The sequence below is a fragment of the Coregonus clupeaformis genome, chromosome 23, assembly GCF_020615455.1.
Source record: "Coregonus clupeaformis isolate EN_2021a chromosome 23, ASM2061545v1, whole genome shotgun sequence".
Taxonomy (NCBI): domain Eukaryota; kingdom Metazoa; phylum Chordata; class Actinopteri; order Salmoniformes; family Salmonidae; genus Coregonus; species Coregonus clupeaformis.
In genome coordinates this window covers 24,080,258-24,368,615 of record NC_059214.1, presented here as the reverse complement: position 1 = coordinate 24,368,615, position 288,358 = coordinate 24,080,258, and the positions used below count along the sequence as shown (strand labels likewise).

At 42.9% G+C, this 288,358-nt stretch overlaps 1 protein-coding gene across 2 annotated transcripts; it reads left to right on the top strand.

The window, feature by feature from the left end:
- Nucleotides 1–51,285: 51,285 nt before the first annotated feature.
- Nucleotides 51,286–166,124, top strand: LOC121536721 (contactin-associated protein-like 5). 2 transcript variants are annotated; one of them, XM_041844177.2, is made up of 24 exons: nucleotides 51,286–51,533; nucleotides 74,385–74,495; nucleotides 78,668–78,861; nucleotides 87,558–87,705; nucleotides 91,512–91,715; nucleotides 114,962–115,146; nucleotides 115,388–115,531; nucleotides 116,662–116,929; nucleotides 123,838–123,981; nucleotides 126,491–126,665; nucleotides 134,313–134,419; nucleotides 138,978–139,097; nucleotides 147,227–147,427; nucleotides 151,794–151,950; nucleotides 152,417–152,544; nucleotides 152,751–152,921; nucleotides 153,661–153,879; nucleotides 154,828–155,067; nucleotides 160,127–160,351; nucleotides 162,350–162,483; nucleotides 162,689–162,776; nucleotides 163,383–163,586; nucleotides 163,980–164,054; nucleotides 164,256–166,124. In XM_041844177.2, the coding sequence occupies exons 1-24, from the start codon at nucleotides 51,461–51,463 to the stop codon at nucleotides 164,489–164,491; spliced, it is 3,951 nt and encodes a 1,316-aa protein (XP_041700111.2). In that variant the 5' UTR covers nucleotides 51,286–51,460; the 3' UTR covers nucleotides 164,492–166,124. The 2 variants fall into 2 exon arrangements, with proteins under 2 accessions (XP_041700111.2, XP_041700112.2); XM_041844178.2 differs by lacking the exon at nucleotides 160,127–160,351.
- The last annotated feature ends 122,234 nt before the right edge of the window (nucleotides 166,125–288,358 follow it).

The window sequence follows — 288,358 nt, the reverse complement described above, 5'->3', positions numbered from 1 at the left end:
GGGAGCCTGAAAATACATTATCTAAGTCACGTGTCAAAATCCTTCCACAGAGGGCTGAGTGTCTGCAGGTTTTCACTCCTACCTTGTACTTGATTGATGAATTCAGGTCACTAATTAGTAAGGAACTCTCCTCACCTGGTTGTCTAGGTCTTAATTTAAAGGAAAAACCAAAAGCCAGCAGCCACTAGGCCCTCCATGAAATGAGTTTGACAACCCTGATCTAAGTGATTGATAGTTGGTATTCATTCTGCAGTCATAAAGGTATGCCTTATTTACTTTGAAGAACTACTAAAATAGTGAGTTTGTCAGACAGCATAGGCAGCAGCTCTATAGAGATGATATGATGACTTGGAATTAAATAATAAAGTATTCAAATAAAACAATTATTTTATTAAAGTAATGTGAATAAATGATGGTTAATAAGGGATACGCAGTAATGGGCAGTCACTACCATCATGGGACTTTTATTAATTGTTTTATTCTGTGTTACAGCTATCAACCCACATAAGGCATAGCACATTTCATGTCTAAAAAAAATAATAGAAACCGAAGTCAAAAACCGTGATGATTTTTTAAATAATCAAACCGAAACCGACCCATCCTCAAAAAGCACTAATTGCTCAGCACTATCAAGAACACAACATTATTTGAAAAACGGTCAATTATCAATTACTGATACTAAAGATGCACACTTTGGCATGCACTACAGTGGTAGCAACCCAAACTGGGCTTTCGTAACATGCTTTGATTATTTGTTAGAGCTGTATGGATCTCTTAAATTGACTTAGTAGTATCGATACTCTCTGAAAGTAATGTGGGTGTCCTGATGCTTTAAAGGTACATTCAGTCAGAGATCAGATACATAAGGTTTTAATGTGACCATTACACACTGGGTGTATAATGACCACAAGAAGACAGAGAGCAGGCTTGTTAGCTAAATGAGCCCTCTCTCTCTGGGTTGGATTGTTGCTGGTTCCACAGCCTTGGGGTGACATTAGTGGAAATGCTTCATTTACTGTGCTAATGGCCCCAGCCATGTCGTGACATCTTCAGTCTACAGATCTGGGCTTGTTTTGTTAAGGGTTCTATTTAAAGATGTGTGGAGTAGGTTTGACATGAATTCAGCTCTCAGGTAATCGGAAAAAAAGTAACGTTAACGATCAGATTGGTTGATATTGAATGGATAGACAAATATATATTTTTCAAAAATACAAACATATTATTAGCTTATTGCATTTACACTAAACAGTGCTCTGCTATTCTTTCTGTTAACCGGAGGCTTCACTGAAGCAGCTTCCATCATATAATTTCACATAAATCGTTTTTTACAAATTTGTTCAGAGCTCTCTAGTGCCTAAGATGTCTGCCTGTGTCTTTTCAGTCTATACTCTACCTTGTTATTTTCTGTTCTCACTCCTATAAATGAGATTCATTACAGTAGTTCCTTTCTTTTGAAATATTGTTTACTCAGCCAATTTTTACTTGATGGCCACTTTTTAAAGTGACTTAAGTAAACAGTACAACACACTTTTAAAATACACATTTGTATTGTATGAACTCAAGTAACTTTGTTGAGTCTTTTAAAGTCAGGAACAAACTGCATTTCCTTCCTTTGACATACCATGTTGCATTATATTTCCCTATGGCAGCTGCCAGTTTCACTTATGGCTTGCATTAGAGCAAAGGAACCAAGCGCTGAGCTGTCTCTTGGGTTTGACTAGATCCCATTCCCTACCACAGATGTGCCAAAGAGTGGGATTTAGCAGCTGTGGGAGGAACCATGGTGACATTCCCATATTCATCTCTTCCCGAGGATATCCATGGCCACAGCTGTTTCCCAGCCAGGGATATTCTATCTCAGTGGCTCAGAGTAAACAACAGCAGTGGTGCTCCACTGTGCTCTAATAGCTACCTGAGGATGGACCCGCAAGCAGGCAAAATCCTGCAGATCCTATCTCAAAAACCACAACAGACCCTGTTCCAACCAGTCCTGTAGGCTAGCTAGATCATACTACAATTTTCTCCTTTTTTAATTGAAACTGATGATAAAGACACATTGTGCACATTCTGTCTTGGAAATTGACTTCTTCGTGGATTCTTGTGCTAGGGGAAATGTAATAATTATTACACAATTTACTAGCATGGCTTTTTGCTCTTTGTTTTGGTTTTGTTTGCTTGCCGGCCTTGGTTTTAGACTCAAAGTGCATGGTATGTCCTCAGACTAACACATTTCTGTTCAAGGATTGCCAAATAGCTATGCTCTAATAAAAAATAACTATTCATACTGTACTTCTATATAAAATATTTTTGAAATAGCTGCCATTTTTTTTAGAATTACAAATTGATGATTCTGTAACTTGAAACACATTATAGAAGCAATAGTCAACATGACTACATTTCCCCAATTATTATTTTTATGACACTGACGTGTTACACCTTTTTAAGCTCCTCTCCATCTTACTTCTCCATATAGGACTTCTAAGAAATGTCTATCCTCCATTGACTGTTTCCGTTTCACATTCAAGAATGTGCACTTGCCCTTTGATGTTCGAGACCTGTAATTAATTTCGAATCAATGGCTTTCAATGTTCAGAGAGGAGATGGAAGGAGGTAATGGGCATAGCTACATAGTGGGTGGAGGTATGTAAGGGGGGTCTGAGTACACCACCACACAACCTTCAATTGGATGTCGAATGTTCTTCTCATCAATAGAAATGACAAGGATTAGGCTGTAGAGTCAGGTTCTTCAGATGGATGAATAGGCCACATTGTGCGCTGAGGTGACGTCTGACCTCTTAGAAGTAGTTTGCGTACCTTTTCATAATGTTATGGTGAAAAGGATGCACGTCCACATAGCTGAAATATTGCTAGGATATTCCAAATTCAACCTAGTTGCAATGTTTTCTGTATAATAATATCAAATAATCACAAGTACACTTTCTGTATGATTATGATTTCATACAGAGAAGGTATTTTAGGGACACGGAAAGTTGCAAAAATATTACATGGAATTTCTGCCAGAGCAACAGCATGCATGCAAAAGAATAAAAGACACCCAAAACAAATAGCAGCCCAATTTACCAAACTCATAATATTGTGCATCTTGATGTGCCATAAAGGCTTCTCTTCTGGGTGACCTCGACAACATTTTGCTTGAGTGACCATGAAAAATTGGCTTTGACATCCAGGGGCCATCTTATGGCTGTACTGCTATTCACACCAACCACCTCCACTTGGCCAACAGCTTTCCTCAAATTGCATGGGATGCCGGGTGAATTCCTCACACCACACGAGAGGAAAAACAGACCTGTCTCCATACCATTTAATGCCCCCTTGTGTTAAGGATTTACATGGGACTAATTTAGCCCTTGCTAGATGCAAAACACTGACATGCAATATTTTAGTAAATATACCCTTCAGGCTATTGTTATACATAAGTTAGGCTACTCACATATACATGTTAAACATGGTGTTCATTGTGTTAGTGTAGAGTTTCCCACTTAATTATTAGGGAGGAACTAAAACGTATTGAGATATTCTGATAATTATGAACGTAATGTACTGTAATGTGACATGTGAATTGCTATACAAATGAGCAGAAATTCATCCATGAATGATCCTGTTTATTAGTATGGGATATTGATGTGCTTCACTTCCAATTAGTCAGATTGTTGATGAATTAATCAGAATAAAATCAATACTGTTCATTGTCAAATAATAATTAGATATTCTTCATACATGATCTGTGGTGTGTTGTAGATGTTTTATCCTCCAGGTTATTAATTGATTACAAAGTATTATAGCAAACATTGTATTTATTTACTTGTATTCATCCATGACAGAGAGACAAATGACTATTAATCGAAAACAAATGTAAGTGTAATTTGTGTTCTGACCTTTTTCATTCGAGCATTACCTCCTATGGACTCAAGTTCTTCATTTATACAAGATAACATAAGTCAAACATTTTGATAAATAGTAGTGATTGAGACTATTTATTCTAATTAAGCCTCATTTACACCTTCCGTTTCCACGCCGTCTGCTTGGTCCGCTCGAACGAAATGATGCAATATCGAATCTCTTTTCAAGGGAGTTACGTCGATTTCGGACACGGAAACCTGTGAAGACGGGAACGGATGTTCGATTGAAGAGGAAGGTGTACATTAGGCTTTATGCTTTTAGGTTCCATTTAACACATTGCTGTAACCATACAGTAACATCAGCGTTTGGAGTGAGGCAATGAGGCCATACATAAAATGGCCACGTATGTCATGTACAGAATAACATATTAACATATTAGCTAGTATCCACTGTCTTACACAGAGGCCTTTGGGCATTCCACAGGGAATCTCCTGCCCAGGGTGACAATGGGATTCATATTTAATGCATGGCAACAGGGTTGTGTAAATGTTTGTGGCCCATACGCTAGGGACAGCGCTCGTATGAGACCTTGGACTCCATTGTAGATTTTTTCAGGGGGGAAAGTTTGCTCAAGACTGAATGCACTGGTCACTTTAGGATGACCTTGCTATCCACATACAGTGAAGGTAGTCCACACTAACATTTATTTAAGGGTACTTTTTGGTTTGTATGGAACTGCACATGGAATTTGTAGGCAAAGACATTTAGGATTTCCATTGAGAGGGATGTACGTGGTCTATTTTCCCCTTTGCTTTTAGCAGGGTTAAGAGACAAATTCTCTCTGTGGAGCTATCTTAACTTTATCTCTGTTTTTCACACTGTTGTATTGTTGTCATCCTCTGACTGTCCCATAATGGGAGAGGACATGTTTGTTGACACTATGTTATTGGACAGATGGTGCACTGTCCGATAGTTATTGGCAGCATCCACAGTCTCAGCACTTCCAGTGATGACAGATATGCCAGGTGGCACACTCTATCCTCTGGGTGCAGAGTTTTCTGCTGCTCCGTCATATCATACGACCTTACTTGCTTAATGACGTTGCAAGTCTTCATAGTCCAAGTTCAGCCTATTTTTCCTGTTATTGTATTTGACACTTAAAGAGAGTTCTTCACTTCTATCATCTATGTAATGAAGATGTCATATAACGTGAGCTTTTAAACTCAGAGAAAAGATAGACAGATCCAGACACTTGATGTTGTTCTCCCAAATCTGCGTGAGGTTGACAGACATTTTGGCGTACTGCAGAGAGGAGGCGGCACATCAGTTTGATCACAATAAAGATATGAACCACTCAGTCAGTCACTCAACGCAGTGAGATTCTGTGTTGTGACACGCCGGTGCAAATTAGACCCTTCCCCCAGGACATACACTCAGTGTCCAGTTTATTAGGTACACCCGTCTAGTACCGGGTCGGACCCCCCTTTGCCTCCAGAACAGCCTAAATTCTTCTGGGAATGGAAACGTTGCTCAATTGGTATCAAGGGACCTAACGTGTGCCAGGAAAACATTCCCCACACCATTACACCACCATCACTAGCCTGTACTGTTGACACCAGGCAGGATGGGGCCATGGACTCATGCTGCTTACGCCAAATCCAGACTCTGCCATCAGCATGATGCAACAGGAACCGGGATTCATCAGATCAGGCAATGTTTTTCCACTTCTGAATTGTCCAGTGTTGGTTATCGTGTGCCCACTGGAGCCGCTTCCTCTACTTTTAGCTGATAGGAGTGGAACCCGGTGTGGTCGTCTACTGCAATAGTGTGACAAGGACCGACGAGTTTTGCATTACGAGATGCCGTTCTGCACACCACTGTTGTACTGCGCCGTTATTTGCCTGTTTGTGGCCGGCTTGTTAGCTTGCACGATTCTTGCCATTCTCCTTCGACCTCTCATCAATTACCTGTTTTCGCCCACAGGACTGCCACTGACTGGATGTTTTTTCTTTGTCGCACCATTCTCGGTAAACCCTAGACACCGTCGTGCGTGAAAATCCCAGGAGGCCGGCCGTGTCTGAGATACTGGGACAGGCACACCTGGCACCGAAGATCATACCTCGCTCAAAGTCGCTTAGGTCACTCGTTTTGTCCATTCTAATGTTCAATCGAACAGTAACTGAATGCCTCGATGCCTGTCTGCCTGCTTTATATAGCAAGCCACGGCCACGTAACTCACTGTCTGTAGGAGCAGTCAATTATCGTGAACGGGGTACCTAATAAACTGGCCACTGAGTGTCTATCACACATACAAAAACATACACTTACTACTGCTTTGTTGTCTTCCCATATTTACATTAGAGCTCACTGAAAGAAGAGCAAAGTATGGTTATTTGAGATCTAATGTCACAAGGTCACCATATATTCTCTTTGTTGCTGCAAATGCTGTCAGTAAGATAAGTCCTACTATCTCTGTGCTCATGGGAAAAAAATAAAATTCACATCATTCCATTTGAGAAAAGGTGTCCATATCATACCAGTGTCATCATCACTTGATGAAGTTTTCTCTAACATGTCAGACACTTTTAAATAGAGCTACAATCTCGGATATACAGGTATTTCTGAATCCCCCTCCCCATAGACATACTTTAAAGCAAATGACAAAGGACATACTGGGAGAGTGGATGAAAAGTACCGTTCTGTGCTGTTCCCTACAGTTCTATAGCGGCTGTGACAGATGATTCTAAGGCTGAGTGTATGAGATGTGTAAAAGCCCTAGCCCATGTGGAGCTGCTCACCGGGTGCCCTGTGTTGTCCTGGTGGAGCTGTGGAGAGAGGAGTGGACAAGCCGGCTGACTGGGGGATTTTTGGAGGTGTCCAATGACTTATTGATTACACTCTGTGCTTTTCAAAGTCGTTAAAAGTCACTCCTCTCCATGTCTGATGAGGCCAGTGAGTAATTGTGAAAAAGACTCAGCCTCTGGTAATTGAACTTCTGTGGTTGGAAACAGATGGCTGTAGACAGACAGGAGAGGGGAGGGATCATTTAAGGATGATAAGTTGGGGAAGATTGCTCTTGTAGAGTGAGGACAGACACGCCTTAACAGCTTTATAGTTTAATCATGGATTCAAATCAAAATCAAATCAAATTATATTTGTCACATGCGCTGAATACAACAGGTGTAGACCTTACAGAGAAATGCTTACTTACAAGCTCTTTTCCAACAATGCAGTTAAATAAGAAAATAAATATAAAAACACATGAGAAATAAAACACACAGGAATGAAGCTACAGTATATACAAGGAGTACCATATCCATATCAATGTGCAGGGATACGTGGTAATTGAGGTAGATACTGTATATACATATAGGCAGGGGTAAAGTGAGTAGGCATCAGGATATGTAATACTAAAAGTAAAAAGAAGTAGCATCAGCATATATGGTGGGTATGTGTGTGCATGTGTGTCGATGTGTACACGTGTGATAATGTGGGTGTCTTATGGATGTTTGTGCGTGTGTATGTGTGTGTGTGTGTGAGAGTGTTGGTGTAATTGTGTGTGTGTGTGTGTATAGAGACCTGTGAGTGTACATATAGCCAGTGCAGGTAGAGTCACTGCAGATAGGCCATACAGTCCAGCCTACAGTGGGGTGTTAAGTAAATGGCAGAATTTCTGTAATTTGCCTTTTTATGTCAAAAGAAACCTCATGAGGTAATACAAACCACAGTACAAAACACAAGTCACAGTAACAGCTAACTGATAAGTAAAAGTAATAACAGCATGTACTTACAGTGGTATTTCCATAAGAGTAAGAACAATGAAGTGACCCGAGGAACTGCTGTGATTTCTGGGCGTAGCTAATTAACTGTCGGTTTGTTCTTTTGTTCTTTTTTTTAATGCTTAAGATATTTTTTAATCTATCCAGACTTTGTAATGATTTTTTAGATTTTTTGTTCTCAGTCATTAGGTACAGCTTTATTGTACAATACCTCAACAAAAGCAAAGGGGTCTGTTTCTGAAATGAACCTGACTCATTTTATTCACAACAGATATAGTTATTGAAGTGGAGCCGTTCAAATTATCGGAATACCCCGGAACATTGAACACTGCTTAATTAAATGAACCACTGAACCGCTCAGTAAGAGAATTGTAATCTTAATTTCCTGTGGTCTACCCTCATAACTAGGTGAACTATTTCCATAAGAGGTACTTTGTTACCAGTCCACATGAAACTCCACATGAAACTCCACATGAAACCTGTGCTTTAAAAGCTCTTCTGCTTTTACTAGCCTTTCTCTAATCCTCCTGATATGGTATGATCAGATCATATCATGTTAATAAGGGTCCCCAGTGGATAGCCATAGTGGTGCAGATATGTATTAGCCAGTGAAGGGCTTATACCGTAGCATGTATAAGCCCTGTGTAGCTCAGTTGGTAGAGCATGGCGCTTGCAACGCCAGGGTTGTGGGTTTGATTCCCACGGGGGGCCAGTATGAAAAAATAAAATAAATAATGTATGCACTCACTAACTGTAAGTCGCTCTGGATAAGAGCGTCTTCTAAATGACTTAAATGTAAATGGCTAACAAGACCCACGTGACTCGCAGCGCAGGGAGAGCTGTTACCACACTGGTCTGGAATGGAGACCATTTGTTAATGCAATATTTGTCCGAAATTGTGTGAGGGGTTTGATTGGTTCTTTGAAATGTATTTTTCCTCGGGGGTTGAGACCTCTCATTGTTTGGATTTGAAAATCCAACCGTTGTAATGGAAGGGGGCGGCGCTCGGGAAAGACACAGAGGAGAGCCAACCACTAAAAGCACAGCCCTCTTCATCATCAACACATTGTGCCGACAACATCAAAGAGCCATTCCAGATTATGAAGTCAGGGGGACTTTGAGAGTTAGGTGTTAGCCAGACTACTTACACCCCCCATATGCATAAATTATCCCTATGACTCAGGACAATGAAGAGTGACTGCTTTGTGGAGGGGCCTGTCCTACAGGCTAGACTTTAATCCATGGTCCTAGCTCTCTTTGGTCATTAAAAGTCCCATGGCATTCATTGAGTAACGATGTGCCAAAACTCTGAATCTAGTCACCTTATCACCCTAAGCGTGTAATCGGTTATACAAACTATTTTAGAACTCCCATCCCCTTGAATGCATTTTAACTAGAAAAACAATATATTACTGGAGTAAATGAAGACAAACTGTATAAATATATGTATTAAGAACTGGATGGTTCCTGCCTGCCCAGACATATTGGAATCTGTGCTCCTTTACTTATTCAAATTCTTCAGGCTTATTCTGGCATTTTAGCCTAAGTCTGGCCTCTGATGGCATTGCAAACTTTATGTCCTCTACAAAATTCATCCTCCAATGATTTTTTCTGGTCTGCTGTTTGACCTGATTTAACTTTACTCTAAGACTGGCTTTAGACGTTTGATACATAGACTCCTCTGTACACTCCCAGGGACCTTTCAGTTTCTTTATATTAACCTGCTCCGGTTTCACACCACCAACCACAGGGACCTGAAAACCTTTTTATTCTCGGCTGTATTTTTGGTCCAAAGTGCTGTCATTGCACTGTCAAAGTTATGGCTCTACATCCTGGCTCTCTCATGTACCTATTGATCCAATGGTGAATATAATATTGTGATATACTGTATTCTTTGATTCATTTATGGTACAATGTTGCCATGTGAAACTTAACATTCATTTCTACTGCCAGTGATTGTTCCACAATTACAATTTTCAAATCTAATAAAATTTTATTTGTAACATACTTTGTAAACAACAGGTGTAAACTAACACTGAAATGCTTACTTATAGGCCCTTCCCAACAATGTAGAGAGAAAAATAGAAAATTATAGAAAAATAATAACACAAGGAATAAATACACAATGAGTAACAATAACTTGGCTATATACATGGAGTCCCAGTACCGAGTCGATATTCAGGGGTACGAGGTAATTGAGTTTGATATGTACATATAGGTAGGGGTAAAGTGACTAGGCAACAGGATAGATAATAAACAGTAGTAGCAGCATATGTGATGAGTCAAAAGAAAGAGTTAATGTAAAAAGGGTCAATGCAGATAGTCAGAGTAGCTATTTGGTCAACTATTTAGCAGTCTTATGGCTTGGGGGTAGAAGCTGTTTATGTTCCTGTTGGTTCCAGACTTTTACTTTGCAATATCTTAGTACATTCCATGTATACCTCATATATGAGTGTGGGATGAAACTATTTGTAATGAGTCACTGAGCCAATTTAAAATAACCTAATCAATCATGTTGTCTAAACTTCTTGACGTCTAGATTGACATTTACCCAAAGGCCATTGAGATGTTGCTTCCCAAAAAAGGTCTTAGTCGTGACAGCATTTCATCTACATTAAAAAAACATTAGCTTCAATAAGCAATTAAATAGACAATCTTCAATAAGCAATCACACGTTGAGTCTGGCCTACATGAACGGCACCATCATTGATGAGTGTACATGGTCATATCTTTACTGCAATTAATGCTATCTGACCGTGGAAGCTAAAACTCATCTAGGCCTAATAGCCATAGAAAATGTTGTTATTTTACCAGAACTTGGATACTGTAGGCCAGTGGTTCCCAATCTATGGGTCGCAACCCCTGTAGGGGGGCGCCAAAGTTTCCTGGGGGGTCCCGGGGCCTGACTTCATTTCAAGGGTAAAAAAAAGAATTGCAATAATTATTATTATTTGTCATTAAATTAATTGATCTATAATAATTAATAACTCTGCAATTAATAACTACATGGAGGTTATTCATCGTACAAGATACGATTCTGATGCACATAGGGGTATCTTTGGTTTGTCTCTAGAACATTCCAAGGCTGAGATATGACCAGCTAAAGATGGGGAGTAAAAAATGTAAGTAAAAAATGTAATCAGACTTTGCTTTGAATGGGATGATCTGTCTCCATCAATTGAGCTATTCACTTTCTGTCAGAGAAAATCTGCAACTAAATTGATACTTAACATAAATTATACATTTTTTTAAGTTTCAAATTTTACTTGTCACATGCACAAGTACAGTGAAAGTGTTCAATATCAAAACAGTAAGAAATAAGAGGTGAAGCTATATAAAGAGTCAGTACCAGATTTCCAATGTGCAGGGATACTGGAGTATTTGAGATGGATATGTACATGTAGGCAGGGAGTAGGAGAAAGTGACTGGTAGCAGGATAAATAATAATAACAGTAAACAGTATGTCAGCAGCATAAGTGGTGGGTGGGTGTGTGTATGCAAGTTTAAGTGGGTGGGTGTTAGTGTGAGTGCGTGTTTGTGTGTGTGTGTGTGTGTGTGTGTGTGTGTGCGCGCGTGCGTGTGTGCGTGCGTGCGTGCGCGTGTGCAATAGTGTCAGTGCAGGCGTGATAGGCGGATATACATTTAAAAAGTGACTGGTAGCTGGAATATATAAATACGTATGTTAATGTACTAATAGTAATATAAACATGTAAACAGGAGTAATAGTGACCAGTAGTAGGATAAATATATAGATACCAATGGTAATGGCAATCAATAATCAATTAACAGCAGCGTAGTGGTAGTAATAAATCTAATAAATAATGATTTTAGCAGCAGCATAGGTGTAAGGGGGGGGCAGTAGTTGTAAGCCATTTAACAGTCTTATGACCATGGGATAGAAGCTGTTTAGGAGTAGTTGGTCTGAGCCTTGATGCACCGGTACCGCCAGCCAGACAGGAGCATGGAGAACAGTCCATGTCTCGGGTGGCTGGAGTCTTTGGCAATTTCTCGGGCCTTTCTCAGACTCCACCTGGCATGTACATCCTGGATGGCTGGGAGCTCACCCCCAGGGATGCGCATGGCCGTCTGCACCACCCTCTGTAGGGCCTTCCGGTCGAGGGTGGTGCAGTTGCCATACCAGACGGTGATACAACCAGTCAGGATGCTCTCGATTGTGCAGCTATAAAAGTTCCTAAGGATCTGAGGGGCCATGCCAAATCGTTTCCTAAGGGAGAAGAGGCACTGCCGTGCCTTCTTCAAGACTGTGCTGGTGTGAGAGGTCCATATTAAGTCCTCAGTGATGTGGACACAGAGGAACTTGAAGCTTGTCAAAGACCCAGTCTCCCAAGTTATTGACCGTTCTCTCTGCTACCGCACGGCAAGCGGTACCGATGCACCAAGTCTGGAACCAACAAGACCCTGAGCAGTTTCTACCCCCAAGCCATAAGACTGCTAAATAGTTAGTTAAATAGCTAGCTGGACTATCTGCATTGACCCTTTTTGCACAAACTTTTTTGACTCATCACATACGCTGCTGCTACTGTTTACTATCTGTCACTTTATTCCTAGTTCTATGTACTTATCTATCTAAATTACCTGGTAACCCTGCACATCGACTCTGTACTGGTGCCACTTGTATATAGCCAAGTTATCGTTACTCATTGTGTATCTATTATTTATTTGATTAATAAGTGTTTTACTTTTCTATTATTTCTATATTTACTTTCTCTCTGTATTGTTGGGAAGGGCTCATAAGTAAGCATTTCACTGTTAGTACACACATGTTCACAAAACATGTGACAAATCAAATCTTGTACATGTTCGTGTCCTCAGCCGTAGCCTTGGGGTTGGCTGTGATAGCCCTGTGAGCAGTAGCTATGTCCTATAGTTTAGCGCGCAGCTCCGGTGTTAATCCAGGGCTTTTGATTGGGGAAGCAGCAAACCTTCACTGTGGGGACGACGTCTGTGATGCATTTCCTGATGAAGCCAGTGATGGAGGTGGTTAGCTCGTCGATGGTATCGTCGGAGTCCCAGAACATATTCCAGTCAGCGCTAGCAAAGCAGTATTGCAGCATAGTCTCTGCTTCGGTAGACCATTTATTCTTTGGGTGCGTCACAGGTACTTCCAGTTGGAGATTCTGTTTGTAAACAGGAAGCAGGAGTATAGAGTCATGATCTGATTTGCCAAAGGGGGGACAAGGGAGGGCCGGGTATGCTTGCTTGTGAGTTGAGTAACAGTGGTCTAGGACTTTATCGCCCCTAGTGGTGAAGGAAATGTGTTTATAGAAGTTGGGCATCGCCCCACTGGACACAGACGTCAGTTCAACGTCTAGTTTTGATTTATATTTTGTTGAGTTTTCAACTAAAGTGAATTCAAAGTGAAATCAACAAAAAATTGCACCATTTCATAGGATTGAGGTTAAAAGTTGGATGAAAAAAAGACGAAATGCCCTTAAATTGATGACGTTTTGCAAATCCAATCAGTTTTCCACGTTCATTCAACATCATCACATAGATTTATTGGGTTGAAATGACGTGGAAACAATGTTGATTCAACCAGTTTTTGCCCAGTGGGATCTGTTTTAGTGACGTGGAATTAAAATCCCTGGCAACAAGAAAAGCTAATCAAATCAAAGTTTATTGGTCGCATATACAGTTTAGCAGATGTTATAGCGGGTGCAGCGAAATGCTTATTTTACTAGCTCCTAACAATACAGTAAAATGTCAAGTAAATAAACATTTAAATTAAAGAAAATTAAGAAAAATTAACAAATCTAATTAACAACCCAAATAGTATTGTAACAGTAATCCAAATGCAATCTATACGTGTACACTGGATGTGCATGGTTTCATGCTTGTTTATATCCTCGTACAGTTCTTCAAGTGCCAGCTTGTTGTTGTTGTTGTTGTCCTAGGTGGAATATATACAGCAGTCACGATAACAGATGAAAACCCTCTTGGGAGGTAGAAGTGTGGGCATTTGAACATCAGGTATTCCAAGACGGGTTAACAATAGGTTGAGACTTCCACTGTGCTAGAGTCTGCACACCATTTGATGAATAGACATACCCCTCTCCCTCTGAATTTCCCTGAATCCGATGTACTGTCCATTCGGTGCACAGAGAATTCAGCAACTTGGATATCTTCTCCGAAAGCCATGTTTCAGAAAAACAGAGAATATTGCAGTTACGAGAGTCCCGTTGATAGCAACTCCGCGATCGGAAGATTTCCATCTTATTATCAAGTGACTAAAAGAATGGAGGGAAGTGGTGGCCGGTTTTCCCTTCACCTTAGTCTCAGGATGCCCGCTCTCCTGCCTCTTTTTTGCCTGTGTTTCCTCTTGGGTAGCCCAAAGATTGGGTCAGAAGTACACAAAGTGCCTAGGGCAGATCAGCCAAATTCAAAGTTTAAGCTGGAATTTAGGTTAGTAACTGCCGATCAGATGTTCAAAAGTTTTTGTCGATCATAGGAAATGATAGCAGACACATTTCATGAAAAAGAAAGTAAAGATAAATGCCAAAAGAATCACAAAATAGCTAAGTTGGGTTGGAGCACGCAAGATGGCAGCAATACAATACGGCGCCACATATACATATAACTATGTAGAATTATATATTATTACGGTATACATAAAAAAAATGTAATACAGAAATATCACGAGCAAAGCACCCCCACACTAACACACCTCCTCCTCCATGCTTCACGGTGGGAACCACACAGATCATCCGTTCACCTACTCTGCGTCTCACAAAGACACAGCTGTTGGAACCAAAAATCACAAATTTTGACAGATTTCCACCAGTCTAATGTCCATTGCTCGTGTTTCTTGGCCCAAGCAAGTATCTTCTTATTAGTGGTGTCCTTTAGTAGACAATTGAGACATGGATTGTGCATGTGTGCCATTCAGAGCGTGAATGGGCAAGACAACAAAAGGTACCTTTGAACAGGGTATGGTAGTAGGTGCCAGGCGCACCGGTTTGTGTCAAGAGCTGCAACGCTGCTTCGTTTTTTCCCGCTCAACAGTTTCCTATCTGTATCAAAAATGTGCAGTTTTGTCACACAACACAATGCCACAGATGTCTCAAATTTTGAGGGAGCGTGTAGTTGGCATTCTGACTGCATGAATGTCCACCAGAGCTGTTGCCAGATAATTAATTGTTAATTTCTCTACCATAAGCCGTCTCCAACATCGAATTTGGCAGTACGTCCAACCGGCCTCACAACCACAGACCACGTGTGCTTACGCCAGCCCAGGACCTCTTCACCTGCAGTATCATCTGAGACCAGTCACGCGGACAGCTGACGAAACTGAGTAGTATTTCTGTCTGTAATAAAGCCCTTTTTTGGGGGGGAAACTCATTCTGATTGGCTGGGCCAGCTCCCCAGTGGGTGGGCCTGGCTCCCAAATGTGTGTGCCTATCTATCACTTGATGGTTTCATTTCATGTTTTGTTGTAACCGCTATATATATCCGCCTCACTCTCATAGAAATACGTGGTACTGCTAGGTTTTACACAGTCAAATGTGAAAATTACTACATTTTTTATAAAGAACTTTACAAACGATACATTTTGACATCAATATATACATTTTAAATTGTTTAAAAAAAATTGATCAATACAGTAATATGAGATCTGTATGTCAAATATTTACATTTGACATTTTAGTCATCTAGCAGATGCTTTTATCCAGAGTGACTTACAGTTAGTGCATTCATCTTAAGATAGCTAGGTGAGACAACCACATATCACAGTCAAATATACAGGATATGAACATTCCATTCCAACTAAACAATAGTTATATAGCATTTTGCAACTAAACCCATTTTATTGTACATCTAAAATCTATGAATAAAAAATCTGAGAACATTCATATTTTACACACACATGAAGGTACCCATAAGAAATAATTTCTGATGAACAAACACAAAATGGGTGGATATAGCGTTTTGGAAGGAAACTCTGGAACTATGAAGCTAGAGAAACACATACAATCAGAAATACCATGCAGTATTGCATAGTAAAATATGTGGTGGAAAAAGTACTTAATCGTCATACTTGAGTAAAAGTAAAGATACACTGGGGGAAAAAAGTATTTAGTCAGCCACCAATTGTGCAAGTTCTCCCACTTAAAAAGATGAGAGAGGCCTGTAATTTTCATCATAGGTATACGTCAACTATGACAGACAAAATGAGAAAAAAAAATCCAGAAAACCACATTGTAGGATTTTTTATGAATTTATTTGCAAATTATGGTGGAAAATAAGTATTTGGTCAATAACAAAAGTTTCTCAATACTTTGTTATATACCCTTTGTTGGCAATGACACAGGTCAAACGTTTTCTGTAAGTCTTCACAAGGTTTTCACACACTGTTGCTGGTATTTTGGCCCATTCCTCCATGCAGATCTCCCTCTAGAGCAGTGATGTTTTGGGGCTGTCGCTGGGCAACACGGACTTTCAACTCCCTCCAAAGATTTTCTATGGGGTTGAGATCTGGAGACTGGCTAGGCCACTCCAGGACCTTGAAATGCTTCTTACGAAGCCACTCCTTCGTTGCCCGGGCGGTGTGTTTGGGATCATTGTCATGCTGAAAGACCCAGCCACGTTTCATCTTCAATGCCCTTGCTGATGGAAGGAGGTTTTCACTCAAAATCTCACGATACATGGCCCCATTCATTCTTTCCTTTACACGGATCAGTCGTCCTGGTCCCTTCGCAGAAAAACAGCCCCAAAGCATGATGTTTCCACCCCCATGCTTCACAGAAGGTATGGTGTTCTTTGGATGCAACTCAGCATTCTTTGTCCTCCAAACACGACGAGTTGAGTTTTTACCAAAAAGTTCTATTTTGGTTTCATCTGACCATATGACATTCTCCCAATCCTCTTCTGGATCATCCAAATGCACTCTAGCAAACTTCAGACGGGCCTGGACATGTACTGGCTTAAGCAGGGGGACACGTCTGGCACTGCAGGATTTGAGTCCCTGGCGGCGTAGTGTGTTACTGATGGTAGGCTTTGTTACTTTGGTCCCAGCTCTCCGCAGGTCATTCACTAGGTCCCCCCGTGTGGTTCTGGGATTTTTGCTCACCGTTCGATCGAGGGAGATTATCAGTGGTCTTGTATGTCTTCCATTTCCTAATAATTGCTCCCACAGTTGATTTCTTTAAACCAAGCTGCTTACCTATTGCAGATTCAGTCTTCCCAGCCTGGTGCAGGTCTGCAATTTTGTTTCTGGTGTCCTTTGACAGCACTTTGGTCTCGGCCATAATGGAGTTTGGAGTGTGACTCATAGTTGACGTGTACCTATGATGAAAATTACAGGCCTCTCTCATCTTTTTAAGTGGGAGAACTTGCACAATTGGTGGCTGACTAATACTGTTTTTATGTTATCCAGAGTATTAGTGACTGCAACTGTGCTGCTGGCAACAATTTACACTTTTTTTTGCCAATGTTTGCTAACACAGGCCATATTCAACGGGTGTTGAGCGTTTGTAAATTGGTCAGTTATTCTGCGCTCTGGCACACTCAGACGAGTGTGCTCTGAAATCAGAGTGGATAGCCAGAGCGAATTTACCTGCTATATCTATCAACAGCTGTCATGTCGCAGTGACATCATGAACATTCTATTGAAATGGATACTTGCATAGTGGAGTCTTTTGTTAAGACATGTAGCTAGCTAGCTAAACAATGAACCATAATCCCAACTCATGACGTTACTACCCTGCATGAATCTGCAGGTAGGTAACCAACCAGGTTCAATGTTAGCTAGCTAACATTAGGCTATAACTAGCAATGCAAATGGCTCTGAGATGCGAATAATATTACTACACAGATCATACACGTAACGTTAGCTAGTGAGCCAGCCAGCTAACGTTAGCTAGCTAGCTAACAGTACACTTTAACTTGAAATGAAAGCGACTTTTTTCTGACAGAAACGTGTAATATCTGAAAATGTAGCTAGCTAGACTGTCTTACCCATATACATGGATGGACGCTTCTCCCTCTCTGTCACAGATGCCATGGTTGCCCTTAGTTTGAAGATGTAATCCGGAGACAAGTGTTTTCTCCATCTCCTTAGCTATCATACTCTAATTCCACTGATTTCAGAACTCGGTCCTCCAGAAAGTGGAGAGCAACACTTATGCAGTTCTACTACGCTATATATATATATTTTTTTAAAGCCTTGTTAGACAGGATTACTTACACGTACTGACCAGCTCAAATAGACGGAAGCGCGCTACATGGCAGACCAATCCGAACTCATCTCTCAGCATGTCCAGCCCACTCATTATCTCAGCCAATCAACTAGGCTCATAATTTAACAATTGTATTCTTATTTACAGATGGCATACAAGTTTGTTATTAAGGCACATGAAAGTTTACATGTTCCAGAAGGCATTTCTGCCATTACAGGTAGGCTAGAAACTGATTTACCTCCTCGGGCAATGCAGCAGCTGGAGTATTCTCTGATCCAGCTGTTGCTGTGAGGCAGCCAGATGCTGACCCCGCCCTCTCCATCCACCAGTTTCACGATGGATTTGTATGTCAGAGTGGGTTATTATGTAACAACATTTTTCCCAGAGGGATCCAATAAGTAGATTGTAATTCTGTTAACTACAATCAAGTTGTTTAATTGAAAGACAAACAACTTAAAGTTTCTTAATTACAATCTATTAGTCGCTCTTTCTATTTTTCTCTCCCTTTCTCTCTCTCTCTTTGCATCTCTCCCTCCCTCCATCTCTCTCTCTCCTTCTCTCTCTCCCTTTCTCTCTGGTGTACTGTAGGCTTCATTATTTCATATCGAGTCACGCTCACCTCAGCACTCATCAGGAACAAATGCAACATTAAGTTAATGGAAACAAGCAGACAAAGCACATGTTCAGCTCCCACCCTCCCAACAACACACAGAGAGCCAATTACTGAAGAACACCCCCCTCTGCCAGACATGCACAGTCTATGCTCTAGGCCTACTCTCAGTCTTTGGGTGTTGGCCAGTGATAAAGCGTAAACAGCATTTATAGAGTAGGGGTTTTGATATTTCATATTTAAGATCCATTCACAGATAATATTTTGACTGTTCTATTATGACTGCTCTCTTAATGTTTATGTTCAATCGGTCCTATCTGCATCACAATAAAACAAAATAGGCCAATTTCTCTTTTTTGTTTTGACCACTAAAGAAGAACAAATGGTACAGAGAATATTCAGGACCTTAACTGAACTTCAGTATATGCCCTTTGGAATAAGCTGTTCCAAGAAACACATAACGGTCAATCCGAGGTATAAGAGGGGAACAGTGGCAACATTTACATGTTCAATAAAGCTGATATCATCCTTATTAGCCCCAATGAAGTGCTGCTGTGGGCATGGATGGGCAATTCCTTAATGGACTATAGAAAGACTAGATTAGCTCATTGACTGGCAGTATTGGATCCCCTGAGTGAAATTAGCCAGACTGCCTGTCTGGATAAGAGTGAGGGAATGCTTAAGAGAGGAGAGAGAGGTCTCTCACTTGCTGTTGGTCAGACTGTAGTCAGCTCTCTATGGGACTCTGATGATAGAAGTCTGCCTTGCTACCTTTTATGTGGCCCTGTTTTAAAATCAATTGGGCTATAATCACAAAATCCAGACATTTGAATATATATTTATCAATCCAAAACAATCCCCTGTAAAATCACCAGATAACATTTTTGCCAAATGCTTTTTAGTTACGTTTTTGATGTAGACTAATAGTTTTTGGTGCCCTTATAGTACTGCTGATGTGTTGTTTATGATGTACTCTGGCATCTAAAACCAGCCATATGGCTTATCTGGTACCCAGAACCAACATTTGCTCAGATTCAAACAGGACTCAAAACAAAGACACAAAGGCTTCATTGAATTGGAATGATCAGACATTTACAAGCATGTTTTTGCTTTCAGCTATGTGTACTGACATCACACATGACATTCATTTGTAACCATTGCCAAATTGATAAGTTCTCATTTGCATTTCCGATCAAAAGCAATATGAAAACATGGGGAAATGTCCACGAAGGGTAATTGCTGCTACATAGAACTGTTTGAATAGCTACAGGGGAGAAAATCAGTATACTTATTATGCTCAGTGCATGCATGGGGTAAGAGCAGACTGAACTGTATAGAGATGAAGTACTATTTGCATTATAACTGTGCATGCTAGAGAAGCATACTGCATATGACTGTATTGCATCCTCTCTATCCAAAGCCATTAAAACAATTATTATTATGTGTAAAATCACTAGAAACCAAGTTTGCACTGGAGAAAGCCTAAAATGTTACATCTCAATGTGAAAATACCTTTTTATCCTTGGCAGAATCATACATTTCCGAGGACCACTGCTACTTACAGATGTAGAATCTTAATTTGAGCCAGTTTGCTACAGCAGGAAAAAATCCCGCAGCAACAGGACATGTGAATTATTATGTGGATCATAATTAATGGACATTTTTGTTGATACATTTTTCACAAGGGAAAATCAAGTCTGAAATTTCAAAGTGGAAATTACAAACTTCAGTAGCCTTTTTAAACCTCAAATACACTATACATTTAAAATGTACTGCATTGCAGGAAAGTCCTCCTGCAAAAGAGTGATCAAATTAAGATCCTACATCTGTAGTTACTCCACTGTCAATCATACGGAAACAACTTATACACCCTCTACTTACTATTATCAAGGTTACACACACAGAGCTTGGAAAAGAGGGTCCTTGTGTTCAGTACACTGTAATTCAGTGCAATGTAATACTGTGAAGGACAGTTCCTCAAGTCCAACCTTATGACACAGCATAAACCCTATTGTTTGGTACTGCTGTGATATAGTAAGCGGATGTGAGGATTGTTATGCTGCTCAGTACTGTACCTATACCCACGCAAAGCGTTCTGATATTAGCACAAACCTCACCTACCACTCAACACATCAATTTACCCAGCAGCCTCTACTGCATAAACTGCCAAAGTGAAAGCCACAGACACAGGGGGCTCAGAAGTGGTTTTGTGAGTGTACATTTGTGAATGAAAAATAATTAATGATATCTTGGACATTTATATTTTAGCTGACAATTATATTACGGTATTGTAGTGGGGTAATATTTTATATATATGATATTATAGATACCTCACATGCGACCCATAATATGACTAAGCAATTAGCCCATTAAAGGAATTATCTGACTCCCTCAGATAAAGAGCAATATGCAAGAGACTATAGTTGTGTATTTAATTACTTAGTAAAATTAATGATGACATTATACAAGGCATAAGCTTAAGTTACAAAGCATTACCAAGCATTACAAGGCATTATTCTAGACATGATCAGAGAGAGAGAGAGAGAGAGAGAGAGAGAGAGAGAGAGAGAGAGAGAGAGAGAGAGAGAGAGAGAGAATAGCTCATATTTATTATTACCTTTATTTATACAGGTTTTAGAGAGAGACCTGGTCCAACAGCAGCAGGGGGATTAAAGTTTCAGACAAAACAACTTCCACACACTAACACAACATTGAACAAAACTATAGACTATAGACACACATACAGTACAACAATTGCATACTACGTAAAGAAACACAAATGTCGTAACTAATAAACAGCTGGCCTAAAGACAATCACTCAATGATATTTACATCGACCAAGTGTTTAAACTCCAACGTGACTAGATCAGAAAAAAAAAAAAAAAAAAAAAAGAGTATCTCAACACAGCAGTTCAGGAACAAAAAAGAGAAAGCATAATGAATCTAATACCTTTAATAAGCATCTGAGTTGTTTGGATTCAAAAACTGAGTTGTTGACCAATAGTATTACTGTAAAGTTAACCGCCAATCAGATATCAGACCTACAGGATGTAACCTCTGCTTCTCAGAGGTGAGACAATTAGGGTTGGAGAGATAATACAGAGAAGGCTGAATTCCTGAGAAGACAATAAAACCTTTGCATAGAGTGTTGATAAAAATAGTCACTTCGGGGGCTGCCATACATAATTCTCCCTTGAACACATCGGATTCTGCATCAGAAAGAAATGTTCAAAACCGGACGGCCAATTACTGTAGTCACTGTAGACAATCTTCAGACTAGCAGTTCATGGTCCAGCAGCATCACTTCAGTAGTGTCCTTTTGGTGGGTAGCATAGTCTTATTTAGACATGCAAATGTATTAGATCAAATCAAATCAAATCCAATCCAATTTTATTGGCCACATGCGCCAAATACAACAGGTGCAGACATTACAGTGAAATGCTTACTTACAGCCCTTAACCAACAGTGCATTTATTTTTTATAAAAAAGTAGAATATAACAACAACAAAAAGTGTTGAGAAAAAAAGAGCAGAAGTAAAATAAAATAACAGTAGGGAGACTAGATATACAGGGGGGTACCGGTGCAGAGTCAATGTGCGGGGGCACCGGCTAGATGAGGTAGTTGAAGTAATATGTACAACACCTTTGCTACAAGCAAGCTAGAAAGGAATGCTCCATTCTTCTTTGTAAAAGCAAAACTCAGAACTGAAGGTACATCACAGATTAATTCACATTTCAATTAACATAAAATAGTATGTTTATCTGATTGGATTGGTCAATAGCAACTTCAGATGTAGTTTTATCGAATCAGTCAGATGAATATAAAACATATCAAAGATCACTGCATCATAGAATACAGTATATTTCTAATTACATCTCTCAAACTCTCCTCCCTTTGAGAGAAAATAGATTTGCCTTGAAAATGAGAAAATAAACAAAATAACAATGTATTTTGAAATAATCAAGAACAATTCATGAAGCTAAATCAAAACAACTTTCAAGAAACTGAAAATATTAATCTAACACGTTTTAGGTCTAGCCTATGTGTGAGAGTTACAATGTAGGCTCAGAGTGGTTTCACAAGCTGTTTGAAAATTAGCATCTCAGTTTACAGCACACAACATTAGCATAGCAATAGTGAAAGTTCTAAGGCCATTTTGTAACAAACAGTGACTTTTCACAGCACACACACATCTATACATTCAGATGGACTTACTGTAGACATATGCACCACGCATAGGAAACCAAACTATTCTTTGATAATACAGAGAAGGCTGAATACCATAGAAGACAATACATATTTTGCATAGAGTGTTGACCTCCCGAGTGGTGCAGGGATCTAAGGCACTGCATTGTAGTGCTAGCTGTGCCACTAGATATCCTGGTTCGAATCCAGGCTCTGTCGTAGCCGACCGCAACCGGGAGACCCATGGGGTGGCGCACAATTGGCCCAGCGTCGTCCAGGGTAGGGGAGGGAATTGCTGGCAGGGATCTAGCTCAGTTGGTAGAGCATGGCATTTGCAACGCCAGGGTTGTGGGGGGGGGGGCAGTATGAAAAATAATGTATGCACTCATTAACTGTAAGTAGCTCTGGATAAGAGTGTCTGCTTAAATGACTAAAAATATATAAAAATAATAAGAATAATCACTTTGGGGGCTGCCCTAAAGTGTACAGTATGGCACAATAATTACTGATAGGCCTGTATCAGCCCAAAATATGCACTCACAGCATTATACACCTTTTTATTTTTTATCATAAAAAATGGGATCTGTCTTGTTGTTGTTTATTGCCATATAAAGATGAATAACATTTACATAGGGTATAATAACACATCAATAGCCTCCACCTGCATTTTCTACATTTTCTGACAATCATGTAAATGAATCGGTGGTCTGAACCAAAGGGTGAGACCAGATCAAGACAAAGGGCCCTGACAACTGCAGGGGAATGGAACTGGCCCAGCCGGGTATTATGACAAATCTCCTTCAGAATGAGAGCTTACTGTGCAATGCATCAGAGAGGAAGATTAGTGGGCCACTTCAAGTCTGAACTTCATTCAAGTTACAGAGTTTTTCTTTCTCTCTCTCTTCTTTCAAAGTTTCGGAGAAGATGAAATGCCAAACACTAGTAAAAAGAGCATTAACCAAACCGTCTTATCTTTTGGACGGAACATTGTCAGTGAAGAAGTGTCATCCCACAGGCAATAATTGGTTTTGAAGAAAGGGGACATGTATTGTTTTATTTTGGTTTATTGTGTTATAAGTTCTATTTTTTGTTGTTCAATGTAATTAGTGCAGACAACACAAGCACATTACTTTTGTGTATGCTATGTGCATGTGTTCTCTTGCCCCCTTGGATGCTGTAACAAGCTTTCTACCTCTCTCAACACTGATATTTCCACCCTGTCACCCATGGCATATCCTCTGATCATATCCTCTGAACATTATATTGAGTAACTGTCTGAACCTGTCATCGTGGCATTGGCTATATGAGATTTGATTGACAGGTGTATGCAGTGAGACTCCATGTTCCCACCGTTCCTCTATATCCTCTGTCATGACACCCTCATGGGCTAAGGATCAAAGATGCCGGCTAGGCAAAGGTTTGAACACCCCCTCTCCTGGGAGACAGTTTTATGACCGGTCGTAAATTCCTTGCAGAAACTTTCTTTTCCGTGCCATGCAGTATTGGGAGAGGGAATTTCCCTGTTGAACAAAGGAAGTCTTCCCGCCAAGACTCCAACATCCAAAAGTGGATAACGAAACAATATTCCTACTTAAAATAATGTGGGAAATGGTCGGTGGGGACTTAAAGAACAATCATGTCAAATTCGTTACCATGTTGTGATGTCATTAACGACAGTGGAACAACATAACTGTATCTCTGGGGGTGTACACTTCCCAGTAATGAGGTTTGCATCTAATTGTAGAATAAAACAAATTATTAAGTATAATAATAATTTTGTGAAGATAACAATGAGATTTTAGCATTCTAGATGAGATTATTGTTTTTCATATTGATTTGTTCTCAGTCAGTGGCCACGCCCAGATGAGCACAAAATGATGGAATGCCCCTTTTACCCCGAGTGCATAAAAAGCCTTGAAAAACAAATTAACATTAGACCAGCAGACGTGAAGCATGAGCTAAATGTTGCAAATGGTTGAATTTCTACAAGACCAAGCATACTACGGTATAAGCCGGATGTTGCAAATGGTTGAATTCCTACAAGACCAAGCATACTACGGTATAAGCCGGATGTTGCAAATGGTTGAATTTCTACCAGACCAGGAAGCGTGAAGCTGAAGCTACACGTTACAAAATGGTTAGACCAGAAAGACCAGAAAACGTGAGACCTTAGTCCACACGTTTGAAATGGAGAAACTCTGAAACTCTCAACCTCTACACGAGGTGAAGAAGAAGACAAGAACACACTAGACCTTATCATCTCAGTGTGCAGCTGGTATGTATAGTCGTCTAGAGAACTTTCACTAAAGACATGAGTTGGGAAGGACAATCCCTCTCCGACAACTGCTGGTACATCTGAAGTATCTATCCTAACAGATCAACTCTATGAACTAAAGGGTACACTGAAGTATCCATTCTAACCACCACTACGACCAGAAACTCTACCAAGAACATTGGGATCTCTGGTGGGCAAACCAGAGTCCTACATCATCAACTCATCTATCGAGGACAGCTACACATAAATACATGTTGCATTTCTAATCCAAATGAGCGATGATTAGGGTTCTAAGCATTTGTATTTCCGTGAGTGTAGTTAAGAAATGTCCGATAGGTGAATTCCTTTGTCTCTTCCTCCCCCCCCTCTCTCTGAATCAGCCAACCCTCCTTCTACCCAAACATTCATGCTATTGTTAGTCCAGTCCACTAGGGACCTGTTTTCATTGTATTACGTTAGTAATCAATAACCTATGTGTGCGTGTGTGTTTGTATTGTGTTATTATTTAGGTAGTTAGTAAATAAATAATTTAGCCAATTTATGTATTGCTGATTCATCAATAAGGTTAGGTTTCTTGCAGGTTCAAGGATTATGCGACATTCAGAATGAGACTGATAAGAGGTAATTATTGTGTGACTGTTATCGATATATAACATATATATATAATTTAATAGTTTAATTCGGGAGATGGTAACTCGATAAGCAACTTCTTCCTTGTTGCCCCAAATTCCTAATGAGATAATTGTTACATGATTAATTTAATCGAGTGACCATTAAACATAGTTTGGTGATTCGATAAATAACAGTCATACATTAAAGTAAGTCACATCACGACACCTCTTTGAAAGAGTTAAATAACCTCATTGATTCATGGCCTGAGAATCAAGTGTATGTTCTTGAATTGAAAGGTGTCATTAAATAAGCAAATTAATAATTGAACAATGTGAAAACCATACCATGGAAAACAGGAGGGTTTCTGTAGATAAAAACAAATAGATGATTCATTACATGATTCATAGAGTATGGATTCAGAAAGTACACTATCACACAGCAGTATTGTGGACAACAAACAGAATGAGAAATACAACATGTCAAATCTGATCAAATAAAATGTAATGCGTCACATGCTTCATAAACAACAGGTGTAGACTAACAATGAAATGCTTACATACGGGTCCTTTTCTAACATTGCAGTTAAAGATCCAAAATAAATAAATACATTGAAATAGTGACATGAGGAATACATACTCAGTGAATAACGAATAACAATAACATGGCTATATACAAGGAGTACCAGTACCGAGTCGATATGCAGGGGTACGAGGTAATTGAGGTAGCTATATAGATATACCGTAGGTAGGGGTAAAGTGACTAGGCAACAGGATAGATAATATACAGTAGCAGCAGCGTATGTGGTGAGTGTGAAAGTGTGTGTGTGTGAAAGTGGCGTCAGTATTTGTGTGTGCGCATGTTATGTGTGTGGTGGAGTATGTAGAGTGTTTGTGTGTGTGTGTATGTTTGTGTTGGGGTGTCAGTGTAAGTGTGTGAGTGAAAAGGGAAAAGGGGATATCTAGCCAGTTGTACAACTGAATGCATTCAACTAAAATGTGTCTTCTGCATTTAACCCAACCCTCAGAGGTGCGGGGGGCTACCTTAATCGACATCCACATCATCGGCGCCCGGGGAACAGTGGGTTAACTGCCTTGCTCAGGGGCAGAACGACAGATTTTTACCTTGTCAGCTAGGGGATTCAATCCAGCAACTTTTCGGTTACTGGCCCAACGCTCCTACCCACCAGGCAGAGTCCAGTGTGTGTGCATAGAGTCAGTGCAAGAGAGTTAGTGCAAAAAAGGGTAAATGCAGGTAGTCCGGGTAGCCATTTGATTAGCTATTTACCGTTATGGCTTAGCAGTCTTATGGCTTGGAGGTAGAAGTTGTTCAGGGTCCTGTTTGTTCCAGACTTGGTGCACTTGTACCGCTTGCCATGCCGTAGCAGAGAGAACAGTCTATGGCTTGGGTGGCAGGAGTCTTCGACAGTTTTTTTGGCCTTCCTCTGACACCGCCTGGTATAGAAGTCCTGGACGGCAGGGAGCTCGGCCCCAGTAATGTACTGGGCCGTCACAACCATCTGTATCGCCTTGCGGTCGTGTGCCTTGCAGTTGCCATACCAAGCGGGGATGCAGCCAGTCAAGATGCTCTCAATGGTGCAGCTGTAGAACTTTTTGAGGAACTGAGGGCCCACCTCAAATCTTTTCAGCCTCCTGTTGGGAAACAGGCGCATGTGTGTGTGGACCATGTTAAGTCCTTAGTAATGTGGACACCGGGGAACTTGAAGCTCTTAACCCGCAGCCCAATCGACGTGGATGGGGCATGCTCGCCCCTCCGTTTCCTGTAGTCCACGATCAGCTCCTTTGTCTTGCTGACGTTGAAGGAGAGGTTGTTGTCCTGGCACCACACTGCCAGGTCTCTGACCTCCTACCTATAGGCTGCCTCATCTTCGTCGTTGATCTGTCCTACCATTGTCGTGTCATCAGCAAACTTGATGATGGTGTTGGAGTCATGTTGCGGCCACGCAGTCATGGGTGAACAGGGAGTACAGGAGCGGACTAAGCGCACACCCCTGAGGGGCACCTGTGTTGTTGGCCAGTGTGGCGGATGTGTTGTTGACTACCCTCACCGCTTGGGGCAGGCCATCAGAAACAGAGGATGTGAGCGGAGTGGAGCTGGAGTGGAGCGAGGAACGGAGCATGCGTAATTTGGCTGGAGCATGGACCGGATAATTTTTTTGGGGGAGAGTCAGCCTTCTCTCCCGCTCCAATTTCGCTCCGGTACTGATCAGCCAGTAGCTCTGGTCATGCTTTGCCCAGCATTTTTCATTTCCTTCATCACTGTTCTTTTAGTTAGGCCCATTCTGTTGTATTTATTTAGCCTACCCCACCACTAATGCGCTGAGATGATATGAGTCCACCAAGAAATAGGTCACATAGCCTGTGTAATTGATGGCAAGACAACGAATGAGCCCATGAAGCAGCACCGGAGACGTTTTGATTTCTACATAGGCTATTGTTAAAAAAATAGGAATCTCAGTTTGTAACAGTGCTAAAATTGTCTATCAACTGTAAAATGTGAGCGCAGCATAGCCAGTTACAACTGAAGTATCTGATCATTAATAGATTAGAGAAAAAGCAAAGCCTATCATCAGGTTGGTCCTTGTTTAATAGCATATGACATGCTGTTGAAATGTTGAAGCGTCTTATGATAACCTACTTCAAAACCAAATGGTATATAGTCACAAAAGTAGATGGGGTGTTTGTTAAATTATCTTTTTAAATAAAAAATGAATGGAGCGAATTTGGAGCATCAGTTTCGGTAGGCTCGCGTCGCTGGGCAGCTCGCGGCTTGGTTTCCCTTTGTAATCCGTGATAGTTTGCAAGCCCTGCCACATCCGTCGAGCGTCAGAGATGGCGTAGTAGGATTCTATCTTAGTTCTGTATTGACTCTTTGCCTGTTTGAAATGCAGAAAGTAGAGTAGCATACATAGTGTAATGTAGCTACAGCGGGTGAAGTAGAAATAGTTGTGCATTCCTTTACCAGAGTGGCCAGGCATGAATTCTTTAGAAGAGTGTTTTTTTACATTGGATATACATTCCACAACACTGATTGTTGAAATGGTAAATATTGATGCAGTTTTGCTGACTGGATCTGTAAAGGGACTCTGTTGCTGCAGCAAAAATGAATTAATGTAGGGATTTTGTTACCAGTGGTACAGTTCATAAAGTGCAGTAAATTGCGATTTCCCTATTTCCTTGCATTTGAATGGTTTTCGATTTATCCTGATTATGTAATAATATCAATATGTAGATTTCGTATTGTTTCAAGCCTAGGTCGAATTAAGAGCATCTTCATTGATATTGTCCATGTTTAAAACAATGTAGATCTGCATTGTTAGAGTAATAGAAAAGGTGTCTCCCGAGTGGCGCAGTGGTCTAAGGCACTATATTGCAGTGCTAGCTGTGCCACTAGAGATCCTGGTTCGAATCTGTCGTAGCTGGCCGTGACCGGGAGACCCATGGGGCGGTGCACAATTGGCCCAGCGTCGTCCAGGATAGGGGAGGGAATGGCCGGCAGGGATGTAGCTCAGTTGGTTGAGCATGGCGTTTCCCACGGGGGGCCAGTAAAAAATAATATATATATATATATAAAAAGAATGATGTATGCACTCACTAACTGTAAGTCGCTCTGGATAAGAGCGTCTGCTAAATGACTGTAATGTAAAATGAGTATAAATTATTCCGAATTACAACACATTCTCTCTGTGTCTACAGTATGTGCGTTAGTCACTGTTGTTTTCCCTCCCAGTGCCATTGTCTATGTGGCGATCCCCCTGGATGTAGAGGCCAGGGTATTCAGGGATTTGCAATGGACCTGGGCCAGGGCTTGGCCACTGCCATGGGATTGATGAATATTCATCATATCTACCCTGTGGAAGACGTCAGTTCAGCTTCCTGCTTTCCTCCCCATCCATCAGAGTGACTGCAGCCCTCCCCCTGGGCAACTCCATGCAGTGGCTCTGACTCTGCCCTCTCACTCCAGAGCAGAGAGACAGAGAGAATCCACAGCTACTCAGCCCAGAGTGTGTCATGAACTGGGCCCATGTGATATGCTTTTATGGAGACTGCAAGCTCTTCTTCTATTGCTAGTGCCGTCGGTTACACATTCCTGATACCATTGTGATGCATAAGTTACTCTTGAGGACCTATATTTCAGCGAGAAACATGCACTTTTGTTAAACTTTGTGCCTAAATGGAGCTCAGGTGCACACTCTGCGGCGAGTGTTACCTCTCCATTTTAGAATGACGCATTTGCATCCACTTATATCAGGAACTTTATGAATTCAACAAAAGCTATTCTTTTTTCTAATCAAAGCAGTTGAAATATAAAATGAACACACTCCCATCCATCAGGCTTCATAGGCATCTGGCTGTGGTAGACAGAAGCATACCAAATCAGTTACTGATTGCCTTAGTAGGGTAATTAAGCTTTGGGTACTGCCAGATCCTGTCACCTGTTTGTCTGCTTTGTTTACCCTTTCTAGCTCCACAGATACAGATGATGAGCGGTCCTCAGAGGAGACAAAAAAACAATTGGAAGTAGAGATACAGAGGCTCAGGGGTTCTCAGAGAAGACAGCAGCCAATCAGAAGCACAGATACAGAGGCTGAGTGGTCCTCTGAAAAGACATACAGCCAATCAGAAGTTGAGACACAGAGGCTGAGGGTCTTCAGAGGAGACAAAGAGCCAATTATAAGCACATATTCAGAGGCTGAGTGGTCCTCAGAGACAGACAACAAATCAGAAACAGGTGTGCAGATTAGTTTGAATTCTGTCACAATCAAATGATTGAGTCCAAGACAAACAGAACTAGAGGTCATTCCAGTCTATCGAGGTCAGGCGCAGGAACAGTTGCCCCTCCCTCGCATGCCGCCTGCCTAGGGTTGCAAAGCTATTCGTATTTTACTCAAGTTACTTCTGTAATTTTGGTAATGCATACCTGAATAACTTTCAAAAAATGTATTCATATATAGTATACATTTTTCATATCTGTGTCGATATTGTCAATGAGTTTCTAGTAGACAGACCATATGGTTCAAGAAAGAATTATTGAAAAAAACATCTAATCAACAATGGCATTTTTTCAATAAACTGCAACTTCCAACTATTGGCTTTTTTCTAAACTGCGACCAGTTTGGCTCCAAAAGTTCCCAAAAAGGCCAGTAGATGTCATCTTTTAAAATTAAAAATACAAAACTTGAAAGCTACCAAAATGTTGGTAGTTTACCGGTCAACTTTGAAAGTTTCCAGTAGTATACCCTCCCTTTGTAACCCTACGCCTGACTCACTTGGGACAACTTTAGAAATTTCAAATGTTCTACAGTCAAAAGACTACAATAGGCTATTGACAACTAAGGCAACCATGACTGCAGTTGTTTAACATAGAAGTCAACCTATTTTCTGTGGTCTCAAAATGATTAAACGTTTTATTTAATGTAATAAAGTATATTTTTTATTTATACTTCAATTGGAGCACACTTTGTTAATATTGTGTGTTAAGTGATATGAAATAATGTCATTCAAATAAGTTCACTCACATATATAAATAGCCTATGGAAGATGTATCAACTTTTAAACATGTTTCTCTTTGTTTGGGCTAATGGCTATGGCTAAAGGCCTCTACCTGAGCACATGGCACATGGTACAATTCACACCTCCCTTGTAGATGGCGATAATTAGCCTAACACTCAGTGCTCAGCCCCTCTTTCCCACCAAACATTTGTTTGTTTGTTGAGCAATAATATAATATATGCCATTTAGCGGACGCTTTTATCCAAAACAACTTACAGTCATGGGGGTCTAAATGTTTTATGTATGGTACTGGGAATCAAACCCACTATCTTGGCATTGTAAGCACCATGCTCTGCCAACTGAGCTAGATGTTGCTGTGTGAGCTAGGTGGCAGAGAGCTACTACAGCGCTGTGCAGCCCATGGACATTTTACAGACGCAGGTGATGACACCAATACGTGTAATTGTAAGGACAGCCGGGACTTTTTTTTTTTTCTGCTATGAACCCAGCGTGAACCTGCAGGAGATCACCCATTGGTTGATGCAATGGAGAATCACAACCCTAATTTGCTCTCAATGTGTATGGTATATTACCTGGATATACAGTACATTATAAGGACATAAGGATGTGGAACTTTCTCTGAGATGACAAAGACAATGCAGTCCTTTATAATAAAGTTAGAAAACAGCTGATTTTGTAGTGCAGTGTCAAATTTCCACCATAAAAGTAATTAATAATAATATGGTGAATTATCGTGCATGCAGGTGTCTGACAGTCGGTTTGAGCGGTTCCTCTCTAGCGCAGATTGAAACACCAATGTCCTCATAATGTTTGCATATAACGCACAGGTACCATCAATGTGGGAGTCTTGTAATGCTTCATTTGTGTGATGGAAACTAAACTCACCCACCTCCTCAGCCCACAGGCAGAAGATAGCAGTGAGTAGGAACCCTGACTCAGTACATCAACCATTACATTCATCCCCTGTTCTAATCCTTGGTGTGATGACTCGGCGGTTCTAACAGCCTGCCAGGCAAATGGGGGCTCCCAGTCAGCCGCGGTTAGTGCCTCCCATGTTGAAACTCAATAATAGCGCCTTCATCTCATTGGCTCCCGAGGGATGTGGTGTCAGGGTTTATTGGTTCATCAGTCATTGCTCTATTGTCCTACCCCTCGGTTTTAAAGTCAACTTTTGGGCAACCCTCACCCCAACCTCTCTCCCTCCAGTCCTCTCCCCTTCCAGTCAGAACTGGTTAGCTGCGGCAGTGACTCCCATGGCAGGAAGCTATTACAGGATTGGCCTGGATATGCCGTTAGCCTGTCTGCAGACTGGCCTCCCTGGAGGAGCAGCGGTGGGTTCAGAGGAGAAACGGGCAGCTGCCTCCTCCATCACTGTTTTTATGGGAGCAGCAGAACCTCCCAGAGGGAAACAATTTGGCATGGTTGTGGGTAATGGATGAGGATTATCCTTTGCTTGTTAGTTAGGGATAAGAGTAATTTTCAATCGAATAACTAATCATTTCTACACCAATGCATTCATAGAAAAACACTACAAGGAACAGAAAACAGAAGGGTACTAACCTGTGCTTTTTTCAAGGATTTACTACTACAGCATTACATGACTGTTTTCACATGAAGCTGGCATACTGTCCAGGGGTACAACACTGACAAGAAATGAGGGATGCCCTCTCTTTGTGTGACCCAGTGATCACCTCTCCACTGACTGTGCATCAGAGCTGGAGACAGAACTGTTCAATATCCGTCAAGTGTCTCCCTGTCTCTGTCTGGCCCCGCCTGAGCACTGTGACAGCCAGAGAGGAGATGAGAGGAATACAGACGAAGCCAAGGCTACAGCAGACTTCAAACAGACAAAACCAGACAGAACAGGGGACCTCTGCCAACAGAGACATATACAGTATACTGCTGCAGTCGAAAAACAGCCCTAGGTGGATGCTTTATAGCTAGCTAAAGTAAGTCGTTAAGGCCCAAACGGAATCTGCAGGATTTTTTCTGCGGAAAATCTGCGGAAAACTTATTTTTTTTACCTCTGGTGTATGTGTACATCATGCAGTGTAATGGGACACTTAATTTTATACAAATAAATGTCACATGTTACATGTAAAAATACATTAACCCACTTACTTTAGATTTAGAACATTTATTTAACTTTTATTTCAGTACAATCAGTGTAGACAGATATGAAAACAGTAAGTTCATTAATAAATGAATAAATAAATCGATATAAATAGTGTCATATAAAGTGTCATGAATTAGATACTTTTTCGAGTGAGAGAGAGCGCAAAAGAGCTAGAGAGAGAGAGAAATGTAAGGTGGAAAGAGTCAGCTCTTTTCTGCCTGGAGGATGTATTAATGTAGCCTATACAACTCAGAACGCAAACTTGAATTCAATAACATATTATGTTTTTGTATGTATGAACTAAGATCCAAGAATTTCATTGACAAAATAAGTGTTACACTATAAAACCCTGAGCACTTAAATCTGAATTTGAATCACTTGAATCACTTGTGTTTGAAGAGTCAATCAGGCCATCAGATAAATAAACTAAACATAGAGAGGTGTAGACAGGAATGTAACAAGGCCAACCAACATCATTTACTAAATACCTGTTCAACAAAATACATTTCTGCCTATAACATCCATAACTTTACAACCTGTTATACTGACCCAGGGTTCTTCAGAAGGCTCACCTTCCAGGGTTCTTCAGAAGGCTCACCTTCCAGGTGAGCAAGCTACTTAAGCAATAAGGCAAGAGGAGGTGTGGCATATGGCCAATATACCACGGCTAAGGACTGTTCTAAAGCACGACACAACGCGGAGTGCCTGGATACAGACCTTAGCCATGGTATATTGGCCATATACCACAAACCCCAGAGGTGCCTTATTGCTATTATAAACTGTTACCAACGTAATTAGAGCAGTAAAAATACATGTTTTGTCATACCCGGCTAGTCGAGGTAATTGAGGTAATATGTAAATTTGGGTAGAATTAAAGTGACTATGCATAAATAATAAACAGAGTAGCAGCAGCGTAAAAGAGGGGGATGGGGTGGGGGTGGGGGTGGTGGGGCAATGTAAATAGTCTGGGTAGCCATGATTAGCTGTTCAGGAGTCTTATGGCTTGGGGGTAGAAGCTGTTAAGAAGCCTTTTGGACCTAGACTTGGCGCTCCAGTACTGCTTGCAGTGCGGTAGCAGAGAGAACAGTCTATGACTAGGGTGGCTGGAGTCTTTGACAATTTTGAGGGCCTTCCTCTGACACTGCCTGGAATAGAGGTCCTGGATGGCAGGAAGCTTGGCCCCAGTGATGTACTGGGCCGTATGCACTACCCTCTGTAGTGCCTTGCGGTCGGAGGCCGAGCAGTTGCCATACCAGGCAGTGATGCAACCAGTCAGGATGCTCTCGATGGTGCAGCTGTAGAACCTTTTGAGGATCTGAGGACCCATGCCAAATCTTTTCAGTCTCCTTAGGGAAATAGGTTTTGTCGTGCCCTCTCACGACTATCTTGTGCTTGTGCTTGGACCATGTCAACCTGCTCCACTACAGCCCTGTCGATGAGAATGGGGGCGTGCTCGGTCCTCTTCTTTTTCCTGTAGTCCACAATCATCTCCTTTGTCTTGATCAGGTTGTGGGAGAGGTTGTTGTCCTGGCACCACACGGCCAAGTCTGACCTCCTCCCTATAGGCTGTCTCGTCTTTGTCGGTGATCAGGCCTACGACTGTTGTGTCATCGGCAAACTTAATGATGGTGTTGGAGTTGTGCCTGGCCATTTATTTTTATTTTTTTTATTTTTTATTTTTTTAAAAAATTTTTTTTGTATTTTTTTTTTTTATTCTTACTTTTTTTGTTTAAAATAAACGCACTGTTGGTTAAGGGCTGTAAGTAAGCATTTCACTGTAATGTCTGCACTTGTTGTATTCGGCGCATGTGACCAATAAAATTTGATTTGATTTGATTTGATTTGTCATGAGTGAACAGGGAGTACAGGAGGGAACTGAGCACGCACCCCTGAGGGGCCCCCGTGTTGAGGATCAGCGTGGCAGATGTGTTGTTACCTACCCTTACCACCTGGGGGCGGCCCGTCATTAAGTCCAGGATCCAGTTGCAGAGGGAGGTGTTTAGTCCCAGGGTCCTTAGCTTAGTGATGAGCTTTGAGGGCACTATGGTGTTGAACACTGAGCTGTAGTCAATGAATAGCATTCTCACATAGGTGTTCCTTTTGTCCAGGTGTGAAAGGGAACTGTGGAGCGCAATAGAGATTGCATCATCTGTGGATCTGTTGGGGCGGTATGCAAATTGGAGTGGGTCTAGGGTTTCTGGGATAATGGTGTTGATGTGAGCCATGACTTTCAAAGCACTTCATGGCTACAGACGTGAGTGCTATGGGTCAGTAGACATTTAGGCAGGTTACCTTAGTGTTCTTGGGCACAGGGACTATGGTGGTCTTCTTGAAACATGTTGGTATCACAGATTCAGACAGGGAGAGGTTGGACATGTCAGTGAAGACACTTGCCAGTTGGTCAGCGCATGCTCGGAGTACACGTCCTGGTAATCCGTCTGGTCCTGCGGCCTTGTGAATGTTGACCTGTTTAAAGGTCTTTCTCACATCGGCAACAGAGAGCGTGATCACATACTCGTCCGGAACAGCTGATGCTCTCATGCATGTTTCAGTGTTACTTGCCTCGAAGCGAGCATAGAAGTAATTTAGCTCGTCTGGTAGGCTCGTGTCACTGGGCAGCTCGCAGCTGTGCTTCCCTTTGTAGTCTGTAATAGTTTGCAAGCCCTTCCACATCCGACGAGCGTCGGAGCCGGTGTAGTATGATTCGATCTTAGTCCAGTATTGAAGCTTTGCCTGTTTGATGGTTCGTCGGAGGGCATAGCGGGATTTCTTATAAGCTTCCGGATTAGAGTCCCGCTCCTTGAAAGCGGCAGCTCTACCATTTAGCTCAGTGCGGATGTTGCCTGTAATCCATGGCTTCTGGTTGGGGTGTGTACGTACAGTCACTGTGGGGACAACGTCATCGATGCACTTATTGATGAAGCCAGTGACTGATGTGGTGTACTCCTCAATGCCATCGGAAGAATCCCGGAACATATTCCAGTCTGTGCTAGCAAAACAGTTCTGTAGCTTAGCATCTGCCTCATCTGACCACTTTTTTATTGACTGAGTCACTGGTGCTTCCTGCTTTAGTTTTTGCTTGTAAGCAGGAATCAGGATGATAGAATTATGGTCAGATTTGCCAAATGGAGGGCGAGGGAGAGCTTTGTACTCATCTCTGTGTGTGGAGTAAATGTGGTCTAGAGTTTTTTGGTTGCATATTTACAGTTTTTCTCGATTGCTAAGACACATTTCTTGAAAGCTGCTCTCCTTTTCTCTTAACTGTGAACACAAAACCCAATTTTCAAGCTACATTCACAAAACCTCAGACTCTTCTTGCAAAACCAAACTTTCACCTCAAAACAGTTCAATCTGTGCTCAAAACTGAACTATGTTGTCAAATCGTGCCCCCAGTCAATCAAAATAAAAAACACTACTGAACAGTCACTAAACACTACGTAGAAAAATAGAAAACACAATGCTCAGGACATGAAGCTGGAGAAATAAATGTTTATTGTTCACTGTAGGTTAAATGCATGTTGCAAAACAAAAAAAACCTGTGCATTTAGCACTTGTAGAAAAAGACAGAAATCTTATGCGTTTGCCACTTGTGTACAGTAAGCCCATGTAAAAATAAAGTACAAAAATATACAAATAAGTGCATTACTCAGCCACAGCATCATGTCGCCGTACTGGGTCAGGCCACAGGACTTCATCCACATCACAGGCCACATTTTGTCTGGCCAGGCAACGGGGGAAAAAAACCCTGGCATGCCGTATCCAGGCTTGGCATGCCTCCACACCTATGTCACCACAGGCAAGTCCCATGGCTTGCAGGAGATTTACCCTGGTGTAAGGTTGGCGTTCATATACCTTCCACCGCCATGAGGAGAATAATTCCTCAATGGGGTTTAGGAAAGGGGAGTACGGTGGAAGGCAAAGATTGATAAAACCTTGGTTCATATTGTACCACTCTCTAACCTGGAGGGCTCTGTGAAAACTCACATTGTCCCAAACAACAACATAGATGGGATGCTCATCCTGCTGCCCTAACAAAGCATCTCACATGTGATTGAGGAAAATGAGGAGCTGGTGAGTGTTGTAGGGCCCCAGGTTGGCATGATGGTGGACAACCCCATGATTGCTGATGGCAGCACATAATGTGACATTGCCACCACGCTGCCCAGGAACACCAACAATGGCCCGATGGCCAATCACATTACGGCCTCTCCTTCTCCTTTTGGTGAGATTAAACCCAGCTTCATCCATGTAGATGTATTGATGGGGGTCTTTCCATTGCATCCAGTTGAAAAACCCTCTGTAGAAATAGATATAGTTTTGTAAGTGATACGGAAAAAAGTGATTTAGGCCACTACAGTAAATCACTACTTAGAGTAATCAACATTGAATGTGTCTGGATATATGCCAACCTGTACATACTGGAATCTTTGCTCTTTGACTCTGTCTGGAGTTGCGATCAAAGGGCACTCTGTATAGCTGTTTCATGCGCAGTCTGTTGCGCTTGAGGACACGATCAACAGTAGAGAGGCTGACACTGTTGATACCCTCAAAATGTAAATGGTCCTCAATGATCTTCTGCTGAATTTCGCTCAGTTTAATGGCATTGTTCTCACGGACCATATCAACAATTAGGGTCTCTTGGTGTGGGGAGAACATACCTGTCCTTCCACCCCCATGTGGCAGTCTTTCAATTCTACAAAAAGAGAACATGGAGTTACAAAAAATATACATGGAATACTAGGCCTACAAACAGTTAGACCAACCCTCCATTACAATACTACAGTACATTGGTACAGTGATGTACTGAAACATATATTTACTTACAGTATACTGTGGTACAGTATATAGTATGTCATACAGTAATTGCTGTCAACATTTACATACTGTACTATAATGTCAAAAAAAGGTAATTACCTGTTCTCTTCTCTAAATCTTCGGATTATGGTGGACACAGTGAATCTACTGATGTTTGGTTGTACCCTTTGTCCAGCCTCCCTCATGCTCATACCATGGACAAGAACATGGTCAATCACAGTAGCTCTGATTTCATCAGATATTACTGTTCTTTGTCTTCGCTGACCACCTCGACCACCTCGACCTCCTCTCACACGAACTCTTCCTCTCAGATTTCTATCCATTGTAGGGCCTCACAAACCAGTGCTCTCTGAACTGGCTTACTGTATATGTTCCCTCACATCATTAGCCACAAGTGTGATCAATTTTGAGTTGTTGTGTTCAAGTGGTGACACCTGTGCTCTAATTGTGTTTGACTTTTGTCACCTGTGCTCACCATTATGCAGCACGGGTGCATCACAATGAAAATGTGTTGGCAAGTTATGTCTAAACAGGTGAAAAGTGCTTATGGTTTTGCCAAAAGAGTGATTGATTCAATCAGTGGGTTCAGGCAACTGAGCATTTGGTTCAGACAATAGGGTTTAGTGTTTTAGCAATTGAGAAAAACTGTAACATGCTGGTAGAAATTAGGTAAAACTGATTTAAGTTTCCCTGCATTAAAGTCCACGGCCACTAGGGGACTTTAGGAGGACCACAAGCTCCAGACTGTGTTTTACATTTACATCATTTAGCAGACGCTCTTATCCAGAGCGACTTACAAATTGTTCTACAATGAACACACCCTAGGCCTTCAGCGAGGATTTGTGGTTCCCCAGCAGCTCCTTCAGATATTGGAAACACTTGGCAAAGGTGTCGAGGAACTCAGAGAGTACATCCATGTGCTCTGCCAGCCACTCCACAGCACTGACCCATGAGCACCGCCTGGTCTGTACTGTGTAGACTGGCATTACAGGAGTGAGGTCCTTTTCCAGCATGCTGTTGGCGACACTGGGGGACAAAAAGACCTCTTAACTAATAAGGTGTTCATCTCCACGAACACTTCAGGCAAGACCTCTAAAACAAGGTTCAGGAGAGGTGCAACGTATGTCACATGGGTTGCGTTGGGAAAGAGCTTCTTACATTTAACATTTTAGTCATTTAGCAGACGCTCTTATCCAGAGCGACTTACAGTTAGTGAGTGCATACATTTTTCATACTGGCCCCCCCATGGGAAACGAACCCACAACCCTGGCGTTGCAAGCGCCATGCTCTACCAACTGAGCTACACAGGGCTCTTAAAGGCCTTTTTCATGTAGCTGGCTGAATTTGATACAACGGCCCACACCTGATTGAAGCTCACCACATTGCTACTCAGACAGGATATCAACGCCTGGGACACTGTTGTAAAGTTGACTTGATCCAAATAGGTCCAGTCTGCCATTATAGGTCTCTCCTCTACTGGCTGAAGTAGAATGGCCAAGGCACACCTCACACAGGCGTCGGTGGTCTCATCCAAGATCACGTAGAGATCCTGGCCCTTCAATACATCTTTGATATCCTGGGTGTAGTGCGGGTAGAGCTCAGGTAGGTATTCAGTGCACATATGGGAGGCTGCAGGAACACTCCCTCCTTGCTTGGAGTGTTTATTTAGAAACATGGAGATCTTCGGTACCTTCTCCTGCGGAACATCTACCTCAGTGTTTTCACAAAATCCAGGACAAACTCCTTCCTCTCTGACGTAGAGGATGTCTTGGCCAAACACTGTGCCAGCGTCTGAATTCTTGATTGACCTGTAGGATAACAATAAAAACATGGGTTAATATAAATGAAAAACTAAGGATAACGTAAAGCCATAATATGGCTTTGGTAAAACAGACTCTCTCCCTCTCACACACATACAGCACACAGAGAGCACACACACACACACACACACGTACGTACACACACACACACAGAGAGAGAGAGAGAGAGAGAGAGAGAGAGAGAGAGAGAGAGAGAGAGAGAGAGAGAGAGAGAGAGAGAGAGAGAGAGAGAGAGAGAGAGAGAGAGAGAGAGAGAGAGAGAGAGAGAGAGAGAGAGAGAGAGAGAGAGAGAGAGAGAGAGAGAGAGAGAGAGAGAGAGAGAGAGAGAGAGAGAGAGAGAGAGAGAGAGAGATCCCAACACCCCCAAACCCACACACAGTTTACAAAAGGATGCCCCATCATTCATTTTGTGTTCATAACCTAGGCCTATTTATTGTTCTGGTCATTATTTCCTCTGTGCTAACCCTAACCCTATTTAGGCCAGTGAGTAAATACAGGCTAGGAAATCTAGCAATATTGGCCACTGTTGCCTTTGATCAATGTGCCAAGAAGCTGTGCATAGCACTCTCTCTCCCTCTCACACACGCGGGCAGAATCCAACACCCCCCTCTCCACACAAACTCCCCCCCACATACACCAGAGAGTTCAGACACACACACACACACACACACACACACACACACACACACACACACACACACACACACACACACACACACACACACACACCACAGAGTTCACAGACACACCACAGCTAGATACTGTAGCAGAAACAGTAGCCAACCACACAGTGCTGATCACATGATTTCACATGTGCCTGGACTGATTTAATGACCGTCAATAAAAAAGACAAACAGACTCTCAAACATAATTGAGAAGAGGAGATGGAGGAGAGCAGGCTCATTGTCTCAACATTAGCTCTGTTCTCAGCCAGTGAAGGACATTGTCACACACGCACACACACACACACACACACACACAGTCCCCCGTGGACCTAGGGTGATACATCAGAGGAGATGAGACGTGCCATTAAATTGAACTAACGTTATGCCCAGTCACACAATAGGGCTGGGTGAGATGTCGAGTTATACAGCAAGTCATGAAGTCAAGGATCCTTATGAAAATGTCATCATTTAAAATGGCAGCCATCTTCCATGCTTATTAACAGGATTTGTCAGCTTGTGGTTCCTAGTTAATTCCAGACGTACTATATATGTATTTAGAATAAACAGGATTTTAAGTGAGAAAATAAGTGAGAAAATAAATTATGGTGGATCAATCTCCAGAGGGTAGAGCATCAATTCAGCAAGTGTTGTGGCTTAAGAATATGATAATATCATATGTAGACTACAGTATATCTATCTGCCAACTCCTCCATCTTCCCACCATGAACAAACAAGTATACTTGAGGAATGTTTTTTTTATTTGTTATCCTGACATAGTATAATTAAGAGACTATATATATGCCAACATACTATTGTTTTTGAACAACAACAACATTTAGTTGTAAATGGATCAAGCTGCTTAACGATATCAACGTCAAAGTCAGGACGTTCCCAATTTCACTCTCATCTGATAAGGCTGTCAGTTCTATTATCTGTGTCTTGGTTGCTGGGAAGGTTGGCTTGACAAACCCAGCGCCATGGAAACGCACGCCCACCGTGAGCCCTGTCACTTATTGCCTTTGTAACAATATTACTTCAGCTGAGGGAGAGGACCAGAGCTAATATGAAAATGCTAATGCAGCCATGATTAAAATAAAAATCTGCCCTCTGTCTCTAGGTAATACAAAAGCAGATAGCTCATATTGCCTTCATATCGTTACAAATACATCTAAAGGTGAGAAATTAACGGTTATTGCATCACAGTTTTGAAGCCAGGCAGTTAATATGACATTTTAAGAACTCTGTGACTCAGATCTCTCCTCCGTATTTGTTTCTTGTCTGTGGATGCCACAATGCCCGGGTAAATGTAATTGAGATCAAAGGAAAGGAACACTGAGATGACAACAAATGAAACACAGACAACTGATAGAGCATTTGGGACACAGAGATGAGTAGCACTGTGGCCAGAGGGTTGGTGGCTCCTTGTGGCAGCATTATTTAAAAAGCACTGCTAGAGTCTTTTTAAATAAAGACAGAGGCCTGTGGTGATTGAGAAACGCTCCAGGGCGTCATCATCAGAATCACTCAGCCCTAAATGTGAGAGTTCTTTGCATCTGAGATCTCAGCCTCATCCATCATCCATATGAGTGAAACTATAGGCTGCCTCTCCGTGTCCCAAATTAAATTCTCCACAGTGGCTGCGTCTGAGGATGTCCACAGAAGAGTAATGTGGCGGAGAGGACAACCTGAGAATGCAGCAATCAGGGTGGTGTCGGAGATCTAGTTGATCTGTGAGTCCCAGAAGGACATTTCTTTTTTTGTCAGGTGAAGGTGTTCGCCTGATTATACCAATGATTTTACACAAGTCTACATAGCGGTTTAATGCAAATGTCTAGTTCAAGCATCTGTTTCTGCTGGTTATAATATCCTGCCTCTGGAAGGAAAATCCATGATAGAGATACAGACAGGGGCCCAAAGTGATTTTGGCTGATAACCTTCCAAGTAATGTCATTCCACTTTGCCTTCTAAGAGTAATTGTATTTCTGTTTCTTCCTGATCCTTCCTACAACAAGCATGCACTTGATGCCATTGTTTACCATCACTATTGCTAATATTACCACTATTTATTATCTGAATGAATACCACAGCCATTTTACTAGCCACAGTATGTAGGTTGGGAAATCATCAATGCATAAATCAATTATTTTTACTCCAGAATTCAAATGTTGAGGCTAGCATTTCCTGTATCACTCTCTGTGTAAAACAATACACTATGGAGAATACTGTAGATGAAATGAGAGGAAAATCCATTAATATAAAACAACAAATGTTCAATTATTGATCAGGAATAATATTTCAGCAGTTTCTATTTCGTTTCATCTGCATTTTTCTCTTAATATTTTCCTCTCATATAAAATGTAGGAGCTCAATCTACTTATCCACATTTTCAGTATCTGCAGATTTCATCAAGTGGGTCCATTAGTGCAGTTTAACATTACACCTTGCCAACAATTTAGGCGGAGCATCTGGGAAGCTGTGATGCGTGTGATAGAGTTTATTCCGTCGATAAACAGTCGCGCAAGCATGCGACAACAAAACTCAGGCACAGGAGAAATATCTATCCTGGCAACAACAACGTAAGGGTAGCTCAACCGAGCTACACACAGCTCACTACCAACAATCACCCACACAGACAAGGAAGCAGAGGGAACACTTATACAATGACTAACTGGGAATAAGGACCAGGTGTGTGTGATTAATTAGACAAGACAAGTGGAGTGATGATAAATGGATCGGCAGCAGCTAGTAAGCCAGTGACGACGAACGCCGAAACCTGCCCGAACAAGGAGGGGAGGCAGCCTCGGCGGAAGTCGTGACAGTACCCCCTTGACGCGCGGCTCCAGCAGCGCGCCAACTCCGGCCTCGGGGACAGCCAGGAGGACGTGGAGCAGGGCGAGCCGGATGGCGACGGTGGAAATCCCGTAACACGGAGGGATCAAGGATATCCCTCACCGGAACCCAGCACCATTCCTCCGGACCGTACCCCTCCCACTCCACAAGGTACTGAAGGCCCCCCACCTGACACCTCGAATCCAGGATGCAACGGACAGAGTACGCCGGGGCCCCCTTGATGTCCAGAGGATGTGGAGGGACCTCCCACACCTCAAACTCCTGAAGCGGACCAGCTACCACCGGCCTGAGGAGAGACACATGAAACGAGGGGTTAATACGGTAATCGGGGGAAGTAATAACCTATAAGTGACCTCGTTGACTCTCCGCAGGACTGACGGCCCCACAAACCGCGGGCTCAGCTTCTGGCAGGGCAGGCAGAGGGGCAGATTCCGGGTCGAGAGCCAGACCCGATCCCCCGGTACAAAGACGGGGGCCTTACTGCGGTGGTGGTCAGTGTTGGCCTTCTGACGACGCACGGCGCGTTGGAGGTGAACGTGGGCAGCATCCCAAGTCTCCTCCGCGCGCCGACACCAGTTATCCACCGCAGGAGCCTCGGTCTGGCTCTGGTGCCACGGTGCCAGAACCAGTTGGTTACCTAGAATACACTGGAACGGCGTTAGGTTAGTGGATGAGTGGCGGAGAGAGTTCTGGGCATATTCTGCCCATGGCAAGAACACCGACCACTCCCCCGGCCGGTCCTGTCAGTAGGACCGCAGGAACGTACCCACATCCTGATTTACCCGTTTCACCTGCCCATTACTCTCGGGGTGGAACCCAGAGGTCAGGCTGACCGAGCCCCCAGACGTTCCATGAACGCCTTCCAGACCTTGGACGTGAACTGGGGACATCGGTCAGACACTATATCCTCTGGTACCCCGTAGTGCCGGAAGACGTGTGTAAACAGGGCCTCCGCAGTTTGCCGAGCCGTGGGGAGACCTGGCAGAGGAAGGAGGCGGCAGGCTTATGAAAGCGGTCCACAACGACCAGGATGGTGGTGTTACCTTGGGAGAGGGGAAGATCAGTTAGAAAATCAACACTTAGGTGAGACCATGGTCATTGTGGAACTGGTAAAGGTTGTAACTTACCAGCTGGGAGGTGCCTAGGTGCCTTACTCTGGGCGCACACTGAGCAGAAGGAGACATACACCCTCACGTCCTTAGCCAAGGTAGGCCACCAGTATTTTCCGGACAGAAAGCTCACTGTACGGCCGATACCTGGGTGACCAGAGGAGGGTGACGTGTGTGCCCAGTAGATCAGACGATCACGGATAAGAGCAGGCACGTACTGTAGCCAATCTGGACACTGAGGTGGAGAGGGATCTGTGCGTAATGCCTGCTCTATATACGCGTCCATCGCCCATACTACCGGCGCCACAATGCAGGAGGCCCGGCAGTATGGGAGTGTTGTCTCTGGGCCTCTCCTCTGTGTCATACAGCCGGGACAGCGCGTCTGCCTTCACGTTCTTCGTACCTGGGATGTATGATAGAGTGAAATCAAACCGGGTGAAGAATAGGGCCCACCTGGCCTGGCGAGGATTCAGCCTCCTCGCTGCCCGGATGTTCTCCAGTTTACGGTGGTCCGTCCAGACGAGGAAAGGGTGTTTTGCCCCCTCGAGCCAATGCCTCCACACGGTCAACGCTCGGACAACAGCCAACAGCTACCGATCACCAACACCGTAGTTCTGCTCCGCCGGGCTGAGCTTCTTCGAAAATAACGCACAGGGGCGGAGCTTGGGTGGCGTACCCGAGCGTTGAGACAGGACAGCTCCTATCCCAAACTCGGACGCATCCACCTCCACTACGAACAGTAGTGATGAATCGGGGTGGGCCAATACTGGGGCTGAGGTGAACAGACCCCGCAGTTTGCTGAAGGCCAGGTCAGCCTCAGCAGACCAGCAGAGCCGGGACGGCCCACCCTTCAACAGGGAGGTAATGGGAGCTGCGACCTTGCCAAAGCCCCGGATAAACCTCTGATAATAGTTGGAAAAGCCAAGGAAGTGCTGCACCTCCTTAACCGTGGTTGGAGTCGGCCAATTACGCACGGCTGAAATGCGATCTCCCTCCATCTCCACACCTGAGGTGGAAATGAGGTATCCAAGGAAGGAGATGGACAGCTGGAAAAACATACACTCCTCTGCTTTAGCATAAAGGTCATTTTCCAACAGTTGGGCCAGCACCTTGCGAACCAGGGACACATGCTCGGCGCGCGTAGCGGAATACACCAGGATGTCATCGATGTAGACCACTACACCATGACCAAGCATGTCCCGAAACACCTCGTTCACAAAGGACTGGAAAACTGAGGGAGCATTCATCAAACCATAGGGCATCACCAGGTATTCATAATGCCCTGTGGTTGTGCTGAATGCTGTCTTCCACTCATCTCCCTCTCGGATACGCACCAGGTTGTACGCACTCCTGAGATCTAATTTGGTGAAGAAGCGCGCCCCATGCATTGATTCAATCACTGAAGGAATGAGGGGGAGAGGATAACAAAATCTTATCGTCTCCCTGTTCAGTGGTCGATAATCAATGCACGGGCGCAGACCTCCGTCCTTCATCTTCACAAAGAAGAAACTCGAGGAGGCGGGTGAAGTGGAGGGACATATATACCCCTGGCGCAGGGATTTAGTGACATATGTTTCCATAGCCACCGTTTCAGCCTGTGACATGGGGTATATATGACTCCTGGGAGGTACAGCTTCTACCCGGAGGTTTATCGCGCAATCCCCCACCCGATGAGGTGGTAATTTAGTAGCCTGCATTTTAGAGAACGCTTGCGCCAGATCTAGGTATTCAGGTGGAATGCGCACGGTGGAGGTAATGTCTGGACTTTCCACCGTGGTTGCACCAACGGAAACACCTAGACACCTACCCTGACACTCTCGCGACCACCCCGTGAGAACCATCTGCGGCCATGAGAAGGTGGGGTTGTGGAGTGCTAACCAAGGGATACCTAATACTACAGGAAAAGCAGGAGACTCAATAATGGGAAAAATAACCTGCTTACAATGATTCTCCAGGGTAATCATGGTGACTGGTGCAGTAACTTCCTTAACCAATCCGGACCCTAATGGTCGACTATCAAGTGCTCTGATGGGGCGTGGAATAGATAGGGGAATCAATGGAATGCCTATACGGTGTGCGAATGCCCTGTCCATAAAGTTCCCAGCTGCGCCTGAATCGACTAGCGCCTTACACTGGGGAACATCCATGTGCTCAGGAAAGGAGACAAGTATTTTACAGTGCGCAGCAGAGGGCTCTGAACGAGTGTGGGTGTTCGATACCTGGGGTGATGCGTGAGTGCCCTGCCTGCCGCCTCCAGGCCCAAAAGAACGTTGACTACGACGTGTGGTGGATTGTCCCTTCGTGCCACCAGAGTGGCACTGTCGCTCTCTCGGCCGGAGTGGCACTGAGTGGCACTGTCGCTCTCTCGGCCTCTGCTCTCTCGGCCGGCGGCTCCACCCAGCTCCATCGGCTCGAGGTCCGGGTCTTCCGGGGTGGAAACGGGCAGACCCCTACCAGGACGTCCTCTGGCTGCCAGCAGGTTGTCCAACCGAATGGCCATGTCCACCAGTTTATCGAAGGACAACATGGTGTCCCGGCAGGCTAGCTCCCGTCGGACGCCCTCCTGCAGATGGCACCGGAAATGGTCGATCAGGGCCCGCTCGTTCCACCCGGACCCCGCTGCCAGCATCCGGAACTCCAACGTGAAGTCCTGCGCAGTCCTTGTCCCCTGCCTCAGGTGGACCAGTCGCTCACCCGCCTCTCAACCCTCGGGCGCGTGGTCGAATACCTCCCGAAAGAGGCGAGCGAACTCCCTGTAGTCCTCCAACGCGGCTCCTCCTTCGTTCCACACCTCGTTGGCCCACTCCAGGGCTTTCCACAGAGGCAGGAAACGAGGACGGACACCTTCTCCCGCTCCGATGGTGCCGGCCTGATGCTGACGAAGTGAAGATCCAATTGGAGGAGCCGCTGTCCCCTCAAAATGCCCGTGGTCGGGATATCTGGATCCCTCCTGGTGCTGGGGTGTAGGTGGCTGGATCCGGTTGGCCAGCTGGTCTCGACAGATCGGGTCTGCTCCTCTCCAGGCTTTGGACGACTTTAAGAACCCGATCCATCACTTCCCCCAAGCTGGCCAGCATCGTGGAGTGCTCCTGGACCCGTGCCACGACTCCAGGCATGCGCTCTTCTCCCGCTGACTCCATAGCGGGTGGGTGATTCTGTGATGCGTGTGATAGAAGGAGTCAGGCGCAGGAGAGTAATACGCATGCAAAGAGTTTATTCCATCGATAAACAGTTGCGCAAGCATGCGACAACAAAACTCAGGCACAGGGAAAATATCTATCCTGGCAACAACATGGCAAGGGTAGCTCAACCGAGCTACACACAGCTCACTACAAATAATCACCCACACAGACAAGGAAGCAGAGGGAACACTTATACAATGACTAATTGGGGATAAGGACCAGGTGTGTGTGATTAATTAGACAAGACAAGTGGAGTGATGATAAATGGATCGGCAGCAGCTAGTAAGCCGGTGACGACGAACGCCAAAACCTGCCCGAACAAGGAGGGGAGGCAGCCTCGGCCGGAAGTCGTGACAGAAGCTTGAGGTTATTGAGCAAACTTTAACGGTCAACGACCTGCTCTATTGACTAGCGCCGTAACATGAGATTTTCAAACTAATAAAACAAACAAATTTATTAACGCAACATGTAAAGTGTTGGTCCCATGTTTCATGAGCTGAAATAAAAGATCCCAGAAATGTTCCATACGCACAAAAAGCGTATTTCGCTCAAATTTTGTGCACAAATAGTGAGCATTTCTTCTTTGCCAAGATAATCTATCCACCTGACAGATGTGGCATATCGAGAAGCTGATTAAACAGCATGAGCATTACACAGGTGCACCTTGTGCTGGGGACAATAAAAGGCCACAAAAAAAATCACACAACACAATGCCACAGACATCTCAAGTTTTGAGGGAGGGTGCAATTGGCCTGCTGACTGCAGGAATGTCCACCAGAGCTGTTACCAGAGAATTGAATTTTAATTTCTCTACCGAAAGCTGCCTCCATTGTCGTTTTAGAGAATTTGGCAGTACGTCCAACCGGCCTCACAACAGCAGAGCACGTGTATGGTGTCGTGTGAGCGAGTGGTTTGCTGATGTCAAGGTTGTGAACAGAGTGCCCCATGGTGGCGGTAGGATTATGGTATGGGCAGGCATAAGCTACGTACAATGAACACAATTGCATTTTATCAATGGCAATCTGAATGCACAGCGATACTGTGACGAGATCCTGGGGCCCATTGTGAGGCAAATTTTAAGGTGTCTGTGACCAACAGATGCTTATCTGTATTCCCAGTCATGTGAAATCCATAGATTAGGGCCTAATTTATTTATTTCAATTTACTGATTTCCTTATATGAACTGTAACTCTTAAATGAACTGTTGAATGTTGCGTATATATTTTTGTTCAGTGTAGATTCATGGCAGATGGAACAGTTATTGCTAGCGTCGTTGTACTGTACAAATTATCATCTCAAGTTTGGACAGTTCTACAAAACATCTTGAATGAAAAGGACTCTGTCTTTGCTAATGAACTGCACTCCTAATGCGGCATGCAATGCTCTCCCTGTAACCTCAGAAAGTGCCAATATCCATTATGGTGTACTCTAATCCATGGAAGAGTAGCATTTAGGTGCATTTAGACACAGACTGTGTAAACAGGCTGCTGATAAAAGCTGCTAAATTATACAATGCAGTGGACTTCCATTTAGCTATAATACATTTACAAACAATACTGTCAATGCATGGCTATTCCTATAGCCACCAAATATGGTCATCAATACTTACAGATGTATGATCTTAATTTGAGCCAGTTTGCTACAGCAGGAAAATAATCCTTCAGAAGAAGGAAATGTGAATTATTATGTGGATTATAATTAATGGACATTTTTGTAGGGGTTGATACATTTTTCAAGTCTGAAATTTCAAAGTGGAAATGACAAACAATAGAAGCGTTTTTAAACCTCAAATACACTACAAGTTTGCATTTCATGCTGTGCAGGAAAATTCTCAGCAACAAAAAAGTGATCAAATTAAGATCCTACATCGCTATGGCATCAAAGCTCACACCTTCATTGTTCAGTGGACAATAAACATCACACCTTTCCACACCTGACACAACACAAGGAGATATGTTCTGTAAATATCACCACACTAATACAGTATGTCAAGCACATGTAGGACTTATTGGCTTGTCCACTCCTGGTTCTGCATTGATTATACCAGACTCAAGTGATCTGCAGGAAAGCGGTAAAGTGAGGTAGAAGGGAGCGGTGGAGGACAGGTGGGAGAGCAGCTGTTCCCAGTGGGTACAGAGACATCAGCAAGACAGGGCAGATGGAGCCTCTCGACACCTCCAACAACACCATTTGCTTCAAACCAGAACAGGGCACACATGATGAATGGTTTTATTAATGCGTGACTATTGTGAAGATCAAATTAAATTAAGTCCGTAGCCATCTCTCTGATTACTATATATTCAATATATTCAGTATTAGGTCTTTCAATTTCCTTTGCAGTAGAACAGTCATTCACTAATAACCATTACAGGCATAGTGAGATGAGTCACTGTCATTAGTTCTACACAGCTCTTCGACATCAACCTAGTTTTCTCTATCCATTAGTCAATGATCAACCAACAAATCACAATTAATCAATCAACCACCCAATAAATCAGTAATTCAATCAACCAGCATGTCAATAAATCAAAAGTCAATCTAAAATAAAAGTACTGTTTTAACTCCTTGAGACAAGCCATTTTGTTTTCAGATCAGCAAAGAATTGACTGAACACTGAAGCCTGACAAAGGTGTGGTAGAATGGACCTACACATGTGGTGATTTTAGGGCTTTTTGGATGCATGTACTTTTTACTCTTTCTCATTCAATATTCAATTTGCCGCTACCTTGGAGACCTTAAAAGAAAGTATACATTTTTCATGGGGCACTTGTCAAGTGGAAATGGTGTTGAACCCGGTACCATATTTGTAGACCTGAGAAAGGTGACAAATATTGCCCTGTAATTTAATAGCACTTTAGTGTAGGCCTCATATCTTGACACCTGACATGAACCCCAGGGTTATGCATTGAGGAATAGAGGTGTTTGTCACCCTACCTACCCTACCTGTCGTGAATATTCTTTGCCCAAGTATCACCATATTGTTGTAAATTATCATCCGAAGAGGAAATCTGTTTTTAGATACAATAATAGAGACAGTAGTATTTGTGTGTTAGCTGGAGAAGTCGAAATAGACGGTAATCACCGCGAGACTGGAGGCTATCCACCGCTTGGTGACCGCCTGTGGGCAGAAGCAAATAAAGAGAGAGAAGGAAACACGCGTGTTTCTTTGTACCGTCTCTGTAGACTATGTAGTCTCAACATGTAAAACATACAGCCTGTGGCACAATATCTGGAGGGAAACTTAGAGAAACTGCAACATTAAGCCAAACAAGTGGGAGAGGTAGACATGAAGTGTTAATTTGAGCCAGGCCTGCTAGCAGCTTGGTCTTGTTTTGACTGCTGGCTGTGCTTTGTGAAGAATGCAGCATGCGGATCTGTCCATTGTTGTGGTGCTGAAATAGTGTGAACGGTAGTTGAGAGAGCGGCTGTAGCCCACATTTGCATACATCGCAAGCCCTCCGCAGTGCCCATTCCTCTTAAATGAGCCATATAACATTTAAAAACGTTCATAACTAATGCAAAATATGGCTTAATCGTACAGAATGTCTCAAAAATAAACTCGAAATGATTAAAGACGATTTATGTTTGTGAGACAGAGAGAGAGAGAGAGAGAGAGAGAGAGAGAGAGAGAGAGAGAGAGAGAGAGACGCACAGATGTGACGGAGATTTGGGAGCAGCAGCAGAGTAGAGGGTGCTGTGCGCGCTAGCAGACCTGCCTCTTGATGGTTCTGTAGTGAATAGGTGAAGTCGAAGCAGCTGGAATTATAGCACACTGCTCGGAAGTACGCGTCATCGGAGGTATTTTCACTCAGGATATACAGAAGCCTGGATATCTGTGGCGAGCAAGGTGGAAATGTCATCTCTGGCCATCGCCTTTATTCTCACTGTGCTTGGCGTTGTCAGTGCTTCGCTGGCGGCCAGTCACTGTAAGTAACTTGACAATACTACAACATACATTGTATTGAGAGAGTTGGTTCCTGTTTTCTAAGTTTGTATGACATTTTTCTTTCTCTCAGTCCTAAATCAGCAGAAATTGGAGCGTGGAATTCCAAACATGCCACCGCTACCGTCCCCAACATCTGATAACCTAAACTCAGTCAGATAAGCTACAGAGCGGGTTTGCAAAACGTGTCTTTGTCTCTACAATTGTAAACGGATCTAATCGATTGTTTTTAATACTCAGATTAATCAACACACTTCCTGTACTTGGGAGACTTGTTTTAGCACTTGAGTAAACATGTGTCGCATAGATCCATCTTTCTCACATTGCAGTGTTCTGTATTAACAGTAGGACCAACATTCGATTTTAAGTTTTCAACAACACTTTTCTATCTCGGGATTTGTGAAGCCCTTGTGAAAACCTAGAGCTGTATAGGACTGGGCACAGACGTCAATTCAACTTCTATTACATGTTGGTTCAGCATAATTTCATTAAAATGATATGGAAACAACGTTGATTCAACCAGTGTTTGCCCAATGGGATAAGCTGTTTTTATTTTATTAAATGTGTATATGCTACTGCTTCTTTGAGGGACCACACTCAAACACAATGCATGTGCATTATACCTACTACCTATGTGAACCCTATTCGACTAGAGGCCTATGCTGCTAGAGAAGCACAGCCTACCATGGTCATCAAACTTGCCAAGAGGAATGACAATTGCATTCTCAAGTGCAAATGCTTAGGCTACAATCGGTGTTACCATGTCTGCACTGTCACTAGAGGTCAGAATTAGTCTACTTAGGTGCAGGAAGCTCTTTGACCAGAGAATAGAATTGATCATTTTGAAGTGGAATGAGACAGTTCTGAACACTATATTCTCCAAGCTTTGAAAAATATGACATGGTTCCTCATCTGAAGAGTATACTGTATACGACAGATGTCACTTATGATTATCAGCATAAAAGGTCATCAGTAGAAATAATATCAATTCATAAGACATAGCTTATTTCAAACTGGTAGAGCACGGCGCTTGTAACGCCAGGGTAGTGGGTTCGATCCCCGGGACCACTCATACACAAAAATGTATGCACGCATGACTGTAAGTCGCTTTGGATAAAAGCATCTGCTAAATGGCATATTATTATTATATTATTGATAAATAAATACAATGGAATTAGCAATCAATCTCTGATATTGATTTGGTAGCACTGTAGCTTTACTGTCCGTACAATTCTTTGAAACCTTGTTTCAAACAGGGAGTTGTCTAAATGGCATTACTGTTTGCAACATTTAAGGTTGAGGCAAAAACTGTGCATTGGGTGCTTTGCTGCTAATGTTAGTGCCTGAGACCTGTTTAGTCTGTGACTTGGTACCCTATTTTCACCTACAGTAATGAATTAATGTGGTTGGTGGCAGCTGAATGTCTCCCGTCGGTCAGGCATTGTGTTGCAGTAGCTCTACCTGGTGCTGGAAGGCTGCCTGGCAGGCAGCCTGGCTGAGAGAGAGAGAGAGCAGGGGGAAACACTACAGTGTGTTTGTGCCTCACAGTTTGAACAGCCTGCTGCTCTTCTCTATTTGGATCAGAGTCTTATCAAGTGAAGCTTCAGTTTAATGGTCCTCCCAGACAGTGCTCTGATCATTATGGTTCATTCTCCCCATCCCTCCCCCTATTTTTAAAGCTTCAATTTCAACTCGAGGAATGTACTCAGCACAGGATGCATAGAAGAGTGGTTTCTCTGACATTAATATGCATATCAATGTTTTGGTCAATGATTCTTACAGTATGTTATCCTGACATGGTGTCTAACGGATTACTAAAGATGACTAAAGATAGCAAACTTTCACATTGCGGTTTAACCTTTCCTGTGTGTGTGTGTGTGTGTGTGTGTCTGTGTGTGTGTGTGTCTGTGTGTGTGTGTCTGTGTGTGTGTGTGTGTGTGTGTGACTGGTTGCATGCATGAGTACTGGTGCTGTGCATGTGTGTGGCTCATTTAATTTCATGGCCTAACAGTTCAATGACCTCGTCCATCAGTTGTGATAACTTCTCATCATCTCATCGTGTATTTATTCAAAGGATATGGACTTGAGTCAACTGTGTGCACCGACCTGAAGCATGACATTTCAAATGTTAGGAGAAGACCCTTTTGTTCGAGCTATTCATGGTTTACTATTAGTTTATATATTTTGTTTATAAATAAGTAATACAAAGTTAGGACATAAAAATAGTGCTTTACAATAAAGCACTTCTTTCGGTTGTGCTTTATAATAACTCCACGTAATAAAGCATGTATAATGGATTAGTAAATAATTTATTCATTATTTATTAATCATTACTCCCACATTTGTAATGTTAGTAACCTAGTTATTCACACATTTATAAACAACATTTGAAGTATTTTAAATAAATTTATATTATTACTCATAAGACGTTTTTTTAGTTAAGTATTTTTGCGTGGCCTTATATAAAGTGTGGGCTTTTTATATGGTCCCCTTTTGATGAGCTATTTATACTTTATACATACTTTATAAATGTTTTGAGTGACCAGTGTAATTTCTCACAAAAAGATGGACATGCCATTGGTAGAAAATTCCAGCACTACCTGATGCTCCTTAAGGTCTCAAAATAGGCCCTACAACATGTCAATGGTTAAACAATAAGCACACAATATTCTTTTGACATTTAAAAAAAAACATTTTTAGTCATTTAGCAGACGCTCTTATCCAGAGCGACTTACAGTTAGTGAGTGCATACATTTTTTTTTATACTGGCCCCCCGTGGGAAACGAACCCACAACCCTGTCGTTGCAAGCACCATGCTCTACAGGGGGCTACATAGAGGATGTTTAAGAAAATATATTGAACATTTTATTCCATAACATTCACACTGTTGTAATAGTGTGATGTGTAACTTCAGACAGACTCTATGCTGAGTAAAATAAAAATGTAATCTGAAAATGCTAACATAAGCGTTATGTTTCTCCCAAAACCAAAGTGTGGATTGCAGCAGTCACTCCTTAGAGTCTAATATCTGAATACATTATTTCGCTGAACAATCCCATTACGTTTAAAGAGAAAAACGAAAAACGACACTGGATTCAAAACTTAGAGTTTTTCAATTAAAAGTATTACACAAAATTCTTGCAACCAATAGAATGTTATATATGGGTGATACAACCATCCCAGCTCTGCAGATTTTGCTGTGAAGATACAGAATCTTTAGATCAATTGTTTTGGTACTGTCCATATGTAGCTTGTTTTTGGTCGCATGTTCAGGAGTGGCTGAAGAATTGCAACATTTACCTGGCGCTAACTCTGCAAATAGCACTGCTGGGTGATTTAAAAAGTCATAGTCAATCAATCAATAATATAAAAATACTTTTAGCAAAAATGTTTATCTTTAATTTACAATCTGTAGAAACTATGATAATTGAAATGTTCAGAACTTTTGTGAAACATCACAGCACAGTTGAAAAATATGTCGCAAATAGAAATCAAAACTGGATGGTGTTCAGAGATGGATGGGAGGGGTTGAGTGGAGCTGAAGGATGGGACTAAAAACAAACAAAAAGATAACTATTGTAAAATATGCTGTGTCCGTAAAACGTATATATTATGTATAAGCTGGAAGTAGAATCCTAAGTGTTGTTGTCCATTCGTTTACGCCAATTAGGGGAGGGGTGGTGGGGTTAGGGGAAAATAATAAAGGAAAACATATAACACATTATAAATATACACTACCAGTTAAAAGTTTGGACACACCTACTCATTCAAGGGTTTTTCTTTATTTGTAAAAATTTTTACATTGTAGAATAATAGTGAAGACATCAAAACTATTAAATAACACATATGGAATCATGTAGTAACCAAAAAAGTGTTAAACAAGTCAAAATATATTTTATATTTGAGATTCTTCAAATAGGCCACACAAAATGACTTAACTAATGATTAGTAAATGGTTTATAAGGACCTATATTAAACATATTACAATTGGAGTGATGATTAATAAATAATGTTCTATTTACTAATCCATTATAAATGCTTTATTACATGGAGTTATAATGAAGTGCTACCCTTTTTTCACAATTAACCATTCAACGCGGTAAGGTTCAAAGGCATCTACAGACCTTACAGCAGCACCGCGCACATACCGTCATTTGATCCACTGCTACCATTCATGTGTTTTGGTGCAAGAGATTTGTTTTCCATCCTCCTCTTCATCTGTAAATATTCCATTGCAGTTGTAGTCCATTGTAGGAAAATTATTTAATCCAATGGTTCTCTGTAGCTCAACTGGTAGAGCACAGCGCTTGTAACGCCAGGGTAGTGGGTTCGATCCCCGGGATCACCCATACACAAAAAATTTATGCACGCATGACTGTAAGTCGCTTTGGATAAAAGCGTCTGCTAAATGGCATTTTATTGATATTATATTATGAACTAATCCAATCTCCTCGAGAGGTAAATTCTTACTTTTCTTCTTACTTTTTAAACATTATTTTTGGCTAATCTATTTAAAAAATGTTGATAGCCACTCTTGCACATGTGGGATTTCAGATGGTAATAAACATGTGCAAAACTTGACCGGTTTCCTGATGTAGATATTTGGTTGGGTCTTTTAGCAAGAATTTCATACAGGCAGATGTAATCACTGTAGGTGCGTATCATAATTCCAACAGTGATCACAATAATAACTGTATGCTGTCCATGCCTGTGTATTGCTACTGCGTACACACATGACCGATCACGCATAACCCAACATGACCCAACATAAAGTGCACCTTGTGTACAAATTAAGTGGAATATACAAAGGCAAACTATAGACAACACAACACAACAACCATATAAGTAGGCCGAAATGGCTCCTACAGTTAAAAACAAAATATTGTTTAGCTTAGCCATCCAAAATGTTTTGGTGCATCCAGTTTTTGTAATGTTTGGTCAAAAAGCTTAAATGTAAGGTGGCCAAAACAGGTATGGGCATGGGCAATGGACATAAATAGACATGTATTATAGTTTTGCTTAGTCTATACGGGGTGAATCAAAACACAAGTCTGATCAATCATTCATGAACTTTCTGCATTCATATCAAATGTACTCTGTGATGAGGATTGACAAGCTGCTCAGAGATAAAACAGCTAGATTATCCTAGAGGACAAGCAAATAACTGTTCTCATATTTACCTTTGAGAAACAAAAGGAGAAGCCAGATATCCATCATGGGTGGTTTGTGTGGCCCCTGTGACAGAGACAATGGCAGCCACATCCTCTCAGAGGAGCCTGTTGCCACAAGAAAAGGGCAACCAGTGAAGAACAAACACCATTGTAAATACAACCCATATTTACAGTATGTTTATTTATATTCTCTTTTGTACTTCAACTATTTGTACATTGTTACAACACTGTAGACAGCCATAATATAACATTTGAAATGTCTCTATTCTTTTGAAATGTTTGTGAGTGTAATGTTTACTGTTAATTTCTGATTGTTTATTTCACATTTCACTTGCTTTGGCAATGTAAACATATGTTTCCCATGTCAATAAAGCCCTTTGAACTGGATTGAATTGAAATTGAGAGAGAGAAGTGTCTCTCTTACAGTAGCTGTGATAGAAGCAAGTTTATCATTGTGTGTAATGGGATTAATAGAGGCTCAACATAAGCTGTGTTGGGTTGACTAGGCCAATATTAATATTTGGGCCAATCTTGTTTAGGGCCGCCACACTAGCAGTAGAGTAAACAATCCTCTCATATGAACTTCTTTATACTAGAACTTGGACTGTCTGATTGCAAATGGCATAGGCTATTACAAAGTATATCTAAAGATTGAAAACCAGGAGAGGATTTTATTCTGACATTATACTGTAAGTGAGCACTCAAAAGGTTAAAACAGTATATGTAATGGGATTCACTATATTTGTGAAAGCAGTGGCTAATTTTACATTTCCTAATACATCCCCACTCTCTGTGGGGGATTGTGGACTTTTGACCAAAGCATTAGTGTAATAGAGTCTTTTACCTCAACTTTTCTATGAGGTCAAACATGTTAGGTGTTTTAAATGGAGTCACCCTGCTGGGAGGGAGAGTACGGTTGTGAGGGTTGCCTTGGGCAAGGAACAGCAGCGGGGGGGGGGACGGGTTCCATTAAAAAAACTCATACTGATAGTAGAACCTATGACATACTTCCCTAGGGTCTGGCTACAGCATATTGCTCCAGATCCTGTCAATACCGTGGGGAAATGGGTCTTGACAACCCACACAAAGTCAAAGGGATTTATACAAGAGCACATTAGACACACACCTACACCTACACACACACACACGCACACAACTACATACACATACACCTACACATGCACACACCTACAGCCATGAAATAAGCGCGTGCATGCGAACACACAAAGACTGTCAGACATAGCAAGCCAGCCAACCTTTGAAACCCTCTAAAATGTAAATGAATACCTCTTATCGTAGATAGACCATATCACCGCACACAGCGGAGGCAGTTACAGTATGAATGACCTTGCGAGGGAAGACAAAGACAATAGCAGTGGCATGTGGCCGTAATTCTCTCTTTACCCATGCTAATTTAGTCCAGGTGTTTCTATAGGGGTCATTTAAACCAGGGAGTGATTGGTCAATTTAGAGATGAATGAAACAACTTTGAGAGATAGCCGTGTTCTGAATTGCCCTCTAAAAAGCCCCATCACTCGCCCCTTTTGCTCTTCTCCAGATCTCCAAGACAGATGAGGATCCATTATGTGATCAGGGAGTTAGGAGGAGGACAAAATGTCACTATAAATTACGCAGAGGGATGTTGTTGTGGTGTTGTTTAATTACGATGGGGACATTCCTATCAGCTGATGTGCTATATTTTCAAAATGATAATCAGCTGTTGACCTGGTGCTGAAGAAGACATTGTGATAAACCATTATCATCATCAGGATCATGATAGTCTACCTCACCATGGCTAGCCTTCTGCCAGGATCACAGATAATGCAGATTATGATACGCCTCGGGGGGCATTAAAATGTTTGCGTTGGCAAGACACAAAGAACAGGACAGTGATACAGTTGGCAGGGAAAATAGAGCTGGCTTTATCCTAAAGGGGTTTCTATCTAAATCCATTACAAACACAACTGTTCTGGATAAACTCACAGCCGTAACTGCCTCTTTCTCACTGACTAGAGTTCATGTCTTCCTCTACCAGATTTATTCTTTTTGAACGGTTCAGCCCCCACTGTTCGAAACCATTGCTTTTTGTATTAATGAGAACGTGGCTATTATTTCGCTTGAGTTTGACTTATTGCAGCTGTTCCGGCTGAATTGAGTACTAAAGCAAAGAGAGGTAGAGTGAAAAGCTTTTTCTTCCTCTCCCAGAGCTCGTGATCAAATTAGAGTTCTATTTTCTTTCATAAGTTTTTGCTAGTGCCTGGTCCGCTATGTATTACCCTAGGCTTTGGATTATGGTTTGATATATTGTGTAAGATGACAATTCAAGTAAATTGTGCTTTCTTTTCAATAGGTCTGCAGGGCAGACTGTTATTGCTGTTCTGTTCTGATTTATCACACTTGATGAAGTGTTAAGACTAAACTCAATTTGTCTGTAACACAACGACCCACACACACAAAAGAGCATTTACATGTTCATTGCTGTGAGCTAGTTTATAATTAGTATATTTTTGTTAAAACTAGTTTCCTTTTTATTACATAGCTGTGTCTTCAAGTTGCCACAGTCTGAGTAATATACAGAGCGTGAGTGGGAGAGATTAGCTGTTTCCAGTTAAATTAGTACCCATATATGACATGCTTTTTTCATCTTCCAATGTGTGGAAGATAACATTGTAGGCCAGCTCTGGTCAGCTGAGGGCAACTCACCCCACGGTTGTGTTTTCTCATTAAGCTGGTGTTTCATGTGATAACGTCTAATGATGAATCGCTACAAATTATGGCAACCTGAAAATAAATTATCCACTTGCATCAACTTCAGCAATTTGCATGCATTGACAGTAATCACCACACGTAAGATACGTTTCTCTCTTTTTGAAGGTGCCCCAATTAATTAATACTATAGAATCACAGTTCAATTTAGCTATAATGGGGTCTCAGTTACACCACTTCTGAGTGTGCTCACACTCACTCATACACGCGCAGACACACACAGCAGACACACACGCACAGAAACAAACACACGCGCACACACACACTATCTATTTGACAAATGTGGCGCCAGTGGAGGTCTTTGCATTTACGGTCTATTCACTCCTACACTGATGGAACACCATTCTCCATCTATTGAGTCCTATACATTTGCTGTAAATAGTAGTCTATTCATATGCTTTCAAATCTAATGAATTCATGGCATTTAGTAACTAACCACAGAGTAAAAATTCCCACAAATCTGTTTTTAAAAGATATAAGCAGAAATAAAGACTTTGTAAAGCCAAAAAATAGTAAGAGTTTATATTTGATCCAGTAATCCATTTTTGTTTGAACATATTTGGGGACATTTTTGCAGTCAAGATGACACTGTAGCGGTGGTGTAATCCCAACTGGCCAGGCAGTCCCAGATGCTCCTTCTGTATCCTTTGGTCTTTAATGCAGGACACTTAATCAATTACTATGAAGTAGGGTTGGGCGGTATCCAGATTTTCATACCATCATACCGTTTCTGGACCATACTGGGGTATACGGTATTACCGGAAGTGCACACAAGGGGCGCTATTTAATTGTTTTATTTTATTATTATTATTGCATTTTTTACCCAGAAAACAATTTAGGCAACAGGGAACTTGATCCAGGAGGCGATTGAATGTTGCTGTGGGGTTGCGTGCTATGCCACAGCTTTTATTTTTTTTGCGGTATTGATAATCTTACCGTCGGTATTTCGAAATAACCCAGTATACGATATAAACAGTGTATCGCTCAAGCCTACAGTAAAGTACACTTTTCACTGCATAAATCCACACAGCGCCCCTCCACTGTAACTTAAGGCCGCCATGCGTAACCTACAGATCATAACCGTAATAACCTTTTACTGCAGTGGGCTAAATCAGGGTCACACAGAATGTTTCTTGGTAGTCTTAAACAAATCTACTTTGAAACAAAAGTATACACCTCACACATATGGTTATGGGCTTAAAAAAAGAAGACACCTGTCAGATATAGAGTTGAAATGTATTACGTTTTGAGTTTGCATCCCAATATTACACGTTATATACATCACAGAAGACTGAAATATAACAAAACCGTTTGACATAGAAACACCGGATCTTCTGTGGGCTATTATGAAAAATATTAATAACATTCCACCCATGAGGCCACTAGAGGGCGATTTGATCATTTGACTGCAGGAAAGTTATGCCTTTGCATACTGTACCATAGAGATTTATACGTGTGCGGTTATCTACAGCTTCAAATAGTGTACATTCTATACATGATTTACAGTATACCTATTTAGATTTTGGGGTTGCCACACGATATTAGCACCATGTATTCTAATATCTGTGATATTATTCCAGTGTATTTAAGTGTGAGTGTGCTGGCAGACATTTCTACAGGAAACAGAGAAGGATGTAGTGTCAGACCCACCATCTGGGGCTGCTGGGATACATTATTCTCTTTCAATGGGAGTCCCTCTCCTTCAGTCTAGTATTCAGTTGGGGCTAATCTTCCACTAACCCCTGGTTGCTGACTTCCAGTGAGGGCTAATGTGTGGGGTCACTTGGGACCAACTAGGATCCAGATTTGTTCCCAGCACTGGGGCCGTTCAGTGGAAGTGAGGCAGGACCACCTGGAGTGTCAAATATGATTGGAATTACCACCCTGGAATCAATGTGGCTATGGTTGAGAAGGTTTGCTAAATTTAATGGTAAAAATAGTAACTTCTGTGATATTTTGTGATATTCGTTCTCCCATCCTATCGACACCTCATGGATATCTGAGGCAGGTCTGAGTTCGGGTGAACTGACGTTAACATTTAGTATAAAAAAACAAGAAAACGTTGGCATATAGTCTGTGGAAGAAATAAATAACAGTTTGAACATCTGACTCACTAGAGAAAGAACCTCAGCTATCCTGTGAAAATAGGGCAATTTGTTACCGTAAATTAGTCTGGTTTCATTGTAGGGCAATGTTTGTTTGGTGTCTGAGAAGCTTGCTAATGAGCAAAGAGAGTTGAGAGATCTGTTGATAAGCACTGTCAAAAAGACGAATGGGCCCATGATATCAGGAGGAGATCAAAGCCGTCATCAGGACAGATAAAGAAGCTGGAGCCAAAGGCAAAAATTGGCATCACTGGTTTAAAAATGGGTCATAAACAATATTTATTTCAGCCTCTAAAAGTACTTAGTACTTTTCTCCTGGTTGAATTTAGGCCGACTAGTATTAAACCCAGTTTAGTTGGCATATCATTGTTAGTCATCCGTATATACAGTGGGGAAAAAAGTATTTAGTCAGCCACCAATTGTGCAAGTTCTCCCACTTAAAAAGATGAGAGAGGCCTGTAATTTTCATCATAGGTACACGTCAACTATGACAGACAAATTGAGATTTTTTTTCTCCAGAATATCACATTGTAGGGTTTTTAATGAATTTATTTGCAAATTATGGTGGAAAATAAGTATTTGGTCACCTACAAACAAGCAAGATTTCTGTCTCTCACAGACCTGTAACTTCTTCTTTAAGAGGCTCCTCTGTCCTCCACTCGTTACCTGTATTAATGGCACCTGTTTGAACTTGTTATCAGTATAAAAGACACCTGTCCACAACCTCAAACAGTCACACTCCAAACTCCACTATGGCCAAGACCAAAGAGCTGTCAAAGGACACCAGAAACAAAATTGTAGACCTGCACCAGGCTGGGAAGACTGAATCTGCAATAGGTAAGCAGCTTGGTTTGAAGAAATCAACTGTGGGAGCAATTATTAGGAAATGGAAGACATACAAGACCACTGATAATCTCCCTTGATCTGGGGCTCCATGCAAGATCTCACCCCGTGGGGTCAAAATGATCACAAGTACGGTGAGCAAAAATCCAAGAACCACACGGGGGGACCTAGTGAATGACCTGCAGAGAGCTGGGACCAAAGTAACAAAGCCTACCATCAGTAACACACTACGCCGCCAGGGACTCAAATCCTGCAGTGCCAGACGTGTCCCCCTGCTTAAGCCAGTACATGTCCAGGCCCGTCTGAAGTTTGCTAGAGTGCATTTGGATGATCCAGAAGAGGATTGGGAGACTGTCATATGGTCAGATGAAACCAAAATAGAACCTTTTGGTAAAAACTCAAGTCGTCGTGTTTGGAGGACAAAGAATGCTGAGTTGCATCCAAAGAACACCATACCTACTGTGAAGCATGGGGGTGGAAACATCATGCTTTGGGGCTGATTTTCTGCAAAGGGACCAGGACGACTGATCCGTGTAAAGGAAAGAATGAATGGGGCCATGTATCGTGAGATTTTGAGTGAAAACCTCCTTCCATCAGCAAGGGCATTGAAGATGAAACGTGGCTGGGTCTTTCAGCATGACAATGATCCCAAACACACCGCCCGGGCAAAGAAGGAGTGGCTTCGTAAGAAGCATTTCAAGGTCCTGGAGTGGCCTAGCCAGTCTCCAGATCTCAACCCCATAGAAAATCTTTGGAGGGAGTTGAAAGTCCCTGTTGCCCAGCGACAACCCCAAAACATCACTGCTCTAGAGGAGATCTGCATGGAGGAATGGGCCAAAATACCAGCAACAGTGTGTGAAAACCTTGTGAAGACTTACAGAAAACGTTTGACCTGTGTCATTGCCAACAAAGGGTATATAACAAAGTATTGAGAAACTTTTGTTATTGACCAAATACTTATTTTCCACCATAATTTGCAAATAAATTCATTAAAAATCCTACAATGTGATTTTCTGGACCTTTGATGAAAATTACAGGCCTCTCTCATCTTTTTAAGTGGGAGAACTTGCACAATTGGTGGCTGACTAAATACTTTTTTTCCCCACTGTATATATATTTAGTATTCAGCTCACAAACTACCTTGCAGCCTTTATGCCCTTCAGTCTGTGTTTGATTCATTACTGGTGAGTTCATATGAAACAATGTCTTGCCCTCAGCAATATGTATACTATACTTCAGACAGTCCTCTCCAGGCTAACAGACTGTATTTGGGATTATGTCTTCAGGGATTTGTTTGACTGCATCAGAAGCAGCACTTGATTTGAGTATGTAACTACTGTAAACTCATATTTCAGGTGGAGAAGTAGACTACTTGCATCTGAAGTTGGCAATTCCTAAATAATCCATCAAATTCCACTTCAGCTATCAACCCATTTAATCTGTTTGCTTTTAGTATTGTGTCAACTCAACAAATCCCTTTCTGACTAAACTCCAACAGGCGAATCCCTTCATTAGCCTTTATTCAGAGAAGGGATGGTCATTTTGGATTTGAATTAATACCAGCCCTTCTGTTCCAAGTCTAACAGGCAGACAAGAATAGCACAGTTCAGTGCTGCTCAGTCCAGTGCTGCTGCCTAAAACCTTCTATTACAGTACAATGCTCCAGCCTTCCTCCATCAGCCTCAATGTGCTGACTGCAGGGAAATGTAATTATGCGACCACCGATGGTTTGAGCTGAGTCACCGCTGCAGTTGGGGCTCTCTTCTAGTCCTGCCACAGGGGCGGGATAGAGTGTTTAACCATGTGCTTGGACACATGTTGTGCTGTAGTGATGACGGGATTGTATTGTTGACACTGCACATGCAACTTGTTAAGTTACTATAATACCTGTGTAGTAAAAATGTAATTATACCAACAACATGTTATAAACAGCTGTTTTTGTTGTGGAAGTGGAATAGAAACTGTACCTTATTTCAGTTGTTTAATAATAAAGGAAGTGTTACCAAAGATGTAAATTAGGTAATCTGACAGAACATGCGTCCATACTGTAGATGAACTGTATGTGCCATCCTAAACCAGGTTGTTTACTTGGAACTTGACCTGTGAGAAAAACAAGTACTTATCTATTTAAAGTAAAATATTATGTATTCCTGATCCTATTTCACTAAACCTTGATCCTCTTACATGATGTTGATGTGAAGATGTAAATCCTGCAGAGCAGTGGCAGGCATCTCAGCTCAGAGAGTAGCAGAGGGAGATAGAGGGGCAGAGTGTGAGATAGGCAGGGAGAGAAAGCAAACAGCCAACATGCACAGTAGCCTACAGCATACCACAGACTAAAGAGGAGAGTGTCAACATCAAAATCCCTTCAGAGCACATTGGCACTTGCAGCAGTGATGTGCGTAATGTACATTGGCAGATATCTCACTGCCCGACTGTATCTGGGTCTTAAAAAATGGCTTGATCCACTCAGCATCAGAGACATCTGCTGGCGAGTGATCTGAGTGCCGTCAAATCAGGTCAGATGAGATCCAGTGGTCCAAACTATGCAAACAGGCTTAATGCTGTCTGTTTTCTAACATAACATTGTTGTCTACTAGATGAGTGGTCATTAGCCAATGCAGATGTTTCCAGGAGGAGAGCTCCAACATGGAGACGGCATCCGAAACAAGAAAGAAATCGATGAATGAGTCACTGATGGAGAAAGTACAGTGGTCATTATAATCAAGCTGTTGCCAGTTCTTTTTATGTCCTGGGATCCTCTTTAGCAGCCACACAGTAATGCTCCAGGAGCCACACTGCTCAGTGGAAACAACATAGGAGAGTTGTGGTGCAGTAGCTAGCTAAGTGAAGGAGCTCCACCCCACTCACTGCTCTTATTGGGGCCTGGCAGGCAGGGCTGGATCATTGGAAGCTGAGGCCGACACGTTCAGATCACTGGACTCTTAATGTCCTTCTGCCTGGTTGAAGTGATCTAATCTCACACTGATGGATTAGGAGAACATGACAAGTGTTCGTGCAGGATGCCACCGGTTCCGCCTATAACTCAACTCAATTTGGATTTATGATTCAGTTAACGTGCACGCCACAATCTGACTGAATGATACAATGAATGTCATGTTATCAGGTTTATCTTTGGCCGATATTGTCGTTATCTAAAAGCTGTGGTAATTTGAGTTTTATTTAAGTTTTAATGAGCCCTGCTTCAGGTGTTAATCTCTAGATGATTTTCAGGCCTCAGAAAGCAGGTAATAGGCTAATCAAAGCCGGTGGGTGATTTGTAGAACCAGCGGAGAAAATCAATCTCAGGATTTAATGGGGGTAGAAAATAGTTTGATTTCATATAACCGCTCATTGATTTAAAAGGTTAGACGTCATTATCCATGAATCCACAAACTACAGTATAATGTTACCTGGTTGCCTTGTATTTGCCTATAGTAGCGTGTACTAGAAAATGTTTATTCAGTCGCATATTTCTGTTGTTTTAAAGACATGGAGGAGATATTCAGCTACTCCTGAAGGACAATGGAAGTTCAGCAAAATAGTATTGGTTTATTATTTAAAATCTATTTTTATCTCCAATTCATGCGCCTTGGTTGGACTGTATGGTAGCAGCAGCATTCGTTTTCCTTTTGTCTTAAATCTGTGCAGACAGGAAGATATAACAATGCTTTTTGGCAATGATATGAAAGACACCTAAGGGTCAAGGAGATGTTTTTAATCAGAAAAGTAATTGTTGCAAATGTAACCCTCTGGGGGTGTTTTGTGGAGATTTGCTATAGAAACGACTGCGTGAAATATATATTAAATATATTAAAATTAAAATGGATTTCATGACCTGCATCAGCAGTGGGCTGGGTTGACTAAGAATTCCCTTGAGTAAATATTGCTATTCTATTCTCTTTATCATTTAATTTTTCCCTCTCAAGGCCATTGACTCCTGTGAGAGTCGTAGATGGAGAGGTAGCTGCCGCTGTGCGCTGCTGAGAGCTTAGTGGAAATGTGTTTGCAATTACATGCAAATTCCCCAGAAAGGTCAAGAAACGTCAAACCTTACAGTAGTTAACATCGCTAGCTATATCAGCCTTTCATCTATGCTACAATAGTAATATGCTAAGACAGAGAACTGAAAGTAAAACATGGTGTAGAGTATTACACAACTCAGAAGAACGATTCTAAAGACTACTGTATATTCTGAAGCAGTTGAGTTTATTCTTCTGAAAAAGCAATGGATCACTGAATCCCTGTTTTTTTTTTCTCCCTCTCCACAACCTTTGTTCAGAAGGGGCCGAGACCTTGAGAGAGAAGTGTCTGGCTGCAAGTGCCAGAATAGGCCTCATTTTAAAGATAGCTGGTGATCCACAGTGTGTCAGAGCCTGCAAAGCCATGCTGTGCAGCTTGCCCCCAGTCTTTAGAGTCCACAGGCAGTCGCACACAAATCAAATCAAATCAAATGTTATTTGTCACATACACGTGTTTAGCAGATGTTATTGCGTGTGTAGCGAAATGCTTGTGCTTCTAGCTCCGCCAGTGCAGTAATATCTAACAAGTAATATCTAACAATTTCACAACATATACCCAAAAAACACACAAATCTAAGTAAGGAATGGAATTTAAGAATATATACATATATGGACAAGCAATGACAGAGCGGCATGGACTAAGATACAGTAGAATATTATAGAATACAGTACATACATATGAGATGAGTAATGCAAGATATGTAAACATTATTAAAGTGACTAGTCTTCCATTTCTTAGTGGCCAGTGATTTCAAGAGGCAGCAGCAGCCTCTAGTGTGCTAGTGATGGCTATTTAACAGTCTGATGGCCTTGAGATAGAAGCTGTTTTTCATTCTCTCGGTCCCAGCTTTGATGCACATGTACTGACCTCGCCTTCTGGATGATAGCGGGGTGAACAGGCAGTGGCTCGGGTGGTTGATGTCCTTGATGATCTTTTTGGCCTTCCTGTGACATCGGGTGCTGTAGGTGTCCTGGAGGGCGGATAGTTTGCCCCCAGTAATGCGTTCGGCAGACTGCACCACCCTCTGGAGAGCCCTGCGGTTGCGGGCGGTGCAGTTGCCGTATCAGGCGGTGATACAGCCCGACACACTGACATGGATGGTGTTTTTAAAACTAACGTTTATATTCCAAGTTTTGGAATGTTTTTGTTTTTGATAACTACAATATTCACATGCCATTCCAATCCTCTAATATCCTATACATGACCTGTCAAGGTGTAGAGGAGAGGTGCACAACAGATATTTGGGACATTTATGTTCTAAAGGCTGTTGCCATGGAGATGACCTTGACCTCTGTTAATATTGCTCTAGAAACCCAATTTTATGTTGTATAGACGGGATAGTTGTTTAGCAACAAAACCGACCGGTGCGCAACTATGGGGCAAAACAGACAGGGTTGGCTTAGATTGTTGACAACATGTGAGCTATATTTTGTCTCCAATGTTTATTGAACATTTGACTGCATTTGCACAATGACCACTTGTTGTCTCTCAAATACATCGTTACAGTTGTTGGTTAGCTAGATAGCGAATTATTTTGGCATATTAGTATTGACATTAAATCAGTCAAAACACCTCAAAACAAGACATGGTATCAAGTGCAAGATTAAACGAGCCACTTACGATTCCCCACATGGCAGTTTCTTGTCATTCTTGCTAGCAATCTGGCCACCCAGTATCACAACAAAACGGTGACTTCTGCCCCATGAAAGCACGCACATCACTTTTGTGACGTTGTCAGCTAACCCATCTATGTGTGTTTATGCTCCCCTGAAGTACCGTACAATATTACATTGGTGTCAAAAGGGTGATGTGTACGCGGCAAGTGAAGTCAGACGCAGGACACAGAGAATCAGGATGACTACTTTACTGAATGCAAACGCACAAACAAAAGTCTCCAAAACACTGGAGGGGAAAAACACCCTGTGGCGAAATAGCTATGCCGAACATCAACGAGACAATACACAATAACACACAAAGGCCAAACGTAAAACAAGGGAACTTATATGCTACACAATCAACACTAATAAGCAACAGGTGTATAAACTAGACAACACAAGACAAACACCGAAAACATCGATCGGCAGTAGCTAGTACTCCGGGGACGACGAACGCCGAAGCCTGCCCGAGCAAGGAGGAGGAGCAGCCTCGGCAGAATCCGTGACAATTGGATAGACATGGCTGCAGTCACATTTGTGGACTGCACAGCATTGAAGGTCAGGGTTGAGAAAAGATGGTTGTAGATCTTCTTTCCCTTTAGACCTATCCTCCTCTGCAACCCAGGAATTTCTCATGGATGGCACACAATTGACGATGGACTAGTGTTGTCACGATACCCACATTTTGACTTCGATACCGATACCAGGTTTAGTATCACCATACATGATATCATCACAATACTCCATTCCAAAACGATACCACAACAACAAAAAATAAGGCGTTTTAGCCAAAGTCACAGAATAGCACTTGACCCAGACATAAACTCAGCTACTGCTCTGTTTAATCGTTGGGCATCTTTTGAGTTCAATATCATCAGTATGAAAATGTATGCACTCGATAACTGTAAGTCTCTCTGGATAAGAGCGTCTGCTAAATTACTAAAATGTAAATGTAAATGATTACATTTGAAAATGTTTATGTCCTTTCTTTTGTATGCATTAATTAATAAATTAGACAATCATACAATTATTTTGACTTTGTTGTTAACAATCTAACTACAAATGTAACTACAAACAACATAATGGTAATCATTTATTTGAAAGGTAATTCTCTATTGTTAATCTGGGTAACTTAAGATGTAGCCTAGGTCTATTCACAATACAGGTGAATGCATATTATTCAATAGGAGTGTGTGCATGCATTGAGTTATTGAGCTTGTTTTAGCTGATTTCATGGGGCTACAATGACAAACAGTCCCTTCCATTTAGGACTTATTTTATTGGCAACTGCTAGGAAAGACAAAGACAAAGAAGTGAATGAGTATTTGGTGGCAAGGGAGACGAAGTTAAGTAATACAGTTTTTGGTGACAGTCAGCTTTGAAATCAGCATATTTTGCATTATGGTTTGCATATTATCACAAACAAAGTATTAGGGTATTGAGTTGATGTTGCTTCAGCTGTAAGCTAGCAAGGAAATTTAGCCTACAATTAAAGCTGGAAGCTACCGGTAATGTCTGTTTATTATTATTTTGCAAACAGTAATGAACAGTTTCAACATTTCTGCGTGCCGTGTTGCATTATTCAAGTATGTTAACCTTTGTGCATCATGAGTGGGGAGCTAACAATGCAGCCCCGTCAGCTCTAGCAATGAATGAGTAATTGGAGCATGTACGTTGCTCTTCACACTATAAAGGGGCTGCACTGATAGACAGACTTGATCCTCTCAATCACGTGAGACACATTTGACAGAAGTACGGAACGTAACAAAAAGTTTAGTACCGAACAGTTTTTTAATAGTTTTTTGTATAGAAAAAGTATCTACGTTTTGGCATACTGTGCAACGATGGACTAGCGACTATATTGCCCGGTACCCAGCAGTGTAATATTCCAGTTTCAAGAGTTGTTTGCAATGTTAATTTAAATGGAATAGACATCCAAATCATTTTCATGTTAGGTACAATATTGTGAGATTATTATTTTTTTAAACTTGTTTTTGACAATGTATGGGGGAGGTAATGCATACATTTAAATGCAGATAAATGTAATGCAGTTTGGCATATGCCAAACACAAAGCAGATGGTCCTGTTTTAATTACTTTGCATGACTAAACCTGACACCTCGGAAGTGGAAACAATTACTCACTTTTATTATCACAGTACACGAGAGAGAGCGTGAGAGAGAGAGAGAAAGTGCTTATATAAACAAGGTATGACGACAGTGCAATATGCAGATCGATAAGAGGAGTTTATTGAATTGCACTCAAGGCCCTCCTTACTTTCAAAGACTGTGTAGTCCAATACTGTTGATGCCAACCTTAAGGCTTATTGCAGATGTGACCGCCACCAAGGACGGTGCCCTCTTAGAAAAAAGGCTCTATCTAAAACCTAAAAGGGTTAATCGGCTATCCCAATTGGAGAACCCTTTGAAGAACCCTTTTTGGTTCCAGGTAGAACCCTTTTGGGTTTCATGTAGAACCAGGGTTCTACTACCTGGAACCAAAAATGGTTCTACCTGGAACCAAAAAGGGGTTCTCATATGGCAGGGTTCCCCAACTGGCGGCCCGTGGGCCAAAATTGGCCCGCGGGTAGTTTTATTTGGCCCCCCAAGTTTTCTGAGCAAAAAATAATATTAAAACAAATATACAGTATATCTTTGTTGAATTTTCATTGTTGGACAAGAAAGACTGTAAAAACCAGGAAATCAGCTCCAAGTGATTTTCATTTTGGAAATCTGTTCCCAAGTATTCCCACGCATAATAGAGAGACATCGTGATCGTATACAAATAATAATAATTTATAAAAATTAATTGGATTCATATAGAACATTTCTCCAAAAAGTACGATCTTTGTCCCCATGTGCAGTTGCAAACCGTAGTCTGGCTTTTTAATGGCAGTTTTGGAGCAGTGGCTTCTTCCTTGCTGAGCGGCCTTTCAGGTTATGTCGATTACTTGTTTTACTGTGGATATAGATACTTTTGTACCTGTTTCTTCCAGCATCTTCACAAGGTCAATGGCTGTTGTTCTGGGATTGATTCGCACTTTTCGCACCAAAGTACATTCATCTCTAGGAGACAGAATGCGCTCCTTCCTGAGCGGTATGACAGCTGCGTGGTCCCATGGTGTTTATACTTGCGTACTACTGTTTGTACAGATGAACGTGGTACCTCCAGGCATTTGGAAATTGCTCGCAAGGATGAACCAGACATGTGGAGGTCTACAATTATTTTTCTGAGGTCTTGGCTGATTTCTTTTAATTTTCCCATGATGTCAAGCAAAGAGGCACTGAGTTTGAAGTTAGGCCTTGAAATACATCTACAGGTACACCTCCAATTGACTCAAATTATGTCAATTAGCCTATCAGAAGCTTCTGAAGCCATGACATCATTTTCTTGAATTTTCCAAGCTGTTTAAATGCACAGTCATCTTAGTGTATGTAAACTTCTGAGCCACTGGAATCGTGATACCGTGAATTATAAGTGAAATAATCTGTCTGTAAACAATTGTTGAAAAAATACTTGTGTCATGCACAAAGTAGATATCCTAACCGACTTGCCAAAACTATAGTTTGTTAACCAGACATTTTTTGGAGTGGTTGAAAAAAGATTTTTAATGACTCCAACCTAAGTGTATGTAAACTTCCAACTTCAACTGTACCTCATTCTCACCTCAACTTTTCTTTTTTTTGTATTTTAGCACAGAAAGTAACACCACAAAATATGTGTGGTCGGTGTGAAGTTCTATATGTTTTTCTCTCCAAATCGTGGAGGGTGAGGCTTGGGGATATATCACAGTGATTCTACAGTACACCCTGTATGTTTCTGAGCAGATTGGAGCCTCCTTGCTCTCCATTTCAATAGGTACTTAGAGCCCTCATTGAGAGATTACCATTGGGTATCATATAATTCCCTGGCCACTACAGCCTCACAGCTTATAACTCCACAACCACATCTTCCAACATTTCTTCTTCTTGTTTTTAAACAGAATGTAAAGCCTACTTTGGGGCTTAACCCTATCGGTCTCTGAAGTATCTTAGCTCTGATGTTGAGTGCAAATGCAGCACACTGAGAGATAACAAGAGGGCCTCCACACGCTCCTGGGCCCCTCTCCACCCTGCACACTTTCTCCATGCTTTCATCATGTCTCTTCTTCCTGCTGTCACCCTCTCCTCTCTCTCTCATGATGATGTTGGAAATCAATTCCTAAAACCTGGAGCCATCTTTTTTGATGTGGGGCTCATTGAGGAGACCTGTGAAAAGGTTAATTAGCTGAATAATCAGCTTAGCTACTGCTTGGCAACTAAAACTGCAGGCCTCTATGGAGTGTTTCAGACATGGTTAGGGGCTCTTCCTCTGTATTTAACCATACTGCTAGTACAGCTATAGGCGATCCAATGGATGGTCACCTGGGAAGCACATGGGGTTTTGCTCAGAGTACTCCCTGTCCCATGCTATTACACGTCAAAAAAATCAGTAATAATGCATATGGGGGTGAGGCCAGGGTGAGCCTAAAAATAAATGGCTGTCACTGCTTTGGTTGATGTTGGAGTCTTCTCAGCTCACCTGAAGATGCCTCATGGCATGGGATATGGTAGGGAGGGCTTGGCTGACAGTGGGGGAGGGGAGGAGGGATGGAGGAAGGGAGGGGAGGAGGTAGAGGGAGGGGAGGAGTGGGTCAGTGACAGGTCCCAGACTGCAGTCTGGGGGCAAGCCTCATCCAGCTGACGAGGGAAACAGCTGTCCCCAGCAATCACAGAGGAGAGGAGATGAGAGGAAATATGCTCTAATGAGAAAGAGAGAGAGACAGTAGAGCTGGGGCAGGCAAGTGTGCAGAGAGGAGGGAAGAGGAGTAAGAAAGGGATAAAAACAAGGAAATAGAAGAGGGCATGGGAACAAGAGAGAATACAGTTCTATGAAAAGGAGATGATGTATTATAGATACATACCACGCTTCTCTGTGGAGCTGAGTCGCATGCTGGCATTCACTCGTCTGTAAAAAAACTGCTCTTGGCGTACCCATGGTGAGGGCCAATAAGGTGCAATAGAAAGCAGCAGGTCTCAGCAGGTCAATGAGGTACTACAGAATCAGTGATGTAATGAAACCTTGGAATACTAATTGGCCTCAGGGAAAGAGAGAAAGTCTGAGAGATAGAGATAAGAATGGAGGGAAAAGAAGAATGTGAGAAGAGAGAACGGAGGAGTGATATTTGCTCGGTATGTGAGATAAATGCCCTGCAGCCACACAGTCAAATGCAGTGCAGATGCTTCAATAGAAGCCACAATTGTAAACAGGAACAATAATGGATTGTCTCTTGGGTTTTCTTGACACTATTCTAAACAGATACATTAATGTGTCAATTGCTGGAGGAAGGGCAAGCAGCGAGCAGACAAAATAAGAAAAAGCACTTGTGGTATTTTATGTGAACAAGGAGGCGATTGCTTGTTGATTTCCTCTGAACTGAAAATGACTCTGTCCCAACAATGAGAGATTAAAGAGACTTGTATCCCCTTTGAACCAGGACAGATCACTTCAAACACTTTCTAGACGGTTTGTTGTCGGTCATTTGAAGGGGCTCTGTTACTTTCTGCATAACCAATCCTCAAAACATAAAAATCCTCTAAATACAAACCTAAACAAAATGCTGCACAGTCCTAGGTAAAGGGAGATAGCTTCAATATGTTGGAAACCATGTATTATCCCATATGAATTAATGATATATGACACATATGACTGACTGATCATTTATAATGAGAAAACTGTTATTTCTCATCATTCTTGTCTCAAGGATTATAGCAACAATGGGTAAATAAACTTTCACTGTAGTGCCTCATCACATGGCAAATATTTGACTGATTATGACGCATGTAATTAGTTACATCTCCCAGTCCACAAAGAACAGCAGAGTTTGGTTAAACAAAGAGAAAAGGTTACAAGAATTCATATTTCATCAGCCTGTGCATGACTTTGAAATCAAGCATTAAGCGTAACCCTTCTCAGAACCGTTTGTCTTTCTCATCTTTTGTGTCTAATGCCATCAGAATTTAATGAGTTGGTTGTCACATTTGTCTGCATATACAATACACTGTCATTTGTCAGACATTGGGGGCATCATTCACTGGAGACAGTATAATACATGCTCAAGGAGATCAGAGGAAATAGGATCATTCAATGTTATAAAATGTATGTGGAAAGCATATTTGCTACAGTTTTCAGAAGTGTATCAAGGCTAATGTATTATCACGCTAACCTGATTGCTGTGGTTTTGATCTCTTTAGATAACTGCGATGGCCCTTTGGTATCAAATCTGCCCCAGGCCTCATTTCAGAGTTCCTCGCAGTCCTCCATCAGTAACATTCCACACTTCTCCAAGCTCAACAGAAGAGATGGTGAGTAAAGAGTAAGACCATGCTCAACGCTGTGTATAAGTACATATCCATCAGTAATAACCTCTTGATGGATTGTCAACTTCCCATGAACGTCCTGTGCAGAGTATGTTGCTTTAACATTTAATTTCCACATGTAGCTTAATAAACATAAATGATCTGTGTATAGCTGTAAATTATTTGATCGATGGATTGTAAACAACAATTGCTTGTCATTTAATGATATTGTTGTGAGCAGTTAATTGCCAGCTGTTTCCTTTAGAGTCCGCCATCTGCATTTGATCACTAAACATCAATGGCTTTCACTCACTTAAATGAGAACTTGTCAAAGTATTGATGAACTCCAAAGGCCAAGTTGTGCCTGACTTAAAAAATGCTCTTCACTGTTTGGCCTTTAACATAGGGGGGGTGCTCCGTAAACAATGCTTCCTTTGTGGCTGAGACTCACAGTCCCAGCCCACAGCAGCTAGGTAATGAACATCTCTGCCAAAGCTGACCTGTTTCTTCTTCTTGATAGCTGAGTAGCTGTGGGGCTTAAACACATCTTTATGGAACATAGCATACATTACAATTAGGGCTACTCAAATGATTAAAATAATTAATGAAGTTAATGGCATTAATTAATTTTTTGTTGTTGAATTTGCTCAAATTTGGCCCTAAAGAAAGAAAGCAGTTCATTGAGTTACATGCATACTATGCTTTGATTGTAAGGGACGGAAACACACAATTATTTAGGCTACATCAGAATGTTTTAATAGCATTTTCACCATAAACAACTCAAAAGTCACTGCAACATAAAGCTATTAATGCTCACAATGTTTTAATGCTTCCAATGTTTAAATAGGTCTACTCCCACTTGTCAATGTTCTTGAAGTTTAACACTTGCACACAGCACCCCCCCACACACACACACACACACTCTTGCTCTTTCTCTCTCTCTCACACACACACACATACATTTACATTTAAAAAATGCTATAGTTTGATATACACTTTACACATTAAAAGGTACTCAGACATATACGGTAATCATGATATATGGTGTTTTCGGTACTAACTACTACAGATCATGAGCTTTTCCCAGCCCTCAGCAACTCTCAGCCCGGGGGGGGGGTCTATTATCAAAATACAGTAGATATATCTCACACTTTGACAAGCTTCTCATACTGTATACTGGTGATGCATAGCTTAAAGTCAGATAAATATACGCACCACCCCCCCAACTAAGCCCACAGGATTAAGGGCAGCACTGGTTCTAAGAGGCATCACGGACTCAGGGGCAGCACCGGACTAGGGGCAGCACCGGGCTGAGGCAGCACCGGGCTAAGGGGCAGCACCGGGCTAAGGGGCAGCACCGGACTAAGGGGCAGCACCCCGGCCTAAGGGGCAGCACACCGGACTAAGGGGCAGCACCGGGCTAGGGGGCGCACCGGGCTAAGGAGCAGCACCGGGCTAAGGGGCTACGGACTAAGGGGCAGCTCCGGACTGAATGGCGGATCCTGGCTGGCTGGCTCTGGCGGATCCTGGCTGGCTGGCGGATCCCGGGCTGGGGCGGCTCTGGCGGACCGGGCTGGGCGGCTCTGGCGGATCCTGGCTGGACGGCTCTGGCGGATCCTGGCTGAGCGCTCTGGCGGATCCTGGCTGGGCGGCTCTGGCGGATCCTGGCTGGACGGCTCTGGCGGATCATGGCTGGGCGGCTCTGGCGGATCCTGGCTGGGCGGCTCTGGCGGATCCTGGCTGAACGGCTCTGATCCTGGCTGGGCCGGCTCTGGCGGATCCTGGCTGGACAGCTCTGGCGGATCCTGGCTGGACCCGGCTCTGGCGGATCCTGGCTGAACGGCTCTGGCGGATCCTGGCTGGACGGCTCTGGCGGATCCTGGCTGGGCGGCTCTGGCGGATCCTGGCTGGACGGCTCTGGCAGATCCTGGCTGGACCGGCCTGGCGGATCCTGGCTGGGCGGCTCTGGCGGATCCTGGCTGAACGGCTCTGGCGGATCCTGGCTGGGCCGGCTCTTGGCTGGCTGACGGTCTGGCTGCTCATGGCTGGCTGACGGATCTGGCTGCTCTGGCTGGCTGACGGATCTGGCTGCTCATGGCTGGCTGACGGATCTGGCTGCTCATGGCTGGCTGGCGGATCTGGCTGCTCATGGCTGGCTGCGGATCTGGCTGCTCATGGCTGGCTGACGGATCTGGCTGCTCATGGCTGGCTGGCGGATCTGGCTGCTCATGGCTGGCTGCGGATCTGGCTGCTCATGGCTGGCTGGCGGTGCTGGCTGGGCGGCTGGCGGTGGGGCGGACCCCAGCCTCGGAGAGTGGTCATCACCTCCCGCAGGGCGGTTCCCATCTGCAGGAGCTGCTCTTGCTGGACCCGAACCTGGGCTTCCAGTCTTGTACGGGGCTGCGTCGGCTCCTGCTGATTCCATCGCTGGTGTATGATTCTGTCTGGAAGGCTCTAGCGGCTCCTGTCTGGCGGAAGCTCTAGCGGCTCGGTCTGGCGGAGCGGCTCTGAAGGCTCATGGCAGACGGGCGGCTTTGCAGGCTCAGTACAGACGGCGGCTTATGCACGCAGACGGGGCAGTGGCCGTTCAGGCGCCCAAGCCATGTGCCCCCCAAAAAATTTTTTGGGGTTGCCTCCCGTCCTTCCGACGATGGCCCTGCTGCTGTCGTTGCTCCTCTCCTGCCAGGTTCTCCCCCTTCATCGCCCTCCGGTACCGGACGGCCTCCTCCTGCGTTATCTGTCCCCAACCGAGGAGGACATCCACCAGCGTTTTCTCCTTACCCGGCGCTTCCTCCCCAAGAAATGTTTGGGTAGTACTCCCGGGCTTCCAGCCTTGCCTCCGTGCTTCCGCCTCATACCACCTCCTCTCTGCTTTAGCTGCCTCCAGCTCTTCACGGGGCGGTGATATTCCTCCGGTTGTGCCCACGGACCCTTTCCAGCCCGTATCTCCTCCCATGTCCACGAATCCTTTGGAGGCGTCCATAAATCCTGTGTATGTAGGTCCTGTTGCCGTTTGTTACGCTGCTTGGTCCTCTTGTGGTGGGTTTTTCTGTCACGATCGTCTGAAGAAGCGGACCAATACGCAGCGCGTGGAGTGAACATAATGACTTTATTTAATAAAGCAACCACGAAAAAAACCAACAAATGACGATAGTGAAGTCCTCTCTAACACTGACAGAAACATGGAACAAAACCCACAACCCCAAGGTGAAAACACACAGTATAAATATGGCTCCCAATCAGAGATACCGAGCCGACAGCTGACACTCGTTACCTCCATTGGGAGTGACCAAAAAAAAGAAAAAAAAACCAGCAACTAAAACATAAAAATACACAAGGAAATGAAAAAACCTGGCTCGAAAAAAAAAATCCTAGAGCCAGAGTCACAATATACGTTCTACACTGTATGTAATTTCAAGCTTTGGTATCGGTATCGGAATCTCAATGCAGTCGGAGGATAGGCTATTAATCCATCTCTGCTAGCATGTCTGTTTCTCTGTTCATTTCTCTGGGAGACTAGGTCCACAGGCTAAGGGTTATCAAGACTGTGTCCATATTTTTGAGTAATGGCTATGTGTAATATAATGCTGAATACCAGACCAGAATCAAAGCCTATTGTTAGTTGCTTTTGTTTCATGTTTTACTCTCATTGTTTTTCTAAGGCACAACTACATTATTGAAGTCATTAATGGTTCACTACTATAAAGACAAGAAAGAAAAACCCTTGGTTCTAATTGTTTCCGATCCGGCTCAAAGGACTGACTAGTCTAGGGGTGTCTGAATCACCTCCAACAATGCTACATTAAACTGCTTTTAGACAGGGTTTAAACAATTGTGCAGTGCTCATGAACACATAGTAGAGTACAGCCAGTAAGTCGTATGAGTTAACCCAAATGAAAAATTCTCTATTATTTCTGTCTGACTCACAGCCCTACATAGTAACTGCCACAGTGACCAGTGACCAAACACAATCCCACTCTCTCCCACACACTCTATATTCTCTCTGGCTGGAGCTTTTAGGAAAATAAACTTTCACACTAGAGATAACTGTCTGGACTACCCATCTGTTTGGGGTTGTGTGTGTGTGTTTGTCTGCTCATGCTGTGTCACACCTAGCCATGCTAGGTCACTCTTTGCACCTTCCTGTCCTGAAAAGTTTTTTCTCTCTCTGGTCTCAGGAGTGGGAGGCTGGTCTCCCCAGGTGACAGACAGACATCCGTGGCTGCAGCTGGACCTCAGGGACAGGATGGAGGTGACGGCCATCTCCACACAGGGTCGCTACGGCAGCTCAGACTGGGTCAGCGGCTACCTGCTGCTGTTCAGTGACACCGGCCTAGCCTGGAAGCAGTACCGACAAGAGGACGGGGTTGGGGTGAGTCTCCTTGCTGATGATTTCTGTACCATGAAAGGCTCTGTTCTCTATTTTAATCCTTTAAACATTTTTGCAGGCTGCAAAGTGTGTTCAATAATATGTGAGAGCTTCAGTTCTATAACTGTCTTCTCCATGACAATGCCTGGAAGAGGCGTCAGATAAAGCTGTATCTGACAGTAACGTCAGACATCCTTGGGAAGATACATAGCTAGCTAGTTTGCCTTCTACCTGTCAACTCAGAGGCACTACATGCTGACTGCAATGTTTGGGTTTGCTGAAGTGGATTTGAGTCAGACTAAAAGTATGAAAGAATGACAAAAAGTCTATGGAAGAGTGACACTGCTAAATAAGACTCTTGGCTAAGAAACATATGACTCAGTGTCTGAGCTCTCTCTATCTTCACTATGCCAGATATGAGGGAGTTTTAATCCACTCTTTCAAGTCTTTACTTAGTTTTAGCATTGCCATGAGGGACAGAGAAACAGTTGATCAAGATTCTTTGAGTCAGACCGTTTTTTGTTCATGTGGTTTGAAATCCTAACAAAGGAGGGCTTTTGCAGATGCACATACTCATCAGGCAACTATACCCCACGGACAAACATACACACATGTTCCTCTATCACACCCTTCCAGAGTGTGGAATAAGAATTGTTATTCATGTCCACTCACGATTTTAAATATTGCACTTGGCTCTCTGTCTATTTTTTTCCCTTCAGATTCAGTGTGTGAGCACAGAGTACAGGAAAACATGCAACTGTATGCCCAGTGAAAAGTCATATTACAGGAGAAAAGATTAGTTGACTTATCATGTCCATTTTTTTGCCTCATCAAAATGGATGCAGTGTCTCAACCTGGAGGTGTGAACTTTTCATCACTCACACACTCAGAAACACATGGATGAAAGAACACCTTTTCTTCTTCTGTTACAGTATGACTGAGCCCAGCTGCTGCTCATGCAGCAGTCATATAGGGTAGGTCCAACTATAGATCAACAACACTCCTATATCATGTCACTCGAAACCAAGCAGTCATAAACCTTGCAGTATTGTTGTTGGTGTGAGAGGTGTAGGAGCCATTCGATTCAGAGTAGTGGCCATAACTGTGTTTGTGCTGACAAGCCAGCTTAGGGCTCTTATGGCGCTGACATTGACACATATCGCTCCACACCCTCATCTCTCTTCATCTCCTAGCCTTTGTCACTTAACGGCAGGTGAACCTTGATTCCTCGCAGTGGAAAGTGCTGAGCGCAGGGGCTTTTTGAGTGCTTGTTGCTACACAGTTATTACTGTCATTGCATGTCTTCTCCAAAGATATGCATTTTAGACGCTTTCATGCCTCATAGGTTGTCATCTCAATAATAGTTTTCAAGGGCATAGTCTATACTCAGAGGTACTTTGCTTGGCAGAAATGCATGTACTTTGTCTGTCATGAAAGTATTGCCATTCAAAGAAAGGAATGGAAGTTGCTACAATAATGTCAACAGCCTTGTTAATAAAAAGAAAAGCTATAACTTTGAGAGAGCATCATATTTTTCTGATAGATAAACACATTTAAAAAATAGACCAAGGTAATGATGGTTATTTTTGGTCAACCATTACATAGCAGTTGAAAAATGAAAGATTTCTAATAAAATGAACTCCAATTCTCCTACGAAAGTTACATCGTAATTGTTTGATGGTTATGTATTTGACATTGAGATAAGAAAGTATTAACTTTGTCTCTAAATGATAACCTTATAGCAGAGGTCATAGGCTATTTCTGCCTACAGTGCATGTTTGAAAGGGTTAACACAACATTAATTATGTTGCATACCATCATGTTCTAAAGGTGCTGATAACCATAAGAAGGAACATTTATTTTTCATTTAACCTTTATTCCACCAGCAAATCTCATGAGGTTTGTGGTCCTATTCTCCGAGAGACTTTGCCCTTGATAAAGAAGCAGCGAATGTCACTCATTTAAACCATTGTGTTGAAAAGGTTTCCCAGGTTCAACCCACTCTTAATTTTCCATGAAGGGTTTCAGTGACTCTTTTGATGTAGGAGGGAGCACAGCACTTTTCAGAAACATTATTATTTATTTATTTTTTGACAGGGGCATCTTTTTCAGAGAATGGTATTCATTGACATGCTGCTGGTAATTTTCCCCAGGTTTCCAAGATCAAAGACAGTGAAAGGCCAGAGCAGCTACAACATTGGCCTTGCTGCATACAAATGTGGAGAAAACGGAGCCTTCGATATAAACAGGTTGTGCTTTGTTAAAACCTATGCTTTTTGAAGCCATCTTTTACCTTACGTTTTATGTCTCATGTATGTTTTGAACCTTGAGAAAAAGGTCACATAAGGACATTTGCATACATGATTTGTCATGCAATTATGTAGGCATTATAAAGGGTTTATGGAGGCTTCATTAAGCATTCAAAGTGTGACCGATAAACAGATTAACAGACCTCCCATTAGTGCTGAGTGCTGCTCCCAGGCTCTCATTACCCCTGATTGACCACATGACCAGATACATCAGATCACGTGCTCTCCCTACTTTCTGTTCATCCCTAATATCCAGCTCTCAAGTTTTCCATTACAGGGAGGCTTGAGCAGCCCACAGGCCAATCAATATGGAGTCTATTACCATGTGAAGATTGGGTGCAAGAGCATGGTCTGGCGGTCAATGTAGATCTTCTCTGGGTCTAATTGATGTAGAGTCCATGACTCATTTAGTTGTTAAGGCACAGAACTTGGGGGTGTTGCATTTATTAGTGGCCATGGATCTTCTGCAGACCAGATCCATGCTGTTCTCTGCAGTGATCCTTCCGAGGGCTTCGTTGGGATTGTCGAGGTGATCGGAAGATCCAAACTGATGCTGAGTAATTGGCGGGAAGAAGACAAACTTATCTCCATGGGTTGATATCTCTCTTGTTTAACACATAGCTTTATATTAAAGATTGATGATGCTGATGATGAATGAAAGTTAACTTCCAAGAAACAGAGGTTAACGGTTAGCTTGGATTACATTTTAATGACTACGTACACAAACATTTATACATTTTAGAAAAATACGAGCATTAATATTTAAAAAATCCCTTTTTAGATTTTGCTCATTATGTATTCATGAGTTTTTGTACTACATCGTAAATGTATTGTATTTTTTCTAGTGCATAAAAAATCCAGGAAATGAAACAGAATGTTGTGTTACTTAGTGCAGCTGAGGTGGGAATTCCGTCTGCAGCTGTTTGTCCAAGGATGTGTTCATAAATTGCCTCCAGTGTGTCAGAGTGCGCTCTGGGCCGTTCATAAATTCAAAGTGTGTCACTCTGGAGCATTCAGAGCGCACTGGACGGTCTGGCCAAGTAGTAGGGTTGATCCGAGCCTTCTGACCTCACAATGTCAGTCAAGCACCAAGAAACTGGCTAAAGTTGGCTAGCTTACTAGTTACTTCCAGAAACAAATGAGAGAACACCTAACTCTGACCATTTTACTCGTCCTAGCAGAGCTGGTTAGACTGTTTTCATGTTATCAAAAGGGTTAGTGACTGTAACTGTGCTGCTGGCGACTATTTAATTATGTTTTTTGCCGACGTTTACTGACACCTGTCATATTCAACGGGTATTGGGCGTTCATAAATCCATAAATTATTCTGCGCTCTGGCACACCCCAAATCAACATCTGGCAAGTATTTGTGAAGTAGTAGACTTCACAAGTAGCTCAGCTGGTAGAGCACGGCGCTTGTAACGCCAAGGTAGTGGGTTCGATCCCCGGGACCACCCATACACAAAAAATGTATGCACGCATGACTGTAAGTCGCTTTGGATAAAAGCGTCTGCTAAATGGCATATTATTATTATTATATTATATGATGATATTGCTCCCTATCTGGTACTTTAACTAGACCCATAATGTCACAAACTGGCCCATTAGCTGTTCTCAAACAGGAATTAGTTGTTCCCATTTCACACATGCAGAATATTTTTCAGCAGCAGAATTAACAATGATTATGGTCCATAGTCTCTGCAATGTAGTAACTTCCTAGTTTAGCTAACAACTAACTCAAAGTCTTCCTGACTTCAGAGTATGGGAAGGCTGCATGATGTTGTAGGCACGATGCAATCGATAATGGGGGCTGTGCTATTTTACTGATTGTTTCTCCTCTGTGTCTTTCTTTCTGACTCAAACACCCGCATGTACAACCACACACAGCCCCCCGAGTGCCCCTCCTTTCCAATACAACTGTTGGATTTTCAAATCCAAACAACCTGAGGTCTCAACCCCGCAGGAAATAGTTTTTGGGGGAGAGAGAACCAATCAAACAAATGGAATACTCCATTTACAACGTCCAGACTAGTGTGTCACAGCTCTCCCTTGCTGTGTACCATGTGAGTCAGCCAGCCTAGTAACTTCCCTGCATTTTACTAGTTTTCTAGTTTTCAAATTATGATGACAGTGTCACGATCGTTGAGAGATGGGTCGGACCAAGGTGCAGCGTGAAAAACGTACATGTTTATTAACTCAATAAACATAAAACAAAACAAGAAACAACGTAACGTGAAGTCCTCAGGCTATACACATACAAGCCTAAACGGAACAAGATCCCACCACTGGTTTGGTGCGGGGAGCAGGTAAGGGCCGTACCGGACTGTGGAGCTGCACTGGAGGTCTGGAGCTTAGAGCTGGCACAACCCGTCCTGGCTGGATGCCCACTTTCGCACGGCACGTGCGGGGCACTGGCACAGGACGCACTGGGCTGTGAATGCGCACTGGCGACACAGTGCGTATCTCCGCATACCTAGGTTCCTCAATGAACACACGCTCCTTTTGTTGCCTGACCAGCTCCTCTCTCCGTGCCTCCACTACTTCCTTCTCCCTTTGAGCCTCCTGTAGCGCCTCCCTCTGAACGGATAACTCCTGCTCCCTCTGAGCTAACAGCCCCTGTAACGTGGTGGCCTCCTCTCTCAGACTGCTCCAGTTTCTCTCTCTCTCTCTCTCTCTCGCCAATTCTCCTCCAGTGAGAACTCCTCCGGGAGCCCCCACGAGTTAGGGAACAGAACCTCATCATCGTCGTCATCCTCCGACTCCTCCGTGTAAAACTGTTCCCATTCCTGTTCCCATGGTCGTAGGGACTCCAACTGGAACCCCACCGGGTGCAGTGGTCGGGGCTCTTCTCTCTCGATCCCCGACCACCCCTCTAGCCCCCCAAAATGTTTTATTGGGGTTGCCTCTCGGGCTTCCTCAGCGGTTGGTCCCGTTGTCGTTGATCCTCTCTTGCCAGGGCCTGTACCTTCGCCCAGGGTCCTTTCCCAGCGAATATCTCCTCCCATGACCACCATTTGCCCACCTGTGACAAAGCTATTCGCTCCTCCTCGGCACGCTGCTTGGTCCTTTTGTGGTGGGATCTTCTGTCACGATCGTTGAGAGACGGGTCGTACCAAGGTGCAGCGTGAAAAGCGTACATGTTTATTAACTCAATAAACATAAAACAAAACAAGACGTAACGTGAAGTCCTCAGGCTATACACATACAAGCCTAAACGGAACAAGATCCCACAATGCAACGTAGGAAATAGGCTACCTAAGTATGATCCCCAATCAGAGACAATGAGCGAAAGCAGCCTCTGATTGGGAATCACACCCGGCCAAACATAGAAATACACATTCTAGATCCTAAACATAGATATACATAACATAGAACTACAATAGACATTCACACCCTGACTCAACAAACAAGAGTTCCATAGGTCAGGGCTTGACAGACAGGAAATTGTAATTGCTTTCACTGGGGATCTTTATAGGAGCGTCATCAGTTTCTCCTTAGATCCTAAGAAATATGCTTTTGTTGTGTATTAGTAGTACATGTTTGGTTAATGCATCAATTTGTTTACTTTAATGTCTCCATTGTTGTTGTGAGTCAATATTGTTTCAATGGCTGTACTGAGGATAGCAAGAGCTTGAGTCTGTAGATATCAATATGGGAGACAACATCCTTTCAAATAAATAAATATTTACTTACATAAACAGAGTATACAAACATCTCATCAGATCACAGCATTTGTGATTATTAGCTCGTATTTAATCCATATCAGAGAATGGCTAATCATATATCAGTATTTACGAGTATGTCTTTGTTGCATTTTTATCTTCAGTTTCTGATGCTTCAGACAGAAGCGATGCAACATGTAGACGTACTGTGATGAATGATGAAATCATATTTTCTCAAAGTTTCTGTCCCAGGTGCTATTCTGTGTTTTCTTCCTCATTGAACAGAGTAAATAATAGATTGTCTCTGATGTTTGCCTATGTGCAAGTGTAGCAGAGCATCAGAGACAGTGGAATGAAGAAGCGCTTGGCGTAACCCCCTGGGAGAACTTGGCTGCCTTTGCCTCCCCTGTAAGCCCGGTAACCATGGCACTCAGGTGCTCTTTGTGTTTGACACATAGCTAAGTCCGCCCGGCTCAAGGGACCACACAAAGCATCTTTCTGCAAGGGGAAGGAATATAAGTTCAAGCTACTGTACTGTAGCTAAAAGAAACACTGGGGCATTCTTTTCTAAAACTGGATACATCTTCCTTTGTTTAATGTACTGTTCGTATGTTTGTTTTGCATCGAGTGAACAGTGCTTCAAAATAGTAGAAACTATCCTTAGAGAGCTTTCATATCCTTTCAAATGTCTACGTGACATGAGAAGATGTGCCATTTGCCTATGTTGTTACAATATATTGTCTTATAATTTTGTTATCCTAAATTCTCATATAGCAGGGGAGTGAATATTTTACCCTAGGGCTTGTGTGCAGTCAGCTGACGTGTGTGACATTAGGGACCTCATCACTGTAGAGGAAGAGTAAAGCGTCTTAATGAATGGGGAGGGAGGCCGTTGGTTCAGGAGTCGATAAAGGAATAGAAATAATTAAGTCACTGTGGGGTTAGTAGCTGTTTATGTGGACAGTGACTAACCTAAAGCTCTGTGGTCCAATGAAGATCTTCTGTCCCCTCAGGGTTCCAGCCAAAGACTCTGGTTCACATCTGCACAGTAATTGGGCGGATGTGTTGTCGCCATTTTTTCAGATCTGGAATAACAAGGGTTGTTCTGGGACAGGGTTTAGTTTCCATTGTGTGCTTTAAAATAGATCACTCTTACGGGAGAACGATGTTCCTGACATGACGCAAGATGACTGCTGGGGCTTTTGAAAAGCAAACTGCAAAGCTTGAGGTCACTGTCCCTGCTGAATCACCTTTTGTACATGTGTTTCCAAGGTTACACACACCATGCATTCATCCATTTCAGTCCAAACACCAAACAAAAAATGTGTCTTAAGTCTGCTGTATATGACTCATTTGAGAGAAAGAGATGCCATTCATGATGACGATTTGTATGACCTTCAAGGGCCTTGATGTGTTTGAACTGTAAGTATATTGCACAGAATGTTATATAAAAGGGAAACAATCATTGTTCCATTACAACTCACTTTCTGTAACTGAATAGAGTTTAACCATGATTCTTGTAGCCAACAGGGAGACATGCAGATACTGCCTCTGGGTCTTACCCAGTTCAACACAAACATTTGGGCTTGACAGTTTGGTTTGAATCAATATAAGTCATTTCAGTGCTGATTGCCTTCATTTTCAAGACACAGAAATGTTACAAAGAGAAAATGACTGATCAGTATGGCATGCCTATGCTATTGATGTAAGGATTTAAGGAAGATTATCTTTGACCCAAATGACGCGAGATAACACTGATAAATCTATTCTATTGAATTATTATCTACTTTATAGGGAAGGCATTTTGTTGTATGATATTGATGAGATGATTATGAAATGCTAAGATATGTTGGACATAAAGGGGAGATTTTAATATCAAGAAATTAGATGGCAATAAAGTATTGCATTTGTATATTACAGTCATGGGGGGGGGATGTTGGCGGGGAGTGCCTTGAAAAAATATATACTGTATATAAATAAACAAATCCTGCTATATAAATCCTAATGAAAGGGGAAACAAAATCCAATATTATGAAAGCTGACACTTGCTGTAGAAAACAGAAAAGGGAAAACAATGATGAAATTGCACCATGCAGGGTATAGTTTATGTTTCCAGGCCATTCTAATTCAAACAGAATACTAATGGTGGCTTCATGCAAATGGAATTGTAAATAGCTTTTGCCATGTTGTTATTCATATTGTGGTATCAAAGTGTTTTAATTAAGTAAAACAGTGTGCACAGAAGCCACAGTACAACATCGCAACATGCAGGACAGAATCTGCATGATTATGAATTCACTGTATGGGTGTCCTTAGTCTCTATGTAGTGACTATGATATATTTGCATACTATGTGGGTGTAGGCCTAGGTGTCTAAAGACCCTATGACACATGTGTGGAAGGTGTTGTAACAAAACACCTATTGCACAGTTGAGAACTACCATCTGTGGAATGAATGGAGAACAAAGAGAGTTTGTCCAATTGTGTTGCCCTCAATGTTTCCTTTGAGAATGGATGAATGTTCAGTCATGGCTTACACATTAGAGTCAATGATGTGATTAAGATGATAAATATCATGAGTATCTTCATTCAATTTGCATTTGACTTTTCCACCTCTCAAGGAGCATTTAAGGTTACTGTAGTGAAGCTGCATGAACGATGAGAGACACTTAATGCATCTTATCTAACTCTTCTGCCTGTTCTCCCCTCCTCTCTCTGTGTGTCTCCAGAGGTTTGTGGGGAACGTGAATGCTGACAGTGTCGTCCACCACAAGTTGTCCCACTCTATCAGAAGCCGCTTCCTGCGCTTCGTCCCGCTGGACTGGAACCCCAGTGGCTGGGTGGGACTCAGAGTGGAGGTGTACGGCTGTGCCTACAGTGAGTGACCAGACCACCAACCTTACAGAACACAAACACGTTCAGCTAATATCATAATAACTACAGTAAATGACCCCTTAGACACAGAACAAACTCCATACACATTGAGCTAATATGATAATGTTCTGGCGTATGTGATTCCAACACATTTGGTATTCACTCTGTGGGACTCCTGGACTGCGTTGGACATTGCTCTAACAAGAGTGTGTTCAGACCTGTCCAGACACTAACACTTTCCATTGGGGCTTGTTTAAGCATGCAATCTATCATGGGGCTGATTGTATCCCCATGTTGACAGTGGAATCCATGAGAAAATAGCATTATGCTAGCCAGTAATGTCATTGTAACCATCCTGTACATTTTCGCCCACTATTTAATAAGATATACAGTATCTGCTAATTGAAGAGACATTTCCTTCTGGCATGCCTTCCTTCATACAAGATCAAAGCAAATACTGACGGAACACAATCCTCACCAGCTAATAGAGGCAGACAGTGACAGCCAGCCAGGCGTGCCAGTTGAGAGCCAGTCTCTGCATGGATAATGCTAAACAAATAAAGGGGAGTCACTGGGACGCCTCTCACACACATTCTGAAGCAGCATTAACTGGATCAGCCAGTGAATTACTGCTCTGTGAAAGACAGTTATAATTAACCCTGAGTGAGCACTTTCATAATGCCAAACTGTTCCACAGCATGATCCCTGTATTAATGTTGGATGAATGTGTACTCTGCTAATAAATGCTGCATGACAAGCACCTAATTTTAACTTACTGTAAAAATGAAACTCCGGAGTGCTCTAACAACAAGCAAATAAAGAGGGGAATAGGAAGATCTTGAAGCCATTGAACAGGTCATAGATGACAAACTTGCACTAATAGGTAAGCCCTTGGAATCTGTAATGGGCTCATCATAATCATTATGGAAATCTTGCTGATAGGAAGGTCTGACTTTTATACATCCTCTAAAATAATTTACAGACATGCATAGGATCCGGGCACAATCAATGAAAAATTTTGAAGTTAGCTGTCATTTGCTTAACTGTTGTCAGTACTGCCCAAATTAGCATGATTCAAACATAGCATGTCTACTTTAATTACACTAACAGACCAGCTAAATACATGTAGAAATATATCAACATTAGAATGCAGATTTCATTTCTTAATGTTCAATAGTCACAAAGTAAGTCATGCATACACACTTACTGCACATCTTGTTAATGTCAATTGAATAGCCATACTTTGCCTATAGACTGAGTCACGTCCATGTCTCTCCCTCATCTCATTTAGTTTTTCATTCACTAGACTCTCAGACTTCAGATCTATAAAGGGTCAAAACTATTTGAATTCTTTTCACGGCAAATCACGTGAACTGTTCTTACTTTTGTTCTGAGTATTCCCCATATTTGCCATAGTTCCCTTTTGTGATTAAAATAATAATAATATGCCATTTAGCAGACACTTTTATCCAAAGCGACTTACAGTCATGCGTGCATACATTTTTGTGTATGGGTGGTCCCGGGGATTGAACCCACTACCTTGGCGTTACAAGCGCCGTGCTCTACCAGCTGAGCTACAGAGGACCATGATTGATAGCATGGTTATGCATATCCACCTCATATCAGCTAAATTATTAGCATTTATATATTGGCATATCCATATGGGTAAAAACTATTACTATTAAGCTTGGCCTTCTATATCCCACAGTGAATTCCACTGACTCCATTATATAAGTACAGTGCATTCGGAAAGTATTCAGATGCCTAGACTTTTTCCTCATTTTCTTACGTTACAGCCTTAGTCTAAAATTGATACAATTGTTTTTTTCCCTCATCACTCTACACATAATACCCCATAATGACAAAGCAAAAACAGATTTGTAGGAATTTTTGCAAATGTATTAAAAATAAAAAATGGAAATATTACATTTACAGTAAGTAAATTCAGACCCTTTACTCAATACTTTGTTGAAGCACCTTTGGCAGCGATTACAGCCTAGAGTCTTCTTGGGTATGACGCTACAAGCTTGGCACACCTGTATTTTGGGAGTTTCTCCCATTCTTCTCTGCAGATCCTCTCAAGCTCTGTCAGGTTGTCCTGAAGCCACTCCTGCATTGTCTTGGCTGTGTGCTTAGGGTCGTTGTCCTGTTGGAAGGTGAACCTTCGCCCCAGTCTGAGGTCCTGAGCGCTCTGGAGCAGGTTTTCATCAAGGATCTCTCTGTACTTTGCTCCGTTCATCTTTCCCTCGATTTTGACTAGTCTCTCCATCCCTGCCGCTGAAAAACATCCCCACAGCATGATGCTGCTACCGCCATGCTTCACCATAGGGATGGTGCCAGGTTTCCTCCAGACGTGACGCTTGGCATTCAGACCAATGAGTTCAATCTTGATTTCATCAGACCAGAGGATCTTGTTTCTCATGGTCTGAGAGTCCTTTAGGTGCCTTTTGGCAAACTCCAAGCGGGCTGTCATGTGCCTTTTACTGAGGAGTGGCTTCCGTCTGGCCACTTTATGATAAAGGCCTGATTGGTGGAATGCTGCAGAGATGGTTGTCCTTCTGGAAGGTTCTCCCATCTCCATAGAGGAACTCTTGAGTTCTGTCAGAGTGACCATTTGGTTCTTGGTCACCTCCCTGACCAAGGCCATTCTCCCCCGATTGCTCAGTTTGGCCGGGCAGCCAGCTCTAGGAAGAGGCTTGGTGGTTCCAAACTTTTTCCATTTAAGAGTGATGGAGGCCACTGTGTTCTTGGGGACCTTCAATGCTGCAGACATTTTTTGGTACCCTTCCCCAGATCTGTGCCAAGACACAATCCTGTCTTGGAGCTCTACGGACAATTCCTTCGACTTCATGGCTTGGTTTTTGCTCTGACATGCACTGTCAACTGTGGGACCTTACATAGACAGGTGTGTGCCTTTCTAAATCATGTCCAATCCATTTAATTGACCACAGGTGGACTCCAATCAAATTGTAGACACATCTCAAGGATGATCAATGGAAACAGGATGCACCTGAGCTCAATTTCGAGTCTCATAGCAAAGGGTCTGAATACTTATGTAAATAAGATATTTCTGTTTTTTATTTGTAATACAGTTGCAAACATTTCTAAAACCCAGTTTTTGCTTCGTCATTATATGGTATTTTGTGTAGATTGATTATTTTTTATTTTATTTAATCAATTGTAGTATAAGGCTGTAATGTAACAAAATGTGGAAAAAGGGAAGGGGTCTGAATACTTTTTTTGCATAGTCATGTCTTTGATACAATGTAATGTAAACGCTATGCCCAAACGTCAAGTTTTCTCCTACTCATTGCTGATTCCCTTGTTTCTCTAGGCACATCAACCTCCCTCTGTTCTGTGTTGGAATAGCAGGTGCATGTTAGAGATTGCATTATTTATTCAGACAGCTTTACCTACACAAACTGAATCCCATCAGAAAATATAATGTATTCAGGCTTTAAAAACTGGAATTCAACATTTCTCCTGCTGCTGAAGCTCACTACAGTATATTTTCAGTTCAGGCCCATCCACATGAACTGAGCATGGAGCAGAGGCACAGTGTTAGAGAATGTATTAGACAGAGCTAGAGAGTTGTGATAAAAGTACCTCAGAATAAATAGAAAACGTTTGACATCAGAATTTGTGGTGAAAAGTCAATTCTGTTGAAAGAAATGGAACTTGCCAATTCAATTCCTCTTAAAAGTAGTGGCAACAGAATACTCACAGCTCAGACATGACACAGAGTGCTATCATTGGGAACATTTTCTAAAATGTAATGATTATTTGATCTTCTCTCAATCCTCATCTAGAATCGTACGTGGCAGACTTTGATGGCAGAAGCTCCCTGCTCTACCGGTTTAACCAGAAGTCCATGAGCACAGTGAAGGATGTGATCTCGCTGCGCTTCAAGAGCCGCCAGGCTGAGGGGGTGCTGCTCCACGGAGAGGGTCAGAGGGGCGACTACATCACTCTGGAGCTGCACCGGGGCAGGCTGGCCCTCTACCTCAACCTGGGTGAGTTTGTCACACCGGGGCATGCTGTCTCTCTACCTCAACCTGGGTAAGTCGCTGGCCCTGCACCTCAACCTTGCTCACATAGGTCAGGGGTTAGAGGTCAGAGATTAGAGGTAACAGGACGCAAGAGGCTCTGGGTAAGGATGGAGGAGTCCTTTGAACCTCTAATTAGTCTGGGGAGCAATCTGGGAGGATAACTGGATGTTTGTGTTCTACTGCCCTTCCAATTACCACTGCACCTGAGCTCAATTTACTAGCTGGACTCAGACTGTTAAGGATCCACATTGTGAGCATTTGAGCTGGGAAAGAGGATTCTTAAAGGGCAACTGCACTTCCTGATTTGGCGTCATTTTCATCAATGCTCATTAAGAAAAGCTAGCTGCCATCACTGAAGGCTAACGAGAGTTGCCTTAAGGGGTGTGGTTTAATGTTGGTGTTTGCCATTCTATCAGAACAAACAAGTACAGTAGCTACAGCCAGTTCAAGTTGAAACATTATTGAAAGCAAGCTGGCAACATGCATCAAAAATGTCGTCAGGTTTGCTTGTTTATTAGCTTGTCATAATCAAGCAAAAACATTAGCTAACAGGGATAAAATCAAATAAATGTAATTTGTCACATGCTTCGTAAACAACAGGTGTGGACTAACAGTGAAATGCTTACTTACGGGCCCTTCCCAACAATGCAGAGAGAAAGAAAATAAATAAATAATAGAAAAGTAAAAGACATAACAATAAAAGTAATAATAGATGCACAATGAGTAACACTAACTTGGCTACAAGGGGTACCAGTACCGAGTCGATGTGCAGGGATCGGAGGTAATTGAGGTAGATATGTACATATAACTAGGAATAAAGTGACAGATAGCAAACAGTAAAAGCAGCGTATGTGATGAGTCAAAAAGGTTAGTGAAAAAGGTTTGGGTAGCTATTTAGTTAACTATTTAACTAACTATTAGCAGTCATGGCTTGGGGTTAGAAACTGTTCAGGGTCCTATTGGTTCCAGACTTGGCGCTAGCTAAATATGCTAGGGAGCGCAAACGAAAATAAACAAATTGCAAAGACAGGCAATCCAGCTCATGAAGTTATACATACAGTGCCCTCCACTATTATTGGCACCCCTGTTTAAGATGTGGTCGAGGACTTCCAAAAATTCTCCTTTTTTTTTTAAACAACATAGAACCCAAATGCAAAAAAAAGAGAAAAATCCAACCTTTTATTTAAGTACATTACTTTGGTGGTAAAAAAAAAAATCACACATTTTGAAAAAAAAAAAACTTGAAATCATGTGTCCCACAATTATTGGCACCCCTAACAATTCCGCTGAAAATGTTAATTGATTTTTTTTTAAATATATTTTTCTGTAGTTGCTAAAGTTGGTCAGGGTATCTTTTAATTAGTAATTCATGACTTCCTGTTTCCCTGGGGTATAAATATGACGTGACACAGAGGCCTAATTCTCTTACCCATTTGTCAACATGGCAAAGACAAGAGAACACACCATTCAAGTAAGGCAGATTTGTGTCGACCTTCATAAGTCAGGCAATGGCTACAAGAAAATAGCCACTCGCCTTAACTTGCCCGTATATACAGTCAGAGGAATCATTAAGAAGTTTAAAACAACTGGAACAGTGACAAACAAGGCTGGAAGAGGTCCCAAGTTTATCTTGCCACAACGCACAGTGAGGAGGATGGTAAGAGAAGTAAAAAAAAGTCCTAAGCTCACTGTCACAGAATTGCATCAAAGAGTGGCATCTTGGGGTCACAAAGTCTCCAAAACAACCATCAGACGCTCTCTACATGCCAACAAGCTGTTTGGGAGGCATGCAAGGAAAAAGCCTTTTCTCACTAACACTCACAAACGTAAACGTCTGGAGTTTGCTAAGCGGCACTGGGACTTCAACTGGGATCGTGTGCTTTGGTCAGATGAGACTAAAATTGAGCTTTTTGGCAACAAACACTCTAAGTGGGTCTGGCGTAAAACAAAAGATGAGTATGCCGAAAAGCACCTCATGCCCACCGTGAAGTATGGTGGAGGATCTGTGATGCTGTGGGCCTGTTTCTCTTCCAAAGGCCCTGGGAACCTTGTTAGGGTGCATGGCATTATGAACGCTTTGAACTACCAGGACATTTTAAATAAAAACCTGATGGCCTCTGCCAGAAAGCTGAAGATGGGTCGTCATTGGGTCTTTCAGCAGGATAATGATCCAAAACATGTGGCAAAATCTACACAAAAATGGTTCAGCAGTCACAAACTCAAGGTCCTCCCATGGCCATCTCAGTCCCCAGACCTCAACCCAATCGAAAACCTGTGGGGCGAGCTAAAGAGGAGAGTGCATAAGAGAGGACCCAGGACACTGGATGATCTAGAAAGATTGTGCAAAGAAGAATGGTCAAAGATCCCTCTCTCTGTGTTCTCCAATCTTGTGAAATGTTATAGGAGGAGATTAAGTGCTGTCTTGTTGGCAAAAGGGGGTTGTACAAAGTATTAACATCAGGGGTGCCAATAATTGTGGGACACATTATTTCAAGTTTTTATTTTTCTAAATGTGTGATTTTTTTTTACACCAAAGTAATGTACTTAAATAAAGGTTGGATTTTTCTCTTTTTTTGCATTTGGGTTCTATGTTGTTTAAAAAAAAAGGATAATTTTTGGAAGTCCTCGACCACATCTTAAACAGGGGTGCCAATAATTGTGGAGGGCACTGTATATAGGTAGGAGCTACCGAATGTCATTTTGGTGAGTTTGTACATTCACAAGAACAGTACTGGCTCTGGAGCAGCATGTGTAGGCTCACGCTGTGTCTGTGTGGAGTCATTAGGGCAACAGGCCTGCCTCCTCTGCTTAGAGAAGAGAGGAGAGCTGAAGATGGACCCTGCTTGGAGAAGATGGGTCAAGAATAGAGAGGAGAAAATATGCAAGGAAATCAAGATAGCACTGGTAGCTGTACAAATAACTCCTCCAAAGGGCTTTGACTTCTCAAACACAGCAGAAAGCTAACACAATATGATGCCCTGTCACTTAATTAATTCAGCCACATACTTAGATTAACTAGCAAGTTAAATTTAGGGGTTGGGTTAATGCAGAATTCTGCGCTTTTCACCTAGGAAAAAAATATAAAACGCATAAGAAATACAGTAACTTGCTGCTTTTTGTAAACACAGATGTAAATTGCTTCTTATTGTAATTTCTGCTTGGCATCAGACTAATTTCGTGCTTCAATTGCACTTCTCCACTCAGATGACAATTCAATAACAGGCATTCTATCAGCAGACAGCTACTTTTCTACTTTTTTCTCGGTGTAGCCAGCCTACTTTTCTCTGGTAAAATGCAAGATTAACTGTAGCTGGCCTCATTCTTTCTATGATAAACATGATATATATGGTGGCCATGCATCGTTTTTGCAAAAAATACCTTGCTTTTTCATTGTTAGCTCATTTACTTGTGTGACTGCCAGCCAAATAGTGTTACACTTCTGTTGTCAACTGATGAAAACGAAGCTATTTTCTGCTGAAAGTGTTGCACTAATGGATTTTCTGTGAAGAAAAACTATAGCTGTCCGTCCCTGATCACTGTATTGAAGCAAAAAAACACTGTTGACTTTCAATATAAAACGCGACCCCTGTCAATACACAGCTGGACTCACCTGCTCCCGCTTTCTCCTGTTGTGCTATTTACAAACAAACTGGCTCAACTGTTCTGGGGAACTATGGTAAGCTTTATAATATAAAATAATGTGACAGGTGAAATGAAGAATGCAATCTGCTTCATCTCCTAACGTATTGCACGCAGGTATTTACTTAAAAAGTAATAACACATTTATGATGTATTGAAAAACGTTTGAAATAGTTGAAATGCACTGAAAAATAATATAAATGCAATCTGTAGAGTGTAGGTCTTATGTTCCATGAGCTGAAATAAAAGATCCCAGAAATGTTCCATATGCACGAAAAGCTTATTTCTTCTCAAATTAGTTTACATCCCTGTTAGTGAGCATTACTCCTTTGCCAAGATAATCCATCCACCTGACAGGTGTGGCATATAAAGAAGCTGATTAAACAGCATGATCATTACACAGGTGCACCTTGTGTGTTTTGTCACACAACACAATGCCACAGATGTCTCAAGTTTTGAGGGAGTGTGCAATTGGCATGCTGACTACAGGAATGTCCACCAGTGCTGTTGCCAGATAATTAAATGTTCATTTCTCTACCTTACGCCGCCTCCAACGACATTTTAAAGAGATTGGCAATCTGTACAACAAGCCTCACAACCGCAGACCACATGTATGGCGTCATGTGGACGAGCGGTTTGCTGATGTCAACGTTGTGAACAAATTGCCCCATGGTGGCAGTGGTGTTATGGTATGAGGCAAATGGTATCTGTGACCAACAGATGCATATCTGTATTCCCAGTCATGTGAAATCCATAGATTAGGGCCTAATGACTTTATTTCAATTGACTGATTTCCTTATACGTAACTCAGTAAAATCTTTGAAATTGTTGCATGTTGCGTTTATGTTTTTGTTCAGTATAGTTTCAAGGTATTGACGGTATTGAAAAACCATCTCATGGCTATTTCCAAATACACGCTATATGGTATATAAAGGTATACCGCCCAAGCCTAATTAGAATACTATTTGTATTTTATTTCAAATAACACAAGAGCATTTTCATTAGTTTATGTTACTGTAGGCTATATGAAAAACAAAAATAAAACATGTCAAGTGTTCAATCAATCTGGTGTTTCTATGTCAAACAATTGTGTTATATTTCAGTCTTCTGTGATCTATATAAAGTGTAATATTGGGATGCAAACTCAAACTTTAATAAATATCAACTCTATATCTGACATGGTACAGGTGTTTTCTTTTTTTAAGCCCATAACCATGTGTGTGAGGTGTATACTTTTGTTTCAAAGTAGAATTGTTTAAGACTACCAAGAATCACTCTGTGTGACCCTGATTTATCCCACTGCAGTAAAAGGTTAAAAAGAAAACACACAAAAAAAAACACCAAGATGCATGGTCAAGACGGGTGTTCAAATTATGAAAACATCAGTAGCCTAAACATCATTATAAGCACCAAGTGGCCTTGATAAACAGTGAAACCCGGCACAAAAGCAATAATGGCATTATAATGAATATAAGTGTTGATATGACAGCAGTCAAAAATAGTCAATTATTGTCAGCGCGTGCTTGTGTGCATCTTCACGCAATGTCATCAGTTTGATTTAGCTGTTATCCCTTGTCCTAACAGTTGACACAATTTTTGTACGTTTCACTTGCTTGACACACTTTGACATATCTTTTATTTGGTTGTAATGAGTAATAGTCTCCGGTTTTCTCTTTATTGTGTCCTGTCGTCTTGTCATTCTTCAGCACCATTATGGAGTACAACGGCTGTGCAGGTGCCTTATTTTGCGCAGACGGGGGGAGCTCCTGTCTCACTTTGTTCATGGTGCCAGCCAGACTTTTTTTTATTTGCAAGCAACATGTTCGCCAATGACAGTGAAGTGAAGAAATTGTCCTCTGTGACATTTCTCCCCTTGCCAACGTAAGCTTCCTCAAGCGTTATCACCACTTTCTCCGACACTGGGTTCCACATTCTCCTACTCCTGCTGCCCAATGTGGATATTATCCCAGATATTGCAAGCCATTCAGCATGTGCAATTACCCACGCTCTCACTGTGTAGCCTACTCCAAGTAGGCCAGAGTAGACTGATAAGACTACTTTGATTCAGTGGACTGATCAGTGGCAATTTTAGCATGTAAATCTTGGTGGGGCAAACTTAAAAAATAGTTTTTAGATACATGCCAGCAAAGCCACTACACAACACAACACTAAACAATACATTCATTGGACTATAACGATGAGAAACGGTGCCCACAAACTGTTAGGGCCTACATAAAGTCTTCCCAACAGCAGAGTCACAACAGCAGTCCCAAAACCTTACCACTGATACACCTGCCTTGTCTGGCAGCAAAAATGCAGCCTCATTTACTGTCTTTTAAAAAAACGTAGCTGATATGGCTGACTTGCTTAAACAAATGTGGTTTCTACTGACAATTAATAATTGAGATGTATAAACTATGGCATAAGGGAATGACGAGCGGATAAGAGGCAATCCGTAATTTCGATTAAAACATTAATGAGCGAGCTAGGACGGACGTAGTCAATATAACTATTTGTTCAGCACTTTTGAAATGTACAGCAACAGAATTCAGGCCATTCTTACAGTATTCTCCCTGTACACCAAGTCAGAACCGTAGGATAAATAAAGGGGGCATATAAGCAGAAAATGAAAGCTCTTACAATATTAGAGGATGACATTTCTCTAAAACAGGCTATAGGCTACATGTGCACCACCAAGTCATAGCAGTAGGCTAAATTAAGAGGGGAAAAGGGACCAAATGATTAGGGTGAGGCACGTGGGCTACTAATAGCTTACTACACAACATACAGTTAGTATTACTTCCTCAGCTACACTATACACATCTCCTTGGCATATTACATCATTTATGCAGCAGCATACAATACATTTTTGGACTCATCTTGTTGTGCCGTGCTCACTTGAATAGGAAGGTGGCGCGGCGGTCCTTCGTGGGCAAATTTTGTCATCAAACTTTGTCATCAAAGTCTGGCATTCTCTGGATTTATGATGCTTTCAAGACAACTGGGAACTCTGAAAAAAACAAGGGTGAATCATGATCTTTGTTATCTTCAGGACAGAGCTCTAGAAAGGCCCAAGTTCCCGACTTGGAATTCCGAGTTGGATGACCGTTCAAAACTTATTTTCCCAGTCAGAGCTAATTTTTTTTCAGAGTTCCCAGTTGTCTTGAACTCACTGAAGTCTGAGATTTCCCAGTTCCGAGTTTCCAGTTTTGAAAGCGGCAGAAATCATGCTGGATTGACAGCATGGCCAATGTTGAATGATTATCCTTTTAAGCTTGGAAAAGAGACCAACCCAGACTGGGACCACACATCCACTCCACTGAATAGCAGGCTAGTGATTGCATTGTAATGCTTGCAGTTAGCCACTGATTCCTTCCAAACCACTCATTGTTGAATTTGCGATTTCCAACTTGTTGTATTATGTTAATGTCCAATGGCTGACGTTTTATCTATAACTTCTCTTCATAATTTCTCTTCATATGACAAGGATTGAAAAGGATTTGCCAGTAGATTGTCGACTTGATTCATGATGATGACTGCTAGCTTGCTAGCTAAGATTTTGAAAGTATGATGTTGACATGATCAGTCCAATCAAAGCTACTGTAGATATAACGTGATTTGATGTCATTTTATCTGTGGCCAATGACCTTGAGCCTTCTTGGATGGGCACTTCTAATGTAACTCTATGGCAGCACCTAAGGGGCTTGAATTTTCGAGCTCTCCCCGTAGATTTTGCGGTGACGTAGTGGCCCGATGAGTGACAGAACACTGAACCAATCACGGCGCAACTAGAGAACATAACCAACCCCTATGCGTTGTATTTTCCGCTGGCTGCCCCACCACCACAGAAAGCAGTGAGGTAGGCTGAAACACCTGCATTTTGGAGCTGCCTTACTCAAGAAAGCAAAAAAGAGACCATGTTTGTATGCGGCATTATTAACTCAATGATTTCTTCTTCTTTTTATTTTTTTTTGCAAACTGATATGTGACATGTATTAATGCCAAAATAACATGCAAAACAGGCAAACAAAATGAGCTAAACAAGTGGGGCTCAAAACAGAATGAATGACGGGTCGCCACTGGGACTGATATAGGGTTTATTCCATTTTCAGTAGCAGTGCGTGGGTAAAATCACTGAGGAAGCCAAGCAAAGCCAGTAAAACATTGTAGGATTTTTTATGAATTTATTTGCAAATTATGGTGGAAAATAAGTATTTGGTCACCTACAAACAAGCAAGATTTCTGACTCTCACAGACCTGTAACTTCTTCTTTAAGAGGCTCCTCTGTCCTCCACTCATTACCTGTATTAATGGCACCTGTTTGAACTTGTTATCAGTATAAAAGACACCTGTCCACAACCTCAAACAGTCACACTCCAAACTCCACTATGGCCAAGACCAAAGAGCTGTCAAAGGACACCAGAAACAAAATTGTATACCTGCACCAGGCTGGGAAGACTGAATCTGCAATAGGTAAGCAGCTTGGTTTGAAGAAATCAACTGTGGGAGCAATTATTAGGAAATGGAAGACATACAAGACCACTGATAATCTCCCTCGATCTGGGGCTCCACGCAAGATCTCACCCCGTGGGGTCAAAATGTTCACAAGAACGGTGAGCAAAAATCCCAGAACCACACGGGGGGACCTAGCGAATGACCTGCAGAGAGCTGGGACCAAAGTAACAAAGCCTACCATCAGTAACACACTACGCCGCCAGGGACTCAAATCCTGCAGTGCCAGACGTGTCCCCCTGCTTAAGCCAGTACATGTCCAGGCCTGTCTGAAGTTTGCTAGAGTGCATTTGGATGATCCAGAAGAGGATTGGGAGAATGTCATATGGTCAGATGAAACCAAAATAGAACTTTTTTGGTAAAAACTCAACTCGTCGTGTTTGGAGGACAAAGAATGCTGAGTTGCATCCAAAGAACACCATACCTACTGTGAAGCATGGGGGTGGAAACATCATGCTTTGGGGGCTGTTTTTCTGCAAAGGGACCAGGACGACTGATCCGTGTAAAGGAAAGAATGAATGGGGCCATGTATCGTGAGATTTTGAGTGAAAACCTCCTTCCATCAGCAAGGGCATTGAAGATGAAACGTGGCTGGGTCTTTCAGCATGACAATGATCCCAAACACACCGCCCGGGCAACGAAGGAGTGGCTTCGTAAGAAGCATTTCAAGGTCCTGGAGTGGCCTAGCCAGTCTCCAGATCTCAACCCCATAGAAAATCTTTGGAGGGAGTTGAAAGTCCCTGTTGCCCAGCGACAGCCCCAAAACATCACTGCTCTAGAGGAGATCTGCATGAAGGAATGGGCCAAAATAACAGCAACAGTGTGTGAAAACCTTGTGAAGACTTACAGAAAACGTTTGACCTGTGTCATTGCCAACAAAGGGTATATAACAAAGTATTGAGAAACTTTTGTTATTGACCAAATACTTATTTTCCACCATAATTTGCAAATAAATTCATTAAAAATCCTACAATGTGATTTTCTGGATTTTTTTTCCTCATTTTGTCTGTCTGTCATAGTTGACGTGTACCTATGATGAAAATTACAGGCCTCTCTCATCTTTTTAAGTGGGAGAACTTGCACAATTGGTGGCTGACTAAATACTTTTTTCCCCACTGTAGGTATTCCTCTTTTCCAAATGAGATAGGGCAGTGTGCAGTGTGATGGCGATTGCATCATCCGTGGCACTATTTGGGTGGTATGCAAATTGCAGTGAGTCTACTGTAGGGTTTCGGGTAAGGTGGAGGTGATATGATCCTTAACTAGCCTCTCAAACACTTCATGATGACAGTAGTACTGAGTACAGATGTACTGAGTGCTATTGGGTGATAGTCATTTAGTTCAGTTACCTTCGCTTTCTTGGGTACATGAACAATGGTGGACATCTTGAAGCAAGTGGGGACAGCAGACTGGGATAGGTAGAGCTTGAATATGTCCATAAACACTCCAGCCAGCTGGTCTGCGCATGCTCTGAGGACGCGGCTGGGCAGGCAGCCTTGCAAGGGTTAACATACTTAAATGTCTTACTCACACTGTACTTTATTATCCTCAAAGTGGGCGAAGAAGGTGTTTAGCTTATCCGGGAGCAAGACGTTGGTGTTTGCCACGTGGCTGATTTTCCCTTTAAAATGTGTGATTGTCTGGAGTCCCTGCAACGTACATCTCATGTCTGAGCCATTAACTTGCGACTCCACTTTGTCTCTGTACTGACGTTTTGCCTGTTTGATTGCCTTACGGAGGGCATAACTAGACGGTTTGTATTCAACCATATTCCCAGTCACCTTGCCGTGGTTAAATGTAATGGTTCGCGCTTTCAGTTTTGCGCAAATGCTGCCATCTATCCACGTTTTTTGGTTTGAATAGTTGCAGTGGGAACAATATCCCCTATACAGTTCCTGATTAACTCAGTCACCGTGTTAGTGTATACGTCAATGTTATTCTCAGAGGCAACCCGGAACATATTCCATTCCGTGTGATCAAAACAATCTTGAAGCATGGATTCCGATTGGTCAGACCAGCGTTGAATAGACCTTAGCATGGGTTCTTCCTGTTTGAGTTTCTGCCTATAAGAAGGGGGGAGCAGAATGGAGTCATGATCTGATTTGCAGAAGGGAGGGCGGGGGAGGGCCTTGTAGCCATCCCGGATGGGAGAGTAACAATGGTAGAGAGTTTTTGAAGTGCGAGTACTGCAGGCAACTTTGGTAGAGCTTTCCTCTGATTTGCTTTATTCAAGTCTCCAGCTACAATAAATGCAGCCTCAGGATATGCAGTTTCCAGTTTGCACAAAGTCCAGTGTAGTTCATTGAGAGCCGTCGTGTTATCGGCTTGAGGGGGAATATAGACGGTTGTGACGATGACCGAAGATAATTCTCTCAGGAGGTAATGTGGTCAGCATTTGATTGTGAGGTATTCTAGATCGGGTGAACAAAAGGACTTGAGTTCCTGTACATTACCACAATCACACCATGAGTAGTTAATCATGAAACATACACCTCCGCCTTTCTTCTTTCTGGAGAGTTCTTTATTCCCATCTGCTCGATGTACTGAGAACCCAGCTGGCTGTATGGACGTGGACAGCATATCCGGAGAGAGCCATGATTCCATGAAACAGAGTATGTAACAGTCCCTGATGTCTCTCTGGAAGGAGATCCTCGCCCTGAGCTCGTCTACTTTATTGTCCAGGGACTGAACATTAGCGAGTAATATACTCGGAAATGGTGGATGGTGTGCACACCTCCTGAGTCTGACTAAAATGCCACTCTGAATACCTCTTCTCCGCCGGCGGCGTCTTGGAGCAGCCTCTGGGATAAGTTAAATCTCCTTGCTGTTTGTAATAATATAATAATATGTGTAGTTCAGTTGGTAGAGCATGGTGTTTGCAACGCCAGGGTTGTGGGTTCGATTCCCACGGGGGGGCAGTATGAAAAAAAATTTATGCACTCACTAACTGTAAGTCGCTCTGGATAAGAGCGTCTGCTAAATGACTAAAATGTTTAAAAAAACTTTCTGGGCTAATAATGTGACAAATAACACACAAAAAAACAAAATACTGCAAAGTTGCTTAGGAGCCAGAAACAGAGCGGCCATGTCTATGGACGCCATCTTGTGATACACTTGCACATTGATGGAAAATTATGAAAACACAGAGGGAGACGAAAGGTCAAATACTTGGGGAAGCCTGGCTTCACTTGGCATCCATGAATACACGCCACTGACCATTTTAAGATTATAATTAGAATACAGTGAGGGAAAAAAGGATTTGATCCCCTGCTGATTTTGTACGTTTGCCCAATGACAAAGAAATGATCAGTCTATATTTTTAATGGTAGGTTTATTTGAACAGTGAGAGACAGAATAACAACAAAAAAATCCAGAAAAATGCATTACAAAAATGTTATGAATTGATTTGCATTTTAAATGAGGGAAATAAGTATTTGACCCCTCTGCAAAACATGACTTAGTACTTGGTGGCAAAACCCTTGTTGGCAATCACAGAGGTCAGACTTTTCTTGTAGTTGGCCACCAGGTTTGCACACATCGCAGGAGGGATTTTGTCCCACTCCTCTTTGCAGATCTTCTCTAAGTCATTAAGGTTTTGAGGCTGACGTTTGGCAACTCGAACCTTCAGCTCCCTCCACAGATTTTCTATGGGATTAAAAAGGTCTGGAGACTGGCTAGGCCACTCCAGGACCTTAATGTGCTTCTTCTTGAGCTCTCCTTTGTTGCCTTTGCTGTGTGTTTTGGGTCATTGTCATGCTGGAATACCCATCCATGACCCATTTTCAAGGGAAGGAGGTTCTCACCCAAGATTTTACGGTACATGGCCCCGTCCATCATCCCTTTGATGCGGTGAAGTTGTCCTGCCCCCTTAGCAGAAAAACACCCCCAAAGCATAATGATTCCACCTCCATGTTTGACGGTGTGGATGGTGTTCTTGGGGTCATAGGCAGCATTCCTTCTCCTCCAAACACGGCGAGTTGAGTTGATGCTAAAGAGCTCGATTTTGATCTCATCTGACCACAACACTTTCACCCAGTTCTCCTCTGAATCATTCAGATGTTCATTGGCAAACTTCAGACGGGCATGTATATGTGTTTTATTGAGCAGGTGGACCTTGTGGACGCTGCAGGATTTCAGTCCTTCACGGCGTAGTGTGTTACCAATTGTTTTCTTAGTGACTATGGTCCCAGCTGCCTTGAGATCATTGACAAGATCCTCCCGTGTAGTTCTGGGCTGATTCCTCACCGTTCTCATGATCATTGCAACTCCACGAGGTGAGATCTTGCATGGAGCCCCAGGCCGAGGGAGATTGACAGTTCTTTTGTGTTTCTTCCATTTGCGAATAATCGCACCAACTGTTGTCACCTTCTCACCAAGCTGCTTGGCGATGGTCTTGTAGCCCATTCCAATCTTGTCCCTGACATCCTTGGAGAGCTCTTTGGTCTTGGCCATGGTGGAGAGTTTGGAATCTGATTGATTGATTGCTTCTGTGGACAGGTGTCTTTTAGACAGGTAACAAGGTGAGATTAGGAGCACTCCCTTTAAGAGTGTGCTCCTAATCTCAGCTCGTTACCTGTATTAAAGACACCTGGGAGCCAGAAATCTTTCTGATTGAGAGGGGGTCAAATACTTATTTCCCTCATTAAAATGCAAATCAATTTATAACATTTTTGACATGCGTTTTTCTGGATTATTTTGTTGTCATTCTGTCTCTCACTGTTCAAATAAATCTACCATTAAAATTATAGACTGATCATTTCTTTGTCAGTGGGCAAACGTACAAAATCAGCAGGGGATCAAATACTTTTTTCCCTCACTGTAGATCAATACGATAGATTAGCCCGCCCTGTTCTTCATTCAGGTGATTACATAATTATGCATTGTTCGCTTCCCCTCGCTAATCGACTCATCCATTCTCTCTTTTCTCCACATCATACTTTACTTAATTTATATAAACTGTGGTTATATGTGTGAAATTAGTTTCGGTATAGTTTAAGTTCAGTTTCAAATCAATTATCGGGGTGATTATCAGCTGGGCACTGCACTTTCAACTGTTGCAAGAAGGAGCGGAGCAGGCCCTTGGGAGAAGGAGGGGCAACAGGGGAAAGCCATTAAAAGAAATTACATGCCCTCCTAAAACTGGTTATAACTCCAGTTCTGTTTGTGATATTAAGATTCTAATATCGACAGTGTGTTATATAGACTTATTTAGGAAACGTCAAGGACAGAGGGGAACATTACTTAAAAATGGCAGAGTAATAATAATAATAAAAGAGCAGTCAAAATGAGTTCTTTAGCGGTTCTAGTGTTAAAGGTCTTGCTCACATCGGTTACGTAGAGCGTGATCAGACAGTCGTCCGGAACAGCTGGTGCTCTCATGCATTGTTTCATGTTGCTTGCCTCGAAGCAAGCATACAAGGTATTTAGCTCGTTTGGAAGGCTTGCGTCACTGGGCAGCTCGCGGCTGGGTTTCGATTCGTATTCCGTGACAGTTTGCAAGCCCTGCCACATCCGACGAGTGTCAGTGCCGGTGAAGTAGGATTCGATCATAGTTCTGTATTGTCACTTTGTGTGTTTGATGGTTCATCGGAGGGAGTAGCAGGATTTCTTAGGAGTGTCCCGCTCCTTGAAAGCGGCAGCTCTAGCCTTTAGCTCAGTGCGGATATTGCCTGTAATCCATGGCTTCTGGTTGGGATATGTACAGTTGAAGTCGGAAGTTTACATACACTTAGGTTGGAGTCATTAAAACTCGTTTTTCAACCACTCCACAAATTTCTTGTTAACAAACTATAGTTTTGGCAAGTCGGTTAAGACATCTACTTTGTGCATGACACAAGTAATTTTTCCAACAATTGTTTACAGACAGATTATTTCACTTATAATTCACTGTATCACGATTCCAGTGGCTCAGAAGTTTACATACACTAAGATGACTGTGCCTTTAAACAGCTTGGAAAATTCCAGAAAATGATGTCATGGCATTAGCAGCTTCTGATAGGCTAATTGACATCATTTGAGTCAGTTGGAGGTGTACCTGTGGATGTATTTCAAGGCCTACCTTCAAACTCAGTGCCTCTGCTTGACATCATTGGAAAATCAAAAGAAATCAGCCAAGACCTCCGAAAAATAATTGTAGACCGCAATTTCCAAACGCCTGAAGGTACCACGTTCATCTGTACAAACAATAGTACGCAATTATAAACACCATGGGACCACGCAGCCATCATACCGCTCAGGAAGGAGACGCGTTCTGTCTCCTAGAGATGAACGTACTTTGGTGCGAAAAGTGTAAATCAATCCCAGAACAAAAGCAAAGGACCTTGTGAAGATGCCGGAGGAAACAGGTACAAATGTATCTATATCCACAGTAAAACGAGTCCTATATCGACATAACCAGAAAGGCCGCTCAGCAAGAAAGAAGCCACTGCTCCAAAACTGCCATAAAAAAGCCAGACTATGGTTTGCAACTGCACATGGGGACAAAGATCATACGTTTTGGAGAAATGTCCTCTGGTCTGATGAAACAAAAATAATAATGACCAGCGTTATGTTTGGAGAAAAAAGTGGGTTGCTTGCAAGCCGAAGAACACCATCCCAACTGTGAAGAACGGGGGTGGCAGCATCATGCTGTGGGGGTGCTTTGCTGCAGGAGGGACTGGTGCACTTCACAAAATAGATGGCATCATGAGGAAGGAAGATTATGTGGATATATTGAAGCAAGACATCAGTAGTTAAAGCTTGGTCGCAAATGGGTCTTCCAAATGGACAATGACCCCAAGCATACTGCCAAAGTTGTGGCAAAATGGCTTAAAGACAACAAAGTCAAGGTATTGGAGTGGCCATCACAAAGCCCTGACCTCAATCCTATCGAACATTTGTGGGCAGAACTGAAAAAGCGTGTGCGAGCAAGGAGCCCTATGAACCTGACTCAGTTACACCAGCTCTGTCAGGAGGAATGGGCCAAAATTCACCCAACCTATTGTGGGAAGCTTGTGGAAGGCTACCCAAAATGTTTGACCCAAGTTAAACAATTTAAAGGCAATGCTACCAAATACTAATTGAGTGTATGTAAACTTCTGACCCACTCGGAATGTGATTAAGGAAATAAAAGCTGATATAAATCATTTTCTCTACTATTATTCTGACATTTCACATTCTTAAAATTAAGTGGTGATCCTAACTGACCTAAGACAGGGAATTTTTACTAGGATTAAATGTCAGGAATTGTGAAAAACTGAGTTTAAATGTATTTGGCTAAGGTGTATATAAACTTCCGACTTCAACTGTACGTGCGGTCGCTGTGGACACGACATCATTGATGCACTTATTAATGAGGTCGATGACTGAAGTGGTAAACTCCTCAATGCCATCGGAATATATTCCAGTCTGTGCTAGCGAAACAGTCCTGTACCTTAGTATCCGCTTCATCCGACCACTTCCATATTGAGCGTGTCACTGGTAGTTCCTGTTTGAGGTTTTGCTTGTAAGCAGGAATCTGAAGTGTAGAGTTATGGTCAGATTTGCCAAATGAATCTGCCTAAGATTGTTGAACAACTTTATAGAAGCCCATTTTCACTAGAGTAGCTGTTTTCTGAGCAAGGGCAATTACTAACCACACGTCTTGTCTGGGGAAGAGGTTCCAGTGGGCGAGTTCATTTTGCTTGACCCAGTGCCCCGGGTGGGCAGGGTTTGCTCATTTTTTACTTTCTATTGGTCCTCCCAAGGAGTGGTCTCTGCCCACCCGGGGCATCGGGCCATGCAAAGCGAACTCACCCAATCTTTTCACAGAAAACACGGTGCCACCACGTGTTAATGGACAAAAGGGGGCATAAAATGTTGACATACAGTACCAGTCATAAGTTTGGACACACCTACTCATTCAAGGGTTTTTCTTTATTTTTACTATTTTCTACATTGTAGAATAATAGTGAAGACATCAAAACTATGAAATAACACATATAGAATCACGTAGTAACCAAAAAAGTGTTAAACAAATCCAAATATATTTTAGATTTTAGATTCTTCAAAGTAGCCACCCTTTGCTTTGATAACAGCTTTGCACACTCTTGGCATTCTCTCAACCAGTTTCGTGAGGAATACTTTTCCAACAGTCTTGAAGGAGTTCCCACATATGCTGAGCACTTGTTGGCTACTTTTCCTTCACTCTGCGGTCCAACTCATCCCAAACCAACTCAATTGGGTTGAGGTCGGGTGATTGTGGAGGCCAGGTCATCTGATGCAGCATTCCATCACTCTCCATATTGGTCAAATAGCCCTTACACAACCTGGAGGTGTGTTTTGGGTTATTGTCCTGTTGAAAAACAAATGATAGTCCCACTAAGCACAAACCAGATGGGATGGCGTATCGCTGCAGAATGCTGTGGTAGCCATGCTGGTTAAGTGTGCCTTGAATTCTAAATAAATTACTGACATTGTCACCAGCAAAGCACCCCCACACCATCACAGCACTATTTGGTAAAAGACCAAGTCCATATTATGGCAAGAACAGCTCAAATATGCAAAGGGAAAGGACAGTCCATCATTACTTTAAGACATGAAGGTCAGTCAATCCAGAAAATTTCAAGAAATTTGAAAGTTTCTTCAAGTGCAGTCGCAAAAACCACCAAGCGCTATTATGGAACTGGCTCTCATGAGGACCGCCACAGGAAAGGAAGACCCAGAGTTACCTCTGCTGCAGAGGATAAGTTCATTAGAGTTACCAGCCTCAGAAATTGCAGCCCAAATAAATGCTTCACAGAGTTCAAGTAACAGACATATCTCAACATCAACTGTTCAGAGGAGACTGTGTGAATCAGGCCTTCATGGTAGAATTGCTGAAAAGAAACCCATACTAAAGGACACCAATAAGAAGAAGAGACTTGCTTGGGCCAAGAAACACGAGCAATGGACATTAGATTGGTGAAAATGTGTCCTTTGGTCTGATGAGTCCAAATCTGAGATTTTTGGTTCCAAACGCTGTGTCTTTGTGAGATGCAGAGTTGGTGAACAGATGATCTCCGCATGAGTGGTTCCCACCGTGAAGCATGGAAGATGAGGTGTGATGGTGTGGGGGTGCATTGCTGGTGACACTGTCTGTGATTTATTTAGAATTCAAGGCAGACATGCAGCGATACGCCATCCCATCTGGTTTGCGCTTAGTGGGACTATCATTTGTTTTTCAACAGGACAATGATCCAAATCACTCTTCCAGGCTGTGTAAGGGCTATTTGACCAATAAGGAGAGTGATGGAGTGCTGCATCAGTTGACCTGGCCTCCACAATCACCCGACCTCAACCCAATTGAGATGGTTTGGGATGAGTTGGACCGCAGAATGAAGGAAAAGAAGCCAACAAGTGCTCAGCATATGTGGGAACTCCTTCAAGACTGTTGGAAAAGCATTCCTCATGAAGCTGGTTGAGAGAATGCCAAGAGTGTGCAAAGCTGTCATCAAAGCAAAGGCTACTTTGAAGAATCTAAAATCTAAAACATATTTTGATTTGTTTAATACTTTTTTGGTTACTACATAATTCCATATGTGTTATTTCATAGTTTTGATGTCTTCACTACTATTCTACAATGTAGAAAATAGTAAAAATAAAGAAAAACCCTTGAATGAGTAGGTGTGTCCAAACTTTTGACTGGTACTGTACATGTAATTGTAATCTAAACCAAACCCTCAAGTAAGTTTTGACGCAGTCACTTACTAAATTCAGTTTGGGACGAGACTGACTTCATGACCAAGATTATCCTATTTACACTTTGTAGTACATTTTAACACTATATCAGGCGTCAGTGTGTAGCGGTAGGACGGAGTCAGGCGCAGGACACAGAGCTAGTAGACAACGTACTTTACTCGTAAATATAAATGAACATAAACTCCACACAGGGAGGACAATCCCGCTCACCAATCGATAACACCAAACATAGAACAAACACGCACACAACACAGTGGGAGCCAGAGGGTTAAATAGGGAACATATCATAGACATAATGGGAACCAGGTGTGTACAATGAAGACAAAACAAGTAGAACACAGAAACATAGATCGGTAGCAGCTAGTACTCCGGTGACGACGAATGCCGAAGCCTGCCCGAGCAAGGAGGAGGGGCACCCTCGGCTGAATCCGTGACACACTAGAATTAATGTTTCGGACTCATATCGATGCCACTTAGGCCGATTAAAACCAGAGAAGTTGGTTCTAAAGGGCAGTTGACCTTTAAAGGACAGCCTTTTTCCATCTTCATAACATTGCAAATTTCAGAAACCTTTTGTCCAAAAAGGATGCAGAAAAGCTAATCCAAGCTTTTGTCACTTCTAGATTAGACTACTGCAATGCTTTACTCTCTGGCTACCCGGATAAAGCACTAAATAATCTTCAGTTAGTGCTAAACACGGCTGCTAGAATCTTGACTAGAACCAAAGAATTCGATCATATTACTCAAGTGCTAGCCTTTGACTTCCTGTTAAGGCTAGGGCTGATTTCAAGGGTTTACTGCTAACCTACAAAGCATTACATGGGCTTGCTCCTACCTATCTCTCCGATTTGGTCCTGCCGTATATACCTACACGTACGCTACGGTCACAAGACGCAGGCCTCCTTATTGTCCCTAGAATTTCTAAGCAAACAGCTGGAGGCAGGGCTTTCTCCTATAGAGCTCCATTTTTATGGAATAGTCTGCCTATCCATGTGAGAGACGCAGACTCGGTCTCAACCTTTAAGTCTTTACTGAAGACTCATCTCTTCAGTAGGTCCTATGATTGAGTGTAGTCTGGCCCAGGGGTGCGAAGGTGAACGGAAAGGAACTGTAGCGACAAACCGCCCTTGCTGTCTCTGCCTGGCCGGTTCCTGTCTCTCCATTGGGATTCTCTGCCTCTGACCCTATTACGGGGGCTGAGTCACTGGCTTACTGGTGCTTTCCAGACCGTCCCTAGGAGGGGTGCATCACTTGAGTGGGTTGAGTCACTGACGTGATCTTCCTGTCCGGTTTGTCGCCCCTTCGGGCTTGTGCAGTGGAGGAGATCTTTGTGGGCTATACTCAGCCTTGTCTCAGGGTAGTAGGTTGTGGTCTGTTGATATCCCTCTGGTGGTGTGGGGGCTGTGATTTGGCAAAGTGGGTGGGGTTATATCCTGCCTGGTTGGCCCTGTCCGGGGGTATCGTCAGACGGGGCCACAGTGTCTCCCGATCCCCCCTGTCTCAGCCTCCAGTATCTATGCTGAAATAGTCTATGTGCCGGGGGGCTAGGGTCAGTCTGTTATATCTGGTGTTATTCTCCTGTCTTATCCGGTGTCCTGTGTGAATTTAAGTATGCTCCCTCTAATTCTCTCTCTCTCCCATCCCGGAGGACCTGAGCCCTAGGACCATGCCTCAGGACTACCTGGCCTGATGACTCCTTGCTGTCCCCAATCCACCTGGTCGTGCTGCTGCTCCAGTTTCCACTCTTCTGGCTGCGGCTATGGAACCCTGACCTGTTCACCGGACGTGCTACCTTGTCCCAGACCTGCTGTTTTCAACTTTCTCTCTCTACCGCACCTGCTATTTCAACCACTAAATGGCCGGCTATGAAAAGCCAAGTGACATTTACTCCTGATGTACGGACCTGTTGCAACCTCTACAACCACTGTGATTATTATTTGACCATGCTAGTCATCTATGAACGTTTTAACATCTTGGAGAAAAATCTGGCCTTAATGGCCATGTACTGTAATAATCTCCACCCGGCACAGCCAAAAAGGGACTGGCCACCCCTCAGAGCCTGGTTCATCTCTAGGTTTCTTCCTAGGTTTCTGCCTTTCTAGGGAGTTTTTCCTAGCCACTGTGCTTCTACATCTGCATTGCTTGCTGTTTGGGGTTTTAGGCTGGGTTTCTGTATAGCACTTTGTGACATCTGCTGATGTAAAAAGGGCTTTATAAATACATGTGATTGATTGACTGATTAAAGGGTGTCTTTTGGGACTGTCTTGTCTACATTTCCTATGAGAGCTCTTCTTTCAGTACTGTCCCTATGGTACTGTATTATGATCAATATTAGCAACCATAAAAGGCAGGGGCGCAATTTTGGTTTTAGAATTGTGGGGGACATAACCTGGCGGGGGGTCTGGTGGTCCTCCCTCTGAATTGTTTGGCTTATCTTAAGCTCATTTCCTGCTTTTCTACACAATCTAAAATGACCCTTTTGGAGTTATTTTGGGATCACTTGTATTGTAAATAAGAATAGAATATGTTTCTAAACACTTATACGTTAATGTGGATGCTATCATGCTTACGGATAATCCTGAATGAATCGTGAATAATGATTAGTGCGAAAGTTATAGACATATATATAATAGCGAGTGGCGCAGCGGTCTAAGTGCTTGAGGCGTCACTACAGACCCCCTGGTTCAATTTCAGGCTGTATCACAACCGGCCTTAATTGGGAGTCCCATAGGGCGGCGCACAATTGGCCCAGCGTCGTCCGGTTTGGCCGGTGTAGGCCGTCATTGTAAATAAGAATTTGTTCTTAACTGACTTGCCTAGTTAAATAAAGGTACAATTAAAAATTAAAAATACCCCTCCAAAAATGCTAACCTCCCCTGTTATTGTAATGGTGAGAGGTTAGCATGGGTTGGGGGTATGATATTTGTGCGTTTAACTTGTATTATTCATGATTCATTGAGGATTATCCGTAATCATGGTAGCATCCACATTAATGTAGAAGTGTTTAGAAACATGTTATTTTCTTATTTACAATAAAAGTGACTTCAAAATGACACAATACCTTATTTATCATTCATTTCTATTGGCCACAAAATAATCTGAAACACAACCAAAACAAACAGCAAATGCATCCAACAAATTTGGAGAGTCACAAGCTTGATATAGTCATTGCGTGCTATGAATGTGGGACCAAATACTTAACTTTTTGCTACTTTAATACACATACAAGTGAATTTGTCCCAATACTTTTGCTCCCCTAAAATGGGGGGACTATGTACAAAAAGTACTGTGATTTCTAAACAGTTCACCCGACATGTATGAAAATACCCTCAAATTAAAGCTGACAGTGTGCACTTTAACTTCGTAGTCATTGTTTGATTTAAAATCCCAACTTTTGGAATATTGAGCCAAAAGAAGAGAAAATGATTCACTGTCCCAATAATTGCGGAGGGCACTGTAATTCAAATCACAGGCCTAATAGTACTGTAGAGCTGTTTTTACTTGCACACAATATAGCTGGATTGCCCCGTCCTGCCCCTAGGGGTCCACCGCTCTGCAGCGCCCCAATCCAACACACCCCACTCAGCTTTAGGATCTTAGTGAAACGTTCATTAAGGCCAGAGTGACAACCAACAGTACGGCAGACCCCCCAGGGCCACGACTGAGCAGCCCAGCAGCTTAGGTATATCCCCTGATGTGGGCATGTTTTCAATACAGATTCCTTTTGTCATACATTATTCCATATAAGGCATCCAGACCTTATGAAAGTTGCACAGTATACCTTTAATCTTGTAATAAATAAAATCTAGTGATACATAACTTGACATTTCTGGCATCCATTGTGACATTGTGGGAGGATAACCAACCTTCCATTTAATGGCAATACATTTCTTAGCCGCTATAAATGCTAGGTTACACAGTTTCTTCTGATAACAGTCTTCAGTATCATCATTTCCAAGTAAACAAACACAGGGAGAAGGGAGAATCTGTAGACATGTTGAGATAAAATAACATACTCTTTGCCAGAATTCAGCCAGCCTTCACAAGAGCATAACATATGCAAATATGTCCCCTTTTGTGTTATACACCTCCAGCAGAGGAATTACATTATATTCACGTTCACTGGTATATAGTACGTTCTATGGATGGTCTTAAACTGCAGTAATTTATGTCCGAGATTATATGAACATGACTGGGCATCAGGAAAAGTCTCTATATATCAACCAATGATACAGTTTGTAACTCAACTTTATAGGTTTGTCAGACTGTCAAATCTTTGAAGCTTTGTTTGCTGCACAGATAGAATAAAGTGTTGCATCTGCGAAAGTTCACCTCAGCGCCTTCACAGACTGGTCTTCCCTGGTTGCCTGATCCTGCTGAGACCCCTGTCACCATCTGATCCTGCTCAGATGAGGCATGACAAAGAAGTACCTTGGTGTACATTTATACATTATATTATCCAAGAATAGAGTCAATGGTTCAATAATGATGAAATGACCATTATTCCAAGATCCCAGACTGTAGCCTACCCATCAACTCAAGATTGAAACTTTGTATCCATTCATTGGTTGTTATAATACACTACAAAATTCACCTGAGCTCCGTAGACTGGCCTTCCCTGGCTGTCTGACCCTGCTGGGACACCTGTCACCATCTGATCCTGCTAAGACGATAAGAATAGTGTTGTGTACTGACTGTGCACCATGACAGTGAAGCCTGTAGAGTTGTTTACATCGTGTCAGTGTGAAAAGTAGGGAATTAGCTAGGGAAACTGTCAGATCAGTAACGTTACATTGCTATTTTTGACTAATAAAAACTCACAATGTGCTGTCAAAAAACATCAGAATGTCGGTCTTCAATCGTTTGGCCGCTGGTTTCATTGTTTGATTCAGGTCTAGTGGGATTGAGGCAAAAATAATAACTAAAGTTAGTGAAAACTAGGCAAGTTAATTTACTTCTGTTGAAGCAGGACAAAACAAAGGCTACAAAACATTTCCATACACACAAGAGCTGTTAGATACTGCTGCCTGACAGATAGCTAGAGGCTAGAGCTGAACTGGCTGTGGTAGCTAATAGCTAGCTAGATCATTCACTTCAGACAGAACTTCAGTCGAGAGGGGATGAAACATGTAATGCATTAGCTAACATTACATGTCAGTTACAGTACATGCCACCACTAACTTTTTTTCTGTTGAGTCAAACAGCAGTTACCTTGCCAGCGACATCAGTCAAATAAAGAGTAGCCAGTTTCTGCTCTACTTGCTTTTACAACTCGGAGAAAAATGCCCCCCCGTCCCCAGTGAAAGTTGCGCCTCTGATAAAAGGCCTTCCTTATATTTTCTGTTTGTTTTTTTTGTCTTCAGATGACACCCGGCTGCGGTTCAGCAGTGGTCGTGTTGCGGTCACTCTGGGCAGTCTTCTGGACGACCAGCACTGGCACTCTGTCCTCATCGAGCGCTTCAACAAGCAGGTCAACCTCACAGTGGACAGCCACACACAGCACTTCAGGACCAAGGGGGAAGGAGACTCTCTGGAGGTGGACTATGAGGTGTGTCTATCCAAACATCCATCATATTTCCTTACAGTAGGTCTGAGTAGATTACACCACCAGCATCCAGTCAGAAAAACACTTTAACCCGATACCAGGGTGAGATTAACAATAATACTTGGTCTATCTCGTTAGAACCTGACATCTCTTTTCAACCTGACACCTGACACTATACTTTCATAGGACTTTTCTTCTATTTCTTTCTAACATGTCTATATTTCACCTTCTTTCCTTATAAAAGCTCAGCTTTGGGGGCATCCCACTGCCAGGTAAGCCTGGCACCTTCCTGAGGAAGAACTTCCATGGTTGCATCGAGAACCTCTACTACAACGGGATCAACATAATTGACCTAGCCAAGCGACGCAAGCCTCAGATCTACAGTGTGGTATTAGCTTTTCAGCTACTCATTTTTAATGCTTAAACTGTAGGCCAAGGCCAAGTTTATTTTGCACTGCATTACCAATATATTAACTTATGTAAATGATAATGCTCCATTGTGTTAGAAGTGAAGGTTAACAACACCTAACCTTAGAGAACTAGAGAACCATAACAGTTGTTGCGTACAAAATACAGACTGTGGATAGGGTTCCATGGGAATACAGGGTGCATGGCAAGAACCCCTTAGAGCTGATAGTCTTCTAATTTCTTCTCTTGTTCTTATTTTGGAAAGAGATCAGGGCTCAGTGATGAGGTGGACCAGGAGCTGTATTCAGTGATCCATTCAATATAGAGGTATTATTACCTCCTGTAGCCAGAGGTAAATTGCATTATTTAAGATAGTCCTCTCAGAGATGTCAGGGCCTTGTGCAGCCCCTAAATGATACATCTTCATGGATATTAACCTTGAGAAACCTTCTGTCTCAGTGGTCTTGCAGCCCCAAAAACAAGGGGCGTGATGCACAACGGGTGTCACCCAACCTCTAACAACAAATCCGCTAACACTGAAATAGCATTAGTATGAATAAGTTATCAATGATTCTGTGTGAGTTAGTGTCAGCCTATTGAAATAGAATGATACTGAAATCAAGTTTGGTGGATTTGATGGAAGAGTCCCTGTGGAGGGTTTAGTTAACATGCTCCATGTCGCTGCCACTCCATGTCACCAGGATCGATTATGTGTTCATCCCCACACTGCTCTGACCTTTTCCTGTGTACAGGAACTCATGTCCTCTATACTGACTCTTCCTGTCCCTAGGAGTCACAGTGGGGTTGGCAGTGATATTTAACCTAGCTCCCTGCAGAGTTGATTTTATCTCATTCCCCTGTTCTCTCTATTGTGTACTCTCTCTCTCTCTCTCTTTTGATTTTGTCTCATACTTTGTCTCTTTCTCGCTCTCGATACTGTACCCACCATTCTCTTTCTCTCTTTCTAGAAAGGGGGCCAGTAAGGAGTTCATTAATAACAGCACTACGCGTACAGAGTTGACATAATTTTTAATTAACCCTAAATGTTGAAAGTTGATCTTGATCGGGGCAAGGTGACTGTAAGACTGAGTGTTCTATGTGTGTCTCCAGGGCAACGTGACCTTCTCATGCTCGCAGCCCCAGCTGGTGTCCACCACATTCCTGAGCTCCAGCAGCAGCTTCCTGTCGCTCCCAGCCACGCCGTCTGCTTCAGGGGGCTTCACGGTGCGTTTCCAGTTCAGAACATGGAACCCAGACGGGCTACTGCTCTTCACACAGCTGGCCCTGGAGCCCCAGAGACTGGAGCTGCAGATAAGCAACAGCCGGCTGCGCCTGACCCATCACAAGTCAGCCCAGCAGAAAGAAGAGGTCTCCACCGGTGAGGGCCAGGCCAACAGCCTCTAGCTTAGCTGACCCACACTATGGGCTGGAATCAGTGGTTCTGCCTATGGGGACTCAAGTGAAGCAGGCAGACAATGAGAAACCCATTTTATTACTGCAGAGAATGTTTGTGGTTTTACACACAGATAGTCTGATAGTGATAGTAAAGATTATGAGTAAAGATTATAAGAAGAGAGAATCAATTCAGTTGGACCTGTGCTTATCTCATTTTGAGTTCACAAACCAGACCTGGGTTCAAATACGTGTTCTTGAGTATTTCATATTTTCAAATACACAGCCCAAAACAAGTACTTTTATTTGTGAATTTGAATGGTTATTTGTAAAAACCAAATAGTCGACCAAATTGTATTTGAATGTTTTTTTTAAATATACTTATTTAAAATACTAATGTCAAATACCTGTGTTAAATGCATGGGAGTGTATTTGAGTCAGTGTATTTGAGTATTTTCAAATACTTACCAAGTGTATTTCCAAATTCATTGCAATATTCATCTTCTTGTATACATGATATCATAGGAAAACGTCATTGTGGCACGTTTTTGCAAAAAAATTTAAATGTCACAGTAGCTGATGTTTTTCTCAATACATTGCCATCAATGGTAAAAGGTGAGTGTTACATGGTAGTGATGCGCAGGTTGACTCATAGGCCTTAACCCTAACCCTAGCTTCATGTCCACTCCCAGCTCAACCCTTACTCTATCGTAACTGCAGTGGCGGTCGGTGCCGTTTAAGATCAGGGAGGACAATATTTTTTTTCATGAGCATGGCTTTATTTCTATTTCAGTATATTAGATGACTGTCATTCATATTCCACCCAGCTCAATGTAACATTGGCTACCTCATGATACTTACATTTTCCCTATATCCACCAAGAAGTTGCTATAACCTAGCCTATGAACTAAAGTTTACAACATAGGTGCACAGGTAGAGAGAAAAATGAGAGTAATCAAGGTGATAGACAGTGATACATTCAATACCACCTTGCGCACTCTTGCCTGCATCTAGCTGATCTAGGGTGTAATCATTAGTCCAACAGTTGCAAATGATAGTTTCTATTGGACAGATTCAGGTATGTTTATCCCCGTTTAGTACCTTTTGCTTCTGCTTAAGAAACTTTTTTCAACAGAATCGGCTAGGGCTGACCCCATTTATCGCAACCACTAACCGGTACACACAGCATACATCGTTGTAACCATATTAGCTAATGTCATAGTCAACATAGCTACTAGAGCTAACACATTAGTAAACCCACTACAATCATGCAGTACAGTGTACAGTCAGCAAGCAGTTTAGCAGTTACACCGGCGCGCCCCGGTTGCAATAAATTAATAAAACCATTTGATTGGGTGGACAACATGTCAGTTTATGCTGCAAGAGCTCTGATAGGTTGGAGGACGTCCTCCGGAAGTTGTCATAATTACTGTGTATGTCGATGGAACGGGATGAGAACCATGAGCCTCCTAGGTTTTGTATTGAAGTCAATGTACCCAAGATGGCGTAGCAGTGCGGTCGCTTTTATTCATTGTCCCTGTGTAAATATCCCGTTTCTTGTTTTTTTGTCTATTTTGTATATATTTCTCAATTTTTACTTTTCATTCTTTAACTAAATATACTTTCCTGCAACCCGCCTCACCCAACGTGGAAAGGATTCTATTATTTCTTTATAACTTTCATCAAGAACCGTAAGCTGAAAATAGTGTAGCTGCAACTGAATGGCTACTTACTATTAGTCACCGTTAGCGTCTTCACCACTGTCCGTGGCCTACACTATCCACCAGCCAGCTCTAGCTCTAGCCTGGACAATTCGTCGGCCAGTCTGTACAGCGTGCTATCGACCCAGCGTGCTATCGACCCAGAGCTTATTGGACTTTCTGCCGGAATCACTGGACCCTAGCGCCGGATCATCGCAACCAGCTAGCTAGCTGCAACCTGTTGTTGGCTGATTACCATTGCCCTATAGCAAGCACCAGTTAGCCTTGAGCTAGCCTCAGGCCCATCTCCCGGCTATCTACCTCTCTGTCAACCGGACGGGACCTCCTAGTGTTGACACTGAGCCCCGCCGATCCAACACGACTGGTCTGCCGACAAAATAGTCTGATGTGGTTTCAACAGGCTTCCCGTTGCGACGACCACGAAGATCCATCTGCCAGCCCCGGCCCGCTAGCACACGCAAACTACAACTGTGCTCCCTGCTAGCTGTGCTGAAGCACCAATTTGAACTGCTCTCGGACTCACATATTGCTGTTCACTGGACCTTATGATCACTCAGCTGCACAGCTGATGGCTGCTGGACTGTTCCTTTACACGGTACCCTGTCCTGTTTATTCTGTTTAGCCTTAGCCCAAACGTTATCGCTATTTCCAGTTGTTGTCTTAGCTCTCTCTAATAACACCTGTGACTGCTTTATGCCTCTCTCCCATGTCAATTATGCCTTGCCTATTGCTGTTTGGGTTGGTTCTTATTATACAATTTCACTGTAGAACCCCTAGTCCCTCTCAAACTGCCTCAAATAGTTCCTTTGTTCCACCCCCCATACACGCCGAGACCGGCTCAATCGGTGCCTCCAGTGACGCTATCTCTTTCATTGTTACCCAACGCTTAGGGTTACCTGAACTGTACTCATATCCTTCCATATCCTTTTCTGTACATAATGCCCTGAATCTTTTCTACAACGCCCGGAGAACTGCACCCTTTTTTCTATGTACCCAACGCACTAGAAGACCAGTTCTTAAAGCCTTTAGTCGTATCCTTATTCTAGTCCTCCTCTGTTCCTCTGGTGATGTAGAGGCTAACCCAGGCCCTGCAGCCCCCAGTATCACTCCTACTCCCCAGGAGCTATCATTTGTTGACTTCTGTAACCGTAAAAGTCTTGGTTTTCTGCACGTAAATATCAGAAGCCTCCTTCCTAAGTTTGAGTTATTCACTGCGTTAGCACACTCCGCCAACCCTGATGTTCTAGCAGTGTCTGAATCCTGGCTTAGGAAGGCCACCAAAATTCTGAAATTTCCATCCCCAACTATAACATTTTCCGTCTAGATAGAACTGCCAAAGGGGGTGGAGTTGCAATCTACTGTAGAGATAGCCTGCATAGCTCTATCATACTATCCAGGTCTGTGCCCAAACAGTTTGAGCTTCTACTTCTAAAAATCCACCTTTCCAGAAATAAATCTCTCGCTTTTGCCGCTTGCTACAGACCCCCCTCAGCCCCAGCTGTGCCCTGGACACCATATGTGAATTAATTGCCCCCCATCTATCCTCAGAGTTCGTACTGCTTGGTGACCTAAACTGGGATATGCTTAACACCCCGGCCATCCTACAATCTAAACTAGATGCCCTCAATCTCACACAAATTATCAACGAACCTACCAGGTACAACCCTAAATCCGTAAACATGGGTACCCTCATAGATATCATCCTGACTAACTTACCCTCTAAATACACCTCCGCTGTCTTCAACCAGGATCTCAGCGATCACTGCCTTATTGCCTGCGTCCGTACGGTCCGCGGTCAAACGACCACCCCTCATCACTGTCAAATGCTCCCAAAAACACTTCAGCGAGCAGGCCTTCCTAATTGACCTGGCCCAGGTATCCTGGATGGATATAGATCTCATTCGGTCAGTAGAGGATGCCTGGTTGTTCTTTAAAAGTAATTTCCTCTCAATCTTAAATAAACATGCCCCATTCAAAAATACAGAACTAAGAACAGATATATCCCCTGGTTCTCCTCAGACTTGACTGCCCTTGACCAGCACAAAAACATCCTGTGGCGTACTGCATTAGCATCAAATAGCCCCCGCGATATGCAACTTTTCAGGGAAGTTAGGAACCAATATACACAAGCAGTTAGGAAAGCAAAGGCTAACTTTTTTCAAACAGAAATTTGCTTCCTGTAGCACTAACTCCAAAAAGTTTTGGGACACTGTAAAGTCCATGGAAAATAAGAGCACTTCCTCCCAGCTGCCCACTGCACTGAGGCTAGGAAACACTATCACCACCGATAAATCTACAATAATCGAGAATTTCAACAAGCATTTTGCTACGGCTGGCCATGCTTTCCACCTGGCTACCACAACCCTGGCCACCAGCTCTGCACCCTCCGCTGCAACTTGCCCATGCCCCCCCCCCCGCTTCTCCTTCACACAAATCCAGACAGCTGATGTTCTGAAAGAGCTGCAAAATCTGGACCCCTACAAATCTTCTGGGCTAGACAATCTGTACCCTTTCTTTCTAAAACTAGCCGCCGAAATTGTCGCAACCCCTATTACTAGCCTGTTCAACCTCTCTTTCGTAACGTCTGAGATCCCCAGAGATTGGAAAGCTGCCGCGGTCATCCCCCTCTTCAAAGGGGGTGACACTCTAGATCCAAACTGTTACAGACCCATATCCATCCTGCCCTGCCTTTCAAAAGTTTTTGAAAGCCAAGTCAACAAACAGATCACCGACCATTTCGAATCCCACCGTACCTTCTCCGCTATGCAATCCGGTTTCCGAGCTGGTCATGGGTGCACTTCAGCCACGCTCAAGGTCCTAAACGATATTATAACCGCGATCGATAATAGACAGTACTGTGCAGCCGTTTTCATTGACCTGGCCAAGGCTTTCGACTCTGTCAACCACCGCATTCTTATTGGCAGACTAAATAGCCTTGGTTTCTCAAATGACTGCCTCGCCTGGTTCACCAACTACTTCTCAGATAGAGTTCAATGTGTCAAATCGGAGGGCCTGTTGTCTGGACCTATGGCAGTCTCTATGGGGGTGCCACAGGGTTCAATTCTTGGGCCGACTCTTTTCTCTGTGTATATCAATGACGTCGCTCTTGCTGCTGGTGACTCTCAGATCCACCTCTACGCAGACGACACCATTTTGTATACATCTGGCCCTTCATTGGACACTGTGTTAACAAACCTCCAAACGAGCTTCGATGCCATACAACACTCCTTCAGTAGCCTCCAACTGCTCTTGAACACTAGTAAAACTAAATGCATGCTCTTCAACCGAACGCTGCCTGCACCCGCCCACCCGACTAGAATCACTACTCTCGACGGGTCTGACCTAGAGTATGTGGACAACTACAAATATCTAGGTGTCTGGTTAGACTGTAAACTCTCCTTCCAGACTCACATTAAGAATCTCCAATCCAAAGTTAAATCTAGAATCGTTTTTCTATTTCGCAACAAAGCCTCCTTCACTCATGCTGCCAAACATGCCCTCGTAAAACTGACTATCCTACCGATCCTTGACTTCGGCGATGTCATTTACAAAATAGCCTCCAACACTCTACTCAGCAAATTGGATGTAGTCTATCACAGTGCCATCCGTTTTGTCTCCAAAGCCCCATATAATACCCACCACTGTGACCTGTACGCTCTTGTTGGCTGGTCCTCACTACATATTCGTCGCCAAACCCACTGGCTCCAGGCCATCTATAAATCACTGCTAGGCAAATCCCTGCCTTATCTTAGCTCATTGGTCACCATAGCAACACCCACCCGTAGTCTGCGCTCCAGCAGGTATATCTCACTGGTCATCCCCAAAGCCAACACCTCCTTTGGCCGCAATTCCTTCCAGTTCTCTGCTGCCAATGACTGGAACAAACTGCAAAAATCTCTGAAGCTGGAGACACTTATCTCCCTCACTAACTTTAAGCATCAGTTGTCAGAGCACCTTACCGATCACTGCACCTGTACACAGCCCATCTGAAATTAGCCCGCCCAACTACCTCATCCCTATATTGTCATTTATTTTGCTCATTTCTACCCCAGTATCTCTATTTGCACATCATCTCTTGCACATCTATCATTCCAGTGTTAATACTAATTGTAATTATTTTGCACTATAGCCTATTTATTGCCTTACCTCCATAACTTGCTACATTTGCACACACTGTATATATATGTATTTCTGTTGTATTTTTGACTTTGTTTTGTTTTACCCCATATGTAACTCTGTGTTGTTGTTTTTATCGCACTGCTTTGCTTTATCTTGGCCAGGTCGCAGTTGTAAATGAGAACTTGTTCTCAACTGGTTTACCTGGTTAAATAAAGGTGAAAAAAATAAAAAAATAAAGAGGAGGACGGAAACTAGCTGTGCAGTTGAGGCTACTGTAGACCTTCATTGCCAAACAGTGTTTTAATCAATTATTTGGTGACGTGAGTATATCTAGTATAGTTTTATCTAAAAAGGATATGTTTGACCCGTCTCTGTGTCTGTGTGCTCATTGATCTCACTCACTGCAACATAATCGAGATGTTATCAGGAACAATCCGAGGTCGTCCTCCATCTGTTGCATGTTGGAGGCTTTTGCGAGTCAATGTTTGCACCAGGTGTGCTTTTTTGTTTGTTTCAAACAATTTACTGCCTGAAATCTAGCACATTTAATTGCATTCCATTGTAATTCTCCTAGCCTGCAACCCTGAAAGCAGATGGCAATCACAGAGGGGATTGTAGACAGAGCAGACACACACAGAGCTTGGATGCCCTTCACTGTAAAGGCCTGAGTGTAATTAAATCAAAAACCAAAGATTATACCTCTGAGGTTTACCATTGGTTCCTTCTCAGAATGGAACTACAAACACAACAGATGGGGGTTGTGGGTGATCCATTGTTTATTTGATAATATAAGGGAAATTATATGAAATGTGTGTGTAGTGTGGAGGGAGATCCATAAAGTCAACATCTGCGAGAGCAACAGAGTAAATGCAGAGGTTTGTTGCAGACAAACAGATTGTATATCTAAATATACAACTGTACTGGAAAAATGTTTTCATAAATTGCTTTTGAAACAGTGTAGTTGCTATGGTAAAACAACAGTGATGTGCAGAGATTGATAGTGCATATTAAAGTCTCCAAATCACCCAGAACCTACACCCTGCTGTCTCCACAGGTCACAGAGTGAATGATGGACTGTGGCACTCCGTGAGTCTCAGCTCCCAAAGTCTCCAGGTCACCATGACTCTGGACAACGAGCCGCCCTCAACCGTCGAGCTGGCGGACCACATGGAAGCAGGAAACAGCCTCTACTTTGGAGGTAAGAGGACAGATAATATGACCAATACTTGATTAGGTTTGAAAATATGTTCTGGTATTTACAGTAGAAACTCAATGATTTGATTAAACTGTGGACTGTAATACCTAAGAAGCCTCACTCTTTGGCATCGTCACTCCAGCGCCTTAGTGGCTCTTAATATACATTGGCTTGTAAGCAGAGATTTACTTAATACATCCCTGTACAAACTTTAGCTTCCCAGAACTTGCCATGTACATCTCAAATCTTCTGATAGCTGGCGTTTTACTAAGCTGCTTTTAAAAGGCTTCAACTTTTATAATGGCGTGTCTTGGCAGGTTTAACTCTGCTCTCTTTTTTTGGGCGACTTCTCTCTCTGCCGTAACAGAGGTTTAAAAACGGTACATGATTGTCACGCGAATTTTTTTTAATTTTTATGTACATGTCCTGTTTAGATCATTTTCACTAAATCACAAATGTTGTTATTTCTGCTTGCGTGTCTCCAGTCAGTGTCACACCCTGACTCTGGGGACTCGTATATGTTGAGTCAGGGTGTGTATGTTCTATGTTGTGTATTTCAATGTTGATATTCTATTATGTGTAGATCTATGTTGGCCGGTGTGGTTCCCAATCAGAGGCAGCTGTAGCTCGTTGTCTCTGATTGGGGCCCATACTTAGGCAGCCTATTGGCACTAGTGGGTTGTGGGATCTTGTTCCAGTTAAGGTATGTTGTGTTGTGCTGCCTTGGACTTCACGTTTCGTTTTGTCGGTTGTTTATTCCTTTAAATAAACATGTATGCATATCACGCTGCGCCTTGGTCCGTCCCGTCTGTAAGCGAACGTGACAGTCAGTAAGTCAGTCAGCATACAACCCTCTTAGCAACTTAACATACATTGCCTTTGGAAAGTATTCAGACCCCTTGACTTTTTCCATATTTTGTTACGTTACATCCTAAATTTGATTCAATTGTTTTTTTCCCTCATCAATCTACACAATACCCCATAATGACAAAGCAACAACTAGTTTTTATAAATTTTAGCTAATTAAATTTGTTCAAACCCGGAAATATCACATTTACATAAGTATTCAGACCCTTTACTCAGTACTTTGTTGACGCACCTTTGGCAGCGATTACAGCATCCAGTCTTCTTGGGTATGACACTACAAGCTTGGCACACCTGTATTTGGGGAGTTTCTCCCATTCTTCTCTGCAGTTTCTCTCAAGATCTGTCAGGTTGGATGGGGAGCGTTGCTGCCCAGCTATTTTCAGTTCTCTCCAGAGATGTTAAATCGGGTTCAAGTCCAAGCTCTGGCTGGACCACTCAAGGACATTCAGAGACTTGTCCTGAAGCCACTCCTGCATTATCTTGGCTATGTGTTTAGGGTCGTTGTCCTGTTGGAAGGTGAACCTTCACCCCAGTCCTGAGTGCTCTCGAGCAAGTTTCCATCAAGGATCTTTTTGTACTTTGCTCCATTTATCTTTGCCTCGATCCTGACTAGTCTCCAAGTCACTGCTGCCACCAACATGCTTCAGCGTAGGGATGGTGCCTGGTTTCCTTCAGACGTGACGCTTGGCATTCAGGCCAAAGAGTTTAATCTTGATTTCATCAGACCAGACTCTTGTTTCTCATGGTCTGAGAGTATTTAGGTGCCTTTTGGCAAACTCCAAGCGGGCTGTCATGTGCCTTTTACTAAGGGGTGGCTTCCATCTGGCCACTCTACCATAAAGTCCTAATTGGTGGAGTGCTGCAGAGATGCTTGTCCTTCTGGAAGGTTCTCCCATCTCCACAGAGGAACTCTGGTGCTCTGTTAGAGTGACCATCGGGTTCTTGGTCACCTCCCTGACCAAGGCCCTTCTCCCCCGATTGCTCAGTTTGGCCGGGCGGCCAGCTCTAGGAAGAGTCTTGGTGGTTCCAAACTTCTTCCATTTAAGAACGATGGAGGCCACTGTGTTCTTGGGGACCTTCAATGCTGCAGAACTGTTTTGGTACCCTTCCCCAGATCTGTGCCTCGACACAATCCTGTCGCAGAGCTCTATGGACAATTCCTTCAACCTCATGGTTTCTGCTCTGACATGCACTAACAACTGTGGGACCTTATATAGACAGGTGTGTGCCTTTCCAAATAATGTCCAATCAATTGAATTTACCACAGATAGACTCCAATCAATTTGTAGAATCATCTCAAGGATGATCAATAGAAACAGGATGTACCTGAGCTCAATTTCGAGTCTCATAGCAAAGGGTCTGAATACTTATGTAAATAAGGTATTTCTGTTTTTCTACAGAAATCTAAAAATGTGTTTTCACTTTGCCATTATGGGGTATTGTGTGTACATTTCTGATGATTTTTTATTTATTCAATCCATTTTAGAATAAGGCTGTAACGTAACAAAATGTGGAAAAGTCAAGGGGTCTGAATAATTTCTTAAGGAACTGTATGTGTAAGCCTGTTTTGTTGCATTATTACTGTAGAAGCTTGTTTGGCAGATGTTGTGTTACATAAACATCCTTCTGCTGTGTGTTCCATTAGGCTGTCCCTCCTCATCCCCAGCTGACCCAGGCTGTGAGAACCCCACATTGGCATTCCAGGGTTGCATGCGTCTCATTTCCATCAACAGTCAGCCCATGGACCTGAACCAGGTGCACCAAGGACGGCTGGGAAACTACAAGGAGCTACAGTTTGACACATGTGGCATCCATGACAGGTATCACAATTGCTGTATACAATATTAGATTTTCGAAATTATGTGCCAAGGTGGCAACCTTCAACTTAAAGCATATGCATGGGACTTTTGTTTTTTGCTTATGCAACTAACACAACTTAACACTTGATTATTGTCAGACCTTGTTTGATATATTATGTTCCAGCAAAATGTTTGGATTGTGCAAGCACATAATTTCTGTCTCCTCATTTGATGTTATGGCACTGGTATAAAACATTGTAGTTTATTTTGGACCTGAAGCTTGTGAAATCCTTTTCTCACAGCTGAAGTGTGAGCAAATGAACATTAAGTTCTAAGGCAGGGGACCTTTGAAGTCAGTAGCCTTTACAGGGTCTACAGTAATTAGTGAGGAGGGTTGAGTAATTATAGAAACATGTCAGGTTCCTATGTTGCCCAATGGAAAAAGCAGCTGATTGGGATCTGCTTTCGACTGTGTCTCTAATTAACTGTGACTGGAGTCGGAGTGCAGATTGACTGATTGCCAGACTGAAATGTTACTGTACAATTTTTACTGGGTTGCCATGAAACCAAGGAGCCAGTTAACCTAAGAGACAAGATCCCCCGAGAAGTGATGATGAGGAGAGGAGCTTGTTTTTCTTTAGTGTTTCCGAAAGTGTCGGGAGCAAAATGTCTCATGTTATAACACCTCACCAAACATATTTTAATTGGGAACCCAGCATGAGAAACAGTAACCAAAAATAATGATGTGGCAAAGCTCAAAAGAAGCAACTTGTTTCTTAGTGTTAAAATCTTGAACATTGTTTTTCTATTTTTATGTATAGAGTAAGCGCCCAATACATTAGTCATAGCACAATATGAATAATCTGATGTCTACATGCAGAACTATACTGTAAATATATAGTCACTATTTCAGGATCTGCAACATGGAGTGTTTTTGGAGAACTGGTGATTTAAATAGCGCCCATTTCTGAATGACTTTGTATTTCGTTCCTGTGTTGAGGATTAAGCACTGTGTTTATGCTTGTGGGGTTCAAATAATCAACACAATCAAAAACAGGCTTTAATCTTCAACCTTTTCAATATAATGACAACCTACTTATGATTGCACAACCTCAACAGTAACGGAGAAATCACTGCAATCAAACAAGATTACTACATACCCTGGATGTGGTGAATGATGGACGGAGTCAGGCGCAGGAGTAAAATAACCGGATGCAGATGTATTCCTTCCAGACATACAATGTGCCTACAACAGCAATCGAAACAGGTACAGGGGAAACAATCCTCCCTGACCAAACACAGTCTCAGAAAATACAATAAAAGTAATGACACAGGGCAAAATCAACCCTGGCAAAATAAATGAGAAAGTATCTCAACCGAGCTACTCTCCTCCCACATAGAACAATCACTCACAAAGACAAGGGGGCAGAGGGAACACTAATACACCGACTAATTAGGGGATGAGCACCAGGTGTGTGTGATTGACAAGACAAGACAAGTGGAGTGATGAGAATGGGAGCGGCAGTAGCTAGTAAGACGAATGCCTAAACCTGCCCGAAAAAGGAGGGGAGGCAGCCTCGGCGGAAGTCATGACAGTACCCCCCCCCTCGGGGACGGCCAGGAGGACGCGGAGCAGGGTGAGCCGGATGGCGACAGTGGAAATCTCGCAACAGGGAGGGATCGAGGATGTCCCTCTCCGGGACCCAGCACCGTTCCTCCGGACCGTATCCCTCCCACTCCACGAGGTACTGAAGGCCCCCGACCCAACACCTTGAATCCAGGATGGAACGGACCGAGTACGCCGGGGCCCCCTCGATGTCCAGAGGAGGTGGAGGGACTTCCCGCACCTCAGACTCCTGGAGCGGACCAACCACCACCGGCCTAAGGAGAGACACATGAAACGAGGGGTTAATACGGTAATCAGGGGGAACTAATAACCTGTATGTGACCTCGTTTATCCTCCTCAGGACTTTAAACGGCCCCACAAACCACGAGCTCAGCTTCCGGCAGGGCAGGCGGATGGGCAGATTCAAGGTCGAGAGCCAGACCCGATCCCCCGGTACGAAGACCGGGGCCTTGCTGCGGTAGTGGTCAGCGTTGGCCTTCTGACAACACACAGTGCGCTGGAGGTGAACATGGGCAGCGTCCTAAGTCTCCTCCGCATGCCGAAACCAGTCATCCACCGCAGGAGCCTCAGTCTGGCTCTGGTGCCACGGTGCCAGAACCGGTTGGTAACCTAAAACACATTGGAAGGGCGTTAGGTTAGTGGAGGAGTGGCGGAGAGATTTCTGGGCATATTCTGCCCATGGCAAAAACACCAACCACTCCCCCGGCCGGTCCTGGCAGTAGGTCCGCAGGAACCTACCCACATCTTGATTAACCCTTTCCACATGCCCATTACTCTCGGGGTGGAATCCAGAGGTCAGGCTGACCAAGACCCCCAGACGTTCCATGAATGCCTTCCAGACCCTAGACGTGAACTGGGGACCTCGGTCGGACACTATATCCTCTGGTACCCCGTAGTGCCGGAAGACGTGAGTAAACAGGGCCTCCGCGGTTTGTAGGGCCGTGGGGAGACCGGGCAGAGGAAGGAGGCGGCAGGACTTCGAAAAGCGGTCCACAACGACCAGGATGGTGGTGTTACCTTGGGAGAGGGGAAGATCAGTAAGAAAATCAATACTTAGATGAGACCATGGTCATTGTGGAACTGGTAATGGTAGCAACTTACCCGCTGGGAGGTGCCTAGGTGCCTTACTCTGGGCGCACACCGAGCAGGAGGAGATGTACACCCACACAGTATTTATCGGTCAGGCAGCGCACTGTACAACCGATACCTGGGTGACCAGAGGAGGGTGACGTGTGTGCCCAGTAGATCAAACGATCACAGATAAGAGCAGGCACGTACCGCAGCCCAGCTGGACACTGAGGTGGAGATGGATCTGTGCGTAATGCTCGCGTCCATCGCCCATACTACCGGCCCCACAATGCAGTAGGCCGGGAGTATGGCGTGTTGTCTCTGGGCCTCTCCTCTATGTCATACAGCCGGGACAGTGCGTCTGCCTTCACGTTCTTCGTACCCGGAATGTATGATAGTGTGAAATCAAACCGGGTGAAGAGGGCCCACCTGGCCTGGCAAGGATTCAGCCTCCTCGATGCCCGGATGTACTCCAGGTTACGGTGGTCTGTCCAGACGAGAAAAGGGTGTTTCGCCCCTTCGAGCCAATTCCTCCACACTGTCAAAGCTCGGACAACAGCCAGCAGCTCCCGATCACCAACACCGTAGTTCTGCTCCGCCGAGCTGAGCTTCTTAGAAAAGAAGGCACAGGGGCGGAGCTTGGGGGGCATGCCCGAGCGTTGAGACAGGACAGCGCCTATCCCTACCTCGGACACATCCACCTCCACTACGAACGGTAGTGATGGATCGGGGTGGGCTAGTACCGGGGCTGAGGTGAACAGACCCCGCAGTCTACTGAAGGCCAGGTCAGCCTCAGCAGACCAGCAGATCCGGGATGGCCCACCCTTCAACAAGGAGGTAATGGGAGCTGCGACCTTGCCAAAGCCCCGGATAAACCTCCGATAGTAGTTGGCAAAGCCAAGGAAGCGCTGCACCTCCTTAACCGTGGTTGTAGTCGGCCAATTACGCACGGCTGAAATGCAATCTCCCTCCATCTCCACACCTGAGGTAGTAATGTGGAATCCGAGGAAGGAGACTGACAGCTGGAAAACCTCACACTTTTCTGCCTTGGCATAAAGGTAATTCTCCAGCAGTCGGACCAGTACCTTGCTAACCAGGGACACATGCTTGGCGCGCGTAGCGGAATACACCAGGATGTCATCAATGTAGACCACCACACCGCGACCAAGCATGTCCCGAAACACCTCGTTCACAAAGGACTGGAAGACGGATGGAGCATTCATCAAACCGTAGGGCATCACCAGGTATTCATAATGTCCTGAGGTTGTGCTGAATGCTGTTTTCCACTCATCCCCTTCCCGAATACGCACCAGGTTGTAGGCACTCCTGAGATCTAATTTGGTGAAGAAGTGGGCTCCATGCATTGACTCAATCACTGAAGGAATGAGGGGAAGAGGATAACTAAATCGTATCGTCACCTTGTTCAGTGGTCGATAATCAATGCACGGGCGTAAACCCCCATCTTTCTTCTTCACAAAGAAGAAACTCAAGGAAGCAGGTGAAGTGGAGGGACATATATACCCCTGGCCCAGGGACTCAGTGATGTATGTCTCCATAGCCTCCGTTTCAGCCTGCAACAGGGGATACACATGACTCCTGGGAGGTACAGCGTCTACCTGAAGGTTTATCGCACAATCCCCCTCCCGATGAGGTGGTAATTTAGTCACCTGCGTCTTGGAAAACGCGAGCGCCAGATCATGTTATTCGGGGGGAATGTGCACGGTGGGGGTACCGTCTGGACTTTCCACTGTGGTTCAACCAACGGAAACACCTAGACACCTACCCGGACACTCTCGCGACCACCCCGTAAGAACCCTCTGCGGCCATGAGAAATTGGGGTTGTGAAGGGCTAACCACGGGATACCTAATAATTCCTCAGGGTAAGCAGGAGATTCAATAATCAAAAAGGTGATCTGCTCAAAATGAGTCTCCTGGGTGATCATGGTGACTTTTACAGTAACCTCCTTAACTAACCCGGACCCTAATGGTCGACTATCAAGGGCTCTGATGGGTCGTGGAATGGATAGGGGAACCAATGAAATGCCTTGATGGCGTGCAAATGCCCTGTCCATAAAGTTCCCAGCTGCGCCTGAATCGACTAGTGCCTTACACTGGGGAACTACCATGTGATCGGGAAAGGAGATAGATAGGGTGTGGGTGTTCAATACCTGGGGTGATGCGTGAGTGCCCTGCCTACCGCCTCCAGACCCAAAAGTACGTTGACTGCGACGTGAGGTGTATTGTCCCTTCGTGCCACCAGAGTGGCACTGTCACTGTCCTCCTCCGCTCTCTCGAACGGCGGCTCCACCCAACTCCATCACCGAGCAGATGGACATCCTCTGGCTGCCAGCAGATTGTCCAGCCGGATGGCCATGTCCACCAGTTGGGAGAACGATAGCATGGCATCCTGGCAGGCTAGCTCCCGTCGGACGTCCTCCCGTAGGTGGCACCGGAAATGGTTGATCAGGGCACGTTCGTTCCACCCGGACCCCGCTGCCAGCGTCCGGAACTCCAGCGCGTAGTCCTGTGCGGTCCTCTTCCCCTGCCTCAGCTGGACCAGCCGCTCGCCCGCCTCTCGACCCTCGGGCGGGTGATCGAAAACCGCCCGAAAGAGGCCAGCGAACTCCCTGTAGTCCTCCAACGCGGCTCTTCCTTCATTCCACACCGCGCTGGCCCACTCCAGGGCTCTCCCACAGAGGCAGGAAACGAGGACGGATACCTTCTCCCGCTCCAATGGCGCCGGCCTGATGCTGGAGAAATGCATCTCCAGTTGGAGAAGGAATCCTTTACAGCGCACTGCCGTCCCATCAAACGCCGGTGGCCGGGATATCTAGATCCCTCCGGGTGCTGGGGTGTAGGTGTCTGGATCCGGTTGGCCAGCTGGTCTCGACAGATCGGGTCCTCTCCTCTCCAGGCGTTGGACGACCTGAAGAACCCGATCCATCGCTTTCACCAAGCTGGCCAGCATCATGGAATGCTCCTGGACCCTTGCAACGACTCCAGGCATGCGGTCGTCTCCTGCTGACTCCATATCAGCGGGTGAGTGATTCTGTGGTGAATGATGGACGGAGTCAGGCACAGGAGTAAAATAACCGGATGCAGATTTATTCCTTCCAGACATACAATGCGCCTACAACGGCAATGAAAACAGGTATAGGGGAAACAATCCTCCCTGACCAAACACAGTCTCAGAAAATACAATAAATGTAATGACACAGGGGAATATCAACCCTGGCAAAATAAATGAGAGAGTATCTCAACCGAGATACTCTCCTCCCACATAGAACAATCACTCACAAAGACAAGGGGGAAGAGGGAACACTTATACACAGACTAATTAGGGGATGAGCACCAGGTGTGTGTGATTGACAAGACAAGACAAGTGGAGTGATGAGAATGGGAGCGGCAGTAGCTAGTAAGCCGGTGACGACGAACGCCGAAACCTGCCCGAACAAGGAGGGGAGGCAGCCTCGGCGGAAGTCGTGACACTTGAGTTATGCTTTCTATCGTCTTACCTTTTTAGAACGTTTCAAAACAATGTTGATTTATCCTTCCTGCTGCTCAACACTTCCTGTTTATTAATAGTATAACATAGCATAGCTAGGCCTCCCTCTGTCTCTCTCCATCACTAATTCTCCAGGTTTAAAACATTCATGAGCAGCTGTCATCTTCCAGGACCCTGCCAGGCTCAGGGTGGCAGTCCCCTAACAGCCAGCGCAGGTTGACTGGCAGACCGCGGCCTCTGCATGCCACCATGGAGGTGGAGGCCATGGGTTCCTAGAAATGTTCAATAGAACCATTAGGGGACATGCACAACCCAACTTAGCACTTTGGCTTGTGACATACTTACTTATAGAAAAACAATTAATTAATTTGTCAGTGAGGGAACTAATTAAATAACACAAAAAAACTCTTAAGAGATTATAATACCTTTTGTTGAAGAGCTTTCCTCGCCATTCACTCCTACCACTAAAACTTCATTGTCCGGTTTATTGCGGAGGAACAGTTCTGCAAGTTGAGCAGCATAATTTTATGGTCCACGAAAGCCTTTTCTGTGTGCATGAATAAAAATAGCACAGCAATAATTAAACCATCACCTGAACATTATCTGGAAAACAGTTGACTCCCTTTGTAGTGCTAAATAGGTAAATGGGAATTGTAATGGCTGTGTTGTATGTACAACCCCCACTAAACCAGAGCTCCCGTGGGACAGGATTCACAATTTAAGCAGAATTAAATAATATATGCAAGCTTAAAAGGCTGGTAATCTTAGAAGGTACAGAGGCATTTTTAATCAGAGTGTCTTTCCATAGCCAGTTTCACTGGTACTTTTTCTGCATATTGTTAACATTTACAGAGACCTCAGATGATTTGCAAAAATGTCATTGTAGAGAGGGAGAGGGGTGAGGAGAGGAGAGGGGGGTTGAGTTGCTTACACCTACCATAGCCATGCATGTTTATGCAGTAACTTTGTTTACAAACAACTGCCGGCACAAACACCTGCCTTTCTTGGAAATCAGTTTGCCTGGTTCAATTGAATTTGAGCCCCACAATAAAACACAATGTGTACAGAGGTCAGCCCAGTCATGTCCCGTACAGCCGAAGAGCAGGCAGGTACTCACCCAAAAATGAACATAACAAAATTGTTATGAAAATCTAAACTCAATATTCTGTTTGCTAAAATCTATTGTCACTAGAGAGTTTTGTATGCAGATGTTCATCATGGATAATAACAATTTTAAGTCTTACAGCCATTTTGTTGTTAAGAAGTTGTCACAGATATCAAAACACCAGCCATCATCAGTCAAGCATATTTTGTAGTGTTGTCAAGTTCATTATCTCCAGCTAGTTCAGTTCAGTCAGAGAGTGGGAACAACCATATTGTTTTAGCATTGCTGTCTCAATGACTTTGCCTCTCTTGTACCAGGTCACTTGGATTCCTTCCCACTGTCTGATCTTTCCTGTCTCTCCAGATGTCTGCCCAACTTCTGTGAACATGGAGGGCAGTGTTCCCAGTCCTGGAACACCTTCTACTGTGACTGCTCTGGAACAGGATACACTGGAGCCACCTGCCACAACTGTGAGTACCTGCCTGCTCTCCGGCTGTTCTGGACATGACTGGGCTGACCTCTGTACCCCATTGTGTTTCATTGTGTAAATACATTACCTGATCAAATGTATGTGGACACCTGCTTGTCGAACATCTCATTCCAAAATCATGGGCATTAATATGGAGTTGGTCCCCCTTTGCTGCTATAACAGCCTCCACTATTCTGGGAAGGCTTTCCATTAGATGTTGGAACATTGCTGCGGGGACTTGCTTCCATTCAGCCACAAGAGTGAGGTCGGGCACTGATGTTGGGCGATTAGGCCTGGCTCGCAGTCGGTGTTCCAATTCATTCCAAAGGTGTTCGATGGGGTTGAGGTCAGGGCTCTTTGCAGGCCAGTCAAGTTCTTCCACACTGAACTCGACAAACCATTTCTGTATGGACCTCGCTTTGTGCAAGAGGGCATTGCCATGCTGAAACAGGAAAGGGCCTTCTCCAAACTGTTGCCACAAAGTTGGAAGCACAGGATCATCTAAAATGTCATTGTTTGCTGTAGCATTAAGATTTCCCTTCACTGGACCTAAGGGGCCTAGCCCGAACCATGAAAAACAGCCCAGACCATTATTCCTCCTCCACCAAACTTTACAGTTGTCACTATGCATTGGGGTTGGTAGCGTTCTCCTGGCATCCGCAAAACACAAATTTGTCCGTCGGAATGCTGGACTGAAGCGTGATTCATCACTCGAGAAAATGCGTTTCCACTGCTCCAGAGTCCAATGGCGGTGAGCTTTACACCACTCCAGTCGACGCTTGGCATTGCGCATGGGGATCTTAGGCCTGTGTGCGACTGCTCAGCCATGGAAACCCATTTCATGAAGCTCCCGACGAACAGTTCTTGTGCTGACGTTGCTTCCAGAGGCAGTTTGGAACTCGGTAGTGAGTGTTGCAACCGAGGACAGAGGTTTTTACCCGCTACGTGCTTCAGCACTCAGCGGTCCCGTTTTGTGAGCTTGTGTGGCCTACCACTTCGCGTCTGAGCCGTTGTTGCTCCTAAACGTTTCCACTTCACAATAACAGCACTTACAGTAGACTGGGGAAGCTCTAGCAGGGCAGAAATGTTACGAACTGACTTGTTGTAAAGGTGGCATCCTATGACGGTCCCACGTTGAAAGCCACTGAGCTCTTCATTAAGGCCATTCTACTGCCAATGTTTGTATATGGAGATTGCATGGCTGTGTGCTCGATTTTCTACACCCTTCTACAGCAACGAGTGTGGCTAAAATAGCCGAATCCACTAATTTGAAGGGGTGTCCACATACTTTTGTATATATAGTGCCTTGCAAAAGTATTCATCCCCTTGGCATTTTTCCTATTTTGTTGCATTACAACCTGTAATTTAAATTAATTTTTATTTGGATTTCATGTAATGGACATACACAAAATAGTCCAAATTGATGAAGTGAAATAAAAAAAATTACTTGTTTCAAAAAATTTATAACGGACAAGTGGTACGTGCATATGTATTCACCCCCTTTGCTATGAAGCCCCTAAATAAGATCTGGTGCAACCAATTACCTTCAGAAGTCACATAATTAGATAAATAAAGTCCACCTGTGTGCAATCTAAGTGTCACATGATCTGTCACATGATCTCAGTATTGTGGAGAAGTGCAGATCAGGGTTGGGTTATAAAAAATATCAGAAACTTTGAACATCCCACAAGGCACCGTTAAATCCATTATAAAAAAATGGAAAGAATATGGCACCACAACAAACCTGCCAAGAGAGGACCGCCCACCAAAACTCACAAACCAGGCAAGGAGGGCATTAATCAGAGAGGCAACAAAGAGACCAAAGATAACCCTGAAGGAGCTGCAAAGCTCCACCGCAGAGATTGGAGTATCTGTCCATAGGACCACTTTAAGCTGTACACTCCACAGAGCTGGGCTTTACGGAAGAGTGGCCAGAAAAAAGCCATTGCTTAAAGAAAAAGGAAGCAAACACGTTTGGTGTTCGCGAAAAGGCATGTGGGAGACTCCCCAAACATATGGAAGAAGGTACTCTGGTCAGATAAGACTAAAATTGAGCTTTTTGGTCATCAAGGAAAACACTATGTCTAGCGCAAACCCAACACCTCTCATCACGCCGAGAACACCATCCCCACAGTGAAGCATGGTGGTGGCAGCATCATGCTGTGGGGATGTTTTTATTGGCAGGGACTGGGAAACTGGTCAGAATTGAAGGAATGATGGATGGCGCTAAATACAGGGAAATTCTTGAGGGAAACCTGTTTCAGTCTTCCAGAGATTTGAGACTGGGACAGAGGCTAACCTTCCAGCAGGACAATTACCCTAAGCATACTGCTAAAGCAACACTCGAGTGGTTTAATGGGAAACATTTAAATGTCTTCGAATGGCCTAGTCAAAGCCCAGACCTCAATCCAATTGAGAATCTGTGGTATGACTTAATGATTGCTCTACACCATCGGAACCTATCCAACTTGAAGGAGCTGGAGCAGTTTTGCCTTGAAGAATGGGCAAAAATCCCAGTGGCTAGATGTGCCAAGCGTATAGAGACATACCCCAAGAGACTTGCATCTATAATTGCTGCAAAAGGTGGCTCTACAAAGTATTGACTTTGGTGGAGTGAATAGTATTTGTTGTTTATTTCACAAGAAAAAATATTTTGCATCCTCAAAGTGGTAGGCATGTTGTGTAAATCAAATGATACAAACACCCCCAAAATCCATTTTAATTCCAGGTTGTAAGGCAACAAAATAGGAAAAATGCCAATGACCTGAATACTTTCGGAAGCCACTGTATGGTGTATACAGTCGTGGTCAAAAGTTTTGAGAATGACACAAGTATTGGTCTTCACAAAGTTTGTTGCTTCAGTGTTATGAGATATTTTTGTCAGATGTTACTATGGCATACTGAAGTATAATTACAAGCATTCCATAAGTGTCAAAGGCTTTTATTGACAATTACATGAAGTTGATGCAAAGAGTCAATATTTGCAGTGTTGACCCTTCTTTTTCAAGACCTCTGCAATCCGCCCTGGCATGCTGTCAATTAACTTATGGGCCACATCCTGACTGATGGCAGCCCATTCTTGTATAATCAATGCTTGGAGTTTGTCAGAATTTGTGGGTTTTTGTTTGTCCACCCGCCTCTTGAGGATCGACCAGAAGTTCTCAATGGGATTAAGGTCTGGGGAGTTTCTTGGCCATGGACCCAAAATGTCGATGTTTTGTTCCCCGAGCCACTTAGTTATCACTTTTGCCTTATGGCAAGGTACTCCATCATGCTGGAAAAGGAATTGGTCGTCACCAAACTGTTCTTGGATGGTTGGGAGAAGTTGCTCTCTGAGGATGTGTTGGTACCATTATTTTTTAATGGCTGTGTTCTTAGGCAAAATTGTGAGTGAGCCCACACCCTTGGTTGAGAAGCAACCCCACACATGAATGGTCTCAGGATGCTTTACTGTTGGCATGACACAGGACTGATGGTAGCGCTCACCTTGTCTTCTCCAGACAAGGTGTTTTCAGGATGCCCCAAACAATCGGAAAGGGGATTCATCAGAGAAAATGACTTTACCCTTCTTGACACAAGGCCATCCTTCAAAAGTCTTCGCATCACTGTGCATGCAGATGCACTCACATCTGCCTGATGCCATCCCTGAGCAAGCTCTGCACTGTTGGTGCCCCGATCCTGCAATTGAATCAACTTTAGGAGATGATCCTGGCGCTTGCTGGACTTTCTTGGGCACCCTGACGCCTTCTTCACAACAATTGAACCTCTCTCCTTGAAGTTCTTGATGATCCGATAAATGGTTGATTTAGGTGCAATCTTACTAGCAGCAATATCTTTGCCTGTGAAGCCCTTTTTGTGCAAAGCAATGATGACGGCACGTTTTTCCTTGCAGGTAACCATGGTTAACAGAGGAAGAACAATGATTTCAAGCACCACTCTCCTTTTAAAGCTTCCAGTCTGTTATTCTAACTCAATCAGCATGACAGAGTGATCTCCAGCCTTGTCCTCGTCAACACTCTCACCTGTGTTAACGAGAGAATCACTGACATGATGGTAGCTAGTCCTTTTTTGGCAGCGCTGAAATGCAGTGGAACTGTTTTTTAAGTTCATTTTCATGGCAAAGAGGGACTTTGCAATTAATTGCAATTCATCTGATCACTCTTCATGACATTCTGGAGTATATGCAAATTGCCATAATCAAAACTAAGGCAACAGACTTTGTGAAAATTAGTATTTGTGTCATTCTCAAAACTTTTGACCACGACTGTAAATAAACAATCTAGTCTCACTATTTCATTATCTAATATGTTGTTGTAAGGTTTAGCCATAGATTGTTTTGCATACTTAGAGGGTGTTTGATGAGATATGAGACACTGTAGTTATTGCTAGGCCACCATCACATTTGAAATGGAAACGAATACGAATACACATGACCCCATAATAAAACTCTGTTTCTGCAAGCATTTTTGTTTTTATAACAGCCTGTGAACATATGTTATTACATTTACCTTACTCAAATTGTATTTTCATTCTCTACTCCCGTGTGTGTTCCTCTGTAGCCATCTATGAGGCATCATGTGAGGCCTACAGGCTGACTGGCAGCTCCTCAGGCTACTTCTCCATTGATCCAGATGGCAGTGGACCTCTGGGGCCGATACAGGTCTACTGCAACATGACAGGTGAGCTGCCATCCTGGCCCTCAACCTTACATACACATTTAGACTGATGGCCTTTATGATCTTGTTGTCAGACTAATCTAGATTTACAGCCGGATTGCCATTGATTGACTTTAAAATGGCGCCGGAGGGGATTGATGCCGTTTTATGGGCTCTTAACCAACCGTGCTATTTTGTTTGTATTTTCGCATTGTTTGTAACTTATTTTGTACATAATGTTGCTGCTACCATCTCTTATGACCGAAAAGAGCTTCTGGACATCAGAACAGCGATTACTCACCTTGAACTGGACGAATAATTTTTCTTTAATGAGTCGGACGAGAGGGATTTTCAGACACCCGACAGGGCCCTCATCCCTGTCATTCGCAGGAGAAAGAGACGGAGATATCGCGGAAGGAGATCGGGGTGCCTGATAAGGAGCCGGCGACAAGTGGCTAATTTGCCTTTGCCATTGGTACTATTGGCCAACGTACAATCGCTGGATAATAAAGTGGCAAACTAAAAGCATGTATATCCTACTGTCACGGTTTCGGCCGAGACTGCTCCTCCTCCTGGTTCGGGCAGGCTTCGGCGTTCGCCGTCCCCGGAGTACTAGCTGCCACCGTTGTATGTTTCGTGGTGTGATTGCTTTAGTCTGTCTTGTACACCTGTGTCTGTTTGTGTTCTGATTACGTGTCTTATAAGTTCCCTGTTTTGTATTAGTTAGATTGTGTGTTGTTGTTTGCCTGTCGTGCGGAGCTGCGTGTTTGCGCTCTGTTAGTTTTGTTTATTGTTTTACGCATGTTGCGTAATTCCCTCGCCTCCGTTTGTTTTCGAGGTCGTGTACTGTTTTGTTGAACTTTGGACTAGTAAAGTCTTTTGGACGAATCCTCTGTGTCCTGCGCCTGACTCCTCCACCACATCCACATCGGTTCTTTTGACAGAACAACACAACCAACCATGGAGTCAGCAGGAGCAGCGGCGGCACCCAAGTCGCTGGAAGAGCGGATCAGCTATCAAGACACCATGATCCGGCAACTTGGGGCCGCCATGGACGAGGTGTCCAACACTCTGCGCCGGTTGGTGACTGGAGAGGTGCCTACGCCTTCTTACTCCATCCCATCACCAACGGCCAGTCCTCCTCTCTCAGCACCAGAACCCAGTGGCATTCGGCTCTCGCTCCCGAGGGCATATGACGGTTCTGCAGCCGGGTGTCAGGGGTTCCTCCTGCAGGTGGAACTCTACCTGGCTACCATACACCCAGCGCCCTCAGGATACGAGAGCGTCTCTGCCCTCATCTCCTGTCTATCCGGCAAGGCGTTGGAGTGGGCCAACGCCGAATGGAGGGGAATAGACGCCGCTACCATCACCTACGCGGAGTTCTCCCGCCGCTTCAGGGCTGTCTTCGATCACCCACCTGAAGGGAAAGCGGCGGGGAGCGTCTGTTCCACCTCCGACAGGGGGAAGAGGAGCGCACAGGAGTTCGCACTGGAGTTCCGGACGCTAGCGGCGGATGCGGGGTGGAAATGAGAGGGCCCTCATCGACCATTACCGGTGCAGCCTACGAGAGGACGTTCGTCGTGAGCTGGCCTGCAGGGACACCAACCTATCATTCGACCAGTTGGTGGACATCTCCATACGTCTCGACACCCTGCTGGCTACCCGCGGACGTCCCGAGTCGGGGCCGACCATTCCACCCTCCAGCACCTCCGAGCCGATTCCCATGGAGCTCGGGGGTGCTGGCGCTAGAGAGAGGAGGAGATAGAAACCGAGGGGGGCCACCCCCTGCACCAACTGTGGCCGTGGAGGACACACCGCGGCCAGGTGCTGGGGAGGGTCTCCTGGGAGAGGGGACAACAGGTCACGCACTGGCGAGTCATTTCAGGTGAGTAGGCGCCCCACTTACCCAGAGCTTTCTGTTGGTCACATGAGTATTCCTGTGAGATTTCCACAGGTGGCACCTCATTCCCAGCATAAGGCGCTAGTAGATTCAGGCGCAGCTGGGAATTTTATTGATCGGGCATTTTGTTATAGGTTTGGAATTCCCCTTCGGCCGGTAGAAGCCCCCTTTCCTGTCCACGCCTTAGACAGCCGGCCGTTGGGGTCGGGGCTGATCAGAGAAGTCACAGCACCACTTACTATGACGATGCAGGGGGGTCATGAGGAGATCATTCAGTTTTATCTGATTGACTCTCCTGCGTACCCCGTGGTGTTGGGGCTTCCCTGGTTAAGCACCCACGATCCTACCATTGCGTGGCAACAGAGGGCTCTTATGGAGTGGTCTGCCCAGTGTGTAGGGAGATGTCTAGGTGTTTCCTTAGGGGCGACCTCGGTTGAGAGTCCGAACCAAGTGCCCGCAATGCACATTCCCCCTGAGTATGAGGACTTAGCACTCGTGTTCAGCAAGATGAGGGCAACACGGCTACCACCTCATAAACAGGGGGACTGTGCGATAAATCTCCAAACAGGAGCGGCTCTTCCGCGGAGCCGTGTGTATCCCCTGTCTCAAGAGGAGACAGCGGCTATGGAGACTTACATAGCCGAGTCCTTGGCACAGGGATACATACGGTCCTCCACTTCCCCGGTTTCCTCGAGTTTCTTCATTGTGAAGAAGAAGGACGGGGGTTTGCGCCCGTGTATTGATTACCATAGTCTCAATCAGATCACGGTTAAGTACAGTTACCCTCTTCCACTGATTGCGACTATGACGGAGTCATTACGCGGAGCGCAGTTCTTCACAAAGTTGGATCTCAGGAGCGCGTACAATCTGGTGCGCATTAGGGAGGGGGGATGAATGGAAAACGGCATTTAGCACCACCTCGGGTCATTACGAGTATCTCGTCATGCCATACGGGCTAATGAATGCTCCTTCAGTCTTCCAATCCTTTGTTGACGAGATTTTCCGGGACATGCATGGGCAGGGTGTGGTAGTGTACATCGACGACATCCTAGTGTACTCTTCTACACGAGCCGAGCATGTAGCCCTGGTGCGCCGAGTGTTGAGAAGACTGTTGGAGCATGACTTGTATGTCAAGGCAGAGAAATGCCTGTTCTTCCAGGAGTCCGTCTCCCTTTTTGGGTTATCGGTTGTCCGTGTCTGGTGTGGAGATAGAGGTAGACCCGGTGTCGGCCGTGCGTAATTGGCAAACTCCAACCACTGTAAAAGAGGTGCAGCAGTTCTTGGGTTTTGCTAATTACTACCGGAGGTTTATTCGGGGCTTTGGACAGGTTGCAGCGCCCATTACGTCCCTGTTAAAGGGGGGTCCGGTTCGTCTGCAGTGGTCAGCTGAGGCGGACAGGGCATTTGTCAAACTGAAGAACCTGTTCACCTCGGCCCCGGTGCTGGCGCATCCGGATCCCTATTTACCATTCCAAGTAGAGGTAGACGCGTCCGAGACCGGTATTGGGGCAGTCCTGTCACAACGGTCCGGCACGCCACCTAAGCTCCGCCCCTGTGCGTTCTACTCTAAGAAACTCAGCTCGGCGGAGCGCAATTATGACGTTGGGGACAGGGAGCTGTTAGCTGTAGTCCAGGCCCTAAAGGTGTGGAGGCATTGGCTTGAGGGGGCTCAACACCCTTTCCTCATTCTGACCGATCACCGTAACCTGGAGTACATCCGGGCAGCTAGGAGATTGAACCCTCGTCCAGGCTAGGTGGAACATGTTCCTGACCCGGTTTGTTTTTAAGATCACATACATCCCAGGGTCCCAGAACGGTAAGGCAGACGCCCTGTCCCGGGCGGTATGACACAGAGGAGAGGTCCATTGAGCCCACTTCCATACTGCCGGAGTCTTGTCTGGGGCTCCGGTGGTATGGGAGGTCGATGCGAAATCGAGCGGGCACTGCGTGCCGACCCTACTCCCCCGAGTGTCCTGTGGGGCGGAAGTACGTTCCGCTCGAGGTTCATGATCGTCTTATTTATTGGGCTCATACATCACCCTCCTCTGGACATCCAGGTATTGGCCGGACAGTGCACTGCCTTAGCGTGAAATACTGGTGGCCAACGTTATCTAAGGATGTGAGGGTTTATGTCTCCTCCTGCTCGGTGTGCGCCCAGTGTAAGGCGCCTAGACATTTGCCCAGGGGTAAGTTACATCCCCTGCCCGTTCCACAACGACCATGGTCCCACCTCTCGGTGGATTTTGTGACCGACCTACCCCCTTCCCAGGGGAATACCACAATTTTGGTCATTGTGGATCGGTTTTCCAAGGCCTGTCGTCTCCTCCCAATGCCGGGTCTCCCTACTGCCCTACAGACCGCCGAGGCCCTATTTACCCACGTGTTCCGGCACTATGGGGTCCCCGAGGATATTGTGTCTGACCGAGGTCCCCAGTTTACCTCCAGAGTCTGGGGGCGTTCATGGAACGCTTGGGGGTCTCGGTGAGCCTTACCTCGGGGTACCACCCAGAGAGCAATGGGCAGGTTGAACGAGTCAACCAGGATGTGGGTAGGTTTTTGAGGTCCAATTGCCGGGACCGGCCGGAGGAGTGGTCCAGGTATATCCCCTGGGCTGAGATGGCCCAGAACTCTCTCCGCCACTCCTCCACCGGTTTAACACCTTTCCAGTGTGTTTTAGGGTATCAGCCGGTCCTGGCACCGTGGCACGAGAGCCAGATCGAGGCCCCTGCGGTGGACGAGTGGATTCGGCGCTCGGAGGAGACGTGGGACGCTGCCCATGTCCATCTGCAGCGGGCCATCCGTCAACAAAAGGCGAGCGCCGATCGCCACCGCAGTGAGGGACCGTGTACGCACCCGGGAAATCGAGTCTGGCTCTCGACTCGAAACCTGCCCCTCCGCCTGCCCTGCCGGAAGCTGGGTCGGCGGTTTGTGGGGCCCTTCAAAGTCCTGAGAAGATTGAACGAGGTGTGTTACAGGTTACAACTGCCTATTGAATACAAAAATATTAACCCCTCATTCCATGTGTCTCTTCTCAGGCCGGTGGTAGCTGGCCCACTCCAAGAAGATGAGATAGGAGAGACCCCTCCGCCCCTTTTGGACATCGAGGGGGCCCCGGCGTACAGGGTCCGGACCATCTTGGACTCGAGGCACCGGATGAGTGGTCTCCAGTATCTCGTGGAGTGGGAGGGGTACGGTCCGGAGGAACGGTGCTGGGTGCCTAGGAGGGACATCCTCGATCCATCCCTCCTGACTTAGTTCCACCGTGGGCATCCCACGCGCCCGGGTCCGCGTCCTCCTGGCCGTCCCCGAGGCCGAGGTCGGCGCACGGCTGGAGCCGCGCGTCAAGGGGGGTACTGTCACGGTTTCGCCGAGACTGCTCCTCCTCCTGGTTCGGGCAGGCTTCGGCGTTCGCCGTCCCCGGAGTACTAGCTGCCACCGTTGTATGTTTCAGTGGTGTGATTGCTTTAGTCTGTCTTGTACACCTGTGTCTGTTTGTGTTCTGATTACGTGTCTTATAAGTTCCCTGTTTTGTATTAGTTAGATTGTGTGTTGTTGTTTGCCTGTCGTGCGGAGCTGCGTGTTTGCGCTCTGTTAGTTTTGTTTATTGTTTTACGCATGTTGCGTAATTCCCTCGCCTCCGTTTGTTTTCGAGGTCGTGTACTGTTTTGTTGAACTTTGGACTAGTAAAGTCTTTTGGACGAATCCTCTGTGTCCTGCGCCTGACTCCTCCACCACATCCACATCGGTTCTTTTGACACCTACTAACGGGACATTAAAAACGTTAATATGTTTCACCGAGTCGTGGCTGAACGACGACATGAATAACATACAGCTGGCGGGTTATACACTGTATCGGCAGGATAGAGCAGCAGCCTCTGGTAAGACAAGGGGTGGTGGTCTATGTATATTTGTAAACAACAGCTGGTGTATGATATCTAAGGAAGTCTCGAGGTTTTGCTCGCCTGGTGTAGACCACACTATCTACCAAGAGTTTTCATCTATATACTTCGTAGCTGTCTATTTACCAGCACAAACCGATGCTGGCACTAAGACCGCACTCAATGAGCTATATACAGCCATAAGCAAACAGGAAAATGCTCATCCAGTGGCGGCGGTTCTAGTGGCCGGGGACTTTAATGCAGGGAAACTTAAATCTGTTTTACCTCATTTCTACCAGCATGTTAAATGTGCAACCAGAGGGAAAAAAAACTCTAGACCACCTTTACTCCACACACAGAGACGCGTACAAAGCTCTCCCTCGCCCTCCATTCGGCAAATCTGACCATAATTCTAACCTCCTGATTCCTGCTTACAAGCAAAAACTAAAGCAGAAAGCACCAGTGACTTGGTCAATAAAAAAGTGGTCAGATGAAGCAGATGCTAAGCTACAGGACTGTTTTGCTAGCACAGACTGGAATATGTTCCGGGATTCTTCCGAAGGCATTGAGGAGTACATGGCCGTGTGGTGCCAGGATTACAACCTCTCCCTCAACATGATCAAGACAAAGGAGATGATTGTGGACTACAGGAAAAAGAAGAGGGCCGAGCACGCCCCCATTCTCATCGACGGGGCTGTAGTGAAGCAGGTTGAGAGCTTCAAGTTCCTTGGTGTCCACATCAACAACAAACTAACATGGTCCATGCACACCAAGACAGTTGTGAAGAGGGCACAACAAAACCTATTCCCCCTCAGGAGACTGAAAATATTTGGCATGGGTCCTCAGATCTTCAAAACGTTCTACAGCTGCAACATCGAGAGCATCCTGACTGGTTGCATCACTGCCTGGTGTGGCAACTGCTCGGCTTCCGACCGCAAGGCACTACCGAGGGTAGTGCGTACGGCCCAGTACATCACTAGGGCCAAGCTTCCTGCCATCCAGGACCTCTGTACCAGGCGGTGTCAGAGGAAGGCCCATGGGGCGGCACACAATTGGCCCAGCGTCGTCCAGGTTAGGGGAGGGTTTGGCTGGCAGGGGTATTCTTGTCCCGTCGCGCACTAGCGACTCCTGTGGCGGGCCGGGTGCAGTGCACGCTGACACGGTCGCCAGGTGTACGGTGTTTCCTCCGACACATTGGTGCAGCTGACTTCCGGTTTAAGCGTGCATTGTGTCAAGAAGCAGTGTGGCTCGGCTGGGTTGTGTTTCAGAGGACCCATGGCTCTTGACCTTCGCCTTTCCCGAGTCTGTATGGGAGTTGCAGCGATGGGACAAGACTGTAACTACCAATTGGATACCTCCAAATTGGGGAGAAAAAGTAATTTTATATATATATTTTTTATAAAATATTTTTAAAAAGACTCCAGCCACCCTAGTCATAGACTGTTCTCTCTGCTACCGCACGGCAAGCGGTACCGGAGTGCCAAGTCTAGGTCCAAGAGGCTTCTAAACAGCTTCTAACCCCAAGCCATAAGACTACTGAACATCTAATCAAATGGCTACCCAGACTATTTGCATTCCCCCCCTTCCGCTTTTACGCTGCTGCTACTCTTTGTTTATTATCAATGCATAGTCACTTTAATAACTCTACCTACATGTATATATTACCTCAATTGCCTCAACTAACCAGTGCCCCCGCACATTGACTCTGTGCCGGTGCCCCCTGTATATTGCCTCACTATTGTTATTTTACTGCTGCTCTTTAATTATATGTTACTTTTATTTTATTTTTTAGGTATTCTTTCTTAAAACGGTATTGTTGGTTAAGGGCTTGTAAGTAAGCATTTCACTGTAATGTCTACACCTGTTGTATTTGGGTGCATGTGACAAATATAATTTGATTTGATTTGATTTTGATCATAATCCAACAATATTATGATAATTCAGATCAATCTCAGTCTATTTCATTGATCTTCATAAGCTTTATTTAAGCGAGGTACATTCTGGATTAAATGCATTTTTCTTTTCCCTTTATCCCTTTATTTGGGAAGCAGCCACATTAGACCGTTTCATATCTGTAAAATCTGAATGCACTGGTTGACCAAGACTGACTGGTAATTAGGGGGACTGTCAGATATGTAAATATCTCCCAGCTTGGTACAGGATCGTGAATAATCATACATCATATTCAAATCACTCCTCGAAATGAAACTTAACGTATATCAGTACGGTGCTTTCAGATTGTGACTCTGACTTTCTGACTTGTGTCATCCTCAATTATTCTATTTATGCATGTTCCTTTTTACATCTGTTTTTAAAAGTGTCAAAATAAACTAAACTAAAACCTGTTTCTTATTTGCTCCATATTGTGTGTGTAGAGGACAAGGTGTGGACAGTGGTGACACACAACAGCACAGATCCAGTCAGTGTCCAGGGTTCTACACTCCAGAAGCCCTACATAACGAAGTTCAATTACAGCGCCTCACCTGAACAACTGATGGCCCTCGTGGCCGGGTCAGTGCAGTGTCAACAGGAAGTAGTATACAGCTGCAGGAAGTCCCGCCTCTTTAACACTTGGGGTGAGCATTTCCTGTATTGGCTTGCAACGTGATTGAATCCTGATCTCCTCAAAACAGTTCAGTTACAGATATTTAGCACATTTCACTAAGCAGGCATCCGAAGCACAACCCATTTAATACCCATTGTTTGTCCATGAAGAGTTTGTTTATTCCCAGCTGTATAAGTTCTATTGAACATTGTTTGTGTGCTGTCGCATAGGGAGTTGAAGAATTCATCTAGCTAGTGAGACCCCTTTATTCCCTCAGTTTTCTCATCGCTTGGGGAGAACTCAACTATAGGTTCATCTTTTATGAAAAATGTAGTCAGATCTCTATGAGGTGAATACAATGTCACCGCAGACAATAAACAAGTTTATTATGCCCAAACAACAAGATAATTAAAGGAAAAAAATAGTGTTATTTTCAGGCCCAGTAGATATGAAACAAAACATAATTGCTTTCATTGTTTACTTGAACGCTTCAGAAACCGCTGCTGTCTAAAAAAGAAGAGATTTAATAACACAGCTCACTGTAATTTGACTTGCAAACAACAGATGTGATAGAAACAGGAAGATTCGGTGTAATTGTATAAATGCTGACAGATAATTTGTTCGTTCGACATGTTGGGATCTTTTTTTGTCAGTAAAATGTATAATGCAGGAAATGGCAGTGGAAACGCCTTTAAAGCGCAAATATTGGTATAATAACCATCATATCGAAGTAAATTTGGAGTCACGCGATGATATGGTGTGTGGTCCTCCTACTACAACTCAGGAAACCATTCAGTTTATTAGGCTACAGATAAAATAATTTATCATGAACTTCACAGGGTGGTGAAAGTGCACGTGATCAGCTTGATGCTGCTTCTTGATGCTGCTTTCCAATAAATATCGAGGGTCTTATTCTGGTGACATGATGATCGATGCTTGACTACCGTTTGACAAATAAAAACATTCTCTCTCTTATCCATAATAATCTCATCATGTAGACTAGCCAACCCTCACAGCCTACTGTATCTGCGTGCTGTTGGCTAGAGCGCAGGTACCAAGGCCAGAGTAGGCACATTTGCTATTTAACACAACAGTTTTTGTGACAAAACTATCGGTAAAGTTGAAAATGCAATGGAAACACATTGAACTTTCAATTTGTATTCAGTACATGAAAACTTAAGCGAAAAAGTACATTTTGTGTGCGCTACGTCATCACGCACTGATTTTTATCCTCAACAAGTCAGTTTAGTAGAAACATACCACTTGTGGGAAAATGCTCATATTTTCTTTATGCGGATTCTAGAATATTCACATGAAAATCTGTCGCCAATTGGATGGAATCCTAGCTAGTGATGCACTTTCTATCCTGCTACAGTGGGGAAAAAATGTATTTAGTCAGCCACCAATTGTGCAAGTTCTCCCACTTAAAAAGATGAGAGAGGCCTGTAATTTTCATCATAGGTACACGTCAACTATGACAGACAAATTGAGATTTTTTTTTCCTGAAAATCACATTGTAGGATTTTTAATGAATTTATTTGCAAATTATGGTGGAAAATAAGTATTTGGTCACCTACAAACAAGCAAGATTTCTGGCTCTCACAGACCTGTAACTTCTTCTTTAAGAGGCTCCTCTGTCCTCCACTCATTACCTGTATTAATGGCACCTGTTTGAACTTGTTATTAGTATAAAAGACACCTGTCCACAACCTCAAACAGTCACACTCCAAACTCCACTATGGCCAAGACCAAAGAGCTGTCAAAGGACACCAGAAACAACATTGTAGACCTGCACCAGGCTGGGAAGACTGAATCTGCAATAGGTAAGCAGCTTGGTTTGAAGAAATCAACTGTGGGAGCAATTATTAGGAAATGGAAGACATACAAGACCACTGATAATCTCCCTCGATCTGGGGCTCCACGCAAGATCTCACCCCGTGGGGTCAAAATGATCACAAGAACGGTGAGCAAAAATCCCAGAACCACACGGGGGGACCTAGTGAATGACCTGCAGAGAGCTGGGACCAAAGTAACAAAGCCTACCATCAGTAACACACTACGCCGCCAGGGACTCAAATCCTGCAGTGACAGACGTGTCCCCTGCTTAAGCCAGTACATGTCCAGGCCCGTCTGAAGTTTGCTAGAGTGCATTTGGATGATCCAGAAGAGGATTGGGAGAATGTCATATGGTCAGATGAAACTAAAATATAACTTTTTGGTAAAAACTCAACTCGTCGTGTTTGGAGGACAAAGAATGCTGAGTTGCATCCAAAGAACACCATACCTACTGTGAAGCATGGGGGTGGAAACATCATGCTTTGGGGCTGTTTTTCTGCAAAGGGACCAGGACGACTGATCCGTGTAAAGGAAAGAATGAATGGGGCCATGTATCGTGAGATTTTGAGTGAAAACCTCCTTCCATCAGCAAGGGCATTGAAGATGAAACGTGGCTGGGTCTTTCAACATGACAATGATCCCAAACACACCGCCCCGGGCAACGAAGGAGTGGCTTCGTAAGAAGCATTTCAAGGTCCTGGAGTGGCCTAGCCAGTCTCCAGATCTCAACCCCATAGAAAATCTTTGGAGGGGAGTTGAAAGTCCGTGTTGCCCAGCGACAGCCCCAAAACATCACTGCTCTAGAGGAGATCTGCATGGAGGAATGGGCCAAAATACCAGCAACAATGTGTGAAAACCTTTTGAAGACTTACAGAAAACGTTTGACCTGTGTCATTGCCAACAAAGGGTATATAACAAAGTATTGAGAAACTTTTGTTATTGACCAAATACTTATTTTCCACCATAATTTGCAAATAAATTCATAAAAAATCCTACAATGTGATTTTCTTGATTTTTTTTCCTCATTTTGTCTGTCATAGTTGACGTGTACCTATGATACAAATTACAGGCCTCTCTCATCTTTTTAAGTGGGAGAACTTGCACAATTGGTGGCTGACTAAATACTTTTTTCCCCCACTGTATATGAAAGATGGCTTTTTTCATTCTACATCATAAGAAGCTTTACAGAAAGGTTATCATTATGGCCAGGCCAACACTTAATTTGCCAGAGACAGAACTAGATCCATATGCTAAATATAAGCTGCATAATGTGCAAAGCTGAAAGAGGTTAAACTAAAGCAAACAAGAATGGATTTGTAAAAAGCGGATTATCTTAACATGATAACATCTACTCCACATGTACATATTTCATTTGCATGAAAAAGGGAAACTTTATTTAGCTCACCTTTTCACTATAATGACAGTAAGATCTTACATAACATTATATTTGAGTAACTGGAACTTACCGTTTACCCTCACCATTTATCTAGATGAAAGCATCACTTTGTCTCTCCTGTCATTGAAAATTCCAAGTGATTTATTCTCTGGAAGGGTCTTGATAAATACATTCTTCCTAACTCCTTGAGACGGTAACTCATCTCCCTATACGGAAATATAGATTTAATCAGATCTTCCACTGTGTTTGAGCACGTTTGGAAACCAATTTCCTCATGATTACTTTGATTTAACTGGAAAACAAGACACAGACACCACTACTGCATTTTGTTGAATTATTAACCTGGCTCTTATCCCAGACCTACCTAAACCATAATTACTGTATATCCTGTCTCAAACTATATCGGACGCTAATGGAAAGCAAACAACTGATTTATTGCGATTCATCACGATGGTTGAAATTTTGTGAAAGAATCTTGATGCAAATATTAAAGTCAAGGTCAGGCTATATCAAGCATAATTTTAGCATCAATGCATGAATATGGGGAAATCCTCTGGTGTAGAATTACCACCAATCCAAACCCATAAAGTATAGTATATACTCATCCTATTTCCATATAATTTCTTATTCCTAAACCATTTCTGTATTCGGTGGTCTATTCAGCTTTGTTTCAATTGAGTAACAATGGCAATTTGACATGATGAACAAAGGCAGAATAATATTGGATAACATGCTTTGGTACACTGTAATCCGTTACCCAAAACATACACTGTCAATGTCAGTCAGTGTGACTTGACCAGTATCACTGTCACAAGCCCCCCATGCCCACACTTATCAAATTACTCTCAATGTAATGTTTCCATTATACGGTCCCCACTCTCCCACCACTCTCCTGTCTTAAGAGTACAGTCTGAGAGCTAAGAGGCTGCTCCCTGCAGGCCTGTAGTGTCTCTAATGCAGAGTCATATTGTCTGACGGATGGCTGTAGCGGGGCCACTTACAGATGCTCCAGGAAATGAGCCCTGGGTGTCTGACTGGCGTCACTGAGGGCTCATTGACACAATGCCATGGGATGCCAACAGATGCCCAGGGCTCTAATCACAGTCACTGCACAGATAATGCTACTCTATATGTGGATCTAATTGTAATACTGTGGTTGGTGCAGATGGCAGCCCCCTGTCCTGGTGGGTGGACCAGGGTGGAGAGAGACGGACCTACTGGGGAGGCTTCCTGCCGGGGGTTCAGCAGTGCTCCTGCAGCCTGGAGGAAAACTGCATGGACATGAACTACTTCTGTAACTGTGATGCTGACACAGACTCATGGTAACAATGCAAATGGCTCTCTGTGTATCTACTGCCCTGTCCATTTAATTTTTTTATTTAACCTTTATTTAACTAGGCAAGTCAGTTGAGAACAAATTCTTATTTACAATGACGGCCTACACCGGCCAAACCCAGACGACGCTGGGCCAATTGTGTGCTGCCCTATGGGACTCCCAATCAGGGCTGGTTGTGATACAGCCTGGAATCGAACCAGGGGGTCTGTAGTGACGCCTCAAGCACTGAGATGCAGTGCCTTAGACCGCTGCGCCATCAATATGATTTAGCTACAAATCTGTGTGCATATCTTTTAATTCTTGTCCCATCTTATATTTCCACATGTCTACAGTATTCAGTATATTACCTTGTGTCAAATATTGAGATTAAGTGGGTCATGACAGGGGAGGCGTGTGTTCTATCATTGTTTGATTCCTTCCACAGAGAGCATACTCTCCTCTCTGTATTGCAGGGCTAATGACACAGGAGTCCTCTCCTACAAAGAGCACTTACCAGTGAGTGAGATCGTGATTGGAGACACCAGCAGAAAAGGCTCCGAGGCGCTCTACAGAATCGGCCCACTGTGTTGTTATGGTGACAGTAGGTGAACTCTTCTATTTTGTGACATTTTTATCTTACAGATGGTCCCTTTAAACATCCTTGTTTTTCCAGGCCAAATGCTGATGAAATATTGAGTATGTTCAAATGCTCCACTCAGTCCCAAGATATTCATCCTCATCTCTGTATCTTTCTTATGTGAGTCAAGACTTTCCTCCAAGAAGAAATGTGTATTTCCTGTTTTCTAGAGTCTGTGTGGAATGCAGCGTCCTTCTACCAGGAGTCATCCTACCTGCACTTCCCGACCCTCCAGGCAGAACTCAGCACTGACATCTCCTTCTACTTCAAAACCAGCGTCCCATCAGGAGTCTTTTTGGAGAACCTGGGCCTCAAGCACTTCATCAGACTCGAGCTCAGCTGTGAGTTTGTGGGCCACACACGCACACACAAACACACACACGCTCAGAAATAATCTGCACTTCGTTTCATGAGAGCACGACATTACATAAAATCACAAATCTAATCAAATTTTATTGGTTGCGTACACATATTTTGCAGATGTTATCGCAGGTGCAGTGAAATGCTTATGTTTCTAGCTCCAACAGTGCAGTAATACCTAAGAATACAAAACAATACACACAAATTCCCACAAAATTAAGAAAGGAATTAAGAAATATCAGGACAAGCAATGTCAGAGTCTGGAATATAAATATACTTTATATGTATTTCATGGTGTGTATAGACATTATGGAGAGTATATTAATAGAAAAGGTGTGTACAGCAGTAGTTATATAGGATGAGCCTTGACATGTGCTTCAAAAAGCTGTCCAAGCTGTCCATCTAGATATAGACTTCATAATGTCATCCAAATGATAAGATGTATTATAAAGTACCATTGCAGTGCTATATCTTTAAGCTGTCAACTTAGCTTTGAATAGATGCAGAAAATGACCCATGTGCCTAGAGAGAGAAAGAGCATAAAAGAGGGTTGGAGGGGTGGCAGGGGGTGGGAAAGGAAATTCTCAGAACTCATTGTGAGGACATACTTCTATTGAAGGGAAAATGTGAGAAACCATTGACAATGGAAGTACAAAATGTGAAAGATGAGTTCTCTGTGACCTGACTGTCAGCTATTCTCCTCCTGTTCTGCTCCCTCAGCTCCGTCCATGGTGACGTTCTCCTTTGACGTGGGAAACGGGGGGGTGGTCCTGGCTGTCAAGTCCCATGTGCCACTGAATGACAGGCAATGGCACTATGTGAGGGCGGAGCGCAATGTGAAGGAGGCCTCTCTGCAGGTGGACCAGCTGCCCTTGCGCTTCCTGGAAGCCCAATCTGACGGACACCTCCGCCTCCGGCTCAACAGCCAGCTGTTTGTGGGTAGGACTGGCTTGTCCTCATAGCCTTAGTCTCAGTCTCAACAGCCAGCAGTTTGTGGATAGGGCTGGTCTGCTCTTAGTCTCAGTCTCAGTCTCAACAACCAACTGTGTGTTGGTAGGGCTGGCCTTGGCCTCATTAGATAATATAACCCCCCTTAGGAAATATTTTATTTCTTTAGGCAGCCTTTAACAGTGGCCTTTCCCCCTCAAGTTCCACCAGAGATATACTGTATTGTCTCGGTACAGTTGCTATCTCAGGATTTACAGTGTCCTCAAATTTGACAGTAGGTCACTGTATGAATTATAATGCTATTAGATATTCTTTTTCATATTCATTATCATTATTTCACTGTAACTTTCTGGTTATGCCAAGGCATTACACACATGAATGGGTTCCCTATAAGAAATTCCCAATGAGCTTTCCCTGAGATTAAACCTTTATTTGGCCATAAATCTTGATTTGTCATTCAGGGGCTATACTGTTTCTTCTGCTCATAATGGCTTGAAAGGTCAGCCCAACTCTTCATTGTTAAAGATATTCTTCCATATTTGCATATAGTTAGTCTTAATGAGGCCTCTCACACATGAATAGTTCCAGAGAGGTCTTAGATGCTTACTGGAATTCAATCAAGGGTTACAGTAAATCAGTGAGGTGCTTTCATATGTATGAAGACTAGTTAGAAATATGTTATAACATATATAACTTGTCATCTCCTCCTCTAGGGGAAACAGCAGCCAGGCAGTGGGGCTTCAGGGACTGCATTATGTATATAGAGTAGTTATAAATCTGTAATAGGCATTATTAACTAGTTATAACCTGCAGTCTCACATCTAGGAGGAACAGCAGCTAGTACTCAGTGGAATATTATGCATGATATACTAGTTATAAATGTGTTATAATTCTGTAAAAGCCATATTAAGTCATTATAACCTGTGGTCCCTCCTCCAGGGGGAACAGCAGCCAGGCAGAGGAGCTTCATGGGCTGCATCAGAACACTGAATATAAACGGCATGACCTTTAACCTGGAGGAGCGGGCTAAGATGACCCCGGGCGTAAGTGCCGGCTGCCCCGGCCACTGCAGCGGCTCCAGCCGTCTCTGCCACAACAGAGGGAGGTGCATCGAGAAGAACAGCGGCTACGTCTGTGACTGCTCCCAGTCTGCTTACGGGGGACCCTCCTGCAAGGAAGGTCTGTGAGGATATGCCCCAAAAATTTGATGTAAATGGGTTCACTCATGAGATTGTCTATGATGAATTATTAAATGGAAAAACACTTAAAACACAATGATTAAGACATAAGAATAGGCTTACACTTTGAAATTATTAATAATTTATCTAATACAGTTAGTACTTCGAACTTGCCCCAGGTCCTCATCACACTGCATGTATTATACAATAGAGTGATGACATCTATATGCAACTGGTACTGTACAGCAAGGGGTGTAACAGTACACGTATTCATGCCGAACCATTCAGTGGCCGATCATCCATCATCGTTTAAATCTACAATTTGGGAACATTTTGACTTCCCAGTAGATTACAACGGTGATGGACAAAGAGTTGTGGATAAAACGTAACAGTATGTCGCCACGCTCAATGAGAATAGCCTATGCAGCTGCCAACACCTCAAATATGTTGACACATCACCCCGGTATACTGGAGCAAGACGGAAACGCAAAGAGAAAACAACACAACATCGTCTCCCCTCTGCATTCAAGCATTCCTTGCAGCTGATTCTGACCGGGCCAAAGAAATTACAAGAGTGATAGGTAGGCTATGCTTATATTTTGTAGTCTTTGGTTTATAGACGCGGATATGCGCCCATTCATGGTGGTTGAGAATGGGGGGTTTCAGCACCTCATGAAAGTGCTCGAGCGACGTTACGAACTTCCCTCTAACACCCATTTCAGCAAACATTTAATACCTACTCTATAGATGGGTTTGTTGTTTAGCAACAAAACCAAGGCGTGCGCAACTATGGGGCAAAACAGACGGGGTTGGCTTAGATTGTTGACAACATGTAAACAATATTTAGTCTTCAATTTTTATTGAAAACAGAAATAAATGTGCACAATGAGCACTTGTTGACCCTTAAATACATCGTTACAGTTGTTGGTTAGCTAGCTAGCATATTTTGCCATATTAGCATTGACATGAAATCAGTCAAAACACCTCAAACAAGACATGGTATCAAGAACAAGATGAAACTAGATGAAACAAGCCACTTACGATTCCCCACATTGTAGTCCTGTTATTGTTGCTAGCCATCTGGCCATCCAGTCACAACAACTCACAGACTTCTGCCCTATTGAACCGTACGCATTGTGTTAGTGACGTTGTCAGCTAACCCAGCTATATAAACAAGCCAAAGCCAACGTTTTCAATGAATTGGCCAATTCACCCTGTGTTACGCTTACTTAACAGTGACAGCCCATCACATTACCCCAGAGTGAGAGATGTACCGTGCTACAGACATGCCCCCTTTATGAGAGTCACAACTGCGCATCTGGCACTCAAGGTGGCAGTGTCATGGTACGTTCCTAACTAAGTGGGAAGTGGGAATTTACCACATACGACTGTGAAAAATCCTCTTGAACGGCCCTCCAACTGGTAATTACTAGTGGGAAACTCGTCTATCATCCTGAGCACCCACTTCTCCCACATGGTGACTTCTGATGTCACCTACTAAGGAAACAGACTCTATAACAGCATTTTCGGCAGTTAAATGCAACAGCAAAACATAATTTATCAAAAAGCAATCTATTATTGTGTTTTTTTTTACTCTATAATTTGTTTACAAGCATGATAGCTGTACAGTCGTGGTCAAAAGTTTTGAGTATGACAAGTATTGGTCTTCACAAAGTTTGTTGCTTCAGTATTTTTAAATATTTTTGTCAGATGTTACTATGGTATACTGAAGTATAATTACAAACATTCCATAAGTGTCAAAGGCTTTTATTGACAATTACATGAAGTTGATGCAAAGAGTCAATATTTGCAGTGTTGACCCTTCTTTTTCAAGACCTCTGCAATCCGCCCTGGCATGCTGTCAATTAACTTATGGGCCACATCCTGACTGATGGCAGCCCATTCTTGCATAATCAATGCTTGGAGTTTGTCAGAATTTGTGGGTTTTTGTTTGTCCACCCGCCTCTTGAGGATCGACCACAAGTTCTCAATGGGATTAAGGTCTGGGGAGTTTCCTGGCCATGGACCCAAAATTTAGATGTTTTGTTCCCCGAGCCACTTAATTATCACTTTTGCCTTATGGCAAGGTGCTCCATCATGCTGGAAAAGGCATTGTTCGTCACTAAACTGTTCTTGGATGGTTGGGAGAAGTTGCTCTCGGAGGATGTGTTGGTACCATTCTTTATTAATGGCTGTGTTCTTAGGCAAAATTGTGAGTGAGCCCACTCCCTTGGCTGAGAAGCAACCCCACACATGAATGGTCTCAGGATGCTTTATTGTTGGCATGACACAGGACTGATGGTAGCACTTACCTTGTCTTCTCCGGACAAGGTGTTTTCAGGATGCCCCAAACAATCGGAAAGGGGATTCATCAGAGAAAATGACTTTACCCCAGTCCTCAGCAGTCCAATCCCGGTGGCTTCTTTGCTGCCCTTCTTGACACCAGTCCACCCCCCAAAAGTCTTTGCCTCACTGTGCGTGCAGATGCACTCACACCTGCCTGCTGCCATTCCTGAGCAAGCTCTGCACTGGTGATGCCCCGATCCCGCAGCTGAATCAACTTTAGGAGACGGTCCTGGCGCTTGCTGGACTTTCTTGGGCACCCTGACGCCTTCTTCACAACAATTGAACCTCTCTCCTTGAAGTTCTTGATGATCCGATAAATGGTTGATTTAGGTGCAATCTTACTAGCAGCAATATCCTTGCCTGTGCAGCCCTTTTTGTGCAAAGCAATGATGACGGCACGTGTTTCCTTGCAAGTAACCATGGTTAACAGAGGAAGAACAATGATTTCAAGCACCACTCTCCTTTTAAAGCTTCCAGTCTGTTATTCTAACTCAATCAGCATGACAGATTGGTCTCCAGCCTTGTCCTCATCAACACTCTCACCTGTGTTAACGAGAGAATCACTGACATGATGGCAGCTGGTCTTTTTGTAGCAGGGCTGAAATGCAGTGGAAATGTTTTTTGGGGATTAAGTTCATTTTCATGGCAAAGAGGGACTTTGCAATTAATTGCAATTCATCTGATCACTCTTCATGACATTCTGGAGTATATGCAAATTGCCATCATCAAAACTGAGGCAGCAGACTTTGTGAAAATTAATATGTGTCATTCTCAAAACTTTTGACCACGACTGTACTTTTAGTTTATGGTTGATGCAGCATGTTGGCCATTAGCCAATCTGCGTTTCTCAACGAGTTCAAATCACATGAATCCATCCAACTGGTATTTACAACTTCACAACTGGTACATTTCCACCTACCACATGGTTACAAACGCAGCATCAGAGTGGAAACTTGAGAAGCCCAACATAACAATCCTGTCACAACAGACAATGCCATGAACATTGTGAATGCTGAACATTGTGAATGGCATTTCATTTTCCCGCTGTACCGAAACCGAACTGAACCGTGACCCCAAAACCGCAATAGGTACCGAACCGTGGGTTTGGTGAACCATTACACCCCTATGTACAGCTCTCCACTCCCCTGTGGAAAAGTACTTTTTATAACCTTGCTAGGTTTTGAGCCCTCATACTTTACAACAGAAGCCCTGTTTATACCTGGTTCTATCATGTATCCTTTGTTCTGATCTTGTCCACATTCTGATTGTGCCCATCTTTTTTGACAAGTGTAGATGATTAATAAAAGACGCATTGAAATCTGATTGTGATCAGATCTTCCTCAACACCTACCGAGGTAGTCAGACGCATTGTGTCTGGATATCTTACAAGTGTAGACGGATCTCCACAGTGAAACCATTTCAATCATCATCCCGTCCTATAAAACATTGACACATATTGATGCCATTGACTTATGGCATCAATATGTGTCTTAAAATAAATAAATATTATTTTGAAAGAATATCTCTCAAAGAATTAGCATAGAGGGAGGGACCAGGATATCTGATCACAATGCAGAGACAGTGGACAGATAAGAGACACATTTTACTACCATGTGTTGATGCAACAGCTACAATGTGGGCACAATCTGAAAGTGAATAAGATCAGGACAAAGGACACATGGGATGCGTTTACACAGGCAGCCCAATTCTGATATTTTTTTCACTAATTGGTATTTTCACCAATCAGATCAGCTCTGAATTTTTTTTTGAAAATACTAATTAGTGGAAAAAAGACCTGAATCCGGCTGCCTGTGTAAACACAGCCATGTTAGCCCCAGGTATAAACGAGGCTAGAAATAGCAGTTTTTAAGCAAAAAGCATGATGTAGTGACCGCCACATGTGTGGGATTCTTGCATATTTTGAGATAGTTTGTTTTCTTCTGAAGCACTGGATATACTTGTTCCTGAGCCACTTTCCAGTTAAAGCAATCCTTGCCTTCAATCATGCTTAAGAAAAAAAGCAATATTGACTTATCATAACCCTGTTCTGTCTTTGTAGATTCTTCTTTATTTCCACTGTAGGCTCTTTTGTGGGTGGACCGCTATTCATTCTCTTTCCGCTAAGTCATGACTTGTTATGAAACTTAGTTATGAAAACATAAAACTCGCTGAGAATGTGCTTAGACAGCGCTATAGTTATGCAATATCTGTCTTTGTCCATGAATAATTTTGAAAAGAACGGGGGAAGAGAAAATAACAGAATATTTGGAGAGGTGTTCACTTTGCTCTTAAAGTGGAGGTGTTGAGATCAGTGGCATTCAGAGGGCAGATTGGAGTACATCTGAAAAAGAGATCAAAGAAGGAGAGGATGAGATGACAGATCCTTGCTGCTCTGCTGTCTCTGGTCTGTCTGAGAGGATCCGGCTCTCACATTCACACTAATCTAGGCCTCCATTATCATGGAGCACACACTTCCTTAACAAAGGGTGGTCTGTTTATTATAGGAGGTACATTTTGTTCTATTTCGTCCAATGACATTGACAGAACGTGTATTTGTCAAGAGTGTTTGTGATTTTTTAAATTCTGACTGGTGATTAGGTTCAGCTAAGTGCAGCTACAACTTATAGAATGTGATCAACAATATATCTAATGAATTCAGTGTATGACAGCATGACTCCCCTAATGATCCATCGTCTCACTCTGTGTCCATGCAGAGGTGTCTGTGTCATTTGACAGAGAGTCGTCGGTGACCTACACCTTCCAGGAGCCTTTCTCTGTGATGCAGAACAGGAGCTCCCAGGCCTCCAGCGTCTACAGAGAGAGCAGCAGGGCCAGAGAGAACATGGCTTTCAGCTTCATGACCACACAGAGCCCTGCCATGCTGCTCACTGTCAGCACCTTCAGCCAGCAGTACATAGCTGTAATCCTGGCACTCAATGGTAGGGACACCTCTACTACTCATTTGTCTGTAGTAGTGGAGGCTGCTGAGGGGAGGACGGCTTATAATAATGGCTGGAATGGAGTGTAAAAGTTGGCACTCCACCAAGGCTTTAGCAAAGGGGGTTATAATGGCTCAATTAGCTAGCAGAGTGCAACTCTAAATTCAGAATTTAATCTCATTATATGGAGGAGTGTTTTCTCCCATTGTACCTCACAGCAAAGGGCTGAAAGAACCAAGTTGCCTTGTGCAACTTTCAACACAAATAATGCAATCCATTTTTATAGAAAGATGGAATTATAGTCCCTTCACAAGTATGGAACAAGTAATGTGTCATGTTTAAAATATTTCCATCCATTACATAACGGACAGGAATAAAAAAAGAATTTAACCTTGACAGATCCAGGTTCAGCAATGCGTCTAAGCCTATTCAGCCTCATCCATAACGAAGCTTTGAGTGCTCCAGATCACGCACCTTAGACCTCTAATCTGACAGCCTTCCAAGTAGAACAGAAAGCCCATCAACATCGTGTTGAGTTACACTCATTGTTCTTTAAGTTGTTGCTCCTTTATGCTCTTTTGTGTTCATCGGGGCGTGTGGAAGAGTCACGCCTTTGTAAATATTGGAGGATCAGGAGGACACTTCATCCACAGTAATCTCCGGCACCCGGGCACTGTCAGGGGTTTCTCAAACAAAACATAAAACCATTCGCCAACTGAGCTGGAATTGTAATATTGACCCATCTTCACTTGATAATGTAATGCTCTCTGCCTCTCTGATCTAGTGTGGGAGGACCATTGAGGCTGTTTGAGGATAACTATTTATACATCTACAGATGTAGGATCTTAATTTAATCACTCTTTTGTTGAGGAGAATATTCCTGCACAGCAGGAAATGCAAACATGTTGTGTAGTGTATTGTGTAAGGTTTCTGAAATTTGTAATTTCCACTTTTAAAATTTGCCCTAACGTAAAATGTATCAACCATTACAAAAAATATCAATGAATGATAATCCACATAATAATTCACATTTCCTGTTGCCTCAGGATTATTTTCCTGCTGTAGCAAACTGGCTCAAATTAAGATCCTACATCTGTAAAGAGGTAACTGTGGGGGCATCAATAGAGAAGCACACTGAGTGTACAAAACATTAGGAACACCTTCCTAATATTGAGTTGCACCCCCTTTTGCCCTCAGAACTGACTCAATTTGTCAGTTCATGGACTCTACAAGGTCTTGAAAGCATTCCACAGGGATGCTGGCCCTTGTTGACTCCAATGCTTCCTACAGTTCTGTCAAGTTGGCTGGATGTCTTTTGGGTGGTGGACCATTCTTGATACACACGGGAAACTGTTGAGCGTGAAAAACCCAGCAGCATTACAGTTCTTGACACACTCAAACCGGTGCGACTGGCACCTACTACCATACGTCTTTCAAAGGCACTTAAATCTGAATGGCACACATACACAATCAATGTCTCAATTGTCTCAAGGCTTAAAATCCTTCTTTAACCTATCTCCTCTCTTTCATTCAGTCATAATGATCTTTTTGTTCGCATTCCAAACTAAATGCTCTTTGGTTCTCGGCTTTCCAAACTCATTTAGATTGATTGATGTGCGTGGGGCATTGAATAGGTTAAGGTGAGGTGAGCCTCATGAGATAAGTTTAGCTATTTAAAGGTTATTCTCAAGCCTCTGGCTTTTTAATGATTAAACAACTCTTGGGACAATCTCATAGGCACAGCTCATGGAAAATTGACGTATTCAAAGAAACAAGCCAATAACATTTCCAAAGCACTATAAGGGCAATTGATGGATATTTCAAAATAAGTTTTCATTTTGGTGCATACTTTAGCCCGAATGATAACTAGAGATATTTGCATAGTCTTCACATTGACTTCGATGCATAATTTAAACAAGTCCAATAGTCCCACACATTAAGGTAAGTTTTAGATCTTTCAATGCATAGTTTTCACCCAGTTTGTGTTGTGTTCTGCAGGGAGTCTCCAGATCTGGTATCGTCTCCATGTGGACAGGAAGCCAGATGTGTTCAGCCCCAGCCCCAGCAGCCTGGCAAACGGATGCCTCCACCGTATCAGAATCCACCGTCAGGGGAAAGATGTCTACCTACAGGTGAGCAATGGAGACATGTACAAGAGGTGTAGATCCTGTGCATTGTAATTCCATCACAGCATCTGGGCAATATTGTTATCGTTATGAAAGTGCTGTAGTTCCCAATCAATTTAGCTGGACTACAGAAAACTGCAGCTATTTAGATGAATCAGTATTTCCTGTAATCCTTGTTTTTATTTTTTGATTACTTTCCACTTTCCCCCAGATCGACCAGGACATCCACAGAAAGTACACCCTGTCATCTGATGCAGAGTTGATCTTAATCAGATCCTTGACTTTGGGCAAAGTCATTGGTAAGCCCGCCTATGAAATGATACTGCCATGCATGGAGCTATTTTGAATAAAGGAATGAGGAGGACCACGCTCACACGTGTGCTGTTTCATGACTTTATGTGATACTGTTCACACCTATTTCTCCACATTTTCAAACCCGTTCTCAGAATAGCTTTTGTAAGCCCGGACTTGCAGATTGAAAGATTTGACCATCACTGCTGAAGCATAATTATTTGTATATCCCTCACTGCTGTTGCCATAGAAACCTTTATCTTTAATTCAGGAGGCAAAGGAGGCTGAATCTAATAAAGGCTGAATAAAGATTAATTGACGGGGCCTAAAAGGGTTCTGTCAGAGAGCAAATAAAAGTTGTATACAATAACCTAAGCAGAAAGCCAATTCTCTCTCTCTCCTACTCACTCACTCCTCTAATCAACAGCATACAAATGAAGATCTATTAAAAATGCTCTGCATACATATATTCCACAATGACTAACTTGTACATCATAATAGATATCTGTTTTGTTTGTTTTAGGTTAAAATAAACTTGTTCTCTTGTGAGATGACTTTCTTTCCAGTGAGAGACTATACTGCTATAACAGTTCAATGTTAATTCTGAATTACAGGAGGAGAGAATTTTGATGAGGAAGTGATGCAGGCAGGATCTAAGGGCTTCTTTGGCTGCCTGTCATCAGTTCAGTTCAATCACGTGGCTCCACTGAAGGCAGCGCTACTAAACCGTGGCAGCTCATTGGTCAGCGTACGGGGTCACCTGGTGGAGTCAAACTGTGGGGCGCTGGCTGACTCAACAACCTTACACCCACTCTCAGGTAAGCTATTGTAAAACACAGTCTCCACTCAGCTAGCTGGATAAAACTCAGGTCGAACAAATACATTTGTTTGTTTACTATGCCACAGCTGTTCAGCTTTCATACTGGAAGCCATTTAAAGGTGTGTGGGATCAACTGTGGATGTTCAGTTTTGCCTCCGGCTTAAAGCATCATTATTACATTTCAGGGATAAATCAGGAACGAATCGAGACCACAATGAGCTGATGCCTGACAGCCTAATGGAAGTTTTGTTTATCATTGTTTACGCAGTTACCAAAATACGTTATCTTCTGCCACATACAGCCTGTTGAGGAACATCCATTGGCTGCACAGCTCGTTCACTCATTACTGAAAGTTAATTAATTAGCTGGCTTCTCTTTTCTTCTCTGCCAGATCAAGCTGCGAAACCAAACAAAGATAAGGAGCAGCATGGCAATGACACCCGGCATGATTCAGCAGTAATAGGAGGTTCGTTTCTCTATTTTGTCTTAATTTATTGTTCCTGTGTTAATATGAAATTAGCCTCAGATGTCACTTTGTCTGACTTTCTTTTTCTTTCTTCCTTTCTCTTACTCTCTTACCTTACACTAGTTTTTTTTTGGTTGTCTCATTGTTGAGTCCTTGATAACCTAACCTGTGATGTCACAACCAACCCTTGCTCATCTACAGGTGTGGTGACAGCAGTGGTCTTCATCACTCTGTGTGTGGTGGCGGTGATGACCCGTTTCCTGTACCAACACCGGCAAGCCCAGAGAGACGCCAGCATCAAGGAGAAGGAGCACCGACACAACCTGGAAACAGCCTACCGGAGAGAAGCAGCCTACCAAGCAGAACCAGCCTACCGGACAGAGCTCCACCTCCACCACAGCTCCACCCTCAGGGACAACAGGGAGTACTACATCTGACCACAGCATCCAGCCAAGCCTTCTAGCCATCGCTGCTTACCTCTATTCTGTTTTGTCTAGCTGTCTGCATGGCAGGAGGCACCAGACTTTTTTCCCTCGCTCCTCTGGGGTAGAAATGAAGAATTCCTTCTCCTTTAGGGAACTGTGGGAATATCCTGGTGGGGAACGTCTTTCCATTTCTGTGTAGATATTTCGTAGGACAGGACTTGTAGCTGCAAATATGTTGACCGGTCGGCTCACAAATTCTGGTGATGGGACAGGAAAACGGTGCCATAAAGAGATTGAAGCATATGGGTATGGTGCAATGGATTTATCCAATGATAGAAATGCAAAGAGCCTGGAAAGGTTAGAATAGAAAGGCAATGTTATAGGATATGTAGGTAATGTTATGGTAAAAAGCCAACTAGAGGGAAAAATGGACAGTGGCACTGTTTTGGTGGCTCAATGTATGTAGATGGCCAAGATTAAACTCTCCCACTGTCATGTGGGGAAGAAATCTCATGTTCTGATGCAGAGAATCTAAGCACAGATGCAATGAATCTATTTCAAATTCTTAAGAAAAGGGTCAGATGCTCAACAGAATGGAATGGTTGAAAAGACTAAATGCAAAGGCCATCTTAGATAATATACTATTGAAAAATACAAAGTAAGATAAGTATTGTTTTACTGATCGTGATAATGCAGTGGTTAATTAAGATGAAAATAATTCCACAAGAACTGATATTAAAATTAAATCTCCATTTCAATAAATCCTTAAATAAAGCCATAAAAAAAATTAGGTGCCCCAAACCGGTTTCCTACATTATAATTATTTGAAAGTTTGATTTAAAATTCATCTTTCTCCCCAATGTTCTTGAGGTTTCTAAGCCACAGGCTGGGCTGGATTTATATTGCTGCAAGAAATGGAATGTAAAAATAACCCAGCTAACTGGAACATCTGCTAGCTGTCCCCTAGCAAGAAAACCAACCCATCATATACCACAGAAGTGGCTGCTGGCCAGGGGTTAGAGGAGTCTTCAAAGAGCTGCCATATACAAGGCTTTAGTTGTTCACCCAAGCTCTTTAGATTTTCTTCGTAGATTTTTTATTGTTTTGTTTGTTTCCTTCAGCAAACATTTTGTTCTTTCACACCTTTGATCTGTTCACACATTTGCGACCATTTTATATTGTATTCTTTATTTGAAGTTTTTAATTAATTGCTTCTGATTGAAGTCAACAGTATCCCTGTGTTAGATCTACAGTATAAGGTGATTAGTATCTACTGGTATTTGATGCTGGATATTGATGCTTAGCGTAGTGTAATTTTTCTCCTAAAATTAAGTGGGAAAGGATAATGAGAACTAAGTGCAAAATATCAAATAAATAATAAAAACAGAATGAGAATGAAAATCGTATACGCAAAAGTCTTTGATGACAACAGTTCATAAACACACCATCACAAAATAATACTATTGGCGAAAGTATTGCCTGAAAATTTTTTTTCTTTCATATTAAAGTGTCCTTGACAGCAAGTTATGATTAACCTCTGAGACTCTGAAATCCTTTTTGTACTCATGTTGATATTGTGGTTATTTTGAGAGACCATTTTGTATGGCTATAATTGTACAGGTATATTATGATATGTTTAATAAAACCAAACATTCTTTTTGAAAAATAATGATCTCTTCCAGAGAAGTTTTATGCTACATAACCTTTATCTCAATCTTTAACTTTCTTATTTTCTCTGATACTTTGTCACACAACCATTTTTCTGGCTCTGAATATGTGTGATTGTGTTTGTTTTTACATGTGTGTAGAAGCATACATAGACCAAGGATGGTAAGAGGTGGTCCTTTGTATTTGGATATAGTAGAAACATTCATTTTGCGCTGTGAAACTACATCCTCTCTTCCTATAAATGTTGTTATGGTAAATGTGGTGCAAAATGGAATCTGACCTAATTCAATCACAAAGCCACAGTATTTAATTACTTTAATGGGTGGAAAATTGTATTGTCTCTAAATTAATTGTTCTATCTGCAGTATTTTATCCTGACCAGGCTAGTCAAATATTACAACACAGGGAGATATTCTTATTCATCCAATTAAGTGTCCAATTAAAAAATGAATTCCTGCTATTTTATTTAATTAATTGCATAATAAATGTACTATAGTGGAGTACCCATTTACATTCCCCTTTTTCTATTATAACCTGGTCTAGCCCATGGTTCTGTCAATCATAAAATAACATGGTGTCTCCATGAGCTGTACAGTGGCTTTAGTAGTGTGGCAATAGGCAAGGTCAAGGAAGTTCACTTTCATCGAAAATACTTTGCATATTGCTAAGTGTTTTTCTTCTCAAAACATAAACGAGCAGAAAGCCACCTGAGAAAACCCCTTTTGCGTGCATGCAAACTGGATTGCTCCGGATCTATTAGGGTTGCACAAAGTAGGGTTGTAAATATGTGTCCAGCGAATGGGAGTATTTTCAAAGATGGATTATGCTGTGTTTGCTGGTTTTTGGGGACCCATTTATTAACATATTTTTTGTTTTTATTTGAGATTGTCTTTTTTTTTCACTTTCAGTTTCACTTACTTAGCTAGCAAATGCAGTTAGCTAGTTTAGACTAATGAAACACCCTGCTCAAACAGAGGGATGCTATGTTAGCTAGCTGGCTATGACTGTCCAACACATTTACATTTTAGTCATTTAGCAGATGCTCTTATCCAGAGCGACTTACAGTTAGTGAATACATTTTTTTTTATACTGGCCCCCCATGGGAATCAAACCCACAACCCTGGCGTTGCAAACGCCATGCTCTATCAACTGAGCTACATCCCTGCCGGCCATTCCCTCCCCTACCCTGGACGACGCTGGGCCAATTGTGCGCCGCCCATGAGTCTCCCGGTCGCGGCCGGCTGCGACAGAGCCTGGATTCGAACCAGGATCTCTAGTGGCACAGTTAGCACTGCGATGCAGTGCCTTAGACCACTGCGCCACTCAGGAGTACTACACAACACTGGAACTCTTCCAAGTCAAGGTAAGCTTTTGGTATTGCTAATTTATTGCCACCGGGTCCTGCCGGTGTAACTGCTTACTGACAATACACTACCATTACTGCATGATTGTAGTGGGTTTACTAACGCATTAGTTCTATTAGTTATGCTGACTATGACGTTACTTTAGCTAATATGGTGACAATGATGCAGGCTGTGTGTAGCGGTTTGACTTGGAAAGGTTTTTTCACCTGGTCACATACAGCTGATGTGTTGTGCATTGAAGTCCACAAGCGAAGGGACAAGGTGAGAGGAGGAGCGCGCTAGAAGGAATACAACATGGCTGCTATGAAAGTTAATTTTGTTTACGTGTGATCAGGGGTGTACTCATTCCGGCGATTCTGTTGAAAAACAGAAGCAAATGGAACAAAACGGGGATAAACATACATGAATTTGTCCAATAGAAATTATTGTTTGCAACTGTTGGACTAATGATTACACCCTACATCAGCTAGATGTAGGGAAGAGTGTGCAAGGCAGTACTGAATGTCACTGTCTGTCCATGTGTCACTGTCTGTCGCTTCAAATTTGTCTCTCGACCTGTGTGCACCTACGATTGTAAACTTTAATTTATAGGCTAGGTTGTAGCAACCTCATGATGGATATAGGGAAAAATTCTAGTATCATGCAGTAGCCTAAACCTAACGCTGTTACATTGAACTGGGTGAATGGAATTTGAATGAGAGTCATCCAATATGCTGTAATAGAAATAAGGCCATGCTCACAACAAAAAAAGGTGTCCTCCCTCATCTTAAACGGCACTGACCGCCACTGGTGTACACAAAGCACTCTTTAATGTTTGGCAAATAAATGTGACTGGTTACAGGATCGGGGGCGTTTGACGCTAGTTCCTACTTCACAGTACGGTTGTTTAAAAAAAAGAACTCTGTCTTCTCAAGTTTTGTGGTGGCAGTATCATATTATGGGTATGCTTGTCATTGGCAGGGACTGGGGAGTTCCACAAAATGAGTGCCTTTGATATTTGGAATTGATATTTAGAAATTGTGCACCAATATGGAATTTTAAAAGCCTGTTATTTTCAATGAAGTGCCCTTTAATATAGACCACATGGAGAATTTAATAAATATGATTTTGTATATGAATAAAGACTTGCTAAAGTGCAAAAATTCTGCATTTTGACATTTCCCTCCAGAAAGCATTAGACCTCTCACTAAAGGCTTCAGTCATACAAAAGTTATACTTAAATCCGAACTGGTTCTCTAGCAGATTAGTAAGAATGTCTCACCCCATGTTCAAGAATGGCCTTTTTCCCTTTATTCAGATTACAACCTCTCACTTTCGGTTACTTGAAAATGAAATCATCTCCAAAATATCACTATTTTTAAAACAAAGTTGGTTGCAATTTCATTTTAATCCACCAGAAAAGACAGAACAAAATTGTTGTTAAACTCAAATATACTAACTGATTTAAAAAAACATTATTTTTCTAAACAATGTTTAAAAAAGGTATAATCTTTGTAAATGATATCATACATGGGACTGGTGGGGTTATTTCCATATATGTTTGTTAGCTGCATGTGTGACATGTCTGCTCTACCCAAAATTACAACCAACTATTTGCAGCATTACCACAAAAATGGAAGAGGCAAGTGGAAGAGGGTAAAGTAAGGAACTTGTCTGTTGGCCCTGCATTAAAGAAAATTGTGATAAATAAAAAAGTATACCAGTTTAATTTAAGGACCAAAAAATTGACAGCTGTGCCATATGGATTGCAAAATAGTTGGGAAGAGATTTTCGATGTACTGATTCCATGGCACATGGTTTATGAACTGATACACAAAACAACGCCAGATTCAAATCATAGAATTGTTCAATTTAAATTATTATACAAAATTCTTGCAACCAATAGAATGTTATATATATGGGGGATACAACCATCCAAGCTCTGCAGATTTTTCTGCGAAGAGACTGAATCATTAGATAATTTGTTTTGGTACTGTCCATATGTAGCTTGTTTTTGGTCACAGGTCCAGGAATGGTTGAAGAAGCGCAACATTTACCTGGAGCCAACTCTGCAGATAGCACTACTGGGTGATTTGAAAAGTCATAGTCAATCGATCAATAATATAATACTTTTAGAAAAAAATGTATCTTTAATTTACAATCTGTAGAAACTATGAGAATAGAAATGTTCAGAACTTTTGTGAAACATCACAGCACAGTTGAAAAATATATAGATGGGGAGAGATAGATGGGAGGGGTTGAGTGGAGCTGAAGGGTGGGATTTAAAAACAACAAGATATCTAATGTAAAATATACTGTGTCTGTAAAATGTATATAGTATGTTAAGCTGGAAGTAGATGCCTGAAGTGTTGTTTCCATTAGTTTACTCCAATTAGGGGAGGGGTGGTAGAGTTAGGGGAAAATAATAAAGGAAAATATATTGTATATACACTACCGTTCAAAAATGTGGGGTCACTTAGAAATGTCCTTGTTTTCGAAGAAAATCAATTTTTTTGTCCATTAAAATAACATCAAATTGATCAGAAATACAGTGTAGACATCGTTTATGGCTTCTGTAGCTGGAAATGGCTGATGTTTAATGGAATATCTACATAGGCGTACAGAGGCCCATTATCAGCAACCATCAGTCCTGTGTTCCAATGGCACGTTGTGTTTCCTAATCCAAGTTTATCATTTTAAAAGGCTAATTGATCATTAGAAAACCCTTTTGCAATTATGTTAGCACAGCTGAAAACTGTTGTGCTGATTAAAGAAGCAATAAAACTGGCCTTCTTGAGACTAGTTGAGTATCTGGAGCATCAGCAATTGTGGGTTCGATTACAGGCTCAAAATGGCCAGAAACATATAACTTTCTTCTGAAACTAGTCAGTCTATTCTTGTTCCGAGAAATGAAGGCTATTCCATGCGAGAAATTGCCAAGAAACTGAAGATCTCGTACAACGCCGTGTACTACTCCCTTCACAGAACAGCGCAAACTGGCTCTAACCAGAATATAAAGAGGAGTGGGAGGCCCCGGTGCACAACTGAGCAAGAGGACAAATACATTAAAGTGTCTAGTTTGAGAAACAGGCACCTCACAGGTCCTCAACTGGCAGCTTCATTACATAGTACCCACAAAACACCAGTCTCAACGTCAACAGTGAAGAGGCGACTCCGGGATGCTGACCTTCTAGGCAGAGTTGCAAAGAAAAAGCCATATCTCAGACTGCCCATCTTAATCTCTTCATTTTATTGGCCAGTCTGAGATATGTATTTTTCTTTGCAACACTGCCTAGAAGGTCAGCATCCCGGTAAATGGCTATTGTAGCCTTTTAAAATGATAAACTTGGATTAGCAAACACAACGTGCCATTGGAACACAGGACTGTTCGTTGCTGATAATGGGCCTCTGTACGCCTATATAGATGTTCCATTTTTTTTTTTTTATCAGCTGTTTTCAGCTACAATAGCCATTTACAACATTATCAATGTCTACACTGTATTTCTGATCAATTTGATGTTATTTGAATGGACAAAAAAATTGCTTTTCTTTCGAAAACAAGGACATTTCTAAGTGATCCCAAACTTTTGAATGGTAGTGTATGCAGACAGTTAAATTGATGGAAGCTACAATCTATTTGCAGTATTAAAGCTGATCTACCCCCTAAGAAAAAAAAGAGCAGGTGTTCTTAATATTTTGTATGCTATAATATTTTTTTTTCTAAAGAAACACTAAACATCTACTAGTCAAATCAAAGTGTAAAGCAGGTGGGATGGTTCTACTCTTCTTGGCCATTCTCTGGTGTTTTGTGGTAGGAAACGGAGTGGGTCGAGCATAACACATGAACCTTGTTACCCATAGATTGACAGGCTAGAAATGTTTTAACAATTTACATTTTTGGTGAAGCAAGAAATTGCCCCTCCCTGTTGCACACAAGCTTCCATTCCTCCTGTCACAAGGGGATTTATGTAAGGGATAGACGCCAAGGTTCTGTACATTACCTTGGAAATGGGGCGGCAGGTAGCTTAGTGGTTAAGAGCATTGTGCCAGTACCGAAAGGTCGCTGGTTCTAATCCCCGAGCCAACTAGGTGAAAAATCTGTCGATGTGCCCTTGAGCAAGGCACTTAACCATAATTGCTCCTGTAAGTCGCTCTGGATAAGAGCGTCTGCTAAATGACTAAAATGTAAATGTAAATAATGGACGACACATCGGGACGAGGCAGAGCCGAGTTTGACGGGTCCTGAGTATACGAAGAGGCAGGACGCAGACGCAGGAATTATTCAATTATTCAACAGGGGCTGTGTCACTCAAGGACATTCAGAGACTTGTCCCAAAGCCACTCCTGCGTTGTCTTGGCTGTGTGCTTAGGGTCCTTGTCCTGTTGGAAGGTGAACCTTCACCCCAGTCTGAGGTCCTGAGCGCTCTGGAGCAGGTTTTCATCAAGGATATTTCTGTACTTTGCTCCATCGTCTTTGCCTCGATGCTAACTAGTTTCCCAGTCCCTGCCACTGACATCCCCACAGCATGATGCTGCCACCACCATGCTTCACCGTAGGGATGGTGTCAGGTTTCCTCCAGATGTGACGCATGGCATTCAGCGGGCTGTCATGTGCCTTTTACTGAGGAGTGCCTTCCGTTTGGCCACTCTACCATAAAGGCCTGATTGGTGGAGTGCTGCAGACATGGTTGTCCTTCTGAAAGGTTTTCCCATCTCCACAGAGGAACTCTGGAGCACTGTCAGAGTGACCATCGGGTTCTTGACACCTCCCTGACCAAGGCCCTTCTCCCCCGATTGCTCAGTTTGGCCGGGCGGCCAGCTCTTGCCTTGGTGGTTCCAAACTTCTTCCATTTAAGAATGATGGAGGCCACTGTGTTCTTGGGGGCCTTCAATGCTGCAGACATTTTTTGGCACCCTTCCCCAGATCTATGCCTCGACACAATCCTGTCTCGGAGCTCTATGGACAATTCCTTCGACCTCATGGCTTGGTTTTTGCTCTGACATGCACTGTCAACTATGGGACCATATATAGACAGGTGTGTTCCTTTCCAAATCATGTCCAATCAATTGAATTTACCACAGGTGGACTCCAATCAAATTGTAGAAACATCTCAGGGATGATCAATGGAAACAGGATGCAACTGAGCTCAATTTCGAGTCTCATAGCAAAAGGTCTGAATACTTAGGTAAATAAGGTATTTCTGTTTAATGTTGTTAATAAATGAGCAAAAATCTCTAAAAACCTGTTTTTCACTTTGTCATTATGGGGTATTGTGTATAGATTGCTGAATAAGGCTGTAAAGTAACAAAATGTGGAAAAAGTTAAGGGGTCTGAATACTTTCCGAAGGCACTGTACATCTACCTGCAAAAGCACATGAAGAGGATGGCAGATAGCAGCAGCCCTTTCTCCCAGCCCCAGCTACAGAGCCAGTTGAGGGTCACAGTAACATCCATGGTACAGGCTACTCTCTACCTACTCAGCTGCATATGGACAGTAACGTTCATCTTCATATTTCAATTGGACATCTACTAACAACTAGATAAAGATGGGTTAATACTTTACACAGTTGCCTCTGTCCTTAGCTTCTGTAACTATCGGTTCTCTCAGTCTGTATTCAGGCAAAGGTTTACTGCTCTCTTTGAGAAAGCATCACTGGCACTTGGGTTTCTACATCTTGTATTCTTTTCCCATTTTACACAGTGGTTGTATTTACATATACTGGTATTTGTAATCTGTTAATTGGATTAATTAATTTTTATTCTGAAAAAAAAGGTTGGTACATATATTATTTTGCAGCCTGGTATCAGTTTATAAGCAACACACTGTGACTCTTTTGCAAAATATATGCTTCACAGTTATTGATGGCTAAGTCAATAGATTGCATACAATGTAGAAAACCTTTGATAATCAATCTAATATGTAGACAATATTGAATATATATTTGTGTAAACAATACATTTGAATTAGTAATTTAATCAAAGTAATTTTATGCTCATGTGCATGTGTAGACTTTCTTTTAACCACAAAATTAATCTGTTGAGATATTATTAACTTGCTATCCTTATTGTTGGCTTAATGTGGAATGGAATGAACCAATGGGATCATCTTTTGTCACATTGGAACATTCTCTTTTACTCTATTTACAAACAGACATGGTATGTTAGACACACAGTAAAGACTCTATTCAGTCTGTATCGCTGGAAGCATTACAGATTGCGCAATAGAAATGTAAATGTAATTTCAGATTGAGCCGACATATGTAGAGTTTACCGTGAATGAAGTCTCCATACAATTTCAATCACGCTGTAAGGCTTAACTTCCGCGATATCGATTGAATAGAGCCCTAAGGTCTTCAGTTTGGTTTGGTTATAATGTACACTCCCCTTCGTATTTATTTGGACAGTGAAGCGAAAACTTTTGGTTCTATACTGCTGCATTTTGGATTTGAGATCAAATGTTTCATGTGAAGCGACAGTAAAGAATGTCAGCTTTTATTTGAGGGATTTTTCAAAATATCTGTTTTACCATTTAGAAAGCACTTTGTGTATTTAGTCCCCCATTACGGATAATCATGACTGAATCGTGAATAATGATAAGTGAGAAAGTTACAGATGCACAAAGATCATACACCCAAAACATGCTAACATCACTATAAAAGGGGAGGTTCAAATTCTTTTTTTTGGGGGGGGGGGCATGAAATGTATGCCTCTGTAACTTTTTCACTCATCATTATTCACGATGCATTCATGGTTATCCATAATCATGGTAGCATCGACATTAATGTAGAAGTGTTCAGAAACATCATCTATTCTTATTTACAATAAAAGTGACCCCAAAGTGACATACTACTGATTCTGCCTCCTCAACCCTCCTTTCCTCCCTTTCTGCATCTTTTGACTCTCTATGTCCACTATCCTCCCGGCCGGCTCGGTCCTCCCCTCCTGCTCCGTGGCTTAACAACTCATTGCGAGCTCACAGAACAGGGTTCCGGGCAGCCGAGCGGAAATGGAGGAAAACTAGACTCCCTGCGGACCTGTCATCTTTTCACTCCCTCCTCTCTACATTTTCTTCCTCTGTTTCTGCTGCTGAAGCCACTTTATACCACTCTAAATTTCAAGCCTCTGCCTCTAACCCTAGGAAGCTATTTGCCACCTTCTCCTCCCTGCTGAATCCTCCTCCTCCTCCCCCTCCCTCCTCCCTCTCTGTGGATGACTTCGTCAACCATTTTGAAAAGAAGGTTAACGACATCCGATCCTCATTTATTAAGTCAAATGACACCGCTGGTCCTGCTCACACTGCCTTACCCTATGCTTTGACTTCTTTCTCCCCTCTCTCTCCTGATGAAATCTTGCGACTTGTGTTGTAAGTCGCTCTGGATAAGAGCGTCTGCTAAATGATGTAAATGTAAATGTAAATGTGACGGCCGGCTGCCCAACAACCTGCCCGCTTGACCCTATCCCCTCCTCTCTTCTCCAGACCATTTCCTTTGACCTTCTCCCTTACCTCACCTCGCTCATCAACTCATCCTTGACCACTGGCTATGTCCCTTCCATCTTCAAGAGAGCGAGAGTTGCACCCCTCCTCAAAAAACCTACACTCGAACCCTCTGATGTCAACAGCTACAGACCAGTATCCCTTCTTTCTTTTCTCTCCAAAACTCTTGAGCATGCCGTCTCTAGCCAACTCTCCTGCTATCTTTCTCAGAATGACCTTCTTGATCCAAACCAATCAGGTTTCAAGACTGGTCATTCAACTGAGACTGCTCTTCTCTGTGTCACAGAGGCTCTCCGCACTGCTAAAGCTAACTCTCTCTCCTCTGCTCTTATCCTTCTAGACCTATCTGCTGCCTTTGATACTGTGAACTATTAGATCCTCCTCTTCACCCTCTCCGAGTTGGGCATCTCCGGCGCTGCTCACTCTTGGATTGCGTCCTACCTGACAGGTCGCTCCTACCAGGTGGCGTGGCGAGAATCTGTCTCCGCACCACGTGCTCTCACCACTGGTGTCCCCCAGGGCTCAGTTCTAGGCCCTCTCCTATTCTCTCTATACACCAAGTCACTTGGCTCTGTCATATCCTCACATGGTCTCTCCTATCATTGCTACGCAGACAACACACAATTAATTGTCTCCTTTCCCCCTTCTGATAACCAGGTGGCTAATCGCATCTCTGCATGTCTGGCAGACATATCAGTGTGGATGTTGGATCACCACCTCAAGCTGAACCTCGGCAAGACGGAGCTGCTCTTCCTCCCGGGGAAGGACTGCCCATTCCATGATCTCGCCATCACGGTTGACTACTCCATTGTGTCCTCCTCCCAGAGTGCAAAGAACCTTGGCGTGACCCTGGACAACACCCTGTCGTTCTCCGCTAACATCAAAGCGGTGACCCGATCCTCCAGGTTCGTGCTCTACAACATTCGCAGAGTACGACCCTGCCTTACACAGAAAGTGGCACAGGTCCTAATCCAGGTACTTGTCATCTCCCGTCTGGATTACTACAACTCGCTGTTGGCTGGGCTCCCTGCCTGTGCCATTAAACCCCTACAACTTATCTACAATGCTGCAGCCCGTCTGGTGTTCAACCTTCCCAAGTTCTCTCATGTCACCCTGCTCCTCCGCACACTCCACTGGCTTCCAGTTGAAGCTTGCATCTATTACAAAACCATGGTGCTTGCCTACGGAGCTGTGAGGGGAACGGCACCTCCTTAGCTTCGGGCTCTGATCAGACCCTACACCCAAACGAGGGCACTACGTTCATCCACCTCTGGCCTGCTAGCCCCCCTACCTCTACGGAAGCACAGTTCCCGCTCAGCCCAGTCAAAGCTATTCGCTGCTCTGGCACCCCAATGGTGGAACAAGCTCCCCCACAACGCCAGGACAGCGGAGTCACTGACCACCTTCCGGAGACACTTGAAACCCTACCTCTTTAAGGAATACCTGGAATAGTCTAACAGTAATCATTCTACACTCCCCCTCCCCCAGTGGTGGTTGTCCCACTGGCTATCCTAAGTTGAATGCACCAATTTGTAAGTCGCTCTGGATAAGAGCGTTTGCTAAATGACTTAAATGTTAAATGTAAATACTACATTATTCAACATTCAGTTCCTATTGGGCAATACACCAACCAAAACAAACTGCAAATGCATCCAACAAGTTTGTAGAGTCACAAGCTTGATGTAGTCATTGTGTGCTAGGAATATAGGTCCAAATACTAAACTTTTGACTACTTTAATACACTATAAGTGAATTAGTCCAAATCTTTATGAAAAAAGCTTATTCAAATGGGGGGACTAGATACATAAAGTGCTTTCATTTCTAAACAGTAAAACAGATACTGTATGTATGAAAATACCCTTAAATAAAAGGTGACATTCAGTACTGTCACCTCAAATGAAACATTTGATCTCAAATAAAAAATGCTGGAGAAGAGAGTAAAATTTACAAGTTTTACCTTAACTGTCCAAATAAATAAGGAGGGGAGTGTATAATGTGCAATGTAAAGTCTTCAGTTTGGTTTGGTTATAATGTGCAATGTAAAGTCTTCAGTTTGGTTTGGTTATAATGTACAGTTTAATGTAAGGTCTTCAATTTGGTTTGGTTATGATGTATAATGTAAGGTCTTTAGTTTGGTTTGGTTATAATGTGTCATCTATCATGTAAGACAGTGGTCACCATCCGGTCCATCGCGATCTTCAAGGCATTCCTAGTCGATCACCAAACATTTCTGTAGAAAAGCCAACGATAAAGCCTTGCGCTCTCTTTTTTATTTGTGTTGCGCTGTTGGCGGTAGCCACACTTGATTCAGAAGCCCTGTGCACCAGGTAGGCAAATTGTTCCCATTTTGAACCATTAATTTGTCTGAAAAAAAAACTATGCCTACCTGTGGCTAAATCGAGTGCGCCTACTGCGCTGGCCAATCGGATAGCTCCAATCACCTTGCCTATAGCTTCCATGACCCCAGCCACAGCAAAGTTTGATACTAGCCTACGTGAGATTTCATAACTTTTATAAAACCATGACCAGAGAATGACTGTCAAAGAATACAGCAAAAAGCTGCTGTTTTTATGAGTGAGTTCATGTTTCTCTGGTCATAGGAACAACATGAATCGTTGCAACTCGAAATTCGCCATCAGGTGGAAGACTGTGTCTCCTCTCTCTGGTCAGTCTCACCGGAGGAAACGAAGGAGAGAGCAGGGACCATGAGAGGCGGACCCTCTGCTGCTCTCTACCTCCCTCTGCTGAGACTAATGCCGTGTTCAAAACAACTGGGAACTTGGAAATCTCAGACTTCTGACTTCAACTAGGAACTCTGAAAAAAACGAGATCCGACTGGGAAATATGTTTTTGAACGGTCATCCAACTCAGAATTAAAAGTCGGAAACTCTGGCATCTTTTAAGTGTTCCAACTTTCCGACCTGAAGATCACTGACGTCATGATGTGATCTTGTTTTCTTTCCGAGTTCACAGTTGCCCTGAAAGCACCATGATCATCAGATGCAGGTACCATCAGTCCAGTAAAATAAAAAAGCTAATTGTTTCAATTTATGCTCAGCTGTGCCTCGCAAGTGCTACACCAACTGATGTATTTTGTTATCAAAGCTTGAGTTTTGAAATATAATATGGTCTGAGAAAAACAATATTGGCAGGCATATAGCCAATATAATGTGATAATGTATTAGGCCTACTGCACAAACCTCATTCCTACAGAACTGTTTTGATTAGGCTAATGTTATATTTTTTAAGTCATGTTTAAAACAAATCTGAGCGGTAGATTTGGGCTTGCTTTTTGACTGCGAAAGTGATCTTAACTCAGAAAAGGTTGGTGACCACTCATGTAATGTCTTTAGTTTGGTTTGGTTATAATGTGTAAAAAAATCATACATGGTAGGAATGGAAAGACTGAAAATGTATTTGAATAATTTCAAGTTCCGCATGCATTTAAAACAGCATATGTGGTACTTAAGTTTTAGTTAATACATATTGATTAATTATGTGATAAATATACTGTAAATCCAAGTTGTTTCCACAGCACATGATTTGCATGGACCATGCATGCAAGATACAGTCTGTTAAAGACAAATCAACATTGCAAACAAGCACCTAACAAAACATATTCTGGAGAAAGCAAAACATAAATAACATACAGTAGGTTGGTTACACAACATCTAAACTAGCTAGCAAGCACAAGGTACCTTCTGATTGAGCCGATTCTGCAAGTGTAGTACCCTGTCAGTGCATTGCTGTTTGCTTGAATCCCACTCTAAATATCTCTATAGGTCACTGTTTGTTTTGGTCTTCATGTTTTTGAGTCTTCCTTCCCTATATCCTGTTACCATCATAAGCATAAACAAAACCAAGCTTCATGGGCCAACTATATTGAAATTGCAACAGGGGAGAAATTAGTGGAAATATTCTCTACTCAACTTCAGAACCTTCCAAGAGAGATCTGCGATGGGTATAGTACATACAATAATAATGGGGTTGGTTTCATTCGTTGGTATATTTTTTAACACATTCTTTGCCTTAAGTCTGCACTGTGATCAAGAGAAGAGCTATAAACAGCCACTTTTAATGCTCATATATTACATTTTGGTATCCAATGGCCTGCTTCAAATGGCAACATTCTAGTCCATCTACGACAGCTTTTTTCCATAAAAATAACACACTATGTATAAGCTCCCAGTCATTTATTGACGTTATTGACGTTTCTGCATCAACGTGCGTTCTTCAGGCTTCAGCTTTTTGCCACCAAACACAACAATCGATAATGCTCTCACTTGCACTTTAATGTACACAACATTGTTGAGGATATCCTCATGTGTATGGCTCGGCGTCTTCTTCTACACCAAGATTGTCCCAAACCAGCGACCGCTCTTCATCTGGTTGAGAAGGAACATCAAAATCGTTATCTACTGTGCCTTCACAGCCGATTGGATCTTTGTTGAGTTTGATACTTACATGATAGCGACATCCAGATATCCTGTGACTGAGGATCATTTCAACCATGTGTGCTCTGGTGACAATGACACTCTCAATAGGGATATGGACATGTGCACTCCCATCCGTGGAGCATTTCAATACATCCATATTGCACATTTGCTAAGTTTCATTGTGACGATGGCAGGGTCATGGGGAGCCACACTTGTCTACCTGCGCAGGCACATGAAGAGGAAGGAGGGAAGTAGCCCCAACATCAGCGCCAGATGAGGGTTACTACCATCAGCATTGCTCAGACCATTCTTTACCCTTTTTTGTTCACTTTGGATTGTTGCTTGCAAACTAATCAAAGACATGCTTGATGCCAACAAAATTATTCTAATAAAGATGTGTTATGATTGCTTTGCTCTTTTTGATTTGTACCACTGTCAATATGAGGTTTGGCCAACCTCTGTTCTGGAAGAAAGCAGTTGATCTTTTGAAAAAGGTTAAAATGGGGTTTGTCTGGATCTGTACACGAATCACTAAAGATTGAGTTTGACATCAGTTAATGAGCTGGATTATTTTTTTTTAATACCAAATGTTTGGACTGCAAAAGTAACTACAGCTTTACTACAGTAGTAAACATAATGTAATATTATATTAAATAACCTCTAGAAAGCATTGTGGTATACAGATGTCGGATTGTAATTTGACCCCTTTCATCGCAGGAGGAAAATAATCCTTCAGCAGGAAAATGTGAATATCTGAAGTGGCGCATTTACTGGTAGAAAAAAGTAGATTTTTATTTTTTTAAAGCAAATTCATACTTTCTCATCTTTTGGTTGCTAGAGACGCGACCCAGTTGTTCGTTTGATTAGTTCTATATTTAAGGACGCGACCCAGTTGTTTGTTCTATATGTTTTGTTGCCATGCTTGCTGGCAACGTTCTTATCCCTTGCTTGCTAGCTAGTCAACTAGCTACCTCTGCAGCCAGAATAGCAGCAAAGTAGCTGCATTTGTGTTAGTTTAAGCTGTTTTCTATGGACATTCATTTGGATACATCCATAACAATGAGCTGATGAGGCCCAATTTTGCCTGGCATAGTGCCTTCTCGTCAGGACACTCATTGACCCTGTTCATTACGAGGATATCACATTGCATATCAAACACTAGGCTAGAAGCTAGCTAAATAGTTTGTTGCTAGTAAACCTGCCAATATGACAACCAAATTCAAAAATATCAGTTGCTGAAAACACCTGGTCAAACTGGAAATGTCATGTGGGAGGACTTGACAGCATAGCGCCACTTGCGTCATGACTACAGTAGGGACCGGAGAAATCCATGTTCATCATTCAACATGTTAGGTCATCACTCACCAAAATACAGTATGTCTCTGCAAAAACAAATAAATGTTTATTTGTTGGACCTGTGTTCACGATGTATCCAATTTCAGTTTGTGTGCTTTCTGTAACTTTGTAGCAAGTACAGTCTGCATATGTAGGCGCATATTGCATCATGATTGCAAGTTGTCCCGATTTCTTCTCCAACTGTCCGGATATCTTTTCCAACTGTCCCGTTATCTGGTTTTAATGTCCATTCTAGAATGTCATTCTAGCCAATCAGAAATGAGTATTCAACAATGCTGTGATATAATGACAAATTATACATGTCTCGTTAAACCATCAATAAACGTTAAATTCCCCCGCACAGCTGATCTCAATTGCAACCATCATTGGTCACCTCATTACCGCTCCCTAAAAGATGATGTAGGTGTTACCTTAGTCCTGCTTGCAACCAAAGTCTTTCAAGATATGTTCGCCCTCTGTTTGGTATTGTAATCGGAACAACTTAGTCATTTTTGAACAGACTAAGGGCAATTTATGTATTTGACAAGCAAATTAAAAGACACACCCTCTCCCTTCAGCCCTCAAATTACGTGGACACTTCTGATGACGTTTCATGATGTCTGACGAGTTGACACTTGTAGGGCAAGGGGTGAGGGAAGAATGAATTCATTTTAAATGGACCGCTCTTGCCCAGAAATGTGTCACTCGTTCGTCCCATGGTTGTGTTTTCAGTCATAATGGAACCACTGGGAGCTGTTGTGTGTGCATTATATACGCTACAGTCAATTATGATTGCATTTCATAGTGTTGTTTATAAAGAATAATGCTAATCTTTGCTGTGAGACCAAGGAGTCCTCTTACACTGTACTTTGATTATAAAGTTTTATTTATATCACAAGATTTCAGCATAAGTTTACAGACGTCTGCAGGCATCTGGAGAACAGCGACCCAAAATAATATGTTTGTTCTGATCTCCTTTGTCTCAACCAAGTATTTATAATCTTTACCATAATATGGGTGGTTTCCCATACAGACCAATCACCTGTCTCCACACAACAGACTTCCTCTGTTCTATGGGGTGTCCCCACAAAACTGCTCCCCAGATGCTCCCTCCAAGCTGAATAAACATCCTCTCAGATACCATTTGAAAACGTTAGCAGTCATAATTCCTCAGATACTACATATTCCCCCCTTCGAGACAAATTAAGTCTCGAAAACACAAAGAATAGGATTATGACAAGTAACAATTTATCTTATTGAGTATCTTTAACAATAAACCAAAAACACATTTTTCTATGGAGTGTAAATACATTTCTATGAAATATGAACAAATCTTTATGGAGTGTGAATACATTTCTATGAAATATGAACAAATCTTTATGGAGTGTGAGAGCGAAAAACCTGTCTGGCAGCCTTCTTTCCAAATATCCATCAATCAATCAAGACAGTACAATTTTCTCACGGCCCCTCTGCCCCAGGCAACCACCTAAGTACTCCAGATCAATTCATAAATCTTTATCAATGCATTTGAAACTATGATGCAATTTGAATATACATGAAAGCCTCAGCAAACAAAATACTATCAAAAAATGTCCACATTCAGGCTGGTCGACCCATCGAACCCTCCTGTGGATTGTCTCTATCCCTGCCTAGACCCAATATCCCTAAGCATCCACGAAATAAACAAAAACATCTGAGATCCCCACATGTACCCAATAACAGCAAATATCATTCTACAAAAATTTATACAGAAAGAATATGACATAAATTATGTATTACACATGCAAATATGTCTATATATCATTGCAGACACTGGAATGTAGTCCACTACACTTCATCTCCTCAGCAGTGTCGACTTCCAATGCATCGTTGATGATGGAATCGGAACATTTCCACACCTTCCTTGTTCCACCTCCTCCAGTCCATTCATATTGTCCTTTCATATTGTCCATGTTTGAGTATTTGAATCCCCTCTACATATTCCCCCATATGCTTCTGGAAGAAAATAAAAGACCAAACAGTATCTTTTGCAAAACAACACATTCAAATTAAAACATCAATATCAACTAAGAATATAAAAATGATATATAAAATGAATCACATTCTATTTCCCCCCTTTGATTCATAACAAAATACTAAAATCACACTAACATTTAAAAACATTTGAAAAACGATTGGATAATCAAAATGGATATTTATCCATCAATACTCCATCCAGTCCCACTTGTTCATCTTCATCTAGATCAGTAACAGTTAACAACGGCATCTGAGTGTTGTCTCCAGGCATCACAACTCCAACCCATCTCAATATCATAGCCTTCGCAAAGGTCAGTAACAAAGTACAAAAGCAAAACATTACACACAGCGCTAGCAGAGCTGCTACTAAAATCTGAACCATCACTGCTCCCACTGGGCCTAACTGATCTTGCAACCAAGCCTTCGCTGACCATCCAGCTCCTTCAGATCTACCAAACGCATCCCTTATATTCTTCAATGCATCTATAACACTAGTGATATTATCGGAACTATCTGGGATCAAAGTATAACAATCATCCCCCGTCAAATTCATAGCCAAACATAAGCCACCTTGTTTTGCTAAAATATAGTCAAGAGCCATGTCATGTTTCAACAGCGTCAGTCTGTGACTTCTTTGAGTATTCGACAGAAGGTTAAACCCTCTTATCGTTTCATTTGCAAAACCCTGCAAAGTATAGGTAATATTATCAATATGATCTGCCAAAAATGTTACACCATACCATGGAAAAAATCCCAGTCCCCACTTCTCTCCTAGACTTATCCTCCAATGGTAGGCTTCCAGACTATGAAATTCCGCCATGTCCCTTTTCACCCTATTTCCAAACCTAGACTCAGATTTGTCTGTGTCCGGTGCTTCCCCTCTTTTAATGGTAAAAACCTCATATGGAAGCTTCAACGTCGACATGTAACAACATCCTGTCCATCCATAGGGTAAGAATATATACGCTTTATCACCACAAACCCACCAAATATCTCTAAAATTCCCAATAGTCACATTACCAGGCAAAAGCTGATCTTTCACCATCAAAGTCCTGCTCTTCTTACTAACTGGAACATAAAAAGTTACATTATATTTCTCATTACTAACCTTATGTTCATGCTTACCCAAAGTCATCATATAATCATCACAATCTGATATTCCCATAAACATACCCTTTCCATCATATGTTTTATTAGAACAAAAACAGCTTTTAGCCCTCAATGGTTTCACCTCCAATGCTTCAGGAGTCGCTGTTAACTGATTTTCCTTCCCATCTAACAAATTCACATAGGGTAATTCATTTAACCAAGAACACTTAAACCTAGGCCTAAACAAATGTTTCGACAACGACATTATTGTATCTGTTAATGATTGTTGCTGATACAACAGCCATGATAAAGCATAAGATTGACACGTACTTGATAAAGGTTTAGCAACCGTCTCTAAAATAGAACCCCATGTGCCTGGTGCTGGAATTCTCAACAGACATGGACCCTCAAGATTCCTCACTGATCTTACAGAATGAGTTAACTGCTGGAACCAAAGATTCCTACCTGTCCATCCATCTTTAATTTGCAAAACAGAAGAATCAAATCCATATGCCTTCCATTTAGTTTCTCTCTTCCCTAACGAGCGGTACTGATCAAATATATCTTATTGTCTTTCATTAAAATCAAAGAACTCATCCTGTACCTCCATGATAGTATCCTGCTCTATTTCAGATGAATCTGCATCATTCTCTACTACCATCTGCTCTCCTATCTCAACACTATCATTACTACCATTGACAGCACTCTCCATCCGTATCATAAACTCCTGAGTCACTCTTGCTACATCCTTTAGTTTCAGAAAAGTTGTTGTTGGTGTCTGTGTCATATTTCCTACATTTGTTATTGCCGTCGTACCATTAATCTCTTTCAAAGTTACTATTAAAATAGTTGCTTTAGTTGATGTATTAACACTCTTAACTATTTCCAGTGGGAAAGTTACAGATATCCTCTGTGTAGTATTTACTGTTGGAGTGGCTACTGTAATATACTTCTCCTGAACTCCTTTGGTGACTGTGGAAGCTTCAACAGACTTCAAATCTTCCATCATAAGCTTCACTTTACGAATTACATAGCCTTTTAACCAATAATTCTTAGCCGGAACAAACTTTAATGCTCGCACTAAATAAGTACACATATATTCTCCCTGATCTTTCCATGTAACATTACGCAAAATAAGTGAGCAATCGCTCATAACCCTCTTCCACTTCATTTCGTTGTACAAAATATACTTCCTTTGACTAGGGGGCACAGCTTCTACTTCTGGTCCTGATAACAACACTTCTTCTCCATAATTATCTCTCCATGTGGGAGGAATGTCACCTCTACACATTCCTTCTCTCACATCTACAAGGAAGATGAGCTGTACCACCCATCCTAACCCTAATGACAGTCTTTTCCTCTAAAATTGGTGCTGGAGCGATTGGCTCCCTTGTAATCAAATGTGAAATATTTATAGCTTTAATAACTGTCAATGTTGAAAGAGTTGAATTGCTTCTCACTGTTGTTATAATAGGCTGAAGTGTTGATGTCATTGTTGTTAATTCATCCATTCTCCCTAAGGCTTTGAACTCTTTACTTGTATTTCCATCCATCACCACTAGTGTCACTACATTAACTCTCAGTCCCAACTCTAAACCCTCACTTTCAAACTGTTGATTATAAAAAATACACTTATAATCACCTTGATCTTCCTGCTGGGAATTGTAAATATAGATACTGCAATCACCCTCAATCTTCATTATTCTCTCATCTTTCAGCAACGCATACTTTCTCAATGCAACTGCTCCTAACAGATCTAAACTCCTGCCATATCTATCTTCCCACTGAACTCTAAATTTCCCTTCACCACTGTTCTCTCTCTCTTACTACTAACATTGAAGCTTAGCTGACTGTCCTAGAGTTCCTTCAACCCTAGTTTTCCTAACTTTTTTAATCTGACTTTTCTCCTAACTTTTTCAAAAACCATTTCACTGATTTATCCACAAATTCCTTTCCCACTAATTTTAGGATATGTGACCGGGAAGTCCCCACCTGCTTATGACTTCTTTACACACAGACTTGAGCATCTTTTAGCCTAGTTTGACATCTTATTCCCCTCTTGGTGTAGGAATGTAACCAAGAATAACAGTCACCCCCTGTAAACATTATTTTTCAGACAGATTGTCCTCCTTCCTATGATATAATCAACCTTTTCAAGCAAATACTATTCCCAAAAACCATACTCTTTTATAATCTTTCTCCTAACCTTAGCCTTCTTTAAAGAATCTTCACTGAGATTTCCAATCCAGAATACTAAAGACAAATCCATCTCTGTCATCATCAACAATTGGTAAACCTTTTCCTTTGGCACTTCTACCAGACAGCCATCTGGTGTACATCTTATTTTACAGTTCAACTTACACAATGCATCTCTTCCCAACAATGCAATAGGTGTATGTTCTGATACCAGTATGGGTATTGTAATTTTTTGATTTTTATAGCAGAGCTTAATTGGTTCCGTAAGAGGAATCAGCTGTTTTACTCCCTCGAATCCCTATCCTAATTAGTTAATTTTACATAGTGAGATGTGTAACCTCTTCAGGCTGAACACAGATAAAAGCCTTTCCGCTATCCATCATCACTTCCAATGGTCGGTTGTTTATTTTCACCTCAATTGTTGGATCTTTTCCCGGTCCTGATGCTACCAGCTGACACCCCCCTTTCGGATCTTCTGGGCACCCCTAGAATCCTTGCTCCAGGCCCCTATAGGGGTTCACCTGTCCTCCAGATGATCTTCACTTGCTCCTGTATCTTCCTCTGAAATTCCCTCTTGTGTTTCCTTCTGGCCCATTGCACTCACAGCAAAGTGACCAACCTGTCCGCAACTATAACACACTTCTGGAGATTGCTGGAAGTATGGCTTAAATCTTCCTCCTCTTCCTCTTTCTAAGCCTTCTCGTCCCCTTCCTCTCCAATTCTTTCAGTCCAGAAACTATCTATAGATATGAAACAACTCATTCCACCCTTAGTTTCCAGACATCTCGGTTTTTTCTTACTTTTGGAGTTTGGATTCATTTTTATTGTCCTCTCTGCTTGTCCTCTCTCTATTATTCATCTCTGATGCAATAATCACCCTCCTGAATGATCACTGGAAGCTGAGGATAGACGTCCTTAAACTCTACTTCTTTCTCATAAGGTGGGGGTCTTTTTGCTGAATCCGTATGTGAGAAAGGTGTACTGACTTCTGTCATTAGTTTTTCTGTCACCTTCACTGCTTTTACAATTTTCTCTATACCTTTGTTTATTTTATCGCTGGTATCTTTTATCCGTTTTTGTCCTTCATTTTCAAACAACTTAAGAACACCCAGCTCTCTTTGTCTCTTTTCTTTACGTTGTTCCCTTTTTTTCCCTTTCTTTTGACCTGCTTTATGAATTGACAGAAGCACTTTCATTATGTTGATGACGTCAGGGTTAAGAGTCCCTTCCACTGGCCATGGTTGTTCAATGTCAGGCCAACGTTTATTCCATTTGCCAGATAACCTTGCAATACCATTAACTAGAGGATTACTATTTTGTACTATATCAACAGGTGTATTTACTTTCATAGTTTTGATGTCCTTTTTCCCCATTGTAACAACTATTTTATATTCCTTTATTTTATATTCCTTTATTGTGAATTATAGCTTATAGTTTCCTCCCTTTAATTATTTTTTATTTTTATTTTTATTATTAAACAATTAATTAATCAATCAATTGATGAATAATTAAAATAAAATAAAAAGTATTTATTTATTTATTTTACCAATGTATTAATTAGTGGCAATCTTACCACATCCGATCAGGAAAAGTAAAGGAAAGTAGTAAACTTCAGAGCAATCCAAAAAAGAAAAGACCTATAATCCAGCAACACTACAGTACTCACAAACCAATTGCTTAATAAGCACCCAATGACCTTAACTTTACATAATAATGTCAGTACTCGATTCCCAACACAACTCTAATCAAACCAACTTATTCACAAAAACTCCAATATGCAATTACATCAATTGATCAGTCTGTTGCCAAGTCCTTGTCAAATTGTCATAACATCAAATATGCTAGGCACACAAAATATCCTGTATGGGAAGGTAAGTTTTGTAAATAGAACAGTACTGGCCTTAGTTTGACTTGATCCGTTGCAGCAGACTCTGTCGCAGCACACCCTGTCGCGTGATGTACATGTCAGCACTTCCGCTCTCTCTCTGTCTCCTCCCTCTCATCTCTCATATGACAGAATAACAAAGAACAGACAAGAATTTAGTATTTCATGCACACACTGAGTTATTTCAACCATTCAATATTCCTCCGTTCACATTCGCGCTAAGAAATAAGCAAACAACATAACTCAGGAATATTATAAATAGCTCAATAACATTTTATTTTATTTATTTTTAATCCGTCGACATATCTCTAATTTATCAATTCGATAGGTCTCAAGAAAACAGTTTAATCTTCAAACAACAGCCAATTTAACAACCAGAATACACTATTAGTCTCTAAATCTTCTCTCTCTTTGTCTGCGTCTCCCAGCCGCTCAGTGTAGGGGAGTGGTATATTTAGCCCTACGTAACTCTAAAGTCATAAATCACGCGCATGCGTAGTTCATTCACCAAAACGATTTCAGAGTGGATGGAGCTCTCTCCCAGCTCTCTCCAAGCCAGACAACAGAAAGTTAACAGTCCCGCTATACCTCCATTCTTTTACCCCCCATAGACAAACAATAACACTTAACAGAGCTCACAAACCACATAAAACATTGAACACAAATCCTACTGAGAAGTTTCTTAACTTCCCTTTATCCTAATCTGCAGATTGATAGTGAATATCTTATCCATTACAAAACATCTCTATACACTATTAAAAACTCCTCCCTGTAGGCTCATGATATTATAATAGTTAGTAAACGTTCTCTTTTTATAGAGAGTCATGACATTTTTAACCTTAACGTCCTTCCAGGGGGCTCACATATAGTTAACAACCACCAATGTTCTCACCCACGGAGACTCACAAGATCTCCAACACAAATTCCATCCCAACATGAGTCGACACACAGCTCAGACACGTCTCCACTCCACCATTGTTCTCTCTTCCACAAACCCAAATACATAAATACACAGTTTTAAGAGGCTCGTTCCATTCCTATGGACCTCTAAGGTAGCATGTAGCATGTAGCATATAGCATTGAGCATGTAGCATGTAGCATGTAGCATGTAGCATGTAGCATGTTACCTCCATTGCGCCATATAATTCCTTTGTTCTAAATTTCTGCTACCACGAGGTCCGCGTAAATTCAATGAGCGGTCACATCAATCATATAATTCGTCAACCACATGTTGAGAGGTAACTTGCAACCGAATATATATACCACAGCCTCAAGTCCCCTGGACTCACCTAAATAAACCTAACGTGTTTTTAGGATTTTCGGCCCATCCTAATGATCGCCTCCTGAGAGGGCTACCATAGATTCGCAATGGTTCTAATTTGTACACATTTACCCTAGTTCCTGGCCTTATTCCTTCTATTCTTCAATAGTTATAGACAGTCCCCCCCTGTTTGCGTTGTTTTACCAGCGCAAACAAATTTAGAATTTTTAGAACGGACTCCTATCCCACAGCAAATAACAGCAAAATCTGCACACATAAGTCCTTTAAACGGTACATCTCTCCAGCGCACACACCCATAAGCAAGCGAATCAACCCGCGCACAAAATTGTGAGAAATCTCACCTTATGAGCCGGCGTCTTGAGCGGGAGTCACTTCACAGCTCATGAATGTAACACTGGAGAGACGCAGACCGTCCCAAACGTTCCTCGTCGCTATTTCTGTTGTTTATAAAGAATAATGCTAATCTTTGCTGTGAGACCAAGGAGTCCGCTTACACTGTACTTTGATTATAAAGTTTTATTTATATCACAAGATTTCAGCATAAGTTTACAGACGTCTGCAGGAATCTGGAGAACAGCGACCCAAAATAATATGTTTGTTCTGATATCCTTTGTCTCAACCAAGTATTTATAATCTTTACCATAATATGGGTGGTTTCCCATACAGACCAATCACCTGTCTCCACACAACAGACTTCCTCTGTTCTATGGGGTGTCCCCACAAAACTGCTCCCCAGATGCTCCCTCCAAGCTGAATAAACATCCTCTCAGATACCATTTGAAAACGTTAGCAAAGTCATAATTCCTCAGATACTACAATAGCTTGGCTAGAAGACAACGCATCCGCAGACATCGAATGTTAGCCATCCGACTATATCAGGTAAATCTAAAATTACAATGTATAAGCGTGACGTCAAGGAAAGTTGTATGTGCAAGCTAACGTTTCCAAAAGCTAACCAAACAAAAACATAATTACTTTTTTGATAGGTGTTTGAGCCGCCGTGTGCATTAGTAGGACAATTTCTAACTTATTTACATTCGTTTTTTTACTTACACTTGTATGTTTACTTCTCCATATTAATGTTGGTTTTAAGTTTTGGCTGACTTTTCTTAGCAGATGAACAATCATCGCGAATTGAATTATGGGGCTTTTCAGGCCCCTGAGTGAACATAATTGTACACTCGCAAACTCGATCAAAAACAAGGGCTGAGGGGCTTACGTTGCCAACTTCCCTTGCTTGGCTAATCATTTGGACCGACGACAAAGATGGCTGCGGGGATTCCCCCAAGGGCATAAGGCGAGGGTAAGTGGAGGAGGGTGTATCTTTTATGTGTTTGAAACACAGCCATTACATTGAACTGTGGCTATTAGCTTTATAATTATGAAGTTGGATGATTGAGTTAAATCATACCAATGACCATTACCACGTAAACTATGAAGCGTGTACTCAACATAGAAAGCAAGGATAGCAAATGTCAAACTGTATTTCTGCAATAAAGTAATGTATGGGATATAAGAAACAAAAGCTATGTGTCTCGTTTTCATTTATATATTATGTGTATCGCCATGCAAACTGGGTGTTAACGTGCTTAAAATGAAAAGGATATTTCTTAGGCAGGGAGTTTTACTGTGCGGCCGGTGGTGCAGCCGTCACAAGTACTGAGCAGTGGAGAGAGTATTTTCATTTAATCCTTTGTTAGGCTCTCACAAGGGTTATTTCAGTGATATTCTGGAGATTTAAATTTGTAGCTTTTCCTTAGAGTTCACTGAAAACGTTTGATGGACCCAAGGGTTTAAGAAAGGCTGACATTTTCACATCTATGTGATGCTCTTTACAACTTTTTTTCCTGTTTCACAGCCATATGTATTCTTTTCATTTAGAAGTAGTGAGCGATTCCACGCCAGGGTAGGTCGAACATATTTTGGGTATCTCAGATTGTTTGGGCAATTCTCCCATAGAAACTTCATTGGGAGGAAGGATGTTTGACATGCTGTTTACATTTCTATCACAATTATTATATTTTTATAATTGAGAAAGTGGCCATTTTAAGCCCTTTATAGACCTATACATGCCTCCTGTAAGACCCTATGATCCGTAAACCATACATGCTACAGACAACATCTTGGTGTCATTATACTCCTTTATAGGGTAAAATATGGAGTATGTAAAAAAAAATAGTGTGAAATTTTGCTGCCATCAAATCCCTATGTTAGAGCATATTTTAAGGAGTATAATGACACCAAGATGTTGTCTGTATCATGTGCGGTTCACGGATCATACGGTCTCACAGTAGGAATAAATAGGATAAAGGGCCTAAAATTGCCAATTTCGTCATGATTATTATTATTATTTTACTGTTTGCGATACAAATATAAAAAGACATGTCAAACAAACTTCCTCCAAATGAAGTTGCTGTGAGAATTGCCAGAACAATGGCATGGATTCACCCCAGTACTATACTTGAAATGAAAATCTACATGTTAATAATAGCCAATTCTAAGAATAGTACACAATGTTGAGTGTGTGCATCCATATTTCAGATTTGCCTTAAAACTATCTTTGATATAAATTCATGAATTAGTCATTAATGAATTATGTGAGATTATAAACCAAAAAAATATTAGTAAGATGCAATATAAACTAACATTGGAATGTAAAAGTTAAAAGAAACGTACGGTAACACTTAATTTTAAGGGGTCCTTATTAGTGTAATTACATGTGTAATTACACTAACAATCATTAAAGTTAATTGTAATAACTCAGTTACACTGTAATAACATGTAACTGGTGGTAATTACAGACTGTAATTACGGAGGTGTAACAATTAATGCTTGTTACTGTGCTTGTTACAAATGGGCAAGTTTCCACTAAATTCACCAATTTAGTGTTTTGTTTCTTCTCAGCTGCATCCAATTCAGTAATAACGATTACAAGTTTCTAATCTCTTGTGGACAGATACGCTGGGTGTCCCGGGATTACATAGGCTATAATTACCTACCTGTGAATGCACTCTTCAAAATGTCCACTCAATGTTGTTGCTAGCACTTGCCCCCAAAAAGTGTACCATCTGGGTTAAACTTGGTTGAGTTTACAAAATACAGATATAGGACAACCTTATTGACTGGAGTCTACCATACCGGTGTCATCAAGTGGGAAGATGAACACACAAATACATCTCAGAGTACATGTAAAACTGGCATAAATACAATGTAATTACTAGGTGTTACACAGGATTTAGCTAGTTAAAAGGAAGTTTATCTTGAGGGGTACTTACTTGTAATTAATGTGTACTTATATTACATTACCCATCCTGACAAACTGCCCCTAATTGTAATGCTTCTGGAAGCACCATACAAGTGACTAAATAAATACACAATTACACCGCAGAGTACATGCAATATCTGCATAATTATGTACATGTCACGACTTCCGCCGAGGCGGCCTCCCCTCCTTGTTCGGGCAGGTTTCAGCGTTCGTCGTCACCAGCTTACTAGCTGCTGCCGATCCATTTATCATCACTCCACTTGTCCTGTCTAATTAATCACACACACCTGGTCCTTATCCCCAATTAGTCATTATATAAGTGTTCCCTCTGCTTCCTTGTCTGTGTGGGTGATTGTTTGTAGTGAGCTGTGTGTAGCTCGGTTGAGCTACCCTTACCTTGTTGTTGCCAGGGTAGTATTTTCCCCTGTGCCTGAGTTTTGTTGTCGCATGTTTGCGCAACTGTTTATCGACGGAATAAACTCTTTGGATGCGTATTACTCTCCTGCGCCTGACTCCTTCTATCACACGCATCACAGTACATTAATTACAAGGTGTTACACTTCATTTTAACTAGCTAAATCCTGTGTATCTTGATGGGTCCTTGTAATTATTTTGTACCTATAAAGTATGCTGACAAGTAGTACAATCTAATTGTCAGCTTATGAAAGCGCCATCAAAGTAAAAAAATAAACATGCTACACTGAACAAAAATATTTAACACAACATGGAAAGTGTTGGTCCTCTTTCATGAGTTAAAATAAAATATCCCAGAAACAAAAAGCTTTTTCTCTCAAATGTTGTGCACAAATGTGTTTACATCCCTGTTAGTGAGCATTTCTCTTTTGCCAATATAATCCACCTGACAGGTGTGGCATATCAAGAAGCTGATTAAACGACATGATCATTACACAGGTGCACCTTGTGCTGGGGACAATAAAAGGCCACTCTAAAGTGTGCAATTTTGTCACACAACACAATAGCACTGATGTGTCAAGTTTTAAGGGAGAGTGCAATTGGCATGCTGACTGCAAGAATGTCCACCAGAGCTGTTGCCAGAGAATGTACTTAATTTCTCTACCATAAGCAGCCTCCAATGTCATTTTAGAGAATTTGGCAGTACGTCCAACATGCAGAACATGTGTATGACGTTGTGTGGGTGAGTGGTTTGCGCATGTCAATGTTGTGAACAGAGTGCCCCATGGTGGCGTTGGGGTTATGGTATTGGCAGGCATAAGCTACGGACAACGAACACAATTGCATTTTATCGATGGCAATTTGAATGCACAGAGATACCATGACGAGATCCTGAGGCCGATTGTCGTGCCATTCATCCACCGCCATCACTTCATGTTTCAGCATGATAATGCATGGCCCCATGTTGCAAGGATCTGTACTCAATTCCTGGAAGCTGAAAATGTCCCAGTTCTTCCATGGCCTGCATACTCACCAGACGTCATCAATTGAACATGTTTGAGATGCTCTGGATCGACGTGTACGACAGTGTGTTCCAGTTCCCGCCAATATCCAGCAACTTTGCACAGCCGTTGAAGAGGAGTGGGACAACATTCCACAGGCCACAATCAACAGCTAGATCAACTCTATGCGAAGGAGATGTGTCGCGCTGCATGAGGCAAATTGTGGTCACATCAGATATTGACTGATTTTCTGATCCACGCCCCTATATTCTTTTAAGGTATCTGTGACCAACAGATGCATATCTGTATTCCCAGTCATGTGAAATCCATAGATTAGGGCCTAATTTATTCATTTCAATTGACTGATTTCCTTATATGAACTGTAGCTCAGTCAAATCTTTGAAATTGTTGCATGTTGCGTTTTTTAAATTTTTCATCAGTATAATTACTCATTACCAAGTAAAAATACCTACAAACAAAAGATGAGCTTCTCCTTTTAGTCAACTTTATTGCAACATGTAAAAATACCTTACATTTCTTACAAATTACAAGGATTTGTATTGTTAAACTGATCATTTGATTAATTTGATTAAACAAAGATATAGGCCTACTCAATAACATAAAAATAACTATTCTAGTGGTGGTGAGTAGTAGTCTAGATAGCTAAATTGGAAAAACGTGATTATCTTTTTCTTTACTTTTTAACATTACAAGTAACAATGCCAATCGACAACTGTCTTCATCTGTTTCTTTGTTGTAAGCATTTCCCATCCTTGAGTCTGAGACCTTGTGGGAATCTGTGGTAGAGAAGAAGAATGTAGTTATGACAATTTACATTACCCTATACTAGTTATTATCATCATGATTTCTCTATTTTAGGCCTGCTACCTAGCTAGTTGTTGTATTATCCACCTAACAATAATTGTGCTCGCTAACACTAAAATTAGCTAATGTTTAAACACATTGAAAAGGAACTAACGTTACTCATAGTGTGTTGACACAAGTAGCTAGCTAGCTAACGTTAACATGCTGGGTGTGTCCCACATAATACCATTGGGGTACGGATACCCTGAGAACAAGGTTCAGGGGAAGATAAGACCATCGATCCCATCTAAACTTAGCTGACTAGTTAGCTAGCGAGTAGTGACCATAGCATAGCTATTGGCCTGCTTTAGGTAGCTAGCTAGTCAAGGTTAAAAAACTACCTAATCCAAAAAAACTCAACAGATTGCATGGAAAGTCTATTCTGTTGATGGTAACTAGCTAGCTAGCTAGCTAGCCTAGTTGGTAGGCCTAACAAAAACGCCAGAGAAGCTAACATTAGCTAGGTACAGTTAACTAGCTAGCCAACACTAGGATAGCTCGCTGGCAAATACTAACTAGCAAACTACCTTGCTATGCTGAATTGTCCAGCAGAATTAATGTATACAAAAAAGCAAAACAAATTGCATCGAAAACCTACTTTCTATCTCTTGTGTTGACATTCTCTTGTTGTCTACAACACATTGTTTTTTTTCGCTGGATTTTGCACACTGACCTTATTCTCAACCTGTTCTTTGCACACGTTTTCTTCTGTGGTATTATGGAGGTCCGCAAACAATGTTAGAGGTGCATGCCACCACCTAATGGATGGTTGAAAACTGATCAACTTTTAATGCAGAAATAATAGGGGAAGGGTGAACAAAAACAAAAACTTTACCCCTTCAATCGGATTCAAATGTCTTCTCAGATCCCTACACAGGCTCAGGAGCCTGAGTGGAGGGAACTCTTCATTCAGTATTCCCTGTAACGTTTCGGCCGTGAAGTCCTGAAGATCCAAAAATATTTTTGCCTCCTTCACAATGATTTGTAGTTTCTTCGATTTTTGTATTAGTTTGTCCAGTGCAATGTATCACTTCCGCGGCAAATGCAACAAAGTCTACCTTCTTCCCTGTTAGTATCTCAGGATCCCTCTGATGAACGACATTCACTGCAGGCTGTGGGATATCCACTCTCATCTTATCTCCACTTGCTCTTTCCGCTATTTGCACTGCCTCCACATAGGAGACCTGCTGGATAGCCCTGATCCTAGCTACTTCAACCTCTTTTACCCTAACAGGGCACTCCGGGAACTCGAGAGCGTGATTCCCATTACAATTACAGCACCATCCAAGAAGCAGTAGATCTGTTCTATGTGCGCTATTTCTATTCTTCCGGTTCTTAAGTTTTGTTTTTGCGTCTTTTACTTTTGGTTTTGCACACCAGCTTCAAACAGATGAAAATACAATATCTTTAGTTATGGAAAATATATTTCACAGCGGTTTAGCTGGTACAATGATTCTCTACACTGTACTTGCTTGTTTTGTCACATAAATTGAAACTAGGCGAACTATTAGAATTTTAGCAACCAGGAAATGGCGGAGCGATTTCTGCATAATGCACCTTTAACAATGTAAAGTATTTTTTGATGTGAACCGTTTGTGAACTAGTTTTTGCCATTGGGCCTTGGCATCAGTCCTTTATTGCAAAGTTGCGTCAATGAGGTGGTCGGTTTTCAATTGGCTAACACTTATCACTTGGTTTGCGCAGGCTGAAATATGGTGCATTGGTTTATATGGTTGCGATGCTGTCGAAAACTTGCCCATTTGTAACAAGCATGGCAACAAGCATTCATTGTTACACCTCTGTAATTACAGACTGCAATTACCACCAGTTACATGTTGTTATTACAGTGTAACTATGTATTATTAAAATGTATTACAATACTTGTCACAGTGTATGTAATTACACTCTAAGAACCCCTTAAAATTAAGTGTTACCAAATGTACTCCAAGTAATGGAATACTACCAAAATTGTAGTACTGAATTTTTGTATGGTTGATTTTGACTTTCCAGCATGTTGTTTTAGAAGCTTGGTCAACTTCATTTAAGATAACTTTTTCACACCTTGTTTTACCAATGAACATGACCTTAGGTTAAACTAACACAAAGTTTGAATTGAAACTAAAAATCATTAACTGAACTGATGCCTATGTAACACCACAAGCATGGATATAAAATGAAACGTTTCAGGGTTTGCTAGTGTTCACCTGATATAGCAAGAACAAGCTTTCATGCAATAAATTGCACTGACACACTTAATTGTATTTTGTTCCAATGTGTTTTCTAATGTTTGTGTTTTAGGGGGAACACTGCCTATGTTGTTTACAACATGTATTACTTTCAGCTCTATATGATTACAATGGGATTGCGGTCACATTTTATGTCTTGGCGTTCTTTTCTTTCTCATCTCAACCAAAATGGACATGCAGTCTTTAGAGCTGAATTTACAGAAGGTGTTCTCATGAAAGTTTTGACCAGCTATTAATTTTATAGTATGACTTAATGGTTTTCCTATTTTTCCAAACATGCTTCATCCTAGCACTATTATCAATGTGATGTCCACTCAAAATAAAAGAGTTTTGAAGGCACGGAACCCAAAGGAGTTGGGAAGCCACTCTTTGGCAAACAAAATTTACAGACTGACCTCCATCCAAGGGGGCTCTTGACCTCGCCTTGCCACTGTGCATATTAATCATCCAGTGATTGTTATTATCAGTCCTATTCAGTGCCTCTATAGTGGGTCTAAGCTCATTGATATTCATTTATTTCTACCTCCCTATAATCTGCCCTTAATAGACTGCTGGTAGGAGGCATAATGAACCATAATGAACCATTGAACAGGATAATTGTTGTTGTAATTACCTGTAAAGAGCTTTCCACACAATTAAAATGGCAAGGGGGACCTTCTGCGGACATGCAGAAGTTTGTGCAGAGTGGACAAGTTGGCATCCTTCATTCATGTGTGGGGTCCTGATTCCCACAGAACCATAGTTGTTTTCTTATGCGTAATTAAGTTGTGAATAGAAGCCTTACTTAGTCTTCACATTAGTCTTCAGTTCTGAACTTACTAGTTACACTTATCTTACAATCTAAAAGTTATTCTTACTTATACTCTGAAAATAAACAGGAAAAGTATTGGTGTTGATCCTACATTCAGTGCAGTAGTGTGAATACTAGAGACCTTCAAACCAGTAAAGCCCTGTTGTACTGTATTCTCTATTGTCGTCCAAAAATTACTTTTTTTGACTAGGCAGCAACTCAGAATTAATTGCTACTAACAGCCCACAACAAGGTGAATGGAACCACATAGTTTTTTTCTTATTCTTTGGGCACAAACAAGCTGTCAAATTGATTGCTGTAATTTGAGTGTGGGAAGAAAACTATTGAAATGCAGTCCGTTCTCTTCGAGAATAGCTCATCAGTAGGTAGCTCAGTCAAAGTGCATTTTCAGGAGCAATTCAGTGTTAGTTTTTGATTGGGAGATTATGGAGCCTATTCAGCAGAAGACTGTTAAGAGACCAATAAACTTGTCAGAAAATAACTTCATTATGCACACAATAGGGGACTTTCGAGAACTTACTTTGAACTAAATAAAATACAAAGTAAAAACAAACTTGATTTGGTATACTTAATGTTTTGGAATGGTGATGAGTCAAGTAGGTTATGAATGATAATTAATTGTTACGTCACCTATGTCTACATTATTTTTGTGGTTTAAGTTTTTGTAGAAAATATACTGAGCATGGTCACAAAATGTCCTTACTGAGCTCCAGATGGAGATATCATCCAAGAGAAAAGATTGTCTGTGATGAATATCCTTATTTATTGTCATTGTCTATGTCTAAAGTTGACAGCTATGACAAATCAAAATAAAGTTATATTTAGAGAAACGAACGACAGCAGCTACGATCTTGGCTTTGATTTTTTAAATTCAGTTTTAGAATTCGAAATGTTCACAAAAAATTTAAAGGATAATTTGATGTTGTGAAAATGACTAGAAATGAACCCATCAGATCCCTCCTGAGATGACAGAACTTCTATGGGCTGCCATTTAGTCAAAGAGACTCTTATTTCTAATGGGATCTTCTGATGTCTTTATTTGCTGTGCCTTGATACCAGCTATTTTGCCTGCTTTCTCCCAGAGCCTATCATGTATCCATGCCAGTGAAAGATGTTGTCCGGTTTTTAGATTCATATTCACCATCTATAATGTACCTTTTGGTATGGAGGGAATTCATGATATTATAAAATGATCAATGTTCACATTTCCTAGATGTTATATATATTAACATGCTTAGTAAGCATGTAATAACATGTAATATGTAAACTCAGCAAAAAAAGAAACGTCCTCTCACTGTCAACTGCGTTTATTTTCAGCAAACTTAACATGTGTAAATATTTGTATGAACATAACAAGATTCAACAACTGAGACATAAACTGAACAAGTTCCACAGACATGTGACTAACAGAAATTGAATAATGTGTCCCTGAACAAAGGGGGGGTCAAAATCAAAAGCAACAGTCAGTACCTGGTGTGGCCACCAGCTGCATTAAGTACTTCAGTGCATCTCCTCCTCATGGACTGCACCAGATTTGCCAGTTCTTGCTGTGAGATGTTACCCCACTCTTCCACCAAGGCACCTGCAAGTTCCCGGACATTTCTGGGGGGAATGGCCCTAGCCCTCACCCTCCTATCCAACAGATCCCAGACGTGCTCAATGGGATTGAGATCCAGACTCTTCGCTGGCCATGGCAGAACACTGACATTCCTGTCTTGCAGGAAATCACGCACAGAACTAGCAGTATGGCTGGTGGCATTGTCATGCTGGAAGGTCTTGTCAGGATGAGCCTGCAGGAAGGGTACCACATGAGGGAGGAGGATGTCTTCCCTGTAACGCACAGCGTTGAGATTGCCTGCAATGACAACAAGCTCAGTCCGATGATGCTGTGACACACCGCCCCAGACCATGGGGTCTCCAAATCGATCCCGCTCCAGAGTACAGGCTCATTCCTTCAACGATAAACGCGAATCTGACCATAAAATCACCGCTGGTGAGACAAAACCGCAACTCGTCAGTGAAGAGCACTTTTTGCCAGTCCTGTCTGGTCCAGTGATGGTGGGTTTGTGCCCATAGGCGACGTTGTTGCCGGTGATGTTTGGTGAGGACTTGCCTTACAACAGGCCTACAAGCCCTCAGTCCAGCCTCTCTCAGCCTATTGCGGACAGTCTGAGCACTGATGGAGGGATTGTGCGTTCCTGGTGTAACTCAGGCAGTTGTTGCCATACTGTACCTGTCCCGCAGGTGTGATGTTCGGATGTACCGATCCTGTGCAGGTGTTGTTACATGTGGTCTGCCACTGCGAGGATGATCAGCTGTCCGTCCTGTCTCCCTGTAGCGCTGTCTTAGGCGTCTCACAGTACGGACATTGCAATTTATTGCCCTGGCCACATCTGCAGTCCTCATGCCTCCTTGCAGCATGCCTAAGGCACGTGGAAACAATGTTGATTCAACCAGTGTGTACCCAGTGGGTGGGTTTGAAAGTATTGCAGATACTGTAAGATTGTTATATGACAAGGGCCACTCCTCATCCCAAGTGGGACATCAAAAACATGGGTAGTGTTATAACGGACGATTGAGCTGCCATGCTGTTGCAGTGAGCTAAATCAGCATCAGAGAGAGATTGCTCAGCAATTTTCACACACAGGATGTTCATCCAATCAGTACATCTGTTTGGGTACCACTCACAACCAGATCACACTGTAAACAATCTGATACAATCTGTAAGAGCATGTTTCAGCCTATCATTGGGCTGTCTTGCTAATAAAGCAACTGCAATCTTTGTCATTTGTATGCATCGGTAATCCAACTGGCTACTTTGCTACCAGAGTCAGGGTTGTCATTCTCAAGTCGCTATTCTCAATGATCTGCCACACCAGTTGCGGCCCAACTGTGTTTTCAGACAGTGAACTAATCCTTGGAATACCTTTAGATTAAGGGAGGATTTTGGCCATAAATGCCTGATATAAATGTATTGTTTTAATGAACCAAACATGCAGTATGGAGTGTCCTCTCAATGATAAAACCAGAGCCTGTCATAAAGAGCTAAATACATGCTTCTCTTTTTATCTCTGCTATCAGTGTCCAACGATGAGTGCATCCTTACTCTTCCCAAAATATCTGTCACCGATTACAATGATTAATCTCTTATCCACTGAAGAATGTCTTAATCTAATTAAGTGCATGTTGTAGGCCACAGAGAAGAGGGAAACGCAGCGGGTAATTATCTCAGGCACTAGGGGAGGATGCAGATCATTCACCGCTGATCTGGTAGGGCATTTTGATGATTAATCACCCTTTGGGTGCACTTTTACCAAATGTGACTCATTTCAGGAAACTAGGCGTATGTCGCGGGTTACTACTTCACATGAGAGCCATTTGAACGTAAACATGTTTTTTAAATCAAAATGTGTTTTTGGGCAGAAATGCCTTCTGGAACACGTGAACTTTCATGTGCCTTAATAACAAACTTGTATGCCATCTGTAAATACGAATAAAATTGTTAAATTACGAGTCTAGTTCATTAAGCCACAGAAAAAGACAGCAACCTTTCCACTAGCCATGATTGGCTGAGATAATGAGTGGGCTGGACATCCCGAGAGAGGTGTTAGGATTGGTCTGCCATATAGAAGGCTTCTGTCTATTTGAGCTGGTCAGTATGTGTAGGTAATCCTGTGTAACACAGCTTTTTTTATGTATCATGTAGTGGAGCTGCGTAAGTGTTGCTCTCCACATTCTGGAGGATCGAGTTTTAAAATCAGTGGAATTAGAGTATGATAGCTAAATAGATGGAGAAAACACCTGTCTCCGGATTACATCTTCAAACTAAGGGCAACCATGGCATCCGTGACAGGGAGACTCGTCCATCATGCATGATGTATACGGGTAAGATAGTCTAGCTAGCTACATTTTTAGATATTACACATTTCTAATTTTGACAGAAAGTGGTTTCCTTTCAAGATAAAGTGTACTGTTAGCTAGCTAGCTAACGTTAGCTGGCTGGCTCGCTAGCTAACGTTACGTGTATGATGTTATTATTCGTATTTCAGAGCTGTTTTCTTGGCTAGTTAGAGCCTAATGTTAGCTAGCTAACATTGAACCTGATTGGTTAGCTACCAGCAGATTTATACAGGGTAGTAACTACATGAGTTGGCACTATGGTTCATTGTTTAGCTAGCTAACGTTAGCTGGCTGGCTCGCTAGCTAACGTTACATGATATGTATAATCTAGTCCATCACCCATTTCGTATGATATGTTAAAAATGACAATTATATGTTACAAATTTGCAAAACGTACTATATTTAATGAAATAGTAAAACGTATAATGTGTTACATTCTGGCTAGGTGGCTAACGTGAGCTAGCTGGCTAACGTTAGCTAGGCTATGGGTTAGGTTTAGGGGTTAGGTTAAGGTTAGGGTTAGGGAAAGGGTTAGCTAAAAGGCTTGAGGTTAGGGAAGGGTTAGATAAAAGGGTTATGGTTAGAGAAAGGGTTAGCTAAAAGGGTTAGGGTTAGGGGAAAGGTTAGCTAAAAGGGTTAGGGGAAGGGTTAGCTTACATGTTAAGTAGTTGCAAAGTAGCTAAAAAGTAGTAAGTAGTTGAAAAGTTGCTAAAATACTAAAGTTTTCCGTGAGAGATTTGAACTCGCAACCTTTGGGTTGCTAGACAGTCATGTTAAACAGGGGAAGGGTTAGCTAAAAAGGTTAAGGTTAGGGTTAGGGGAAGGGTTAGCTAAAATGGTTAAGGTTATGGTTAGGGGAAGGGTTAGCTAGCATGCTGAGTAGTTGCAAAGTAGCTAAAAAGTAGTAAGTAGGTCAAATTGTCCATGATGAGAATTGAACTCGCAACCTTTGGGTTGCTAGACGTTCATGTTATACACTAACCCATCCACCGACCCACCTACTCACTCTACTTTTGTTTTTGCCTTAAGTAACCATCTGTCTTATGTAACCATACCAAACGTAACATTATTGTTGTTGTTCAAGATGGAAGTAATTTCATTTATATGAATGGGTTGTGTAGCAAAATGAATGATAGTGCTAAGTCTAGTGGTCTTTCAAAGAGAATACATTTATCATACTCCCCACTTCAAGTTTTTTGTACAGTATGTCCAATCCACTTGACTCAAACAAAACGCTGTCATTGGCTAACTTTGACCCATAGGCCACACTTTGGGAAGTTCTGCTCTTGCGCAATAACACTGCAGGATGGATGATGAAACAACTTCAGCAACAGTCTGTCTACCTATCAAAACAAAACAAAACATTTATTTGAAGAGCATTCTTTTCCTGCCATAATAAAGATGCTGACTGACTTTGGTCCTGATATGACTCATCTTTAGGCCTCAACTCAACCTCACTAGACATGGCAAGGTTGAACGTGGATGCCCTTAGGGCAATCGAGACGCACTCCTATTCCAGCCAGCCACAGCAAACAATGCTGACCTTTATTGTTGAGCTGCATATCCATTTCAAAGAGCAATGCACATAAACAGCATGTCAACCAAAAGTTAGCAAATCGAAATTGTATACAAACGAAACCATCCTTGTAATTTGGGCGTAGATCAATCAGAACATCCTCTGGGCTCAATAACATAATTATTCTGAGGGAGGGGGTGGAGAATGAATCAATAACATGATGCATACTCCCTTGTTTGCGGCTCGTGCTCTAGAGCAGGGCGGCCAGGGGAATAGATTTTTCCTGAATTAGAAATTTTTTATTGCAAGGATGTGGGACGTTCAATGGCCAAGTGACAAGCGTTTTTCATTCATTACAACAAGCAAAAAGACTGTTCAATATGCTGTATGGAACCCAATTATTTTGTCCGTATTTCTAGAGCCTGTGTGATTACCTCGGGCTTAGGCAGATCCGTGGGCGGATTTCAAACCAAAATGGAAAATTGGTCTATGGCAGGATTATTAACATTCTTGGGTTGGGAGTTTATCTCCAGAACATAGCCCGTCTTTCTTTCTCTGAGGCTTTATAAAGTTTAACCGAGGGGATTGAAGCAGCAGATACATTGTTCGCAATACGTTACTACCGACTTCCACAAGAGCACCAGAATGAACTCCAATTATTGGGTGGTCATCCAATATTTCGACCAAAGCCTCTGAAAGATAGTCTGTTCAGATATTAGTGGATCACTTGTGTTAATAATACAGTATACTGCCATTGGCACGCTTCATCTGAGATTTGCAAGTGTGTAATTCAGACTTTGATGTCACAGAAATAAACACCTTAAGCAATTTTATTTTTGACGATAAGTAAAGTACACATGGTTTTATCAAGTGTTTTCCCTCACATTGAACTCCCCTGACAAAGCATGAAGGCCAAGTGTGACGAAAAGCTCTCTCTCTTTGTTCATCAAACTGAACAGAGACTGCATGGCATATTCCTAAGTGGCTTAGTCTCCAAACATTGATGTCAAGCAACAAAAGTCTCTCCCTGACCTACATGTTTCAAGCAGACCACCATAGTCCCTTTGCCCAAGAACGCCAAGGTAACCTGTCTAAATGACTATTGCCCTGTAACACTCACATCTGTAGCCATGAAATGCTTTGAAAGGCTGGTCATGGATCACATCAACACCATCATCCCAGACAACCTGGACCCACTCCAATTCGCCCCAACAGATCCACAGATGACACAATCTCTATTGCACTCCACACTGCTCTCTCCCACCTGGACTAGAATAACACCTATGTGAGAATGTTGTTCATCGACCACAGTTCAGCACCATAGTGCCCTCCAAGCTTATTTTTTAAGTCAGTTAAGAACAAATTCTTATTTATGATGACGGCCTACCCCGGTCAAACCCGGACAACGCTGGGCCAATTGTGCGCCACCCTATGGGACCCCCAATCACAGCCGGATTGTGATACAGCCTGGAATCGAACCAGGGTCTGTAGTGATGCCTCTAACACTGAGATGCAGTGCCTTAGACAACTGCGCCACTCATCACTAAGCTTTGGACCCTGGGACTGAACACCTCCCTCTGCAACTGGAGCCTGGACTTCCTGACGGGCCGCCCCCAGATGGTGAGGGTAGGCAACAACACATCTGCCACACTGACCCTAAACAACACTGCTAAATAGCTACCCGGACTACCTGCATTTATCATTTTTTGCACTGACTCTACCCACACACTCACACATACTTACACTGACATCCAACGCACACATAACATGCGCACACATGCATACTGACGCCACACACACACACTCACACACACACACATTCACACTCACCACATACACTGCTGCTACTGTCTATTATCGATCCTGGTGCCTAGTCACTTTAACCCTACCTATACACTGAGTGTACAAAACATCAGAAATACCTACTCTTTCCATGACATAGACTGACCAGGTGAATTCAGGTAAAGCTATGATCCCTTATTGATGTCACCAGTTAAATCCACTTCAATCAGTGTAGATGAAGGGGAGGAGACAGGAAAATAAGGTGTGATGTCACGAGAGGCTGTGTCCTGGAGGGACGTTACATCCCCCTGAGATGGCTGCAAACCCAGACAGCTATGGCTCCATCTGCTGGTATGGTCGGGAACTCCACCCCTCTATGGCCAATCTTCCCACGCAGCTGAGACAAATGAGGAGCTGATGAGCTGAAGGTTTGGGAAGGGAAGACACACAGTCTCCAACCTGGGCTCTCTGGAGGACAAGAGTGCTGCACGTCCACTTCCATGAGGAATATAAGGATTTGGAGATACTTACCTTTGGGAAATACTCACCTTTGGATATATGCACCTGTGGAAATACGTGTGGGACATTTGGAAGGACGTTTTGCTGGGTTGGCCACTAGCTGCAACGTGGAATACAGTAAGACTGGGGAAAAGTTATTTGAGCGAGTGAGAGTTATGATTGTGGATGTGGAAGAGACATCCCTGAACTGTTAACCCTTAAAGAGCCACCAGAGAACAGAATTGTGTTATACTTTCGTTAGTTTCCCAAGACCTTTAATAAAATCCTTGTTTTGATTGAACCTGGTCTCCTTGCACTACTTGAGCAATCCCGCTGAAAGCTGTGTAGCCTCTCGTGACATCACAGATGGTGGAGAATACGGGCACGCTCAAGCGTTAATAGTGCATGTCAGAGGAGGATACCGAAGGTTTGATCACCCAGTTTTCCAAGTTGGCCGTAGGCTCCCCGCCGACTGAAATGGAGGACATATTGAAAGCCCTTGTTGCTGGCCAGCAAGCCCAGATGCAAGCAAACGTGGCTCTCTTGGAGGAGCAAAAGAAAGCCAACCTTCTGAAGGCAGAGGAATTGCAGTTGCAGAGACAGAGGGTGGTCCAAAATACCCGCCCAATAAAGGCAAGTGACTTTATATCTAAGATGGGAGCTACCGATGACATTGAGGCATACCTGCATGCATTTGAGGCCACGGCCACTAGGGAAGCCTGGCCCAAGCAACAGTGGGTTGGTCTGTTAGCCCCCTTTCTAACCGGGGAATCGCTGAATGCTGTCCGGGACCTGGGCCCTGACCAGGTTACTGACTATGATGCCCTGAAGTCTGAGATCCTCAGCAGATATGGACTCACAAAGTTTGGTATGGCCCAGCGCTTTCACAGCTGGACCTTCCAACCAGACCAACCTCCTCGGGCGCAGATGCATGAACTTGTCCGAATCGCAAGGAAATGGCTGGATCCGCAGAGGAATACAGCAGCGGCGGTGGTGGAGGCCGTTGTGGTGGATCGTTACCTACGCGCCCTGCCTTATGAGGCAAAACGGTTCATCAGTCAACAGGCCTTGACCACGGCTGATCTGACCGTGGAAGCTGTGGAAAAGTACCAGGCCACAGCGGAGATGCTGAATGCTTCCCGAAAAGACCCCAGGAGGGCGGCCCCACCACAAATGGGAAGAACCCGTCCAAAGGACCCCAAGGTCTCGAACCCAGCCACGTCAGGACTTATCCCGGCTCCAGGGGGAGCCAGAAACCAGGCGGGTCCAAGAAGAGTACACCAGGAGGGGGGAAACTCGACAGTGTTACCGGTGTGGGGAGATGGGACATATCTCCTGGCAGTGTGGGAAACCAGCCGATGAACCTATGCCCACTGCGGAGTCCTCCAGCTCAGCACCCACACACCGTTTGCCTCGCTCTTGGGAGTCGTAGATGGCGGCCCAGATCGACCCCCACCTGCCCGGTAACTGTGAATCACCATGATGTGGAGGCCTTACTGGATTCTGGTAGCCGGGCCACCCTGGTGCGTAAGGATTTGGTGGGCCCAACGTGTCTGACCCCCGGGGAAGGTCCTCCCAGTTTCCTGTGTCCATGGGGACACCAGAGAATACCCCATTACTGAACGTACAATGACCAGCACACGGGGAACCATACACACGACGGCGGGGGTGGTTGATTCCCTCCCCGTCCCTGTCCTAATTGGACGAGACTGCCCAGCCTTTTACCCACTCTGGAGAGAGTCTCAGGAGAGGATAACCCGAGTACCTCGGAAACGGAGAGGCAAAACTCATCCTGGGAAGGCTCCGGTGCAATCCTCCGAATTACTCACTCCCGCCCGGGCTCTGATAGGGATGGCAGGTGCCCAGACCGACACAGAGACGGAGCTACAGAATCTGGACAAAGAACTGTCTGGTCTGAAGGGGACCGCTGAGAGGTATCGTTTGTTAAAGCAACAGTTAGACATGAAGACAGAAGAGTTAGATATCCTCCAGGCTAAACTCCAACAGAGCTCCTTCCCTAAGCAACAGGAGGAGCTGGAGAGGCTGCGCAGGACCATCGAGGAGTGTGAGGAGACCCTGCGCAGTAGTCAGGAGGTCCAGAAGAAGGCAGAGGAGAAGTACAAGGTGTTGGAGAACAAGATGAAGAATGCGGAGGCAGAGAGAGAGAAGGAACTGAAAGCTGCTCAACAGAAGCTAAACTCTGCTAAAACCAAGGCTGATGCGTTCAGTAAGAAACTCAAGGAGCGACAACAGGAGGCTGAGTCCCTGGTCCTAGAGTTGGAGGAGTTGAAGAGAGAGCAGTCTGGCAAGCACCACGGCAATGCGGACACCCTCTCCCGGCGTGATGCCTTCTTCGCTGCCTTTACCCCGACGAGGACGTCGGTCCCGAGGAGGGGATGTGTGATGTCACGAGAGGCTGTGTCCTGGAGGGACGTTACATCCCCCCTGAGATGGCTGCAAACCCAGACAGCTATGGCTCCATCTGCTGGTATGGTCGGGAACTCCACCCCTCTATGGCCAATCTTCCCACGCAGCTGAGACAAATGAGGAGCTGATGAGCTGAAGGTTTGGGAAGGGAAGACACACAGTCTCCAACCTGGGCTCTCTGGAGGACAAGAGTGCTGCACGTCCACTTCCATGAGGAATATAAGGATTTGGAGATACTTACCTTTGGGAAATACTCACCTTTGGATATATGCACCTGTGGAAATACGTGTGGGACATTTGGAAGGACGTTTTGCTGGGTTGGCCACTAGCTGCAACGTGGAATACAGTAAGACTGGGGAAAAGTTATTTGAGCGAGTGAGAGTTATGATTGTGGATGTGGAAGAGACATCCCTGAACTGTTAACCCTTAAAGAGCCACCAGAGAACAGAATTGTGTTATACTTTCGTTAGTTTCCCAAGACCTTTAATAAAATCCTTGTTTTGATTGAACCTGGTCTCCTTGCACTACTTGAGCAATCCCGCTGAAAGCTGTGTAGCCTCTCGTGACATCACAAAGGATTTTTAAGCATTGAGACAATTGAGACATGGATTGTGAATGTGTGCCATTCAGAGGGTGAATGGGCAAGACAAAAGATTGAAGTGCCTTTGAACGGGGTATGTGCCAGGCGCACCAGTTTGAGTGTGTCAAGAACTACGATGCTGCTGGGTTTTTCACGCTCACCAGTTTCCCATGTGTATCAAGAATGGTCCACCACACAAAGGACATCCAGCCAACTTCACACAACTGTGGGAAGCATTGGAGTCAACATGGGCCAGCATCCCTGTGGAACGCTTTCGACACCTTGTAGAGTCCATGCCCTGATGAATTGAGGCTGTTCTGAGGGTAAAACGGGGTGCAACTCAATATTAGGAAGGTGTTCCTAATGTTTTGTACACTCAGTGTATGTACATAGCTACCTCAATTACCTCGTACCCTGCACATCAACTCGGTACTGGTACTCCCTGTATATAGCCATGTTACTTTTACTCGTTACTGTTATTCGTTAGTCACTGTGTTTTTTTCCTTGTGTCACTATTTTAGATTTTTTTTAAATCTTAACTGCGTTGTTGGAGAAGGACCCGTAAGTAAGCATTTCACTGTTAGTCTATACATGTTGTTTACAAAGCATGTGACAAATAAAAGTATTTGATTCTGCTGAAGGGGCTTTTGACCCTGAGGTGTAGGACACACACAATTTAATGCCAATCTATTGATAAAAGAGAGGCATGAACGTCAGAAAATAACATTGGCGTAGTCTTATCTATGAGCTGATGCACTTTTATGTCCAAAGTCACTAAAACAAAAGCAGAGATGGAGAGCGGCAGATTACCACCAAAGTTATGGGATGAAGCAGAAACAAAGTTGAACACTGTGACATTTTATATGAATCAGAGGTTCTCTGTGAAAGTCAAGCTTTAGAGAGTTCTGAAGAATTTAGATGACCATATTCTTACTTTTGTGGTAGCTGTAGCGACAAGGGCACACATGTCACATCATATAATTATAATAATTTCATAGTTTTCCTTCTAACATCTCCATACATTTAAAAAAATAATGTATTCCAATACATCGGTTAAACATTATATTCTACAGCAAAACAACTAGAAAGCCATTTTCAGTCACATTGTATACATCAAAGCTAACATCTATTTTGTTCCCTCTCCTCTCCTCTGAGCTTGGCCCCCAGTGAGAGCATATGCTGAGAGCCTGAGTGAAAGTCCATCACTCTTTTAATCTCTCACGACCCAGAGCCAGTCAGTAGTTTTAAATGCGTGAAATGGGTGTCACCGTTACAAGCTTTATCAACCATGACACCCTCTACAGCGCCCTAATACAGCACAGATGGTGTGTTGGAGGATGTCCCCATTTGTCACTAAAATAAAAGAGAAACAAAGGCTTAACCAGTAGAATCCAAACAACACATCAGAAAATCCTATGTGCTGTGTAATTATTGCCTTGTGTCTTCAAATACTGCTCTCCGTGTAAACTGAACAACATTTTAAACACAACATGCAACAATTTCAACGATTTTACTGAGTTACAATTCATATAAGGAAATTAGTCAATTGAAATAAATTCCTTAGGCCCTAATCTATGGATTTCATATGACTGGGCAGGGTTGGGCCTATGCCCTCCCAGACCCACCAATGGCTGGGTATTTTGTAATTGTATTTGGTAATTTATACCCATCTCTTTGTGTTCATCTGTGCAATAACTCCTTCTTGAATGTCATGCAGGAAACAATGTTTTTAACAAAAAGTACACACAATCCATTCCGATATGTGTACGGACAGAGACATACATCTCCTTACAAACAACTGATAGTGAATCAATTATGTTTCTCACAAATTGGGAAGAGGAAGTAAGGCACAGCAGTAATTACTAGCTGAATTAGTCTGAATGAATTATCCAATTAAAAACAATTACATGGTTGGCTGGCAAACCAGCGCAAGAATGAAAGCCTGTGGCTTAATCAAACATGTATGCCTGTAGTTCGCAGCGTGAGCAATGAGAACTAAAGAGAATAATACATTAGAACCAATAGTCTCACCAAAATGGTCTCTTCATGACCTAAACAAGCAAAGCACTTTCAGCCGATCAGTCTCACTCTGCACAATGGTGCATAATTGCAGGATTTAGTTATGTGGCTGTTTCGTGGGATTACGCAACAACGAGCCTATCATGACTCCTTCTCAGATTCAGGCCAAGACATTATGGTAGTTTACGTAATCTATAATTAACAACATTTCCCCTATAGAAGATGACTGAGTCATGTGAACATTTAATTGAAGACAGTTGAGACATTTGGGAAACGCAAGTAACTAACATAGTTTAGCAAACTTTTAAACATGTGCCTTTTTTAATGATAGTAAGAAGTCTAAAGTGAGTGCTTTATCTCCTGCTATCTCCCACTCCTCTCTGTTTCCGACTCGCAAAACAGTCTTGTAAGAGAAATCCCAGCAGAGAAGGTTGTTTTTCCACCCATTTTCCTCTTCTCCTTCCTCGCGGCGATGCACAGCAAAATAATTCAAAGGAATTCAAAGAGAACAATCCCTCAGCGGTGGCGATGGTTTGCAGGTAATATTCACTCTAAAAGCAAATCAAAGGAAAAGGATAATGGTTTCTGTGCATGGTGACCCCTGAGATAAACTGTTCCCAGGCCTGTTCTCATTACTCGCAATAAGATAGGGAGGAGGGAAATTGATTGCAGGCTTATGTAAGCCAACCAGTTTTCTAGCCATTTGAAATTGAATAGCCTTGTAAAGGTATTAATTCAACTAATTGAGGTTTTGCTTCTTATCCACTGCACTAGTTCTCCAAAGGTTGTACAGTATGTTAACACATCTCCCTTGATTTTCCTTTAAATGCTGAAATGAAATGACATTACTTTTTCGTTATTGGCATATGAACCGTATGAAGCGTTCCTTTAATTCAATATATTGACTTTTTAAAGTCAATTGGATTTCAGAAGACTTAGAGTGGCTTGTGAAAGTATTCACCCCCCTTGGCATTTTTCCTATTTTGTTGCCTTACAACCTGGAATTAAAATTGATTTTTGGTGGGTTTGTATCATTTGATTTACACAACATGCCTACCACTTTGAAGATGCAAAATATTTTTGGGGTGAAACAAACAAGAAATAAGACAAAAAAACAGAACTTGAGCGTGCATAACTATTCACCCCCCACCCAAAGTCAATACTTTGTAGAGCCACCTTTTGCAGCAATTACAGCTGCAAGTCTCTTGAGGTATGTCTCTATAAGCTTGGAACATCTAGCCACTGAGACTTTTGCCCATTCTTCAAGGCAAAACTGCTCCAGCTCCTTCAAGTTGGATGGGTTCCGCTGGTGTACAGCAATCTTTAAGTCATACCACAGATTCTCAATTGGATTGAGGTCTGGGCTTTGACTAGGCCATTCCAAGACATTTAAATGTTTCCCCTTAAACCACTCAAGTGTTGCTTTAGCAGTATGCTTAGGGTCAGTGTCCTGCTGGAAGGTGAACCTCTGTCCCAGTCTCAAATCTCTGGAAGACTGAAACAGGTTTCCCTCAAGAATTTCCCTGTATTTAGCGCCATCTATCATTCCTTCAATTCTGACCAGTTTCCCAGTCCCTGCCGATGGAAAACATCCCCACAGCATGATGCTGCCACCACCATGCTTCACTGTGGGGATGGTGTTCTCGGGATGATGAGAGGTGTTGGGTTTGCGCCAGACATAGCATGTTCAATTTTAGTCTCGTCTGACCAGATGTTTGGGGAGTATCCCACATTCCTTTTGGCGAACACCAAACGTGTTTGCTTATTTTTTTCTTCAAGCAATGGCTTTTTTCTGGCAACTCTTCCGTAAAGCCCAGCTTTGTGGAGTGTACAGCTTAAAGTGTCCTATGGACAGATACTCCAATCTCCGCTGTGGAGCTTTGCAGCTCCTTCAGGGTTATCTTTGGTCTCTTTGTTGCCTCTCTGATTAATGCCCTCCTTGCCTGGTCTGTGAGTTTTGGTGGGCTTTGTAGAGCCACCTTTTGCAGCAATTACAGCTGCAAGTCTCTTGAGGTATGTCTCTATAAGCTTGGCACATCTAGCCACTGGGACTTTTGCCCATTCTTCAAGGCAAAACTTGTCAGGTTTGTTGTGGTGCCATATTCTTTCATATTTTTTTAATAATGGATTTAATGGTGCTCCGTGGGATGTTCAAAGTTCCTCATATTTTTTTATAACCCAACCCTGATCTGTACTTTGCCACAACTTTGTCCCTGACCTGTTTGGAGAGCTCCTTGGTCTTCATGGTGCCGCTTGCTTGGTGGTGCCCCTTGCTTAGTGGTGTTGCAGACTCTGGGGCCTTTCAGAACAGGTGTATATATACTGAGATCATGTGACAGATCATGTGACACTTAGATTGCACACAGGTGGACTTTATTTAACTAATTATGTGACTTCTGAAGGTAATTGGTTGCACCAGATCTTATTTAGGGGCTTCATAGCAAAGGGAGTGAATACATATGCACGCACCACTTTTCCGTTATTTATTTTTTAGAATTTTTTGAAACAAGTTATTTTTTTCATTCCACTTCACCAATTTGGACTATTTTGTGTATGTCCATTACATGAAATCCAAATAAAAATCAATTTAAATGACAGGTTGTAATGCAACAATATAGGAAAAATGCCAAGGGGGATGAATACTTTTGCAAGGCACTGTATGGGATGTTATCAACAGAGCTAAACGTTTATGAGCATGTCCCACTGTTTAGTGATGATCTGTACCCACTGTTGTTTTTAAATAGTCACACTTGTGATGAGGGTTAAATGAGCACAAAATGGTTTATAAAGACTAATGTGAGAGAGTGAAATAACAAGACAGAAACTGAATAAATATGTACAATTATCTAGAGGTCTACATGGTACAGTGTTCCTGAATTGGCAGGTGTTGAGTAGCCTACACATCGTGTTATCCCACATTCTTCTCACTTGTGTGAACAATGTAGTGAGGAGGCTTCTACTGTGGATCTGATATATTGTTGTAAGTGCTATAACTTGATCTCCATACAAATAGAAAGCATTCTCCCTTAGTGATGTTCAGTCTAAATATGGTTCGATTTTGCTCAGCCATGAACAATATGATTCAGAGAGAAGACCTAATGTAGGGTTCTTTAATAATGCAGGTGCTTCTACACCTGCATTACTAGCTGTTTGGGGTTTTAGGCTGGGTTTCTGTACAGCACTTCGAGATATTAGCTGATGTAAGAAGGGCTATATAAAATAAAATTGATTGATGTTCAGGTATGTAGCAACTGTAAATGTAGTAATTGCCAAGAATGTAATAGCTGCTAATGATGCATAACTTTTGCATTTATAATGTAATAAATGCTGATAATGTAACAAATTGCCAATAATGTAATAAATATTCTGAACGCATAACGTAATAACGTTTTTGTGCATAATAATTATTACATTATGCGTTGATTATTACATTATAAAGTGGGTTAAAAAAAATCCATCAAATGTAAAAACTTCAACCAATAATGTAATAGCAACCTAAAATCACTCTTTCTTTAATGGAATGCATATTAAGTGTCACAGACTTGAAGAACACAGTGTCACAAACTTGAGGAACACTTTGCATTTGCATCCATTGCCACAACAGAATTGCAATGGGGGATGTTACTATTGCACTTCCAGTCTGACCTTGCAAACATCCAGTTTTGTCAGAGAAAACAAAAACACAACAAAACTCCTCAATTTGAAGACACACCTTGCAGTCATGTGATTAGCTAAAGTATTCAACAGGAGTTCAATTTCTCCTTATCCCAAGATTCGCCAGGCTACTTTGCCTTACAGAGTGAAGATGGAACCAGACTCATGTCTGAGTGGGACAACCCCCTCTTCGGCAGAGCGTAGCCCCTCCCACACCACCTGACGTGTCTCCACCAACACCACCCGTATGACCGTCAAAGAGGATCACATTTACATCATTTAGCAGACGCTCTTATCCAGAGCGACTTACAGGTGCAATTAGGGTTAAGAGCCTTGCTCAAGGGCACATCGACAGATTTTTCACCTAGTCAGCTCGGGGATTAGAACCAGCGACCTTTCGTTTACTGGCACAACGCTATTAACCACTAAGCTACCTGACGCCGATTACACTTCAGTTCAGTCTACAACTGGGTTATATCTATAACAAAAACAACATAAAAACATAAAAATGCTTGGGACATTGAACAGAGTTTCGCGGCATTTCAGATACATTTCTAGACCACATTTTCCATATAACTTATATACAGTTGAAGTCGGAAGTTTACATACACTTAGGTTGGAGTTATTAAAACTCGTTTTTCAACCACTCCACTAATTTCTTGTTAACAAACTATAGTTTTGGCAAGTCGGTTAGGACATCTACTTTGTGCATGACACAAGTAATTTTTCCAACAATTGTTTACAGACAGATTATTTCACTTATAATTCACTGTATCACAATTCCATTGGGTCAGAAGTTTACATACACTAAGTTGACTGTGCCTTTTAACAGCTTGGAAAATTCCAAAAAATTATGTCATGGCTTTAGAAGCTTCTGATAGGCTAATTGACATCATTTGAGTCAATTGGAGGTGTACCTGTGGATGTATTTCAAGGCCTACCTTCAAACTCAGTGCCTCTTTGCTTGACATCATGGGACAATCTAAAGAAATCAGCCAAGTTTACATACACCTTAGTCAAATACATTTAAACTCAGTTTTTCACAATTCCTGACATTTAATCCTAGTAAAAATGCCCTGTTAAATAGTAGAGAGAATTATTTATTTCAGCTTTAATTTATTTCATCACATTCCCAGTGGGTCAGAAGTTTACATACACTCAATTAGTATTTGGTTGCATTGCCTTTATATTGCTTTACTTGGATCAAAGGTTTTGGGTAGCCTTCCACAAGCTTCCCACAATAAATTGGGTGAATTTTGGCTCTTTCCTATGACAGAGCTGGTGTAACTGAGTCAGGTTTGTATGCCTCCTTGCTCGCACACGATTTTTCAGTTATGCCCATAGATTTTCTATAGGATTGAGGTCAGGGCTTTGTGATGGACACTTCAATACCTTGACTTTGTTGTCCTTAAGCCATTTTGCCAACTTTGGAAGTATGCTTGGAGTCATTGTCCATTTGGAAGAACCATTTGCGACCAAGCTTTAACTTCCTGACTGATGTCTTGAGATGTTGTTTCACTATATCCACATAATTTTCATTTGAATCAATTGGAGGTGTACCTGTGGATTTATTTCAAGGCTTACCTTCAAACTCAGTGCCTCTTTGCTTGACATAGTGGGAAAATCTAAATAAATCAGCCAGACCTCAGAAAAAAAATTGTAGATCTCCACAAGTCTGGTTCATCCTTGGGAGCAATTTCCAAACGCCTGAAGGTACCACGTTCATCTGTACAAACAAAGCATAGACACCATGGGACCACGCAGCCGTCATACCGCTCAAGAAGGAGACGCGTTCTGTCTCCTAGAGATGAACATACTTTGGTGCGAAAAGTTCAAATCAATCCCAGAACAACAGCAAAGGACCTTGTGAAGATGCTGGAGGAAACAGGTACAAAAGTATCTATATCCACAATAAAACGAGTCCTATATCGACATAACCTGAATGGCCGCTCAGCAAGGAAGAAGCCACTGCTCCATAACTGCTATAAAAAAGCCAGACTACGATTTGCAACTGCACATGGGGACAAAGATCGTACTTTTTGGAGAAATGTCCTCTGTTCTGATGAAACAAAAATAGAACTGTTTGGCCATAATGACCATCGTTATGTTTGGAGGAAAAAGAGTGTGGCTTGCAAGCCGAAGAACACCATCCCAACCGTGAAGCACGGGGGTGGCAGCATCATGCTGTGCGGGTGCTTTGCTGCAGGAGGGACTGGTGCACTTCACAAAATAGATGGCATCATGAGGAAGGAAAATTATGTGGATATATTGAAGCAACATCTCAAGACATCAGTCAGGAAGTTAAAGCTTGGTCGCAAATGGGTCTTATAAATGGACAATGACCCCAAGCATACTTCCAAAGTTGTGGCAAAATGGCTTAAGGACAACAAAGTCAAGGTATTGGAGTGGCCATCACAAAGCCCTGACCTCAATCCTATAGAAAATCTGTGGGCAGAACTGAAAAAGAGTGTGTGAGCAAGGAGGCCTACAAACCTGACTCAGTTACACCAGCTCTGTCAGGAGGAATGGGCCAAAATTCACCCAACTTATTGTGGGAAGCTTGTGGAAGGCTACCCAAAATGTTTGACCCAAGTTAAACAATTTATAGGTAATGCTACCAAATACTAATTCTGACCCACTGGGAATATTATTAAAGTAATTAAACCTGAAATAAATCATTCTCTCTACTATTATTCTGACATTTCACATTCTTAAAATAAAGTTGTGATCCTAACTGACCTAAGACATGGCATTTTTACTAGGATTAAATGTCAGGAATTGTGTAAAACTGAGTTTAAATGTATTTGGCTAAGGTGTATGTAAACTTCGCTGATTTCTTTTGATTTTCCCATGATGTCAAGCAAAGAGGCACTGAGTTTGAAGGTAGGCCTTGAAATACATCCACAGATAGATTTTAGTAGACACTCTTATCCAGAGCAACTTACAGTTAGTGCATATATTTTCATACTGGTCCCCCGTGGGAATCAAACCCACAACCCTGTCATTGCAAGTGCCATGCTCTACCTTGTGCCATGCTCTACCAACTGAGCTACACGGGACACCTCCAATTGACTCAAATTATGTCAATTAGCCTATCAGATGCTTCTAAAGCCATGACATCATTTTCTGGAATTTTCCAAACTGTTTAAAGGCACAGTCAACTTAGTGTATGTAAACTTCTGACCCACTGGAATTGTGATACAGTGAATTATAAGTGAAATAATCTGTCTGTAAACAATTGTTGAAAAATTACTTGTGTGTTATGCACAATTGAGTTGTCCTTACCGACTTGCCAAAACTATAGTTTGTTAACAAGAAATTTGTGGAGTGGTTGAAAAACGAGTTTTAATGACTCCAACCTAAGTGTATGTAAACTTCCGACTTCAACTGTAGGTGCAAAAATGTCATTTCAGCCTGTGGTGCCTGGCCTTACAAGTAACAGTAAACAGCATCTTAGGAGGTGAAGCATTTGTTTGATTATATTGGGAGAGGGTAGGGGTTGTGGGTGTGTATTGGGGGTCAATTGTGTCAATTGAAAGTCTTGATATTACTGCTAAAGTCAGGTTTAGAGCTAGGATTCAGGAATATGGTTTGGTATGTACTCAGCTATTACTGAAGCATGACAGTTAATATGCATGACAATAAAATAGAGTGAATTTAGTTTAGAATGTTATTTTTAGGTTGTTATTACATTATTGGTTAAAGTTAACACAATATTCATGAGGAAAAAAAACACTTCATCATGTAATAATCGTACAAAAATAATGTACAAAAACGTTATGTTATGCGTTTAGCATATTCATTACATGAATGACAATTTGTTACATTATCAGCATTTATTATATTATAAATGCAAACGTTTTTACATTATTTGCAGTTATTACATTATCATTTGCTACAAGGTATAAAATGGAATATCCCATATTCAATGCTTCACCTAGTTTAACTTTTTTTACATTTCCAAATAAACTACAGAAAAAAATATGATCGGATAAGTGAGGATTTTTTGTCATAGCACAGCGCTAAGGTTTATTTTCACTAAAATGTATTACTTCCTCATTGGGATTGTGTTGCTACATCTCTTATCCCCTGAGATGTAGCAGAAAACATCCTTGACTGATCGACGTCTCTTGGTGGAAATCAACATTCTGTCAACATTCCTTGCCGAGCTTAAACAAAACTGCAATGGGCTGACACTTCCCAGAGGCAAATCCTTATGGCACATTAGGAAAAAATACACACTATTAAAATAATTCAGATTGGACTTAAAACGTTTTGAGTTGTTTATAGGCATTGGCGCATGCACCTTCCATAAGGCTTAGTTCTATCATCACCTAGGGCAACATTGCACTCATTTCCTCCCTCACCACTTTGAGTTCCGGTGCGATCTCACTGAAGGTGCAAATCCGCCGAGAGCAGAGTAAGAAAATGTGCTTTTAATGTTCTAGTATAAATGTGTCTTCACACCTTCAGAGAGAAGTGTAAAGGGATAGGTTGGGTTGCTTGCTTACACCATTTATTTTAGTTCTCTCTTTCACTCCGTCTGAAGGCCTCCAAAGGGGGAAGGATCAATGGATGACGCTGAAGGACTAAGCAGAAAGGAGTACATTATTTCCCACCAGTTTGTTTTTGTATTCTTATTGATTTAAAATGCTGTTTGTGAGGCTCAGGCTAATACAAAATAAGGCATAAGCACAACACTGGTGTGAGTGCTCTCTAAAACAAGTTTGGCTTTAATAGAGAAGATAACTTTTCCTGAGATTACCATTCTTCTTAAAGTCCAATGGGCATGTCTAAGACAGAACCTTGCCACTAGAGAAGAGGGACACTAGTACCATTGTCACAATCTGACAATCTAAAAGTTCTGCCTTATAAAAGTTTTCCTCAGGTGTTTGTAGCTAGTATCACAGCATTCAATCAATCAATCAATCAATCAAATGCATTTATAAAGCCCTTTTTATGTCAGCAGTTGTCACAAAGTGGTTATACAGAAACCCAGCCTAAAACCGCAAAGAGTAAGCAATGCAGATGTAGAAGCACAGTGGCTAGAAAAAACTCCCTAGAAAGGCAGGAACCTATGGAAGAAACCCAGAGAGGAACCAGGCACTGAGGGGTGGTCAGTACTCTTCTGGCTTTGCCGGGTGGAAATTATATGAGTGCATAGCCATTAAAATCAATCAATCAATTGTATTTACAAAGCCCTTTTTACATCAGCAGTTGTCACAAAGTGCTTATACAGAAACCCAGCCTAAAACCACAAAGAGCAAGCAATGCAGATGTAGAAGCACGGTGGCTAGGAAAAACTCCATAGAAAGGCTCTGAGGGGTGGCTAAAACTCTTCTGGCTGTGTCGGGTGGAGATTATAAGAGTACATAGCCATTAAGGACAGATCACGAAGATCTCCCCCACCACACAAGCCCAAGGTGTGGCACAAAACCGGTCAGGAACATCACATCAGAGACTCACGTCGAGTATAGCGAAAAAGCCTGGTACGACGTGATGTACCGCTACTAGGGACGGCATTAGAGAGCGCAAGCAAGCCAGTGACTCAGCCCTCGTAATAGTGTCAGAGGCAAAGAAACCCACTGGAGAGACGGGAGCCAGACAGGCAGAGACAGAGAGGCCTTGCATGTTGTGAGTTATACACATCAACAAGTGTCCTATATTCAACTCTCTTTTCTGGTATTTTGAGTATTCTTAACATATATCTGTCCTTTGAAGCAGAGTAAGTATCCCACAGGTGAGGGGATATTACAATTGTGTCTGCCTGGTTGAAGAATATTGACGCTTAGATTCATTCTTATAATTAATCTTGTTCTATTAGATAAATGCAGTATATTACCCAAAGGATGACATGCATGGGAGATCATGAAAAAAAATGATTGTTGTCTATCAACAATGACAAGCCACCGGGGTCTGACAACTTGTATGGAAAATTACTGAGGATAATAGCGGACGATATTGCCAAGCCTATTTGCCATATCTTCAATTTAAGCCTACTAGAAAGTGTGTGCCTTCAGGCCTGGAGGGAAGCAAAAGTTATTCCACTACTTAAGAATAGTAAAGCCCACTTTACTGGCTCAAATAGCCAACTAATCAGCCTGTTACCAACCCTTAGTAAACATTTGGGAAAAATTGTGTTTGACCACAATAAACAAATTGACAACGTACTTTCAGCACGCTTATAGGGAAGGACATTCAATAAGCACAGCACTTATACAAATGACTGATGATTGGCTGAGAGAAATTGATCATAAAAAGATTCTGGGGGCTGTTTTGTTAGAATTCAGTGCAGCTTTTGACATTATCGATAATAGTCTGCTGCTGGAAAAACGTATGTGTTATGGCTTAACACCCCCTGCTATATTGTGGATAAAGAGTTACCTGTCTAACAGAACACAGAGGGTGTTCTTTAATGGAAGCCTCTCCCACATAATCCAGGTAGAATCAGGAATTCCCCAGGGCAGCTGTCTAGGCCCCTTACTTTTCACAATCTTTACTAACGACATGCCACTGGCTTTGAGTAAAGCGAGTGTGTCTATGTATGTGGATGACTCAACACTATGCACATCAGCTACTACAGCGACTGAAATTACTGCAACACTTAACAAAGAGCTGCAGTTAGTTTCAGAATGGGTGGCAAGGAATAAGTTAGTCCTAAATAGTTCAAAAACTAAAAGCATTTTCTTTGGGACAAATCTTTCACTAAACCCTATACCTCAACTAAATCTTGTAATGAATCATGTGGAAATTGAGCAAGTTGAGGTGACTAAACTGCTTGGAGTAACCCTGGATTGTAAACTGTCATGGACAAAGCATATTGATACAACAGTAGCTAAGATGGGGAGAAGTCTATCCATAATAAAAATCCTGCTCTGCCTTCTTAACAGCACTATCAACAAGGCAGGTCCTACAGGCCCTAGTTTTGTCGCACATGGACTATTGTTCAGTCGTGTGGTCAGGTGCCACAAAGAGGGACTTGCAATTTGCTCAGAACTGGGCAGCACAGATAGAAATATTACCAACTTCGTCTATCCAAACAAATATTTCACAGTCCCCACGCTAGATTAACCTATATTTTCGTCTGTCTCAGACTTGGATTTGAATGGTGGATTACAATGAGTTGTTGAAATTATTTCAATGTACTGTAGATGCTGATTAAATTACATCGCACACTAAATTCTAATTTGAAACTTTTGAGATATTTGAGATGAACCCCCAACATGGTTTTAAAGGCAGGCCACTATTTAACAAATATAAAACAAGGAACTCTTCAGCGCTCTTCTCAGAGAGAAAGTTGGGGTAATATTGAATGATTAACTTAGTGCTTCTGAAGGGTGTACTTAATTAAAGTAAAGTAACGGTCCAGTGTTTCCAGATTTCTATGAAATATTACTTATAATAAATTACAATATGAGTAATATAGTTTTCCTTCCATTTAAAATAAATTAAGTATGTTAAAAGGCAGCTTTTCTGTGTTGGAATGGTGTGGGTGTACCTAGGGCTGTTACGGTGACCATATTACCGCTAACACCAGCAGTCACGAGTCATGAAGGCAGTCAAATTCCACGTGACCATTTAGTCATGGTAATTAGGCTTCTCCATGCTCTGATGCTGCTGATGGTCATTAGTAGCCTACCTAACTTGCTAACTGCCTGGTACTCAGCACTCTATTGTCCCTGTAATCACTCTGACATCAATGGAAATGTAATCGAAAATCTAATCAAACACTTAATGAGAGCCCATGAGCTCATGTTGCACAACATTTCTATAGGCTATGCAATGGCGTGAGAAATCAGAGTGATGGCCTCTATTAAAAAGAAGAGGATCCCATCAGCTTTCTACAGTGAGGGAAAAAAGTATTTGATTGCCCACTGACAAAGAAATGATCAGTCTATAATTTTAATGGTAGGTTTATTTGAACAGTGAGACACAGAATAACAACAAAAAAATCAGGAAAGACGCATGTCAAAAATGTAATAAATTGATTTGCATTTTAATGAGGGAAATAAGTATTTCACCCCCTCTCAATAAGAAAGATTTCTGGCTCCTAGGTGTCTTTTATATAGGTAACGAGCTGAGATTAGGAGCACACTCTTAAAGGGAGTGCTCCTAATCTCAGCTTGTTACCTGTATCAAAGACACCTGTCCACAGAAGCAATCAATTAATCAGATTCCAAACTCTCCACCATGGCCAAGACCAAAGAGCTCTCCAAGGATGTCAGGGACAAGATTGTAGACCTACACAAGGCTGGAATGGGCTACAAGACCATCGCCAAGCAGCTTGGTGAGAAGGTGACAACAGTTGGTGCGATTATTCGCAAATGGAAGAAACACAAAAGAACTGTCAATCTCCCTCGGCCTGGGGCTCCATGCAAGATCTCACCTCATGGAGTTGCAATGATCATGAGAACGGTGAGGAATCAGCCCAGGACTACACAGGAGGATCTTGTCAATGATCTCAAGGCAGCTGGGACCATAGTCACCAAGAAAACAATTGGTAACACACTACGCCGTGAAGGACTGAAATCCTGCAGCGCCCGCAAGGTCCCCCTGCTAAAGAAAGCACATATACATTTGCTAATGAACATCTGAATGATTCAGAGGAGAACTGGGTGAAAGTGTTGTGGTCAGATGAGAACAAAATGGAGCTCTTTGGCATCAACTCAACTCGCTCGCCGTTTTTGGAGGAGGAGGAATGCTGCCTATGACCCCAAGAACACCATCCCCATCATCAAACATGGAGGTGGAAACATTATGCTTTGGGGGTGTTTTTCTGCTAAGGGGACAGGACAACTTCACCACATCAAAGGGACGATGGACGGCGCCATGTACCGTCAAATCTTGGGTGAGAACCTCCTTCCCTCAGCCAGGGCATTGAAAATGGGTCGTGGATGGGTATTCCAGCATGACAATGACCCAAAACACACAGCCAAGGCAACAAAGGAGTGGCTCAAGAAGAAGCACATTAAGGTCCAGGAGTGGCCTAGCCAGTCTCAAGACCTTAATCCCATAGAAAATCTGTGGAGGGAGCTGAAGGTATGAGTTGCCAAACGTCAGCCTCGAAACCTTAATGACTTGGAGAAGATCTCCAAAGAGGAGTGGGACAAAATCCCTCCTGAGATGTGTGCAAACCTGGTGGCCAACTAAAAGAAATGCCTGCCACCAAGTACTAAGTCATGTTTTGCAGAGGGGTCAAATACTTATTTCCCTCATTAAAATGCAAATCAATTTATAACATTTTTGACATGCGTTTTTCTGGATTGTTTTGTTGTTATTCTGTCTCTCACTGTTCAAATAAACCTACCATTAAAATTATAGACTGCTCATTTCTTTGTTAGTGGGCAAACGTACAAAATCAGCAGTGGATCAAATACTTTTTTCCTTCACTGTATAGGCTAGGCCTACTATATTTATTTCTCAACTTTCCTAATATTAAGCACATTGCTTCTCTTTACAACAGGAGTATAGCCTACCTGGCTGGCATGAAAATGAGCCATGGGAAAAGTGTCCTCCCTTCGCTATTTAAGTGCATAGATGACATGTATTTTTTCCCCTGTCTCTGTTTCGAGACAGGTGCATGATAATGGTCCATTCTAAATCAAAACAGATTTCACACATATATAATTTAGTATATGTCAAGATTAAATCAAGAATAGTCTGATGGGTGATACATTATCACTTGTGAATGATGCCCAGCTTAAGGCAAGAAACAATGCCTTTTTTTTGCGACTTTTTTGAATCTACACCTCATGTAGCCTAGCCCATAGGCCTATATGTTTGTATCACAACTAAAATGGCCAATTCACTTCTTAAAATTAAGCACATTAATCCGCATTACAAGGGGTGTAGAGCCTAACTGGCATACGTAAGAGGCGCGTGAATTTCATGTTTGGGGAAGAACATTTACACCATAAAAATGCACCTTTATAATAAAAGCATTACATGCATAATCACATTTGCGGTCACTTTTGATAATGGTGTTTTTCCGCTAATGGAACATTCGCGCTTATAGCCTACTGCCGTGTTCGCATTGCTGCGCTGATAATGTGAAGAAATAGCCTAATAGTTTATCAACATTTTAAACTAAACATTCTGATCTGTTGCGTCAGCCTCATTGCGTAAAAAAGTTTTTGGGATGCTAGTGGTTGTATTAATTTGGGAACTATCGCATCCCACAACTGTCCCAGACTATGTTTGGAATATTTATTTCTCACACAGACTATGTCAATTTCTGTACTATGGGGGATAGTAGATTGACATAGTCTAGTGCTTTTACTGTTCGTTAGGCCTACTCATCTTGTTGGCTGACGAAAAGTAAATGTGGACAATATCTTCAATATGCACCTCGGAATTGGATAAGGACGCACGCAGTTGCGTCCCCGATGTGTCTGTCTTCACTTGTAGCCTTTGAGAAAGACCGATCATGTGATGGAGAGCCATGTGAGTGAGAGGTGCTTCGGGACATGCAGCACTCAGAGAGAAGGAAATTATAATTATTACATTTAGCCCAAGGGCACAACGGCCACTGGCCGCAAAAGGCATGGATTTTTTTAGGGGGCATTACAGCCACACAAAGGGGATGCCACAGGAAAATATGAGGCATTATCAAGTGCTTGTCAAATTGTGAATGAGAGTCTGATGAAGTGTGTACAGCCTGCGCAAAAAACAAAGCAGAGCTCATGCCTTTCAAGAGACTTTTTTCAAATCATCATTAGATTCACATCATGTAGCCTTACAATGTATTGAAAATCAAAACATATACAGTGGATTCGGAAAGTCTTCAGACCCCTCCCTTTTTCCACATTTTGTTACGTTACAGCCTTATTCTGAAATGGATTAAATAAATACAAATCCTCATCAATCTACACACAATACCCCATAACGACGAAGCGAAAACAGGTTTTAGAATTCTTTGCAAATATATATATATATATATATATATATATATATATACAGTGAGGAAAAAAAGTATTTAGTCAGCCACCAATTGTGCAAGTTTTCCCACTTAAAAAGATGAGAGAGGCCTGTAATTTTGATCATAGGTACACGTCAACTATGACAGACAAATTGAGAAAAAAAATCCAGAAAATCACATTGTAGGATTTTAAATGAATTTATATGCAAATTATGGTGGAAAATAAGTATTTGGTCACCTACAAACAAGCAAGATTTCTGGCTCTCACAGACCTGTAACTTCTTCTTTAAGAGGCTCCTCTGTCCTCCACTCGTTACCTGTATTAATGGCACCTGTTTGAACTTGTTATCAGTATAAAAGACACCTGTCCAGCCAATAAACTTTTGTTATTGACCAAATACTTATTTTCCATTTTTTTTTCTTATTGTGGCTAGGCCACTCCAGGACCTTGAAATGCTTCTTACGAAGCCACTCCTTCATTGCCCGGGCGGTGTGTTTGGGATCATTGTCATGCTGAAAGACCCAGCCAAGTTTCATCTTCAATGCCCTTGCTGATGGAAGGAGGTTTTCACTCAAAATCTCACGACACATGGCCCCATTCATTCTTTCCTTTACACGGATCAGTCGTCCTGGTCCCTTTGCAGAAAAACAGCCCCAAAGCATGATGTTTCCACCCCCATGCTTCACAGTAGGTATGGTGTTCTTTGGATGCAACTCAGCATTCTTTGTCCTCCAAACACGACGAGTTGAGTTTTTACCAAAAAGTTATATTTTGGTTTCATCTGACCATATGACATTCTCCCAATTCTATTCTGGATCATCCAAATGCACTCTAGCAAACTTCAGACGGGCCTGGACATGTACTGGCTTAAGCAGGGGGACACGTCTGGCACTGCAGGATTTGAGTCCCTGGCGGCGTAGTGTGTTACTGATGGTAGGCTTTGTTACTTTGTCCCAGCTCTCTGAAGGTCATTCACTAGGTCCCCCCGTGTGGTTCTGGGATTTTTGCTCACCGTTCTTGTGATCATTTTGACCCCACGGGGTGAGATCTTGCGTGGAGCCCCAGATCGAGGGAGATTATCAGTGGTCTTGTATGTCTTCCATTTCCTAATAATTGCTCCCATAGTTGATTTCTTCAAACCAAGCTGCTTACCTATTGCAGATTCAGTCTTCCCAGCCTGGTGCAGGTCTACTATTTTGTTTCTGGTGTCCTTTGACAGCTCTTTGGTCTTGGCCATAGTGGAGTTTGGAGTGTGACTGTTTGAGGTTGTGGACAGGTGTCTTTTATACTGATAACAAGTTCAAACAGGTGCCATTAATACAGGTAACGAGTGGAGGACAGAGGAGCCTCTTAAAGAAGAAGTTACAGGTCTGTGAGAGCCAGAAATCTTGCTTGTTTGTAGGTGACCAAATACTTATTTTCCACCATAATTTGCAAATAAATTGATTAAAAATCCTACAATGTGATTTTCTGGAGAAAAAAAAATCTCAATTTGTCTGTCATAGTTGACGTGTACCTATGATGAAAATTACAGGCCTCTCTCATCTTTTTAAGTGGGAGAACTTGCACAATTGGTGGCTGACTAAATACTTTTTTCCTCCACTGTATATATATATATATATATATATTTTTTTTTTAACGTATTTAAATACACTACCAGTCAAAAGTTTGGACACACACTCATTCAAGGGTTTTTCTTTATTTTTACTATTTTTTACATTGTAGAATAATAGTGAAGATATCAAAACTATGACATAACACATATGGAATCATGTATTAAACAATAAAGTGTTAGACAAATCAAAATATATTTTATATTTGAGATTCTTCAAAAAGCCACCCTTTGCCTTGATGACAGCTTTGCACACTCATGGCAATCTCTCAACCAGCTTCACCTGGAATGCTTTTCTAACTTGAAGGAGTTCCCACATATGCTGAGCACTTGTTGGCTGCTTTTCCTTCACTCTGCGGTCCGACTCATCCCAAACCATCTCAATTTGGTTGAGGTCAGGGGATTGTGGAGGCCAGGTCATCTGATGCAGCACTCCATCAGTCTCCTTCTTGGTAAAATAGCCCTCACACAGCCTGGAGGTGTGTTGGGTCATTGTCCTGTTGAAAAACAAATGATAGTCCCACTAAGCCCAAACCAGATGGGATGGCGTATTGCTGTAGAATGCTGTGGTAGCCATGCTGGTTAAGTGTGAATTCTAAATAAATCACAGACAGTGTCACCTGCAAAGCACCCCCACACCATAACACCTCCTCCTCCATGCTTTACAGTGGGAAATAGACATGCGGAGATCATCCGTTCACCCACACCGCGTCTCACAAAAACACTGCGGTTGGAACCAAAAATCTCCAATTTGTACTCCAGACCAAAGGACACATTTTCACCGGTCTAATGTCCATTGCTCGTGTTTCTTGGCCCAAGGATGTCTCTTCTTCTTATTGGTGTCCTTTAGTAGTGGTTTCGTTGCAGCAATTTGACAATGAAGGCCTGATTCACACAGTCCCCTCTGAACAGTTGATGTTGAGATGTGTATGTTACTCGAACTCTTTGAAGCATTTATTTGGGCTGCAATTTCTGAGGCTGGTAACCCTAATGAACTTATCCTCTGCAGCAGAGGTAACTCTGGGTCTTCCATTACTGTGGTGGTCCTCATGAGAGCCAGTTTCATCATAGCGCTTGATGGTTTTTGTGACTGCACTTGAAGAAACTTTCAAGTTCTTGAAATGTTCCGTATTGACTGACCTTCATATCTTAAAGTAATGATGGACTGTCGTTTCTCTTTGCTTATTTGAGCTGTTCTTGCCATAATATGGACTTGGTCTTTTACCAAATAGGGCTGTCTTCTGTATACCCCCCTACCTTGTCACAACACAACTGATTGGCATTAAGGAAAGAAATTCCACAAATTAACTTTTAAGAAGGCACACCTGTTAATTGAAATGCATTCCAGGTGAATACCTCATGAAGCTGGTTGAGAGAATGCCAAGAGTGTGCAAAGCTGTCATCAAAGCAAAGGGTGGCTATTTGAAGAATCTCAAATATAAAATATGTTTTGATTTGTTTAACACTTTTGTGGTTACTACATGATTCCATATGTGTTATTTCATAGTTTTGACGTCTTCACTATTATTCTACACAGTAGAAAATAAATAGTAAAAACTAAAGAAAAACCCTGGAATGAGTAGGTGTGTCCAAACTTTTGACTGGTACTGTAAGTATTCAGACCCTTTTGCCATGAGACTCGAAATTGAGCTCAGGTGCATCCTGTTTCCAGTGATCATCCTTGATATGTTTCTACAACTTGATTGGAGTCCACCTGTGGTAAAATCAATTGATTGAACATGATTTGGAAAGGCACACAACTGTATATATAAGGTTCTACAGTTGACAGTGCATGTCAGAGCAAAAACCAAGCCATGAGGTGGAAGGAATTGTCCATAGAGCTCTGAGACAGGATTTTGTCGAGGCACAGATCTGCGGAAGGGTATTAAACAATGTCTGCAGCATTGAAGGTCCCCAAGAACACAGTGGCCTCCATCATTCTTAATTGGAAGAAGTTTGGAACCACCAAGACTCTTCCTAGAGCTGGCCGCCTGGCAAAACTGAGCAATAGGGGGAGAAGGGCCTTGGTCAGGGAGGTGACCAAGAACCTGATGGTCACTCTGACATCGGTCCAGAGTTCCTCTGTGGAGATGGGAGAACCTTACAGAAGGACAACAATCTCTGCAGCACTCCACCAATCAGGCCTTTATGGTAGAGTGGCCAGACGTAAGCCACTCCTCAGTAAAAGGCACATGACATCCCGCTTGCCAAAAGGCACCTAAAGGACTCTCAGACCATGAGAAACAAGATTCTCTGGTCTGATGAAACCAAGATTGAACTCTTTGGCCTAAATGCCAAGCGTCACATCTGAAGGAAACCTGGCACCATCCCTATGGTGATGCATGGTGGTGGCAGCATCATGCTGTGGGGATGTCTTTCAGCAGCAGGGACTGGGAGACCAGTCAGGATCAAGGCAAAGTACAGAGAGATCCTTGATGAAAACCTGCTCCAGAGCTCTCAGGATCTCAGACTGGGTGGAAGGTTCACCTTCCAACAGGACAATGACCCTAAGCACACAGCCAAGACAACACAGGAGTGGCTTTGGGACAAGTCTCTGAATGTCCTTGAGTGGCCCAGCCAGAGCCTGGACTTGAAACTGATCTTAAATCTCTGGAGAGACCTGAAAATAGCTGTGCAGTGATGCGCCCCATCCAACCTGACATAGCTTGTGAGGATCTGCAGAGAAGAATTGGAGAAACTCCCCAAATACAGGTGTGCCAAGCTTGTAACGTCATACCCAAGAAGACTCAAGCCTCTAATCACTGCCAAAGGTGCTTCAACAAAGTACTGAGTAAAGGGTCTGAATACTTATGTAAATGTAATATTTCAGTTTTTTTCTACAAATCTGTTTTTGTTTTGTAATTATAATAATAATAATAATAATATAATATGCCATTTAGCAGAAGCTTTTATCCAAAGCGACTTACAGTCATGCGTGCATACATTTTTTTTTGTGTATGGGTGGTCCCGGGGATCGAACCCACTACCTTGGCGTTACAAGCGCCGTGCTCTACCAGCTGAGCTACAGAGGACCACAATTATGGGGTATTGTGTGTAGATTGATGTGGGAAAAAATCAATGTATTCCATTTTAGAATAAGGCTGTAAGATAACAAAATGTGGAAAAACTCAAGAGGTCTGAAAACTTTCCGAATGATAGAATGATCTACCAGCCGGCTTGGGTAGCGACCCTAAATTTGTGTTGGGAATATATTTTGTTGAAGGATTAAATGGTATGAATAAATTAATCTAAATAACGTTTTTAATGAAAATATGTAAATCATTATTTGAATATGTTGGTAACCCGTTGTATTAAAAGTGATAATGCCCTCGAAGCCGTTGTTTGGAGGATACATTGGCTTGGGCCTAACAACACCCGTGACAATACTGTATATCCTCCAAACACCGGCTTCTCGGGCATTATCACTTAATTATTCATTCCATTTGTGTAATAATAGCAAAAATCGTTGTGTTTGTCAACAATCCAATGCTAAAAGTTCTAAAATGTTGTGATGATTTCTGTTTTAATATAACATTACATGGAAGACCACAGCTCACTGTCTCATGTCTGCTTACATCCATAATGATATAACGTATAACAAGGTCTTCTAACCATAATAATTGGACTGAGCAAGCCCGGATATAGAATGGAAACGCAGGCTTGTGAATATCATGATTGAACATTGTTATGTGCAGAAACTATTTTTCCCCCATGCACACCAAAGTCTTCTAATGTGTTTTGCAGGGAAGGAGTTATAGAGAATTCCATGCTGAATCAATTTAGCTGAACTGACTTGCTGGGCGGTTTTCTCACCAAAGCAATGGGTTATTCTTTAGGGGCTATTTATAAAGCTTGCTCTGTGATAGAAGAAAAAAGAGCTCTATCCAGACTTCAGCTTTTTTTACCCTCACTTAATTGGATGGATGAACTAAATATCTTGTAGCAATCGATGGCTATTGATCGGCCCCCTGTGATGCTTTTATTTCACTCGTAGCATGAGTGCACTTGAAGAGACTTTGGTCGTCGTGAGTGTGGTAGGGAGAGAGAAGATAGGATGTAACATTCTGACCCGGCTATTGTGTTGTGATCTGTCTTTCACACAACCTCTAGATTCACAACCAGTATAAAGTTACTTTATTGGAAACACAAACTATCTGGCCTTTTGGATATACTTTTTCATCCGAGCTTGTCATGCCTTGAATCGGCCTTGAATCTCTCTGACACGGCAGACATACATGAGGTTTGACCAATGACTGTGAATGAATGCCTCTATACAGTACTGTATGACAATGGGGACAAAAAGGCATAGCAGGCACAGCTATATACCACAACTATAAATGTTCAATGTATGGGTATCAGATTACAAGAACTGTTACTTTGTTGGTGAATCTGTGAAATCTTCTAGGCAACATCGCTAGGTAATTTTACCAGAACAGCCCTGCTGAATGTGGCACCCCAAAATACTAAAGATGATTTGTTCTGTCATATAAACTGCATGACGACATTACACTGAAATATGCAAAATAGAATCTTCAACTCCATAGAGCAATCTATATATCAGATGAACACCATGTTTAGAAAAGGTTGCATGCTGAAAAGACCATGAAATTAGATTGCAGTGGGCCAGGGTCGATGGAATTGACTGGCTTCTGACATCCAGGTTGGAGTAAGCTCGCCAAGGCTATCTGTCCTTCAGGCCCCTCACCAGACGCCACCTGCCAATCACCTGGGTTTGTGGCCCATGCCTTTCCTGTGGCCCCAAGCTGCAAGAGGGCACCAGTGGAAAGGTCTCATTCGCTGAACAGGAGTGATATGCTTTCCCATAACTCTCGGAGCCATTTGAATAGCCTATGCCTAGTCTGGAAGATCTGTCACCCAGATCTGTCTCCAAAGACTACATAACAACATCCATTATTGTCTCCAAAGATCTAGAGAGCCGAACTGAATTTTCCCTCCCCCTACGTTCTCCGCGGTTCAGAGGTTTTTAGAGATTTCTTCTCCTGCGGTATAATTGCTACTGAGGAAAGCAGTGAAATAAATAACCAAAGTGTGATTCAAGGTGAACTTCAGTGAGTACCGTAAAGATTGTGCAAAAGAAGATAAAGTAGAGCAACATCATCGCCATGGATGAGACAGCGGTATGGTTTGACATGGTTGGCTCAACTACGGTGGATACAAGAGGAGCAACAAGTGAGAGAATGTTGCTGTCACCGCCAGTCAGCCTGCCGAGGTGACGATGGCCCATCAAAACTACACCTAAACTTTTGCGAAACTAATTTCACACAATGAATAATAGTTAGCCTAAAGACAATATTACATTGACAATAGTCTGATGGGTGAAAATATTATCAGTTGTTGAAAATGAATATGAAGAATCTGTTGAACAATGCAGTTTGGAATTGACACAGAGGCATGGAAACGGCGGACAAAATGTGACTTTTTCCAATTCTCCTACAGTCACAAGCAGATAAGTCGTTTTGATTTCTATACAGTATCAGAAAAAGCAGAGTTTGCTGTTTCCAAATCACCTACCTTGCCAAATAACTCTTATAAATGACCAATTCTAAGACCTTCATAAACACAACCAAATGATAATCTTTGAGATAGGCATAGGCCTATATTAAATGAAATTTTAGACTGTTAGAATGTTGACGTCAAGAAGATGTGTCATTGGCTTAGGTAGCCTAGGGGGGTATCGAGGCCCGGCTTTTCTAATGTTAAAGGGAAACTGTCTGAAATGTGAATCCTAATATCTATTTTTTGTGATATATTCAATATTTAATGAAAGCTATATTTGCCAGTTGGTTTTACACAGTCACTACTCAGTGGTAAAAACTGTTCCACCCTATTCCTACAGTGCCTTGCAAAACTATTCATCCCCCTTGGCGTTTTTCCTATTTTGTTTTATTACAACCTGTAATTTAAATGGATTTTTATTTTTATTTCATGTAATGGACATACACAAAATAGTCCAAATTGGTGAAGTGGAATGGAAAAAATAATTATAAAAGATAAATAACGGAAAAGTGGTGCGTGCATATGTATTCACCCCCTTTGCTATGAAGCCCCTAAATAAGATCTGGTGCAACCAAATACCTTAAGAAGTCACATAATTAGTTAAATAAAGTCCACCTGTGTGCAATCTAAGTGTCACATTAGCTGTCACATGATCTCAGTATATATACACCTTTTCTGAAAGGCCCCAGAGTCTGCAACACCACTAAGCAAGGGGCACCACCAAGCAAGTGTCACACCCTGGCTCTGGGGACTCTATATGTTGAGCCAGGGTGTGTATTTTCTATGTATTGTATTTCTGTGTTGGCCAGAGTGGTTCCCAATCAGAGGCAACGAGTGTCAGCTGTTGCTGGTTGTCTCTGATTGGGAGCCATATTTATAGAGGCTGTTTTCCCACAATAGTTGTGGGATCTTGTTCCTGTCGGTCTGTTCCTAGTTAGGTTTGGCCATTGGATGTCACGTATCGTTTGTTGTTTTGTTATGCTGTTCGTGTTATCATCCGATTAATAAAGTATGTTTGCTTTCAACGCTGCGCCTTGGTCTACTCCGTCTAACGATCGTGACAGAAGATCCCACCATACCAGGACCAAGCAGCGTGTCCAGGAGCAGGCGGCCTGGACATGGGAGGAAGCGCCGGGAAAGGAGCTGGAAAGGTTGGCGATGGCCCAGGTGGGCAAATCGTGGTCCTGGGAGGACATGCTCGGGGGCAAGGGGCCATGGGCTAAGATTGTGGACTACAGGAAAAGGACTGAGCATGCCCCCATTCTCATCGACAGGTTGAGAGCTTCAAGTTCCTTGGTGTTCATATCACCAACAAACTCTCATGGTCCAAACACACCAAGACAGTCGTGAAGAGGGCACGACAAAGCCTATTCACCCTCAGGAGACTGAAAAGATTTGGCATGGGTCCTCAGATCCTAAAAAATTCTACAGCTGCACCATCGAGAGCATCCTGACTGGTTGCATCACTGCCTGGTATGGCAACTGCTTGGCCTCTGACCGCAAGGCACTACAGAGGGTAGTGCGTACGGCCCAGTACATCACTGGGGCCAAGCTTCCTGCCATCCAGGACCTCTATACCAGGCGGTGTCAGAGGAAGGCCCTAAAAATTGTCAAAGACTCCAGCCACCCTAGTCATAGACTGTTCTCTCTGCTACCATATGGCAAGCGGTAGCAGAGAGAACGTCTAGGTCCAAAAAGCTTCTTAACAGCTTCTACCCCCAAGCCATAAGACTCCTGAACAGCTCATCAAATGGCTACCCACCGACCCCCTCTTTTATGCTGCTGCCACTCTGTTTATTATCTATTGATAGTCACTTTAACTCTACCTACATGTACATATTGCCTCAATTACCTCGACTAACCTGTCCCCCCCGCACATTGACTCTGTACCTGTACCCCCTGTATATAGCCTCGCTACTGTTATTTTACAGCTGCTCTTTAGTTATTTGTTATTTCTTTTTATTTATCTATTTTCTGCTTAACACTTATATTTCTTAAAACTGCATTGTTGGTTAAGGGCTTGTAAGTAAGCAAGTCACTGTAAGGTCTACACCTGTTGTATTCGGCGCATGTGACAAATAACATTTGATTTGATTTGATAACTCAGTTCTATAATGTTGTCAATGATGAAAATGTATTAAAAAATCTACTGACATTCAGAATGGACTTTGTTTAGAAATCCAACATGTATTGTAGTTGCATGACCAGAGACAATTCTTCAAAGTCACAGTATTTATTTATTTGGAGTGGTACATGCATTCACACAGTGAATTTATAGGATCTTTCCCACTATATGGTTGATATGTCAAGCGATAAAATCCCAAGTTATCAATTAAATGTTTATTGAAAAACTGCACTTGTCCTCATGTGATACATTACATGATCAAAAGTATGTGGACACCTGCTCGTCGAACATCTCGTTCCAAAATCGTCTGCATTAATATGGAGTTGATCCCCCCTTTGCTGCTGCAACAGCATCCACTCTTCTGGGAAGGCTTTCCACTAGATGTTGGAACATTGCTGCTTGGACTTGCTTCCATTCAGCCACAAGAGCCAATGTTTGTCTATGGAGATTGCATGGTTGTGTGCTCGATGTTATACACCTGTCAGCAACGGGTGTGGCTGAAATTGCTGAATCCACTAATTTGAAGGGGTGTCCACATACTTTTTTATATATAGTGTAATTACAGTTTATAAAAATATTCTGCAGCTGTAGTGTCATCAATCAAATCTAACTTTAATTATATAACACATTTCTTACAACAAATGTATTTCAAGGTGTTCAAAGTCATGCATTGAAAGGCATGTGGCACTTAACATCCTTGCTCTTGGAAGGTCTCTATAGGTGACAAGGGGGTTCTCTCTACCAGATGTGAATGCCTTCGTGGAGCTCATAAGTGCAGCCATGCAGCCTATTTTGGGGGTTCACAATATCGTCCGTAGGATGTGGAATGCGAGTGGAGGAAACCAGCCGTGACCAACCAGGTGCAGTCAGTGGAGGACCTGTACCCGGCCGAAGACTACAACCCTCTGTCCCGAGAGCCCACAGAAGAGGATCTTCAGTGGCTAAGGAACCATCTCCGGGGCAGGTTCAGTGGAATAGCATGTCTCCTTGAACCTGAGCCAAAACAAGCGCTACCCTCCCTGTCTTCCTTGTCTGTACCTGACATTGTTAAAAAACAAGGGCACCTGGGGCATGCAGGCATCCTGGCTGGCATGGCGCTGTCGGTGAAGCAGCAGGAGGCTATACGGCAGGCAACAGTTGGACAGCGCACCAATCACAACTGGCACACCATGAGGAGAGGGAGAATGACGGCCAGAAATTATGGAGCAGTGGTTAGGGCAAAACGCAATACTCCGTCGCTGCTAAAAAGAGTCCTCAGATCACAGTTGGATGGGGTGTTGTCAGTAAAGTGGGGCACAGATAACAAAGAGGAGGGCATCAACGCATTCAAAATGGCTACAGTGATGGATGTGCAGGAGTCAGGGCTTTGGGTCATGGGGTCTGGGATCCTGGGTGCCTCACTGGATGGTCTGGTGGGCACCACAGCAGTGGTGGAGGTCAAGTGTCCCTATGGTAACAGGGCCCTTACCATTGAAGAGGCAGTGAAGTCGAAGGATTTCTATATCAAGGAGGGAGGGTCTACCGCCTCCGTGAAGACAATCCTTACTGGCACGAGGTCCAAGGTCAGCTCCACATCACTGGAAGGGACACCTGCTTCTTTGTTGTGCGGACCACCAAAGCCTCCATCACCATCTCCATCCAGCATGACGACCTCTTACAGACTAATATTGCTCCTCCTGTCAGTACCTGTTTTCAGGGAAGCCAATGGTCCAAAAATATTTCACATAGTTCATACACAAACAATAGGCTCCTAGAATACGTTACATTAGATTCAAGTTTTTTCTCAAAGCAAACAACTAAAGTAATGTAGTTAACTTTTGTTAAATCCCAAATGCTGGTGTGATTGCTTCTCCTCCCAGTTTCAATTCACATTGCATTTTATCATGGGCACAGTGGGAATTTATATCTGTGATGTTTAAATGATGTTTTACCCCCAGAGTGAGAGAGAGTACATCACTTCCATTAGATATCCTTGCTGAGGGAGGCGTTGATCATGCACTGCTTCTCGTGGGGTGAGCCTGATGTTACACATTTCACGCCTCATGTCTAAAACATGGGGAAAAGGGGACATGAAGTCAAAATTTCAATGCATCTACAAATTCAATGTTTTACACAATATTGTATCATACTGGATGAGTCTGTCCACAGGCTCAATGTGCTGTAGTCTCCACAACTGGAAGCTCGAGTTCGGATCACACTTGCACAGGATGTCCATGCACAGGATGGTCTGAGGGATGCACTCCTGTTGGACAGGAAAACAAAGAGACATTTGGTCAGTGGTGGGTCTTTTCAATGCTGTATCAACATCTTTATCTGGACAGAAAATGCATTGTTTATCATAACACAAACCTTGGACAATGTGACAAGTGGTCCCTCAACACCCAATCCTCATGCCTCATTGTTTGTTCTTGTTTTGGAAGTAAACGTCTCCTCTGAAGAGAAAATACTTGGAGGTTAGAACCAGTTCAGCCAAGTCCACAGTACAATTGGTGCTGGGAAGAGTATTAGGGGGACATTCATTGAGGTAGAATTTGAGGGCCTCTAGGCTGCCCTGATGGGAGATGTTAGCATATTGACTGGTAACAGAATATACTTTTCAAAAGATGAATAAAATCTATAGTCTCTGGTATACGTGGGGAGAGAGATCACCCAGGGTTTCACAAAGTGAAATATTACTACTCACAATGGGCCTGCCTGGTATACAGTAGGTGGCGCCATGCTCTTGTGAATTTTGGAGAGAGCGTATATGACAGGTGTGGTTGGGCAGTCAACTTTCATTTACTCATATTCTGTCTTTGTAATTTCCCCTTCATTCAAAAATGTTAACAATTTATCATGGATCAGAGACTTGAATTGATTAGTAGGGTCCATAGAGAGTCTTTTGTAAAATGCATCATCACTAAGTTGTCTCAGAATTTCCTTTTCATAGTCTGCAGCATTTTGTATCACTCAAGAATCTACGGATCCGTGAGACAAAACAATATTATCATGCAGTCACCTTAAGTGATTATCTAAGGAATCAAATAATTCCAAGAGAATTACGGATACAGAAATCAAATCAAATCAAATTTTATTGGCCACATGCGCCGAATACAACAGGTGCAGACATTACAGTGAAATGCTTACTTACAGCCCTTAACCAACAGTGTCTAGTTGAGGTAGTTGAAGTAATATGTACATGTGGGTAGAGTTAAAGCGACTATGCATAAATAATTAACAGAGTAGCAGCAGCGTAAAAAGATGGGGTGGGGGGTGGGGGTGGGGGTCAGTCCAAATAGTCCGGGTAGCCATGATTAGCTCTTCAGGAGTCTTATGGCTTGGGGGTAGAAGCTGTTGAGAAGTCTTTTGGACCTAGACTTGGCACTCCGGTACCGCTTGCCGTGCGGTAGCAGAGAGAACAGTCTATGACTAGGGTGGCTGGAGTCTTTGACAATTTTTAGGGCCTTCCTCTGACACCGCCTGGTATAGAGGTCCTGGATGGCAGGAAGCTTGGCCCCAGTGATGTACAGTAGTGCCTTGCGGTCGGAGGCCAAGCAGTTGCCATACCAGGCGGTGATGCAACCAGTCAGGATGCTCTCGATGGTGCAGCTGTAGACTTTTGTGAGGATCTGAGGACCCATGCCAAATCTTTTCAGTCTCCTGAGGGGGAATAGGCTTTGTCGTGCCCTCTTCACGACTGTCTTGGTGTGTTTGGACCATGATAGTTCGTTGGTGATGTGGACACCAAGGAACTTGAAGCTCTCAACCTGTTCCACTACAGCCCCGTCGATGAGAATGGGGGCATGCTCAGTCCTCTTTTTTTCCTGTAGTCCACAATCATCTCCTTTGTCTTGGTCACGTTGAGGGAGAGGATGTTATCCTGGCACCACACGGCCAGGTCTCTGACCTCCTCCCTATAGGCTGTCTCATCGTTGTCGGTGATCAGGCCTACCACTGTTGTGTCGTCGGCAAACTTAATGATGGTGTTGGAGTCGTGCCTGGCCATGCAGTCATGGGTGAACAGGGAGTACAGGAGGGGACTGAGCACGCACCCCTGAGGGGCCCCTGTGTTGAGGATCAGTGTGGCAGATGTGTTGTTACCTACCCTTACCACCTGGGGGCAGCCCATCAGGAAGTCCAGGATCCAGTTGCAGAGGGAGGTGTTTAGTCCCAGGATCCTTAGCTTAGTGATGAGCTTTGAGGGCACTATGGTGTTGAATGCTGAGCTGTAGTCAATGAATAGCATTCTCACGTAGGTGTTCCTCTTGTCCAGGTGGGAAAGGGCAGTGTGGAGTGCAATAGAGATTGCATCATCTGTGGATCTGTTGGGGCGGTATGCAAATTGGAGTGGGTCTAGGGTTTCTGGGATAATGGTGTTTATGTGAGTCATGACCAGCCTTTCAAAGCACTCATTTAGGCAGGTTATCTTAGTGTCCTTGGGAACGGGGACTATGGTGGTCTTCTTGAAACATGTTGGTATTACAGACTCAGTCAGGGACATGTTGAAAATGTCAGTGAAGACACTTGCCAGTTGGTCAGCACATGCTCGGAGTACACGTCCTGGTAATCCGTCTGGCCCTGCGGCCTTGTGAATGTTGACCTGCTTAAAAGTCTTACTCACGGAGAGGCGCCGTTACCTCCCTAATCAATCCTGACCCCAAAGGGCGGCTATCTAGGGCATGGATAGGGAAGGGCAAATCAACTGGTACGATAGGAATCCCTAACTTATAGGTGAACTGGCGATCGATAAAATTCCCAGCTGCGCCTGAATCTACTAGCGCCTTATGCTGGGAGTGAGGAGAAACCTTGGGAAACACCACTTTAATACACATATGAGCAACAGAGAGCTCTGGGTGAGTTGGGTGCCTACTCACCTGGAATGACTCATCAGTGCGTCGCCCACTGCCTCGATTCCTAGGAGACCCTCCCCAGCACCGACCAGCAGTGTGTCCTCTGCGGCCACAGTTGGTGCAGGGGACGGCCTCCCTCCTGGTCTCCCTAGCACCAGCACCCCCGAGCTCCATAGGGGTCGGCTCGGAAGTGCTGGGGGATGGAATGGACGGCCCCGAATCCGGACGTCCGCGGGTAGCCAACAGGGTATCCAGGCGAATAGACATGTCCACCAGTTGATCAAAGCTGAGGTTGGTGTCCCTGCAGGCCAATTCCCGACGCACGTCCTCCCTCAGGCTACATCTATAGTGGTCGATGAGGGCCCTCTCATTCCATCCTGCGTTGGCAGCCAGCGTCCGGAAGTCCAGCGCGAACTCCTGCGCGCTCCTCCTCCCCTGTCTAAGGTGGAATAGACGCTCACCTGCCGCTTTACCCTCTGGTGGATGATCGAACACTGCCCGGAAGCGGCGGGTGAACTCCGCATAGTTGACTTAGCGGCGTCTATCCCACCCCACTCGGCGTTGGCCCACTCCAGCGCCTTGCCGGACAGACAGGAGATGAGGGCTGACACGCTCTCGTATCCCGAGAGTGCCGGGTGAATGGTTGTGCCATCATAAGCCCTCGGGAGCGAGAGCCGAATCCCACTGGACCCCGGAGGTGAAGCGATGGGCATCGCCGATGGTGGTGGTATCGTTGGAGGGGGTATAGGTAGACCCCCTCTTTCCCATCGCTCAATGGTGTTCACCACCCGTTCCATGGCGGTGCCGAGAGCCTGGATCATGGCCGCTTGGTGTTCGACGCGTGCCTCCATAGATCCAGCTGGCACCGCCGCTCCTGCTGACTCCATGAGTGGTGTGTGATTCTGTCAAAGTGCGACGTGAATGCGGTAGGTGAAGTCAAACGCAGGACACCGAGCTACTGGAAACTTACTTTACTAACAAAGTAACCAGAGTACAAAACAACCTACAAACAGGGAGGAGAAATACCCGCACAAAAGCAACTGCCGAAAATGACGAGAAACAATCACACACAACACACAATGAACGACAGAGGGTTATATAGGGAATACAATACAACATAATAGGAAACAGGTGTACACAATCAAGACAAAACAAGTCAAACACAGAAACATAGATCGGTAGCAGCTAGTACTCCGGGCACGACGAACGCCAAAGCCTGCCCGAGCAAGGAGGAGGAGCAGCCTCGGCTGATTCCGTGACATACAGGCTGATCCAACTTTTATGTAATGTCCTTAAAACAAGTCAAAATTAGGCTCAGTAGTGTGTGTGGCCTCCACGTGCCTGCATGACCTCCCTACAACGCCTGGGCATGCTCCTGATGAGGTGGCGGATGGTCTCCTGAGGGATCTCCTCCCAGACCTGGACTAAAGAATCCGCCAACTCCTGGACAGTCTGTGGTGCAACGTGGCGTTGGTGGATGGAGCGAGACATGATGTCCCAGATGTGCTCAATTGGATTCAGGTCTGGGGAACAGGCGGGCCAGTCCATAGCATCAATGCCTTCCTCTTGCAGGAACTGCTGACACACTCCAGCCACATGAGGTCTAGCATTGTCTTGCATTAGGAGGAACCCAGGGCCAACCGCACCAGCATATGGTCTCACAAGGGGTCTGAGGATCTCATCTCGGTACCTAATGGCAGTCAGGCTACCTCTGGCGAGCACATGGAGGGCTGTGCGGCCCCCCAAAGAAATGCCACCCCACACCATCACTGACCCACCGCCAAACCGGTCATGCTGGAGGATGTTGCAGGCAGCAAAACGTTCTCCACGGCGTCTCCAGACTCTGTCACATCTGTCACATGTGCTCAGTGTGAACCTGCTATCATCTGTGAAGAGCACAGGGCGCCAGTGGCGAATTTGACAATCTTGGTGCTCTCTGGCAAATGCCAAACGTCCTGCACGGTGTTGGGCTGTAAGCACAACCCCCACCTGTGGACGTCGGGCCCTCATACCACCCTCATGGAGTCTTTTTCTGACCATTTGAGCAGACACATGCACATTTGTGGCCTGCTGGAGGTCATTTTGCAGGGCTCTGGCAGTGCTCCTCCTGCTCCTCCTTGCACAAAGGTGGAGGTAGCAGTCCTGCTGCTGGGTTGTTGCCCTCCTACGGCCTCCTCCACGTCTCCTGATGTACTGGCCTGTCTCCTGGTAGTGCCTCCATGCTCTGGACACTATGCTGACAGACACAGCAAACCTTCTTGCCACAGCTCGCATTGATGTGCCATCCTGGATGAGCTGCACTACCTGAGCCACTTGTGTGGGTTGTAGACTCCGTCTCATGCTACCACTAGAGTGAAAGCACCGCCAGCATTCAAAAGTGACCAAAACATCAGCCAGGAAGCATAGGAACTGAGAAGTGGTCTGTGGTCACCACCTGCAAAACCTGTCCTTTATTGGGGGTGTCTTGCTAATTGCCTATAATTTCCACCTGTTGTCTATTCCATTTGCACAACAGCATGTGAAATGTATTGTCAATCAGTGTTGCTTACTAAGTGGACAGTTTGATTTCACAGAAGTGTGATTGACTTGGAGTTACATTGTGTTGTTTAAGTGTTCCCTTTATTTTTTTGAGCAGTGTACTAACATTCCCCATCAGGGCGGCCTAGAGGCCCTCAAATTCTACCTCAATGAACGTCCCCCTAATACTCTTCCCAGCACCAATTTTATTGTGGACTTGGCTGAACTGGTACTAACCTCCAAGTATTTTCTCTTCAGAGGAGACGTTTTCTTCCAGACCAAATCTTCAGCGACGGGGAGCACTATGGCTCCTAATTATGCTAACCTATATCTAGGAATGTTTTAAAAACAGGTGGTGTTGAATTCAGAACTTAACCCCTTTCTCTCCAATATTCTCCTAATTCTGAGATATTTGGATGACATTTTCGAGATCTATACAGGGACCCAGGTAGAAGCCTTAAGACCCGGATCAGTGAGCACCACAGCAATATACGGACAGGTGAGACAAAAGATCTGGTTGCTTTTCATTTTGTACAAGCTGGATATCCTATTAGTTCTCTGAGATACATTGGAATAAAAATGGTCAAGATGTCACGCAGGGGAGGGCACATTGAGAGGAAACGTCTTCAAAGGGAATTTTTCTGGAAACAATGGCTCAACACACTGTCTCCTCTTGGCCTTAACGAGGAGTTAGAATTGAAACCATTTTTATAGTTTCAAAATGTCCAACTTATTGTGTTTTTTTTATCCTAATTGAATATTGTGTATGTATTTATATATATATATATACACAGTTGAAGTCGGAAGTTTACATACACTTAGGGTGGAGTCATTAAAACTTGTTTTTCAACCACTCCACACATTTCTTGTTAACAAACTATAGTTTTGGCAAGTCAGTTAGGACATCTACTTTGTGCATGATACAATAAATTTTTCAAACAATTGTTTACAGACAGATTATTTCACTTATAATTCACTGTATCACAATTACAGTGGGTCAGAGGTTTACATACACTAAATTGACTGTGCCTTTAAACAGCTTGGAAAATTTCAGGAAATGATGTCATGGCTTTAGAAGCTTCTGATAGGCTAATTGACATCATTTGAGTCAATTGGAGGTGTACCTGTGGACGTATTTCAAGGCCTACCTTCAAACTCAGTGCCTCTTTGCTTGACATCATGGGAAAAGAAAAAGAAAATTGTAGACCTCCACAAGTCTGGTTCATCCTTGGGAGCAATTTCCAAACGCCTGAAGGTACCACGTTCATCTGTACAAACAATAGTACGCAACTATAAACACCATGGGACCACGCAGCCGTCATACCGCTCAGGAAGGAGATGCATTCTGTCTCCTAGAGATGAACGTACTTTGGTGCGAAAAGTGCAAATCAATCCCAGAACAACAGCAAAGGACCTTGTGAAGATGCTGGAGGAAACAGCTACAAAAGTATCTATATCCACAGTAAAACGAGTCCTATATCGACATAACCTGAACGGCCGCTCAGCAAGGAAGAAGCCACTGCTCCAAAACCGCCATAAAAAAGCCAGACTACGGTTTGCAACTACACATGGGGACAAATATTGTACTTTTTGGAGAAATGTCCTCTGGTCTGATGAAACAAAAATAGAACTGTTTGACCATAATGACCATCGTTATGTTTGGAGGAAAAAGGGGGTTGCTTGCAAGCCGAAGAACACCATCCCAACCGTGAAGCACGGGGGTGGCAGCATCATGCTGTGGGGGTGCTTTGCTGCAGGAGGGACTGGTGCACTTCACAAAATAGACGGCATCATGAGGAAGGAAAATTATGTGGATATATTGAAGCAACATCTCAAGACATCAGTCAGGAAGTTAAAGCTTAGTCGCAAATGAGTCTTCCAAATGGACAATGACCCCAATCATACTTCCAAAGTTGTGGCAAAATGGCTTAAGGACAACAAAGTCAAGGTATTGGAGTGGCCATCACAAAGCCCTGACCTCAATCCTATAGAACATGTATTGGCAGAACTGAAAAAGCGTGTGCGAGCAAGGAGGCCTACAAACCTGACTCAGTTACACCAGCTCTGTCAGGAGGAATGGGCCAAAATTCACCCAACTTATTGTGGGAAGCTTGTGGAAGGCTACCCGAAACGTTTGACCCAAGGTAAAACATTTAAAGGCAATGCTACCAAATACTAATTGAGTGTATGTCAACTTCTGACCCACTCGGAATGTGATGAAAGAAATAAAAGCTGAAATAAATAATTCTCTCTACTATTATTCTGACATTTCACGTTCTTAAAATAAAGTGGTGATCCTAACTGACCTAAGACACATACTTTTTACTAGGATTATATGTCAGGAATTGTGAAAAACTGAGTTTAAATGTATCTGGCTAAGGTGTATATAAACTTCCAACTTCAACTGTATATATATATATATATATATATATATACAGTGGGGGAAAAAAGTATTTAGTCAGCCACCAATTGTGCAAGTTCTCCCACTTAAAAAGATGAGAGAGGCCTGTAATTTTCATCATAGGTACACGTCAACTATGACAGACAAATTGAGAATTTCTTTTCCAGAAAATCACATTGTAGGATTTTTAATGAATTTATTTGCAAATTATGGTGGAAAATAAGTATTTGGTCACCTACAAACAAGCAAGAGTTCTGGCTCTCACAGACCTGTAACTTCTTCTTTAAGAGGCTCCTCTGTCCTCCACTCGTTACCTGTATTAATGGCACCTGTTTGAACTTGTTATCAGTATAAAAGACACCTGTCCACAACCTCAAACAGTCACACTCCAAACTCCACTATGGCCAAGACCAAAGAGCTGTCAAAGGACACCAGAAACAAAATTGTAGACCTGCACCAGGCTGGGAAGACTGAATCTGCAATAGGTAAGCAGCTTGGTTTGAAGAACTGTGGGAGCAATTATTAGGAAATGGAAGACATACAAGACCACTGATAATCTCCCTCGATCTGGGGCTCCACGCAAGATCTCACCCCGTGGGGTCAAAATGATCACAAGAACGGTGAGCAAAAATCCCAGAACCACACGGGGGGACCTAGTGAATGACTAGCTTAGTGGTTAAGAGTGTTGTGCCAGTAACCGAAAGGTCGCTGGTTCTAATCCCGAGCCGACTAGGTGAAAAATCTGTCGATGTGCCCTTGAGCAAGGCACTTAACCCTAATTGCTCATGTAAGTCGCTCTGGATAAGAGTGTCTGCTAAATGACTAAAATGTAAATGTAACAAAGCCTACCATCAGTAACACACTACGCCGCCAGGGACTCAAATCCTGCAGTGCCAGACGTGTCCCCCTGCTTAAACCAGTACATGTCCAGGCCCGTCTGAAGTTTGCTAGAGTGCATTTGGATGATCCAGAAGAGGATTGGGAGAATGTCATATGGTCAGATTAAACCCAAAAAAAACTCAACTCGTCGTGTTTGGAGGACAAAGAATGCTGAGTTGCATCCAAAGAACACCATACCTACTGTGAAGCATGGGGGTGGAAACATCATGCTTTGGGGCTGTTTTTCTGCAAAGGGACCAGGACGACTGATCCGTGTAAAGGAAAGAATGAATGGGGCCATGTATCGTGAGATTTTGAGTGAAAACCTCCTTCCATCAGCAAGGGCATTGAAGATGAAACGTGGCTGGGTCTTTCAGCATGACAATGATCCCAAACACACCGCCCGGGCAACGAAGGAGTGGCTTCGTAAGAAGCATTTCAAGGTCCTGGAGTGGCCTACCAGTCTCCAGATCTCAACCCCATAGAAAATCTTTGGAGGGAGTTGAAAGTCCGTGTTGCCCAGCGACAGCCCCAAAACATCACTGCTCTAGAGGAGATCTGCATGGAGGAATGGGCCAAAATACCAGCAACAGTGTGTGAAAACATTGTGAAGACTTACAGAAAACGTAAGTATTGAGAAACTTTTGTTATTGACCAAATACTTATTTTCCACCATAATTTGCAAATTAATTAATTAAAAATCCTACAATGTGATTTTCTGGAAAAAAAATTCTCATTTTGTCTGTCATAGTTGATGTGTACCTATGATGAAAATTACAGGCCTCTCATCTTTTTAAGTGGGAGAACTTGCACAATTGGTGGCTGACTAAATACTTTTTTCCCCCACTGTATATTTATATATATATATATATATATATATATATATATATATATATATATATATATATATATTACTGTAAATATTGATCACATTCCTTGTGTATGATCATATATTTTGATACATTGAATGTTAATATTGTGAACCTATGTTATATATCTTTTACCTCCTGCTTCAGGTAGTGATGTCACTGAGTACTGCCCCTATACATAGGACCTTCCACCCCCACCTGGGATATGGATGCCTGATGAAGACCTAAGGGTCGAAACGTTGTTATAAATAAAACCACCTGGGCGCATGAGCAGCAGTGTGTGGCGTTTTCCTTTTAGTTCTGTATGATAGCCACATTAGCGGCTAATTAGCATTTCATAATTAATTACAGGCAAATATATTGATAAAAGTTACCTTGTCTGAGAGAGATTTGTGCGGTAATCAAAACGTCACGCCAGGGTAAGTCTACACAAAACACAGGCCTACGGAAAAGTGAACAGTGGAAAAACAATTAGAACCATTTCCGGGTTTTACCGCTAAGTTTTATGGGTATTATGAATCAAACTGTGGTACTCAATGATGCTTGCATTTCTGACGTTTAATTCCGAGTTGGATGACCATTCAAAATAATTTTCCCAACAGTTCCCTGTTGTCTTGAACGCACCATCAGTTATGGCTTCACATATGAACCGGAAACGATCACCTGTAGCCCAGCCCACCCAGTGACCTTTCATGTTTTTGTTTTGGGATAATTTTAGCTAAGTAGCTAGCATTTACAACAATTTATTTGGAGTAAACTTGAGTGCACCGTAGACCTATGCATGTATCAATTGAAGAGTCACCTGAAGTTTGAGAGGAATGGGAGATGCAGAAGAGGAATGCAGTGCTGAGGCAGAGGGCTCGTAATGAGGATGACTGGCTACTATTGTGTGTGGTATGCTTTCTGCCCAGAGCTGCTGCAGCATCACCCAAGTGGTATACTGGCGACGACAAAGATGGCGGCCTCGCGACCAGCACTTAGGAAACTTTGCAGTATTTTTAATTTTTTTATGTATACGTTTTTTACATTATTAGCTCAGAAAGTGTTTTGTATCATTACATACAGCCGGGGAAAACTATTGGATATCAGAGCGGCGGTAACGACCAGGAACACAACTTTCCTGAAGCAGATCCTTTGTTTGCTCTCCCCAGGGCAACTGAACTGATCCCAGCGGCTGACTCAAAACATCTCCGGCGGAGGAGAGGCACTCGGAGCGGCCTGCTGGTTTGACTTAGGAGGCGCGCACACCACCCACCGCTTCCAAGTATACTACTCGCTAATGTTCAGTCTCTGGTTAAAAATGTCGACGAGCTCCGGGCAAGGATTTCTTTCCAGAGGGACATCAAGGCCTGTAACATACTTTGTTTCACGGAAACATGGCTCTCTTGGGATATTCTGTCGGAATCGGTCCAGCCAGATGGGTTCTCAGTTCATCGCGCAGACAGGAATAAATATCTCTCTGGGAAGCAGGAGGGCGGAGGTGTGTGTTTCATGATTAACGACTCATGGTGTAATTGTAGTAACATACAGGAACTCGAATCCTTTTGTTCACCCGACCTAGAATACCTCACAATCAAATGCCGACCGTATTATCTCCCAAGATAATTTTCTTCGGTTATAGTCACAGCTGTGTATATCCCCCCTCGAGCCGATACCACGTCAGCCCTCAAATAACTTCACTGGACTTTATGCAAACTGGAAACCACATATCCTGAGGCTGCATTTATTGTAGCCGGGGTTTTTAACAAAGCAACTCTGAGGACTAGGCTGCCAAAGTTCTATCAACATATCGAATGTTGTACTCGCGCTGCTAAAATCCTCGACCATTGCTATTCGAACTTCCAGGATGGTTATAAGGCCCTCCCCTGCCCTCCTTTCGGCAAATCTGACCACGACTCCATTTTGCTCCTCCCTTCCTATAGGCAGAAACTCAAACAGGAAATACCCATGCTAAGGACTATTCAATGCTGGTCTGACCAATCGGAATCCACGCTTCAAGATTATTTTGATCACGTGGACTGGGATATGTTCCAGGTAGCTTGCAAAAATAATCTAGACGAATACACTGAAACAGTGACTGAGTTTATCAGGAAGTGTATAGGTGATGTTGTGCCCACTGTGACTATTAAACCCTACCCTAACCAGAAACAGAAAAGCGCGAACCACCGCATTTAACCATGGCAAGGTGACTGGGAATATGGCAGAATACAAACAGTGTAGCTACTCACTCCGCAAGGCAATTAAACTGGCAAAACATCAGTATAGAGACAAAGTGGAGTCGCAATTCAACGGCTCAGACACGAGACGTATGTGTCAGGGTCTACAGACAATCACGGACTACAAAAGGAAAACCAGTCACGTCACCGACACCGACGTCTCGCTTCCAGACAAGCTAAACACCTTCTTCGCCCGATTTGAGGATAACACAGTGCCACCGACGAGACCCACTACCAAGGTCTGTGGCCTCTCCTTCTCCATGGCCGACGTGTTTAAGACATTTGAGCATGTTAACCCCCGCAAGGCTGCCGGCCCAGACGGCATCCCTAGCCGCGTCCTCAGAGCATGCGCAGACCAGCTGGCTGGTGTGTTTACGGACATATTCAATCTCTCCCTTTCCCAGTCTGCTATTCCCACATGCTTCAAGATGGCCACCATTGTTCCTGTACCCAAGAAAGCAAAGGTAACTGAACTAAATGACTATCACCCCGTAGCACTCACCTCTGTCATCATGAAGTGCTTTGAGAGACTAGTCAAGGATCATATCACCTCTACCTTACCTGTCACCCTAGACCCCCTTTGATGTTCTTTCCACCCCATTAGATCCACAGACGATACAATCGCCATCACACTGCACACTGCCCTATCCCATCTGGACAAGAGGAATACCTATGTAAGAATGCTGTTCATTGACTATAGCTCAGCATTCAACACCATAGTACCCTCCAAGCTCATCATTAAGCTCGAGGCCCTGGGTCTGAACCCCGCCCTGTGCAACTGGGTCCTGGACTTCCTGACGGGCCGTCCCCAGGTGGTGAAGGTAGGAAACAACATCTCCACTTCGCTGATCCTCAACACTGGGGCCCCACAAGGGTGCGTGCTCAGCCCCCTCCTGTACTCCCTGTTCACCCATGACTGTGTGGCCAAGCACGCCTCCAACTCAATCATCAAGTTTGCAGATGACACAACAGTAGTAGGCTTGATTACTCTGGGAGTGTGGTGCCAGGAAAATAACCTCTCACTCAACATCAACAAAACAAAGGAGATGATCGTGGACTTCAGGAAACAGCAGAGGGTGCACCCCCCTATCCACATCGACGGGACTGCAGTGCAGAAGGTGGAAAGCTTCAAGTTCCTTGGTGTACACATCACCGACAAACTGAAATGGTCCACCCATGCAGACAGTGTGGTGAAGAAGGCACAACAGAGCCTCTTCAACCTCAGGAGCCTGAAGAAATTTGGCTTGGCACCTAAAACCCTCACAAACTTGTACAGATGCACAATTGAGAGCATCCTGTCGGGCTGTATCACCGCCTGGTATGGCAACTGCACCGGCCGCAACCGCAGGGCTCTCCAGAGGGGGGTGCAGTCTGCCGAACGCATTACCAGGGGCAAGCTACCCACCCTCCAAGACTCATACAGCACCCGATGTCACAGGAAGGCCAAAAAGATAATGAAGGACATCAACCATCCAAGCCACTGCCTGTTCACACCACTATCATCCAGAAGGCGAGGTCAGTACAGGTGCATCAAAGCTGGGACCGAGAGAATGAAAAACAGCTTCTATCTCAAGGCCATCAGACTGTTAAATAGCCATCACTAGCACATTAGAGAATGCTGCTGCCTATTGAAATCACTGGCCACTTGAAGAAATGGAACACTAGTCACTTTAATAATGTTTACATATATTGCACTACTCATGTCATATGTATGTGCTGTATTCTATTCTATAATATTCTACTGTATCTTAGTCCATGCCGCTCTGTCATTGCTTGTCCATATATGTACAGTGGGGAAAAAAAGTATTCAGTCATCCACCAATTGTGCAAGTTCTCCCACTTAAAAAGATGAGAGAGGCCTGTAATTTTCATCATAGGTACATGTCAACTATGACAGACAAATTGAGAAAATAAAATCTAGAAAATCACATTGTAGGATTTTTAATGAATTTATTTGCAAATTATGGTGGAAAATAAGTATTTGGTCACCTACAAACAAGCAAGATTTCTGGCTCTCACAGACCTGTAACTTCTTCTTTAAGAGGCTCCTCTGTCCTCCACTCATTACCTGTATTAATGGCACCTGTTTGAACTTGTTATCAGTATAAAAGACACCTGTCCACAACCTCAAACAGTCACACTCCAAACTCCACTATGGCCAAGACCAAAGAACTGTCAAAGGACACTAGAAACAAAATTGTAGACCTGCACCAGGCTGGGAAGACTGAATCTGCAATAGGTAAGCAGCTTGGTTTGAAGAAATCAACTGTGGGAGCAATTATTAGGAAATGGAAGACATACAAGACCACTGATAATCTCCCTCGATCAGGGGCTCCACGCAAGATCTCACCCCGTGGGGTCAAAATGATCACAAGAACGGTGAGCAAAAATCCCAGAACCACACGGGGGGACCTAGTGAATGACCTGCAGAGAGCTGGGAGCAAAGTAACAAAGCCTACCATCAGTAACACACTACGCCGCCAGGGACTAAAATCCTGCAGTGCCAGACGTGTCCCCCTGCTTAAGCCAGTACATGTCCAGGCCCGTCTGAAGTTTGCTAGAGTGCATTTGGATGATCCAGAAGAGGATTGGGAGAATGTCATATGGTCAGATGAAACCAAAATATAACTTTTTGGTAAAAACTCAACTCGTCGTGTTTGGAGGACAAAGAATGCTGAGTTGCATCCAAAGAACACCATACCTACTGTGAAGCATGGGGGTGGAAACATCATGCTTTGGGGCTGTTTTTCTGCAAAGGGACCAGGACGACTGATCCGTGTAAAGGAAAGAATGAATGGGGCCATGTATCGTGAGATTTTGAGTGAAAACCTCCTTCCATCAGCAAGGGCATTGAAGATGAAACGTAGCTGGGTCTTTCAGCATGACAATGATCCCAAACACACCGCCCGGGCAACGAAGGAGTGGCTTCGTAAGAAGCATTTCAAGGTCCTGGAGTGGCCTAGCCAGTCTCCAGATCTCAACCCCATAGAAAATCTTTGGAGGGAGTTGAAAGTCCGTGTTGCCCAGCGACAGCCCCAAAACATCACTGCTCTAGAGGAGATCTGCATGGAGGAATGGGCCAAAATACCAGCAACAGTGTGTGAAAACCTTGTGAAGACTTACAGAAAACGTTTGACCTGTGTCATTGCCAACAAAGGGTATATAACAAAGTATTGAGAAACTTTTGTTATTGACCAAATACTTATTTTCCACCATAATTTGCAAATAAATTCATAAAAAATCCTACAATGTGATTTTCAGGATTTTTTTTTCTAATTTTGTCTGTCATAGTTGACGTGTACCTATGATGAAAATTACAGGCCTCTCTCATCTTTTTAAGTGGGAGAACTTGCACAATTGGTGGCTTACTAAATACATTTTTTCCCCACTGTATATATTCTTAAATTCCATTCCTTACTCGTTTTGTGTGTATTGTGTATATGTTGTGAAATTGTTAGATATTACTTGTTAGATATTACTGCACTTTCGGAGCTAGAAGCACAAGCATTTCGCTACACCCACTATAACATCTGCTAAACACGTGTATGTGACAAATACAATTTGATTTGATTTGAAGTGGGTTCCATACATTGTGAAGGAGAAGTCCAGTGGCTAAACGACTGGTTCCCAGAGTACTTAGCCCTCTACAAGATCGTCCCCAGACTCCATCTTCATCAACCATCTTCCTGACTACCTTCCTCTGATCAAGCCATGAACTGTCTCTCCATCTTTGGAGGATGCATGCACTCAAAGACTTGGCCTCTATTGGTTGGCCTACATAGCCAACTATAGCTAGGCTACTGATAATGTATTGCTTGTTTGTTTTTAGATTTTGATGCACTTTGAGATTTGTATGAAAAGCACTATAGGAATGTAGTTATTATTATCATTATTTATTTATTTATTATTATTGTACCAAAGATTGTTTATTTAGTTAAGTAGAGCAAAAAGCTTTTAAAGAACGCCAAGAGGCCGACATGTAAGCTTCAATAAAAAAGTGATAATAGCTAGGGTGTCCAAACGCACTTTGATGATGACATTTCACTTCCTTATGTTATAAAATACATTTTACCAAGACAAATATGATTCTTCATGTTCTGAATCGTTCAGTGGGGTCTTTATCTAACATATGATTAACAGAGACGGGGTATTATTCAAAAATCATGTTAACCACTATTATTGAACATGAAATTAGCTTGTTAGGGCACATTTTTACTCCTGAACTTATTTAGGCTTGCCATAACAAAGGGGTTGAATACTTGTTGACTCAAGAAATTTCAGCTAAACAAAATTACTGACAAAATTCCACTTTGACATTATGGGCTATTGTGTGTAGATCAGTGACACAAAATCTCAATTCAATCGATTTTAAATTCAGGCTGTAACGCAACAAAATGTGGAAAAAGCAAAGGGGTGTGAATATTTTCTGACGGCACTGTATGTTCACATCTACATGAATGTGCCAGTGAAGCGTAGGAAAATAGTGGTGTTGCTCACAGAGAAAAGGGGAACTTTATTAGCCAAGTACAGCACAACAATAATTGTCAAGATAACATACAGTAGCGTACCGTGTATTTTTGCTTAAGGCTCTCACACTTATTTTTTACACATGCAGGTGACAGCTGCCCCTCCGGCTCACACTGCTTCACGTAGATCCTGAAAAGACATAAGATAAAGTACAACATTAACCAAAACATGAGAAAAGTAGAGTTGTGTGAACTTTCTGTAGATAGACTGTCACATACTTTATCAAATTGGAGTACTAAGGTGAAATAGTAACATGTGCAGCTTACCTTCACCAAAACAGGTTATGTGTAATGAAACTAGCTAACTAGCTAGCTAACGTTAAAAATGAAGTTGTCGCTTACCAGCAAGTAACCATATGTCACAATCGTTGACTGAAGACACGGACCAAGGCGCAGCGTGATAAGCGTACATACTTTTATTTAACGTACTTAATGACAAAAACAACAAACAAACGATACGTGAAGTCCTGAGGTTATAACACAACAAACCTTTACGGATCAAGATCCCACAAATACTAGTGCAACACAGGCTGCCTAAGTATGGTCCACAATCAGAGACAACGAGCTACAGCTGCATCTGATTGGGAACCACCCTGGCCAACATATCTCTAAACGATCTAGAACGAAAACATAGAAAAACTAAACATAGAAAAATCCACACCCTGGCTCAACCTTTAAGAGTCCCCAGAGCCAGGTCGTGACAGTACCCCCCAAAGGCGCGGACTGCGACCGCGCCACACAAACACAAGAGGGTAGGGGCCGGCTGGGCATTCCGCCTCGGAGGCGGATCCGGCTCCGGGCGTGACCACCACTCTCTCTCCACCCCCCCGTTGCGCCCCTGATCTGGTCTGGCCACGCTGGCCGGAGCTGGACTGGACACCGGTGGAGCGGATTGCTCTGGCTCCGGAGTGGAGCAGCTGACCGGTGCCGGACCAGGCACCGGTGGAACAGGCACGGGCCGTGCCGGACTGGACACACGCACCACTGGCTTGGTGCGGGGAGCAGGAACGGGCCGGACCGGGCTGACGACGCGTACCACTGGCTTGGTGCGGGGAGCAGGAACAGGCCGGACCGGGCTGGCGACGCGCGCCACAGGCTTGGTGCGAGGGACAGAAACAGGCCGGCCCGGGCTGGCGACGCGCACCACTGGTTTGGTGCGAGGGGCAGGAACAGGCCGGACCGAGCTGGCGACGCGCACCACTGGCTTGGTGCGTGGGACAGGAACAGGCCGGACCGGGCTGGCGACGCGCACCACTGGCTTGGTGCGTGGGACAGGAACAGGCCGGACCGGGCTGGCGTACGCGCACCACAGGCTTGGTGCGAGGGACAGGAACAGGCCGGACCCGGGCTGGCGACGCGCACCACTGGCTTAGTGCGAGGGGCAGGAACAGGCCGTACCGGGCTGGTGACGCGCACCACTGGTTTGGTGCGAGGGACAGGAACAGGCCGGACCGGGCTGGCGACGCGCACCACTGGCTTGGTGCGTGGGACAGGAACAGGCCGGACCGGGCTGGCGACGCGCACCACTGGCTTGGTGCGTGGGACAGGAACAGGCCGGACCGGGCTGGCGACGCGCACCACAGGCTTGGTGCGAGGGACAGGAACAAGCCGGACCGGGCTGGCGATGCGCACCACAGGCTTGGTGCGAGGGACAGGAACAGGCCGGACCGGGCTGGCGACGCGCACCACTGGCTTAGTGCGAGGGGCAGGAACAGGCCGTACCGGGCTGGTGACGCGCACCACTGGTTTGGTGCGAGGGACAGGAACAGGCCGGACCGGGCTGGCGACGCGCACCACTGGCTTGGTGCGTGGGACAGGAACAGGCCGGACCGGGCTGGCGACGCGCACCACTGGCTTGGTGCGTGGGACAGGAACAGGCCGGACCGGGCTGGCGACGCGCACCACAGGCTTGGTGCGAGGGACAGGAACAGGCCGGACCGGGCTGGCGACGCGCACCACTGGCTTAGTGCGAGGGGCAGGAACAGGCCGTACCGGGCTGGCGACGCGCACCACTGGCTTGGTGCAGGGGGCAGGAACAGGCCGGGCTGGACTGGGAACATGCACCATTGGCTTGGTGCGGGGAGCTGGAACGGGCCGGGCCGGACTGTGGAGGCGGACTGGAGGTCTGGAGCGGAGAGCTGACACAACCCATCCTGGCTGAATGCCTATTTCCGCACAATATGTGTGAGGCATCAGCACAGGACGTACAGGGCTGTGCACTCGTACTGGCGCTACAGCACGTGGCACTGGCGCAGGATATCCGGGACCGAGGAGGGGTACTGGAGGCCACGAGCGTTGAGCCGGCACACCCCGTCCTGGCTGCATGCCCACCTTAACACGTGCGTGGTGCTAGCACAGGACGTACAGGACTGTGCCGGAACACTCGCGGCACAGTACGTGGCTCCGCATAACACGGAGCCTGCCCAGTCTCACGCTTCCTAGCCTGAGTACGGGGAGTTGGCTCTGCTCTACCTATAGACTCCGCCAACCACCCTTTTAGCCCCCCCCCAACATTTTTCTTGGGGCTGTCTCTCGGGCTTCCTCCTCGGCCGGTACCCTCTGCGTTGCCGCTGCTCCTCTCTGTAGCGCGCCTCCACAGTCTCCTCTCCTGCCTGGGCATTCACCTTTGCCCATGGCCCTTTGCCCGCGAATATCTCCTCCCAAGACCACCATTTGCCCACCTGGGACATCGCCATCTTCTCCTCCTGGGCACGCTGCGGCACGCTGCTTGGTCCTCTTATGGTGGGATCTTCTGTCACGATCGTTGACTGAAGACACGGACCAAGGCGCAGCGTGATAAGCGTACATACTTTTATTTAACGTACTTAACGACAAAAACAACAAACAAACGATACGTGAAGTCCTGAGGTTATAACACAACAAACCTTTACGGATCAAGATCCCACAAATACTAGTGCAACACAGGCTGCCTAAGTATGCCCCCAATCAGAGACAACAAGCTACAGCTGCCTCTGATTGGGAACCACCCTGGCAAACATAGATCTAAACGATCTAGAACGAAAACATAGAAAAACTAAACATAGAAAAATCCACACCCTGGCTCAACCTTTAAGAGTCCCCAGAGCCAGGGCGTGACACCATAGCTAATGTTACTGTTCAAACAGTTAGCTATAACTTCTAGTCCTACTAAAACATGTAGCTAGCTAAAGGCCGGCAGCAGGCTGCAAATCTATTTTCAAAGATCTACAATGAAATAGTTATGATGATTTTAAGGATCATTTTAAGCAGAAGCTTCTCTATTCACCATTTTCCAAGTTGTTTTGTTGCTTACTTGAATACATCTAGCTATCAAAACATGCAGCTCCCTCTTCCAATGCAGTGTGGCTGTGAAGTTCTCAAAGTGTGCAGCAAATTCTACTAGATGAAAAGCCAAACTTGAGTATAACATCCTGGCATTTAAAGCATACTTGATTTTTAAAATTCACATACAATAATACGTTCAATTTTTGCATACTGAGAATGCGTCAACAGCCTGCTATTTAGGACTCAAGAAAGGGTATTCGGACACGGCCAGTATCTTCCAAAACGGAGATTTGTGAGATTTAGCGAATCGAGAAAGTCATATTATTCCTTGGGTTGGGTTTAGACCGCTGCCTGGCACGGCTGGCAGTAATGAAATCATCCGGAGCACAGCTGCCCTTGTGGTGCAGTGCACGCTATCCAATAGCTCACCAGAATCAACCTACAAAACCATATATACAAGACATCGTCGCCAATGATATGTTGAAAGAACAATACTTATTATTTTTTATAAACTGCTTTTATTTTTATTTACTCAAACATCCTAACATTCGTGAGCTAATATTAACATCACAAACACAACTGTCATCAAATATATGTCTAGAAAGCAGGAACTGTAATCAAATTTACACTGAGTGTACAAAACATTATAAACACCTGTTCTTTCCATGACATAGACTGGCCAGGTGAATCCAGGTGAAAGCTATCCCTTATTGATATTAAACTCAATATTAGTGTCAAGAATGCTGTAGGTGGGTGTAGTGGTGGAATCAAGCGCAGGACACCGAAGTATAGTCCAAAAGACTTTAGTTCAAATTCCAACAAGGAAAATACGAACAAAACTTGCCCGAAGGCGAAACTACGCACGAAGGCGACACAAACAAAAGGCGCACTAAACATGTGCGTAAACGCTCCAACACAGTGGAGTGAAGCTCAACCGAGCGAAAATGCAAGTACAACACACGACTGAAAAATAATCACACACAAACACAGACACACCCAACGAGACTTAAATAGAACACTAATGAGGACTAACTACACACAGGTGTACAACATCAAGACCAAACCAAACGAACATGAAACATAGATCGGTGGCAGCTAGTACTCCGGGGATGACGACCGCCGATGCCTGCCCGAACCAGGAGGAGGAGCAGCCTCGGCCGAAACCGTGACAGTACACCCCCCTTGACGCGCGGCACCAGCCGTGCGCCGACCCCGGCCTCGGGGACGACCAGGAGGACGCGGAGCAGGGAGCGCGGGATGGTCCCGGTGGAACTCCGACAGGAGAGATGGGTCTAGGATGTCCCTCCGCGGCACCCAGCACCGCTCCTCCGGGCCGTACCCCTCCCACTCCACGAGATACTGGAGACCCCCCCATCCGGCGTCTGGAGTCCAAGATGGACCGAACGGTGTACGCCGGAGCCCCTCGATGTCCAACGGGGCGGAGGAGTCTCTCCTATCTCATTGTCCTGGAGTGGACCAGCTACCACCGGCCTGAGAAGAGACACATGGAACGAGGGGTTAATATTCTTATATTCAACAGGTAGATGTAACCTATAACACACCTCGTTCAATCTTCTCAGGACTTTAAAGGGCCCCCACAAACCGCCGACCCAGCTTCCGGCAGGGCAGGCGGAGGGGCAGGTTTCTGGTAGAGAGCCAGACTCGATCTCCGGGTGCGTACACCGGCCCCTCACTGCGGTGGAGATCGGCGCTCGCCTTGTGACGAAGGACGGCCCGCTGCAGGTGGACGTGGGCAGCGTTCCACGTCTCTTCCGAGCGCCTCATCCAATCATCCACCGCAGGGGCCTCGATCTGGCTCTGCTGCCATGGTGCCAGAACCGGCTGGTAACCCAATACACATTGGAAAGGGGTTAGGTTAGTAGAGGAGTGGCGGAGAGAGTTCTGGGCCATCTCGGCCCAGGGAATGTAACGCGCCCACTCCTCAGGCCGGTCCTGGCAATACGACCTCAGAAACCTACCCACATCCTGGTTAACACGTTCTACCTGCCCGTTACTCTCCAGGTGGTACCCCGAGGTAAGGCTAACCGAGACCCCCAGACGCTCCATAAACGCTCTCCACACACGGGAGGTAAACTGAGGGCCTCGATCAGACACTATATCCTCGGGGACCCCGTAATGCCGGAAGACGTGGGTAAATAGGGCCTCAGCGGTCTGTAGGGCAGTAGGAAGACCCGACATAGGGAGAAGACGACAGGCCTTAGAGAACCGGTCCACAACGACCAGGATGGTGGTATTCCCCTGAGAGAGGGGAAGGTCTGTTACAAAATCCACCGAGAGGTGGGACCATGGTCGTTGTGGAACGGGTAGGGACTGTAACTTACCCCTGGGCAGATGTCGGGCGCCTTACACTGGGCGCACACCGAGCAGGAGGAGACGTAAACCCTCACATCCCTAGCCAAAGTAGGCCACCAGTATTTAGTGCTAAGGCAATGCACTGTCCGGCCAATACCCGGATGTCCAGAGGAGGGTGACGTGTGAGCCCAGTAGATGAGTCGATCCCGAATCTCGAGCAGAACGTACCTCCGACCCTCAGGACATTGTGGAGGGCGGGGGTCTGTACGCAACGCTCGCTCGATCTCGGCATCGACCTCCCACACCACCGGTGCCACAAGGCAAGACTCCGGTAGTATGGGAGTAGGCTCCACGGACCTCTCCTCCGTGTCATACCGCCGGGACAGTGCATCTGCCTTACCATTCTGGGACCCAGGGATGTACGTGATTTTAAATACGAACCTGGTGAGAAACATACTCCATCGAGCCTGGCGAGGGTTCAGTCTCCTCGCTGCCCGGATGTACTCCAGGTTCCGATGGTCAGTCAAAATGAGGAAAGGGTGTTGAGCCCCCTCAAGCCAATGCCTCCACACCTTAAGGGCTTGAACTACAGCTAACAGCTCCCCTGTCCCCAACGTCATAGTTACGCTCCGCCGGGCTGAGCTTTTGGAGTAAAAAGCACAGGGGCGGAGTTTAGGTGGCGAGCCGGACCGTTGAGAGAGAACGGCCCCTATACCAGCCTCAGACGCGTCCACCTCAACCTGAAATGGAATTGTGGGATCCGGATGCGCCAGCACCGGAGCCGACGTAAACAGGTCCTTCAGTCTCCCAAAGGCCCTGTCCGCATCAGCTGACCACTGCAGGCGCACCGGACCCCCCTTCAGAAGGGACGTGATGGGAGCTGCCACCTGTCCAAAACCCCGGATAAACCTCCGGTAGTAATTCGCAAAGCCCAAGAACTGCTGCACCTCTTTTACAGTGGTTGGAGTTTGCCAATTACGCACAGCGGACACACGATCCACCTCCATTCTCACCCCTGACGCGGACAACCAATAACCCAAAAAGGAGACCGACTCCTGGAAAAACAGACATTTCTCTGCCTTGACATATAGGTCGTGCTCCAACAGCCTCCTCAATACACGTCGCACCAGGGTTATATGCTCGGCTCGGGTAGACGAGTACACCAGAATATCATCAATGTACACGACCACCCCTTGTCCCTGCATATCCCGGAAAATGTCATCTACGAAGGATTGGAAGACTGATGGAGCATTCATCAACCCATATGGCACGACAAGATACTCGAAATGACCTGACGTGGTACTAAACGCCGTTTTCCATTCATCGCCCTCCCTAATGCGCACCAAGTTATACGCGCTCCTGAGATCCAATTTTGTGAAAAACCGCGCCCCATGCAATGACTCCGTCATGGTCGCAATCAGAGGGAGTGGATAACTGTATTTCACAGTAATCTGATTGAGACCACGGTAATCAATGCACGGGCGCAACCCTCCATCTTTCTTTTTCACAAAAAAGAAACTTCAAGAGGCGGGGGAAATGGAAGGCCGAATGTATCCCTGTCTCAAAGATTCGGCTATGTAAGTCTCCATAGCTTTCCTCTCCTCTTGAGACAAAGGATACACATGGCTCCGTGGGAGCGCTGCTCCTGCCTGGAGATCAATCGCACAGTCCCCCTGTCTATGGGGAGGCAACTGCGTCGCCCTAGTTTTGCTAAACACAAGAGCTAAATCCCCATATTCAGGCGGAATGTGCAGTGCGGGCACTTGGTTTGGACTTTCCACCGAAGTCGCCCCACGGAAACACCCAGACATCGCCCCTCACACTGAGCAGACCACCCATCGAGAGCCCTCTGTTGCCACGAAATAGCAGGGTTATGGGTGCTTAACCAGGGAATCCCCAGCACCACTGGGTACGCAGGAGAGTCGATCAGATACAGCTGTATAGTCTCTTCATGACCCCCCTGCGCACACATCCTAAGCGGCGCTGTGACCTCCCTGATCAACCCCGACCCCAACGGGCGGCTATCTAAGGCATGTACGGGAAAAGGTTTGTCAACAGGCAGGAGAGGGATATCTAACTCTAAACAAAACTTTCGATCAACAAAATTCCCAGCTGCGCCTGAATCTACTAGCGCCTTATGCTGGGAATGAGGTGCAACCTGTGGAAAACCAACAGGTATACAAAAGTGCGCAACAGAAAGCTCTGGGTAAGCGGGGCGTCTACTCACCTGGGAGGCCCCCAGTGCGTGGCCTGTTGTCCTCTCCCTCGGAGAACCCTCCCCAGCACCTGGCCGCAGTGTGCCCTCCACGACCGCACTTGGTGCAGGAGACAGGCCCCCTCGGGCTCTTCCTCCTCCGCTCTCTAGCGCCAGCGCCCCGAGCTCCATGGGGCACGGCTCAGAGGCGCTGGAGGGTGAAATGGACGGACCCCCTCGGAACGTCCGCGGGTAGCTAGCAGGTTATCCAGCCTGATGGACATGTCGACCAACTGGTCGAACGAGAGGCTGGTGTCCCTACAGGCCAGCTCCCGACGGACGTCCCTCGCGAAGACCACATCTGTAGTGATCGACGAGAGCCCGCTCATTCCACCCTGCATCTGCCGCTAGAGTACGGAATTCTAGGGCGAACTCCTGGGCACTCCTCCTCCCTGCCGGAGGAAGACCAGACGCTCCCCCGCCGCTTTCCCCTCCGGGGGATGGTCAAACACCGCCCTGAAGCGGCGGGAGAACTCGTCGTAGGTGATGGTATCCGCGTCGATCCTCCTCCCCTCCGCATTGGCCCATTCCAACGCCTTCCCGGAAAGGCAGGAGATCAGGGCGGACACGCTCTCATGTCCCGAGGGCGCCGGGTGCACGGTGGCCAGGTACAGCTCCACCTGGAGAAGGAATCCCTGACACCCGGCCGCAGTCCCATCGTAGGACCTCGGGAGCGAGAGTCGAACTCCTCGGGGTTCCGGAACGGGAATGGGCTGACTGGCCGATGGTGCTGGCAGGGAGGATGGCGGTGGAGGAGTCCCCCAGCCTCGGATGGTGGTGATCACCTCCTGCAGTGCGGACCCCATCTGCAGGATCTGGTCACTTTGTTCCCGGACCTTGTCCTCCAGCGTCGCCTGGGCTGCTGCGGCTCCTGCTGATTCCATTCTTTATGGTGTGTGATTCTGTCAAGAATGCTGTAGGTGGGTGTAGTGGTGGAATCAAGCGCAGGACACCGAAGTATAGTCCAAAAGACTTTAGTTCAAATTCCAACAAGGAAAATACGAACAAAACTTGCCCGAAGGCGAAACTACGCACAAAGGCGACACAAACAAAAGGCGCACTAAACATGTGCGTAAACGCTCCAACACAGTGGAGTGAAGCTCAACCGAGCGAAAATGCAAGCACAACACACGACAGAAAAATAATCACACACAAACACAGACACACCCAACGAGACTTAAATAGAACACTAATGAGGACTAACTAGACACAGGTGTACAACATCAAGACCAAACCAAACGAACATGAAACATAGATCGGTGGCAGCTAGTACTCCGGGGACGACGACCGCCGATGCCTGCCCGAACCAGGAGGAGGAGCAGCCTCGGCCGAAACCGTGACAATTAGGAAGTTGTTCTTAATGTTTGGTATACTCAGTGTAAACACTGTTAGCCCATAGTATGCTAACCCGCTACCGCTAAGTGTGTTGTTCATATTGTCTGCTATGCCAGCCCGTAGCCATGGCCTACTAGGCTAGCGTGCTAGCTTCTGTTAATGCTTATGCTAGTTGGCCCTGTTTATACCTTGTATTGCTAATGTATACTGTTTGTATATACTGTGCTATTGTATTTGTACATTAGCCTACTGCTGCTAGCTTCCCTGTTTACAGTGGCTTACGAAAGTATTCACCCATCTTGCCATTTTTCCTATTTTGTTGCCTTACAACCTGGAATTAAAATTGATGTTTTTGGGGTTTGTATCATTTGATTTAAACAACATGCCTAACACTTTGAAGATGCAAAATATTTTTTATTGTGAAACACACAAGAAATAAGATTTAAAAAACTGAAAACTTGAGTGTGCATAACCATTCACCCCCCCAAAGTCAATACTTTGTAGAGCCACCTTTTGCAGCAATTACAGCTGCAAATCTCTTGGAGTATGTCTCTATAAGCTTGGCACAACTAGCCACTGGGATTTTTGCCCATTCTTCAAGTCAAAACTGCTCCAGCTCCTTCAAGTTGGATGGGTTCCGCTGGTGTACAGCAATCTTTAAGTCATACCACAGAATTTCAATTGGATTGAGGTCTGGGCTTTGACTAGGCCATTCCAATACATTTAAATGTTTCCTGTTAAACCACTCGAGTGTTGCTTTAGAAGTATGCTTAGGGTCATTGTCCTGCTGAAAGTGAACCTCCGTCCCAGTCTCAAATCACTGGAAGACTGAAACAGGTTTCCCTCAAGAATATTCCTGTATTTAGCGCCATCCATCATTCCTTCAATTCTGACCAGTTTCCCAGTCCCTGCCGATGAAAAACATCCCCACAGCATGACGCTACCACCACCATGCTTCTCTGTGGGGATGGTGTTCTCGGGGTGATGAGAGGTGTTGGGTTTGCGCTAGACATTGTGTTTTCCTTGATGGCCAAAAAGCTCAATTTTAGTCTCATCTGACCAGAGTACCTTCTTCCATATGTTTGGGGAGTCTCCCACATGCCTTTTGGCGAACATGAAACATGTTTGCTTATTTTTTTCTTAAAGCAATGGCTTTTTTCTGTCCACTCTTCTGTAAAGTCCAGCTCTGTGGAGTGTACGGCTTAAAGTCGTCCTATGGACAGATACTCCGATCTCCTTTGAGGAGCTTTGCAACTCCTTCAGGGTTATCTTTGGTTTCTTTGTTGCCTCTCTAATTAATGCCCTCCTTGCCTGGTCCGTGAGTTTTGGTGGGTGACTCTGGGGCCTTTCAGAACAGGTGTATATATACTGAGATCATGTGACACTTTATTGAACTAATTATGTGACTTCTGAAGGTAATTGGTTGCACCAGATCTTATTTAGGGGCTTCATAGCAAAGGGGGTGAATACATATGTACGCACCACTTTTCCGTGATATATTCTTTAGAATTTTTTGAAACAAGTTATTGTTTTCCATTTCACTTCATCAATTTGGACTATTTTGTGTATGTACATTACATGAAATCCAAATAAAAATATATTTAAATTACAGGTTGTAATGCAACAAAATAAACGCCAAGGGGGAAGAATACCTTTGCAAGGCACTGTAACTCCATACTGTTAGCCTAGCTGCTAATACGCTAGTAGCCCTGTTCATGGTGTACTATTGCTTCCTGCCAAAGAGCTGTGTAAGGACATCAGGGATACAATTTTAGACCTGCACAAGGCTGGGATGGGCTACAGGACAATAGGCAAGCAGCTTGGTGAGAAGGCAACAACTGTTGGCGCAATTATTAGAAAATTGAAGAAGTTCAAGATGACGGTCAATCACGGCGTAGTGTGTTACTAATGGTTTTCTTTGAGACTGTGGTCCCAGCTCTCTTCAGGTCATTGACCAGGTCCTGCTGTGTAGTTCTGGGCTGATCCCTCACCTTCCTCATGATCATTGATGCCCCACGAGGTGAGATCTTGCATGGAGCCCCAGACCAAGGGTGATTGACCGTCATCTTGAACTTCTTCCATTTTCTAATAATTGCGCCAACAGTTGTTGCCTTCTCACCAAGCTGCTTGCCTATTGTCCTGTAGCCCATCCCAGCCTTGTGCAGGTCTAAAATTGTATCCCTGATGTCCTTACACAGCTCTTTGGTCTTGGCCATTGTGGAGAGGTTGGAGTCTGTTTGATTGAGTGTATGGACAGGTGTCTTTTATACAGGTAACAAGTTCAAACAGGTGCAGTTAATACAGGTATTGAGTGGAGAACAGGAGGGCTTCTTAAAGAAAAACTAACAGGTCTGTAAGAGCCGGAATTCTTACTGGTTGGTAGGTGATCAAATACTTATGTCATGCAATAAAATGCAAATTAATTACTTAAAAATCATACAATGTGATTTTTTGGATTTTTGTTTTAGATTCCGTCTCGCACAGTTGAAGTGTACCTATGTTAAAAATTACAGACCTCTACATGCTTTGTAAGTAGGAAAACCTGCAAAATCGGCAGTGTATCAAATACTTGTTCTCCCCACTGATATATATATATATATATATATATATATATATATATATATATATATATATATATATATATATATATATATATATATACACATATATATATATATATATATACACATATATACATACATACACACATACATATACACATATACATATACAGACATACATACACACACATACATACACACATACATACATACACATACACATCCTTTAAAAAAATATATTTCCCTTTATTATCTTCCAACCCCACCACCCCTTCCCTAATTGGAGTAAACTAGTGAACAACAACACTTAGGCCTCTACTTCCATCTTATACATACTATATACATTTTATGGACACAGTCAATTTTACAACAATTCTATTTTGTTTGTTTTTACTCCTGAACTTCCTCTACCCTTAACCTCTCCGATCATTTTCATGATGTCCATCGGTTTGCTTCTATATGCCATACCATATCTTTCTAACTGTGCTCTTTCACAAAAGTTCTCAACCTATAACCTATATACTTATTATGCTTATTATGGACACAGTATGCTTACATTATTAGTTATCTTGTTGTTATTGCTTGTTGTTAGATGTTATTAGTCCCATCCTTCAACTCCATTCAACACCACCCATCTATCTCTTAACACCATCCATATTGGATTTCTATTTGCCATATATTTTTCAACTGTACCGTGATGTTTTACAAAAGTTCTGAACCTTTCTATTCTCATTGTTTCTACAGATTATAAATTAAAAATAAACATTTTTACTAAAAGTATTATTATATTATTGATCGATTGATTATGACTTTTCAGATCACCCAGTAATGCTATCTGCAGGGTTAGCTCCAGGTAAATATTGCAATCCTTTAGCCAATCCTGGACCTGTGTCCAAAAACAAGCTACAAATGGACAGTACCAAAACAAATGATCTAATGATTCTGTCTCTTCGCAGCAAAATCTGCAGAGCTGGGAAGATTGTATCCCCCAATAAATAAATAACATTCTATTGGTTGCAAGAATTTTATATAATAATTTAAGTTTTGAATCCGGCGTCGTTTTGCGTATCAGTTCATAAACACTATGCCATGGAATTGGTACGTCGAAAATCTCTTCCCAACTATTTTGCAATCTATTTACTCTTCTTATCATGAAACCTATTTTTTGCCATCACCTGATCCCATGGCTTACATTGCCAAATATTTTGATTAAGTACAGTACCATACCAAATCAAATGTCCATTATCAGTATATTTAATTATTACATGTTTATGTTACATTTGCCTTAACCCTGTGAGACGCAAGCATAAATCCAAATGAGGAAGTTTGTTGAACATATTTCTGGAAACGTTGCAAAAATGCAACATTTGGCTTCAAAGGTATGAACATGTTGTGGTAAGAAGAATGTGAAAATCTATAAAAATCACATAAAAATTGGTCAAAAGCATTGACATGTGAAGGAAAATATTGGCTATTGGTATTTACATCTGAAATGAAGTCATATTCGGTGTGGTTGCTGAAAGCTAAGCACAACTTTAGAAACTGTTCATTCTTCTTCTTCTTCTTCTTCTTCTTCTTCTTCTTCTTCTTCTTCTTCTTCTTCTTCTTCTTCTTCTTCTTCTTCTTCTTCTTCTTCTTCTTCTTCTTCTTCTTCTTCTTCTTCTTCTTCTTCTTCTTCTTCTTCTTCTTCTTCTTCTTCTTCTTCTTCTTCTTCTTCTTCTTCTTCTTCTTCTTCTTCTTCGCCTTCTGCTGCCACTTGTAGCACCAAAACTGCACCATATTTGCATAAATCCTAATGCACTTCAGGTGTCATAGACTTGAATGAAAAAAATGTACCCCGTAACTACAGTCTTCAACCGTTTAAACTAGAAACGCCATTCAAACTTTCAAATGTGCAGACCAGTCTGGAATAGTGTGCTTGTATACAGATTTTTGATATCATTTACACTTTTTGAATTATAACCGTTTTAAATGTGTATAACAGCTCCATAGGCTTGAATGGGAAGTACAGTGCCTTGCAAAAGTATTCATCCCCCTTTTTTCCTATTTTGTTGCATTACAATCTGTAATTTAAAAAAGCCACTGTATTTGGATTCGCCACTGCTTTTGAATCGTTACAGCCAGGACCGGATTAAGAAATCTGATGATTAGCAGAGCGGCAGCAGGCAGCAGCAGGCTGTCTACACTCATTGAGAGTGGGCTCCTAAGTCTTTCTGTGGTTGGTGGTTGCAGTAAAAAAATATATAACTTATATACTACATACAGTGCCTTCAGAAAGTATTCCTTGACTTTTTCCACATTTTGTTATGTTACAGCCTGAATTTAAATGTAGATTTGTTTGTCACTGGCCTACACACAATACCCCATAATATCAAAGTGGAATTATGTTTCTTGATTTTTTTTTACAAATTAATTAAAAATGAAAAGCTGGAATGTCTTGAATCAATAAGTATTCAACCCATTTGTTATGGCAAGCCTAAATAAATTCAGGAGAAAAAAATTGCTCAACAAGTCACATAATAAGTTGCATGGACTCACTCTGTGCAATAATAGTGTTTAACATGATTGATTTTTGAATGACTACCTCATCTCTGTACCCCACAATTATCTGTAAGGTCCCTAAGTCGAGCAGTTAATTTCAAACACAGATCCTACCACAAAGACCAGGGAGGTTTTCCAATGCCTCGCAAAGAAGGGCACCTATTGGTAGATGGGTAAAAAATAAAGCAGACATTGAATATCCCTTTGAGCATGGTGAAGTTATTAATTATGCTCAGGGATTTCGCCATGAGGCCAATGGTGACTTTCAAACTGTTACAGAGTTTTATGGCTGTGATAAGAGAAAACTGAGGATGAATCACAATACTTACCTAATTGAAAGAGGCAAAAGAAGGAAGCTTGTATAGAATACAAATACTCCAAAACATGCATCCTGTTTGCAACAAGGCACTAACGTAATACTGCAAAAAATATGGCTTAGCAATAAATTTTTCGTCCTGAATACAAATTGTTATGTTTGCGGCAAATCCAATACAACACATTACTGAGTACCATTCTCCATATTTTCAAGCATAGTGGTGACTGCATCATGTTATGGCTATGATTATAATTGTTACGGACTGAGGAGTTTTTCAGGATAAAAAATTAAAGGAATGTTGCTAAGCACAGGCAAAATCCTAGAGGGAAACCTAGTTCAGTCTGCTTTCCACCAGACACTGGGAGATGAATTCACCTTTCAGCAGGACAATAACCTAAAACACAAGGCCACATCTACACTGGAGTTGCTTATTTTCAATGAATTTGCATAAATGTCTAAAAACATGTTTTCACTTTGTCATTATGGGGTATTATGTGTGAAAAAATCATATATTTAATCCATTTTGAAGACAGTCTTTAACACAACAAAATGTGGAATAAGTACAGGGGTATGAATCCAGTCTATATGTTCTGCCTCTTGGGCCCCCCACAGGCCTGGGCCCAGGGGCTTCAGCCCCGGTAAACCCCTGCATGAATCCAGCCCTGGTTAAAGCTACAAACACCACCCCAATGTTGACATGTGCAGACTGACTCAACTTAGATGGCTTCAACACAGCTTTTTGCTACCATTCCTACTTCATAAACTCTAAAGCTTGTTGTATCCCCATTAATTTCAATGGCAGAATGCAGGCTTCAACATTCTAAACTGAACAGGCAGTGGCGCCGGAGAAGATGGCTGCCGTTTTACAGCCCTCTAACCAATTGTACTATTATGTGTGTTTTTCCGCGTTATTTGTAATTTATTTTGTACATAATGTTTCAGCCATCGTCTCTTATAACCAAAAATAGCTTCTGGATATCAGGACAGCGATTACTCACCTCGTATTGGACGAAGATTTTTTCTTCAACGAGGCGGCCGCGAAGGATATCATACAGACACCCGACAATGCCCAAATCCCCGTCATTCGCGTGAGGAAGAGACGGAGATATCGTGGACGTAGATCGGGGTGCCTTGTAAGGATCCGACGGCGAGCGAGTAAACTGCCTCTTCCATCAATCCTATTAGCCAACGTTCAATCATTTGAAAATAAATTGGATGACCTAAGATTACGGTTATGGTCGTGGCTGAGTCGTGGCTGAACGACGACATGGATATCATACAGCTAGCGGGCTATACACTACATCGGCAGGATAGAACGGCTGACTCCGGTAAGACAAGGGGTGGCGGTCTGTGTATATTTGTAAACAACAGCTGGTGCACAAAATCAAATACTAAGGAAGTCTCGAGGTTTTGCTCGCCTGAGGTAGAGTATCTTATGATAAGCTGTAGACCACACTATTTACCAAGAGAGTTTTCATCTATATTTTTCATAGCTGTCTATTTACCACCACAAACCAATGCTGGCATTAAGATTGCACTGAATGAGTTGTACAAGGCCATAAATCAAGAGGAAAATGCTCATCCAGATGCAGCGCTCCTAGTGGCCGGGGACTTTAATGCAGGGAAACTTAAATCCGTTCTACCTAATTTCTACCAGCATGTTAAATATGCAACCAGAGGAAAAAAAACTCTAGACCACCTTTACTCCACACACAGAGACGCATACAAAGCTCTCCCTCGCCCTCCATTTGGCAAATCTGACCATAACTCTATCCTCCTGATTCCTGCTTATAAGCAAAAACTAAAGCAGGAAGCACCAGTGACTCGGTTAATAAAAAAGTGGTCAGATGACGCAGATGCTAAGCTACAGGACTGTTTTGCTAGCACAGACTGGAACATGTTCCGGGATTCTTCAGACAGCATTGAGGAGTACACCACATCAGTCACTGGCTTCATCAATAAGTGCATCGATGATGTCGTCCCCACAGTGACCGTACGTACATACCCCAACCAGAAGCCATGGATTACAGGAAACATCCGCACTGAGCTAAAGGGTAGAGCTGCCGCTTTCAAGGAACGGGATTCTAACCCGGACGCTTATAAGAAATCCCGCTATGACCTCCGACGAACCATCAAACAGGCAAAGAGTCAATACAGGACTAAGATTGAATCGTACTACACTGGCTCTGACGCTCGTCGGATGTGGCAGGGCTTGAAAACTATTACAGACTACAAAGGGAAGCACAGCCGCGAGCTGCCCAGTGACACAAGCCTACCAGACGAGCTAAACCACTTCTATGCTCGCTTCGAGGCAAGCAACACTGAAGCATGCATGAGAGCACCAGCTGTTCCGGATGACTATGTGATCACGCTCTCCATAGCCGATGTGAGTAAGACTTTTAAGCAGGTCAACATTCACAAGGCCGCAGGGCCAGACGGATTACCAGGACGTGTACTCCGAGCATGTGCTGACCAACTGGCAAGTGTCTTCACTGACATTTTCAACATGTCCCTGACTGAGTCTGTAATACCAACATGTTTCAAGCAGACCACCATAGTCCCCGTGCCCAAGGACTCTAAGATAACCTGCCTAAATGACTACCGACCCGTAGCACTGACGCCTGTAGCCATGAAGTGCTTTGAAAGGCTGGTCATGGCTCACATCAACAGCATTATCCCAGAAACCCTAGACCCACTCCAATTTGCATACCGCCCCAACAGATCCACAGATGATGCAATCTCTATTGCACTCCACACTGCCCTTTCCCACCTGGAAAAGAGGAACACCTACGTGAGAATGCTATTCATTGACTACAGCTCAGCATTCAACACCATAGTGCCCTCTAAGCTCATCACTAAGCTAAGGATCCTGGGACTAAACACCTCCCTCTGCAACTGGATCCTGGACTTCCTGACGGGCCGCCCCAGGTGGTAAGGGTAGGTAACAACACATCTGCCACACTGATCCTCAACACGGGGCCCCTCAGGGGTGCGTGCTCAGTCCCCCTCCTGTACTCTCTGTTCACCCATGACTGCATGGCCAGGCACGACTCCAACACCATCATTAAGTTTGCCGACGACACAACAGTGGTAGGCCTGATCACAGACAACGATGAGACAGCCTATAGGGAGGAGGTCAGAGACCTGGCCGTGTGGTGCCAGGACAACAACCTCTCCCTCAACGTGACCAAGACAAAGGAGATGATTGTGGACTACAGGAAAAAAAAGAGGACTGAGCACGCCCCCATTCTCATCGACAGGGCTGTAGTGGAACAGGTTGATAATAATAATAATAATATGCCATTTAGCAGACGCTTTTATCCAAAGCGACTTACAGTCATGTGTGCATACATTTTTACGTATGGGTGGTCCCGGGGATCGAACCCACTACCCTGGCGTTACAAGCGCCGTGCTCTACCAATTGAGCTACAGAGGACCACGAGAGCTTCAAGTTCCTTGGTGTCCACATCACCAACGAACTATCATGGTTCAAACACACCAAGACAGTCGTGAAGAGGGCACGACAAAGCCTATTCCCCCTCAGGAGACTGAAAAGATTTGGCATGGGTCCTCAGATCCTCAAAAAATTCTACAGCTGCACCATCGAGAGCATACTGACTGTTTGCATCACCGCCTGGTATGGCAACTGCTTGGCCTCCGACCGCAAGGCACTACAGAGGGTAGTGCGTACGGCCCAGTACATCACTGGGGCCAAGCTTCCTGCCATCCAGGACCTCTATACCAGGCGGTGTCAGAGGAAGGCCCTCAAAATTGTCAAAGACTCCAGCCACCCTAGTCATAGACTGTTCTCTCTGCTACCGCACTGCAAGCGGTACCGGAGTGCCAAGTCTAGGTCCAAAAGACTTCTCAACAGCTTCTACCCCCAAGCCATAAGACTCCTGAACAGCTAATCATGGCTACCCGGACTATTTGCACTGCCCCCCCACCCCATCCTTTTTACGCTGCTGCTACTCTGTTAATTATTTATGCATAGTCACTTTAACTCTACCCACATGTTCATATTACCTCAACTACCTCAACTAGCCGGTGCCCCCGCACATTGACTCTGCAACGGTACCCCCCTGTATATAATAATATGCCATTTAGCAGACGCTTTTATCCAAAGCGACTTACAGTCATGCGTGCATACATTTTTTTTTTGTGTATGGGTGGTCCCGGGGATCGAACCCACTACCTTGGCGTTACAAGCACTGTGCTCTACCAGCTGAGCTAGCCTCCCTACTGTTACTTTATTTTACTTCTGCTCTTTTTTTTCTCAATACTTTTTTTGTTGTTGTTTTATTTTTACTTTTTTTGTTAAAAATAAATGCACTGTTGGTTAACTTAAAAACACATTATATGGTACCCACTTAGCCTACTATACTAGCCCACTATAACACACTATAATAACTCCACACCTACAAACCACCCCAAAAAATATATTTAGGTCACTATAACTATGAAAACCCTATTACTACCATTACTACTAATACCATTACTACTGCCATCACTACCACTACTATTTCACAACCACAAATTCTTCAAGACCAGCAAGCACACCACATTTACTTTAGTAAATGTCCTTTTCTAGTTTTGTCTGAAATGGCAAAATGTATCAAATTGACCAATCCAAATTTGGGTATTTTGCTATCAAAAATATAGATTGGTTAAGTTGAACTAACTAACTATCTTGTTTGCTACATTGTCAGTACATATTGTGCTATTCCTAACCTTGACTTTACATCATCAGTGAATCTACAGTACTTTCCATCACTGTTGATTTACTTTTCTTATCATAAACCCTACATTGTGAAGTCTTTTGACCATACCAAACCAAATGTCCATTAATTATTAAATGTTTTGGCAACCATTTGCCTCAAATGATTATGTAACGTGTTTAATTGGTCTTAAAAAGAGGAGGAGTGTGTGGGGAGTCACACATTTGGGGCATCAGGACTCAGGTAAGACCGGTTACCGTTTACAGGTTACAAGTTAAATCAATCAAGTCTTGCACCTTGCAGTAAGTAGAACCAATTTCTGATTCTGTTGTAACTGGTTTTCTGTTGGGAACCTAAGGCCGGGATTCAATCAATTGCAGGTTGTGGATTTCCGTATAGCGCTTTCGTAAGTGCACAGCAGCACGTCTTGGATGGAGGGAGTTGACATTTGATATAGTGTGATTGCATGCACTAAAGTACTTTTCCTCAACTAGGCTTGCCATTAGAATTAAAGGGGTCACACCATTGAACTGTCAGTTTCTAAATCATGTGTCAACTCCCTCCATCCAGGTAGGTACTGAACATCCCCCTCTGCAACTGGATCCTAGACTTCCTGCTATCTGGAGAGCCACCATCTGCAATTGATTGAATTCCGACCAAGGTTGTAGTGGCCCTTCAGTCACACAGGGTTATAACTGTTCCTCATCTCTCTCCCCTCTCCTGATGCAAATACAGATCAACAGACTTCTGAAATTGAAGGAAGATGAGGACTGTGATTCTTGCTCTTCTGGTCCTGCTGGCCTTCAACTATGGTAAGTCTGCCCAATAGCAGAGTATGCTCAAGCAACCAAGCACAATAGCTAAGAGAGTAGCGTTAATTCCCCCTGACAATATCCACATACGAACTGCAAGACAGAGAACATTGATCTAGTAGGATGTTCCAACTCTCGTTTATCAGTTTATATTAGATAACTAAATGGTAACACTGCTGGATTGAAATGTAGCCTTCCTCCCTCTCCTTAGCACTGAGTGGCATCACTAAACAATGGTATGGAAATAGAAACTATGCAACTCTACAACGTTCACTCTCTCTCTGTCTCTCTCTCTCTCTCTGGTCTAATCTTTCTTAGGACTGGGTTGTGTGACCAAGGACACTATAGTTATGACCCCATGGTTAATATTTTGTATCTGATCTTATAGGGGAAGGTCTGAGATGCAACCACTGCAGCTGTAGCAGTCTTGATGGCTGTCACGATACAGTGGTGACCTGTGAAAACCCAGGTGATATCTGTGGCAGAGTCCTCCAATACCACCCTCCCCCACTCCGTAAGTAGCTCTATCAACTTGTGGCTTGCCTCAGAAACTGTCACCCTCATTGGGACAAATTGATCAAAATTAAGATTCTACATTTATGATGCATCCACAGTACTATATTGTCTGAGATCTTGGAATCTGTTCAATGGTCTTTTAAATTCCTGATACATACCCATTGATTCTTGAAGGATACAGTATACATGCATCATGAGTTTAGCCCTATTACAGCTGAAAATATGGGTTCTATTACTGTGTCACATAGCATTGGCCAGTTTAACTCCGCTTTAGAATGAACATACGAAAACCGGTCACTTAGCTGGCTTAGCGCACAGCTGACATGATTGCTTTGTTAAAATAAGAATTAGTTCATCTGAATCGCTGCTCAACTGTGGGAATTTGCAAGTCATGTGTCTGTCCAATCAGCAGCCTCTCATAAATTATGGGCAGGTGCGAGTTTATAGTTATATGGTTAAAATATTTAAGATGTTTAACAGGCTTTGCCGTCATTATGTGCAAACTGTGAAGTTTCACAAATGTATTGATTCCTTATATGTCAATGAGTGATTCTCATGTGGAATTATCAAAATTAATGTAGGCCTAAATACAGATTATTTGCCTTCCAGGAAACTATCATATGGCATTCGATTGAAGAAATTAGGTCTTCAAAATTGTTGTAGCATACTGTAGTGTTCGATTGGTGAGAGTTAATACTTTGCCTTATTTAGAATTGGTCATTTAGAACAGTCGAGAATTATAAGTAATAATAAAACATTTGTCAAATACAAACAGACTGTTTCCTAATTTCTGTTGCTCTAAAATGGCAACTCAGCGCGATGTAATCTGAAAATAAATTTTAGATCAACAGAGATGAGGAAACAGTCGGTGGTTGTATTTTACGAAATGTCTGACTAACTATTGTCTGCCTTCTCGTTTTTATTGTCTGTTTTGTCTGTAATGTCGTCACTTGTTTGCTTTGCTGCGCTGTTTATTGCTCCATCTTGGTCAGGTCGTTATTATAAAAGAGAATGTGTTCTTAATGACATAACTGGTTAAATAAAGGCTAAATAATAAATAAATACAAATCTAGAGTGCTGTCTATTAATTTCAGAGGGGTTACATTTCCTTAGCCTTATCCCTCAGCTGTTTACCAAAGCAAATGGCTACCACCCTGTTTTTTTGTGTGGTTTTAGAATTGCAGACTGTAGCTTTTAAGCAATAAGGTGATAGCGCATGTGATATTGTGATTAACACTAAAAGAGAGATAAAGAGAGGTGTTCTTAATAATGTTTGAATGACACATTTGCATGAAAAACACTTAAAATAAAGAGTATTGGATGGAACCAGGAAAATTGTTTTTTTTCCAAATATTCTAGTTCGTCCTACATTTCATTGTTTGCTAATTCTACCTTCAACTTTTTCTTACCTCTACAGCCTTGTTGTATTTCAAGCGATGCATGACAGAGATTCAGTGCCGTCGGTATGGGGCCATCACAGGTGTTAGTGCCCACTGCTGCTCCACGGATCTCTGCAATTGAGACACACAACCATCTGCCAAAAGAGGATGTTCATACAGTGGATGTTGTAGAACTTTGAAATATGCATGCTCAAAAAGTACATAATTATGAAGCATAATAAAATCATAATTTGACACACTATTTGGTTTGGTTTTACTCATGTTTGGTATTAATAAAGAGGATTGACCCCATTTTGAACTTTCTATTTTTAAGAAACTGCTGAGCTGGCGTTTGAGTTCACAGTCACGTATGAGGATATTCATAGCACACCCTTGGAAAAAGCCCTTTGAAAATGTCGCACTTCCACTGTACCAGATACAGGTGTCATCCCTCACATGCAGCACAGCTACAATAGTATACCACACTGAAGTTAAAATCATTCATCATTACAGTCCTCTGTCAGATATTCAGGTGGTATTGTAATATGCAAGATCCTTATTCAGCATTCTGAAAAGCCATTAAAGGAAAAGGTTTTTAGAAACACCAACACATGCATGCAGGCTTCATTATGTCTAGTTATGGAAGTGCTATGGTGGTATTGCCTCACCTCTGCCAAGATGAATAGATTATTTCCCTGTTGTAGATTACCAGTCATGGCCCAATGAGAGAGTAATGATAACACATGTACAAGAATCCTACCTTCATAACACAGTACAATATACAGTAAAATGATTTAAAGGATACTCACTCCTCATTTTCCCCTCTGGTAACCAGGCAGTGGAGGACTTATTGATTTGGAGCCCCCCTCTTATAGTAAAGACATGCATTTTAAGTGTGAAAATGTATTACATTTTAATGTGCCATGAACACAACCAGTCATGATGTTTCCATCTGATGGTCAAACAAATAACTTCAAAAAGTAGGTTACATTAGCACATTCATCCAAAATAATTCCAGCATCCGAACAGGGCGCTGTGCACCCGCCAACTTTCCTTCAATTCACAAGTGGCTGAAACTATCTCACCGGAGAAAGCATCTGAGTGAGCGAAACAGCGCCCGTGGATTATATTAATATTGATATGAAAGATATGTATGTATGGAAATAAATTATAGATCTATTATGAATTATTATTCTGCGGTATGGATTCATTAACTTTTTGGAGGCCTTTTTTGTCAACATTGTGGACTCATTAACCTGAGCCAGAGAGGAAGAGGCAAAGCGAGAGGTTTTACTCCACCCAAAATCTGTCCACAAAAAATAAGACCACGAAGTGAGAAGAAATGTTTGTATAGAGGTCAATGAGAGAGTGTCGAATTTGGTCAACAAAAAATGTAATTGCTCATTTGCTACGTGAGGCTTATTTGGGGGGGCTCAAGCGGAGAATACTTAAAAAAAAAAAATAGATCGTTTTTATTATTCCCAGCTCACGAGGCCCCTTGATGATGTGAGGCTTGAGGCAATTGCCTCTTCTGCCTAATGGTAAGTCTGCCACTGGGTAACCGCCATGTTCCCAAACTGTAATAACACCATAACGTAACTGGGTTACTATTGACCTTATGACAGTAAAGGGAACCTACAATAAGGTAATCCGTTTACCTGGGGCAATGGGGCATAATCTCAGAATTGCTTACCAAGCATAACTGATTTATAACTCAAATGATTTGTCTTAGTGAGTGTAGAAAATATTTATTGAAATATATGTCTTGGGTTACATTATAATTCTAGCCTCTCCCTCCCTGGGACCATGGAGGGAGTTTTCAAATTGTTACTAATATAAACTAAGTTTTAAAAAATTACTGTCATCTTTCTAGGGTTGATAAGCTATTTAAATCCATAAGTGAGACAATAATTTTATAGAGACTGGAAAATACATTAATACATTTTTATGAGTCTCTGTTGTCATTTGATGTTAATTAGGGTATCAACAAGCTAAAATTAATTGGCCACCCACTGCCAACATTCATAAATTGAATTGCTTATACACCAACAAGCCATGCCAAAAATCAAATTGAAGTAATGGTATTGATTTTTGTTTATGATGTCGGGAGCCATTCATTTGGGTACCTACTTAATATCAACGCTGCTAAGTGAAACTTGCCAAGAAAAAATAACAGAGAAAGAAAAAACAGGGCTTGAAGAAGAAGAAAGAAATCTGCCAATTTCATGCACATTGGCAGGAGGAATCACATTTCACACTGTCTGATTTGTGCCTTTTAGTCTTACTGCAGATCTAGAAAATGAATTTGTAAGACCTCAATCTCATGAGGTTAATCGGTGAGGACGACATGGAACTTTTATTTTATCTATTTACTTTTTCATTAGTGCTCTCTGAAGCAGAAATTTTAATCAGGAATGCATGCATTGGATGTTGTTTTGACAAGAAGCTGCATTGTCTCAGCTTTATGAGTACTTCCTTTCCTGTGTCATTACTTGTCTATGGCTTTGTTTTAAACTTTGTGTTTACATGTTCCGTTGTAAAGTCAAACATTATTATTTAAACTGCAAAGAGGCATTGTAAAGTTCCTCTTATACCAAGGAACATCTCTCATTGCACAAGGCCTGCCTTGATTGCCATTGAGAAAGCTGCATGTATTGGTTGGGACTATTAATTCTGGCATCAGCTGACTTGTCTGTACCGCACATGTACTGTATATTAGAGCTCAGGAAGAGCATGGTAAGTGCAATTGCTGCAAACAGCTGTTATGCATAGGCTGCTGTTAGGCTGCTAGCAGTGGGTGCTTCATTGAACAGCTCAACAATAAGCATTCCAGGGAGGTGAAGAGAGGTATCAGATGGTCTAATAAGGAAACGTCTCTTCCTATGCTACAAGGAGATGGTGTTCATGGTAAGAACGGTGTGATCATGCTTCTGAAATCATTAGAGGGAGGAAGATGTCTCTCCAGAGAGAGCCTCTGATTGGCTGATTGATCGATGAGTGGAGCGCCTAACGTGGAAGGAGAAGGATGAGACCCGGAGGTGTTAGGTCCCATAGGGCTTTAAATTTAATGACACACAGTCAGTCACCTCCTTCCTTCCAACTACATGTAGTACCCAGAGGCTGCCTGCTGCTGACATGTTGCACTGCTGTAAGGCATGTCATGTGAACCAGGAGTACAGAACAACAAACGGAGAGTTGTCCTTCAAAATGTAACTTTCAACCCCTCCTACCCTACTGCCTGTATGTCCAGTTGGGTTCCCTTATGATGCAACCGCCTGTCAAAATGTCATAGCAAAATCACACATACACCTATACCACACACACAAAAGAACACACATGCGCTGCACATGCGTGCTCGCACACACACACGTAAAGGTAGCACTTTGGAGCTGATTTGCTTGGCGCACAGCGATCAAAAAGAGACTGATTGATTTGATTTCTCCATTCAGTCCATCATTCATGAGAGATTTGTGAGTCAGTGACTAAACGCTGAAGTCAGGGTGTCACCCGCAGGTTAACCAGCTACCCAGGATGAAGTGCATCACTAATGAAAGGTTTTACTCTAGCAGCAGCCAACCTTAGTCCCCAGCCAGCCTAACACCCAGAGTAATTTCTCTCTTCAATGAGAGGCGCTATGATATTATTAATGGATTTTATGATGCAAAACAATCAGATTCCAGCCAAGGAGAGGCTTCATTGGAGGAATAACCCGTACATTTCTTCTCCCCAAATAGAGTTGTGGCCTGTGCGTCAAGTTTCTGCAGAGGCAGTTGTTTTGTCCCAGTTATGGATATCACGTCCACAGTTCACCATGGTCACTGCATTCTTCCTGCCAGCTCAAGTTCTTCGCTCGCAGATTGTTTCCCTGCCAATCTGGAAGAAATTTCAATTTCAGTGATTAGTGCTGCACCTTGTTTAGCTCAAGTCTGCTCAGAGGGTGATTCTACAAGGTCAGAGTCGTGCGACCAAAGCATGTCGGGAAGAGCAAACACAAAGGGTAATTGATTTAACCACGATCGGCGAGGCTCAGACATGGCTTACTGAGCTGCTGTAGATTTATTACCATATCTTTGCGTTCTCTTCTTCTCAGCTGATTAAACTCACAGACCAAAAATGCACAGGGGGATGTAAATTCGATGGCTGCATAGACACAAGATTATATCAGCCCTAAGAGACCAGAATGACTCACAAACACACACACACACACACACACACACACACACACACACATATACACACACATAGACACATACACAAGTGCCCGCCAGGAGATGTGTGTCATTGCACATGCAGGTGTACAGCTCAGCTTCACTGTGGCCTCTCACAATGTAAACCTTGATAAACTGGCCCTGACGACAGAGGATGGATTAGAGAGAGAACACTGTGGTGTAAGCACTACTCCCATAGAACAGCACACATGGGCAAAATGTACACACACACACACACTCACACACGCACACAGCAGGTTACAGGAACCACATAGAACCACAGACGCACACTAGTTTCTGTCTATTGACCCAAGGCAAAAACGTTTGTATGCCGTTCCCCTCAGGCTATCCCCAGCTATTTATTCTTCTTCTTTCCCCAGATTCTCTCACATAAGGGTGGCCACTGGTTGGCAAAAGCCCTGTGGGGTGTGTTGGTGGTTGTATGGCTGACCTACAGTGACACCCACCCACACACTCTCCCTGTGATCTTTGCTTTGGTTTACCATGTTTCTCTCCCACCAGACTGTGTCTGAGACGTGCACTGTATTGGCATTTGTACGGCTGCTGTCGCCCACCCCCTGGGCCAAACCAAGCGTCTGGCATTAGCCTCTGACTCCCGCCCGCATCCACTGGCTGGCTCGCTCTCTTTCAACCTTATCTGAGCCATGTGCATCTGAGCATGTGCAATGCAAGAAGGAGCGAGAGAAGGAGAGGCAGGCAGGGGAGAGAGGGAACGCAAGGGCACTAGACAGAATAAGCAATAAGGAGAGACGGAGGGGTAAAGGAAGAGCGAGAGAGGAGAGAGAGAGTGGGTGGTGGTAAAGGGGAATAAAGGAATACAGATGGGGCAGAGGAGGATGGAGAGTGATTGAGGAAAAAATTAAGAAAAGAGGGTTGGAAAGATGTCTGGTGAGAGAGTAAGCGTGGCAGCAACACAGAGCTGAGGGAGGGAGAGCACAGAAGGCATTGTCAATACTTCTAATGAGAAAGACATTCATTCTGCATTATGTTAATGGAATAGGAGATTATTTTGAGGGACACATTGTGCAAGATGATGCAATTACAGTCCTTACAAAGACCCAACTAAAGGAGGAGTGTGAAAGTGATGAAAACTGATGAACAATGGTGTTCTATGTGGACTCATCAGCAGATAGATAAGAGCCAGAGCTCCTCTTATTGGTCGGTTTAGGTACTGCTGCATTATTCCGCTCTGCCACCTGAAAGCAGTTTGTGTTCCATAGAACTAAACGAAGATGATAAGGAAAATAGTACATTGAAAGTGGTGTGTAGGAGCAGACATGTGCACAGATGGGGATCTAGGGTGCCTGAGCATCTGCCCTTTTGACCTCCTATGAGAAAAGTGCCCTTTCAGATTGGTAGCGCTTTTTATAAATACATTTTTATTTTACTTTTAGTCGGTTTTCTCTCCTGTTCTGTACAGAATTGCCCATCAAACTAGCTAATTAAAAAATCTTGGAAAATTCCCTCTCCCTTGTTTTCAGCCCCCATGCAAGCGCACACTGCACTCGTCCTCCTGCTGCTGCACAAGCAGAAGCTATAAGTAGTAGCACACTGGCTACCTTTTGAGTTGTATGTCATCTCTCACAGACAGGGAAGGGAAGGGTTCAGTTGGACAGTGTAGTGTATTAAGAATTATGACTTTGCTAATGTTTTCAAGTGGAACCTGAGAGGATATTTATTCAGTTTCAGAGGGAGACGTTTTAGAGTGACGCCCCATAGAACAGAGGGAGTCTGTGTGTTGTAGACAGGGGATTGGACAGTAGAGGGAGCCACCCATATTTTGGGGAATATTATAAGTACTGGGTTTGAACAAAGAACATTAGAGCAGACATATTCTTTTCGGACACTGCTCTCCGGATGCTCTAGACATCTGTAAACTTATGCTGAAATCTTGTGATATGAATAAAACTTATGATCAAAGTTCAGTATAAGCGGACTCCTTTGTTTAACAGCATAATTAGCAACATTGACTCGACACTACAAATTTGGCGACGAGTGATGAGGCGGTCTGCGTCTCTGCAGTGTTTCATTCATGAGCAACGACGTGACTCTCGCTCAAGACGCCGGCTTATAAGGTGAGATTTCTCACGGTCTTGTGTGTGTTTCCTTCGTCAGCTTTTGGGTGTGTGCGCTCAGGAGATGTACCGTAAAGGACCGGTGTGTGCTGCTGTTGCTTTTATTGCTGTGGACTAGGGGTCTGGCCTAACCATTCTAAATTTCTTTGCACTGGTAAACAGCGCAAAGAGGGGGGAGTGTCTATATAGTGTCTATAGAGATATTTTGCTTGAATAAGAGTTCAAGAACAATCGATTGAGAGGAATAAGGCCTAGGCATATGTATGTAACTTAGAACCGCTGTGAATCAACGGTAAGCCCTTTTATAAAGGCGACCTCTAAGGTGGGCCAAAAATCCTAATAACGCGTTAGGTGTAATTAGGTGAGTCCTGGGGACTGGAGGCCGTGGTATATTGATATTGTATGTTACCGCTCAGCTGATAGTTGACGAATTGTTTGATTGATGTAACCACTCATTTCAATTCCACAGGGACCTCGTGGTAGCACAAATTTAGCACTCATAAAGAATTTTACGGCACGGCGGAGGGAGAAATGCTAAACGTGGCCTGCTAATGATGCTTCATGCTACATGCTAATGCTAATGCTAAATGCTAAATGCTCATTCTTGCTACATGCCAATTTTGATGCGGGTTATGTTCGGTATTTTTTCCTTGGTGGTCCATTGGAATGGGTCGAGCCACCAATATTGTGTTTAGATAGTTTGGGCTTGGTGCCTGATGTTTTGTGAGCTCTGTTAAGTGTTATTGTTTGTCTATAAGGGTAAAAGAGAGGAGGTATAGCAGACTGCTAACATTCTGTTGTCTGGAGTGAAGAGAGCTGAGAGAGAACTCCTTCCACTGTGAAATCGTAGTGATGAATGTACTGCGCATGCGTGTGATTTTACGACACTAGAGTGACGTAGGGGTAAATAGGTCACTCCTCTGCTACACTGTGCTGTGGGGAGGCTCAGACGAACGAAGGAACAAAAGACATAGAGATTTAGAGTCTAATGGTGTATTCTGGTTGTTACATCGGCTGCTGTTTGACGATGAAACTGTTTTCTTGAGACCTATTGAATTGATAAATGAGAGAGAGATGTTGACAGATTAAAAATAAAAATAATTAAATAAATAAATAAAATAAAAATGTTATTGAGCTATTTATGCGATTCCTGAGTTATTTCTTAGAGCAAATGTGACTGGAGGAATATTGAATGGTTGAAGTAACTCAGTGACTGCATAAACTACTAAATTCGTGTATGTTTCTTTGTTCTTTTGTCATATGAGAGACGATAAGAGGAACGAGAGGAGAGAGAGAAAGAGAGGAAGTGCTGACGTGTACATCATGTGACAGGGTGTGACGCGACAAGAGTCTGCTGCACCGGATCTCGTCAAATATCAGGCTAGTACTGTCATGTTTACAAAGGCCTTCACCTACAGGATATTTGATGTTATGACAATTTGACAAGGACTTGGCAAAAGACTGATCAATTGATGAAAATAAAAATTGCATTTTGGAGTTTTTGTGCATGAGTGGGTTTGATTAGAGTTGTGTTGGGAATCGAGTACTGACATTATTCTGTAAAATTAAGATAATTGGGTGCTTATTAAATAATTGGTTTATGAGTACTGTAGTGTTGCTGGATTATAGGTATTTTCTTTTTGGATTGCTCTGAAGTTGTCTACTTTCCTGTACTTTTCCTGATTGAAGGTGGTAAGATAGCCACTAATTGATAAATTAGTAAAATAAAATAAAACACTATTTTTGATTATTCATACATTTATTGATTAATTGTTTAATAAAAAATAAATAAATAAAAAATACAATTTTTTTTTTTTTATATTAAAAATTAAAAGGAGGACACTATAAGCTATATATTCTAAAATAATAAAATATTTCACAATAAAGGAATATAAAAGAGTTGTTACAATGGGGAAAAAGGATATCAGGACTATGAAGGTAATTACACCTGTTGATATAGTACAAAATAGTAATCCTCTAGTTAATGGTATTGCTAGGTTATCCAGCAAATGGAACAAACGTTGGCCTGACATTGAACAACCATGGCCAGTGGAAGGGACTCTTAACCCTGATGTAATCAACATAATGAAAGTGCTTCTGTTAATTCATAAAGCAGATCAAAAGAAAGGGAAAAAAAGGGAACAACGTAAAGAAAAGAGACAAAGAGAGCTGGGTGTTCTTAAGCTGTTTGAGAATGAAGGACAAAAACTGATAAAAGATGCCAGCGATAAAATAAACAAAGATATAGAGAAAATGGTGAAACAAGGAAAGGCGACAGAAAAACTAATGGCAGAAGTCAGTACACCTTTCTCACATACGGATTCAGCAAAAAGACCCCCACCTTATGAGGAAGAAGTAGAGCTTAAGGACGTCAGAGATGAAGATGAACGAATAATAGAGAGAGGACAAGCAGAAACGACCATAAAAATGACTCCAAACTCCAGAAGTAAGAAAAAACCAAGACGTCTGGAAACTAAGGGTAGAATGAGGTTCAGGAGAACGGAACTTGATGAAGACGATGACGATGATGAAGATGATGATGATGATGATGATGATGATCAGAGTGATCCAGAAGAGATCATGGGTGGAAATGACCCTGTGATCAGACGGAGGTTGGCAAGAGCGGAAAGAAGGGGCGATGGATGTTTGAAGAAGAAGAATACAAGAGATTCGAGTTCTGATAAAAGCAAAGATGAAGACAGCGATAAAGAGTGGGAGAGTAAAGGTGCTTCATATTCAAGGGGATTTTATCCAACAATGACTAGCAAAGAAGAAATAGAAAGAGATATAGACCGATGCGTATCATGCCTGGATAAAGCGAATGATTTAGGAGAAGTAAAAGAACTGGAGGAACAACTCAAGAAGCTGAAGATACAGAAGAAGAAGCTGCTGAGAAAAGAATCCCAAGAATTTGAGAAAAAATATACATTGAGGCCAAGGAAAGAGGGCACTAGTAAGAAAATTATGCCGGTGATCATTCGAGGTCAAAACTTAGAATATAAGCCTTTGCAAAGTACCGATATGTCAGATATACTTGAAGCTGCCTACTCTTCAAGATGGAGCCTATCCTTGGATTTCAAAATTGGAAGAAATTACGGTGGGAACACAGTCTGCTATAGGAGACATTAAGATACTTTTGGCTAATCTCCTGGGGATTCCAGGTATGGAAGAAATTTTTCAGAGAGCGGGACTGAATAGATGTGTGGGGACTGCAGTGAACGACCCTGACTTGTTGGCTGCAAGTAGGAATCGTCTGTGGAGAGCATTGAAAGATACATTTCCAACAAATGTACATCCTGATAACATTCTGATTGATCCACTAGGACAACAAGAAAATCCGAGAGCCTATGTGTCAAGAGTTCATCAAGTGTGGAGAAATATTACTGGAAATGATCCAGATGTGAGTCAAATTGAGCAGTCAATTTTGAGAGCTAAATTGCAGATGGGACTGCCCTCACCAGTAAGGAGTAAACTGGCAGAGGTGGTTGGACTTGGAAGCATGACAAAAGGTGTCTATACAGATCATATAGCCCATCAAGTGGATTTGTACAGAAAAAAGGAACACAACCAGAAAGAACAGGACCAAGAAACTCTCATAAAACTCAATCAAATACAGCTGGGGGAGAATAAGAAGGAGAAGAAACAAGCTTTGGTTATGCAGAATCAGGGTGCACCGAATCAACAATCACTGCCACAGCTTCAACAGGACCAGTTCCAACCGCAATTGTATCAGCCACCAATAGCGGTTCCAGTTGTTCCATATCCACAGCCAGTTTCTGGACAGACACAGAATTGGAGAGGAAAAGGACGAGAAGGCTTAGAAGGAGGAGGGAGGTTTCAGCTACACTTCCAGCAACTTTCAGAAGCGTGTTATAATTGTGGACAGGTTGGTCACTTTGCCTGTGAGTGCAATGCGCCAGGAGGAAACAACAGAGGGAATTTCTGAGGAAGATAAAGGAGCAAGTGAAGATCATCTGGAGGACAGGTGAACCCTTAAAGGAGCAAGGATTATAGAGTGCCTAGAAGATCCGAAGGGGGGTGTCAGCTGATAGCACCGATTAGGGAGAAAAAAATATCCAACAATTGAAGTGAAAATAAAAGGACTAGGAGAAGTGATAGTGGAAAAGCTTTTATCTGTGTTGAGCCTGATGAGGTTACACATCTCACTATGTAAAATTAACTAATTAGGATAGGGATTTGAGGGAGTAAAACAGTTGATTACTCTTAAGGAACCAATTGAGCTCTGCTATAAAAATCTAAGAGAAATTAAAATACACATACTGGTATCAGAACATATACCTATTGCATTGTTGGGAAGAGATGCATTGTGTAAATTGAACTGTACAATAAGATGTACACTAGACGGCTGTCTGGTAGAAGATTTTAAAAGAGTAGGATTTTGGGAATCATATTTGCTTGAAAAGATAATATCATAGGAAGGAGGACAATCTATTAGACTGCCTATTAGACAATCTGTCTGAAAAATAAAGTTAAAAGGGGTGACTGTTATTCTTGGTTACATTCCTACACCAAGAGATTTCAAACTAGGCTAAAATATGTTCAATCGTTTGCCAAGTCTGTGTGTAAAGAAGTCAGAAGCAGGTGGGGATTACCCGATCACATATTCTAAAAATTGGTGGTAAAGGGATTTTGTGAATAAATCAGTGGAATAGTTTTTTAAAAGTTAGGAGAAAAGATTAGATTAAAAAAGTTAGGAGAACTAGGGTTGAAGGAACTCTAGGACAGTAAGCTAAGTTTCAATGTTAGTTAGTAGTAAGAGAGAGAGAACAGTGGTGAAGGGAAATTTAGAGTTCAGTGGGAAGATGGATATGGTAGGAGTTTAAATCTGTTAGGAGCAGTGGCATTGAGAAAGTATGCGTTGCTGAATGATGAGAGAAGAATGAAAATTGAGGGTGATTGCGGTATCTATATTTACAATTCCCAGCAGGAAGATCAAGGTGATTATAAGTGTATTTTTATAATCAACAGTTTGAAAGTGAGGGATTAGAGTTAGGACTGAGAGTGAATGTAGTGACACTAGTGGTGATAGATGGAAATACAAGTCAGGAGTTCAAAGTCTTAGGGAGAATGGATGAAGTAACAACAAGGACATCAACACTTCAGCCTATTATAACAACAGTGAGAAGCAATTTAACTCTTTCAACATTGATAGTTATTAAAGCCATAAATATATCGCATTTGATTACAAGGGAGCAGATAGCTCCAGCACCAATTTTAGAGGAATTTCATAGTCTGGGAAGCCTATCATTGGAGGATAAGTCTAAGAGAGAAGTGGGGATTTTTCCATGGTATGGTGTAAAATTTTGGGCAGATCATATTGATAATATTACCTATACTTTGAGGGGTTTTGCAAATGAAACGATAAGAGGGTTTAACCTTCTGTCAAGACTCAAAGGAGTATTGATGGATAAATATCATTTTTGATTATTTGATTATTTTTCAAATGTTTTTCAATATTAGTGTGATTTTAGTATTTTGTTATGAATCAAAGGGGGGAAATAGAATAATGTGATTCATATATCATTTTATATCATTTTTTATATTCTTAGTTGATATTAATGTTTTAATTTGAATGTGTTGTTTTGCAAAAGATACTGTTTGGTCTTTTCTTTTCTTCCAGAAGCATTTGGGGGAATATGTAGAGATTGAAATACTCAAACAAGGACAATATGAAGGGACAATATGAAAGGAGAATATGAAGGGACTGGAGGAGATGGAACAAGGAAGGTGTGGAAATGTTCCAATTCCATCATTGAAGATGCATTGGAAGTCGACACTGCTGAGGAAATGAAGTGTAGTGGACTACATTCCAGTGTCTGCAATGAAATATAGACATATTTGCATGTGTAATACATAATTTGTGTCATATTCTTTCTGTATTGATTTTTGTAGAATGATATTTGATGTTATTGGATACATGTGGGGATCTTAGATGTTTTTGTTTATTTTGTGGAAGCTTAGGGACATGGAGTCTAGGCAGGGATAGAGATAATCCACAGTAGGGTCCGATGGGTCGACCAGCCAGAGAGTAGACATTTTTTGGATAGTATTTTGTTTGCGGGGCTTTCATGTGTATTTAATGGCATCATAGTTTCAAATGCATTGATAAAGATTTATGAATTGATCTGGAGTACCTAGGTGGTTGCCTGGGGCAGAGGGGCCGTGAGAGAATTTTACTGTCTTGATTGATGGATGGATATTTGGAAAGAAGGCTGCCAGACAGGTTTTTCGCTCTCACACTTCATAAAGATTTGTTCATATTTCATAGTAATGTATTCACACTTCATAAAGATTTGTTCATATTTCATAGAAAGGTATTTACACTCCAGAGAAAAGTGTTTTGGGTTTATTGTTAAAGATACTCAATAAGAGAGATTGTTACTTGTCATAATCCTATTATTTTTGTTTTCGAGACTTTTAGTTAGTCTCGAAGGGGGGAAATATGTAGTGTATTAAGAATTATGACTTTGCTAATGTTTTCAAGTGGAACCTGAGAGGATGTTTATTCAGTTTCAGAGGGAGACGTTTTAGAGTGACGCCCCATAGAACAGAGGGAGTCTGTGTGTTGTAGACAGGGGATTGGACAGTAGAGGGAGCCACCCATATTTTGGGGAATATTATAAGTACTGGGTTTGAACAAAGAACATTAGAGCAGACATATTCTTTTCGGACACTGCTCTCCGGATGCTCTAGACATCTGTAAACTTATGCTGAAATCTTGTGATATGAATAAAACTTATGATCAAAGCTCAGTATAAGCGGACTCCTTTGTTACAGCATAATTAGCAACATTGACTCGACACTACAACAGTTTTTAATTAGGCCTACAACGCAGATGTTAGAAGCAGAACAAACTCCAATCAAGAGTAGTTATATTGTTACAACAGCATAGCTAACAGTTTCTTATTTTCTACTTCCATTGTTTCTCTATATGCATCAATTTCTTTAGTGTAGTTTAACATAGACAACATAATGAGAACATTGCTTTCATATAATGTTGGTCGTACATGACCGTTGGTATTATACATAGGGTATGTGACCTGCTAGTGTTGGGTGATGGGGTAGGCTGGTGTAAATATATTCTTCTTTGTGCAAAGCAGACTATAAAATCTCTGTCCCTCTTGATACATGGGTGTTGTTTATCCAGAGTCAATTAGCATTTGTTGATCATGACACCTCAATAACAATAAGAGGGAGGAGAAATTAAGATTTTGAATAATTAGTCTAAATGGCACGTCAAAAATGGTGCACCCAAGGCCTCCCGAGTGGCGCAGTGGTCTAAGGCACTGCAGTGCTTGAGGCGTCACTACAGATCCGTGTTCGATCCCAGGCTGTGTCGCACCCAGCCACGACCAAGAGACCCATGAGGCGATGCACAATTGTCCCAGCGTCGTACGGGTTAGGGGAGGGTT

Coding starts and splice junctions, on each gene's coding strand:
- LOC121536721 (XM_041844177.2), top strand. CDS start 51,461: ATGTCATCTCTGGCCATCGCCTTTATTCTCACTGTGCTTGGCGTTGTC. Junction 74,496..78,667: donor CAAGCTCAACAGAAGAGATG/GTGAGTAAAGAG, acceptor CTCTGGTCTCAG/GAGTGGGAGGCTGGTCTCCC. Junction 164,055..164,255: donor TGATTCAGCAGTAATAGGAG/GTTCGTTTCTCT, acceptor GCTCATCTACAG/GTGTGGTGACAGCAGTGGTC.